General features: G+C 44.0%; 5 protein-coding genes and 2 long non-coding RNA genes across 19 annotated transcripts in view; 5 read left to right on the forward strand and 2 right to left on the reverse strand.

Moving 5' to 3' along the window:
* Positions 1–7717, forward strand: part of reps2 (RALBP1 associated Eps domain containing 2) — a 43153-nt gene extending 35436 nt beyond the window's left edge. For all 3 annotated transcript variants that reach the window (XM_064310466.1, XM_064310465.1, XM_064310467.1), the window contains 4 exons: positions 1696–1782; positions 2358–2515; positions 3219–3324; positions 5526–7717. In XM_064310466.1, coding sequence (XP_064166536.1) covers positions 1696–1782; positions 2358–2515; positions 3219–3324; positions 5526–5594 — 420 coding nt within the window. In that variant the 3' untranslated portion in view covers positions 5595–7717. The remainder of the gene's footprint in view (positions 1–1695; positions 1783–2357; positions 2516–3218; positions 3325–5525) is intronic.
* A 9163-nt stretch (positions 7718–16880) lies between these two features.
* LOC135240375 (uncharacterized) lies at positions 16881–22567 on the reverse strand. Of its 2 annotated transcripts, XR_010325662.1 has the most exons (3): positions 21928–22567; positions 20825–20898; positions 16881–17142 (listed from the first exon to the last, which is right to left on the reverse strand). It is a non-coding gene; the product is annotated as an uncharacterized LOC135240375 (long non-coding RNA). The 2 variants fall into 2 exon arrangements; XR_010325663.1 differs by lacking the exons at positions 20825–20898; positions 21928–22567 and adding an exon at positions 17285–17688.
* Positions 16930–118380, forward strand: LOC135240374 (actin remodeling regulator NHS-like). Its single transcript, XM_064309759.1, has 9 exons — positions 16930–17209; positions 98502–98654; positions 99783–99919; positions 103209–103271; positions 106459–106654; positions 107825–107956; positions 108466–111606; positions 112058–112181; positions 112940–118380. Exons 1-9 carry the CDS (start codon positions 16930–16932, stop codon positions 113565–113567), a joined length of 4854 nt encoding a protein of 1617 aa, XP_064165829.1. The 3' UTR covers positions 113568–118380.
* Positions 118381–120016: 1636 nt separating this feature from the next.
* Positions 120017–129456, forward strand: zgc:113423 (uncharacterized protein LOC569178 homolog). Of its 3 annotated transcripts, none has more exons than XM_064310210.1 (12): positions 120017–120175; positions 122668–122826; positions 123393–123520; positions 124022–124096; positions 124431–124505; positions 124832–124888; positions 125231–125585; positions 125878–126090; positions 126624–126745; positions 127259–127493; positions 128142–128345; positions 128443–129456. In XM_064310210.1, exons 1-12 carry the CDS (start codon positions 120163–120165, stop codon positions 128583–128585), a joined length of 1779 nt encoding a protein of 592 aa, XP_064166280.1. In that variant the 5' UTR covers positions 120017–120162; the 3' UTR covers positions 128586–129456. The 3 variants fall into 3 exon arrangements, with proteins under 3 accessions (XP_064166280.1, XP_064166283.1, XP_064166282.1); XM_064310212.1 differs by lacking the exon at positions 120017–120175 and adding an exon at positions 120873–121001; XM_064310213.1 differs by lacking the exon at positions 128443–129456 and having other exon boundaries at positions 128049–128156.
* si:zfos-905g2.1 (uncharacterized) lies at positions 129454–135987 on the reverse strand. Its single transcript, XM_064310214.1, has 9 exons — positions 135436–135987; positions 134217–134299; positions 133472–133888; positions 133271–133333; positions 132911–133015; positions 131930–132353; positions 130858–131061; positions 130331–130446; positions 129454–129940 (listed from the first exon to the last, which is right to left on the reverse strand). Exons 1-8 carry the CDS (start codon positions 135773–135775, stop codon positions 130334–130336), a joined length of 1749 nt encoding a protein of 582 aa, XP_064166284.1. The 5' UTR covers positions 135776–135987; the 3' UTR covers positions 129454–129940; positions 130331–130333.
* Positions 135988–136271: 284 nt separating this feature from the next.
* LOC135240584 (uncharacterized) lies at positions 136272–144977 on the forward strand. Its single transcript, XR_010325725.1, has 2 exons — positions 136272–136411; positions 141569–144977. It is a non-coding gene; the product is annotated as an uncharacterized LOC135240584 (long non-coding RNA).
* Positions 144978–152231: 7254 nt separating this feature from the next.
* atp11a (ATPase phospholipid transporting 11A) lies at positions 152232–214274 on the forward strand. 8 transcript variants are annotated; one of them, XR_010325732.1, is made up of 31 exons: positions 152232–152681; positions 178901–179023; positions 179925–180014; positions 180101–180181; positions 182104–182211; positions 185744–185872; positions 186530–186633; positions 187058–187108; positions 188258–188322; positions 188472–188553; positions 188941–189091; positions 189178–189375; positions 189739–189957; positions 191278–191444; positions 191586–191657; positions 193521–193594; positions 193693–193796; positions 195151–195332; positions 195477–195728; positions 196360–196534; positions 197071–197173; positions 197420–197565; positions 197744–197803; positions 197949–198076; positions 199054–199189; positions 199734–199757; positions 202611–202676; positions 202784–202887; positions 203007–203172; positions 209126–209984; positions 212044–214274. XR_010325732.1 is itself a non-coding variant. In XM_064310271.1 (31 exons), the coding sequence occupies exons 1-30, from the start codon at positions 152643–152645 to the stop codon at positions 204684–204686; spliced, it is 3477 nt and encodes a 1158-aa protein (XP_064166341.1). In that variant the 5' UTR covers positions 152232–152642; the 3' UTR covers positions 204687–204697; positions 209126–209227. The 8 variants fall into 8 exon arrangements, 6 of the variants coding, with proteins under 6 accessions (XP_064166341.1, XP_064166337.1, XP_064166339.1 ...); XR_010325731.1 differs by having other exon boundaries at positions 209126–209972; positions 212030–214274; XM_064310271.1 differs by lacking the exon at positions 212044–214274 and adding an exon at positions 204609–204697 and having other exon boundaries at positions 209126–209227.
* Positions 214275–224614: the final 10340 nt, after the last annotated feature.

Below are 224614 nucleotides of genomic sequence, written 5' to 3' on the forward strand. Positions count from 1 at the left end.
GCTGCTTGGACTTGTACACCAATAGTCACATTTTGCACCACTTGTTCATGCTGTCTAACAGCCCAGTTACTAGATGGCGCTGTTGGTAGTTATTGCTCCTTTTCACTGTGAATTTGGGTCTACAGGGTTGGTTCTGGGTGGGGTCTTCCTTTTCCCTCACTTAGTACTATAGATGGGTTCACAACAAACAGATACCTTCATCCAATCATTTATGTCAGATTCATACATTTTTCAAGTGTAGGTGTGCTAGTCCTGTGCATTTGCCTCAACTTTAAGCTAACTTTGAGTTTTCTCATTCACCTAAAGTCCAATGAAAATTAACATACCATAGCCTGCATCTTATATCTTTCAGAAAATCAGTACTGTAGCGTGTTTTAAAGTTATCATAACTATACACTGCACACAGCTACACACACAGGGGCCCAGAGCTGCAGTTTATCAGCTAAACTTTATGCATTTCTGAAAAATTTGGCATAATTAATCCAGTCACACCAAAGGGATTTTCATGCACATTCCTTGTGGTGAGCCGGTGTTACAGTATGTTTCGTAGTACAGCCATTTTTGTTCAAATTTGTTGGTTTCTGTTGGGTTTTTGTTCCATTTAGTTCAAATTTACAAGGGTTGACACGCACCCACAAGCCTGTTTTAGTGATTAGTCTTCCACAGACATCAGCACTTCTCGGTGCTTATGCTGAGTTTACAGCGTGTGAGACGAATAGTTAAAGACTCATTTTTAACAGACACATTGACTCTGAGAATGATATGGATCTTGTGTTTACATGGACCACAGTGCGCAGGACTTTATGCCCAAATGTTTACAGAATGGTTAGTTTATAACGACAAGAATGTTGTTTATATGACGTTTATTTACCATATGCAATGCAGTGCATAGATGTGAAGGATGTCATGGTACAAAGAGTCCCATGAATATTTATAAGCATTTCTGAACATTTAGGAGAACCATGGATCAGGAACAACCTTCTGTTCCCAAAAAATAATTATGATTATTGATTATATGATTATTGTTAGTAGTAGTAATACAATAGTGATGTAATTCTGTTGGGTTCCAGTTTGAGTATACTGAATTTGCAGGAAGTGTTTTTTGTCCAAAACATTTGCCATCCTTGCTGAAGGTAGTGTAATCCAGACTATATGTGTCAGTAATTAGGTATGGTCTATTTAAGACTGTAAGTAGCTGTCTGTTAGGGTTTTCGCTATCCTGTCCTGGTCTTTGCTGGGGACTCTCATTTTAAATGGGTATTTACAGCAGAACAGGACAGCAGGGTTTGCTGAAAAATGGAGGAAACATACAACCACCAAGAAGAGTAAATCAGGGACGCTGACGTGCGAGCCTCACCTTCATCGTGCAGGAACGGAAGAACGTGACAGGGACATCACCAGAGAGAGCATTCAATCTCTCAGTCTGAGGGGGATGGGCCTGATTTATCACTGTAAAAAAAATTAATAGCATTTCATTTAGTCACATTTATTATCCGCCAAGGCTCAAGGTGCCCCCCCCCCCTCACCCTACCCTACCCCACCCCATACCAGGCTGCAGCTGGGCACGGGGAGTTATGAAGGCCCCGCGCTGACGACAGGAACTCGGGGCCTTGGCTTTATTTAGGGCTGCGATCCAGGGGACCCTGAAAGCTCAGTGTCAGACAGCGTGTTCCCTCTGCCCCCCCCGCACTGCAGGAGGAGGGCTCGCCCGACGCAGGGGAGCGAACCCCGCCCAGCCAGGGCACCGCCGCCAGCACTGAGGATATCGCCCCCGCCAAACCGGTCAGAACCAATTCCTGCAGACTACCGACACCAGTATTTACAACTGAAGTTCTCTTTGTGTATTTTGGCTATGTTTAGTTCAACTCTCGGAGGGATGCACAGGGGAGTTTTCACATTTTATGGGAGTCTAGAGTTACAGTTCCAAATACACGTACTACTGTAAATAGATGTTAATTACATTATGCTTCAGGAATGGTTCAGAAATCATATGTTCTTAACTTTACTCACAATTAAATGCAGGTATTATGTTTTTCTTTACAAACATGGATCAGCAAGTACAAATATCTTCTCAAATAAAACTCTTCAAAATATCAGAATATTTTCAAATGATTTCAATGTTTATAAATCAAAAATCAACATTTGCTGTTCATTGTAAATCTGAGTGTTTCAGTGTAGGAGTGCTGATCCAAGACCAGGTTGTCCTGTCCACATTCCAGTTTTATCCATAGTCAACTAAAAGGAAAATCTGATCGTAGAGCAGCACTCCTGTTTTGAGATGCTTTATGAATATGGATCCAGGCACAAAGAAGCTTAAATGTCACTGTGACACCACTGCCTTGTACACTGGGTTACAGGAGGGCTCACTCTCCCAGCCTCCCCAGAAGCCATTCCGGAGGAAGTATCGCTCAGACAGCCAGAACCTGGAGCCAGCCCCACCCACGCCCAATCCTTCCACCCCGTCCTCCGCCCCTGCGACTGTCCCATCAGCCGGTCCGACTAAACCTTCCCAAAAGTACGAAGAGGACAAATATACTACACTTGTACCACAAGAAGACCCTTAAAAATTATATAATGCAATTGAATGGAGTGGCAGTGTAGTGTGACAATTAGGGAACTGAGTTTTGAGACTGAAGTGTTGTTTCTTGGAGCAAGTTTCTTATCCTGAATCAGATGTCAGTAAACTTCCTGGTGTGTAATGGATTATATGTAAAGAAAAAAAAAACTAAGCCACGTAAATTACTTTAGATAAGCATATCTGCCAAATGGCTTAGAATTACCATTAAGTTCAGGTTTCTTTCCCATTTTCTTATCTGTTCTAGAGAGCATATCATGAAAACAGGTTTATTTTGGAGATGACATTTCCGGTGGAGTGCCCCGGTTATCAGAGCTGATGATATGTGTGGAAGGTTGCAGTTTTGTCTCTGGGGACAGCAGTTGTGAAGGAGATTCTGTTGTATATTTGAGAGGACGGTTCCTGAGCCGCGCAGCTGCTGGGAAGCCTGATGTAAGGCACCGATAGAGGTGTGTGTAAGCGCAGGTGTAACGCGATGACTGCCGCGTATGTCGCTGTGCAGCCCTAGCCGGTTTAGCTGGTAACTGTGAGGGACGAGTCTTAAGTAAACGATCTCAAGCGATAATTGTTCTGTTGTGGGTGGATACGTCGGCTCCTGCTGCTCTGTTCTCTGGACTAAAGCAGCTTCCCGCCATCTTTTCAGGCTACCCTCCAGGCAGAAGAAGGAAATCCAGACGGCCATTCGCAAGAACAAGGAGGCCAACGCGGTGCTGACCCGACTCAACAGCGAACTCCAGCAGCAGCTCAAGGTCAGGGCATCCCTGTGTCTCTCTCTGCTGAGCTCATCTCTGTGTGACTTTCTGACACTGATGAGGTCATCTCTCTGAGACGCAGCTTCACTTGTCAGGCTTATGATCTTACAAAGCCTGACCAGGTTGGCACTCTCATCTGACATATGTCCACCAAAATTCTTTGGCTTCTCTTTTGCTCCAGTGCTATGTGTGTTGGAGGGTTTAAAACCTCAGTTCATCTGTACACCCTTAGAACTGTGTGTTTTTGGGGGGCGGGGACGTGAGCAGGCTGGAATTTCAGTGGGGGGGGGGTGTTGGGGGTTCAGTGCTGACAGAATGCCTGGCTGCATTGGGAGGTTGCATGACTGCTGAAATCAATCTACCTACCCACCCACACCCACATCATCAACACCTGCACAAGCCTGAAAGACAAAATAAATCCCCCATCACTGCAGTGCCCAGAGTGACAACAGATAAGTGACCACACACAAACATGAAAAACGTGAGAGATGATGATGTTATGAATATTTTTTTGGGGGGGGGGGTCATTGAGTGTTGACTGTTTTTGGGGTGTATCTATCTGCTTGGGGGTGGGGGTCAGGAAACATTTGTGGCCTCCCTGTCCCTCTCCGTAACAGCCGTAACAGAAAGATAAATTGGGGGTCCCCTGAGACACAGTATGGGCGCACAAGATGTTTCCATTGGGAGCGATGAGGTCATGAAAAGATTGCCCTTGCGTGCCCGAGTGTCTGTTTTATCCGCTACTTGATGCCATTCCCAGACCCAAATAGCACCCAGACCCCAGAGTGGAGGGCGGCTGCCTTCCTTTCATGTGCCTCCTCAGGCCTACCGGGGCGTCTGTCTGCTGCGAGTACCGCGTATGATATTGTGTGGACGCTAACTTCAGTGCGAAAATAGTATATTACATTTCTGCATTCAAGACTTCATTCGTAGATACTCTGCGTGCAACTGTCAGCACTGGGGAGTGTGGCTCTGACGGTTTACTGAATAAAAATATACATTCCATGGCTTTCTGGGGAGGCTTTCTGGAGTGCCTTCTTAAAATACCCCGGGGCTCTTCGGCATTCGCAACTGCCCCCTCTAAAATAGAGTCATAGTCAGCTATGTGAGACCCTTCCGGAGGGTCCCTGCGGTACTTCAGACTCGGAAAGAAGTCAGTTTGTTTGTGTGATGCAGCATCGATCATGCACGGGTAATTAAGCTTCTGTCGCTCTTAGCAGAGACAGCCAAGTGTCTTCACCAGATCTCACATGAAACCAGCTGGTACGGCACCGCACAGCTCTTTCATGGAATTGCTGTTTAATTGTTATTTATTTATTTTCATCTATTTTTTGTTGATGTTGTCTCGTCGTGCATCATGTTTTTTGTTCCGGGAAAAAATGTGATAACAGCATGAAAGGTCGTGGGTCTGCGTGAAAAGTCCTGCAAGGCTGGACTTGTTTCCGAGAAACGCGCCCCCAGATCGTGCCTTGTGACAACAAATACGCTGGGAGTGTAGGGCAGGTCGGGGTATTCTGTGACCTGAAAGTGACCCCTTAAATCGAAACATGTGGTCAAATTCCCTCACTCCTCTGGTGTCTTAGGAAAGTGCCTCAAGGATGGGGTCAGAGGTCAAGTGTTGTTTGTTCTGCCTTGAGCAGAAGTGGGGTGTTGTCACATTTGTCTAAGCTTAGGTAATTTCTCCCAATGGCAATTAAAGGAAAGAAGGGAGAAAGGGGGAATGGGTCATTTCAGATCACCCTCTCAACACCACACTGGCAAAACAATAAGCAGGTTTAAATCGAACACAGATGGCTGGTCCTTCTGTTTCTCACCACGTTCTCCTCCACGTTAGGTGCAGTAGTGTGTTGAGGAGGTGCACTCCTCTGGAGAACCGTGGATATAGAGGAGCTGGGAGACCTGGGGTTCACAGCAACACCTCTTTTTTTCAAAATTTGCTTTGGAAATGTACATCAAGGCATGTTCTTTAGTTGAATGCGCTGCACCAAGTGAACATGAACCTACGAAGATAAATGTCTCTGGCGTGGCCAGGATTCAGTTTGCAATGCTCATTGTTCCAGAAAACCTCAAATCAACGTTTGGACTCCGGTTAGATAAACATTTAAAATTGTTCCTGGACCATTTTAAATTTCTTCTTAACATTATTCACGGAACAGCTCAATGTGCCCTTTGACTCTCACCTGTTCCTCCTCTCTCAGGACATCCACCAGGAGAGGATCACGCTGGAGTCCCAGCTGCAGGTTCTGCGTCCTATCGCGTTCGTCTGACTGGCTCCGCCCTGACCCGTCCCACCCCGCCGTCCCCTCGCCCCTGAACAGGAAACCTGCTCTGGCTTGCACACGCTTGGTCGAGCACCAGCTCACGAACAAACTGGGTCAGAGATTCTCCATTTTAAAAAGGAATCTCCATCCTCCATCTGACAACAGTATCCTTGAGTTTTATTCCCAAAGGCATTCGTTTAGAAGATGAAGGCTCAGATTGAAATTGAATGTTCAGATTCAGGCAGATAAAAAGCAGGCCCACAGTCCGTGTTTGGCTTTGGGTTGTGCTTGCCTGAAGATTTAGGTGCATGTGCCAATGTGTTGTAGTGAAATGAATGTTACAGTGCGTATGTGTGTGCGTTTATGTGAGTACGTTTCTCAAAGGACATCAAAGAGCAGAAGCGTGATTTTAAGGATGACTCTAATGAAGCCTAAATGTCAAAGGTCAACAGGAAGTAACCCCACAACTCTTAATGCAAGGACTGACCATGGAATAGGCAACTTAAACCCTGACACTCACACTGTGGTCAGAATTCTTCATTTTTGCTTCATTTCCTTTTTGTTTTGGGGTTTTATATTGTATCCAAGCTGCATTTAATTCATAGAGTATTCTTTCTTGTAAATGGAGATTCAGATTTGAGTTTTATCATTGGGGGGTATCCAGTGAAGGTTTGTCTGTGTTCCTAAAATAAACTGTGTTCCTGCTACCAGGGGAATTAAATGTACAAGTGATAATGTGCAGTCTTGTTTGAATGAGTTTGAAAGTAATCTTCATGGAGATACAACTGCCCCTCAGCTGACGTTTGATCTTTTTTTCTTTGTTTTTATTCCTTTTATAAAAATGTCCTGAACCTTGAGAATTTCACAATGAATCGTGACTCTCTCCACAAAGCTCTTACAGAGACTTTAAACTTGTGCTTGTCCATTTGATGGAATGTCTTCGTTTCATTGTTGGGAGAGAGAAAAGACAAGGATCAAAGCTGGAATTCCTAGAGAAGATTGAGTGAATCCCATTGCATGACAGAAGGCATGGTGTGTTAGGACGGTGCTCTGCTCTGAGCACCAGTAGTGCATGACTGCCGTCTGACTAATCAAGAGATTTACAGCACAGGTGCTTGGGATCATGCTAAAAATCATCAGTAAGGCCGGGTTCTGATTGGTGGCCTAAATGGGACATCAGCAGTATTTCATTTAGAGATCGCCTTTGGTCCCTCCCACATTGAAAGGGTCTGGTCTTTTGCCTGCTTGCGATATCTCGTCTGTCTGTGTTTCTTCTGCGACGCGCGTGAGCTGGGGGAGTCTCATTCCGTTTCACAGCAATGTGTCAGAACATGTCGCCGCTGATCTGAGTGAATGTATTTATTTTTCGTTTTGAGAATCGCAGAAAAGAGCATGTTTTATATCGAGTGGCGAAGAGGCAAGAAAAAATGACTAGTTCTGCATTTTAAATGAACCGTGCTGAAAAAATGTCTACTGTATAATGTTTAGAGATATTGTACATGTGAAACTGGATAAAACATTTGCACGGTACTTCAGTCGTGCTCCGGTTTTACCCAATGTTTTGCCCAAAAGTGAGAAGGTGTTTAAAAAAACAATTAGGACCAAACGACAGCAGTCCTGGGAAGGCGTGATCCCTTATATTGATTTTTAAGTACATTTTTTTATCACAGAATGCATCACAGCCATAATGAGGGAGGTGTCTTTCAGGTTTTGAAAATTTGGAAGACAACGAAAAAAAGATTTAAGGTTTTTTCTTAAAACCCTTCATTTTCCAACTTTGTGTGGGTTATCAACTTTTCTCAGGACCTCTGTCAAGTATACCAAGATGGCGGCTGCCTTCATTTGAATTATTAAAGTCATTAACTCAATTATCTAGGGTGAAAAAAAGCACAAACTGTTACGTTTCTTGAAAGAATGAGCTGGTTTTAATATCGACCTATATTATGAGCAAGACAAAGTCTGTATCTGCAAATGTCTGTGACTTTTCTATGCAAAGCTGTGGTGCTGGGCAAACTAGCTTTTGGCCAGTTTTTTTGATACATCTGTACAATCAAGCTTGTATATAGGAAAAAGAAAAAATAATTTTGTTGCCTTTTAGTTGCTTAAATTAAACTGTTGCAACCTGTGAACTCCTGACTAGTGTGGAATTTGAGACTGATGCGTTTAGGTGACCAATGATAATCAATTCAGCAGCCTGACTGAACTGATTCTTTTGATCCTCCCATTGAGCTCAACGGTATAGTTTTTGAGAAATAACCATCAGTTAGTCAGTACGACACTTCCAGATTGTAACGACTATCAGTTTTACTGCACTAAGAAATCTAGTTCCTTCTTTAATCCCAGGGAGAGAGCCAGAGAATGAGTGGATGGATGGGCATCTTTTCTGCAGAATCAGTGATCCATTGATTTGGTTGAAGTTCAGTGTTGACTTGTTTTCCAAATTAATGAGACTCAGCAGTCGATTACCTTGATTCATTCATTTGCAAACAGGATTCAGATAAATGAATCACCAGCTGATCGGTTTGGCACTCACAAACCGCTATATGATCATATATGATGAGCATAATGAGTCACCCAGTCACAGTTTTGTTGGTTAATTCACAATTATTGCCACACAAACCAGTGGCTGGCAGCTTAATCATGCTGAGATCCAAAAATAGAAGAAAAATAGTTTAGCAGCAGTGTCATGAAATTATTTCTCTGGATGCAATCCCCCAAAGACTTTAATTTGCCTCAAACCAATTTTGGAGTCTGTCATTGCATTAATTATATGTCAGGGATCCGGTTTTCAGAATGTATTGATGTTTGATGAAAGTTTTTTGCAAGTAAATGTTTTTATATTGTTCAACGACATCTTCCTTTGTTTTCATATATTTTCTGACAGTATGGGGATGTGGGAGTGGGGGAGTATATTATTCTGTGTAAAGAGAACTTGCAATGATATAATATTTTTAACATTTTCTACAAGTCCTAATGCACACTGAGAATGTGCTGTATGGTAGGATAATGGAAACTGCTGTTGAGAAACATTGGCCGACGTTTCATTGGCTAATCAAGAAATATATCAGGGAACAAGCCCAAAACCTTTTTTTAAAAATGTGGACTTTAATTGTTATTTTCTTAAGTGTGAAGATGGTAGGTTCATGTCTTATTTAAATTGAATGACTCTTGGTATGGAGATCCATCACAGGACTTCCACTTACTAGGGCTCTTGATCAGGAAGTGCTGACTCCAGTTTCCTAGTCTATAGTAATATCTGTGGTATTATCTAAGATCTTCTGTTGAGCTGTTGTCTGAGGCCATGCGTGCAAGACCAATAGCTTGCAGAAGCAGTATGATATTTTATGGATTATGTATATGCAGTAGTGCATAAAATCTTCAGCCAGCAAAAGAAGACTTGTAATTCTATGTCCTTTGGAAACATGGATATGAACAGTCTGGACCAATAATTCACACCATTGTGAGATAACAGCTGTGATCTGACAGCTGTTTTGAAGCCTCACCCGCTGTTTTGATAACTGGATCCATATTTGTCATACACTACTGGTATTATCCTGTCTCCCCAAATATTAGTGTAAAGGTGGAAATATCCTTGTGTTATTTCAGTCAAAATGCTGTACAGTGAAGAGGCCTTTCATATCTGCATACATGCAAGCAAGGTTTGAATGCCATGCAGGAGAAGAAAGTAAATATTGAATTATATCATAACATGATGATGAGAATTAGACCATTCAGCCCAGCAATGCTCGCCATTCCTAACCCTTAAGTGTACCTAGTGCTCAGTTTACAAACAACTAGATAGTATCTAGCGCCATATCAAGCCTGGTCTTGGAAACCCCCAAAGTTTCTGCCTGTACTACATGACCTGGCAAGCTATTCCACACAGTGACTGTTCTCTGTGTGAAAAAAAATACTTCCTAACATCTGTATGGAATTTACCTTTTACTAATTTCCATTTACAGAAGTCAACCTCAGGAATTGTGTAGTGTGAGCATTTTGCCTTCCAATATGTTTGCTAGCCATGGTAATAAAAATCCATGATGAACCACCATAATGTTTTAAAAGGGTCTATGAAGTCAAAGCCAGTGTCTTTTCATCCGTCAAGTTCTACCACTGGTCTACCGCAAATGCAAGGACGCAGAATTTGATTACAGCACCCCTTGTGACACGAAATTGTGGAATGGGGGTTTTCACTGACAGCTGAAGCAATATAGGCCAAGCCTCCATCATAACCACAACAACATGGTGTAGAAAAGGATGTGGGAAAGCTACATTTTATCACAATATGTTTCCTTCTTGAGTCAGAAAAAAAAAACATTTCATAAGGGTTTAGTCATGACTAAAGGGCTTTTCACCGTATCTGCTGCGTACTGTATTTGCATATGCTTTTTATTCTGGTCCCAGTTTGCAAAGATTGGAGGAGATAACTTCCACAGAAAACAGCACAGAGCTCTGAAGCCAGCTGCTGATGCTTGTATTCAATATGGGTTTATGCTGTGTGTTGGCAGAACATTTTATTTACTCAAGCAGTGCGTTCTAGATCTTAGCTCAGCTCCAGTGTTAGCATTTTTCACCCTTTGTGTTACCAGGAATACCACTAACTTTCTTTATACTGGTATTACTTTGAATAATGTGACCATAAATCTTAGCTCTTTGTAAAGCAAGCGTGTAAGTCATAGGTCTTATGTGAATTGTGTTCATAAGACTTCAGCACAGCCATGAGGGCTGGAACATATTTGGAAGACAGATGATGACAGCAGTTATATTGCGTCAACAAGGTTCGCTGAAGCAAGTTCAGCTTGCAACTTCATCCTGAAGTATTGAAGGCCCAGACGGCCTCTAAAGGAATGAAGTTGAGTTATTGGATGTGCCCGCTAAGAGTAGGGATGCGCTATTCACACAAGGTCCTCATAAAATGTTTTACTTTGTGTTATTATCTTAGGAGCTGCACAGAAGTGAAGTCCCAGCAAGTTTGAGTGGCAAGGAGATTTGCTCTTGAAATGTCATTTGTCCAGAGGGACGTAGGTTGCACTCTGCAGCGTTAGGAACCAACATGAGTTTCTGTTCCTTTGCAACCTACTGTCCAATTATCCTCCTGTTTTGGAAGCTTTCAATTGATAGGTAAATAAGGCTGTTGCTTCTATAACCTCTGTTGTTAGTCACTATGATAGGGCTGAGAATGATTTTTTTTTTAAACGCACTTTGCTGACTGACTCTGGTCTGTTTATGTCATGTACCCTGATTACCCTGTTTGGAGGCTACCAGTTGCTTCCAGTGTTCTAACGTGGACGCTAACATTTCTACACAGAAAAACAAGATACAGGAGTGCTCAAAGGAGTAAAAAATGTCCCAAGTAATTCACTGCAGTGGTATTGGTTCAGAGTCATTGGGATGCTCTCTGGAATAAATGTTGTTGTTATTATTATTATTATTATTATTATTTTGTATATGCAGTTTTAAGATGGATTATTAAGGTAATTTGTCTGTAATTACCAATATTTCTGTTTCATCCAAACAAGTGGGCACAATTTCCAAGACTCCCATTTTTAACAAGATACGATCAAGTTTATTTAAGGGAAAATAATTTTGCTTTTTATGTTTTGAGTGATTTCAAGATGTCTATTTGTGAGATATTTTGTGCTGTGCACAGTAAATTGATGTGTTTCATTTGTACAAAAATAAGCAAATGTTATTTCACAGAGCACTGCTCCTGGATCCTTGTTCGTGCAGTTCTTTTATACCTTTTCATCCGTTTCCAGCTGCGTAAGTATCTGTTTTCTGTCACGTGCAAGCTCCCAAGTCTCTATATGCTCTAGTGCTCTCCCTTCTATATGCCTCTGTGCTGATCTGCCAGTTAAATGCCATTCACAGTCAGTTTGGGTGGTGGACTGAAGGCAGGAGTTCTTTGGTTTCAGCACTGAGGTGTTTTTCATTTCATCACAATGCATGCTGTCCTCCTGGCCTGCCACAGGGGAGGGGAGGAGGGCGTGCAACGGAGAGAGAGAGGGAGGAGGGGGAAATGAGGGATGGGGACAGAGAAGGGGGCATAGGAGGGAGTATGAGAGGAACATTTTTCTTTTCCCCTTGTTCCATTTGTTACATGTTATTTCAAGTATTACTTTGGCAGTGTAAGTGCATTGGCTACTTGTCATTCCAATTTAGCATGCAGAGATCTCAAAGTGGGGAGGGGAGAGGGGCATACTTTAAAAAGCAGCATTGATATACTGTACGTGCATCAGACTTAACCCTTCCCTTTATGTATTTCATATAAAGCATTTCGAATTAGAGAGAGAGGGGGGGGGGGTGCCCATCTACAATATGCAGACAAATGTGTGACCATGTACCCCTAACACACACACACACACACACACATATGCGCACATAACACACTGAGTCATTGCATACAGCAGATTTACTGTTAACATTTTTCTCTGCCTTGCCAGTACAGCATCCTGGATTTCTGGAGAAGGGCTGTTTGTCTCATGGTTCTGTGTACACACGCTCCCTTTTCACTGCCAGTGCAGTTACCAGGCCCTAATATCCTGCTGGCTTATTTCCCCGGGTTCAGCTTCAGTTCAGCCTGTTTCTGGAGCCTGTTCTGCATAAGATCGCTGAAGAAAGCCACCTTTTCAAATCCCCCAGCACCTGAAAACAAGCCTTCCACTCAGTATTTCATTTCCGGATTTCTGTTTTGGTGATATCTACAGGGGTGACAGCACGTCTTTTTTCATTCCCCCGCCTGAAGAACATGTGGTCCTGCGTGTATTTGTTATAAAGGGAATCTTCCCTTATTATTGAATGACTTTTCATTCCATATTACTTCTCACGCAGCCATGCATGTCCTCAAAGATATCCACAGCCAATCGGTGCTTCTTTCTACTCTGAAACATTCCAACTTGAGTGGCATAATCACTGCAATTGAGGATACAGGCCCTTGATTGAGCAAAGGGGGGCGCTATTGAGTGAGGAGACAGTGAAAGCTATTACAATGGAAACCTATGCTATGCTTGGGCATGTTTTGCACTCCCTGCCAGCTGGCATTGGAATCAGTCCGGACAGTTGGGTGGAGCACTGCACTAAGAGCAGGGGTCTCACCTGCATAAGCAATCCTGCCCCATCATCACCGTCCCCCATTTTAAAGACGACGGCTTCACCATGCTTGGAATAGATGGGAGGGACATTTTTCCCTGCCTGGAATTAGATTAAGGGATGTGTCTCCAGGGGCAGAAGACTATAAATTCTTCACGCTGTAAATTCCTGATGGACAGCTGCGCTGTTGCAAGACACAATAGCGCAGGGCGAGGGGTCGAGGGAGTCGCTACCTCTCAGAATGTAACCAGTCCTGCAGCGAGAATAAGACCTTTTCACTGTACGCCCAAAATATTGGACCCAAACATAAAACCCGAGAGGGACAGCACATGAATCAACCATTCTGGTATTGTGTGTGTATACAGAATGTTAGTTAATAGCTAGTTAAAAGAGAAAGGCACAGCTAATGAAAAAAAGGTTGGGAAACCACGAGGGTGAAACTGTCTAGAGTGCCCTGTTTGAGAGAAGAAAGTGCAGACTTCTGTTTCCTTAAAGAGAGGTGGGAGGGAGGGGCCTGGAGGTTTGGCAGGCAGCCTCATACACACTTATCCTGGCCCTCTTATCGGCACGCCAAGTCTGCAGTGTGTGTGTCAACACATTTGGTAGCGTATGCCACACTGCACTCCCTTAATTGCTGTGTGTTTGTCGGGAGACAGCAAGGTGGAGTTACGTGTCCCTAAAATGATACGGTTTGGCAGGGGGGAGCCCTGGGCTTAACTATAAATATACCAAGTGCTCTATGGCTTGATTTCTCCATGGCAGCTGCATGTGATGTGTCTCGTGTGTGTGTGTGTGTGCATGTGCGTGTGTGCATGAGCGTGTGTGCACGTGTGTGTGTGTGTGTGTGTGTGTGTGTGTGTGTGCACGTGTGTGTGTGTGTGTGTGTGCGTGTGTGCATGTGCGTGTGTGCACGTGTGTGTGTGTGTGTGTGTGTGTGTGTGCGTGTGTGTGTGCACGTATGTGTATGTGTGTGTGCGTGCGTGCATGCATTTGTGAGTGGTTGCGTGTGGCTCTTTTATTCAAGCTATCTGTGGAAAACAGCTAAGAGACCTGATACCTCTCCAGATTGCCACTAAATCAGGCTTTCCGTAGAGTGCATTCAATCTTGTGATTGCCATCAATCAGTGGTTAAAATGGCTGAAGTCTGTGTGCCCCTTCTAATGTGATTTCTGCCAATCCTGTAACAGGGATATGGAGGTAATGTCCAGTTAGCCATTACTGAGTAATAAAGAGCATGCTTTCTCAAACTGACTTTTCTTGATTGGTCAGGTTTGGAGATGAAGGGCTGTAACTATGCTGTTTTGTGAGAGAGGAGGAGCGGGGGCAACCTTTGGTATCACTCAAAATCTGATTTTTAAAAAACCCTTTGTTCACTATGGTATCAATCCAGATTTGTATATATGCTCTTCATTGGACATGTGCTTACCTACCTTGGACATAAGTTTAATATAACTGGTGAATGGAGGGAGCAGGTTAATGACATCCTTTCTGATGTTACTGCTAGGCTGCTTATGATTGATGTTTTCCCCACTACTGCTGATTGTGAAGTTACAAGCAATTGGACAGGTGGCTCTGTTTAAAATTCAACACCATTTCTTTAATGCTCGTAGTCCACGCAGCATACCAAACGAGCTGAATAATAAAACAGCATGGTGAGTCAGGATATGGTTTGGACATTCCTTATGGACTTACAACCGCTCAAACAGCAGCAACAGCTGACTGGTCTATTTACAGGGGAAACTAGCATGTCTTCCCTCTGTTGACCATTCTGTATCACATTCTGTGTTTAACAGTATTGCAGTTGATGAGGATATTTTAATGTTCACAGTGCAAGCAAGTTTACAGGTCCTACCATTGAGACTTAATCTGTCTACCTGGTTTCCTGACTCTCGGAAACTTGCACCATGACTATGAACAAGTTACTGAATCACGATCACATATTCGAAATGCCTGCTATGCATATGAAAGATTCTACATAGCAAGGCATGATAGAATTGTGAAACTGTTAGTGAAGGTCCTACTACCATATGATATACTCATCTACTGTGAGAATGTACAAGCAGTCCTGTGTCATACCATGTTCAACCTTTGCAATAATGATACTGACATATACATATACAATGTGTCTGCAAATTCTCCAGATGTTGTTGTTGATGAGGAAAGCACAGCTGTGTCTGTTTTGGAGATAGACTGTACCTTTGACTCCAGTCTAGAAGTGGCCTTCCTCACCAAGGTACTGAAATATCAGCCTCTGGTGTCAGCTCTTAAACAACTTGGCTATGAATGTAGATTACTAGTATTTATATTTGGTAGCCTTGGCAACATCCACAGACTAGTAGTGAGGGGTCTTCAACAGAATGACGTGTTAAAATTGTGGGCAGGGCAGCTGGCAAGATATTGTTCCATGTCAGCAATAACAGGTAGCCACCATATTTTGATGTGGCGCTGCAACCAATACGCTTAATGAGCCTGCATTAGGGGTACAGAACATCATTATTCTGTGCTGTCTCTCCATTTAATGTTACTTCCTGTATAGTAAATAAATATTAGTAATATAGTAAATATAATAAATACAAGTATTAAATGCATGGGTAGCAGTGGGTAGGCTAATTGGAGACTCTGAATTGTCCATGGGAATGAGTGTGTGAGTGAGTGGTGAGTGACATGCTGACAATGAAACTGATTTATTTCAAAGTGGGAATTTGATGGCTCCCAAATGGTTGATGGCTCAGTTTTTAATTATTTCTAATTGTAAGATGTCCTCAGAATTATATGCGCATGATTATGCATGAAAAACTCGGCCAATAATTCGATTCAGTCTCGCCCGAGTTATATCAACGAAATCGTTACGTGGCTTTACAATGACCATCTGAAACAGTCACCCAAACCGACAGGAGATGGTCTTTTGGCGACATTGAGCCGACTGAAGTTTTAAAATTTGCCGCTAGAGGGAGCGTTAGAGCCTCGGTAATTTGAGTCTTCTGTGGAACGAGCAGTCAATGTGTGTTTTCTTTGAATTAACCAATAATGTAGTAGATATCCTGAGCACAGCTCAGTGAGAGCATGCCAATTCAACTTCACGAGGGGAAGTATCAGATAAATATTTCCATATTTGTCAATTCTATGGAGTTACGTTTTTCTCTAGTCATAAGATTTTCACAAGTCGTTTTAGAGTTAGTCTCCATTACTGGTCTGATATCATGAATCCGAATCCCTCTTTAGTTCGAGTGCCCCACAATCGTCGCCGTGACAGAACGTCACATAGGATGATGCTCTCTAATTTTGTGTGTGATTTGATAGGGCAAATGTCATAAATCTTACTTAAATTATAAATTATAACAGACGATGCCAACTATGTCTAGTCCGTTAAGTCAGTTGTATCGGAATTAAAATAAAGGACAAATGAATGAATGAAAACATGAATGAATGAATGAATTAATGAATGAAAAGTTTATACAGTCATGTTGCACCTGGCACCACACTAGTCTATAAGCCTCGCAGCTGGCCTTTCTGTCGCCCCTTCTTTTTAAAAGCATTCCATGGGATAAAGAGACTGGGGCGACAGGGCATTTGCTTACAGCTTGTGAGAAGAGTTGAGGTAATTAATAACTAAAGTAACTAAAGTCATTAACTTTACATTGTAAAATTATGCATATGTCTGGATATATTTGACTTATTTTACTTTTATTTATTTATTTATTTATTTATTGGTAGATTATCCAGATTCATTTAATTACATTGCTCACCCCAAACACAATTAACTGAATAAGTTAGGAGTTAAAATGAGGGAAATGAAGGTTTTGCTTCGAAGATCGTCGGATACTGAAGACTTCTCCTTTGCTCCCCCTCCAAATCAGCAACTTGTCTTTAACCAGCACAATTTGCGTTTTACTGACTCCACGCGGTCTACTACGTGAGTGAATCCCATTCCAGATACACACAACTCCATTTCGGGTTATCACAACCCCCCTTTTAAAAACCACCTCTACTTTCATGCATTGAAAAATAGCACCAATAGGCAACTGATGTAGCCTACAAGCCTACAGAGGAGCAGCAAAGACCGAGTTGGAGGGAAGGCTGCGCTGCTTTCACGCTGTGTGTGTGATCTTAACCACGAGAGAGTGAAAGGATGGAGGATTTAAATCTGAATTCGGGCAATTTGGATTGAGGGGGTCAAGAGCCGAACGACTGATTTCTTGGATCTTATTTTATTTTTTTCTGGGGGCGGGGGGATTAGGGGTTTGCACGCAAAATGCCATTTGCCAAAAGGATCGTGGAACCCCAGTTACTGTGTAGGCATGCGATTCCCAACGACGAGGGTTTGCTTTTTGAGGATTTGAGCTCGATCAACAATGTGTCACTTTCCCGGACCCTGCGGCAGCTCTCCGACCTGGCCAAGCACGCCTGCTCCCTCTTTCAGGAGCTGGAGAACGAGATCATATCCACGAACCAGCGGGTTTGGGCTCTGCAAAACAAAATCGGCAGAATTCAACAGACCGCCAGCGGGCTAGACCCAAAGCAAGAGGCAGTGCGTGAGTATCAGATATAGGAACGTGTCTATGTGTGTTAATCGTGGCCAATTCATGAAGCCTGTGGTAGATGTTTACCTTCGTTGGTGATCAGCTTACTAGTTTTGCAGTTTAAATGATTTTTCCCCAGGACTGGGTTCGAATAAAAATGCTGAAACGGGTCAGCCTTTGCGACAGGCAGACAGATCGGTGTCACACGGCTGAGTTCGTCCCCCTGCATCTTATCCTAGGCTGCATCAGGTTTTGGTTTAATAGCCTGATACTCGTCACAGTAGCCTACCAAAAACAAAAACATGTTATAGCCTATCACATTAGGCAGAAAATAGCCTGCATTGAAGAAACAGACGTGTGTGTTATGGGTGCTTATTTGGAAAGTATAGCCTACTGGCTGCGTGGATAGCGATGGTACCGGTGTCTAGCCTACATTCGCCTCACTTTATGCTCATTAACACGAGCAAACGCAAAAGCAAATGCTGCAGGCGTGAGACCTTGTCGAAAGGCGACAGGTATCTTTTCCAGATCGGAATTCGTGGTCACATAGCCTACATCAACGACTTGTTTTTTCCGTGTCTGGAATGGCGCAGCTCGCGTGGCTTAAGCACCGTCACTGCATTAATATTAAATTCATATTGTAATTGGCATTGCAGTAAAAATGGTGACTGAATAAAGTATTAATTCGATGTATCAGTATAAAGTGTGTTAGTGGATACGATGATGCTTCTCCTTATTTCGTTGTCTACGGCTCTTATGAATATATAGGTGCTACGTAGCCTTGGCTATACGTTTCGGACGTAGGCTATGTGAATGAAGTGGAGCTGTGGATATTTTGCCAGCCTTGCGACACATCTACATAAAAAAGAATGAAGGTTGGCCACAAAAACTCGAATGACACCGCTGACAGGACGACATCCTATAGGCTGCGCTCCACAGTTAATAGCCCAATTTAAATTGTGATCTGTGCGAAACCAAACCTTTCCACATGGGTCCAAGGAGCAATTAACCCACTGTCTCTTTAAACAGAACTCGTCAAGCACGAGCATGTTCAATCAGAATTGTCAATATGATAAGGTTTTTTTTTTTGCTTTAAAAAAGAAATACCAGTTGCACGAGTAGGCCTATGTGTTTGTGACAATTAACACTTTATGGACTTGATGGACGGCGATGTTAACGTAGGCATATTAAGTGTAGCCGTTTTTCCTATAAGTATGCACAATCATATTTTATGCTGTGCAGAAGTAATGCAGTGCAAATAAATGTGGAATACCGACATATTCCTGCAATCCAGTTTTACCAGTATACTACTGCCTGTGCCAAAGCGTAAACACATTTCACATCACTAGGACAGCACGCTGTAAGTAGCCTACACATGATACACAGCAGGGGAAAGAAAACAGACACCATCTTTAAATATGATTTGAAGCTCCATGCTTCGCCTTTGCACTTAGCAATCATGTGGACCCAATCTAAGTTTTGGTTTGTTACGTAAGAAAGACAGAGAAATATTCTGGCGTGCTCTTTGTTTATTCCGTCTCCGCTGCGGTAGGGGCCATAGCTTGTGCAGACCTCAGTGGTACTGTGTGCCACGACAGCTGCCTGGATTGTAGGTGTATCTCTGCCGGAGAATTCATGGCTGCAGCGCATTTCCTTGCTGGAGAGGAGACGAGCCTAGTTGTTTTAGAATCCGGCCGAGAGGAGGCTATGGGTTATTTAGCGGGCTGAAGTGGGTCGCAATTCACATAGGCTACACCTAGTGATTATGGCGTCTAGTCCGTTTATCTCTGATATAGGCTAGTGAATTTTAATTTGTAATGCATTACAGATAACCGTGCTTACAAATTAAATAAATAAATAAATAATGTAGTAAGTAAAAACGTAAGGAAAACGTTTCTTATGCGTGGTGACTAACATACATCAATATTGTTAAAATTGCACTAGAAGTCGTAGTGACAGTCTGTTTGACAGTTTGTTGCTGTAGAGGTCCAATCATTAACTCAGTTGAAGATCAGCTCCTCCTGATTGGCTGAGGATCTATTAAGTGTTTATATGTTATCTGCCAAGAGAGCCAGATTCTGAAGGGGTTCAACCTCTGTGGATCATCCAGGTAGCATGATTTCCACAGTCTTTTATAAGCAGAGAGGGAGACACTGCAGATATCATGGAAGCTATGCAGTTTCTCCCCCCTGCCCATCTCCACCCTCCAGGTGGCAGGGTAGGCAGTACCTCTGAGTGCCCAGCGTGAGGTGCTAGCGAGGAGAAAAGAGTCACCTTGCTAAAGCACAGATTTCCCTCCCACAGCATCTCAAAAATGTACTTCTCAGAATAAGATACACTCCCTTTCCTTGCATGCCTGTCTTGACTTGTCTGCTGCCCCCAGCCTACCTGGGATGGGTCCTAATGACTTCCTCTGCACTTCCCGAAAGGTCAGCCTGTCCTGGGGGGTTATGGTAGGCACCTTTTGCTTACAGAAATCCTCTGTTTTCTGGAAGGTCAGCCAGGTGGCGACATGCCCCTGGGCGTTTGCTATGTTTTAGAACCTTGCCGTAAAAAAGTTTCAAATTTGATATCATTTATGTAGTTTGAAAGTTTTACGTAATTAAGGTTTAAGAAGCACACAAGGCTGAGCAACCATGCATCTCAGGAAGAAGGTATGATACATTAACCTTTTGTGTTGGGAATAAAGTTAGATGATGCCAACAAGTTCTTGCTAACAGTGTTGGTTTAAAAAGCTGCTTCAGTAATGATCTATTGGTAATGTGGTGGTGCTGAATTTGTTTATAATTGCACTATTTTATTACAGTCATAGCTCATTTTGTAAATGATAAATGTGTTGCCTTCATGTAACACATGTTGCCTTCATGTTGATGTTAAAGATAATTATTCTGTTTAAACACGTTATACTGTAATTGGGTATTTACTCATGGGTGCCAGCATAGGCACAGTACAGATTTGTTGCTAAGAGACAGCTGACTATTTCCCAGCCCTTGCCCTGGGGCCACACTGTGTGTTGGGTATCGTTCCGGCTGGGCTGCCCATTAATTAAGTATGATTGAGCAGTCAACTGACTACTGATCTGGATCTGATGTCACTTAACAAGTACCTGCTGGTATTTTTTTATTTTTATTACAGATATGGGTTGCAGTGGATTGGGCTAATTTTAAGTGGAGGCAAACAAAGGTCTTCCTGGAAGCTACTGCTGTTCATTTGAGTCCCTTAAATTTTAGCACAGCAGACCAGTAACTTGAATGTACCGGTGCTTAGACATCCAGTATTCAGTTCAGAATGAATCTGAGTCATAATTTATTCCAGCCATACCAATGGCTAACGTAAAGATTTCGGCAATGCAAGTAACCTGAGATTGCTGCATATTGCGAGCACACTGCTGTAGACACAAACGATCACTTGTGCAACCCATCTTGCCTTTTGTACAGGCAAGATTGAAAGGTTATCATTGGATATAGCTACAGCCTGTCTAGCAGATTTGGGCCTTTAATCATGAAAATTTTTGTGAAAAGGCCTCTAATCTTGTAATTGCCTGTAATTGTCTTTTTTATGGTCATGGTTTTTTTGGGAGTGAGTAGGGGGCGGGGCGGAACTCAGGCAATAGTGCCTGTAGCCTACCTGTGAGAAGGAGTGCAGATGCATCTCTGCTGCCCCCAGGGGCTGGGTGGCACAGGAGGAGTGTTTGTGTGATGCTGAAATGACATACACACACACACACACACACACACAAAGACACACGCACGCATGCACACATGCACATACACAGACTGGTTGGTGTCCACAGGCCAGCAGTAGTAATCAGTGAGAGGTGCTTCTCTTATCTTATCAGCGCTAAGTTTCCTGTAGCACTGTGTGGCCTGTAAATGTGTAAAATAACCTGTGGCTCACTGGAGTGTTTATTGGAGGAGAGAGGCTCTCTGAATCTGCGTGGCCCCTGGAGCAGGTGCTCATGGTGTAGTAGTGATTTGAACAGCATTTAACGATTCCAAAAAAAATCTAATTCAAATAGTCTCCTTCCAAGATAAAAACACAAAAATTTTCATTAAAATATGAACGCTTGTCGTCTTCTGTCATTTCAGTGCAGCCTTGACATTTTTGTCTATGTTCAGTGAGACCAGTGAACAAAACCATCCAAAGGTGTGCTTTAACCCTCCTAGGACATTGCAGGTCAATTTGACCCATCATAGTTTTTAATGTGCCTGTAATAGTGGATAGATTCACTTTCTCTTAATGAATCTTATGACTTTTACTCCTTTGGGGTCATGGACTCATTTTTTGGAGTGTTTTCAACCACAGCTGTGTGTGGAATGTCTGTGCAAACTTTGTATACAAAGCTGGTGTTGCAGGTCAATTTGGGTGAACAGCGTTTTATGGGCACCTTTACAATATGCAAAAACTACATTTGATTACTGAAAATGGTTACATTAAGTTGGTTGAACTGTTTTATCAAAATATGTTCAATTAAGTGTTATTAAGTATAGTTTATGAAATAAAACTATAATGCTTTTGTATTTGTTCTGTTTGTTCTTTGTGAATGGCCTGTTGAGGCGAATGAAACATTTTACCGTGTTTTAGGATTATCTGGTTGTGTTGAAAAGATTTGACCTGTAACGTAACGGATATGGGCTGACTCCTTTTCTGCGTAATACAAGCGTTAAATTCTGAGGAAATACAAAGAATAAATTTGGTTGGTAAAAGAAACCGATGGAAGACACGCTTACCTTTAGCATAATGCATGTATAAAATCCCGAGCCCTCACGCTCGGATGGGTTTTCCGTCTTATTCCCAGAGGGGATCTGTTATTACTCTAAATTTGACTGGCGCTGGGGAGGGTGCTGGCACAATTAGGTCAAGCACCGCATGCCAAAATCTGAAATCTCTGGCTGACCTGGCCGACGGAAAAAAACAAGCCTCAGTCTCAGTCAAGCTTGGCTGTGATTCGCCACAAAATAAAAAAAAATAAAAAATTCCAGTGGAGAGGGGAATTCCGCATCCCTATCGGTTCCGCGATCCGTGTTTTGAGACATCTCGTGCCTGGCCTCTCCCCACCTTGGATAAACAGCCAGAATACGCAGACTTTTGGGGAGCCCCCCACCCCCTCACATACCTCTATGGTAGTGATGCACCGTCCCCCCTCCCCACCGCTCGTCTCTTGCTTGGTCGGTTTCCAGAAGGTTTTATCAGTCTGCCTTCTTACGAGACTGAGGCTAATCTACGGCAGTTGTAAGACGTGTATCTGAGAGCATGGGGGCCCCGTGTAGCCAATAAAAAGGGCGAAGGAGGGTAGACTGCGTGGGACGGTAGTATCTGGGGCTTTCGCAATGCCTGCAAGGAACTGAACAGCAAACGGAGGCTTCTTTGGATCAGCGTCTGCGTAGGAGTGCAACGACTAGCGCGCAATTCAAAAATGGGAGGGAGAGAGAGGGGGAGAGAGAGAGAGAGAGAGGCCATTCCCAGACCCCTGCTCCGGGCCACTGACGGGTAAGAAAAGAAGGTCACAGCTGAATACCTTGTGGTTTTATGCCTTTTAAATGCTTCCTTGTTAATCTTTCACGACGACGCCCGAGAGTGCTCCCTCTCTCCCCAGTTCACTGCTTTCGGCCCAAAACAGCATCTATTATTCAGCTCTCAGACGGCGGGCGGAGGCTCCGCCGTGGCTTTCCCGCCTCCGCTGAGCGCTGACACACCCAGCGCTGCTGCGCGGGACGCTCCTCTGTCCCCTGCACCCCTAAGTGCAGCAGAGAAGCGCCCCTCTCGGCCACGTCGAGCCTGACGTCTGTCACTCGATGGTCATGCTGTGCTCCGTGTCCACACTGTTGAAATTTAATGTTCTTGTTTTGGCATTTTCCGTTTTTAGCTTATTTCAGAAATGCTGAAAATATGTTGAGCTGAAAATAGGTTATTTGAGTGAGATTGTTTTTAATGTGGATTATTTTAGTTAATCTGGCGTGATACCATGGACATCTTTCCCCCCCTCAAAAATGAGACATTTCTTCCCCCGGCTCCCCAGTGACCACCTACTCTGCTCAATTCCTGGACCTGTCCTTTATTCCTAGCAGAGTGGTTTACTTTTTATATTTTTGAGGTCAAGTAGCGGTTGGCGCTAATAAGCCCACATCCTCATGGCGGAGGAGGAAAGGGGAAAGTGTCACGGGGGTCTTAGTGATGGTGTAGTGGAAGCCTGCAGCACTGGGAGGAGGGAAACGCTTTTGCTCATGGGGTGACTCTCTCTGCACGTGGTTGGCAGCGTGCCACATTCCGGCATATTCCGCTGCCGGTCAAACCCGCGGCCACCCGAGGTGTGCTTTCAAGAGATATCGCCCTCCTCATACCTGCCTTCTGCGCCCTCTCTTCCTCTATGGTAACGATACTTCCTCATTCTTTCTCCTGGAAGTGCCGTTTATGCGTCGTTAGCCCCTGCTGTGCCACCCACAGGCCACGCAAGGTCACTGCACAAGAAGTGCGTGCGCCCATCCGATGCCCTTGGCCGAGAGCTGGCAGCGCAGTGTTCTATAGGAGCCTATACAGCCAATTGGCCGATCTCTGACGACAGCTGCTAGCCCGTGGGTGCCTGGCACATCACTGGGAGGAGCCAATGCAGCAGTAACCTGAGGAACACTAGCTGACTTAAAGGGACAGTTTACTTTCTGGAGTGTTTTTATATTATTTCAGTTTTTGTGGTATTTTTTTGTCTGTCCCACGCAAGTTTGTGTGTAATTTACTTACAGATACTTATAATTGATACTGATGACCTGCTAGCTTTACAATGATGGGTATAGGGGCATTCTGAGGTTTGTGGTCTGAAGGAAGAAATATATACTTTTGTTAACTCTAAAGCAGCTTGTACTCTAATGCAGCGATGTTATGTTTCTGGAGGCTATATTATATGCAGCTTGATTTTATAGTGTTTATTCACAATTATAAACATAAAAATCTTCTTTCCTTCTCCGTTCTCAAGTAGTTGTAAGCTTGCAAGACCTCTGTAGTAAACTTGATATAGGAAGCCATGCCAGGTTCCTTGACCGCAGGTTGTATGGCCATAGTTCCAAAAGAAAATAAGGTTGAACAATCGGGTAACATGCACACGTACCACCTCTGGAGGCATCATGTCACTGTGCAACCCTTTAAACCCATCCCAGCTGCGGTAGAATGCAGCCGATGGCCGCCCCCTCGTCTCCCTGAGAGGTGTTACTTCAGTCTCACACCCTTCTGCCAGCCCCCTCGCCCTCACTGAGGCGAGTCTACCCGGCGTGCGGGGGGGGAAGAGCAGGGCGGGGAGAGCTGATTGGCACACGCGTGAGGAAGAGCAGGGTGGAGAGAGCTGATTGGCACACGCGTGAGGAAGAGCAGGGTGGGGAGAGCTGATTGGCCTACGCGGGAGGAAGAAAAAGGCAGGGAGAGCCGATTGGCACACGGTCTCTCCGGTGTCTCTGGCAGGACTCGGCTGGTCTGCTGGCAGACCCTTGGTTGATGTCTGAAACGGGCGCTATATCCGGGGCCACGGGGAGCCCTGGAAATCAAGCTGCCAGAAGGTCCTGGCTGCAGCCTATAAACGGAGCGGTGCTGGCGGGTGCCCCACACTGCTGCCCCGCCACGCCCAGTTTGCAGGGCATTCCTCGGGGCTGCAGAAATAGCGCTAAGGGAGAGCGCTCAGAAACGGGGTCTCCCTGATACCGGGATGTGGCATCATTACTTTGCACTTCAGGTACTGCCACCAAATAGTTTCCAGGGAACCCATGAAGGGGGACCCAACAAGCACTCACGATTGCTTCTCAAACTTGCAACCCTCTGGCGTGACAGCCTGGCGCATTCACTCACAGGAGACTTTGAATTGCAGGAAGTCGTCATTGGAATGTTTGCCAAGAAATCGTTGTGAAGTATACATATGAGCTACTTAGTGGCGTCTACTAAGATCAGCTGTTCTGTATCACTATTCATACATTGCATACAGTATCATTCATTAAATTACCATACCTGAATAAATCTTGCTAATGTTCATGACACGGGCTGTAATGTTACTTTTCTGCCTCTAGTTGCAAGGGGTTGTGAATGTTTATGCAGGACTTGTGATGGAGTCATGTGGATCTTATGAAGAATGACGTTGCTCTGGTGCATCGCTCCTCCAAAGTTTCTGTGCCTTTCCAACACTGTAAAGGACTAATGATCATTTTGCCTTTTATCACGCTAAATGATCCTCCACCAGAGCGTTGGGTAGGGTTAGTTTGCTCAGACACTGAACCCGTGGTTTGAACGCACCTCGCTCAAATCGTCTACTCCTGGCTTGCGCCTAACTGGAGGTTGCAATTCTTGGTAACTGTGGTAATAAGCCGACAGTAGCATCCGCGCAGTCCTCTTTGAGAGTGAGGGGAACACTTGGGAGTTATTACCCATGACGGAGGGCAGATTTCTGGTGTCATGTTCCGGAGCAGCGGGTACGAAGCGCTTCCTAACTTATAGACAGTCCTAAGGGGGGATGCAGAATGCAAAGTATGTGCCTCTTCCTCACTATAGTAGAGTGCCACACAGCAGAGCTTCAGAGCTTCACAACAGGCAGCAGACACCCAACATGCTGGCCAATGGAAGAGCTGGACTGGGACAGGTGCGTCAGTGGTCCCGTGCTGATGGTTTAGGGAACGGTACAGCATGTGAGTGGTTTTTGGCTCCGCCCCCCCTCCTCACTCCATTCCGTCTCGCACTGTTGAATCACTCTGAAAACATTTGTAAATCTAGAGTCTCTGTGTTATGCGCGTTTTTCCGGTGTAAAAACACAGGGACTGGTTCTCCCTCTTTCCCAGAATTGTGACTCATTCCCTGTCCCGTGGCCATGATGGGGTCGTGTCACTCCACTTATTGTTATCGTGTGAAAGGGGCAGGACACTCGGGGGGGTTGGGAGGGGGACTGTTTTTGAAACCTAGTCCTTATGGGACAGACATGAAATACAAGCCTTTTGATTATTGTTTAAATGGGAGTCCACCACCGGACCCTTATCGTTTCCAAGAAGTCAAACGTGAAATTCGCTGTATGATGCTTTTGGGAGAGCCACAGTCACCCCTGACCTGGATGAGGATTAGCAAGGCACTTTGTATTTATTTACCTTTTTTTTGGGTGGGGTGGGGTGGGGGGGTGGGGGTGTTCCAAAGCAGTTCTCTCTTTTCTTGGGTCAGTCAAGTGGAAGGTTTACAGATACTGAAGTGAGTATTTTATTAGCTAGCAAACTAAAGACACTGAGGTATTTTATTAGCATTACCCTTTGGCAGCATAATTTTGACGTGATTGTTATGCAGTATACTTTTTAATGTTTGTTTTATTATATTCTTTGTATCCTTTCCATTACTCCTGTGCCTTGGCACCACTTTGCCTCTTTATGCACTGGAACACTGGCTTTTGTCTTAGGTACATATCTTAAGAAAAATCAGAAGTATGGGAATTTACAATGCTTTATTACCTTTGGAGGGGGCAGTTAGTAACTGTGCAAATTGTTCTATATCCTCTGAACCAAACATGCCTGAAGTCAGTGGTTTTTTTTTTGTTGTTGTTGTTTTTTTTAAAAACCTCCTGTTGAGTTTTATTGCTGGTGTTAATTTGCTCAAAACCAGTCACAATGACTGAGGTTGTAAGTATGCAGCTGTATGTTTGCACATGCAGTAGAGAGATGCTTTATACTGTATTTTGCGGTTTGAAGTTGCCAGATCACAGCTATGTTGAATTAATTAAATCCTTTTTGGATAGGTTCTGTTTTTGACTGTGGAGCTGATCATTACCACATTTTTCTTTAGAGGGAGCATTTTTTCTTTTTGTTTAACCTGGAAAAATAACTAACATCTAAAATTTAATTGAGTTCCTTTGATTCTGTCCTCAAGGCTGGCATGTTACTGGATGATGTTTCTTGGAACAGACTCGGCAATTGTATCCCTGAAATCCTACAATTATGTTTTTACTCTGAAATGATGAATAATTTATGGTTGAATTAAAGTCAATTCGGGGGATCTTTAGTGTAACGTTAGACTAGGAATGCATAATGTATGAGAATATATTTGATATTTATGTATCATACGTTTAGAATGTCTATCCACAGTGTATTTAGAATTTGCATTTGTTTGTGAATTTCCTGGAGAGTATAACATGACCTGAACATGGAATATGACCTCAGGTAAGCCTAAGAGGTCTGTGGGGAAAAATACATTTTTTTTACCACCCTAAACAACTAAAACAAAATCAGTCGCTTCCTATTATTGAGAGTGATTTTGGTGGCATAATATTTTTTCCATTACGTTTCCATGCATTTCTGGGCTAATGAGCTAATCGGGGGATGTTTTTTTCTCTTTCCCCCTTGCAGTCATATTTGTCATGCAACACTGAGGATGGGCTGCAATCTCGAATTCTGCATAGTAACAGCGGCCGCGGGAGGCGGGCCTAACCTTTTAGTGCAGTTTCGCAGTGCTCGATTTTTTATTTTTTTCCCCCCATTCCATCGGAAACAGCCCCTAGAGTAATATTCAGCATCCTCTGAATTTAATATTCAACACTCTCCCCACCCACCGCTCACACACATACGCGCACACACACACACACACACACACACACACAGCACCTTGCCTCTATTCTCTCTCCTTTCGTTCATTGGTTTTCATATTCCGAGGCTTGAAGGAAGAGGGAGGCAAATGAGAGGAGGAAAAAAAAGGTTGCAAAGCGTAACGATGGTCTCACAGGCCCAGGGAGCCTGGAAGTGAAGTTGCTGAGGACAGCACATCAGCTCGGCTAGCTCCTGGCGTCAGGGAGGCAGGCTGACAGCACTGGGGCGCTTTCTCTCTCCTCTTCAGCAGTGGAACAGGGCTGGTGGAGGTGAGGCTCTCCTGAAGCCCAAGGGCCTGGCTCTGTGGAGTGCGGGATTGACACTTTGTTTGGCTGTAGAGCACGTTGCGTCTCCGCCAAGCTCGTCACTCTCTGCCAAATTCTGCCCTGTCTATTAGTGGCATGAAGCATGATTGTTTTCGACTTGGTAGAACATACAGTCGTTGAATGGGCTGCATCTACCTTTTGGTTGTTTTGTGATTACAAGCTGGCATGCTCATGTTTCATGGCAAACGGAAGTCAGCACTGTATATGAATAAGGGCATGCCTAGTTACGAGGCTCCAGAAATATTTTCTTAGAATTAAAGGAATAAACATTTCCTTCAAGGAAGCTTGTTCTAGCTTTGTAAATGCAGTATGATCACTCTCAAATTAAACTCAAAATAGGTGGTTTCCAAAGAGAAGAGTAAAGTGCTCCCAATTTCCAAACACAGATTTCTCAGTGTTACGAATGTGAAAACTATTGACATGTCTTTATCATAACAATGAAAAGAAAAACGGATTTTACTGTGATGTGGCACAGTGTATAGACTTCACAACATAACTGTCTAAATCCCTTTAGTCACACTGCACCACCTCTTTCCCTTTAAGGATCTCAGGACAGTTTTATTTGATTGACTAGGGAAAAACAAGGAGAATTTTCAATGACCCAGTTGTAGGGAGACCTTAAGGTTGATCCATTTGCCCGGTGGGCAGCGTGTGCCAAGCTGCATCCCCGAGGGGCCCTTTCAGCGCATCGCTCGGATTTGAACCCGTTTTCAGGACACGCTTTGTCCCCGTCCATTTCTGCGCTACGCTGCGCTAACGCGGAAGGACGGCTAAAAGGCCGCGCGTCTGTCCCAGCCCCACTTCTTCCACATAAAAGGCTCCCCTCCAGGGGCTGAGAGTGTACTTGGTGTGGGTTCTGTAGCCCCGGCACAGATTAGGCCCCACTAATTATAGTAACTGCTTCTGAAGGCTCGCTGCCTCCTGCCGACAGCGAGCCTCGTTTTGCCAAATCAGAGTTAGAGGGAGACGAGGCTTGCAGAAGAGCCGACGATCGTGCTTTTCCCGCTGTCCGTGGATCGTTCGGCCGAGGCCTGACCGTTCTTTTTCCTTCTCAGCCTTGTGCATTGATCAGCAAACATGCACACCGTGTGTAAAATCACTCTTGACAAAATGCAATGCGAGGTGGCAAGAATCACATCCACGTGAGCCACCATTGATTTTATTTATTTATATTGCATAGTAGAAAAAAAATGAATATGAAGTTTTAAGTCTATTTTCCTTGTAGACATAAAACAAAGCCTTCACCCAAACAAATTCAAAGATATAAAACTGCACTTTTCAGTCCACTGCTAGTTTGAATAAAAGTTGTATTTCAGTAGTCAACACAAGAGTGAGAAGGGAAGGGAAGAGGAGGGTTGAATGACCATCTTGCACTGTCAACACTGCTAAATGGGAATTAGGGAATCATTTGGAACCTTGTGCGGGCCTGCTTAAGCCCTTGCCTGGAGTGTGCCCCCAAACACCCCCCTCCCCAAAACAAAATTTTTTTTAACCCAATCAGTGACTCACGCCCTGTGGGAAACCGCAGACTGCCCTGTGTTACTTGGAGCGTGCTGAACTGCGCGCCCTGCACACTACCGAAATGGGACCGGTATCCGGAATAATTAGGGAGAACCGAGGAGGGTAGTGGGGTTGGGGGGTAGAAGTGTAGCTTTTTTGTGAAAGGAAGGGTTTGGGGGTGGGGTTAGAGGAATAGTTGTGCTTGTTTCACCACTCCACGGTTGAACTGGAAGACCGTGTGTAAGTCATTTTGGGGTTCCCGTGGGAGCCCCTGACTTCCTGACACAGGGAGTGCGAGTGCATCCCTGCGTGTGTGTCTGCGTTTCGGCACGAGCCTGGCTGCACTGTGGGTCTCCAGAGCCCCAGAGCACTTCTCAGGAGCCCAGAGTCCATTCCACACCTTAATCTATGGCCTCTGCCTTGATTATTTGTGCAGGTTGTATAGCAACTGTGTTCAGGAAAGATCTGTGCTCAATGATTTCAGTTAAGATGAGGTTTCATTACTGAAATGTTTCAGTGTGTTATCTTCATTACTGAAATTATGTTTTGCCCTGTAAAATCACAATGCAGCTGTGTTCCTATACGTTGCCTATGTGTTGTAATGCTGAACTTGGATATAAGACTCCAATCGCTTATTTTGCTCTGTGCAGCCTTTCCTCATGTCCTTTCCTCGCTCTGTAGCTCCATCCAATGATGGGCACAAGGAAAGGACACAAGGACGGAGGAATCAAGGAAACCTTTATTAGGCAAATGGAATGCCCTTGCTCTTTCAATCATCAGCTTGAAGCTATTATAAGTCACGCATCCCGAAAATATTTTTCCGCAAAGGATGCACTCGCGTGTCTGAAGCATCCTCTAGAAGTGCCCTTGCTCCTCACTTCTCCAAGGAACATTTAATGCATTGGAATGTCTTTAAAAATGGCGGACCTCTCTCCACAAAGTATGTTGAATCCCGAAGTATATTTTCACAGCATTTTCATAGCATAATGTTACTAACTATATTCAAACCTGCAATCAGTGTAATGTGTGGTTCACCACTCCTGCCTTTCCCCAGAGATTTCAACCTATTACAAAAATGTGTAACCATGCCACATGAAGCACATCTTTCTTGTGAGAACATGGTGGTAGTTCTTGCTTATTGTCCTGGTCGTGATGACACAATGTTGTGCTTCATTGTTGAACTGAGAGCTTGCTCTTGTGCAATGTTAGCGCTTTCCCACTCCCGACCTCATGTTTGTAAAGATGGCATGAAATTGCTTGGTGAGGAAACCAAACACTTGTTTGTTGGCTCAGAGGCTAGCTAGTGTTTACCGCTAAGAGCCTCGGGTCGAAGGGTTTGAATGGATTTTCTGCAAAGCAGGATCCAGAGGAATGTGACTCACTGGGGAGGTTTTCAGTACAGCGAGAAGGTGAACTAGCGAGGGCAATTTTGTATGCTGACCATATAGCAAGTTGACCAAACCACACTGCAAAGTCTTAAAGCCCTGCAACACTGTTTTGGCTAGGAGAATAATGAGATATTCTTAGATGGTTTTTCGATTCCTAATTGATTCAAATGTTTCCACTGCCCCCTGCTGCTTTGCTGTACTTCGTTGACACTCTCATCCAGAGCATCTTATAATGCAAACACCAGTGCAGAGATAAGGGATCAAATTGTAGTAATTCCTTAGAGGGAGAAAGTTAGGTCACAATAGATACATAGTGTGCTAGAAGTGCAGACTTGTCAGCTACTCTATTGAGCATTAAACTAAGTGATACAAGCAATAACAAAAATACCCAAATGAGGTATTTAACTACATTAAATGAACAGCAATCACAACCACAAGCTCTGAAAAGAAGCAAAAAAAAAGTAGTTTTGGGCTAGGTTAGGCAAGGTTAATGGGCTAGAGAATTTGTGTTTTTCTTTTCTGATGCTTTCTGTTCCAAATGCCATAAAATCTGCTAATTTTATGTCAAGGGACATTAGGTTAGCATTGGCTGCTAACGCCAGGATGCCACTGATGTGTTTTCCAGTCACAGGCTAAGCCCATGCTAATTTCGTATTACAGCTTTATAGCATTCCCAGACATCATGTGTCACACCTTAAAAAAAGCTTAAAATCACAATGGCCTGAATCGCTTTGTAAAGTGATTTTGAACAGCAATGTTATTCAGCAACAAAATATTGAAACATAATTTGACCAGGTTTTGGAGTCTTGTGGCCAGTTCATAAAATGTTAAAATATTCACTGATGTTACTGAAGTATTGATGCTACTATGCAGTATCTGACAAAAAGCTAGGATAAATGTATGATTCATTTTGCCCATGATACAAATCCAGTTGTAAACCAAGTTATATTTATGGGTGAAATAATCTCAGAAGTACATACATTCATATACACAAAGCTTTTATCAGACAGCTGTGTGAAAGCATTCTATGTATGAAAGCACTATGAAAAATGATACAGAGCAACAGGGGAGATGCTAGCTTTTTGTAAAATGTATTGTTTAAAATTTTTTTCAAAAATATATACCTCCACAATGTACAATATACAGTCGATAAATCTGTAAGGTTCAGAGTATTTCTCATGTTTCCTCATTTGTTATCCACATATAAGAAGTGGGAAGCTTTTAGGCATTTTTTTATTTTTCAAAAAATAGCTCCGCAGAGGCAGAGTGAGAGTAGAACTGATCTTTCACTGTCTTTACCCCTGACCTCCAAATCCCAACCTGTTTTCTTCACAAAGAGTGCAGAACAAACAGAGTGGGTCCCCTGCTATGAAGATCGCTCAGCCATGGAGAACGAGCTGGTTAATGAGGGTGAATTACCTTTTGACCTTATGTAGAATGTATGGGGTTGCAGAGCCCAGACTTAATGGCAATTCCTGGTGGTTGTTTGCAAAACAGATAATAATGAAAAATCCTTTTAGCTTTTTGCCAGGTCTGACCGATTTGAAGGAGAACTTCAGATTTTTTTCTTTTGGGGTGGTTAAGAAATGCAAACCTTCCCATGTATAATTTGAAATATTCAAGGAAAAAATGGTGCTATAGCCTACATGGTGCTTAGACTAGTTTGGTGCTTGAAAAACCTGATTCTTCACCTGCAGTTGTTTGACATTGGATCTCAAATATCCGGTTGTTATATTGGTTCAACGCTTTCCTTATTTTTGGCTGTCAGCTTGTCATTGTTGTGCTTTGCGTTGCATGCTTGTTTACTTTTTTGTCACACCAAAACTCAATCATTTTAGCTCAAAATATCTCAAAGGTGACCTCAGAGATGGAGTGGAGGTGAAGCTTTAGGGTCTTGTCCTACCTCTTGTGACATTGACAAGCATTTCACAATGCTGGTTATCAGCTATAATTTTGACTCTTACCATAAAAAATATCATATATTTCAAGAGCAACTAGTTAAGTTCTCTGAAAAAAACCATCAGCAGTTCACCTTAAAACTCCCATGAAAGATGTGCTTAATTGAACTTAATTTATAATGAACTTAATTAACTAAGGATTTAATCTGGGTGCCTTTATCTCTGAAATGAAACCTAACTTCCTATTTACTGGAATCTGCTCACCCCACCCCTCCCTTTCTAGCAGTATAAGTCACACTCCGGGGCACTTTGTTTAAATTTATTTCCTCGGGGTCAGGGGGCCTATCAGGCCTCAGTCTCTCCATGTTCATCCCCTCTCCCTCCCCTCTCCTCCCACGCCCATAATGCTCTACCCTTGAGAACAGGACGCTAAGGGCCGGCTCAGTCTCACAAACAAGACCTGTTTGAATGGGGCTCCCTGTGGGAAAAGCTCCGGGGCACAGTCCTGCCCACTTGAGAAAAGTTTCTCTGCGTGCTCGAGCTCATCTCACAAAGTCTTTACTCACGAGGTCTTTAAATAACATTATCCCCCCCTTTTAAAACTCCCCTCTTGGAATGCCTGCTTTTCCCTGGGACTTGAGTTGAGTTTATGAAAGGCAGCTATCCTGACAGAAACGCCATTTGTATGTGACGCGCCGAGCCTGTAATCATGCGCGTGCTTTCGGACGGCACTCATGACCAGGCCGGCGATGTTAGCGGGGGAATTTTTAGCGGATTTCATAGGCATTACCATGGCAACTACCGATAAGTCATGGAAACACACATGCTGAATGCTGTAGGTCAAGGAAATAATATACGCTGTGCTAATGCAGTTCTTATGACATCAGGTCAAAGGATCCATCTCCTGACATGATCGGTAGAGTGTAAACAGAGCGGCCTTCTCTTACTGTTGTAATGTTCCCTTATTTAGGGACAGTGGGTCTTTGAAAAAAAGGATTAATGTTTTCGAAACCAATGGCCGTCTTCCAGTGCTAGTTCCTGAGCTTTAAATAGAGGCAAATATTTAACATTTGAATAGATCATTCTTGCTACCCATTTTCCTTAATGTTGCTTAAACGTAGGCATTTACAGTGTAGGCCAAAATTATTGGGCCACCAACAGTTTTTTTTTTTTTTTTTTTTTTACAAAACCTTTAGTAGAGAAGAATTCAGCTATTATATACCTATTTATTGAATAACAAACCAGTATAAACTTTTTTTCAATTTCTACCTACAATAACATAAAAAGATGAGTAGGCTATTACTTAAAAATAATCTTAGACAGGACTTTCCTCAAAATAGCCTCCTTTTGCTTTAATTACAATTAAACAAATTATTGGAAGTCTATCCTATCATTTTGCAAATTGGGGGTGGGAGGGAGGTGGAGTGTAGTTAAATTGACTGAAATCTTGTTAAAACCACAGGTAGCCTAATGCCATTGGCCTGTAAGCAAAATAGCCACTAAAGCTGCAAGAAATATAGCAAAGAAGAAGGCGTTAGACTTATATGTGCTGGACCAAGTAAACATTGCGACAAACTTATTACCCTCAAGAAATTGCAAAGAAGCTTAAGACTTCCAGGTGCAGTGTTCAGTACACACTCAGAAGGGTCCATCTGTTGGCCAATAATGTTAACAGGAGAAGACCAGGAGGATCAGGAGGCAGCAGACAAAGTCTTGTGGTGTCTAGCTAGACAGAGAGCACCTGTGTACACAACGGTAAGGTGCATTCTCAGGTGCGGTTTGGGCTGCTGTCGCCGGGCGGATTGTTGTATTCCGCCTCTATTATTTCTCACAATAGAGCTGAGCGGGCACCTTGTGCACGCGCTCACTTTCACTTTTACACGTTCGGGTCTCTGATTTCACCGAGATAAAGAGCTGGCTCCGCATCTGCCGTCTCTCCCTGTGGCCCCCCTGCCTCTGTGGCCCCCCTGCCTCTGTGCCTCGGGACCCCCCGCGCGACACCTGGACGGGGGGAAGCACTCATACTGCATGCCTTTTTCAGAAAAGAGAGGACGCTCTAAACAGTTGATAATGTTCAAAAAACCTTTACTCTGTGTTTTGTAGTCATTTTCAAGTGAGAAATGAACTGTTTTTTACTTTTTCAGGACCTTCTTGATTGCTTCATAAATGTATACATATTTATATATGTATATATTACATTATTTATTCACCTGCTGTGATGTGAAATGTAAATGACTGATTAGAGTTCATATTAAAGTTAGATCTGTGTGACACTTGCATTGTGATAGGGAGTTAGCTGATGATAGCCCACGTGTCACCCCTACTTGAGGGAATAAGCCATGCCAGGATTGCTGGGACCGCTGTCACAGGCGTGTCGCACTGACGTCTGCTGATTCCTCTCTTGAGAAATTGGTGGTAGTTGGTAGTAGTAACTTGGGGCAGTAGAAAGTCTGCGCAAGTTGTCTTTGCATCACAGCATGGAAAGCTACATCAAGGCAGAGCTGGAACAGCTCAGAGTTATGCCAGCTATAGTCTTTGTTAATCAGGTCAGGAATGGGCAAGTTCAGGAATGGACATTAACACACAGTCATTCCAATATGGTCACCACAGTCTTAAGAGCACTTTTGGCACCTGATCTCTGCATTCTGTTTCATCCAGCTGGGAAAAAACCCATGAAGCGATTCTGACATGGTCTATTTTTATTAGTCTTTAACGGCTATGATTCATTCCCAATCTATAATATCACTAAAATCTTTCATCTTTAATGGCATGTGCTCAGTCAAAGTCACTATGAACTGGCTATGAAATGCATAAGCCCCTTACCTCATGTTTTAGGAATCACGTCCTCGCTCACCGTATTTATATGGATAGTTAAGTTAAAAAAAAAAAGCCCTGGTATCCTGTAGCTTGTAAAATGAGCTTTCTTTCGATTGACTGCAGGCAGACCCCCAGTGTCATAATAAGAGCGCGAGATAAGCGCGTCTGTTTCTGCTTGGCGTGCCTTGGCACCGGGCCAACATGCTCTCGCTCATGGGGTCGGCCCAGAGAAGTTTTCCACGGAAACGCTGACCGTAGGTGGTAGCTCGCCTCAGGTGAGCTCAGGTGAAACTGCCACAGGTCACAGGAAACGCACCTGTTCACCGACACTTGGGGCATCCAAACATTTCCCTGCCATTTAAAATATCATGTAACCCAGCCCAAGGAGCTTGCCTGGAGACATAGTGATCTGATATCAAAGAGAGCATTCTTTTTTTAACGTACATGTAATTACGGGTATATATAAATTTCTAATAATAAAAATCTGTGCTGAATTTAAAGTTGTTGCAATAAATAGATAATTAAAAAAATCTATTATGGACGAGCTGATGTGTTCCTGCTTCTCAGCAGCCTCTCTGTCCTACTTTTTCCCTCACAGTTGAACTACTTCTGAGTGTTGACAGCACTTTTAATGTTTAATGCACTTTGATTTTCGCTGCAGACACATCAAAGGTCCCCACCAGGCACTTCTGAGTAATGTGCTGTGCGATGGAGCTGACTGGGTAACTGCAGCCCTGCTCACCATGTCTTTAAAAAGAAGTAAAAAAGGATGAGTCCAGACTGGGCTCTGTAGTGGCAGGTGCTAGCCTAAGCCCTTATAATATATATATATTACACACACACACATGCAAATATGCATGTGTGTCCTATATATGAATAGTTCTGAGTGTAGCCTATATTTTAATTCTTACAACCAGTCACAAAGAAAAGATGCTGTTAGCATAAAATTTGAAGCACGGTGTCATTGTGCAGCATGTTGAATGAATTTGACTTAGGCCGTCCCAAAACATTGCTAGCACAATGGGGATCTCTCATTACCAACATAAATGTCCCTGGACTGTGGTAGATGTCTCTGCATTTCAGTAGATGTCCCTGGACTGTGGTAGATGTCCCTGCATTTCAGTAGATGTCCCTGGACTGTGGGAGATGTGGCTGCATGTCAGTAGATGTCCCTGCACTGTGGTAGATGTGGCTGGACTGTTCAGCACTTATCTCCTTGGTCAGTCAACGTCTAGCGAAGTCTAGCGAAGAGGAGCTGGGACAAACCTGGATGTTCTCCAGGTTTAGTACAGCACATCTTGGCACAGTGGCCACCAGACATGATCTGATGTTCACTTGCATGGTGATAAAGATCAAGTTTACTCTTTTTCCCCTGGCAACCAGCTGAAAACAGGGAGGATGTATTCACCTAGTTTCAGTCAAACACACAACCAGTATAAGGGCATGTACAATTCAATCAAAACAGACTGAAAATTGTTTTGGATTCAAATCTTACTGTTCTTCAAAAAAATGAATTGAAGAAGCAGGAAACGATGTGGCCTCAAAATTGTGGTGCATGGAGTTTTTTTAAGAGCAAGTGAAGTTACCCTTTGCAAACAATCTGTCTTCAGCATCATTGGACAAAACCGAAACCTAAGACTTTACCCGGCCAATCAAATCCGGTAGACTCTTAGGTATCTGAAACAGTGGCGAGGGACAATTTGGACACCGGTCAGTCGCCCCGAAAGGATTAGCTGAAAGTTATTTGTGCATTTGAAGTTCAAAATGACTGGGCTAGTCATGCAACATCGGCATTAAAAGAATTTCCTTTCGTGCCTTAAACCTGAACAATGCTGTTCTTTCGCCTCCCGTCATGGTCTTCCATCACCGTGGAGATTTACAGTACGAGCGAGGCAGCGGTGATGAATGGCCTCTCACGCACACGTCCGCTCCCCCGCGGGGCGTGCTGCAGGGATCCCGCCGATGTCATGCGCCAGCAATGCGAGCGGTGACAGGGGCGCGGCCGGGGTCTGCGCAGACAGGGGTCTCTTTTGTTTTTACCAGTCCCTCCCGATGAGGGGGTTTCCCTCCCCTTCCCTGGCCCAGGCCGGTCGGCTCCTGCCTTCACGTGCGGTTACGTAAGGCCCCGATTGTTTTTCGGAAAAGCCGTCAGGAGGACAGAGGGAGGCGCCCAGGAACTGCCGGTGGTCTCCGGGCCTGGCCCTCGCGATCTGAACTCATCCCAGCTGTGCTGGGCCAAGAGCCCCCCCTCTTCCCCTCCACCCGACCCCCTTTCCAAAACTTCTTCGCCAAGTCGCCTGGCGCCCGTCAGAATTTCTCTTGTTACTCTTACCGCCCACGGCAGATTTCAACAACTCGCAGGCCTCTTTAAAAAAAAGATGTGGGGAAAAAAAAATCTTTTGAAATTTTTATTCAACCTGTATGAATTAATGTGCGCCGGTTTATGCAGCTGATTTTCTGTGGACTTCACCACCGTTTCTTTGTGCTTGTGCTCATCTCAATCCAGCTGCCTCTGAAATCAGCCACAACTTTCATTGGGTTTGCATTGAGATAGGGCTTCTCTGGTAGAACATTCTGAAGGCTACGTGCCTGTGGACTGTTTAGACACCTGTCCCCTATTATTCAAGTGTGTACCCTGCTTGAGTTGTGTTTTTCTTAGCCAAGAGCTTGAGAATCATTGTAGTCAAAAGGTCAGCTGAGAAGCGCTGTGTGACATCTTGTGTGTAAACATCACTATGCAAAACAAAGACTATCTAGTTGAGAGAAGAATTATTCTAGCTAGTGTGACGATGAAAAACACTTCACTACCTCTCTGTAGGACCTCCATTGTCCTCAATTCTGTATTTTTCCCTTGAAAACCTGCTACGGTGGCTGTTTGTTGACCTGGCAGGTTTGGTGGTATTTTGTGATCAGCTATAGACTAAACGCAAGTTCAGTTGTTTATCCTTTAAACGCCTTGGGGATGTTAGACACCATATGTGTTCAGACAGTTTCTCCTGAATCCTGGAGCTTAAAACGAACCTTGTGCCCCCTCACACCAGCATGAGAAGCTTCTGGGTGTTCCCACTGCTGTGGGGAGGTACAGAGCAACTGGGACGCCCCCCAGTGTGCAACTCTTCGGTGGTTCTATGAGAAACCAAGTGAAATGGTTGTTAGACAATTACAGTTAATCAGGGCTTTTGTCCTGGTGTATACAGTACTTGCTATGCTCAAAATGCTGACAACTTTTTCAGAAACAAAACAGATTTGGGTACCCTTTTTAAATGATAACTTAGGTTAGCAACTGATGCTTCTTGGAGTAAAGCAGGCACAGGCAGCGGATGAAGACATTTTAAGTCTGCTGTAAATCCTGGTCCAGGATGGATCCCTGCTGTCTGTCCAGTTTCCGCAGTACAAGTACTGGCACCGAAGGGGGAGTTAAAATACGAATGGGAGCACCGGAGGCGAGAGTGCTGAGCCCTGCAGGGTTCCCCCCCCCCTGCCCCCGTCTCCTTCCCCTTCCCCTCCCCCTCCCCAGGCCTTCCATCAGACTGCCGGGTGGCAAAAACGCCGTCTCCAGACAGCCGTGAGCGCAGTTCAGCCACGTTCACTGAGGGAGGCGCCCGGCGGGGTCAACTGGGGCCTCACAACGCCGTAAAACGCAGATGACTCACAGATGTCTCGCGTGCTCGCACCTCGCTGTCTTACAGGTACTGCTCTGCAAGTAGCAGTTTTTTTTAGTCCGTATATTAAGACTTTCAGATAAAATGAACTTAGGCCTAAGTCTACACATCCTTGGTAATATTATAATCGTTGTCGTTTTGAAATGTTTTATTTTTACTAAATCGCTAAGTGTTTTGTATAGATCTTTGATGTAATGACATTTTATTTTGTTTTTTTATTATTACTGGGATAGTGCACATTAATTAATATTACCGTAAATGTGCCTGTATTAGCCAAATTGCTAATTATGTGGTTTGGCTGAAACTGAAATTTAAGGTTCCCTTACAGAACAGCATACAGATTTATTTCTGAGAAGAATATGCCTTGATTTTAGAGCTCTGCTCTGACTTGCATGCTTGTATACAACAGGGAAGCAAACCCAGAAAAGGATTGGGTTTCTCCTCTGAGGTTTATACACACGGCCAGGGAGTCCACTTAACCGGGTGTGATCCTAACAGGGTCAACGTGCAGTCTTGTGAAACAGGGGAATTTTCCTGAAAGCACCTTGCAGGAAGTAAACCGAAACGCGGGGACACAGATCCGGGCTTTCCGGAACATTACCTTATCGAGAGTGCATCTCAAAGAAAACCACCCACTCCCCCCAACCATCTCCCCCTTAGGGCAATTTAAGTGAGCCTGAACAACCTTCAGCTCCTTTGTGAAATGGGAAAGGGGGAACTTCCATCACAGCCTCACTTTCCTTTCCGTCTGAACAGAAACTGTCGATATGACACAGTTAATGCCGTATTTGACATGTATGGTGACATAGAATGTTGGCTTAAGTGTATATGAACACCTATATAGAGCTTGTGAAGGCCTTACGTGTTACAGTATGAAAGCATTGCATAGCTTCTATGTAGGAGCCTAAATATAAAGTATTACATCCACTTTCGCACAAAATTCTGTTCCACTGAAACAGTCCATTTTTGTCATGTTACAGTTTAAGTGTATTTTCATTTTGAAAGGAATATGGATTAGCTTGAAATCCAGTGATACTTCTAAAAAGAAATTAACGACACAGAGGATTAATTGTTGAACACACCTTTTCAACAGCTTACACAAGGCCTGTCGATGAAGTCAGCACAGCACATCCTGTAAAACACTTTCCCAGGGTTTTATTTTCTCAAAGAACCACCCGAGGTTCCTTTGAAATGAAAAGTTGTCCATGCGAGGCTGCCACAATAGACCAGGAACTATAACAGTGTTTCCCACTGTGGGGCTGAGACCTGGCACAAGCTTCCCGTAAATGGCCAATAAGAAGGGAGGAAAATGAACTATCGCCCGAATCGTGTTTCTAAGTCATTAATCCAACCGCACAATGTAGCATCGTAGTAGATTAGGTGAGTCAGGTGTACGGTTTTCTGAAGCGAGATGACATGGAATTTCCCGTATGACAACTAAAATTGGTCACTTTTCTTTGCACTAAGTATGATTGCAGAAGAATAAAGAAAACTAAAAAAATGGATAGTTCAGAGGGGTGGTTACACAACAAACAATAAACTTAAACTGTAATGCTTTGTCTATTAAACACAGATGAGTTGATTAGATTTTCTGGTGGAAAGTACCAAAGAGAACACTTTCCCGCTGATAGAAGAGCAGACCTTGGCATTTCATGTATCAGGCGCATTTGATAAAACTGTAACACACATGCACTAGGGTCCAGGAGACAATGGCTCATAGTATTCCCTGTTCTCTGGAGTCTTCCTGTGTGAAAAGAAGTTGACCTTCAAGGACCAAACTTCATTGAAAGTGCACAATAACCTTGTCTGTGCGTGATGATTAAAATGAAACTAAATACATCACTGTGCACATTTCCTTATTAACATCTATGTGATCTGTTTCTGTTTGGCAGAACTGTGCTCAGATGAGATATGCAAGCAAGCCTTATCTTCTCCCATTTCTACATTTAAAATAAGCAGCCTGAAGGTCAGTTGACCAAAAACATCACTGCCATTTTCAAAAATGTGTTCAAATAAAATAGTATTTAAGTAGTATTGCCCCCTTTTCCTTTGTTTTAGCATGAAAAATAGAAATAAAAACAGTTTAACGAAAGTACTCTATCAGAGTTAAAATGATTCCAAGGGTGTTGATTTTACATTTAAAATTTTGAGATGCACTGAAAGAACTGAGAAGGATGGCACAGCTAATCAAGTTCCAGATCTTCACCGTATACATTTCAGAAACTAGGCTCCATAATTAGGCATCTGACAATGAACTATGGTTTCGTTTTTTTTTTTTTTTCTGAAGTGAGCTTAGAATTTTGGGAAGCAAATCCTGGCATCTCCCATCTACTTTGATGCTATGGCAGGGACCATAATCCAGGAATGTGTGTTGATGAAAGTTCGTCTGTTTTTGGCGAAGTACATTTGCTTCTATGTATGCCTTTATGAAAAATTGTGTTAGATTTTTTGTTCAAAAGACAATAACCTAACAACAGTCAACTTAAGTTATGTAGTTATGTAGTGTTTTTCACATTTGAAAAAATGTCTCTTGAAGTCAGGCAAGTAGTACCAGCTGCCATTTCTATCAACAAGTACAAAGTTTTAGGCTATAGTGACAAACATGGTCCTATGAGTTGTATTAGGATTGGGGATAAAAAAGTTAAAAAGTCTGTAAAGCACTTCCTTCAAGAGAAGCACTGAATGAATAATTATTATTGTTATTATTAGTAGCCTAAGTGCTCGCTAAAATATTTTGCTTGGTAAGCTCCAGTAGGATCTTGGTCCCAAGGCACTACAAGGTCAAGTTATTTGGTTTATACAACCCTCCTCAGAGTGTGTGTTGTTCCAAGAAGGGTGATCTTTTGTAGCTCAGTGAGTGTTGAATTTTGAGTGAGCCTGGGGTCTTTCCTGTGTATTTCTTCAATCTTTTTTTGATAGGTCAGAATGCTCAGATGATAACTGGGAACTGTTCCTGCGTTCATTCACCACATTCCAGTTTTAATCTCTAGGTTCTTATATTCGGACAGTTTTTCTGTGACCTTACTCAGGCCACTGTGATGTGCCTGTGACAGTCCTCCAGCAGAGTTACTATGGCACCTCACCTGAGAACATGGATGATGAGGTAGAGTAGCATCGTATCAGGGAGGGACATAGTGGCTGCTGATTTTTCAGTACGTCTCAGCAGTTTGTTTTAGTGCTTAACTGAAGTCATTGATTGGCTGGAGACCAAGGCCTAAACTAGCTGCTGATTGGAAGGAAACCACAAAAATCTGCAGACACTGCATTCCCCCTGGACCAGAGTTTGAGATTCCTCCCCTGTGCTACACACCCTTGGCTTAACATTCCCTTAAATGTTCATGCGATACTTATGGAGCGGTTCTTATGAAGCCTGTGTCTTTTGTAGGTAGGGCTTTTCACAGAAATTGGTGTGGAATTGCCTCAGTGCAGGAGTACTGTAAGATTCCCCAAAGACCTGGAACTGCTACAGTGCCCCACTCCCTCAGCAGTGATTTGCTGTGAGGTTTTCCCATCCAACACACGCCAGCCCTTGGAATGAGAAAGTGAAATTACACACGACTGCGGGATGCCCACACTGTAAATGGTCCCATCTGTTGATTATGGCAGCCAGACGACGCGTGATGCTGAGGGGACTCAGAGCGGAGCGTCTTGCTGCCCGGTTTTGGCTGCCTGGAAGCTTGTTTTCCTTGAAACGTCTTGAGTCCTGGGTCAGGATCAGAACGGCATTGCCAGTCCGTAGAGGTTTGAGCCAGCCCAGGTTTTATGTGGTGCTGAGTGTGGTTAATGAGGGTACTTATTACTGAGTAAAACTCGATTGTTGGAGGCACATCCCACAGTACGCTGGTCCTCGTAAGTCCTGGCATGGCTCAAAGTGTTATGCATGGGGCATCACAGATGGGAGATCATGTTTGCATTACTTTTCACTGGGTGTCGGCTTGAAAATATTGAACAATTTATAGCACAGTGTATTGTATGCATACATAATATATCACAAATAACAACATTATGCATTATTAAAAATACATTGTTTGTGGAATGTCAGTATTAATAAACACTAGTAAATGTATTGTTATCAGAGGCCTGGGTCAGCAGAATGACTCCTCACAATATTGCAAAATGCATATGGTCCTATATAGTTCTATGCATACTGTATATGTAGCGTATTTCATGTATGTATTGGGGTGTTATTAATGCTATACTAAGTATTACCAACAATCTGCTTAATCAGACATTATCAGGTGGGGATAGTTTGCATGAAGTTGGCATGAAAATGTAAAAGAATGGACACTTGCAGTGGACTGCAGCACGTTATTCACAATACTCTGCAACCTGTCCCCCCCCCTCTCTTTAATCTGTTTTTATTATACATGGAGGTGATCCAGCTGGGCAGGAGTGTAGCAGGTCAGGCTAGACTGACACAGATGCCAAAGAGCCATATTTGGAGGCATTAGGGCCGATGCGACTCAGTGGAATCCTGGCTATTGTCAGGGCCCGTCTCCCTTCCAGTTTCACCGCGACCACATCCACCCGCCCTCAGTCCTTCCAAAGACGTGAAGGCACACAGCGAGGCTCAGTCACGGTCTGAAGTCTGAAGGCCTGGCTGGGTTTTCGGGAGGCTTCTGATATTTGGTTTCTTTAATGCGGCTCGGTGCATATTTGTGTTTGGAAGCTTGGGGGACTGTTCTGGGAAGCCTCGTTTTTCATTCATATTAAATCATTTACAGGAAAGTGGAGAGTCTGTGCCTTCTTGTTCATTGTAGGGTGAATTTCAGGTCACCTTGTCTTTCTCCCTATGCTGTCAGTAATGCGCAGGCATTGTGAAATTTTCCGGTCGGTGTGTTTGGGATGGTAGCATTGAATAGTGCTTCAGGGAGTAGACCTGCAGATTGGGATGTAGCCGGAGCCAGAGGGACTGTTCTGGAATGTTCCAGTTCCGATTTATGTAAATGTGAAAGTGTGAGCTTGGTGGGTTGTTTTGAGTAAGAGCATCAGCTAGACAGTCTTTTTTGTACAGTGCAGTCAGACTTCTCCTTGGTGGAAAGTACCCAAATGTATAGTGACCAAGCATGGATTTTCTCCCTGCTGAGCTTGTCCTGGTCAAGGCTCTGATCAGGGGGCAAACTGCAATACCCTCTAATGTCTTAGGTCTTTATCATTAGAAGTCGTTTTAGAAGTCCCACCCTGCTTCATTCTGTTAAACCACAGCCAGGCTAGAAAAGATCATTACAGGTGTGTGTCGGTATGTGTGCTTGTGCGTGTTTGTAGGTTTGTGCGCATCTCTGTGTCTTCGTGCCTGTGTGTGTACTTGAATTTGTGTCTGTTTCTTCATGTCTGTATGTCAGTGTATGCATGAACTTACCCATGTTGTGTGTGTGTATCTATGTTACGTGTGTATGTTTGTGCATGTCTGTGTAAGTTTCATCATTATGGCGTAAAATGGTTTCTCTAACCCAGTGCTGCTGGCTTGTTCAGACCTCACAGCCGTGTTTGGTAATTTCCTCCCAGCGGTGGGGAAATGTGTCTGAAATGTACACCTTACTGTGGTGTCTGCGATGGACAAACAGCTGAGTGACTGGGGGAGTTCATCCAGCTGTCTGTTCCCTTACTGTTAGGAACTTTCATTTTCACTTCTTAGTCACGCAACAGTCACATTTTACACACACAGACAGACACACACATACACACACACATATGGTATTGTTAATAATATATGTATATAATGTTTTTGTGAATATGTTTCGAGTTTATGTATCAAAATTGTTCTATCGGAACTGGGTTGTGTTTTGTAAAACTGCTTTCATGTGAAACGTTTGGCTCTCTTAGGTTCAAAAAAACACGTGCTCCGTACTGTGTACGGTATGTCCTGATGTCATAAAATGAGCAAAAATAATGTTTCTGTGAAGGGCTGACTAATACCTTTACTTCCTCTGAATGCTATTTCCAAAAACTCAGCGTTTCAAAAAAAAAAAAAAAAAAAAAAAAATCCCTCTTCCCTGGAACTGAACATCCTGCTGTGAGGAGTGGCTGGATTTTGTCCAAGCAGCCGATCCGTCTTGGGACCTTCCTAAGCTAACTCTGCTGGAGAGGAAAGATGTCTTTATTTGGCCACAGAAATTTGATGTGCGTTTACCTCCAAACTCCAGTGTTTCAGAGGCAGCAAACAAACAACAATGCTCTTTTCTTTTTAATGAAATTGCGCAATTTAAATGTGAAAACATAGAGGCATAATTTCACAAAGTAATTATGAGTTTTTAAAACATTATGATAAATTTCTATTTTTTTTAACTTCAGTCACATATTTTTAAACAAGTGGAACACAGCTAATGGCCACATACATACAAAAAAAACATTTTCTGCTAATTAAAAAAAAAAGAAGCAGCTCAAGAGCTGTTCATAAATCTAAATACATTTTAGTTGGCAAGAAGGGCCCCTTCTTTGGTGATTACATAGACGTTTAACAGCCAGGACAGATCCTTTGCCACCCTGTCTGTGACTGGCCCTCAGACAGCACCTCCCGCACAACCTGTCACTTTCACACTTTCATTACCCCTCCGTGGCGTTTGGGAAAAGCCCGTGTTTTCGGGGAAACAGACGGAGAGCGGTCTGCGCTTGGCAGCGGCACAGGCACGGAGGAACTTGGCCGCCGGAGGGGAGCGAGCGGATGGCGGTTACGCAAGTTTAATTGAGAGCAGCCTCGAATTATGTCAGCGAAAATGGGCGTTGATTCCGATCACCGAGTCTAGTGCTCTCGCTTCGTACGGGGGTGGAGGGGAGCGGAGGGGGGGGGCGACGAGGGCGTGGCTGCTGCCCGTTAATAAGTTAAACATGAGCCGTTACCCTCCGGAGGAGAACACAACCCCTCTGCCCACTCTCTGGGTGAAATGACGCGCCCCTCTCTGTCTCTGGCTCGCCTGACACCAGCGAGCTTATGGAGTTAAGGTGCCTGCTGATGAATGTCCCCTGGTTTAAAAACCCATTTGTCTCTGATGACCTGACGGGGCTGTGGTAGGAATATATCATTTTGTCGATAGGAAATTCCCCACTGTGTTTATGCTGCCTTGGTTGCCATGGTGACACTTAGGCCATTGCTGAGAAAGTTTCACTTGAGTGATTTTGAGTGGCCTTTGGTCCCTTAGTGCCTGCCTCTTAGTTTATACAACCAAAGTTAACACCGGACACCTGACTGACCTTGAACCTTGAGCTCATTTGTGATGTGTTCTGTGTTAGTGATGGCCTGTGGAGGAAGTTTAAGTAGGTTTTTGGTGGCTTCCATTTGTGTATGTAAATATTATTCTGTGTTGAGAGAGGGTGAGGCCTGGAAAGATATCTTAACTAATATTAGTAAAGAAAACATTCTATTTTAAGATGCTGGCTGGAGCAGGTGCTAAGGCTATCTATATATTTTGTTTTTGGAATTTTTTTTGGTTACACTACATATAATATATATATATAGCTGTGTTTCTTTTGTATGCATTCTGCTGTGGATATATAACTTGATATGGGCAGGGTTTTATTGATTCAAAAAAATACTGACTCAAAAATAAAAAAAATGAGATATGTAATTTCTCTGGCAAAAATGTAGCCTAGTCCTTAACAATAAACACTTGCTTAGAACCACCAAAAGCATGAATTTGGCTAATGAGCGCTTCTTGTGTAATATTTTCCATTAGCCAGATGATCTTCTGTCATAGCTGGTCCCATGTACATAGCATTCACTGTTTGCCGCCCATGATTTAATTTGTGAAAACAGAACTGGTGGGACCAAGAGGTGGGAAGAGATTTCCCAAACTTGACACCTACGGTGAAACTGGGATCAGTCTCAGATGGCAAATGCTGAGAACCTGGGCTTTTAATCAAACATGACGAAGAGCAAGCAATGTTTCATTTTTAAACTTGTTTTTTTTTCTGTCCGTATCTCTCTCCTTCTGTCTCAAGAGATTAGCTTTTGGAAGCGAGCAGGTTTGAAGTTGAAAAGCTTTTATTGCAAAATGTTTTGGAAGCGTCCCACTCTGTTTATTTTGAAAGGGAAACGCCATAGGGGAAGATTAGAGTTACATTAAAAGGAGACACCATACCACCCTGGTGATGGAGTAGAATAACAGAACATAATCAATATCGTCTGCAGTAAATACTGGCAGACCTTGTTCTCAGTGGCTCCACTTCCTGTGTGGGCAGGGCTTGGTAAAAGTGGGTGGCACCCAAAGAAATAGAGTGTGGCTCAAACCACATTCAAGGAACCGATCATGTCCAAGGTTGCCTGTGAGGAGCCAACAGGGCAATTGTACAAAAAGAGTGGCAAATAGCCTCAGCCATAATTCACAAAAAAATTATGCAAATTCATCCATTAAATTTGGAAAGAGTTTTTTGGCATATCTGAGTTTGCCAGCCAGATATGCCAAAAGAACATCTTGAATATAGATTTTTCTTACTGGGTTTCATTAGAAATTCACCATGTCTGCGGTGAGTCTGGGGAGAAGCTGCTTTATGGATTCTCTGTTATGGTTAACCAGATTACCTCCAGTTAACCCTGTAAGTGAAACTGCACCTGAGCTCGCTAACCCCCGGGACGCCCAACGCTCGGGCCATCTGTACCTCCAGCAGTCTGCTTCTGGGCACGCTATGAACACGGTGTCGTCTTTCAGGACGCCCTGACTGAGACTCTGTGGGTCTGGAAGCCCTGAGATTCAGGCCTTGGGAGCCAAGAGGAAGTGCACTGTCACTGTATGATGTCACTGTATGCCCCCAATTGACTTGTTGATAAGGTAGCCTAAATGATGGCAGGGCCCTTATCTTTGATTAATAATGAAAAACAAGTGATTTATCCGTCGCAGTTTGGCTCATTCATCAAAATTAACTTGTCAAACTATGTTTGTGAAAGAAAAAATTCAACTTGCATTTGTTTGTGAATCTCGGGTCGATAACAACCATTGATTGAATCCAGGTAAATGTATTTACTCTATTATATATATATATATATATATATATATATATATATATATATATAATTCTGCATGTGCATTTGCAATGTGAGTTGGATTATATCCAAGCATTAAAAAAAAAGTTATGCGTTTATGGCTGACTAGTATCAGGCGGTATCTGCGACTGGCAGGCATGTGAACTGGCGGCAGATGCGGTGCTTTGATATGCATGACTAACGTCTTGTTTGGACATAACCTCCAGACTGAAAGTATAGTGTTCAGTTGTGCCGAGGTTGTGTAGAGTAAGACGTCTGTGGGGTAAATAATAATTATCATAAGAGAGTAACTGAGACAATACTGTGTGGAAAGGATAAGACGGTTGGAACAAGCAGACAAGGTTAAAGGAAAGTAAAAAAAAAAAATACTTTGAATAAAAGTGAGACATATTTACAAGCCCCACATTTACTGCACACATTTTATCTTCAAAGCCTTTATTGCTTTCCATACATATTTTTAATGCATGCTGTTTCAAAGTATACTATCAAAAAATGATTTTATTCTACCCTGGTTTTAATATTTATAAACATGTCATATGTATAAGGGGTTTATGTTGACACTGGGGTTTAATCAAAGAATTAGCTAGCTCTGAAACTCTGGTAAATGTGAGAAAGAAGTGAGGGTGGGGGCAGTATGCAGAGGCCCAGTGAAGGATTGGTAATGCATAGGGACCCCCATCTGCAGACAGATTGTCTTAATAACCACCTTAGTGAAGGCAAACGGGGTTCATAAACAAATTGCACTGCTAGCAGTTCTCTAAGGGACTGACCCAGTTACCATGTGGTGCTGGACTGGGCTTTGCACTTCAGACAGCCTGTGAACCACTCCATGTCTGTTAGGCCAGTGATATCACAGCAGAACACCTGCCTTTTAGGAGAAACAGGTTTATATAGGTACACTCACACCTCCTGCTCCTCTCCCAAAACAGACATACTGTACATACATTCATACATTGCAAATACACATGAATACATGCATACGTATACATGCACACATACATAAATATATATATATATATATATACATACATGCATGCATACACACACACACACACACACACACACCTTGTATTGTTTAATAACTCTAAAACTGTACAGTTCCTGGAATATACTGCGTTGTGTTGACTTTCTGTTTCGTTCTTAAAATACAAGCAAATAAAAATGACATCAGTTCATTGCGTCATTTGGACTTGGCCCTTCATCATCTATTGTGTGGCAATGCCTTCTGTTTTTTGTCCTGGTGTGCCGTGTGCTTGTAAAACAGGGTTTTATTGTGGGAGGGCAGCGCGTGCTCATAATTACGCTGCAGACACAAGCTGATGATCTGCTGTGTGTCTGTAACCCTACAGCACTACTGAGCGGCATTGACGCAAGATGTTGCTGTGGTACAAATGGCACAATGCGTTTTTCCAGTATAAAATATATCTCACAACTATCGCGCTGAAGGCGGGGAACCCCTCCTGGCGCGTTTCTCCCGCTCTTGGCTACTGTCACCATGCGCAGGTCAGAAATACAGCACGTGAGAGCAGCCGCTGCTGCCTGGTGGCTCATTTTAAATGGCGATACGAGTTCAATTTCTTCCTAAATACGTAGATGGAGAAGCCTCCCATTCGTTGGTGAACATTTCAGTTCTGGGTGTAATAATGTGATGAAGTGGAGACCGTAGATCGCATACAAATGTTCCCGGTTTTCTTGACACAACAGTGTTTTCAAGCGCCAATTCGTACAGCTTAAAGAGAGCATCACTCTAAGGTAATTACAGCAACACTACTGAAATTAATTATATTCTAATTTCAGAGGGAGTTCTGTTAGTTAGATCTTATACTCAGTGGATTTAAGATGGTAGAACATATCCCACATGAAGAGGTGTAATTTAAAGTAGCTCATGAGTGAGTCCATCATGCTCTTCGTTTCTACAAAGTAACCGAGAGGGACTGGACCTGAAACTACCTGTGGTCAATAGGGGTCATAAATAAACAGCTAGTGAAACGTTTGGCCTTGAACACATTCCTGCATTAAAAAGGAGAAATTGAACCCATTGAAAATGTTCAGTTGCTTTTTTAAACTTGCCTTTTAAAGACATGTATAGGGTCATGGCTTACAAAGCACTTTTCATGGGGTTCATTTTTATGAGCTTTTCAGGAGGAGTTCACATTCCAGAATGGTTATTGTAAGTAACTGTGGATGATTACAGTAAACTACTGATCATTTTTCAGAGAAGTGCCTCAAATGGCAATCACTGATGGGAAGAACCAAGGGGAGTCCAGGGGAGGGTGGTGTGTGTGTGTGGGAGGGGGCGGGGTAGGGGGGGGGGTGGTCCTGGTTTATGTTATTTCCCTGTGGTCGGCCTTCCTCTGTGCTCGGTTATTTCCCAGAGGGAGCAGCTGAAGAGGAAAACCACACGGGCAGCTCTGAGGAGCCGAAACCCGAACTCCCGCCTCTGGAGGGGGCCTCTTTGACTCCGTAACCTCTCCGTAATGAGACGTGACCAGTGGCTGGAAGCCCCATCGAGACAGGGCCACACTTCAAAGCCCTTGTGTTATTGTTTTTGTCCCACCTGTAATTGCTCTATCGTCAGTGCTTGCTGTACAGGAGACTGTTAATGAGTGCATGGCACATGACACCCTTTTACGTGCCTGCATACTTCTGGCCCTGAAAACATTTCAACGCCCTGATTACTTCTCTGTTTCTGTTCCACATCCATCATCCATGGAGGAGATTTGATATGTGATACGTTGAGAACTGTACTGAAACAGAATGTCAAGAAGTTATTTATCACCGTGAAGACAATATATAGTTAAATTTCAAGGGTACTTTGGGTGGCTTCTGTCAGAAAGTAAAATAAAAGGGAAGTATCTGATTTAACACACTATATATTTGTAAATCTGCCATGTCGAAGATGTTCCTCGGTGTGAGTGTCCAACTGTGTGTTTTTCCTAGTGCGCGGTGCCCTTTTAACTCTCTGGCTGTCCGGAAGTTTCTTTTGAATGAATGCTGTCCTTTAAGACTTTGCAGTGTGTTGGTCCTTTTTAGGGGCTTTCAATCCATTTCCATTGAATCTTTTATTCTTATTGTATTTTTCCCCTTTTACAAGGGGAACATACAGAAATACTTTTTACCAAGTTATGCTGTTGACATATAGGCCGCATTTGCAGTGAGGAGTTTTCTTCAGAACCAAATGACTCTCAAAAGGTTATGACTGATGGCTCAAGTCCTTCTGCCAAATTAAAACTAAAAAATGACCTTGATGCTGAAAGTATTGCAGGAGTCAAGGCTAAGAAACCTTTAGTGTCTCAGTTGAAATTGTGCAGTGTATTTACATAACCCTCAATAGCATGACTAGCAGACTTGAATATGGTGTTGTACTGTTGTGTTCCTGCATTATTTTATCATGTAGTCTTTCAAAAAAAATTATTGATTCCTTGTATTTCCTGGGATACAACAGTACAGTAGGAAAACTGCTGCCCGTCGCCCGTTGCTACAAGGGCAGTGCCATCTTTTATCTTAAAGTAGGCTAAAAGAGGGCAGTCAATAAGGCTGCCATAATCATATCTGATAATTAGTCACTGCATCATTAGGTAATTGTACATTAGTTCTTAAGTGGTTATCAGGGTTGACTGTGGAGCCCAGGTCAGTGATCCATTAGTGATTCATAAATAATCAAACAGCTTGTTGAGAGCAAGAGGAGCCGAAATGCGGGAGAACACTGCTGATCTGAGATCAGTCTACTGTAATTCCGTCACAACTTGTAATTCAAAGTCAGGCCTAATATATTACAAATTTGTAAATTCATATCACTGTTTAAAGTTGGTTGTCGGGTCTGGTGTAAATGAAGATAGAAAATCACAAAGAACAAGTTTGATGACTGACAATGTGCAAGTTGTTTCTTTTTATGAGCAGTTTTATGAGCAGACTATAATTGGGTTCTTTTTGTGGTTTTTTTATTTACACCACACTTGCCATTCAGCCAGGGGGCATTCAAAAGGCAAAGCTCTACAGAATTATTTCACAAAGGGGCTGATGGTACTGTAGATGGAGTCCCAAGCTGGTCACACACTTTGAAAATCTCAAGCTCTGGACTTAATCTCCCATGATGCTCTCTGTGAAAACTTTTTGTGTTGCCTTGCCTTTTGAAGGTGCCCTGAGCTCACCTCATCACATGACATCATGATGATATATTTTGTAAACCCTAGAAATTGGTACTTCTTCCCAAAAACTGTGACATTTCCCCCCTAACAATGTTACGAGATTTAATTAAATAAGAGACGCTTGCTGTTCCCCAGTCATGGCTTACCGAGATGCCATATGTGAAGCTCCCTCTGGAGGCAAAGCTGATGGTTTAATTAAACATATACATCAGGGAATTCAAACTCACGTGCTGGAGGAATGCAGTGTTTGCTGGGTTTTATGCGTATTTCAGCTCTTATGTGGTTAGTTTAAGACCTTGATTAGCTAACAGGTCCACACACCTTGTTTCCAAGGCCTAAATGGGTCATTGATCGAAAGGAAACCAAATCGCCCAGCAGACGCTGCCAGGATCCCTGGTATACGTCACAGAGGCACCTACTCGGACTGACCAAAAGCCTTTTAAACTAATGCAGTCTCTATAGTGGGCCTGAGCTGGCCAGTTTTACGATGCTGACAAGCACGTAAAAAGACTTCCTCTGACAGTCTGATGGTCGCTTATCGCCTGATCAAAGATACATGGTGCAGTGTTACAATCTGTTTACGTCCGAGGCACAGTGTGACCCGGCTTGTGTCACGGATCGGTTATCTCCAAATTGGATTTAAGCTCATTGTCGTAATCCCACCCAGAACCTGTCCAGATTTATTCAGGCGTTTAAAGGGAATCGTTACTTCGCTAAGTGGGGGATGTTAATGGGTTTATTGCTGAATTTACTGCTCCTCGGCTTGTTTACTTTTGGTCTTTGGAGAAAGAGTGTGGAGGAATCATGGGCATACACACAGCTAATGGCGGCATCTCAAATCTGAAGATAGGCCTACATTTTTCTGGTGCAGTAAATTTTGCTTCTACTCCCGTAGTCCACTGCCTTGCTGTATTGTATTCCTGAAGGCTGTTTTCATTTAAAACATGGAGTCTGGAGAGAAACTGCCTTTGTTTGAACCACCTCCTAATATTAAGTGCTTTGACACTGACTGTTGCGAGGTTAAGCTGCTTTCATTGGTGGAGATCATGTGGGGGTTCAGTCAAAGTTGCCAGAATTTGGGAAAATTCATAGGGCAAGTCTCAGATGAAAAAAGTGTTTAAGTCAATGGTAGATGGGGGACTTTGAGAAATAATGTTAGGGTGAAAATTCCTGGCAACCCTACATACAGTCTGTCAGATCACAAAAGACTTACAGTACACTTAAGAGAGAGCGTTGGCAAATGTCCTATTTTTAGGAGAGAGAACAGCAGCCAGTCTTTATGTAATTGGCCCGTGCTCATGCTGTGGTCGCTGATCCATCTCTAAAAATGTATACGCTGTGAAAATGTTAAAGTGGTTTGTAAACCCTGGTAGTGCTTAGGCGGTATTTGGGTGTCCTAGAATATTACCAGCATTGTTGTCCTTATATTCCCTCCGTATTAATCTTCTTAGTGCCAATGCAGGCCGTTCTGTGCATAGAAATATAGAAGGTAGGTGAATGGCTGAGAGCTGTTGTTTCCCTGGTTGGGGATCAAAGGCGGCCCACTGGCATCTGGATGAAAGCTTTCGGAGAGAAGAAGAAATGTGCCATCAGGTACAGTGCCCAGGTTGACAGTAGGCTTTTTGTCTGTGGCTTTTGAAGAAAGCGGATTGTTTTTGGAGACAAAGTCACCGCAGGGTCAGTCATCATCGCTCAGTCATCCAGGTGCTGGCAGTCTGAAAAATGGTCTCCAAACCACAAAAGGAGGGGAGAGACCAAGGTTTAAAACAACCCAGTAGATATTAACTCACACGTGCCTGGCACGCTTACCCCCATGCCGGTGATTGACATGTAGGGACATGACAGAAATCCGGCTCTGCGTTCGTGGCAGCGGGTGAAGCACGTGCGCTGCAGCCATCTCTGACGCTTGGCTCAGATCTGCGTGAGGTGCGGTTTGTCCTTGTTACGTGCCAGCGCGTTCTCCCCCTGGCAGTGACGTGGCACGGTCTGCTCACTCGTGAACCGTAATTTTATTTGTATAATCCCCCTCGGGTGCAGCATGACTGACAGCTGTTTCTACGGTCGAACCTGTTGCCAGGAGGCTAAATAGCGTGTGTTGTGGGGTTGTGCGTATCTCAGTGTTTGCATGCATAGAATTTAGCCTACTCTATACCGTAAGGCTGTTGGCCTCCAGTTTCTATGACTGGGGAGGTTGGGGTGCAGGAGGGGATTCCCGCATTTGGCTGAGGAGTGAGAAGGTAACAAGGGCAGGGGGTGGGGGTGGAGATACAGGCCCCAGTCCTGAGGAAAGCCAGGCCCTCATCCTGTCACCTCTACGCAGAGATGCAAATGTGGTCCAAGGTTTCAGGTTCTCGCTGGGGTCGCTGCCGTAACAAGTGTGTCTGATTAATGCACCGTCAGTTAGACGCCTTGCGCCTGTTACGCGTCATTCATGTAGGCCTGTTTTTCTTCTTCAAAGGCTCTGGGGCTAGATTACTACCCCCCCCCCCCACACCCCCTTTCCTTTTTTTTCCTTTTTTTTTTTCTGCAAAAGCCCGCCATCAAGGCTCACATTCTCTTACATTTGCGTCCTTAAAAAAAAAAAAAAAAAAAAAAAAAAACAGACCCAGAAGGTAATACTAAATTCTGATTACTCACAACCAGAATCAGTCAGGCATGCATACAGCACACTGCTAAACAAAACATCAGGAGTCAGTCAATTACAGCCTTGTTTCCAGCCTGTCAGCGGCAAGCAAAACAGTGCAGTTCATATCCAGGACAGCAGTGTCTCAAATGGGCTAACTGGTGTGCTAGTACTGAGGGGTGTCTGAGGCCAGGCTAAAAAAAGATCATAAGTCAACATCACAGGTGCCTTTTAAAATGTGAATTTCATGATTCCCTGACTTTTGTTTCTTTGTTTAAAAAAAGATCTTTGTAGAAGTGCTGTATGTCCAGGTTCGCTGGTCAACACCCAAAATGGGAAAAAAAAATCTTTCACTGGAAAGTTTGGCTTCATCTTTCATCTGAGAAAGAAATGTTGATGGATTGGATGGGGTCTGATTTTTTAAATCTGTAATCTGTAATTATATTCTTTATTTTGGCACAGCCGTAATCTTCAGGAATTGGTCTGGTGCACTAAGTGTTTAAGTATTTGAAATGATTATTGGACTCGGGGTTGATGTGGACACAGGAGGTCCATTTGTAAGTTGGAAAGATGGCCCTCACACACTTTTAAAAAAATGCTGTGCTATAGTGTCATAATATTCAACCAGTGGAGTTACTTTTACTTTTGCTAGAGTACATTTAATCCCTGTTGGACTCATATAAACTCTAACAGAGTTTACTTAGCACAAGTGAACTACAGGTCTGGAGTCGGAGTAATAATGAATGTGAAAGTTTTCCCCCCTTAATCCTCATGTGGCACAATGCCAGGCTGAGCTCATCAGTAATCTTCTGTGGATTGCTGAGATTTTACCGTGAGATGAAAACTAACTCTGAAGGCCTGGCGACTGACTGGATGAGCACCACCCCCGATCTCTCCAGGGGCAGAGATTCCGTCTCTCTGATCGCGTCTCCAATGGAAACTAATGGGCTTTTGTCTCTCAGCATGTGACCGGGAAGCGTTGCCGTCGCCCCCGCCCCCCACTGGGGATCTGCCCCCCGATAACCTTCTGCCGCTCATCCCTAATCCGTCCGAGGAGACCTCTTTCACCGTAAACTCTCTCTCTGTCTCTCTCTCTCTCTCTCTCTCTCTCTCGTAGTGCGCTGGGCTCCGAACGGCCCCGGACAAAGCCGTACGCCCCGGCCTCTATTGTTGTTCTCGGGCCGCGCAACTCCGCGCTAACAAAGCCGCGGCATTCTTTGGCGAGACGTTCCCGCCACGCCCCCCCTTTTTTAGGTGCGTCTGCCGGGCTCTTGAGCCGCGCCGACCCCGCGCGATGTCACGTATGCCCAATGCCGACACGTCGTGCTATTTGCTCGTTCAAACGTTCTTTTTTATTGTGTGTAAATCAGGATGGTTGTTTGTTTGCCGTCGGAGCGAGACGTACGTGTGAGACCAAAACAGGCAAGCTTGAAAAGCCCGTTTGTGCGACTGAGCGGTATTTGTATGTGCGCAGATCCTCCTGTAGTGTCAACAAACGTAGGGAAGTCAGGTTCTCAATCAAGTGCAGTTTTCCTTTCTCAGCTCTGTTCAAAATTTAGGCCATTACGTTCGACACTAAGTTCGCCTATTATTTTAATTTGTGTCTAGCATCAGTTGTTGCTAAAAATATTTTTGTAGTAAAAACCCTTCCAGGCAAAAACTTTGTTTCTAGATTAGAAAGTTTTACTGGAATGTTTTGTCTTCCTTTTCAATCTTTGTTCTTTTCTGGCAACAAGAATTATGTGTTTTTTTTAGGATTTCAGGTAAGCCATAATTACAGCAGAAAAGCCTTTAAGCCATACATTGTCTGTGCTATTATTAGATTTACTTGATAAAAAGAGTATTGGGAAATCAGTTTGAATTCTTCATATTTTCCACAATCCTTTCTCAAATTTGGAAACAGATATAATAACAATAAATTACATTTAGTCTCCTGGTTTCCTGTAGCAATTATTGTAATGAGCAGTAGCCTACGTATTTCATACTTTAATGTCTTTTAAGATTTTATTTGTAGCTTTAAATGATGTTTTTCCTGAAGTACACAAGATTCAGGTCTTCTGCACCACTGTTAGATTTCCATTCCCTGTTTGTGGTGGGTGACAAATGAACCGTTCAGAGTGATGGCACCAACATCGCCACAGAGCTGATGTGATCGCTAGAAAAGAAATCAGGGATGAAACTGCCTGAATTTTTGCTTCTCTTTTTCTATCCATCTATCTATCAATTCACATCACACACTGTCTCTATCTTTGTATGTTTGTATATCACTCTCATCACCCCCTTTCTACTTTGTGACTTTCTGTCAATTTCTCTCCTTGTCTCTCTGTCGCTCTCTTTCTCTCTCTCTCTCTCAATCTCAATCTCTCAAAACCTGTTTCATTCTTAGGCTAGCGTGATTGTGATGTCATGCCCAGTGAAGTCAGGCTAGCCACACTTCCATTCCAGCGGCGGTTCCCATGACGGCTCATTTTCTTTCTTTCCCTTATGGTCTCATGCTAAGAAAACAAAGCGTTGCCCTGTGTTCGAAATGAGGCGGAGATCTAAGGGTAGCCCCGCCCACGGTTGAGTATTTTGGCGCGTCTCACTGCCGATGCTGCGCTCTGCCTCCGCTCCCCCTGTGTGTTCCTGGACAGGACTTGGACGGGATCGAGCATTCTGCGCGAGGGGCTTCAGCTTTCAGTTTGGGGCGAGGGAGCAGATATCGAGGGCAGGTTATCACTCTTTGTTATTACACTTTTAACTCCAGTGAAGCTTAAGCCTGGTGCTCTCTAAGGCCTTGGCCAGCACGCAGAGTTGGTGTAGTGTAGCGGTCAAGGAACTGGGTTAATAACTCAGAGGTTGCAGGTTCAAGTCCAATTGGCGGCCTACTGTTGCATCCCTCAGCACTTAACCTGTATCTCTTTAGTAAAATATCCAACCCTATAAATTCTTAGCGTATTAAATATATGTATTGTAAGTTGCATTGTGCGTCTGCTAAGCCGATTATTAATGTAATGTAATAGAGGTCACTTCTCCGTCTGTGGATTGGGACTGCAGGTGCGCCAAGGCTTTTTATTGAAGAATAATTATTTTACATGTTCTTCTAGCTGCGGCCTGAATTAGCCTTTTCCTGGAATTTTTTTAAACTTATGGCTGAAATGTGGCTGAAAATGAAGTTTAGTGGATGGCACCAAGCATACTGAAAACCCAGTGGAATGTGGACAGATTCATACAGGCTTGACACATCCATCCAAACAAATCTGGTTGCCTTTTTTTCCTTGTAGAACCTCCCTAGATGCCTTTTAAACCCTATACTTAAATGGCGTTGGGTGCTCTTTGCTATTTTGTTTTTCCTCCCCACATTAGACAGACAAGTACATCTTCATAATCTTCAGTGAAGTCATCAGGCAAACTACATTGCTGAGTGGCAGCTGTAAGCCTGGGGTTTTGTACATGTGGGAAAAAGTCTGTTTTTCTGTTGACTACAGGTTAAAAACACAGACACATGCATGCAGACACACCTACACACAGTCCTTGATCTCCAGCTTTGACAGATCCTGTTTTAAATGGTGGTTGGACTGTTCTTTAAAGTCACACCTAGGCCATATTCAGATTTTTCCATAAATTATAAAAATATTAATAGTTGAACTAGGACTGATTTAAAGTATGCACTGTACTGTAGATAAATGGTGGTTGTCGTCAAAGAAGGATGCTTGTGGTACCTTTGAAACCACAACAGGGCAGCTAAAACAGAGCCCTGTACAGGAGCTACGTAGGAGCCATTTCAACTCCGTGCAGTTGATCACTGTACTTGGCTCTGGTTCAGATGGAAGGGACTAGGCAGGGCGTTCAAACTGAGTCACAGTTTGACAGGAGGTACCTCCTGCTTTATTGAATTTAAGCCGGGTGTTGTTGTAGCACAGCAACAAGACAGTGAGAAACAGAAGGAAATAAGTGATGAACCTGCACCTACGAACCAGTTCTTTGGAGCACTCCAGATATCACTGCAGGCAGCAACGAAGATATATATACTGCTGCAGGAAGCAACACAGGTAGCACTACTGTCACCTAAGGGCTTTTAGAGCAACAGATGACAGTGATGGTGGGTAAGCTCTGAAAACAGGTCCCTGGCAACCATGGCGATCATGAGCTCCGTGCCATAGCGCTGTACCCTGGCAAACGTGCATTTGGCCCTGGGTGCTTACATAGGCGTGGGCAGAACAAACTCCTGACTGCATGGGGCGGCAGAGCTCGAAGACAAAGATCTTTGTTTCAGTCAGCGAGGGTTTGCTTAACTTGGCAGCGACCCACGGAGGATTTCATTGATCCGCATTGAGTCGGGCTGAAGAAAGGCTGGAGAGCTGTGCTAAAGGGACTGTGGCATTACTTGTCTGTACGGCTGTTGATTGCGCTGTAATTGGCGTTCGCTGTGTTGGCTAAATGAATGCGTGTGTAGAGCTGACGAAGCTAGTGTATTCCACGCTGTAGATGCTAATAATATGAATACGGATCAACTGCGATCTCTGAAGCATGAAGCGCGTTTCATTTTCGACTTGCTGCAAAGTGAAAATACCGTCTCTCTCTCTCTCTCTTACTTTCTCTCTCTCTCACACACACACACACGGACAATGTAAAGCATATGTTATTTCAGAGAAATAGGTTTTCAAAAATGAATCCCAAATGTAGGTGTCAGTTTGTACTGTAATTGGTCGAGACAAATTTAATTGGGACTGAGTACACGCTTCGTCCTTTTAGGGTAGGGAGTATGTTGTATCGGGTTTTCTTGTGAGACCAAAAGAGGGGTTTTGAGCTGGGGGAATAAGTACAAACCGCAGCTGCCCTGTTAAGAACGTGCTCTTTCTAAATTAATTTTGGTGTAATTGCCCCCAGATCCCGTCTCTCCCCACTCCTCACAACCTGCTTCAGTTTAGCCCGTGCGGTTTTTCCCCACTCAGGCTGGAGACAAACCACGGGGCGGATCGTGCTCGCTTCTGGACTGAACTCCTCCCGCTGCCACTGCAGCCCTGTTGCTGGGCAAAGCTGGGGCTCTGCTGCCAGTTCATATTCCAATCGCTCCAGAGTGCCCATTAGTGGCAGCGCTAGGTGAAAACGCGCAGCATCTGTGAACGAGCAAATGAAAAGCGCTTAGGTGGGGCGGGCCGCGTGGACCGCACTCTTTCATTTTGGAGATGGAGAGGGCTTTCAGAGGTCATATTAAAGGCCCTGGGGAACAGTATGCTTTCTTTTAAACTGGGGGGGGGGAGCGGTAGGAGGGGTGGGGGAGGGCTTGATTGAGAGATGATGTTAACATTATTGCGGGCTGTGTGGACTGGAGTGCTTGTGCAGATGCAGGAGACAGGGCACTGAGACTGTGTAGGGGCGTTAGGGTTGGGTTGTTGGGTCAGAGGCAGAAAGTGTGTCGTTTCACTGCTTAAATAAAATGCTAGTGCGAGGGAGACGGATTGGTTAATAAGTGTTGGGGGGGATGAAGTCTGTGGGAGGCTGCAGGGGCAGTCAGTGGAATCACATTAGCTCTGCCAGCCCAGGGGAGGTTAAACATCTTGAGTGGCCACACCTCACGGCAGAGTGCCACAGAGCAGAGGCTCCCCGTGGGCTGGGCGTTGGGCGAAGGTTGGCAAACCACACGCACAGGCGACGCAGGCCGCATACAGCACAGCACTGAACACAGCCCAACCCCATCGGCAGACTGCGCTGCGTCCACGCAGGTTCCGAGCACAGACAGACATGCAGCTGCCCCTCTGTAGCCTGTACCGCTTGTTGTTCGAAGGGAACAACAACTGAAGGGAACAATCCCCTGTGACATGCCATGGCCCTGAATCAGCCATTGCGCAATATTAAGTTAAATGCACGTTAAATTAAATTTTTTGTTAGAATGGCTTTTTGAAAAGGCGAAGATCCCCATACGGAAGAGACAATGTGGCTTTAGTATCCCAATCAAATTGCCTTCAACAATAAGAGCTCCAGGCACGGTGCACGCTGACTCATACCGACTGAGTGTGTGTGTATGCGCATGTGTGTGTGTGTGTGTGTGTGTGCGTGCATGTCTGTGGCCTTGAGGATAGATATGCGTGCTTGTGCATTTGCGTACCCCGCTGTCCTAGCTAAGTGGGATGGGGTGGAGGTGAGGGGGTGAGGGGGTATGTAGCATAACTCTCAAAGGGACAATGGAGCAACAGCTGTTGGGTGGGGGAGAGTCGAGTCCTGGGACAGGAGGCAGAGAGGGGAGAGGGGAGAGGGGACACAGCGAGATGGAAACCCCAGGGACGGGGTGCCCGTGGGAATCTGCCCCATTTGGGCAGGGGTGGGCATGCTGACAGCCTGCAGCCTGCAGTCTGATTGTGTTCACTCAGTCTGTATGAGAACAATGAGAAATTGTGTGTGTGTGTGTGTGTGTGTGTGTGCACGTGCATGCATGAGTGTGTGTGTGAGTGACTTCTTCTGACAGAGCTCACAGACCTGGGTAAGTGTGCAGTGTTCAAACTCTCTTTCCGCAGAGCATTTTAGAGCTGATAGCCTTCTAATGAAGGAGAGTGCTTCTGTAACTATTTGAAAACTCCAAACCCCACCTATCCCTGCCCCAAAAGCAGACTCCATGGCAACACTTTTACCTCTGTTCCCTGAGCCCAGCCCTCTTTCCTGATTGGGCTGCGGACATCAGGGGCATATCTGTTACAGAGCAAATTTTGGAGGGCAGCATTGGCTAATTGAAGAGTGCTTTGCTGCCTGTTGTGTTTTCACAGTGATTTTTTTCGGTCAGACTGTTGCATGCTCAGCCCTGCACATTGAATTATCCATGAAATGAATGTCAGGCCCTGCCACTGTACCGTGACGTGCACAAACGAGGCTTTGTCCAAACACGCGCAGATGAACTGCCCCCTTCGCATCGCACACTGTGCTGTGCTGTTTATGTGGTGTCCATAAACACTGCTGTTTGAGGTTCTTCGCATGCACGGGGGCTTTGATGTGCAATTTCTGTGGCCCAGATGCACTGCTGTGCTTTGATGCTCTGCTGAGAAGGGGAGTGGCCCAGAAAGAACATTCTGGAGTCTTGCGCAGGGAGGGTTGCTGCCCCATCCAATCAGGTGTGAGTACTATTCATCCACCTGCCCAGTTAAGGGTGATGTGATTGCGGTCACTGTGGTTGGCCCCCTCGTTGGAAGTGATGTCACTGGTGTCCGTATTATTAACCTTCACATTTAAATCAGTGTTGTTACCCCGCCCATTAGGAGTGATGTCATTGGGGTCAATCTTTCACAGTACATACCTCCTCCCCCCAGGCATTACTGATGAGAAATTCTCTGCATTTTTGGGAAATCTGAACCTCGTGGGTAAAGCCTGTTTCAGGAGAAACTGCAGAGACCCTGAGCTAACTCCACGTATATTTCAGACAGATGCAAATGAACTTGGCCTTCAAAGGTCAATATATTTCTTGCTTCTTTTTTTTCTGGGCAAAAAAAAATCATGGTAAATGTAATCGATGTTGCTTCCTCCAGCAAATGAATCCAAATTCAACACTAATTTGGAACACTGCCAAGTGTGTAGCCTACATATCATGTTCGGGTCATTTCATCTGTGTCGATTAATTAAACTTGAGAGATTTAAGGATGGACTGCAGGGTGATCATTGCAGATGGAACACTCGTGCATATGCCTTTCTTGCTTTGGGAAAGAGATGCAGTTTTTCCCTTGTTATACCCAATTACAGCCCCACATTACGCAGTACATCGAATCCAGATGTGGAGGGTTCGGCTTAAAAGATCATTGTCTTATACTTCCAAGGCAGTGTCAGGTAAACTTTCAGAAGTGCTTATTATTGTTATCATTATTGTAATAACAGAGGGCTCCCTACAGAAGCTGGAGGTAGATGCAGTCTGCTATTGGGCGGTTGTTGGGACTTTCCTGGTAGGAGGCATGCGAGGAGAGAAAATGACTAGGAGTTCCCAGAATATCCATCTCACACACGTGCAAGAACATCTACTAGCAGAACGGCAGCAGAACTGCGCTGTCCAAATTACTGGATTGACACCAAAATATAAACATCACGGGCACATAGACACCGTGCTCTCTGCCCCCGCCTGCCTCTTCCTCCTTATTTAACATCTGTTTCAGCTCAGTGGACAGGGCTCCCACTGGCCCGTGAAAGGGAGTGATATTGGATGTGGAAAATCTACGGCTGTGAAAGTTTGAAAGTGCTTGATTGCGGTGTGTGCATTTTACGAAGTCTTCCCTTTCCTGAGGCTGCGCTGGCTATACGTATCTACGTGCAATGGCAGTCTGCATCAATGTTCCATTTTCCAAAGTGTGCTGTTTCCCCGGTGATATGCAAGGGAGTGGTTTCAGTCAAAAAGTAATGTGTGGACAACTAAGATCTGACACAAGATCATTCATTTACAAATGCAGGATTTCAAGCATCTTTAAAATAAAGATCCTTGAAAGATCTACTACTGCCCAGGGAGCAGCTTTCATGAACTACTGATGGGCTTTGCTGAGCAAGTGGGGGGGGATTGCCTCCATCCTATGTGTCACTATGGGTTCCTGCTTTTGAGTTCATCTGATGTCACTTTCCACAGCAGTGACCTCAGGGTGTAGTTTTAACAAGGGAGGGTGGAGAGTGGCAGTACAGTGACTGACGGGGGAGTGGGGGGGAGTGGTGCTAGGGGCTTGCGTTTAAAAAGGATAAGGGTTCCTCCAGCGGTTTGCCTGTTTGAGTAATTAGAGTGGAAGAGATGAGTGGAACAGGCATGTAAGACCAAACAATTATAAAAGCACAGCTTAGAGGCTGTCATGTAAGAACCCCCCGCCCCCTCTGGGCCTGTCCAATGGCACGAGCTCATAGTGGTTCCCTCCAGTATGTAAGGATGGGCTAAAATACAGCAATTCTGAAGCAGAGGCTTTCTGGAGAATGCTGTTCCATTTATTAGGCTACATGATTATATTTGCACTTGTTGCACACTTGTACTTTTGCATGTAATAAACCGCACAATACATTTTTGTTCAAAGCATCTGCTCTGGATTTTTAAAATCTTGTGAGGCATAAATTGTACAAGTAAATTTTCACATACAAATACATACTGGTAAATACATACATACACAAATACATCTCTGTACATGTAGATGACTATTCTGCTCCAGGGCTTGGGTGCCATGTTTTTAAATTGGGGCTGCTTGACTCACTGGTTGGTACTGGTGTCCCAGCCCAGCCGGGCCCGGCGGCCGTATCCAGCGTATTCCCGAGCTGTTTGGCGGGGGCGTGCCGCAGCGAGGCGGTTTGGCTCAGGACCAGACCGCACATGTGTTCAGAAGGACGACGGGTCAGCGAGCCTCAGTATTTATGGCGAAAACCACACAGACAGAGGAACGGCAGCCCCGTTACAAATCTCTCGGAAGGAGCCTTCGGCTACTGCAGACTAAATACATGGCCAGGGGAGAGGAATGGAGCCGCCTCCCTGGATTTATCCTTTACAAACGGCTCAGAATGAAAAATACATATATTTACTTATTTAGCACTGGGGAAAAGGGCCAGCCGGTTTCAGAGATCAGCTTGAGCAGATGGAATGAGACAGAGAGACTGAAAACAGGAACATAAGAGGCAGAGGGAGAGATGGGGGGATCTCTTTTTCTTGTTCTCCCCACAGCTGGTTTATGTTGGACCCTAGTCGGAGGGTGCGAGGAATGCTGCTGAGGAACCCGGTCCAAGTTTTGGCCGGATGGAGCAGCGGCACGGATTGGGCGGGAGAAGTTTACCTTTATAAGGGAAAATTCCAGAGAGTCAGGCGACAGTCGGTGAAGATGATGAATGAGAAGCAGAAACAGGCCAGTGGACTTTGCGAGAGTGTCTAGGATGTGTACACGCTGGCCCGTCTCTGTCGGCCTCCTGCTCCCTTGCCGTCCTTCCCCTCTTTCTTCTCTGCTTTACTGCTCACCGTGAGACTTTTACTGTCCAATAAAATGTGGTGAAATGGGTCTGGAAACTCTGGAATTGTCTCAGGAAACAACAGAGGTCTCCTTGGTGATTCTGAAGCTGCAGAGAAATCTGCCCATTTTTCTATTTCTTTCTTGCAGCTTTCCTGTGAAACAGGGCTGGGCGATGAACGATAATGATAATTATCCAATTTTTTAAAAATTCAGTGACAATCATAGATGCCATGTGGCATGTCAGCTTTATTTTCTATAATCATACCTGACATGGTAGTGAACCTCCAAACTTCAGGGGCCATGTGAAATGTTATCAAGAAAATTGTGTGTATCGAAACGGTGTTGATACAACAGCCAATCAGCAGCAAGGGAATGCAGCTTCCATGTGATCAAATGATGCCTTTTTCTTGACCATGCTTTTAACTGGCTGCCATATGAACACCCGATAGATAGCAATTATGTTTTTTCCTCAATGAATATAATGATTTATAGTCCATTGCACTGCTCCTGGGAATGTTGAGAGAGAAATGAGTATAGCCCTGCAAAAGCACTCATCATCACTATGAAAAGTGGAACGGTAGCATCGGGCTTGCGCTGAAACATTATCGCTGTGAATAACCAGCCCAGGACATTCCAAACGCCGGCCCAGTGAAGTACAATGGACCTGTTCAGAGACTCTGTTACATGAATGTATCGCTTAGGGCGTTCTTCGTCCTTTCGATTTAGCCTAGGTTTCCTGGACGGGGTAGTCCAGGGCAGTTTCTGTCATTGTGCCAGTCCCATCAGCTGCAGGTGGGGTTTAACATTCAGTATGAATTTGACTGTAACAGGCTGCTTCTGGGAGCGTGAATTTTACTTAATGCTCTGAATGAACAAAATCATGCAAAGCTGTGAGGTGAATGGAGATAGTGGTCACGTGCAGCTGGATATAGCGTTGTTGTTGATTTAGAGTTTACGGGTGAGGTTGTCACCCAAGCTCTCTGTTGGTTTGGGGAATCTGCCTCTTTGTGGGTGGGGGTCCAAGGGCAGTGAAAGAGAGGAACAGGTGCTCCCTTTTAACGGAGGAGAGGAATGGTATGAAGGAAGGGGTCAGAGAGGAGATCCCAAAGCAACACGTGCCGTATGAAAACACTTTGCATCTTTCCGTCGACATGTTTGTTTTGAGGATGAGCAGGGTGTGTTTTTATGTATATGTAGGCCTATGTGTGTGTGTGTGTATCTGTGCATGAGAATGTGTGTGGTGTTTGTATGCATGCATGTGTGTATGTGTGTGTGTGTGTGTGTGTGCGTGTGTGTGTCTGTGTGCGTGTGCGTGTGAGTGTGTGTGTGTGTGTGTGTGTGTGTGTGCTGGAATGCCAGTAGCAGGAGGTCACATTGTGGAATGCTTCAGACCTCAAAACAGTGCCTGTCCGCCCGTCCTCTCAGGCTCGTCCGTGAGCTCGGCCATTCTGACACGGCATGCAGAAGGAGTGCTGTTTGTTCAGGTGTGGACAGATCCTCTTCTGCAGCAGGCGTGTACATAACAAGCGCTGTTTGGGGTTTTGAGTGTGGGGGGCAGGTCCCTCGGTCTCTTAGACTGGCCATGAACTTATGAGTTCGGCCCCTGCAGGCCTGTGTGGAAGTTGGCTCAGTGTTTATGGCTCACTGCCATTGGATATAACATTTTTATTTCCTGTGCTTGTCCAGGTTTGTGCATATTTAGTGTCTCGCTCTGATTTTATTACTCCACTACTGCTCCCCCAGCTGTCCTCTTACCATTTTGGGCCCAGGCTTCCCAAAAATGAATTATTATTATTCTTATTTTTTGCCCTGGGATAACATCTGCATGAGTCGCAGGTCAAGAACTTTCGTAATCGGAGACAGGTGACTTATCAGGTCAGGAAATATTTCATGGTCATTAGTACTCTGGTCCTCCCATCTCTTGGGGTACCCTGGCTTCAGAATTGCATATAAATTAAGCAAGAAATTGTTATGCGTATGTCTCCTCAGATTTGCTTAAATGAGCTTTCCACTTGGATTCAAAACAAGAAACCAAAGCAAGGCAGGAAAGCAAGCTTGATGCCTTCGTGCCATGCAAAACTCAGTACCTTACATCAGATTAGGTCCTGTTTATTCCACAGGCTGGAACAATGGTTCCCATTGTCACTGGTACTCAAGAGAAGGAAGTCTCTGACAAGCCTTTCATTTGAAATGTTTATTTGAAAAAGCAACGATACATAAAAATAAATGCAGTTTAAAAAAGGGATCGCTCAGCCACGTTGAGCAGGATGGTAGAAGATTGAGGAGCTTCCAAAAAGCCCAAACACGAAAGAGGAGCGGTATACAGCATGCGCAGTGGAAACGACAGGTGTTCTGAGTTTCGAGTACTTAGCGAGGCGTTTACAGCAATCTCCACTCCCAGATCTCCTGAGGAGTCCTGTTATCAGCGTCTCCAGTCAATTCTGAAGTTGCCAAGGTGTGAAGTTTGGGCCAAGGTGTGCACTGCCATAATTTCAGCAGATGAAACTTTGCATGCTCGATTATGGGGACTGATTATTGTTTGTTTTTTTGTGCAAGCATGGTCACGGCTTTGGAATCAGGAAACATCAGGAACAGGTTTTTTGGAGGCGAGAGGTAAAGTGTTTTTTTCTTCCCGAATCTTCCCATCCCTGGGGCCTGGTGCACGGTGGGTGGCCGGCTGCCGTGACCGCTGCCGAATTACGCCACAGTTCCACGAACGCTTCAGAAGCTCGTAAAGAGCCGGGGCTGGGCCGGAGCTTCATAGTAGTGGACACCTCCCCCACATGGAAGAACGCCATGGTAACCACCCCCACCCCCCCTCTGGGGGAGTCCCGGTCGGAGTCAAGTTAAACGTCTCAAGTCACAGACGTGAAATACTTTGCCATTTTTCTGTCCTGCTTGCCAAACCACACCCTCATTTTCTGCGTTTTTTGTGCTCTTTGGCTGCACATTAGTCACGTAGCCCATTCTCTAAATACGAATATCAAAAACTACTCTCATATGCGTGATATAGCAGTTATTCTGGCTTTGGTTATACAACAAACATTTTATTATTGTATCTTGCAGATCTGATGCATGAATGCAACATATGATTATTTTTAAACCATGCATTTTATATGCATATTACATGTTTTGAAAGATTCTGTCCCAGTGTTTGTTCATTTATAATAGAAATGCTAAGATGTAAAACTATATTTCTGGAAATGCAAAGGAATAGAAACTCTTGTCTGAGGAGGTCAGCCCTATGCACAAGCAAATTTATTGTGCCTGTTATACAGATTTTATAACATAATTATCATTGCAGTAAATTACTCTGGTTCTAATGGATTCGATAAATAATCAAGTCGGTAGATAGATAGATAGATAGATAGACAGATAGATAGATAAGTAAATAAATTAAAGTGAATTCAGTAAATACAGTACAGCAAATTCGAGCTACCACCTATATCCCCTAGCCTTTTCTGTTTTAGGGAGAATTCTTCCTTTTTCCATTTCCTATCTTTCATGTGTATTTTTCTTTTTCACTGAGAGAGTAGTGACCTACATTCTCCGGGGTTCTGCGTCTCGTGCATCCCAGTGAGTGTGTCTGACGGCGGCGTGCCATTGGCTGCCGCGGCTGATTCTTGGCTGTGCCGTAACAACAGGGTGCGTCATCATGGAGACGCTGCCACTGTAGATTAGTCGCTGCTGGAGTGAGGGAGAAGGAGAGAGAGAGAGAGAATGAGAGAGGCTTTCTCTCGCTCTCCCAGCCCGATTCAAAAACGGCGGTGGTATTGTGGACGCCAGACATCGTCGCTCGCAATCGGGAGCACCAAATACTAAACGCGACGTGCGCAAAAAATAAAAAAGAGAAGATACAAAATGAATCCTTCAGTCTTGAATGTGTTTTCATGGTGTAAATTACCCAGCTGCTCTGTCTACTGTTTCTGTCCCTCTCCACGAATCTTAGCTGGAAATATCCTGTGAAAGTCCTCTGTGAGAGTCTTTGATGACAGCACCTGATAAAAGGATCTCTTAATATGGTCAAGTTCTGGACAGAGTGAGGTGGTATTCTGATAATAAGCACACGTTCTGTGTGACAGAAATGTCACTTAACCCTCTCCATGGTAGGGGAGTCCTTGCAACAGTGGCAAATTTTTTCCTCTTGTTGCAAAAATGGAGGTATGGCTAGAGAAGGGCTTAAGCTCTGTTAAGCACATTTGCCCTTCACCGGGATGGTTTGTGGACAGGCTGCACATCTCTCGAGTGGAACGCCTGCGGCTCACATGATTGCTGGGCGTTCTCAAAATATGGAATTTTCATCGTAGGGTTGTCTTTTAAGCCGCGTTGGCTGTAAAGCTAAGGCTAACTTGTGATTAGGCATCCCGTGGAATGACTATTGGTTGTGGTCAGTGCTAAAGAACGTGTAGTGTGGAAACACGTGAGCAAGGCTATGTACGGTGAGAGTTCAGCCACGAAGGCAGTTCATTGTTCGAGTGTTGAGTAGAGAGCCAAAATGCCCCCAGAAAAGGCTTGCCTTGATGGTTCTATATTTGGTGTGCATTGTGGGAAACAGTTCTGAAAAAAAGAGAGAGAAGCCATTGAGGTCCCAGTTTCCCCTCTGAAGCCTGCCCCCTGGCTCCTCTGCATAGTCCAGATTGATACTCAATCTGATTGGCTGGGAGCGTTCTGCATTTCCCCCCACTGTGCTGTTTCAAGCTTCCTGCTTCTACAGCGCCTTATGAACTACTGTGCCATGGGGACCCCCTGAATACCCATGTCTATATATCAGCAGGAGGCTGTCTGCTAGTTTGAGCTGTGTGTTACAGAGGTTAATGTGTGCTTGATCTAACACACGTGGACAGGCATGACCCAAGGCCCTGACCCTCAGTCAGGTGAATCTTCTTTTCTTCCTCCACACTCGTGTTTTAAAATATATTTATTTATTTTTTAAAGGAGAGCAGACAGTATTCCCACTTTACTCCGATACGGGGGAAGCAGGGGGGGTTACCGACAGAGAGCGCCATGGCGGTGAATCAAAATACATGTCCAATACATGTACCATCGTCTCCCTGGGGACGGGTGTTCAGGGCTGGGTAAACTGATTCCGGGTTGATCCCCAGGGTAGGAAGTCCTAGCCTGATTAATTAAAAGGTGCGTCCTTTTGCATTCTGGGAACCCCTGGAAAAAAAGCCCACCGCGACCAGAAATTATTTGAGTGTTTACTACTATAAAGATGTGGTCAGCCATTAAATGGTTGTTTTCTCTCTCTTCTCTTTTCCATGCCTCCTGTGGACCTGCGTTCCCCCTCCTCGTTTTTCTCCTGGCTTGTAGGTAAGTACATGATGTTCCATTAGAAGCACTATCCGTGGCCATGGGGCTCATTTGTCTGTTGCTCCCGGCCTTAATGGTTCGATAAGTGACTCTGTGTTTGGGAGAATTCGCTTTTTGCCCAGTGTTTACTATTTCAGAGACCTACCAGCCCATAGGTCTGGTGCTTTGCGAGGATGGTTCCCCATTGCTCAAGATGAATGGTTCATGGGCATTGGTCTCCACATGCAGTGTTTGTGTAAGAGATCTTTCCTGTCATGGAGAGAAGGCTGTGGACTAAGATGGGTAGTGTGGGAATCCTTCCCCGACTTCCTGTGTTGAAGCTGTATCTTTGAGCCAGTGTTTTTGTGTTTGGAATCTGACGTTCGGATGCACAGTTGTTCACTGATCTGAGTTCCCTGTGGCTGGTATGTTACTGCATGCGGCCTCTCCATAGAGCCCTGGCACCATTGGACGTATTGGATCAGTTATACAGGGAGCTGAAGGTCATATTTTTGGTTTTACCTTCATAGTTTTCAGTTTCGTAGCTATGCTAGTACAGCCACATTCCCATGCATTGATACCGGATTGTGCTCCTTTATGTGTTTTCAAACGGCAAACCTTGAGACCACTGGGTCCCATGTGATGCATGTCTGTCCTCCAATCATGAGCATTTACATTTCTGGTAGCTTCTATGCCACAAGCCCTCCTCCCCATCCAATCACTTGCCACTTTTTGGAGCAGGAGCCATAACCCCTCCCCCAAATCCCTCCCTGGATCATGGGAGACTGAGCCGCTGTAGCCATGGCACACGCTCACTGGGGCACAGCTCTGAGCAAGCAGGCTGGTTTCCATGGAGACACGGAGTTAAAAATAACACGGGCGACGGGCTTTCTTGTGCCAATCTCTGACACGCCTGACGCAAAATGTCAGGATGCTCCGATATGACGTCACGCGCGCATCCACCATCCGCACGGACATACGTGCACGCTCCTCCCATTCGAAGCCCGCTCCCCCTCCCCTCTTTCTGCTCCGCAGCCCCCCCCCCCCCCCCACCCACCCAAACAGCAATGCTTGGTGACAGCCCAGAACGTGCTTATCACACCATCGCGGAGCGAAGAGGGAAAACACTGGGAGGGTTTCCCTCGCTCTCCTCTTTCTCCTCCTCTCTCTCCCCTGCTCTCTCTCTCTCTCGCTCCGTCTCTCCTCTCGCAGTCTGAGCGCTGCGCTCCGGGGTCCTCGGGGGACTGAGCGCGCAGGCTCCCCGTAACGCGGCAGCTCAGGCCTAATACCGCCGCTCGGCTAAAAACCGCACCAGCTAAGCTAATAAAACAGCGCTACGTTCCTGTCTGCCATCTGGCCCTGGCTGAGAGAACTCCAGCTGTGTAAAGATGTAGGAAAAACCCACTTAAACCCAAGAAAAAAAGGGGGGGGTAGATTTATATCACAAAGTTAGAGCCCTCTGGGTGTTTAATCCCACCTGAATTTTCCCATAGTAAGCATTCTTTCGCTATTAACCGTGAAATCGCTATGAATTGCTGGCTAGAGTTGCAGGAGCCAATGGTGCCTATACCCATGTGATTGTATGTGTGTGCTTTAGGACGTTTGCGAGTTTAAGCTTGATAAATCGGACAGCCCCTCTCTCCATCACTTGTGTGCCTTAAATAGATAACATAACACAAATACATAACATAACAGCATAACATAACATAGCAGCATAATATAACAACATAACATAACATAACAGCATAACATAACAACATGACATAACATAATGACAGGACCATGCTGGCTGGCCGTACGGGGGGATGTCCTTCTAGCAGGAGTCTTTCTTGCGTGAAAGCAGCTGAGCGGGGCCTGTGTTCTGACTCTGAGAACGGCTCTGGCAGCGTTTTCCTATTTTCTTTCTTCTTTTCCCACATGTGTGGGAACTGGTTTGTGATCTTTTTTAGGTGGTGAGGGGTTAGCCAGAGAGCAAGGGTTTATATGTTTCATCCACTCGGATGATTTTTAGAAATGTGTCGAAACCAGACCATTTGTTTCTCCGGGTGTTTCCTCTTCTTTACTGTGGTATACTGGTACCTTCACAAAGCAGCCGCGTTTGGCGAAGAATGAAGCCACGGTGATGTTTCGGGCCCTGCCCCTCTGCCTGCGGCGGACCGCCTGGGTGCACCTGTGCACCCGTGGTGGCAGTGGTGAATGTTCCCCTGCTCTGCCCTGCCCATCAGGAGCAGGAGTCGGCTAATGGCGCTAGCGCTTCCTCTCCTGAGCGAAGCGTGCGCTCCTGCGGGTCTGCTGTGGGGCGAGGGAACCACCGAGACGGGACAGCCAGCTCCGCCCTGCCCTTCCGGATGGATTTCAGAGAAGGAGTCAGGCCTAGCCTGCCACTGAAAGCTGCTGTTCCCACAAGCCGAAGTGAATTTGGTTTGTCGTCCCTGAAAAAGGAGCAGCTATTGACGCCCTACCGGGAATGACAACCCAAATTCACATCAGCACCTCACATCCAGCAAATTCACATCCTGTTTCCTTATTGTTGTAATTTTGGAGAGGGGGGTCAGGGTAGGGTTGCATAGGGTTTGGCTTTTTGGTCGTGTGTCTTTCCTGAAGAACCAAAAGAAGAAAGTTATCTGATATCCTGTTGTGAAACATGGGATGCGGACTTGAGTGTATCGGATGAAGAACAAAGTGGTAGAAGCAAAGATTGCATCAGGCTTGATTTGTCTGCATCAAAAGGACAGGAAGGGGCGGGACACGATGCAGCCATTTGCACGCATGTTATGAGCATGCTCGTCCGTTTATAGAGATGTAAGTGTCCCCACACCTGTACTAAAGTATATATCAGTAACCCCATTCCACGACAGTATCTGAGTTTCTGCTGAATTTAAGCTCACTGTAATACTCTCAATGCTATTCGTCATGAAAGTTGGCATGTTTTGGGCCTGGACATTATGTTTAATGCATGTAACATCCACAGCTTATCTGCCAGACATTTGTTCAAGGTTGCAGTAATACAACGCTCAGTGACTCTTCAATGGGGGCGGCGCACATTTCAAATAACTGTGTCAAACAGAATTCTCATCACTCGGAAATCAATGACATGATTATTTTGGGTGTGGGGTGTATATGGATATTGACTGAAGGGAAGGTGAATATCACTCAGAAGGTTGTGAACTTCCTGTCCCAGAATGCCCCTGTGGGGACATGGTGGACTCCAGCAGCTGTTTCCTGCTTCCTGTCGCTCTCTTTTGACTCTGTCCTGCACTATCGTCCCCCATGGACCCCGCAAGGAAGACCAGCATCCGTCAAACCCAAATCCATTCACATCGCTGTCCAGCCTTCAGCTTGGATGACCATAGCATGTGATCTTAGTGTGTGTTTCTGCTATCGAGCACACTGCAGAATAATGATTAGGGAACTGCGATTGTAACATGGAGGTTGCAGGTTCAATTCCCATGCGAGGCACTGCTGTTGTATCCTTAAGTATTGTATCCTGCTCTATAAATGAATTGTATGTTAATTAGCCTATATGCTGTGTTAAGAGCCTCTGCTAAACGCCTAAATGCTGAACATCCACCTCTTCTAAAACAAAAGAGAGGTTTGCATCACAGAAGCCTTGTGTACCGCCAGCAAACTCACTGACCACATTGTTCTGTGTAGAATTTAGCATTAGCATTTAGACATTGAACAGGTGCTGTTATCCATGGCAACTTAAATGGCTTAATTAATTTTGTGATCCCTTAATACAATCTGTGTACACAGCTTGGTGTTTACTAGGTTGCAATGGCAGCGCCCCGCGTGGGAACTGAAGATGGAACCGCGGATCCATGACCACTTTACTGCACCGCCACCCACCCTTTTGTGTGCTCTGCTGGGGCCCCAGGAGCACCAGATGTGTGCTGAACTCTGAGCACTGATGGTGGCCAGCGTGCTGGATGCCCCGCGGTGGCCCATCTGTGACTGATCCCCCCTATTGTACGGGCTGAATGAGCGGTGGCCAGCCTTCCTGACTCCCCTTCCTGCCTGCGCCCCGTTTGTGTTGAGCCAGCTGGATGGTAGATAGGGCCCTATTGTGGACCCATACATTTTGCATTGCATCACAGCCTTACATGAGCTCCCCACCCCCGCCCTTCCCCTCGCCCCGTAGCCCACACCCTGCCCCCCCACCACCCCCACCCCCCTACATGCCCAGGGGTCAGATGGCCATGCGACAGACCCGCTGTCTCAGCCTAAATGTCCTGGCTGGGTTCGTACTAGATTTGGAGTCTTTGTATGCGCTTTTCTTTCCAGGCTGAAATTGGCATGAAATTGTGATGTCACCAAAGCTGTTGCTCCATTTCCCAGAAATGTAATGAGGATTATTAGAATATGGCTATGACAGACTGACACATCCACTTACTGGTGCCAAACTGGACGTGCTGTAAACCACCCAATGAATGGAATAGCCTTGTTCCATTTTGGCACCAAAGCACAGATAAATCACAGTCTCTTAACCCTGTTCTGTTATCTCTGAAATATGTCAAACTGGACTTTGTTAAAGTGCAAATATGCTGTAATCTCGCATGTGATGATTTGCAGATAAAACACACAGAATCTGAAAGGAATAGCAGGATTTCCTTTTCCCCTCACTCCTCTGAAGATAAATCTTGTTTTTTCCCTCGATTTAGCCATCCCCAAATTTAGATTTGGGTTTTGCTGCACGTGACCAACAGAAAAAAAACAGACACTTCCGTGAGTTACGAGAGCGGGAGGGGAGTTGGGAAGTGATCAAGTGACATAAAAAAAAAGAAAACAGAAAAAAGAGAGGGACGCTCCTGTCACGAAAGTCAAGCGATGACCCGCCCTGGCTGGGTTCCTCATTGTGCGAGGATGCTGGCCCATGCTTCATACTCTACTGCCGTTTGTCCCCGGGACACTGCGTGTGCACGGTGACAGAAATGAGAGGCCAGAGCCCAGTGAGTCAGAAAGCTTCCCATGTCCGCAGGCTACACTGGAAACTGGGGAGGAAACAGAAAAACCCCAAACCCTCCTAAGACGGTTACATAACACTCAGCTGCTTATTAATCAGATCCAGTTTAAGACATGGGATAGTGTAGTTTTCTGTGGCCTGCGTTAGAGAGACTGTGTTTCTGACGGTGTGTTATCAGACAGGGGCTCTGTAGTCTTATATATCCTTATTCTGTTCATTTCTGTTCTTTCTGTCGGTCTCGTTGTCTGGTACGTTAAAGAAGCGCCCTGTTGGGCGGCCTTTTGGGGGTGGAAATGAGAACGCTACCGCGGGTATTCCCCTCAGCGGATCAAATTTCATTTCCACATTTTGCGCAAAATAATTTTTTGTAGATGAAAAGAGACTCAGGATTTACAGCTCAGCGTGATTTTATTTACTCCTGAGGGGAAGGGCGCTTTAAAGCGCTTCTCTGGAATTCTCCTTCTGGGACATCGCTGGGAATGAGCGAATGACACGCATCGTTGGCACTTAATTGTAGGTTTTCCAGTATTTTTGCGTGCAGATCGTGTTTTTGGATGACGGGAATGGAATATGATATCGGCACATTCGTGCGCTAATTATATACCTCACTGTGTGCGCAGCCTTTGATTTCAAAATCAGGAGGGGATGACAGGCCTAACCTCAGTGTTACATAATGGTGTGATCGTAATATGTGACAGGAAAATGTCAGCGTTGCTTTATCGATGCTGTTTAGGAACCCAACGAAAGGAAGGCCTTAGTCTATTCCCTCTAATAAAAATAAATAAATAATAATTAAAAATGGTATCAAGTAAAAAGAAAAACAGCATCTTGGTTTTAACTGCTGTGATTATATGAAATGCCATTTGGGCAATCTGAAAAGGAACAAGCTGGCTGATACTCTTTTTGCCTTTCCTGTAAGACTTATGTTTTTGTTGCGTATGGGTGATTTGGGGGGGGGGGGTGGTTGTGGAGAGTTGGGGGGAGGGTGAAAGTGACAGCTGTGGGAGTGGAGGCAATCACAGCGTGAGTAGAGGGGAGGAAATAGCGTTTTGATTTGGGGGTACAGGCAGTTTGAAAAATAGATCACCCCTTACTTATGAAAAATGGTTAAAAAGATATACACCAACAGGATACATATTTATCTGCCAAGTATATCACGTTTTTTATTTAAATGCATGAATTATTACCACATAAATATATTAATAAATGTATGAATATGCATTGTAGAATTTATGACGGTTATATTCATCAGACTGTAAAATGTGTTCCACATTACAAATGTGTTCCACAATACAGACAAAGGATTGGATAAATAAAACTCACAACTAGCCTATTTTATAAAGGCTCTACATGACAAACTGTAGCCCATCTGACAATGTTTTTCTGCAGTTTTGTGTTTTGTGCCGTGTTGTATATTTACATCAGATGTACTTTTGTGAATGTGATGCGCACTGTTGCTGTCTGCTGATGCTTAAAATAGCCCAGACAGACGGTTTGGCATTTTTCAGCTGCCTCAGCAGAGAAGCCAGCGGGAAGCCAGCGGGAAGCCAGCGGGAAGCCGGCCGTTCGGCCTAGCGTCCGCGTGCTCCGCCGCCGCGCGGCTCGGACCACACCTGGGCCCGGCTGCCCACTTCTTCTGTGGTTTCTGTGGGACGGAACCTGAACTCTGGCAACTCTGTAACACCGCCCTCCCCTCCTCCACCCCAGTCCCGGGCGGGGGGAGCCGGTGCTCAGTAACTAAAACCGGAAATTATGGGGTGAGGCAGGGACGGATGGAGCTGTTATGGTGGAAACATTCTGGTGATAGTGGGATTTAATTAGTACCTTTTAAAAAATGAGCCAGACAGCCTCTAGGTACTGCAGAATTCCCCAGAGGCCACTAACTGTTTATGAATTGGGTATATTTGAGTAAATGCTCTCAAAAACGGGTTTGTGCATATCCAATACACTTTTTGTGTTACTACTTTTTTATTACTTTCAACATATTTTGTGGCCAAGTTACTACTTTTGTGTTACAAATATTCAATTTACGTGTTACAAAGGGAGACCTATTAACACATACTGTAGTGAAAGCTAAACAAAACTTGTTGTTCTTAACTAGGCATGGAGGCGTGTCAGAAAAGGACATGTTATTTTAACACATCTGTTCTGACAGTGTACTTTATCTTCGAGTAGAGTTTTAAAATAGTAAATGCACTGGCCACTACTGAGCATTCAGACAGCACTTGAGTAAGCAAAGTGAACACTGACTCAGGGAACATTTTTTAAACAAACATTTTTCTAGCAAGATGTGAGCACATTTTGTTCCCGGTGAATCCTAAATATGCTGCTAGCAACCGTAGAGCAGACGGAAAATAGAGTTTTTGCTTTCACATTTCAGACTGCCTTTCATATCGCTGCTTTTTTAGTTGGCGGTTTATGGTTTGTGCTTATAGTTGCCTTGATCTTAGGCTTCATTGTTGAAAAGGCCCTAAATCGGTGAGCTATGACCTATGAGGCTAAACCCAGAGTTCAACCATCTCTGGTCTAATCTCATTATTACAGGAGCACCAAGGTGTAATGAGGAACTCATTTTATGGACTAAAGGCACAGGTGTGCTCTGATTGGCCGTTGGTGACTGTGCAGTCGAGAGCATGGTCCAGTGCGATCCCGAAGGACACAGTGTGATTGGAGGGAATTGCGCCGTGCTTTTCCCAAGCTTGGCCGGTCTCTTACTATAAATGGATTGGACAAGTTTGCTTTTGTCAAAAATGTGGACAGTAATTGTTTTAATAGCAGTGAGTGCCTTTGAAATGTGGCATTGCTGCCTTCGAGCTCTGTGAGAGACAGACTCTACTGAAGAAGGAGAATTGTAATAAATAAAACATTACTACTTCACAAAACCGGGCCTAGCCGTCTCGTCTGTGCACAGACGATGTCCAGGACCTCCTCAGCTGTCACCCCATCGTCCCTGCGCTCCCACAGCAAAGTCAGTCCTCTGACGTGATATATGGATATGAGCCCGTCCTGTCCCTTCCCTTAGTTTTCTGTTCAGCCTTGAAGAGCTTCTGCCTTTGTAGCATTGAAGTGACAGGAAGTGCTGAGAAAACTCTAATAAGTTTTTAGAACACTTGGGAGGAATTCTTCATTTCTGGCTTTTAATGCATTAATGGGACCAAATTCCCCTCCACTCCCAATTAGCTTTGTTTAGCCACTTCTCTGATTGATGCTGGTCATGTAACACTTTAAGAAGAATCTTCTCCTGTTTAATGCAGTTTAGTTCATGTTTATGTTACTGCATTACATCCTGCTTTTTATTCTGTACTTTCAAATTGCAAATTATTCTTGTCTTGTTTAAAAAGGTACAATAAAGACACATATAGACACAGATGCAAACCCCCATTCAGCTTTGCAGCCTGACAGTCGGTGTATGTCACACAATTTTGTTATTTTTGCATCCATAGAGGCAGAGGTCCAGCATGGATTCATTGCTTTCCTGTTATTGGTGCAGATGCCCCATGTAACACGCTCTAGGCATGTACTCACTACGGTAAAAGCAACATGCCCTCTATGTGATCTCGTCGTGATGCACAGAAACGGGTTTTGTGGGGACAATGTGGCTTGGCGAGGTAGCACAGTGTTGAAAGGTTGATTACCAAGCCCTCTCGTATCATTTTCTTATGCTTTGTATTCACGCAGGTGGAAGCTTATCGTTCCATTTATAGGTTTTTTCTTTTCATAAATGAGCTTTGTTTTGCATTCAGACAAGAGATTCAGTACGTGAACATCATAACACTTCATGGTGGTGCATTTAACAAAAAGGAAGAGTTTTTTGCAGAAGGCAGTTGACTCATGTATAGAGCACATAATTTTTGCATGTGTATTTTTTTATGGGTGCCCTGCAGCTCTTCCGGAAGAGTTCCGATTTTTTTTTGTGTATGTGTGTAGGGGGGAGGGGTGGGAGGTGCAATGCACAAGTCATGTTTTTCTGCTGATTTACAAGACGTTGCCATCAGTCAAATTTCTAGCTGCCTGCCCCTGAGCCCTCACCTTATAGGAGCACAGGCGAGGGGGTAACAATGGCAGAAGGTCAAAGGTCACAGGGTCTCGATCACGAGATTAATATCCCAGGTGCGCCCGTGAGGCACAGACGCGTACGCAGCCCCCCCTCTTCCTTCCCCCACTCCCCAAATTCCCACAGACTTCAAAAGCCCCTTGCAGATTGGGGAGCTGGGCCAGCATCGGGGCGGGCTCCATGAAGCCCGAAACGCAGCCCCCCCCCTCCCCCGGGCTTTGGTCTGATTGGGAAAAGAGACGGGGACTGCGTTTGCTCAGGTGGGGCGTCTGCAGTGCGTCTACAGTCCCGTTCTGTCATCCGATCCACGCTCTCATGTAGGTGGCGTGGGAACCCCAGCGATCTCAGAATGCAGTTAGCTCTTCTTCTTCTGCTCCGCTCCTGTGCTGTTTCTCATGCCCAGCCCGTCACGTCACGCATTCTCTACATCGTTCCGCTGTTAGAGTCACCAGCAGAGACACAGGACAGTGATTAATGTTTCCTTACAGTGAGGCAGAAGACACAGGTTCTCCTACAGATGCCTCAAGTTTTTTTTTTTTTTGAAGGCAATAAAACATTTTTTTTTGTTGAATTTATTAATTGCAGGTTCCCTCTCTTCCCGGCACCCAGTGGTCGCTTGGTAACAGGCCAGACACGCAGTGCAGGAAGTCGGGTGGCTTAAGTGCGAGTGGGCTTGTCAGGGATTGGCTTTGTGTTTGCTCTGCGATTGATGTCTTTAATTACGCTGCTGTCCTGGCGGAAGTGTCACGTCCTGTAATCTGTCGAAAAGGGGGCAGGGCCAACGCTACTCTTGCTTGCGAAAGTTTGTCCCGAGCCAATGTGCTGCGCTCATACGCTGACAGGGATAGACAATGTCCTGTACAGTATGTATTTTTGAAATGGATTTTTACGGTTTATGCCTTTGTCTGCAAAGCAATGCATGTCTCCACTATTTTAATTGTATTTTATAAAAAAGCATTAATTTTGGAGGTATTTTGTAACAAGAAAACAGTTTTTCCATTGCAGATACATTGAGCACACTGTGTAAAGGCCACCGTTCTACAGGGACAAGAAAACTTAAAACTAACACTTGCTCTCCGGCTTAAATGAGGACAGTATTACCTTGTGAGAGTTGTATAACGAATGTATGGATGGATTGCGCTATTAAACAAACAGACAACCTTGCCAAACTCCTTGGAGTCATTGTACTGCGGCAGTTAAGGGCAGTGCTTTTGAGATGACATCATTGGAGCGCGTTCCGCAGAAGGATTTGGTTGAATAAGTTCATAAGATGGCTTAGGCGTGCTTTGTTCTCCGGGTTTGCTGTTGATACCCCGATTGTTAACAGAACCTGGCACGAAACACAGCAGTGACAGACCAGGAACCCAAATAATGCACTTGATCTGGCAGACTGAAAAACGTCTCCGCCTGCTGTCTGGCTGGCAGCCCGCACTGGAAACGCTTTTAATCTCACATTTCATCGGTTGATAATGTTACGACTTCAGACGAAACAATGAGGGCTTTCCTGAGAGCTGCTTGGCTCTCCCCTGCGGGCCGGCGACAGGGAAGACGACAATAACTGGCCCCACACCAGCGGGCGAGCTCTGTGTGTGCGTGTGTGTGTGTGTGTGCGTGCATGCGTGTGTGTGTGTGTGTGTGTGTGTGTGGGTGTGTGTGTGTGTGTTGTGTGTGTGTTGTGTGTGTGTGTGTGTCGTGTGTGTGTGTGTGTGGTGTGTGTGTGTGGCGTGTGTGTGTGCGTGATGGTGTGTGTGTGTGTGTGTGTGTGTGTGGCGTGTGTGTGTGCGTGCATGGTGTGTGTGTGTGTTGAGTGTGTGTGTGTTGGATGGTTGTTTGTGTGTGGTGTGGGTGTGGTGTGATTGTGTGTGTGTGTGGGTGTGTATGTATGTGTGTGTGTTTGTGTGTGTGGTGTGTGTGTGTGTGTGGTGTATGTGGGTGTGGGTGCGTGGGTGTGGGTGCGTGTGTGTTTGTGTGTGTGTGTGGGTGTGTGGGGGCGTGTGTGTGTGTGTGTAGTGTGTGTGTGTGGGCGTGCGTGTGTCTCCTCTCCTGTCGTGTAATTGCTCCCTTTCAGCTCACTCTGAGACTGTCCCTGATCCCGCAGAGACAGAGACGTCTCCCTCCTGCTCCTCTGTGTCTCGCACGCAGTGCTGCTAGCCCACCGTGCTGCTAGCCCACCGTGCCGCTAGCCCGCCGTGCCGCTAGCCCACCGTGCCGCTAGCCCACCATGCAGGCTGCAGCTGGGTGCAGCAGAGAGGCTGTTGTGACTGCTGTCTGAAGCAGGTCCCTGTTATCACTGCAGCCCACCTGCTCGTAGCTGTTCCGCCCCTATATTACTTGGGCTGGGTTTATTGTGTGTCTCCTTTTCCCACCTATCATTATTTTAGCAGCAGGGAGATTAAATGTTGGGAATAGTCTTTGTCTCTCATAGGAAAGGGGGTTTATTATTTTTAATAGGCAAATAATATATACTCTTGCAGGTGCAACATATACACTTGAAATTGGAAAATATATTTTAAACCCCTAATATAAGAAATGTGTTCATGTGATTTGTTATGTTTATTTAGAACCTTTCTCAGTCTCAAGGACAGTGTAGGGTACAGAAGCAAGAAATAGTAATGGATAAAGAGGGAAAAGGATACTGTAGCAGTACATGTGAGCTGCCTGTATTTTTACAGAAGTATGTGCAAGCTGAGCTGTGACCGCAAAGCATCCCACTCATTAAAACTATGTACCACCAGGGGGCAGCATTTCTAAGATTTCCAGGAAATGAGCGTCGGCTGGCTCTGAAAAGTGGACAGGTGTTCTCTCGTTTTTCGCTCCAGTGAAAGTTGACTTTATCACACGTTTTTGACCGGGCTCATCTGGTTTGAGAAGGTCTTGCTCCTCCCAGATCGCAGATATGCAGGCAGCTTGCTCACTGCCTCCTGTCATGCTGATTATTATTCGTCTGAGTGAGGAGCCATTTCCCACACGTGGATGAACTCCGCATCCCAGGAATCCTGCGCCTGTCCCTCATTCCGGAATCTCGTGGAAGCGGAAAATATTCCGCCGCTCGCCGTTGGGCCAGGCGTGAGGATTCTACGCCGGGCGATCTGAGTCAGCTGAGAAAACAGCCTCTCTGAACTGTGTGGAAAGTTCAGCCCCGCCCTTCCCCCTCGCACTCGGATCGGCTGCAGGCCTGCGCTGTAGTCGGAAATCCGCGCTCGCGAGAAGCGGAAGCCCTTTCTAGAGTTTTCCGCAGCGCGCTGCCTGCTCACACCAGCGGGTTTCCGGGTCATTCTCGATAGTGCGCTCGACGCCGTGACATTAAAAGCGCAGGCAGTGGCGGCTGGTCTAGCAGAAAGAGAGAGCAGACGATAGGACCAGGGTGAGTCCCGGGCTATGGCGCATCACTGGCTGTGCCACCTTCTGTGTGTGGGTGGTCAATTCATTGGGATTTTTAATTAAACAAAATATATTTTTACCAGGGGGCCATCAGCTGGAAAGGGGTTTCCTCAGTAGATGGAACTCCCAAACTTGAGGAAATTCATACATTTCAATTTGAGTTTGGTTTTTGTTTTGTGTTGGACTACTACAGTCCTCCCCTCTGCTCCAGTGCCTTCCCCCCACCCCTCCCCATACCTTTCAGAAAAAATGTTAATGCTAATGTTCTCCGTCTGTTTCCACGCGAGGATACACAGTCTGGAGGTCCAGGCCGCACTCCAGGTTATGATTGGAGGGCAATCAACGTGTCGCTGAGCGTTAATTACACTTCCTAACACAAATAAGCAGTTTGGCGGGCAGGCTGTGTGTTTGGCCTGGTCTGTCAGGGAGACTGAACAAGGGCGAATGGTACCTTGGGGGTTGGGTTTGGGGTGGGGCGGGGTGTCTGGGAGCAGGGAAGGCTGCCCCTGCTCGTGTGAGCCCCTCGCGGGACGGCGGTATTTAGCAGACCTGCGATAGTCTGCTCTCTGGGCCCTGGCAGGGTTGCCAGACATCCGGTTTTCAAATGATTTCTACAGGTCCGGTTGGTACTCCCGAACGGACGTTGTAATTTCTGGTCCAAGTAATGAATGTACGTGTCATTGGCTCCCTGGTTTGACTTTGGTTTGACCCACGGCCCCCCACCCCGGTGCGACGTTGGTTGGATCAAGAGGAACCCACCCCCGGTCCAGCAGCCCCCGGCTTTGTTTTTGCAATTGCACGTGCAGCTGCGCATGTTCTCACATTCTGAGAAATTGTAAATCTGGCAACCCTAGTCCCCGGGCCAGTGCAGAGAAACCCACTCCTTTGCTGCTTTTCGTCAACCCACAATACCAGTGCTGCTACCACAACACAACTCACGTTCACCACTCGAGCGATCACACACTTACGCCCAGGCAAACAAGCTCAGAGCTCATAAACATGCACAAAACCCACTTCTCACTACCAGGGGGCTACACGCTCATCACTGGGCCATTTTCCTGGTGAAGCAATTGCTGTGTTACATTACTTTTAAATGCCTCTGTACTTCTCTTTGGTTGTTTTTAATGTCACTCATACATTCACCCATAACTAGGATTCCAGACAAAAAATTGTGTACCTTTGCCTTAAAGTGCCTTCCAAAACCTGTCTTGCTGTTTGTCCCGAGAAGCCAAAGTGTTCACCTCAGATGACGTATGCGGTATTATTTGGTTGTGTGAAACATACTGTATGGACTGGTAATTGCTGTTGCAGTGTAACTCTTATTTCCAATCTGAAATGTGCACTTTGTTTTTGAGCATTTGTGAAGTATAAGTAAAATTGTATTAACCGCAATGTATACGACGTCCAATTCCACATTTGTTCATTACAGATGACCAAATTAATTTACATGTTTCATATACAGTATGTAACATCTTGAATGTGTTTATCAGTGAAATGTGCTTTCACATGTTTAAAACATAGACTGTAAAAAAATGAATCTGACATTTGGTATTCCATGTTCCAAACACGCTGTGAAACATGACTTCCGTGACCTTGGCTATGGAGTGCGTGAGTCACAGGACCTCGAGGCGTGTAAAACTGCCTCTTGCTATTATTCTGCTATGTAAATCCAGCGTGAGGCGGAATGTAAAACGGATATGCAAGCGAGCCATGCCTGAGCTCCAAATGCCGTCGGTTAAATTCACCTCTTAAACGTCGCCCGTTAAGTTGAAAGATGTCTGAGGACGGGGAGACAGTTCATTTGAGAAAGCAGAGCAGAGAAGCCCATTTACTGTAGAGCAGCGCGTGTCGGTGTATTGGGCGAGGTGGCAGACGCTGCTTCTCTGCACTGGGAAATGTCTGATTACACATTTCAATGAATTCCACTGTCTTTTGCCCTTGGAATGTCGCAATCAAAATTCTTAGAGCTTCACAGACAGATGAGTTGCTGTGTGGTGTTTTCATTGTATGGGGTACTTAGGCTTTGCATTCAGTGGAATTTAAGAATGCAACAGACCTACTCTTAGATGGCTGGTCTAGTTTACATTCCTATCTGAATTTTCTCCTTTTGAGTGCTCCACAGTCGCTCAATTCTCTTCTCCGCTCTGGAGAAACTCCACGTGGCTGGTAGTCTGACAGTAGTCAATCTAAATTGTGTTTAACAAAAAAAGTGTGGTTTGTATTGCGGTCTCATGTCTGTGGTTTTGAACAAAACATTGTGCACATTTTAGTCCCGCTTTTATCAAATAAGCCCCTCAGCAGTCCCGGATTTTCTGTTGTTCAGTGTTTGGTTTGGCCAAACTGTGAGAGAATGTTTTTGAGCACACGCACCTGTACGGCTTAAACCAGGATTGCTAGTTTAGTTTTGGGATTTTACTGTCTATATTGAAGGGTGATATCACAGAAATAAGAAACAGGAATTTTCATGTGCTCATGGTTTCTGTTACGACCTCTTTGTGTTCTGTGCCAGTTGGCTGGAGGCATTATTAAAGACATGCAGTCTGTTTTCTGAAAACAGACAAGTTTCCTTAGTCATCTTTTTTTGCATGTATTTCTGAGTATAATTTGGAATTAATCAGGTTTTGGAGATAAAATTACACTTCATTTACGCCTGCTTGTAACTGTATTGAAAAACCTCTAGGAAAAGCATTTAATTCACAAGCAAGTAGTAAAAGGTTCATTTATATATAGCCTACTTGCCACAACAAATGACTTTCCTTGAGTTTATTTGCTTTCGGTTGAACAAATACTTTGTGCAGCTGTGTTCATTCTGCAGATCCCCCATAGGCATAGGCCCAGTTATGAAGACAGGAAACATCTATTACCACAAACCTGCTTATCCTTTAGTGCCATACAGATTAGCAAAGCCCTGCTGGGCCATCTCACACATGCACACACACACACACACGCTAAGGCATACACACAGGTGCGCACGCACGCACGCACACATACCAGCACATGCACACACATGGTACACACACACACACACACACACACACATAAGCACACGTGTGTGTCTGTTGCTGGCCAAAGAGGCTGCTCCCATAATCAGAGCAAGGGGCTGTCATGAATAAATAATGGCGGGTGATGAAGCGCAGACCAGGAAACGCTCCTGCCCGTAAACCGCCCTTTTATTTGGGGGTACCTGGAGGGTACGCGGAGAGGGAGAGCGGCGGGCGGAAACAATGGCCCCTTTTCACAGGTAGACACCCAACCCCCCCAACACCCGCTAGCGCATTCCAAACAGGTCACAGGGTCCGCCCCGCCCCCCCCTCTCCGGAGATGAAAGGGTCCAGCTGGGGCCCTGCTCTGGGGCTCTGAGAGGCGGGTGGAAGTGGTACCAGGTGAGGAGAGAGGGAGCGTGATTGGGGTGGGGCGGAGGTGGAGGTGGAGGTGGAGGTGGAGGTGGAACAGGTGTGCTTCGGGGGGAGGGCCTCTTTTGTATGTTTTTCTGTTTTTTCCAGTTTTCACTCATCTGAAGAGCCACTGTTGGGAGGGAAGGAGGGAGGGAGGGAGAGGGCTACTGAGGGAGATGATCTTGTGATATAGCTAGGTGGTGAGATTTGCGTTTCTCTTACTGTCTCACTTTGTCCCTCACAACACACACATGCACACACACACACAAACAGACACACCTGTGTACCCATGCATATATGTGTGAACGCACACACAATCACACACACTCGTGTACCCATGCATACGTGTGAACACCCACACACACACACACACGCGCACACACACACACATGCACACACCCTTCAGGTGTTCCAGGTGCGAGATGGCTGTGGAAGCTGGTTTTTGCCTGTCTGGCTGTTATTTAGCCAAACTGTAAAATTAAATCTGAGACACATAATTTACGAGAGAAAAGGCAGGCTGCTGTTATTTTAGGAAACTCCACCTCTGTTTTTCAAAAGGATTCTTTTCCCCCCCCTCTTAGCTGGAACCAGGTGTGTCCTCAGAGTGAAAACAGAGGTGACTGTACATCTGCATCCACAGAGACCCGATTCTGTATCACCAGCTGTTTGGTTCTGTGCTCTTCTGCAAGCTGATTGGTCAATATCCACAAAATAATTAGGATCTAATGGCTCAGGACAGTGTGTGCCCTGACCTGTGGCCTTTCTTTCATTTGAGTCATTAGAGGCCTATATCAGCCAGGAGCAGAGAGGAGATGTGCTCCTTGCTGATATAGGCTGTGTTCAGGACTAATCGATCAAGAGCATTCAAGGCAGCGCTCAGGACTGTATGTGAGACTGCTCCAATGGTTACAGAGGATAACCAGAGTAAATCTGGAGAGTGTCTCCCTCAGTTAACTGAACGTCGAATGGTGAAGCGACACAGCCAGGTTTCACAGTCACACAATAATCGCTCTACAGGAGGATATAAAGGGGGAACTGGAGCCACGCACCCAGCGATCAAATTCCTTACCGGCTTTGGTGAACTTACTCTCAACTTTACATCACCATGCATCTGGATCTTTTCAAAGTAGCCTATAGTTGCAAGAATTTCACAATTTGTGTTTTTTGCATGCTGTGTTTTGTATATTTTGTCCCAGAAATTTACATATATATTTTTCTACTTCAATACAAATTCCTTATGATTCATTTTCAGATACGATATTCAAAAGTGCTAGTGATTTGTGGCATATGGCAGTGTGAATTATGACAGACACTAGGTGTTATCCATCCGTCCATCCATTATCTATACCCGCTTATCCTGGACAGAGTCATGGGGAGTGCTGGAGCCTATCCCAGCATGCATTGGGTGAGAGGCAGGAATACACGCTGGACCGGTCACCAGTCTGTCACAGGGCATACACACCATTCACTCACACCTAAGGGCAATTTAGAGTCTCCAATTAGCCTACCTGCATGTCTTTGGACTGTGGGAGGAAACCGGAATACCCAGACAAAAAACCCATGCTGACACAGGAAACTGTCAGTCACCTGACCCTGATCAGGAAACTGATGGGGAAACCTCTTCTGGCTTCCTTTTTTAATGACAGGCACTGGCTTGACAGTCTTATTCTATGGAGGCCAGATTTATTTATGACTGTATGTATTTAGTTTGATTTATTTTGCTAGGTACAGCTAACTTCAGATACCTTTATAATTAAGATCCATTGACTGAGTCAAACAATAGTCACCGCTCTCGAAAGTGTATCTTATTGTGAATGTGTGTTATGTAATCCTCTTGAGAACACTTCCAACATTCCAGTGATCTTAGTACCATGTAACATATTCTGGTGTTAATTTGACCTTCTGCAAAAACTCACATGCTGACCTCATTGTTCCCAATTTTGTTAAGGCACTGCTGTTAATTAACCCACATGAGATGACAGATATTAGCAAGGGGCTGTCATCACTAATCTAATTATGACTGTTGTGGAAGTGCGGCAGACTGGATCTTAATAATGCAGCAGACAGTGCTTTGCATGAATATCTAACAGAAGAATGTGAAGGGAAGTTTCTCTGATGTGGACTGATGTATGTCTCAGTAGCCTGCTGTGCAGGTCTGTGCTTGAACAGGGCTATTTAAATACATGCACTAAATAGCTATCCTGGATGTCATCCATTGCATCATTTGTTGGTAATGGACTGTGTATTGTTACATATTTTACAGTGTACTGTACATCTGGGGGGACAGCCTGAGGGCTAAACCATCTGGGGGAGGGGGGGGGGGCTGTTGGGATGGGATGAGGGGGCGGGGCAGCAGACCTGCAGATGTTCCGGGGGGGGGGGAGTCAGGTCAGTCAGGCTGCAGTGCAGAGGAGAGTGGGAGGTGGGAGACGGTCCGTGTGAGAGTCACAGAGCCACAGGCCCGGACTCCCGCGGTCCGGACCGAGGAGCAGCCCGTTTCCCAAGGTGAACGGGACATTTTTTTCGCCACACCCATGACGCTGGGCTGCTGTGTCCCCTGGAGATCTGACGGTACGGTCCCCCTCCTCTCTGTCCTGCACTGGGGCAGCTCCCATCACGCATCTGTTTTCCTGCATACTTGTGTAGATCTGAGTGGTTTTGTCAGCCTTTTTGTCTCGTACAGACTTTGCAAAGCTGTAACTTGCTGCGGTCGAATCGTACAGTATGTGCGCTTGTCAATGTGTGCAAGTGCTTTCTCCACGTACGTCTTTGCGTCTGGTTTATATTACATGGGTGTAAAAGAGAGAGCCAAGCTTGTTGCGCAACGAATACTTTTTTGGATTATTTGTGAAGCAGGGTTTAAATTAAGCTCAGAAACATTGTGCAAACCTGAGAGATGAAATGGCTTTCACGTGCATTCATTTCAGCCTTGTTTTGTGTCCAGCAGGGGGATTGGTTGGTATGAAAATTGTATTGTTGCTTTACTGGTGTAATCCTGGTTATTAACCACAAATGCTTGATGGACCAGACAACCGGTCAATACCTGCTTAACCTGTTTACTTGCTGATTTTTGTTCTGACCCTCTGTAAATGGATTATGGTCACAGTCAGAATGCGTTAAAGGGTTTTAAGGCCAGCGTTGATGAGGTCGTGTGTGCGGCTGGATCAGGCACCTCGGCATGTTTCCATGCTACAGCACTGATTCCACCCTCACACTCGGGCAAAAGACACTTCGGTTCTGTTCACTCATCTGACACACATCTGCCATTCAGGAATAACACTACGCAGGTCTGGATCTTGTACCCACGTGCTGTCAGGCGGTGAAAATGGCTGCTTTCTGTTTAAAAACAGGCCAGGACACTGGATATGGCTGATCACATCCAATGAGACCAAGCGGCTTTTAAACAGCTGCTGGCTGCCGTCATAAATGGTCTATGCGGGAATTTAGGGCCACAACCATGAATGGGCCAAATTCAGGTTTTAAATGTTTTTATTTTTTATTTGAAAGGCATGGTATTGTTCTTGCGCTGGTTTCCAAGCCTGCGATTGCTGACCAACCAACCCCCCGCCCCACCCCTTCTGGTCCGCGATTGCTTCCAACACCTCCCTCCCCCGCTCTGTGATCGGTTGCCAAAGGCCACCAAAATTTTAGGGCTGTCTCTGGTTTTAAATGTCCCTCCCCCCTCTTTACGAGGACGGGAAGGGGCGGGAAAAACAGCCTTTGTTTCATTGTGGACAGCTCGGAGCAGAGGGCGGGGTCTGAAGTCATGTTCCGCTGCTTGTAATTACGACTCATTTAGACATTGCCCCAGAATACCAGGTGAATGTCTGTGGTTAAACTGAGCCTCTGTCTGGACAGGGCGTGAGTAATTACAAGGCCAAAGAAGACTGGAGTACTCTTACTCCCCCCCATAACCCCCCTCCACTCAGGCTGAGAGCTTGGCCTCATAGGTCGAATAGCCATTGCTTTTTTTGGAGTTTGTGCAGAGGTACCTAATGGTGTTCCTCAGGTCCCAACATGCTGAGGAGATGTGTGGCTGATGGGCAGGGTTAGGGCTTCACCCCTAACCCCCCTCCCCCTTTCCTGTTTACACCCACACCCATCCCTCTCACTGTCCCACCAGAAATTTCTCCAACGTACATATTTGGACATTTTTAAATTGTTTCGCACCTTACAAATGTTTGTATTTACTTAATCTAAAAGAGGGTAGGGGAGGGCTCTGCATCGCACCTGCTTAGTGGGGGGTGGATGGTCGCCCTTGACGACTGAGAGGGGGCTGTCCCCAGTTGAGCCTTCCTTGTTTTAGCGGGACAGTAATCTCGCACGGGACGGCAGTTGTACCGTCGCTGACGTTGAGGCATGTGAGTTGAGGGTTAGTGGAGCAGGAATCCCGATTCACCGTTAGGTAGGCGAGGGAGCAGAGCCCATCAACACAGCACTGGTGGAGGCCTATGGTAATACAGCTGCAAGCTAGTGGGGGGAAAAAGAGCTTCAGAGAGTCCTGGAGCTGCGATTCTATTTTTTATAAACAGATTTAATCAGATGGTTTGCTGAGGGTTTGCCAACTCCGAATGAGACTAATGCTATCATGCCAGCGTGTCTCTGCACTGAGCGTGTGTCCCCCATTACCTGAGCTGAAAGGTGAAGGCCAGGTTAAGTGGTGTGCAGATGCACGTTTATGTAACCGCGGTGGCTGCTTTCCAGACATTTCTGGTGGCAGATGTGGGAGGCCAAAGGCTTTCACGATTCCAATGGAAAACAAGCTGTAATTTAATATGATGCTAATATTACAACAACTTACGCTGCTTTTTCTGCGGGTGCTACAGCTAAAACTGCTGCTGACGCAGCTGCCGCTACTGCTACTACTACTGCTATTGCAAGTTCTGCTGTCGCTTCTATCACTAGTATTAGTATGACTTCTGCTTCTGCCTTAATTCTAATACTATGGCTTCTTCTGCTGTGGCTACTACTTATAACAGTGATACTACTGCTGCTGCTGTTTTTGTTTGTAGAACTACAACAAGCTGTGTGCATATGAGGAGATGAGAGGCTGGTTAAGGAGAAGCCACACAGCCCTTCTGTGCAGATTTGTACTTTCAGAGGGGTTTAGGTGTGATTACAGTGTGACAGCTGTGAGCAGAGACCGCCCAGCCCAACCCCCCATCCTCTCACAATCTCCACCTGCAGATGAATGAGTATCAAAATTCCGGAATCTGCAGCTCTAGCAGGATGCTTGGCATCCTCGGAGAGAAGGATGAGTCAGTCCGTTAGCATGCGCTAACCCCCCATCAGATGTATTCATTCCCACAAATACTGTGACAGACAGAGAGGATCGCGAAAAAGCCACAGTCAGGCTGCAACCCAGCACACATGCTGTGTGCATTTTTGGCACACGATTGAATAAGCATCTCCTTTCCTTTTTTGAAGAAATGAAGAGAAGAGTAATGTCTGCTGACATGTCTTTGTTATGTCAGACGAGGATTTCATTTTCCACTGTGTGTGTGTCCATCCATTATTAACCCCTTCAGACAGATCTCAGAGTAAACTTGAGTTTCACAGACAAAATGGAAGATAGCCAAATTTGAGAAAGTAGACTAATGAAAGCAAGATGTTGAGCTGGGATTCTGCTGTCTTTTACTGGCGATCTGACTTTGGAAAAAGAAGCATAAACTGTACTGCATCTACAAAAAAGGCAAAAACACTTTGTAAACGGGGCATGGAGCATCAATTTTAGATGACAAGGAGACCAGGGAATGGTTGTGAGGCATATCTACAGGTGTTCTGATTTGCTGGCTTATAAATATATATGAGTAGGTGTGGTTTAAAACAGAAACTTCTGCTAGAGTAGCAGCACAGATGGGACCATAACTTCTTGTTTACAGAGAACTTTCTCAGGGATTGATGAAATGGAATTTAGAGTTAAGTTAGGTAGGCCTATATTCACTAAACAGAGACAAACAGGAACTGCTGTCAGTAGCTCTGTTTGTTTACATAATTGAATCAATTCTTATTTGGCTCCAAAATGTGGGGCTATACCACAGTGCCCCTTTACCCTGACTCGAATAAGGAAGCGGAGATGCTGGAGGGAACCCGGGAGCTGGCCATCTGGTTTGTGCGTAGAACATCTGTGGTTGCAGGAAGGAGGAGAGAAGAGCCGTTCTTTGTCAGTGCCCATGTCTGTTGGGCTCTCTCTTGCGGTCCAGCCCCGCAGTGCCAGACACTGGGAGTTTGTTTCCGTTTCCCGCGCCGAACGCGCTGGTTTCAGGTGGAATTCACGCCAGGCCCGGGCTTTACGGCTCTGCGGCATCCCGGCAGTCGCCGTGGAGACAGACGCAGTCAGGTGACAAACGGCGCTGTTATCAGTCCCATCCTCCCTTTGATCTCTCCTCCAGTGGTACTGAACACCTGTATTTACAGCTGGTCTGCGCGTTATGGGGGGCGGGCCCCTAGTGGAGAGGGGAGAGAGGTCCAGCCTGCGGTGCACCCCAGTGTGCTGACAGTTCCTGTCCAGTCTGAGTGTGTCTGTCTGCCAGTCTGTACCCCTGTGTGTGTGTCTGTGCATGCAAATATGTGTGTGTCTGTCCAGGTGTGCATACATATGTGTCAATGCATATGTCTCACAAACACACACACATACAGAGTGATAGAAGGCAGGATGAGATCAGGCATCACTAGACGAATACCAATTGCAGTCAGAAAGAGCGATTTGCTCTGAGTGATGCCTGTCTGTTAGATGCCGTCAGCGTTAGACATCCTGATATTTATCATTTATGCTCCTCAAGTTCCTGAAGCAAGAGCAGATTGGACCTTTTCGTCACGTCCATGTTAACTGATACATTTCAAGGCAGAAACCTAAGGGGTTAATAAAGATGCCAGTCCATGCATGCAGTGACAAGCAGAACCTGTGTGTTTGAATAGATGTGTAATTGCACACTTTCTGACTCGAGAGAGCATAAGAGAACAAAGACCGCAGAACACTGAGCTTGAGCATTTATTCCATCTGTCAGGCCTGTCACAAAAGCCCTGGGACCTCCTTTGTGTTTTGGGGTGTAGGCAGGGGCGAGGGGCCCCCAAACTCACTGAAGCGAAAACGGAGGAGGCCAATTAGGTGACTGTGACAAAACAGAAAGAGAACGCGTTTTGGGGCTGGGGGGTGGGGTCATCCAGGTCTCTTCATGTGGGAGGAGGTCTTCACTAACCTCCCAGGGAGGTGTGGATCCTTCCACTGCGGTTACTGCTAACAGGGCTAACGTGAAATGATTCTGATACATTGTTATCTCATCCGCTTTGCCTGAATGCATGCACTGTCACTCTGGAGAACAGCATCTGGTAAATGACTGGATTGTAACTTGTCAGTCAGGCAGGCATAGGTGAGATCTGTAGCGGCTCTCTGCTCCGTGTTTTTGGTTTGGGTAAGCAGTTGTTCTCTCTGACTCATTGGTGGAGGGGAGGGGGGAGGGGGTTGGGGGTTGTGCTGGCACAGGATGATTCTGCTTCAGATTTGCTGACTGTGCGCCCAGCAGGAGGGACGGAGAGAGGCAGGTCGGGGGGAAGGGGGAGGGGGAGGTGGGTGCCAGACTAGCCCAGACGCAGAACGCTACTCTGCTCTGCCGCAGCTGGGTCGCATGCGGGCAGCAGCGCAGCACTGTCCGCAGCCCCCTGCGCCGCGTCCGCGTCAAGGCGAGGGAGAGATGGGGAACGCGCAGCCGAAGCTGCCCCCCTGCAGCCTGCGCTGGAGGAAGAGGAGGAGGAGGAGAGGAAGCAGGGCGGATGTGGCAGGTACGACGTGCGTGTGTGAGTGCCGAGGGTCACGAGCCACAGGGCCTTTGCAGATGCTGCTGCGGGTCGCCCTCGAACCCGGGACAGTCGGAACGTGCTCGCAGCGCTGAAAGTCATAGCTGAGGATGTAGCCTATGTGACTCTAAGATGTTGTGGGTTTGGTGGGCTTGAAGGGCTTTCACTCTGAGCTACATACCACAGACGGCTGTGTCTGATTTTAGAGGGTAGAGCGTTCCTGTGTCTCATTTCCCCCAGCGGTCTCAAAGTCAGCATGCAGCATTAGATAAATTCAGCACTGCATGTCCATACGTGCTTTTGAGTGGTTTCATTGTCTGACCCACCGATCAAGATGTATCCTAATAATTCATTTGATAATGTATCCTTATGTGGTACAATGTAAATGCTGTCATGAGCACCTTCAAAAAGGAAATGTAGATGGTTTCTTAATGCGGGAAAATTAGGCTGGTTCTGTATCCTTGAGAAGGATAAAGCACCCAGTGGAGTTTTTAATAATTCCCTGATGATGCAAGAATTATGTGCAGAAATATTGCAGAGTGCTTGCTGTTTTATGTCTCCACTGCTATGTGCAGCACAGACTCATGCTTTACAGTGATGTGCAGCACAGGTACCAGCTTTACAGTGATGTGCAGCACAGGCTCATGCTTTACAGTGATGTGGAGCACGGGTACCAGCTTTACAGTGATGTGGAGCACAGGTTCCAGCTTTACAGTGATGTGCAGCACAGGTTCCAGCTTTACAGTGATGTGCAGCACAGGTACCAGCTTTACAGTGATGTACAGCCAGTACCAGCTTAAAGTGATGTGATGGCAAGGAACTAGCTTTCGTGATGTGCAGCACAGGTTCCAGTTTACTGATGATGCAGCACAGGTACCAGCTTTACAGTGATTTTGTCAGCACAGGACCAGCTTTACAGTGATGTGCAGCACAGGTACCAGCTTTACAGTGATGTGGAGCACAGGTACCAGCTTTACAGTGATGTGCAGCACAGGTTCCAGCTTTACAGTGATGTGCAGCACAGGTACCAGCTTTACAGTGATGTGCAGCACAGGTACCAGCTTTACAGTGATGTGGAGCACAGGTACCAGCTTTACAATGATGTGCAGCACAGGTACCAGCTTTACAGTGATGTGCAGCACAGGTACCAGCTTTACAGTGATGTGCAGCACAGGTACCAGCTTTACAGTGATGTGCAGCACAGGTACCAGCTTTACAGTGATGTGGAGCACAGGTACCAGCTTTACAGTGATGTGGAGCACAGGTACCGGCTTTACAGTGATGTGCAGCACAGGTACCAGCTTTACAGTGATGTGCAGCACAGGTACCAGCTTTACAGTGATGTGCAGCACAGGTACCAGCTTTACAGTGATGTGCAGCACAGGTACCAGCTTTACAGTGATGTGCAGCACAGGTACCAGCTTTACAGTGATGTGCAGCACAGGTACCAGCTTTACAGTGATGTGCAGCACAGGTACCAGCTTTACAGTGATGTGCAGCACCGGTCTTGTGCTGTTTTGGCGGCAGTTGTTGGGTAGCTGTGATTCCTGTAGCACTTATGTGCTGGAACTATGGGAGGCCTCACAGAGTCTCTTCGGTGAACTCAAGCATGCATAATCACTGACCTTTGATGAAACAGCGGCAATCCAATAATAACTGTTGTCTTTTAGTGATCTCTGCGCACTACAGCATCCATCCTCAGAATCACGCAAGGGGAAGATTCTGCATGATTTAAGGTTTCTGTGTCAAACCATGTGACAGAAACAGATAAAGCATTGCAACTTATACTGAGACATCAAGCTCCTGACACACATAGAACACTTGCATATAAATGCCTATTTGACCTTGTACCCTCTGATACATCTTATTTTTTTTACACCCAATGCTCTGTGTCTGGTATACATTACCCTCATTCAATGATGTCACCGTAAAAAACCCCTGGGATAACTCTTTTTTTTTTTTTTGTCTTCCTTCAGTATTCTCATGAGCGGAAAATAATCCGAAGAAAATTCATTCTTTCTTAGCAGGCTTGTAATTACAGTCTGTTTAATGTAAATGAAGCTTTAGGGGCTGCCGGAATGCGGGTGACATTGGGTGTTTGAAAGGAAGGGCAGAAGGCTAACTGCTAATGGGGTTTGATGCTGGAGAAGCCCGGCAGCTTCTACAGAGTCTTAATCCTGCCTGAAGGCCGATAGTACCGGTCTCACAGCCTTCCCCTGCTCTCTGTCATCACCAAACCGTGTTCTGCACCGGCCTCTCCGGGCCTCAGCGTGTGTGAGGGAGGGGCACACGGCGGTGGGGGGGTGGGAGCGGGCGGCGTCAGGTCGGACGTCGATGGTGAAATGTTCACTTTGGGAGCACCCCGCAATGCAATTCAGCTAAAGGATCTGTCATGGGTGAGTTAAACCCAAGATAAGAGCTGTTCTACTCTTCAGACCCTCCAATGCATGCAATTCATAACATTTATGACACCCTTTGGTTTCTTGATCCTGATTTTATCTTCTGTGGTGCTTTATTTGTTTTATTTTTTTGCTCTATTTCACGTGACTTGTATGGGGTTTGTTACCAAATTTAGTGGCGTATTCTAGAGTTTTTGTAAAGATATTGCTGATTAGACTATTGTTGGCAATTTGTGACTGTCAAATTCAAGTTCACTCTTGCATGAGTGAATTTATGATATACTGTATCTGTATTATATATTGTATGATATGTGTTGGCTATATATTTCAGTTATATTTATTTGACATTGTTGAGTTTATTGCTAATGTGCATTAGTGCACAGTGGTTTGTTCTGGAGCAAAACTCTTTTTTGTGTGCAGTTACGTAACAACAAAGCTCTCACGTGCTGACTAACGTTACAGGAATGAGGCAGCTGGCCTCATTCAGAATAGGGCTGGCCTTTGTTGCTGTCTTTTTCTGAAGAAACTGCTGCAGTCTGCCCTGCTCTTATTATGAAGAGCATCCCTGAACAGCCCGTTTCCAGGTTGATTTTCACACAGGTAGGGTGTGCCTATCTCTCTGGGCTCTTCTGCCCATGTACTCCAAACCGTAAACACCCGAAGGCTGAGCCTGTGGCTGTATCTGACGCTTCCGTTCGTGACCGAGCCTTGCCTTCGTCGCATTGTGCATGAACCCCGCTGTAGATTAAGGGCTGAATGCGTGGAACAGCTTGCCAAGTCAAGTAACTGTACAGGAAGCAATCACGTTGGTGCTCAAGTCCGGGCTTGATGCTGTGCTGGATACGCTGGTTTGTTTTCAAATGATGGGCTGAATAGCCTGTTCCCTGAATTGTGTGCTCTTACATTGTTAAGAGAACTCTTTTTTACATACGCTTAATCCATGTGGGTGAGTTGGAGGTGTGAGTCTATTAGCAGGTCTTGCCCCGGTACGAGTGTAGGCTTGTGTCCTATGGGACTCCTCCCTAAGACCACACTGTCACATGACCATTAGCATTCTGCCCTTGTAGACCTGTCTCCTCTGTAGGCTAAACCCACTCATGACCATTTGCTTGTTTGCCTGACACATTTGTGGTGTTCTAGACTCATTGCCTCAGTAGACAAGCTTTGTAGGTTTATGTCTGCAGGCAACACCTTTGTTAGACCGGTATGCGCTGGCTAGACCTTGACAAGAACCCACGGTTTGTTTTTCTGGTACCTTTGGAGTGCCTTAGTCTCGTGTTTCAGTGGACTGGACCTTCACACAGCTCTTGGTTCCTGTCTGTCTGGGTTAGCAGACAGTCGGTCACTAGAGAAGCATCGCATGTTTACTGTCCGCTGACCTCTCACAGCAAACAGCACAATGGCAACGAGCAGCTCGGCTCTCCAGAGGTCATGTAAGATTAATAAGACTCTGTCGGTTTGCTCTGCCAGGCCAGGCAAGCCTTTTACTTACAGTATGTGATTGACAGCTGGTACAAACAGTGTCCTGACGGGACCTTCTGAGCCCACTTCTCCATCCGTAGTCATAACAGCCTTTGCTGGGGGTGCACTGGGGGGTTCTGATCACTGGAGTTAAGAATCAGACAAGCATGTAGGATGGCCTAGGATGAGAAACACATTGTGTGATGGCACAGGCTCAACTGCACTGCACCTGGGCTGTTAGTCATTTCCATGGCAACAGACCAGTTAATTGCAGGTGCAGTGAGGCAGTTGGCCCTGGCTGTTAATATAAAACAGAATTCTTAATTCCGATTGGGTGGGATTGGTCATCTTAACTCTGTCAGGTTGCTGTCATCTCTATTAATGTAAAGAAGCACTACATAAAGTTTTTGCCAGAGCACTTGGCATTAGTGTGATAAAGAGTCAAAATATTGTGTTTGCTGGAAGCTAAGAATGTTGTTTATTTGCTTTTTTATGATTAATGTTTTTTTGATTCTTTGCTTTTTCAAGGAAGTATGATTCAGGTTTACAGTACAAGGTGATATCCAAAGATATAGTATAGGGAACTGTGCAAAGGATACTTTGGTCAGTAATACATGAACATACCAAAAGATTAAAGCTGGAGCCGGAGTGGTCTAACGGGTAGCAGGATTACATCACTTCCTGTATACACGGTGCATGACTGATGAGCGTCCCTGTCCTCCTTCCCCACAGCCGTGTCCAACCTGGACGTGGAGAGCAAGCTGACGGCGCACTACCAGGCACCATGGCATCAGCAGCGCAACGTGTTCCACCCCTCCACCCGCCCGGCCTGCGTGGAGGAGCTACACAAGCACGCCAAGCAGAACCTGCGGGCCCTGAACCGAGGTGAGACCTCAGCTTTATCAAGTTTATTTCGTTTATTAATCGGTCGATCCTGCCATTGTGACCCCTGCCATTGCTTTTGCCCAAACTATTAACATTAACCATTCCATACAAATACCAGTGTTACCCCTTCTAATGGCCAACTACTCGCTAAGTTTTAAAAACTAGTTGGATATTAGATTGGGGTAACACTGGTGTATTAAAAAAATTAGCGAGTAGTTGGATATTAGATGGGCTAACGCTGTGTTGGGGTGTATTTTAAACATTACATTACAATCTCGTACTGATTTTCTTTCACTTAAAGTCATTGCAATTATTTGTAATTGTATTGTGTCAGTGATGGCAAACTTTGACAGGTTTGACTTCTTAATGTCTATATAACTGCCAGGAGCCTTGTGAAACCTTACATTACTATCTTACTCATGCCCTTAACAGGGTTAAATATTGCACACTAATTAATAAACAATATACAGCACCAATATATCTTTGATATTATGACTAGGTGGAATCACACAGTAAATAAATACATAGATAAATAAGTAAATAAATAAATAAATGGGTTTCACTCATCACTTGTGTGCTCAAATTATGGGGACACTGCCCCCTAGTGTATATAAAATGAGAACTCAAGTCTCTCTCTACCTGGAGCGTTTTTCTTATTTTAATATGAAGTCAGTGGGGTAGAGTAAAGCATTCTTACACAGTAATTATACCTGAGCCTTTTGGTGATCAGAACTTTTTATATTTTATGTATTTTATGTATCTTTTTATCTTTCCTTGTAAAGCACTTTGGTCAACTTCTGTTGTTTTTAAATGTGCTTTATAAATAAACTGACTTGACTTGACTTGACTTTATATTCCCTTTCTGAATTGTAAAATCATAAAAGTTTTACCAAGCAAGCAGGTGTCACTTATTTGACATGACTGAACTTTCTAAGAAGGCTGGGGTGTACTCAAACAGCTGATTAAAGTAGGTTAGTTTTCTGAATGTGTTGTGCATGTGTGACAATGGGTCTGTTATCTTAATGTGTGGCATGTGTGTGGCAGTAGGTTATCTGAGTGCTCTTTAGAGCTGCTGGATTCAGAATTCTGTTGTGACCTTTGACCTTGGGTCACATCCTTGTGTGGCAGATCAACAGCAGCGACAGCGAGCCAGCAGCCGGGAGCGGCGGGTGACCATCTCCATCTCAGTGGCGCCCCCTATGCCCAGCTACCCTTCACCACGCACCCTCCGGCGGCATGAGCAGAGGAGCAGACACCTCCACACGGTAATACCATTTATTTCCCTCGTATTGCTTACCCATCCTCTCCACCACCCTTTAAATGACGGTAACATTGCTCTGCGTTATGTTAAAATTCTTTTTTTAAATGTTCACTGAAAAAAATGACAGATTAGTCAACGCTGTTGCTACTGCATATGCTAGATTACCATGTCTGTCTGTCGATTAATTCCATGTCTTTGTCTAAATTTGCGGCCTGTTTTCGGATGATGTCCATATTTGTCAAAATGGAGCAGCAGGAGAAAGAGGGGAGAGATGTAGAGTATCAGCATGTGTCAAGAAAGGTAATTTGTTGTACGAGTTCTGCTTATTAATGTACGTGTCTGATTTTCTGTTCTGTTTCTGTTGTTATTCTTTTCTCCCCTTCATTATGTCAGCAACACTGTGCAGTGAAAGATGTGTCTGCCATAACGAAACTGCTGATTGTAACAGTCCATGTTCAGCCTCCACTTTCCAGAGAGGGTGTTTCTGTGGTTCTGTACTACACAACACAGTCCAATGCACAAAAAGCTCAAAGTAAAAGAACAGTAATGCATGGCTCAGGCTTTTGCTTCCTGGTGACATTTTAACTGGAAAAGATCAAGAGCCAGTTCCGGAATCTTCCCCCTCTTCACGCATGGCATCTCAGCGGAAAACGTTGTCTGGGGTTACGGTCAATGGACATCGGATTGGAGCGTAGTGGAGTGAGGCAGGAAGCCTGTGATCTTTAGGCTCCAGGGAGTAATCATGCCTCTCCGAGTGTTTATGTGACAAACGCCTCTGATGTCAGACAGAACTCGAGTCAATGGCCTGGGTTCTATCAACATTTGTCCTTAACAGTGATTTGCTTCTAAATGCAAAACTTGCACAGTTTGGTGAGCACCAAAATGAATTCACCAGATGATTATCTCAACTGAGTTTCACAAAGGGAGCTAAAACTATAGTGGAGGTTAGATTTGGCTTGGTTTTGATTCAGTTTTGAGATGCCTGCTTTGTGGGCTTCTTCCAGATCACAAGCGTATTTCTGCAGGTCAGCAGGCCTGCATCTTTAAGAGTATGGGGAACGAGTTGCTTCATGCAAGCTACGCATAAATAGACAAAGTTTTTTTTCAGACAGACTTGCATTGTTTGTTGTTGTTTACTTGGCTCGTGGCTAAAATCTTGTTCCTAATTAGAATTTGGGTCAGACAAGGTCTGTGAACTTTTGTTGACTGTGTGCTTATTCCTCCACCCCCGAATCACCCCTCAAAGGAAAGGCCGGTGAGAGAGTCAGAAACTCAGCCAGTGCAGAGGAAGGTAATTGGATGTCTCAGGCTCGCTGTACACGTCTGTGTTACATCTTCATTGCCTCATCATGTCAGTGACATCATCAAGCTATGATTGAGGACTTGATAAGAATCAAGGTTTTATTTGCTGTAGTGGTCATACATGCACAGGAGACAGCATATCTGCTTTGCAGCCCATTCAAAATTAATAATAAATAATGTTATTGTAAAAATGTAATATACAGTCTGTTTTCTGATCTGCCATGGAAAATGCTCAGGTAATGACTTCTGCTTTAACTTTAGCTCTGAGCTCTGAATTCAGTGCCTTTTAATGGGAGTAATATTAGCATTTTTGCTAACTATAACCATTTGCATGAAATGATCCACCTCTGTTGCTTCCATTTTTTTTTTTGCTGAAGAAGTCAGAAACAGCTTCCACTGTTTTCAAGCTATGAAAATATTTGTGTCTTTTCTTAGAAGAAGTTAAGACTGTCCAGGGGTCATTTTAAAATGTAGTTCTTCAGATCCTCTGAATATGCTCTTGCCAAAATGGAATTACATTGTTACACTATGTGAGATTTCCTCGCTGTCATTTGGATGTACAGGTAGACTTGAACACCACCCCCTGCTGGACAGCTACATACACTACACCAAAAATATTTGATTTATGCACTTAATGAGAAGATTTGTGAGCCATCAGGTACACGCTAATGCTGGTGGTGAATGAAGAAAACAGTACAGCTATTTTAACACATCTGCACGAGACATCCTTTTATTGATTCACCGCCTGATTGCTCCCCCATGAATTGATTTTTTTGATAATTTTTCCATGTCACTTTCATTATTACGTTTTTCAGTTGCCTGCCAGTAACTGAAATGCGTGAAGCAGACCTGGTGTCGAGAGAAAAAGCAATTTTCTCATGATGAATGCATTAAATAGAGCATGGTTTTTAAGCAATTAAATAGACAAAGCTGTTGTATCTGTCAAATACATTGATTCTAATCTTTTCGTAGGAACGATACAAATAAATTTAATGTGATATCTGCGTCGTATTCACTTTAAATGCCTGATTGCCATGGTAGCTATTTCGGAAAACGTCTCAAACCAGGTCATTTCACGTGAAGGAACGGCATGTGAAATTCATTGATTGCCGTTTTCATTGAAACTTTTGCGTGAAAGTTTAAACAGCTGATTCAAAGTTCATTACGTGGTCATCTCCGTTACGCCTCACACTTGTCCTGATCGACTGTGTTTCTCTTCCTCCTGTGCTGCAGGAAAGACCCGTAAGGGAGGTAGAGTTTCGGCAAGCGCAGAGAAAGGTAAACGGCCACTGCTAACGGCAGTGTTTAAACACCGCTGTTTACCCACCCGCTGCTGACCAAGGCCCACTTTCATAAATCATCCGTGCTAACTGAGAATCAGTTTAGCCTTTTTAGCACGTGGATATGGTTAACATACGCATAGGGGAAAGCTGCTCCGAGAACTAAACTATTTTATTTTATGTTTTAATTCTCGCAGCTGGACAGTTTATACCATGGGTGAAGCACATAAATTGTCTAAGAGAATTTGACATCAGTCTTTTTTCATTTTAATTGTGCCCCTAACCGCTATGTTTACCTCAACCTTTCAGCTCGGCATCCTGACAAAGCCAGCGTCCTTATCTACACATTGCACCCATCTATGATGCACTTAATGGGCATTTTCCTTTTTCCAGGAAGCATGGAAATTTCCAGAGGGATTAATTACAGGGTGTGTAACATTAAAGGTTCTGTTTTTCCACAGGTGGTGGACACCATCGCCCTGGTCAATTTCCTGAACAGCACAAAGCTTTGCCATTTTTTTCACTGTTGTTATTTTTCTCCACCCTCCTTCAGCTCTGGTGACCCTTACCTGATATTATTTCAGTCATGGATCCATTATTTTTATTGTCTCAAACTCACCGTGTTTTTATTGGTGTTTTTGTTGCCATTGCTTTATTTTTTTGTCTTGTTTTTTTTTCTCCGTTTGTCTGTTCTCATTTTTATGTTTGTAGTCCGCGAGAACCCGCTCCTCCTCCCCCACTGAATGTTGCCACTTTGGCCCCTGGAGCAGAAAGGTACTTCACCCCCCAAATATCCTCCTGTCCCGCTGGTGTGATGCTCTGATGAGGAGGACTTACTGCTGCTCTGCTTTGGTTTCCACTGCTTCCTCCTCTGCTCTTTTACTAACCACTCTGAACTGCATCTATCGACTCTCTAACAGGAGCGTTAGGACTCCACCTTTCTCTCACACTCTGAGCTTCAGGGCTAACAGAATGTGTGTGAGTTCTCGAATGCAGTGGACACACAAAGTAGATTGGAAATTTGAATCAACATCGATTTTTTTTTTTTTTTTACAATTTTTGTTTATTTATTTTTATTTAACGCCAATTGTGTGTATCTGGAATTTATTTCTGACTGCTTTAGCATTACCTGGCTAACATGAATGCCATGCTGTCCAGGTAGAGCATGACTGTACCTGTTACCTGTCTCAGATGAGGGCTGCTGGAATGGCATGTAAAGCAAGCAGTTGTTCTAATGGATGTGCCTTCGTTACTATGGCTTGATGGGCTTCTAGTCAAAAAACTTAAAAAGGCAACGTAGATATTAGCATCTATACACATCAAGTGTATGTGTTTGGGTGTGATACATGTTTGAATATGTTTGTGGATGAGGAGGATGCACAGTGGCCTTTTTTTAAAGTCAAACAGGACCCATTTTCTCTGCTGACTGTACATCACTGAGTTTCTTCTTCCTTTCACTGTCCTTATGTTCTCTCTCATACATCACTGTTTCTAGACTTCCTCCAGACATTCTCTCTCTCAAAGTATTCGGTTGTATAAACAGACAAAGAAAACAAAGTCTGGTCTATGATGACAGATATATTACTAAGCAGAACTTAGATGCTAGTAGCAGAGCAGAACAAGATTGCTGTGGTTTATTTTGAGGTACATAAATAATGTCAGCCAAGAATGTAATTTCCTGCAAGCATGTGTAACAGTAAAGAAACTCTGTTTGTGAATATAAAATGTATGACTTTATTTGGTTTCCCCTGAGCCCTGGTGCTGTCTTATTCACTGAAATTTGTGAAATTTGAATGCCATGGAATCCCCCCCCCCCCCAAAGATTTTAGAAGTTTGTATTACTCATCAGGAGAATATCCATATGTGCTCCTGTGTGGCTGTACAAACTTTGTAAAATGGCATTCTGTGATAGTTGTCTTTTATCAAAAATATCCCTTGGCTGGGAGTCAGTGGCAAAATCCAACATTCTTCCTGCTATATATATAATATATGAAGACATATCTATATATGCATATCACTTTTTTCTCTCACTCCCATACTCCCACCCCTCTTTCTCTCTCCTCCTCCATCTCTCCCTCCAACCCCTTTCTACTTTTCTTAAGCCGGTGCTCCATTATTATTCCAAAGATGAGTCAGACGACTGCCCGCTCTGATTTTTCTGCGTTCGTAAAAAAAAAAAAAAAAAAAGAGAGAGAGAGAAACTGCTGGGAAAGTCTCCTAGGAAACAGAACCCTTTTGTGGCCAGTGTTTTGTCCGGGGCTTCTCAGGTCTGCTGGGAAACCCAAGACAAAAGGGGCTGAGGGGGCCAGCTCTAAATCAGAGCCGACTTTAGGCATGGGGGAGGTGGGCACACAAGCCTCGCTCCCAACGCTGCCGTAGCTTTTACGCGCATTTCTCTGTGGCCATGGAAAGGTAAGAGTGCGTTTTTTAAATTTGGAAATAAAACGGGTTAGCAAAGGGCCCAAGCTGGGCGAGAGAAGAAGTTATCTGTCCTCTGGCTGTGCAGGAACAGGGACTCTTATGGGAGTGTTAGCCTGCGGTTTGGGCACGTTGTTGAATTTGAGGGACAGGAGGTCAGTGAAAAAAATGTTGTGCTGCAGAATAGCTGCAGTTTACTTCTGTTGTGTCTTCTTCAACATGAAACGCAATAGAACGGTTGTGTTAAAGGAAAATATTTTGTAGTTGTTTTTGATTGAAAAACAGTTGTGCAGCACAGCCACATTAACTGAATATACTTACATTATTGCCTCTATGCAGACCATGTTTAGTTTTGAAATAAGTAGCAAGTAGCAGTAGAAATAAGTATTTATATTTGCCTGAATGTGCTTTTTCAAGGATACTTGAAATTAGTAGGTGTATAGCAGACGCACGCACTGTAAAGTGCTGATGTAGAGGTGATGAGATCTCAAGATTATCTGTACTGTATAGGCAGTCCTACACCTCACACCACAGCTATGGGTACAAATCAAACCTTTCCTCTCCTTCTTTACAGAATTCCTATTTCTTTCAGGTGGTGCTTGAGTTACATTTACCAATTTATAAAGCATTTTTGGGTGTTTTTAGCTCAGAATATTTTGTGGCAGAACCACAGTCAAGACTCAGATGAACAGCACAGCTGGATACAGTTATCACAGATATCTTGCAAACTGAATTTATGGTGAATGTGATGTCACATTTTTGAGATATGTATGATTCAAATTACATCGCATAAGAGGCTTTTGGTGGTTTTCAATCAAATGTGAATGTCACAGTTTAACATTAGTTAAAAATGTGGGCAGTCAGACATACATGTTTTATATGTGTGTTTTTTTCATATAAACACAACATGCTTTAATCAAATGCATACGCTTGATGTGCTGTTCCACTTCTCAGAGGCTTTATTTTCTCTTTTTGTGAACTGGTTTACTTAACTGCCTACTTGACCTTCCAAGCTCTTTAACCTCTTATATTTCCTTTCTCACAAATGTGATTGGCTGTGCGAGAATGACACATCCTCCAATAGGAATGCCTCACTCATTTCTGTTACTGTTTTGTCTGGTTCAGCCCTGCTGTGTGACTGGGGAGGGGCTTCTGTCTGTCCTCTTTTGTGGCCTGTCTGAGTACTGTTAGCAAAACGTGCATGTTTTTACTCACTTTGTCAAATGTTTGACTAACTACTTCATCAACTTCATAAAGCGTATTTACAACACTGCACACAGTGAAATGTTCAATCTGAAAGCAACAAACCCATGTAAATTAAACTCAGCAGCTGTAGAGTGCTTTGTCATTAAAACTTTCCTATGTTTATACTGCATATTGTTTTATTTAATAATTGATTATGCATGTAGAATTTGGAATTCTGGTAGACCAGTTCCCATTCATTGCTGTGTCTTCTTACAGTTTGTTGCAGAGATGCTACATCATACCTGGTAACACCACTAGCGCATGGATGAAACGGCATTAACGCTCCCATCTGTTCCAGGCCCCCGCACCCACAGACCCCGACTCGGAGGTGGTGACGCTGGGCCAGAGGCCAAAATGTCCGGTCCCTAACGTCCCCACCACCCTGGACAAGCAAACTAACTGGTCCAAAGCCCTCCCGCTCCCCACTCCGGAGGAGAGGCTGAGAAATGAGTCCCAAGTCATCTCCTCCTGCATAATTCCCATTAACGTCACTGGTAAAACCCCCCGCTTCTCCATCCTCTCCCCATTCTGACCAGTTGTCCATGCTTTTGCTTGGTTTCATCTAGGTATGGTAAAAAAATACAACAAACAGACTCACTGTTGCAGTTGCCGTCTGAACAATATAGCACGTTTTAATGATACATTTTGATTGCCGGATTCGATCCAAGGTTGTGAGGCTCCTTCATGCACCACAGCATGATGCCTTAACCTAATGAGTCACCCAACAGCTCTTACAAATGTGTTTTTCAGTAGGAGGGGTGGGAAATGGGTACATACCCCTCTCCCATCTCCCCAAAGGGTTCATTCACTTATACAACATTCTAATGGTGTCTGGTGGCACTACTGACCTCATGCTAGAGCGGTAACTGTGGTGCTGACTAATATCAAGACTTTATGACTGACTCACTAAACATAGTCCGATCAAACACAGTGCTTTTCCTGCTTATCATCTAACTTGCTGCACATTATTTTTGGGTGTGGGTGACAATTTTTGATGACCATGAACACAAATGAGCATTTCATTAAGAATAGCAAGATTGGTTGGTATCAGATAGGAAGACACACATTTTATGATGCTCTAGATGTTTGGCCTCAATTTGAAGCTTGTATTCATATTTCAAATGTCTCCTTGTTTCTGTTCACAGATTTGTTTTCACTAAGGGTGAAATAATAGCCCTTATTTTCCTGTGCTGTCAATTCACAGTTTCTACATCATAAAAATAGTGTATTATCCTGTCGTAGTAGATATCCCTTAGAGGGTACTTAGATTACATTGAAATATGCAGTAAGTGAAACATGCTGTGGATTAATACTGCTGTAAGTCTTATAGAGCACCTCAAATGTTCTTGCTCTTTTTTTTTCTTGTGTATTTTACATTTTGATAATGTTGTATTTTCTTACATGACTCATATTAATTGTCCTTGGCTTTTAGAAATGAATTTTACAAATAAGATGCAATTATTACAATTTATATGTAGTTACACAATTATTATTATTATTATTATTATTATTATTATTATTATATTTTAACAGCCAAATGTATAGCGGAGAGAGTGAATGTGTGAAGAAATTGAAATGAAACGCAGAGGCAGCGGAAGTGAGAGGGTGCAGATGAGTGCAGAGAGCAGCCCGGGGATTCTCTCACACACCATCTGCCTTCACAGGGGTGGGCTTTGACAGAGAGGCCAGTGTCCGCTGCTCGCTCGTTCATTCACAGTCGGTGCTTCAGAGGCGGAGGAAGCTGAGGAGAAGGAAAACCATCTCGGGCATTCCCAGACGAGTGCAGCAGGACTTAGGTACCCCTCGTCCGAGAATTCTTTTTTTCTTCACTAAAACTTGTCTGTTCAGCGATCACTAAAACTCACTAAAACTGTTCGTGAGGAATATGTGTTACGCTTGTATTTACTTGCCACAGTTAATGAGAAATACTGATTGAATGCAGGCCCATGTGTGTCAGAAAGCTGAAGATGAATGATTGGGCCTGTGGGTTAGGTTTATATAAACTAGCCAGGTAGGGGCTTCATCTTTTAGTAATGCAAACGTATTGACCTGCATTGTTGGCTCTATACTTGCATAGTATTTTTGGGAGAAATGAACATACAGAATTAATTTTAGTTGTTATTTAAAAAAAATAGTATTTGCATTGTATCTGATATTCCCAGCTCAAATCTATTTCTCAGTGAAACCATGAATCTGTCACTTTTTTGTAGCACTGTTGGAGTCATTCATTGCAACAGCATTTATGTGAGCTAACACTGTGCTTCTCAATAACGCTTTTATTTGCTTTCGATCTGTCCTCCCCCAGACTCTGATGAATCACCGGTGGCGAGAGAGCGGACTGTGATCGTTCACACCAACGCCGATTTCTCCTTAAGCCACGACGAGCTGTCCCTCAGCGGCCGCCTGGGGAACACCAAGGATTCGGGCTGTCAAACAGAAGATTTCCCAATCGCCGCGCCCTCCCGGCGCCGGATCCGAGCCCAGAGGGGACAGGGCATCCCCGCCTCCCTGTCCCACTCCACCGGAAACATCACCTCCCTGCCGGACAGCTCCGACGCCATGTTCGCCGCCGCTGTGGGCGGGCGTCTGCGCTCCCGGAGCCTGCCCCGCGAGGGCGGCCGGCTGGTGGACCAGGACCACGATGACAGTGATGACGATGATGACGACGAAGAAGACGACGGGGAGCTGTCCCCCTACGAGGCAGAGGAGTTCCTCCAGGGCCCTGCGGAGCGGGTCCTGAAGGACGAAGAGGAGAGCACGGACGACCAGGCCGCGCCCGAGCTCCAGCTGGCCGGGCTCAAGTGCAAGCAGCGCAGCGGGGGCGGCGGCAGCCCCGACCATGGCTGGATAGAGAGGGGGAGGTCCCGGCTCCCGCGCCAGGCCGACATGGGGAGCTGCGAGATTTCCTCCAGCTCGGACACCTTCAGCAGCCCCATCCACTCCGTGTCTGCCACAGGGGTACTGGGCACCCAGGTCGACCACAAAGATGACCACCAGTCCTCCAGTGGCAACTGGAGTGGCAGCAGCTCCACCTGCCCCTCCCAGACGTCGGAGACCATCCCCCCGGCCGCCTCCCCTCCCCTGACCGGATCCTCGCACTGTGACTCCGAGCTGTCACTCAACGCCGCTCCAAATGCCGGCGACGACCCCGTCAGTTTCACCAGTGACCCTTACGCATCAGAGGCCGACCAGGCGCAGGTCCAGGAGCGTGGGGCCGGTTCCTTTGACTCGGCTGCAGCCGACCTGCTGAGCGATACTAGCGGTGGGGCTGGAGAAGCTGCAGGTGTGAGTGAGTGGAACTACCTGCACCATCAGCACAGCAAGTCCTGCTGCCAGGACTTCAGTCCGCCACGATCCAGGGGCAATGACGACACCGGCCTGGGCTGCCCCAGTTTTGCGAGCATGGCCACGTACGAGAGCCTCGCTGACAAGCCGCCATCCGAAAAGGCAGACTCCAGCTCGCACTTCTCCGTAGACACGGAGGGCTACTACACCTCCATGCACTTTGACTGCGGCCTCAAAGAGAGCGGTAGCTACCTTTATAACTATGCAGCCATGGGCAGCACCGATGGCCACAGCCAGTGTGTAAGTGCTGCACCCAGCATGAGCAGATACCGTCAGCCAGACCACAGCAGCGACCAACACAGGACATTGGGAAGGCACTGCCTTTCCTTGAAAAAACCAAAGGTGAAGCCAGCCCCACCAAAACGCTGTTCGTCGTTGAGGAAATTGAGCGGTTGCGTAAGCGTTCCAGACAAGAACGAACCAAAGATGAATAGTGGGCAGCACCTGCCATTGTCTTCCAGGGAGATGAAGCTGCAGCTTGACCTGGCCGGATCCCCAGGTCAGAGTCAGTCAGAAAATCCGAGTTTAGCTGAGGAGCCGATGCAGGCCTGGGGCGCAGAGGCTGCAGACGACATAACCGACTCAACCCTGTTCAGTTCCACAGATACGCACTCCTTTAAGGATGAAGGTGCTGTACAGTCTGACTATGCAGATCTCTGGCTCCTCAATGACTTGAAATCAACCAACGATCCCTACCGGTCATTGTCCAACTCCAGCACTGCTACGGGCACAACAGTCATTGAATGTATCAAGTCGCAAGAGAGCTCAGAATCGCAGAACTCCCAATCGGGATCCAGAGCCACCACACCTTCCCTTCCTTCTGTAGAGAGTGAGTTCAAGCTGGCCTCCCCGGAGAAGCTAGCGGGCCTGGCGTCACCCTCCAGTGGCTACTCCAGCCAGTCAGAGACGCCAACATCTTCCTTCCCCTCAGCCTTCTTCCCCGGGCCTTTGTCCCCGACCAGTGGCAAGAGGAAGCCTAAAGTTCCGGAGAGGAAGTCCTCTCTCTCATCCCTACAGCAGCAACAGTTGTCCTCCAGGGATGGAGGCACCTCATCCAAGAGAGACCTTGAGCTACCCATTATACCTCCCACCCATCTTGACCTAAGTGCTCTTCACATCCTTAACAAGCCTTCGGCCCACAGAAGCCAGATGCACGTCCTTCACCAGAACAAGCAGAAAACGCCGGCAGTAGCTGCAGTGACGGGGGCCCGTGTGGCAGCTGCTTCCACCAAACTAGAAGCTTCCGCCCCAGCTCCCGTGGCCATCACACCTACTGTACTTCGCTCGGTCCAGCTGCGGTCTGTCGGCAGGCCTGGTGAAGGGTGCCAGAACCAGCCCGGTGCCGCCGATCCTGCCACCAGACCCAAGTGTCCAACTGTGGCTGTCATCACTGGTACCCCAGCGAGAGGCAACAGGTCACCAGAGTCCAAGAAACCTGCGGCCCGCCAGTCCCAGGATGCTACAAATCAGGAGCACTGTGAAACACTGTTCACCCAAGGTAACAGTTCACCCAAGGTGACCACCAGGGATGTCTCATATCGAGAGAGTGCAAGACACAGGCTAGACAGACATGCCCCGGCTCCATTTTGGGCAATGACAGCATTCCGTATCCCCTCAGAATCAACAAATATGGAGGAAGACCTAGCGCCAAGACCGCCTCTCCATCCAGAGACCCAAGGCCCCAGTAATGACCCCCAGGCAGGCCAGGACTGCGGGGCTTTGTCTGAAAGTGCAGCATGTCCCAGCATGGAGGACAGTCAGAGACCAAGCACTTTTAGGGCCCTGCGTTCATGCAACAGCCTGGAGGAGGAGCCAGACCAGCTGCCTGACCCAGCAGTCGATTCCCTCGCATTGTGTCTGGCAAAAATACATTCCCCTCCTTCTCATAGTGATACTGAAAAGAAATCTGACTTTGGACCGAGCGACAGTCCTGACGAAGTGCCTGAAATAAGTTGTCAGTCGGAAGCATTGCAAGCTTACACAATCAGCGATGCAGGTAGCAGAGTGGAGGAGTATGACACATCAGGTGTTCCCAGAAGTGCCTCACAGGACAGCAGGGAAGACGGATCAACACCAGACACTGAGGACTACTTCAGCAAAGGTTGGGAATTTCAGCATTTCTCAAACCTCTATACATGACCTGGATTCATTAGATACAAACTAACGTTAGTCCAATGTCAAAAGGCGTATTGTAAATAGAAACAGAGAAATGCTTACTAGCTTGTAATAATTGTTAGCTAGCCAAATATTTGTCTTGCTAGATATATTTTCCATATGGTAATCAATTAGTTTCATGCAATTACACAACTTCACTTACAGTGATAATTGTAGCATTTATGCTTACTGCTATTCCTTTAGACAAGATAATAATTGGTTTAACAAATATCCAACTGGGGAAATTGCTTTTGAATGCAATGTTTAATGTGAATTAACAGCTCCGCTATGTCAATAAATTGATATGTTAAAATATATTAAAATATTTAAATTAAAAAATATATTTTAAAATATATTTGGAAAATATAATGGAACGTTAGCTTCTCTTTGTTTTCCAGAGTCGACACCCAGTGACAGCGCAATCTCTCCCCTGACTGATGAGACGAAACCTGAGGATGACAGCGTTTTTCTGTCCCCTAGTAGAGTGCGCACAACCGAGGACCTGTTTGCTATGATTCACAGGTGACGTGCTTCTTCTACTGTGCCTTTTTGGTAAAAAATAAAAATAAATAATTAAATGAAAAAAAACAAGGAAAAATGTAATTAGGACAAAAAAAACACATTGCAATTTACAATTTCAGTAGCATTACAGTAGATAACTTAAGAGCTACGAACAGAATGGTCTACTGATTGGGGTATGACACTGGATGCAGAATATGCAATTATATCTTATCAAGCTCCCTATTATCAGTGATGAAAAAAAATTGTGAGTTAAATGAAAAGGATTCACGCACTCCATTGATTAAAAAAACCTTGCATTACAATCAAAATGAGACAATGGGGCATGTCGTGGTACTATTGCTCAAGACTGTAATTTGTAAAAGTGCTTCATATAAAGGAGAATGACAGTTTGCATAAGAGGCCACAGATAGTGGACCTCTGAAAAGGAGATTTATCCTTCAGGAGTAGAGAAAAATTAATCAATGTTCAAATGAGGCCCTGTTTACTGTTGGTCTGTTCATTTGTGATTTAAGTAAAGGTACTGTAATGAAACTACACAATTCCTATCAAAAATCTAAAAGTTAAAATTCTTAAAAATGGTTTATGCTTACATCACTTTCAAACTTTCTGAATATTTCAGATTTCCGAAAGGCTTTCATTCCATCCCAGATATTCCAGTTATTCCTATCTTGGAAATTCTGTTATATTACGTTGTGTTAGATTTCCCTTAGCGGCACAAGTGTGTTTGCTAAAACAAGTGTGCTTCTTATTGGCTGTAGATCCAAAAGGAAAGTTCTTGGAAGAAAGGACTCGGGAGATCCTAATGCGAGGAACCGTGCGAGTGCCACTTCAGGCAATGCCCCCCCTTCAAACACCACGGCAACCTCACCAAATGCCCCCTCAACCCCGACCACCCCGACAGCCGGCTCCCAACGACCGCCGGGCCCCATCTACAGGAGCGCCAAGAAGTCCAGCACCTCCAACGAGGAGTTCAAGCTGCTGCTGCTGAAGAAGGGCAGCCGAACCGACTCCAGCTACCGCATGTCGGCCACGGAGATCCTGAAGAGTCCCATCACGCCCAAGTCTCCGGGCGACCTGGGCCCCGGCGACAGCCCGCGGGAACCGGAGGAGCTGCCCTTCCCGCTGCAGCAGTCGCCTTCGGCTGGCGAGCACCCCCCCGGCCCTTTCCCCCGGGCCAACGTCGAGGGCTTCTCCCCGAAGCTGTACCAGGCCTCCGCCGCCTCCAGGCAGGGCCGCTCGCGCGTGCCGCCGGCGGCTAGCAGCAGCCGCTACAGCGCGCGGTGCCGGCTCTACACCGCGCCCATGCAGGCCATCTCCGAGGGGGAGACGGAGAACTCGGACGGCAGCCCACACGATGACCGGTCCTCGCAGGCCTCCTCCTCCTAGGGGGACGTGCGGTGGGCGCGCAGCGCGCCTCTTCGGCTTCCGTTTATCCTCTGGAGAAAAGAAAGAAGATGAAGAAAGAAAAAAAAAAAAACAGACTTATTTTTTCTAAAAAAAAAATTAAAAAAAAGTGCAAAATAGGAAAAACCCAATGGGTCAGAAAGATGTGGTCAATGGACCTATTTTTTCTATATGCATTTGACCAGACCTGGGAAAGAAAAAAAAAAACAGACAAGAAAAAAGAAGTAAAGAAGCACATATTGTGATGAATTTGTAAACTTCTTCTGTAACTTTAAATGAAAAGACAACACACTAAATGGAGAGGGGAGGTGGGTGAGAGAGGACGCACCTATCTCACTATATTAGTCGTTGGAACTACCATTTCCCATTTACTGTTCATCAGTGTCTTCTGTACACGGTCCTTTTAGGGAAACTTTGTCATTGTCTAATGTCTTCATCACGAAAAGAGCCAGTTTAAAACACTTTTAGTCAGACGAAGTGGGAAATCATACCTAGATCAAATGTTTGCAATATGTAAATTAAGCTGTGTGAACTACGTAATTTAGATTGTTACTGGGGTCCACATTATATCAAGGGAACCTTGATATGTAGCCTTGCAAAGGGTCAAATAGATATACACATATAAATTGTGCATTGTTCATTTGTACATATATATTAGGGATGGGCATTTCTAGCTGTTGTGCTTGAGCACTTAAAAATTGAGAATTCATCCATAATAATAATAATAATAATAATATACTGTCAGAAGAAATAGTTTTATTTTTTGGCGGCAGCTTTACATTGCATATAATCCTCACAACTTCCATTCCTGCTGATTCCCAAATATTTGCATCATTTTTCTTTTCCATTGATGCAAGGGAGACCATATTAGAGCAGTTCTGCTGATTAGACTAAACTGCTGTTTTGCTATGGTTTAACACCTTTAAGACCTTTTATTAAAAAATAAATAAAGCTAATAAATCTGGTGATGTTTATTTAAATAGCTACATCAACCACTATTTTCTTTGTGCCCACCCCTAATGTATATATTACGTAATGTATAAAGTGTACTGCACTGCAGTAGTCTAAAAGCTAGTGTAAAACTGCAGGGGTTTAGAGAGTGCACAAGAAGGGAAACATATTTGTGGAACCTTAAACACAGACCTGTCTAGCAGGTGCACAACGGACAATCTTAACAGTGGCCTTTATGTCAAAGGGGTCTTAGCATACAGGGGATTTGATATTCTATACAGCTATTTTTTGAATATCATCACAAATGACTGATAACTGATGTTCCTCCATTACAAGGGGCCTTTAACACATTGACTGGCTGGAAGTTTTAAATTGTGTTTTCTGTTTTTAAACATACAAATCCTTTGCACTTGATCTTAATTGTTCAAGAGTATCCCTTGATGAAATCTTGATAAGATAAATGCCATTAACTGTGTGTACATATAATGAATATAAAGCTATAAAGACATTTATGACAAGATCTATCATACATTTAAAATGACACACAAGCTTTCAAGGTCGTCAAACTAGATGCATTGGCCTAAGACACGCAAAGAAGAAGCCTAGCATTTACTGTTTACGGGCTGCGACCTTTACATTAGTAGCATTTGTAACCACAAACATGTGAGCCGCGCTACCTTTAGGCTATAGAAAAAGCAAACCTTCAGTTCTGGTGGAAAGGTTCGGTTTTGCTTCATGTTAGCGTGATTGCCAGCAGCCTATGCTTGGGAGAGCATATACTATTTTCATAAGAACTACATTAGAATTGGCTGAAGCCAACCCTACTGATTAAGGTTACTTGAGTAAGTATATCATCAGTTCTTGGGGGCTGGGTGTAGAACCATTAAAAATGATCAGATGTATTCCGTGAATACCTGCAATCATATATATGCTGTTAGCTAACTAGTGGTGTCACACTTTCAGGTGAATCCAATCCTGAACACAGACGAAACAAAAAATAGTAAAAACTCAGAGAACTGTCACTGTGCAAGCTATGTGGGGGCAAAAAGCTGTGAACCACTAGATTTTACATTCATTGTCGTACACGTAGCTGAACAAACGTCTGCAGTCAGCAGAGATGCAGCATCTTCATTTTCCGTTTTATGTTTACAAGCCTTTTCAATTGAAAGCATGCAATAAAAAAACTATGGAGTATTGAAAAGAAAATGGCAGATGTAAAGAGATACCATAAGAAAGGATATCACGTTTCTTTTTCAGTCACTTGAATCTATATTATTGGTATGTTCAATAGCTGTAAAAAAAAAAAGAGAAAAAAAAGGAAAAAATAAAACTAATCTAGAGTGGGGATTATCTGTTTAGTGAAATAACGTGACAATCTTTTGTGGGATGATTTTTTAAAAAATTTTGGAATGTGAGGGATGTGGAATGTGGCTAGTCCTACACAATGGATGGAGAGAAGTTTGAGCAATGGCAATAGTGAAGTCTGGTGGTTTTACAGAGGGAGAGTGGTCTGAAAGAGGGAGACGGAAGAGGAGAGGAATAGAGATGATATTTTGTAGTTAGTGTTTACTTTGGTGTGAAATATGAAATGTGGAGAGGGGGAAAGAGGAAAGTGCAACAGAGGAAATTAGGATATGTATGTGGAGAGGCACTGAACTCCGAGCAGCAGCCTTTTGAAATACTGTTCGCAACGGCGACGCTCTAAATTATTCCCATTTAGAATCCTGTAGCTGAGTCAATCGACCAATATTCCATCATGAGTTTTTCTGGGGACAAGGGTGTGGTGTTCTGCAGGAATGGAACTTTAGGCTGAAGGTTCGAGTTGCCATGTTTGTCTTGGCTGTAGTTTGTAATTTCCTTTTTTATATAGTGTAGTTGTCATTTTAGTGTCTAATCGCAGTAAAGTAGAATTAGATAGAGATTCAAATTCATAACCTGTTGGAGGGGGGCGAGGTCAGGGATAAAATGTGTATTTTTGTGATGTCTTCTGCTGTTTACCACAGCATCTGGATTTCCCCATTTAATTTGTTTAATTCTTTGCAATTTGACCCATATGTAATGTTATGGCTGGTTTCTCTTCTTTGGTTTAGTTGTAATTTAGCATAAGTTTTATTTAAATACTGTTGAAGACATAACCAGGAGTTGAACATTTTGAGAATTTATGTAGTCTCCTACTAGTATTTGGCTAATACCTATAGGTCTAGTAAATCTATTAAAAATCTTTATATGAAATATTACACTTTAATGAAAATGATAATAATTGAAGATATTTTAAGGACAAAATATTTTATCCAGAGACTTATTTTCTTTATAAAGATTATCTAGAAAAAAAAAGACATTAAAGCTTTATTTAAATAGACACTGGTTGAGCAGACTACGTATCAGAGAGCATATCAACCTTGTGGATGAAATGAATAGACTGATATGAACTGTTCGATGATGACGTGAACTTGCTGTCTTGGCATCCCAGCTACAGTATATGAAATACAGCTTTATTATCCATAGAAGTGCTCTGAATCTTGAAAGCCTGTGGCCGCATTTCACGATAATAATTTCCCCCTCATATCAGACGCTTGTTGTCTTTTCTGTCTCTTCTATTCAGAGCACAGCTAGTGTTCTGTGGAATCCTTGAATAAATATCACACATGGAGGTGCTTTTCAGAAACTCACTTTTCTCACTAGTGACATGAAATCAATCACAGTATCGATGTAGCCATATTTCTTCCACAGACGTTATCAAATAACTCAAACGTAGTGTGCTAACTGTTAACTTTGTTCAGGCCTAAATTATAAACACTAAGGAAAGGGACACGACAGCTTCAATTTTGCTACACATTTCCTGAGGCATGTCAGTCCTTTTGTGCAGTTTGATGTTAACTTGGGATAATGGATTTTAAGCATACATGACAGTTTCCATTACTTAACATTTTAATTTCAGTGACCACCAAGCCAAAAATGTTGTGTGAGGAATAGAAATGTATTATTCATATTAAACCATAAACTGCACTGAGGCTAGACTGAGTCCCAATATAAGTTCATTATCTTAACACTGCTTTGTATTCTAAAGATCTACTTGCCTGTGGTTAGCATCAAGAATGCAAGATTTTCATTTTAGGACTGTTTTAACTGCCACCTTTTAACAGGGTACATAATGGGAAATGATTCTGTGAACTATCACTACAATGTTTAAAAAAATATATATAATACACATTTGCACTGATATAGTGAAGTTTGTGAAGTTTCTGCATTTTTTCTTGCTGTACCTGTTATTTATATTTATGTGGGATTATTTTGAAGACTGTTTGAGTTTCCATTTACCAAGTCTACATCGTTCTTAATAAAGCGGGTTTAAGCAGGATGGTAGCGGAGGTTTGGAGGACAGAAATTTGCCAAAAAATTCAGATGTGTAAAGGTGTAAGCAACATTAATTGGATTTGGTTACATGTGTAAAAAAAAATATAAACAACAACAAACAAGTAAACAGACACACAAACAAAAAAGGTTACAGTGTAACTGTTTCGGTACAAGATGCATTTCATTCAGGCTGAAAGCTACAAGTTAATGGACTTGCATCGGTTTTGTATTTTTGTACAAATTTGTAAATAGGTTCTTTTTAAATTGTTGCAAAGATGTTTCTTTTGTAAAAAAAAATGTTTTCAAAGTTTACATTAATTCCTAGCCTTTGTATATTTTTGAGCTGTGCAACACTTTGTCTTGTATTTATTTTTTAGTAAACATTGTGAAAATTCCATGGTAAATTTTCTTGGAACCATCTGCCAGCACATCTGGCTGCTTAGTAATTGTGCTTAGAAAAGGCCAATAAACGTGACTGCATTGAAAAATATCGATGCCTCTCTGTGTGATCCTGTCGTAAAAAAATATGAGTGTTGTTGATGCCCATTACAGTCTCCCTAAAAGTGTAAGAAAGCAGTAAGCAAACATTGTGATCACTGGGGTTAACACCACTACTGCAGTCTTTAATGGCTCATCTAAATAAAGGAAAACACATTTTACAGCACAGTGTTTCATTACTGTGCTGGGGAACTGAATTTCTGTTTGGTTCAGAGGGGAGAGTGCCCCCTGCTGGTTGACCAACACCATTTCCAACTAACTGAAGCGCACTCCTCCGCATTGACTGCGCCATCGCCGCTCAGTTGGACTGTGGTGTGGAGAGAAATGAGTGGCTAGAGGAAGGTGCTACACAGGAGAACGTGTGCTCATTGCCGCTCTGCGGATTTGGCGGTGGCAAGTTAGCAATTTATATGTTGTTATTTGATTATACTATAGCAGTTATGACATTATTATGTAAGGAATAAACCACGACGGGCTATCCCATTATTGGAAAGTAATGTAAGGACGGGGTCGTGATGGTTAACCAGCCCTGAAGACAGCCCGGAGGGGTTTATTCCACTTTGGGTTATCAACAATGACTGTATATGTTTACTTTTATAATTGATTTTATTGACTTAATCTGCTGAAAGTGAAATTCTTCCGCGGCCTTTTGGGCATATTATTTTACCGTTGTCAAGCAAAACTGTGGTTGGTAGTTCTATCTGGACCGTTGTTATTCAAAAGGTTGGTAGTTCTATTTGCACCGTTGTTAAGAAAAAAACTCAGATCGTTAATTCTATGAAAACAATGATTCTATCAAGAAAAAATAGTTCCTTCCCGTTTTATACCGTACAATAGCACCAATTTGTATTACATTATTTAAGAAAACTGCATGAAACCATAACTCAATCAAATTAATCTCCCTAGCTCTGTCTTGCTTTTTAAAACGTTGCGGTCAGGCAGTGTAGACAGTGTTTTTCCAAGACCCTCTGAAACCGGGTTTGAATGCCAGCTAGCTTTATGATAGGTTCGCCGTCACTTGTCACCTAGCCAATATTAAAATTCAGCTGGGTTTGGGTCAAATGATCTCACGGCATGCTTTTTATCCCGGGTAGCTAGCTAGCTACTGAATTATATTCAAAACAATGGTTACTATAACGCAATCGTTAACAAAGATAGCCTACAGAAGAAAATGTGTCCCGTACGTAGCCATGAGTTCAATACGGAACGCCTATTCTACTGTCCAAATAAGGGACGTTTCACTATTGGTTAGCAACCCTAAATGAAGCCAGTAGCCTAACTAGAACCGTGATTCAGCGTTGCCATCAATTGCGAAATCGGACATTGAACAGGGCGAGGGGTATAACAACAATTCTAAATCGAAAGAATGTTGCTGTTTAAACTGCTAGAATACTGTATTTTGTAGCGCATTGATTGAACTGTTAAAAGGCCGAGGTGTCTCTTTACGGATAATGAATCCCCACCCTTGGACCAATCAGAACTGAGTATTCTGCCAAGCCGTTGTATAATTGATTATACTGTAGCATTTATGACATTATGAATGAAGAATAAACTATCAAAATATGTTTACTGATAGATCGCCCAAACAGGATTGACCTCCCTATCTATAGCATATACAGACAGCAAACCGAGAACGCCTCTACAGATCGTATTCATGCGCAGATGCAGAACGTACGTGCAGAACGGGAGGGGCCTGTCACGAGGTCACTGTGATAGTAATACGGGGTTGATTCTGAAAGCCGGGAAATAACAAAGAACAGTCGGAACACCAGACATGTCAAGAAACGGTAAGAACGCCTATAAGTATTTTATTTTACACGTTTTATTTTTCACATTATTATGTTAATTTGTGTTTTGGGTTACCAGTACGCTTAGGTCGCTCTGTCTGTTATTGTATGGGGGGGAAGGAAGCGTTTTGTGACTTCCTTTTAGCAATTCAGATGTGTAGCACGTTACAGCGTTCCAGGCACGCAGTTTTGTCAAGCTTAGCTAGCTAGACAGCTTACAAGGTTACAAAATCATCTGGGAAACTTGCTCACTGTTTCAGTTCTTAGATGTATGTAACGTTAAACGTTGATAGAACGCGCGCGGCATTAAAGTTTATTTTTGGCACACTCCGTTGTAGCAACAACACGAAATTTTAGAACGCAAGAAACCTCGTTTAATGTGATAATAAATATTGCCAGTGCTGTTTACAGGCATTCTGCCGTGCAACCAACTGGCACTAAGTAATCCTTAGCACTAACGCACATAATGCTGCCCCGTTCCGTCATGATACAATTCGCTGCACACCATGATAGCATACTGAGCGTTCCTCCATTACCAAATAGGCTATTAACAGTACGCTCACTGCAAACGTTCACTATTTGCTTTGTCTGCTGCAAGCATGAAACTTGCATTTGTGCATAAATAAAATGTTCCCTGATGTGTAATTTTCAAATTTAATGATTATTTTACTGCATAGATGAGTCGACCCTCCCGTTTCCAACAGTTCTGTCTTTTCCCAATGTCATTGATGCAAGCGCTTGGGCGGTCCTTTGTTTGCCCGAATGCCGTTGAGCGTTGTTTGAGTTACCACATTCACCTATGTGCGCTATATTTCACCTGAACACGGTAAGAGTATTGTAAAACGCGTCATTTCAATGTAGCGATCAATGAAAATATTCTCTGTAGTAAACGACAACACATCAAACATTACATAATCAAATAGGCTACATCAAGGCATTTGATTGGGCTTGTCCGCCTGTTGAGCTCTGCATACACATCCGGTGGCTGAACTACCGTGCATCTAGACGTCAGATGTAAGATTCATATACCCAGTACAAATTGTGTCTTGTACTGCAGATGATATAGCCTAGGCGTATACGATTTATGATCATAGATAAAATAGGTTGAACGTGAACTAGGCCTACTTTTAGGCAATAATCTATGATGCATTTGGATTCTAAACTCAGTAATACCGTTCAGGTCTGTTTTCATGTAGAATAAACCAATAGACCTGCAGCTCTTTCCTGCAAGTTATTCTTTGCTTCAGTTTTAGGAGAGGAATTCAAGCTCTGCCAATTAATTTCAAAGGGCTCTTCACTTCAATGCAAAAGTGAATGGAAGCTTGATGGAAAATTATATCTGTTGGCAGGAGTACCAAGTAATACTGACATTTTACATCTGCACACACAGTCCTGATGGGTCTTCTCACAGAGTCTGTGGAAAAACAACACCTAACAACAATTTAATATTCCAAGATGTAATATGTAAAATATTCCTAAACCACTTTGTGTGAGACTGCAGACAATGGCATGTTGTTCCCCAAGGTGTGCGCTAGCAGGTGCATTGCAAACCCTAACTACCCTGTGCTTAATTTCAGGCATCACTCCAAAGTTCTTAATTTAGTCACAATTCAGTGCTATACTGCCACCTACCTTTCTGGAGGAGTTAATAAAAAAAAAATATTTACAATGTATGGCTCATGAGGATGAAATCTTACATTTAATCTGACCAATTAGCTCACCTTAATCTGCTATATTGCTTATTAACAACTGTGCCAGTTATCCATTTTTCTATCCCCTTTTAACTGTGCTCCGCAATCTAGTATTCCCTTCTTAATGTCACATTAGATAACTTAACTACAATGCTTAATATCTATGTAACTTACAAAGGAAGAGAGAGAGTGGGCTGTTGTACATTTATATTGCTTTAGTTTGGGTTCCGAGGTCATTAAAGGGTTGTAAACTGAATATGAGGCATTGTCACGTTAACTGATATTTACTCAATATGCTTTGCTTGCTGGCCTGAAGGACCTCAGTTCATTTAACCCCATATTTAAATAATCACCAGATTTAGGGAACTGCTATACAGTTTTGTAATGTAGTTGATCACAATGCTACCACAGGATACAACTGAGAAAACAGTTTTCTGCAGTAGTTGCTATGAATTATTCACATAAATGCTTGATTGTTATTTTTTGATCTAGGGAAATAAACTCAAACATTTTAAGAGCAATGCACATTTTAAAGATTATTTCTAGAGATTTAAACATCTCTTTCTATCTTACTTGCCATTGCTGAGTTACACATAGTTGCAGTAGTTTTTATATACAGTGTACAACCCAGTGCGATTGGTCATGTTGAAGAACTGTAAAAACAAAAAAGACCCTGGATAGCTTCTTTAAGCTGTTTCCTTTGGAATGCTCCCATCTGGCACATTATTATTATTATTATTATTATTATTAATATTATTATTGGTATGAAGTCAATGATATTGTATAAATGTGGTGTTTCAGACCAAACTCCTGTGACGATCAAAGTGGAGGAGGACTATGACCAGGTCCTAGTGGAAGAGCTGCCCAGCCGCTTTGCCTCCGGAGATGTGTGTGATGTCATTAGCAGCCTGGACCAGCCCTCCCTCACAGACTGTCCCAAACCCCATAGCATGCATTATGGTAAGTGTTCAGAGACACAAGTATACTCCCTGCCCAAAGACAGCCAAGACTTATAATAATTGAAAGATATCTTGAACTATGCAAATCCACAGTACATGGAATTGTAACAACAAATCGTTGTGTGTGTAATACACATTCATACCCTATGTTACATACAATATTATTATTATCTTACCCACCTGTGCTTTTGTATTGTATCATAGACTGGAGCTTGAGCCGTATCGGTTGCAAATTTTTTGTTTTTGAGTGATGGCTAGTAATGTTACTGGTGAGCAGTCTAGTGTTTACAGAGAACGTGTTTTTACCGGACTCTGTACAAACCAGAAATCAACAGACATGACCACTCTCTCATTTCAACCAAAAAGAAGGTGAACAAATTAATATATTAACTCACCAATTCAAGTTGTAAGTTTCAAAATGAAACATATTATCTTATGTGGTTATTTGGGTTACCTGTAAAGTGGGGTATGGTTCATTTGTCCTACGTGCATTGGGTGACAGTTCAAAGTTGAATCCCTGGAAGCAGAGAAGACATTTTTGAATGCGTTGGTTTGTCTGTTTGACAGAGCACGGTCTGTGTGACCCTGCGGAGCCACCGTTTGCCCCAGAAGCCCAGTACAGCGAGCATGAAATGGAGGAGAGAGGCTACAGTCCCCAGCGGTGGAGAGGCTCTGGGTCTCTAACCGGCAGCGTGGTAGCTTCAGCTGTACCAGTTCTTTCTGTGCTTCCTGTTACCCCCCTGTGCTTTTGAACATTTATTTTTATAGCATAGCTCATAGAATTACTGTAGTCCAAATTGCTTTAAATGTATCCAGTAAAATAACGATTGAGGGAAAAAATGAAGTCCCAATAATACAATGAGAAACAAAGAGCAGTTAGCACATGCAACAGTGACAGCCAGCCGATCAAAAGTGCTCTGAGACCTCTCAATAATTTGTCTTATTTTTGCTTTAATAAATCATTTGTTGAGCTGTCCGGTCATTGATAGTAATTTTAGTCTCTTAACTAGGAAAGCCTCCTCTAGGTTCCATTATGTTATAATTGGTGCTATGGTGGATTGTGTCGACTTGGCATGCCTCTGGATAAGTTTGTGTTGTGATAGCCATGCTTCACACCATGCCGTGCAAGCACAGAAATGGGTGCTTTTGCTTCACACCTGTATTGGGGTGGGGGCGGGGCTTTGCTGTCACTCCAGTGCTCAGACGTGGAGGAGGAGCCTCAGATGGAGGAAGTGTCTAGCGCTGAGATGGACTGCCAACCCTTGTACGAGGTGAGTGACAACCTCAGGGTCCAACCCTGCCCTGTCCCGCATGAACGTCAGTCAGTAACCACTCCAGTGCGGTGGAGTTGTTCTACAGGAGATCCGCTTAAGTAGATTGATCTCATGGGGATAATATCAAGACAGCTGTAATGATTCTCTGTTATCTCAGTTAAAACATAAACAATCCATACTGAAAGAAGAGCCTGGACTTTATTCTATATAAACCTGACACCACTGTGATTGAGTGTGTAATGAGGCTAAATGTTCAGTGTAATTCGAACAGTTTGGATGGGTGGTAATGGAGGAGAGTTGCATCCAGGTGAACAGCTCTTTCACGTTGCAGTCGAGTGCAGTCTCTGAAGATCTATTCAGCATTGATCACCAGAGGACACTGGGAGAGATACTCACCTACTGCCAGGTATGCCCACCCCCGGGTTTGTTTGGAGTGTTCCCTGCCTTATCGTGTGATAGTGACCCCTCTGGTCAAAGGAGTGGCTGCGATATACCTGTTGTCTAGTATACCTCTAGTGCAGTATTTTGGCTTGGTGTGAATAGTAGTGGCAGCTGACTGCACTTTTCAAAGAGTGTGGGTGTTGTAGAGATAGAACTGGCCTAAAAATACAAATTTGAAATGCTTAAAAAGAAAAATTATGGAATAAAAAAGCATGTGGTCTAGTTGTTTTAAATCTCTTCAGTATTTTAAGGGTGATGCTGATTTAACACTGTGTAACTGCTGTTGTTCAGGTCATGTACGAAGCCATTCAGAAACTCGATCAGAAGTTTGATCAGCTTCAAGCCAAGGTGACCAGCATGTAGGCCGTCCACCTGAACCTTGCTCTCTTACAACACGTAAGAGAGCCAAGCAGAAATGCCTGGTTTTGAAACCTGTCTTTGTGTTGTGTTGACACTCAGGTGTGTACTCAATTATGGATACAAAATTTACCAAAGCACAACTGAAACAAAACACCCGCTACTGTTTAAAAAACAAAATAAGAACATGCTGTAAAACACATATCACATTTAAGTGGAACAGTGAAGGGGAAATTTTATTTCTAATATCATAAATGAAATGCGGTGGTAAGAATGTCTGTCTGTGTTTGTTCTCCCCCGAACACACGTGTATCTGTGTTCCTGGTGTTCCAGAAGGTTCTGTCAATGGGCGGCAGCGGGGTGCACAACACGTCAGACTCTGGACTACTACCCATGCCCCAGCTGGTCCGCGTGTGCTCCCCGCCTGCCCCCCCTCTGCAGGGGGACGGGAAGAAGCCGCCCCCCCTCTCTCCCGCCCCGGGCGTTCCCAGCCCCCCCAGGCTGCCTCCCCAGGGACAGGCTCAGCCCAGCCAGCTGGCCCAGACCGTAGTGAGGACCCACCTGATTGTGCAGCCCCTCCCCCACGGCAAAGCCGACGCCCCACAGACGGCCCCGCCGGCGGCAAGCGCCTCAGCCAGGACGGCCCGCAAGAGCCTCATCTCTGCCAAAGCAAGCTCACACAAGACAGGTACCCCCACACAACATCCACACTAATACTGGGTCTGGCCAGCGGCTCGTCCCCACAACACATTTCATTTCTCTGTGGTTACCCGCCTTATGGTCCGGTGCTGCCGTCCGTCCCTCAGGGAAAGATGTGATTGGCTGTAGTGACGCTCAGGGAGGGTTGTGTTTCTCTCAGCAGGACTGACCCTGTCCGAGATGCGATTGGGCATTTCTGAAAGAAAAAATGTATAAAAATACATTGAAAATGAAGAGTTTGTTGTATATCAGATCGATTTACGCTCTGCTAACATCGGCAGTGCCTTTGGAGTGGCTGGGGGACCCCGTGCGGAGGGTGCAGATCCCGGGCAGCGCCCTGCAGAAGGCGGGGGCCCTGGCGAACCCGCGGAGCGCCGTGCGCTCCCTGCTGCGCAGCGTCTTCCCCCTGGAGACCCTCACCTCCTCCAACATCATGGGCGACTCGGCCCGCGGCCTCAAGAAGCTCGACCCCAACAAGATCGCCGCCATGAGAGGTACCGCGGGCCACGGGGCGGACCGCGCAGGAGCACCGCGCGTCTACGCGCCGTTAGACTGCAGCCAGGAGCCCAGCCGGTCTACTGCTCGTTATTACACCAGTAAACCCCGGGGACTGGCATCTGTGCTGTTTCTCTCTCGCGCGGGCTGCCTGCACCTCCTTATAACTCTGAGCTTCTCATAATGAAACTGCCAATATATAGGTTTTCACAATTTTAAACTGGATGATTGATCTGATAAAAGGACAGCTGGAGAGCTGAAAATATATTTATTAAAATACACTGCTAGCCTATGAGTTGCATATTTATATTTTAATTTTATAACACTATAATGCCATCTGCTGTAATAGTCATTGCTTAAACATAATTACTTAATGAAGTAATTAATGCTTTTGGAAGTTGTAGCAAAGTTCTCCATAGCCCAACTTACTATTAAGTTTTATAATAATGTTTTATAATCATTGAATATAATATTATTAAAACTATTGTGAAAATTATCATTGTATCAGCTTGAACTGTGGTGTGTTTTCCAGAGTGGGTTGCCAAAGCGTTTCCCAGCTTTGACCTGAGAGAAAATGGCAAGGACTGGAAACGGTGCGTGTCCATCATGAATTCCACAGCCAGGTACCTGCGCTTCGAAGCCAAGAAGCACAAGGTAAGGACCTCACAGGTCTCACAGTTCTGAGATTCAAAGGTGCGAGATGCCATATAAAGTTTGCCGTTGGTTGCTAAAGAGTCCCTTGTCGAGCTGCCCACGACCATGCTTAAAAAGCAGCCAATGAACTACCCATGTGGCTGATTGGATCAAAGTACGTGAGATATCATTGGCTGGGAGTACGAGACTTCCAAGTCTCCGGTACTGGTGTGCTTTTCTTGCATGTCACAGTGCCTGGAGAAAGTATTGTACAGATATTGGTTTCTCATCTTCCAAGTCCAACATCAGAACATTGTTGTGTACTGGTTTTGGCATAAAAAAATGTTGCTTGAATCTTCCAGTTCAGTCTATTGTAAAGAGACACTGTAAGAACATTCCAATACTAGTGATTCATTTTTGAAAAATATGTCTGCTAGAACCATATAATTCTAAGCCCTTGCCTTGTACGCAAAAAAATCATTTTATTTTGTAGAATTTCACTCCAACTTCCTGTTGTGTTCTCGGGGGGAAAAGCATAAAGGGTTGAGTGAAAGCAGCCAAGAGCCAGCGCCGGACGAACAGAGCAGCCCTGATCCGCCAGTGATGACCGCCACCGCCGAGATCGACGTGGAGCTGTCCGACAGCGAGGGAGACGGCCCTTCCACCTCCCGCAAGAAGACACCAGCCTCTGTCAGCCAGCAGAAGGCGCCAGAGAGCAGTTCCAAACCTGGCCAAGGGAGTGAGGACAGCGGCAAAGAAGACGTATATGGTTCGTGTTTTACCTTAAAAAGTAGACACAAAAACGTCGCCTGTGCAAGCAGAGTCATTTTCCTTGTTCTTTATAAACGCTTTAATTAATGTTGTTGAGGCCTTGACTACCACCAGTCTGCCCTACCTGGTGAACTGCACCTTTAGTTACATTACGGGAGTTTATCCAGAGCGGCTTACGCAGATTTTTGCATTTTATGTAGTATCCATTTATACAGTTGGATATATACTGAAGAAATTCAGGTTAAGTACTTTACACAAGGGTACAACAGTGTCCTAGCTGTAGATCAAAAACCTTGATTATCAGCGCTGTTCCCTAACCATTGAACTACACTGTCTTTCCTGTGTAACTATAATTTAAAAATGAGTTTTAAACATATGTCTGCAGTTAAGAACATTTAGTTGCATTAGCGTACTTCACTTGAGTGTCTCGGTGAAATAATCTGTGTAAATGGATTGCTAAAAAAACTAAAATAATGCAAGTCCTTCTAGATAGATGTGTCTAAATTGCTTAAAAAGAAACTTTATTGGCTTGCTGAAGTACTGTATATAACAGCACAAGGAGTATGGGCTGCTGTGTGGTGAGCGACAGTCACATGACCCAGGGGCACACGCTGCTGACTGATTGGCTCTGGCTCACTGGCTGCAGAGTACCTGGGGCCGCCCAGCAGGCAGGTGAAGGTGCCGAGGTTCGCCATGTTCACTGCCCGCCTGCGCGCCCGCCCCGAACTGGTCGCCCGCTTCCTCATCAAGTACCTCTTCCCCGAGCACGTGCTGGTCAAGAGCAACGTCTACGGGAACCGCGAGCACGGCATCCAGGCCTTGGACCAGAACAAGATCAGCGCCCTCCGAGGTGAGGCTGCGCGTATAACATGGATGACACGTAAGGCAAGTACCATCAGTACCTTTCGCATTGATGCGCGTGTTTAACGTGGTGTCCCCCTCCTCAGAGCACCTGAAGGAGCGGTTTCCCTGGCTGCTGCTGGAGGAGAGCGGCCAGGATTGGAAGGCTTGCGTGGGCGCCATCAACAGCACCATACGCAAGTTCAGACACGAGCTGAAGAAGGGCAAGGGCCGCAAGAAACGCCGCTGAGGAGTCAGCCGACAGGTCAGCCGAGTGTGCGCCAGAGCGCGTGCGTGTGCCGGGCCTCGGCCAAGCGCTTCGCTCGTGTCATTTCACTGGCCTGTGAAGGGTGAAAGTACTCAAACTGAACGTGTGACCCAGGTCCGGTGCACGCGCCTGCGTCTGCACGTTCACGCGCCTGAACCTGCGGTGAATCGCCCTGCGTCGACCACGTCCACATTAGCACTGTGGAACGGGCAGGTCCAGTTCAGGACCGTCTACTCGACCAAACCCCCGGCACATTGTAGCTTGCGGCTTTGCGACTGAGACTTGGCCATAAGAGCAGAACGGCTACAGTGCCGTTAAAGCACTGAAACCTTCCCAGCTGGAGAGCGAGCTGGAAGAACCAGAAGTCCTGGAGGGGCACAGGATCTGCTGGTTTCTGAGCTGACAGTTCGAACTTTGGAAACAAGGTGTGTGGACTCTAGACTCTTAAACGCTTATGTCAGTGGTGGACAACTCCAGTCCCTTCTGCATTGTTATCATTTTCTTTCTTACACCTTTCCCTTCGTCCATCTTCTTTATCAGGGGGAGTTACATGATTTTTTTGGTTGCTGCTTAGAAAACTGTTATGTGAGCAATTTAAGTATTCTGTTGATGCAACATTTCTAATAGTAAGGGCTACTGTTCAGTAACTCCATAATCTCTCCAATGGTCTACACACAGTGTAGAAATCACTACTGTACAGCACTTGTGGACAAATTAATCTATAGTTAGAATTAAGCTTTGAAATATTTATTTGCCTGGATTCACAGAGTATTAATATATTTTGAATTTATATTTGTGTTTCGTCCACAAGAAGAGGAATTTAAAAAATGAATAAAAAAAGAAAACAAGCTTTGTTAAAGGTACTGAGCAATTTTATGTGAACATTTTTCATCAAAGAACCAGAAAATCACAATTGTGAACTACCGTTCAGAAAAATAAAAAAATTCATTTGGCTCAGACTATACTGTATAGCGTGTCCCCTTAAAAACGTCCCTTTCAATAAGAGAATAACCACTAGTAATCACAGTGTAACAACTGCTGAAACGGAAAAGAACAAAACACTATTCGCAGACATCATCTTTTCTCCACTAAACACAGTTCGTATTAGTCTCATCAAATTAGTAGCAGCGAGACAACAACTCTATTGGAACGCTAGTCTGCAGTAAATACGTAAAAATGCATATGCATTTCCTGTCTGTGAAGACAAAAACAAGGGGAATCTTGCAAATTCTGCCGATGCGATTGTCCTGGCTGTCTTGTCAACGTGTTGCGGACAGGTCTGTCCCTGTGCAGTTCCCCATCAGGCTAAGCTCACCTCTCACACTTCAGGCCTTGTCCTGTTTAACAAGGGAAAAATGTTAGTGTTTGATTACATTCATAAAACCGCTGTGTTTGAATATATTTTTTATTTAGTTGGGATGAGGCTAAAAAAATTAAACATATTAGCACTACATTTACCACGGGCACGTGCTGTTTCTCTGGAGATCACATGCTGTGACTCTGAGGGGGGCAGTGTGATGATGTGGCTAAGGAGCCGAGTGTGTCATCCAAAGGCTGATACAAATGTGTAAATACATAAGCTGCTTAGACTCGACATAAATGTCACTCATACACAGACACATACACAGTTAAATGCAGAAGTATTGGGACAGTTGTTTTTCCTCTGTATTTACCACAATACCAGGATTCAATGAGTCGAGTTCCCCTGTTTGGGTTTCGATTCTCACCTGTCACTCCGCGTTTTGAAGCCCTTTAATCACACTGGTGATGACCCCCAGGCAGGCGGCCCAGTCCACCCCCCTCACATTCAGGTCATGCTTGGGGAACATTTCTGCCAGCCATTCTGAAACAGAGAGAAACGCACGTGAGCACCAACCTGGGATGTGCTGTGTGTGCTAATGAATGACATGTGCCTGGTCATGTTGGCCAATGCCAGTGACAGTCACAAACGCGAGCTCTTACTAGAATAACAAGACACGTCAACTTATGTTGCTTAAAAAAGGGCTTTATTATTATTATTATTATTACTATTATTAAAGAATCTGAAGAACTGATTCTGTATAACATTGCCGGCTAGTTTGGCTTGTGAGAAGAAATAATAAAAATCGAGATTCAGGTGACATTTTATGTACATAAAATGTGTCACCTTTCTGATGTGTGGATATTGCAACATCATACTGGCCATAATATTAGCATCAGGCCAATATACTGGACCCATTGTGGGACGGAGTGATGATAAAGCCTGAAGCCTCACCTCTTATGGCCTCTATTTTATTGGGGTCCAGCTGCTGTACGCCCGCGGCCTGGTTCCCCGTGACCCCGCTGTGGGCGAGCACGCTGTCGGGGAAAACGGCCCTCAGGATCACGCCCACCGCGCCCAGCGGGTCCGACTCCTTGAAGGCCTTCAGGTACTCGGAGGCGGAGATTTGCACCTTCCGTAAGGAGCTGCCAATCAGCACTGCCAGGAAGTGCAGAATGCCAAAAGCTCACTGGTCAACATTGCTGGCCGAATTCATGAAAGTCATAGCTCCGCCCCTTCACAACTATGACACACAATGCAAAGAAGTGACTACGAAAATGAAAGTCTCTGTTAAAATGATTAACAAAGTGACAGGTATCCATCCATCCATTACCTAAGCCGCTTACTCCTAGAGGTGCTAGGGCCTATCCGAGCGTGCTTTGAGCGAAGGCAGGAATACACCCTGGCCAGGTCGCCAGTCCATTACAGGGCACACCGTTAGTGACAGGTACGATACGGATACTTTGGTTTACCATGAATAAACGCTATTAATCTTCTCATGTACTGCCTCACATTACCTGAAGTTTATTTTCTTGTTTTAGACCACAAACTGCCCTATGCCTGTCTTTGTAAAGCAAGCAGGTCTTCAGAAAATCTAAATGCCTAAAAATATATTGTCACATGGGAAAACTGTCTAGGACAACTGAAAAAACATGCACGAAAACTGAAATGTCAAAAAACTCCAGAAGGTGACTATCCATTTCACTTCTGAAGTGTGTTGACAGTATAACAAGTGAAATCATTTTTGCTGTCAATTTATTTTCTGTCACTTTTTCCATACAGAGCCATTTTTGTGACATTTCGGTCATGCAAGACAGCAGAGTGAAGAAAATAGTTTTTTAAATGCTTTAAAATACACCCTCAGCTCAAGTTCCCAACATACCTATTGGGAGGTTTGTACCATTTTGCAGTTATCTTTTTTTTAATTTTATTTTATTTTATTTTTTAGCTTTTACCCTGAAACTGCAAAATGTCAGGAGAACTCTAAAGGGTGCACATGCACCTCAAACTTGGTGATGGTACTTACCTAGCTGTTCATCCTCTGTGGAGGCTGTGCTACTTGGTCCCATCGGGGGCACCTTTTCTGGCAGGACATCCTTAGCGCTGGCCCCTGAAAGTGGGGCTCCCAACACCAGTGCTTGATTCGCTGGTACCACTGGGCGTGGGCCCCCACTGCCTCTCTGTCGGCCCCTTCGCCTTCTTCCGCCTCGTCTTGCCCGTTGGGACGTAGGCCGGTCGAGCTGGAAGTCGGCGAGGGAGGCGGGCTTCCCAGAGTGGCTGGACCGCGGGAGGCGTGGCTTGCCGCGGCGGGCAAGAGGGGAGGAAAAAGGGGCCATTTTGTTGTCTTCCAGAGGGCCAAGGGAAGGGCTTTTCTGTAGATTCAGGCAGCTCAGTCCGAACCTGGAGCTGCCTGAGGGTGGGGCCCAGTGCGCCCCTCTGTGCCACGATACCTGTAAGAAGGGAAACTGTGAATGGGATGACCCCTCACACCATACCAAGGGCACAATGTTCTCAGTCTGCTGGGAACAAGACCACTGAAAGGGAAGAAAATCGCAGACACACCCAAATTATGACCAATATAGCAGCAAAACCAGAAATGAAAATTTACACTGACATTAAGGTTAGCAGCAATTAGCTATAGTGGCCAGTGGTTTCAGTGTTAGGCTTTGAAATATAGCCTTACCAATCAATTAATGTACCACTCAGTCTGGATTTCAAGATCAATTGGTCCTTCATAGGGACTGTGTGGCTAATAGACTGTAGGGGACAAGGCATGCTGGGAGGACAACTGGGTGACGAGATACAGAGAGCCAGTTCACGAATTTGAGCCATTTTGTGAATGTTATGGTTGACTCCATGGTGATCAAAGTGTAATGCATTCTCTCTCTCTTACTGGACTGAAGCTCCACCCACAAATAACCAATAAGACATTATTGGGGATGCCGGAAACCAGAAGTGCCGATTTCTACAGGTGAAGCATCATTTAAAACAACAAAATAACAACCACCTGATCAGTAATCGGAAAGTTCTGATGCGATTCCTGAATGTGGGAAGAGTTTGATTGAAGGCTGTCAATCTTCTCCTCCAATCTCTGGATGGCTGTACACATGAACTGGCAAAATAAGAATGAAAATATCAGCCAGATTACTGACACATCCACAAAATTATCTGACTGAATAGAGGTGTCAGAGGCCATTATGTATTCACTCACCTGGATAAGTACATTTATGTGTGTGAAATAGAAAGCTAAAACTGCTATACTTTCCCAAAACAGATAATTTTGTGCTCATCAGACAACATTGCTTGACATTTCTGAGTGATGAACAAATACACCTCAATCTGATCGACTCAAAATCACAAAACTTACCTTGCAAAAGTTCAGGACCTCAAACAGTGCACCTTCCAGCTTCTCACAGCATTGCGCCTTCCCCTGGGAAAATTTTAATCACACTTATTAATGGACATAATCAATTTATATTTCTGTTTTTGAAAGTAAAGGCAGAACAAACAGGGCAGAGCTTCCATAGAACGTTAAATGGTCTACACTGGATGGTCAGTGCTCACTCACACCACACTCCATGGAGGGGAAGAGAGGTGGCTCAGTGGCCTGCTGTGGACTGATCGCGCTCGCAGGCTTGAATCTGGAGTATGGGGCCGAGACGCCAGGGGCCGATCTCAGGCTTGTTTTGCGTTCCTTGTGTTGTCTTGATGGATGGACGCCTGTCTTCTTCAACGTGACTGCCCACTTCCGCACCGCGCTCAAGGTCTTGTGCCCGTTTGCCGTGGCTTCTACAGCGTTAACCCGAGCCATCAGGTCTTTCCAAAGGGACCGGTATTCATTAGCCCCTTTCCTGTTCGGTCTAAACAACTCTTCGGTGTGAGATTCCACGAAAGTCTGCATCAACGCCTCTTGGCTTTTGGAGAACTGGGTCGTGCTCCTTATTCTTCTCTTCGTGTTCGTCTTAGTCTTCGTCTTTGTCTTCGTCTGCAACATAAGCATGTAATGAAGCACAATCAGAGGAACTCCACATCACTATATCAAAGAGATATCTGATCAACGAGATATCTGTAGCCATCTTAATTCAGTTATCAGGACGACCAAGGCATCTAAACAGCAGTTAAACGGGTCACGTTGTCACCCCATTTTTAATACAAGTCATTTCAGTGATTAATATTCAGTCATTCATTGTGAAAAGCAATGCATGTAGGAGAGAAGTGCCAGAACAGGCATAAAGCAATCTAACTGTTTATCATCTCTGTACAATCTGATAGTCACTTAAGCCGCATTTTTGTCTGAGACACAGAAGACGCACCCTTCCTTTGGTGCTGGGCAGGGAACTGCTCTTGTTTTTTTGCTTGGAAGCTCTCTTCTTAGGTCCACCTGCATCTTTGAAATCTGTAATAAGAAAGAACACAGAATAATGGTACAAGTAATATGGCAAGATACATAAAAGTAATATGTATTACGAGTAATAGTCTATTGCATCAGCACACTGTTTTTGTTATTTTGACACACCTTATCATTCATTTTTCTGTCCTGAAACCCAAACGGATTTCATGAACGGGTTAAATGAGCACATGCTCATTTTGTTTTTATGGAATGAGGTCCATCTTTCATGCCGAGGCCTAGACTGGGTTAGTAAATAAAGTGATACATCATAAACATCAAAAGCAAGGTTATTGCTAAAGGGTAAGAGGGACCATACAATGTTAACTAAAAAGCACTGTAAAGAAACTTCAAATACAAATGAATCGCCAGGGGCCTAAAAACATTTAGGCAACAGTCCATCTTAGAATGCAGTGGGGGGAATAAAATGATACAGAAAGTTTGCGGACAGTGTAGCGTGTACTTGGATCATTTTGTTAAAAATCATAAACATAAGCATACGTTTCCATTTCACCTTAAGTGGCTGGCAGAAGCATGATACATACCAACTTGGTACAACCCAGCTGTTTATCTAATAAACACAATGGTGGTAATTTGCCAGCTAATCTAGCAAAATGGGAAACTATTTACTCTGCAACTATTACTAGGACAGCTAGTACTGAACAACTTCCATTCAGAAAACCACAAAATAAATTAGTTCTAACTGTCAATTAATAGTAAGCTCTTTATAGCATTGCTCTTGCAATACCTATACTGGGGCCACATTATTGAGGGAGGGTTACAGCTTGTAGGATTTCCCCCCTGTTGTGCATACTTGAGACTCCTCTGGTCAATTAAGTTCCTTTATGTTGCCTAATGCACACGCTCTCTTGCATGCAAGCTGCACTGCTATGGTGATTAACCTCAATGAATAATGACCACAATTTTAATATATCCATCTACTACTATGGAGTCGTTTGTCTGTCTTTCCTGACTGTTAGGGTAACTTAAAGCTAGCAAGGTTCCACCACAAAATGAAGAGCTAAGCAACTTTTCTCGATTTTCAGATGGTTCGTCGAACTATACACACACTAGTTTGATTAATAATCGTTATTTGCAAACATACTGTAGCCTCTATTTCTGTAATTATTCAAACCATAGCTTACCCTGCGAAGAGCATTTGCGACCATCATTTTTTTTCAACTTTACTCCCAGACACTCGTGTTTTAGTAAGGGATATTTTTTAGATGTAGATGTTTCGGTCACTGACTTCGGGTCTTGTCCAGCTTCCTCGTCGTAGTCTTCAGCGAATTCCACGGGGCGCGTCCATTCCGTTACCGATTCTGCGTCCGAAGAATTCGTTTCGTCTTCAAGTTTTACAACTACAAAAGGTAAATCCATAGCTTCTCCATGTCCGGCGTACTCTGGTGACGCTGACTCCGCTGCATTGTTCACCAAAGTTTCGTGCAGGGCATTAACTCTCCCTGGACTGAACTCCTGCTTCATAATTACTTAGTTTCCAAATTAACCACTTAATTTACTGTTGTGGATCGAACTTGCTTTGCGTTTAGTAAGGAAAATGGCTGTGGCCGGCCTTCCAAAGTAAGCCAGATTTTAGAAGAGCAACAACCGCAAGGGAGTTCGCCCTTAAACGCAGGGTGAAGAAGGAATTCCTGTGTTCAAGCGAGGCAACCTCTGGCCAATGGCTTCTAGCCCGTAGCCCCCATTTCTGACGTAACGTCACAGAAGCAGATTATAAGGATCGATTCGAGCTCCAAACGGGACTGGACGAGTCGTCAGAACAAGAAAACAAGCCCACTATTAAAGGCTGAAATCATTACATGAATGTTTCTACAGTGCAACTTAATTTCTGTCGAAGATGTGGCTAAATAGCAGCACTGCTGAACGCGGGTGATTGTTTTTTTGCGGGATCACACTTGCAGAACCATAGACATGCATATTAACAAGACTGGAAAGCACGTCCTAAACGCCTGTGAAGCTCCCTGAAGTAAGGTTGTGCTAATTTCGATGGCGATTTGTGTAGAAGAAACCTACGCTGCTCTTTAGCAGTTGTCTCACACTTTCTCAAAGTTCGTCTTTCGACGTACAAGTTTTCTCACGAAGAATGCATCTTTAACTACGGTAATAAGTGACGTAAACTTAAACTTTGGTTTTATAGCGAGTTAGCTAGTTATATAATTAGCATATCTATTTGTTTGAGAATGTTAAGGAAAGTACTGCCATTGTTTGAACTATTTTAACAGACAGTATAGACAGTGATAGGCCTCCTACACGTAGGCTACAGCCTTTTCCCCTCACAGTTCCACCCATCGCGTGTGAAATTTGGTGCTAAAATGCTCATCACTGCAACACATTTTCTTCACTGTTAATATTAATGAATTATTAAAATAATTTCAGGAGATTACCGTAACCACCCACCAATAAACTTCACTAAAACATGAATCCGCGCATGATCAAATTGAGGTTGTACTCCTACCTAACATCGAAGCCACTTCCCATTTGCTTAATAATACTATTGGGACGTTAAACAGCTTCCATTCTTTAAACCACTTTCAAAAACCATAGCTCCATTTTCTTCAGAAATACTGTATGGCAGTCTGAACATCAAGAGTTGCAGTACTATACATTTTCAACAAAAAAAAAAGTCTACGTATAAATGCTGTATACGTACACTGTTTAAACTGAAGGGACTGTAAAAGAATCTCAGATAAATGACTTTCATCGTGGCAAATCTCAAACAAGAAAGCAAAGCAGAAACACCAGCCTGGGGCCACCTTTATTATGCTTTTACATCCTGTGAGCTTAGCAAGTCATGTTAAGAATTCGGGACTAAGAAGAGTTCTAATGAGAGGAGTGTTTTAAAAGGGAGTGAAATGGAGGAGCAGGGTGAGAGGGATATCTTCTGAAATTAATTTTTAATACAGAAGTGACACATCTACTTTAAATATTTTTTTTTAAATCCTTTAACTGTAGCATTTACTTGCTCACTTAATCTAAAAAGTTTTGGCCAATTAAAGCTGCAGTATATATAAGCAAGGCAAGTGTGTTACGTTACACAGCATTTTATTTAGAAGACACTTTTACCCTAGACGAGGCACTGTAAGTGCATGCTGATGGTTGTTGGAACAACTACATTGTGTACAACAGACTTCTTCAAGTTCTACTTTCTGGGTCCCAGATTCCTTTTAAAAATGGTGCATATGAGCCAAATACATTTATACATACTGCAATGATGTAGAAATAAGATGTTGTGTTCACACGTGTAGAAATATGCATAAGTATTTCTTATTATTCTGTGTCTATTATTCTGTGAGAGATGTACTGACTGCAAGTGCTGACCTGAGCATATAGTGACAATTTTTGATCCGTCTAATTGTTTTGCTTTATTTTAAATGATCAAAGCGCCACGAGTATACCAAGGGTAGACTACCAGTTTAAATAACCACTGTGTGTAATCTAAACATTTGTTTTATGCTTGGTGACCAGAGGGTGGCAGTACATGCAAAGAATTGTGTTTTAGCTCTAGCCACATTATGAACGTCAACTGCATTTTTACCGGAAATCACTTTGATAAATTATGTGGTATTCACATTATTCAGTGTTCAGTTCAGCATTGGTGAAATCTATGTTCCTCATTATTGACAGGGTTCATTGGAAAACAAGACAAATTACACTACGTTTTGAGTACAGTTGATAATTAACACATTTAAATTCACTGTCTAGACAGTGCATTTGGGAAGTATATAGTATGTCCCCCATTAATGTGTGTAGTGTTGAGTGAATAGAGAATATCTCAGTATTTGTGCAGTCTTCCTCAGCACTTGAAATGCATATGCAGTTCATGCATCTACACTTTGCAGTCTCACCTCTGCCCATGCCACACTGACCAGTTCAGAGGTGAAGTTCCCATTACAAGTGGGGTAGAACTTAAAAATATTCTTTTTGCTTGTACACTATATTTTATGAGAGAGAGCACAGCAGAGTGTGTGGGTAGAAATATGCTGGCTCCCAAAGGTCTGTTGAACAAAGACTGAAGCATGTGGTATTGTGGGTGTTCTCCTGCCAGGATGTTACAAAAGGCTGGCTGTCCTGTTTGCTTCTGCATCCCCACACATATTACGTAAAGTGTGTTTGGACCATGGCGGCTTGGGGCTTCTGGTGTGGTTGCATTCACCTTATATACTTACATTTTTCTGAACAGTGTATTCATTGAGTGTGTCTATCATAGCATTGCAGTCATTGGTGAGGGGGATGGGTTGTATGGATAAAATGATAAGAAAGAAAAAACACAATGTAAAATGTCAAGATAGAAACATCTATAATATCAAGACCGCTAAACTGCACAAATATGAATAAGGATCCATGGCGAAGTGCAAAGCATTTATCCAGCTATTCAAAGTGGCATAATTGGCATAACATTTGCAATCTTGCCGTTTTCAATTAGATATTTTCCCCACAACTCAGACGACCCACTCCTTACATTTCAATATCCCTGACATCTGTCACCTGTTGTCAGAATCAATTACGAGCCCAGGGCACCTGCATTTTAAAACCACACTCCTCAAAAGCATTTATTCTGAGCTTTGAGTAAATACTGCCCACTCAAACAGCCCTTTGCCTTAGGCACTTACTCATGCAATGTCCTATTCATTAGCCTGATATAAAATAACATGCGTATCCTGAAAGCGTTTTTACATCAGAATTATGTTAGTTCTTTACAGGCCTTTATTACAAAACCTGGCAAGGGCTGTAGCTGCGTTTGTTTTTGTAACACTTTAGCTTGTACCAGTGGATGGTAAAATCAATGGCCACAGAAACAGCAGCCCCATGCTCCTGAAAATGTACACAGCCTGTTGGCAGTCTTCCAGATAATGTGACAACAGAAAGGAGGGGAAAAGGCAGCACCCGTCCCAGGGTGGAGCTGCGGTGTCCCATGATACCTTTGCTCTTCCAGCTCCCAACCACCCCAAACACAGCAGGCGGCCAGAATAGTCCATGAGCCAGGAGGGTTGGGTTGGGCTGGGTTCAGCTGGGGATCAAGGCCCATAGCGGGTTAGGTCAGACCAAGTGTAGTACCATTAGGTGTCTGTGAGTCTCCCACTCGCAGACACACACAGACCCATGGCAAGAATTCGTTTTATAGAATGATCCAGACATTCACTCCTGTTTTTTACAATCAGTAACATCTCCTCAACCCCACCTGTACCCCCAAGATGACAAAGCTAATTCGCCAACAAAACAATCAGATATTTTGCTCTGGCTAGCTATGTCGGGAGCTTTATGACATCGTATTACAGACTGTTGGAATATCATCTCCTTCAAAAATTCAGCAATAGCTGCATTCATATCAGTTAGGCAGTCACAAGTATGTGAAAATGCTGAACCGGCATATCAGATAGCAAAAACTTTCACATAGCTGTCATTTGCAACAAAGTTATGGGGTAGCTAACTTTGGTTTAGTAGTGATGGAACATACCTATGCTAGCTCTGCTTGCACAGCATCAGCAGGTTTCAGTCTGCTCTAGCCTGCCTGGAAGCATGTAACAAGCACACACATGCACAAACATATGCACAGGAAATTCTCGGACCATCATGGCCAGCTAGCTAACGCTGGCAAACATAACTGGGTTTAGTTAGCAAATAATGGCATCTAACCCGAATGCTGACCACCAAGGAGACCCTGTCTCTCCAGCACTATCCCAGCTGTAAAGGTAGCACTCACTGTCACCTGTCCATATACGTTTCCTCCTCTTATCCTTCTACCATTGGTGATATGCTTTTCAGATGCAGCCCGCACAGAAAAGAGGGCCATGCTCAGAAACATCCCAGACACTTTTTAGAATAAGAAATACAGGCAGACAAGCAAGGACTGGGCAGAAGTGCACAGAGACACAGATTGCTTGTCCATCATAGTAATGACTGAGCAAGGTTGTTTTATTATATTTCCAAGGTGAAAATCCTGCATAGCATGCCTTAAAGACTCATTTTATCCTCTAAGGATGACAGTCAGCCAGGTCATAAGCCGTATTTAATGGGACAGGAAATGAAATCAAACTGAGAGGAATAGGGTGGTTTAAACTAAGAATTTTCACAGTGTCAATTTAAAGTAGAAAACGTACAGTACAGGCCAAAGGTTAGGCCACCTGTAGTTAAAAAAATAATTTAAAAAAATCTTTAGGTTTAGAAGAATTCAGTTAATATATGCACATTTATTGAATAACAAACCAATTTTCAATTTCTGCCTACAATAACAAAAAAAGATGGAAATGCCTTTGGCTTTAATTGCAATTTAAGAAGCTTATGATTCCCAGGTGTAGTGTTCAGTACAGACTCCGAAGGTTCCAGCTGATGGGCAGTAATGTTAACAGGAGAAGGCCCGGGAGAAACAGAAGACAAATATCTTGTGTTGTCTAGCAAGAGAAACTGTCGCAAAACTGCATCACAACTACAGGAAGCTACGAAAACTGTTGCAATTCGGTGTGGTAGGTAACATTACCGGTCGTATGGAAACCGGTGCAAGACAATGACTTCACGGCATGTATATCGATTTTCTGTGAGAATGGTCAAATTCTACAGTTATCTACTTTTAACTAGGTTACTGTAGCTACCCTGCAATGCCACTTGTCTAAATTAATGTTGGCTCGCCCTACACATAAACAATTCGTAGGTCTGTTGTGTACACAATTATACCGCATTAAAAACACTTCCATTTTAACATATGACAAGTAACTTGGCCCTGTGTTTTAAAAAAATCTTATATGTAGACAATATGGTTGTTCAAGCTTTGTGTCACATCAAAGTGTCAAATAACAAAAAAATTCCTTTATACTAAAAGTTCTCTATAAGTATATTTGCAACTTAAAATAAATACTATGCACACATACATACACAGAATGTGTCATGATTTCCATCGGTACATTTTCCTAGCAGAATATATTGACAAACAGTAAAAATTAGAACTATTGAGGCCCATTAAATATTGAATCTTCCAGACATATCCAGACATATGTTTGCCCCATTAATGTACTGCATGCTTGTACACTCAGGACCAAGTTACTTGAAATAATTTCGGAAACATTGGGTAGTATTGCTTTTGAATACAGCTCGTTATATTGCGTGAGATAAGATAGCCAATATTGCTTCTTGGCCTCATTTTGATAATAGCATGTTTAAAGTCAAGCCTAGATTTTGCAAGTTTGAATTAATGACTTATAGAAAGTGCTTTGTATCTGTGAGCACTTCGGCATTGTTGTATGTTGAAAATGTGTTTTTCTTCAGATGTTCAGGGGCTGTGATTCATGGCGCCTGCCCTTCTTCCTGACTCGGGCTCATGTAGCTGCTGTGTGGCCCGTGTGTGCACGGAGTGGTCAGCACGTTCACTTCAGCGTCTCACTTTTTAGACTTGCCTGTCTTCGAGTGCGTCAGCCTTTCCGCGGAACGCGTCCACAAGCAGCGCGGCGGCGACTCTTGGCGGGCGGGGCCGAGAGACGGTAAAAGCAAAACGGCGGCGCTGTGCCATTCTGCTCTCAGGAAGGACGACAGCGGCGGACGGTAAAAGCTCTTCTCCCGCGTGCCGCATCGATCAGCGGCGAGGGAGCGGTAAATGCAGGGCCCCGTCGATACGCTGACGCCATCAGGCCTAATGGGGTAAAAAAAAAAGACCCTTCTTCCCTGCCCAAACAGATCAATTGAGCTCTTCCAGCACTGCTGCTGCTTTTGCACCATTTTTATAACATTTACATCACATTAGACAACAGAAAATGATGTTCATGCTGACAAAGAAAGACATTTTTGGTCCTTCTATAGAATACTATTCGGAATGTTCCATACTGTAAGGTCCAAGTTTCCCGATATAAAGAGGGAAAGAGCAAGCTAATGGAAATGATTAAAGTTCCATTTAAATTTGGCTTTATTTATTATTCACTAGTTTGAAAGTTTTAACTTCTTGCGCTTAGTAGTAGTAATAAACTTGAAACGTGAAGGGGGCACTTTAAATCAATGTTAAAGTACAGGTTGAAAGAGCTTGCATCGAATGGAAGACTAAATTTAGAAAAGCAAGGAACTGCTATAATTGTACTAGCCCCACATCCTGACCTCCATTTGTTCTTATGACCATTATTATTCTCCGCTGTGTCCTGCGACCCTGGAGCGATATGATTTATCGAGTTCATGATCAGATACAACTGAGTGAGGCGCAGGGATTTCATTTGCTTTATGTGAGCAAACCCTGTGTAGGGCGGTCAACGTGCAGCAAGATCCGGGCTGTACCACAAAACCCATGCTCATGTGACTGTCCAACCATCCCATTTGTGGAAGATTAAAGGAATGGCAATTCATTCATTTGGTAGTCACTACATAAGTGAAATAATACATCCAGAGGAAAATCATGTCATCTAGGTCATCTAGGAGTTTTTCTTCTGCCTGTTGGCAAAATGGAAGAAAATGTCACATAAAAGCTCTATAATTCAGTCTTCAACAATAATTTTTATTACAAAATTTAGTCTGGGTGCAGTGGTTGCCTTTGACCAGAGAAAGGCAGTGTGTAAAGCTGATCTAATGTCCCTACTGTGAGCCTGTAACTTTGAGGGAGGGAGGGTTGTTGACTATTATGGATGCAATGCATGGAATTGCAGGTTTGTGCCTGTTTGATTCAACTGCATTTGGCCATTCTGATCTCAGAATCAGCCAGCAGCCATACCACCATGTTCCTGAAGCTAAGAAATTGTGGGCTTGGTTATTACTTGGATGGGAGACATATTTTGAAAGCAAAGTTAATGCTGGAAGTGGTGTTGGTAGGCCAGTAGGGGGCAATCTTCCTTCTGGTCAAATAAACCCAATACCTCAGTGCAGTGATGGGGATGTTGTGCTGTAGGAGATGCTGTCTATCAGGTGAGATGTTGAACCAAGGTCCTGACTCACTGTGGTCGTTAAAGCCCCCGTGACACTCATTGCAAATAGCAGGGGGTTCCTTGGTGTCCTGGCTAAATTCCCAGCTTGGCTCGTTCAGCCTGAAACCTAATCATCCCACGATTTATTTGGCTAAAAATAAGTTCTCTGCATCTCCACCTCAGCAGATGTGTGGTGAGTGTTCTGGTGTAAAATGGTTCTTGTACACTGGTGGTGGGATAGGTGAGTTCCCCCTCATCGCTGTACAGCACTTTGAGCATCTGGAATAGTGCTATATAAACGCAATGTTTATTTCATTCATTCATTCATTCATTCATTCATGAGTCCAGCCCCAGCTGTGGACAGGCATATCACTTTTCTCTTTTTTGTGTACAGCAGACTAATCAATGGGCAGGGGGACATTCTGTTTCTGTATTTACCAATAGTAACTGAGTTGTACAAAAGCATCATTAGCAGACACAGAGGAAGTGATGGTCTGACGTAGTAGTGATGTCTGACTCTTAAATACAGACCACAATCTAAACTGTCTAGCCCCAAGCAGAATCCCTCTGTACAACAGCCAGGTCAGAATTGTAGGAAAGATGTTGCTAAAGGCCACAGTGGCTTTGGGAATCAGCACAGAAGTAGTATAGTCCAGAGGCTATTTTGAGTTTTCAACAGTGGAAACGTTACTATAGCTCTCTTCAAAGGTTTACCAGCCAAGCGATAAACAGGAAGCAAAGGCCCCATTTTGCCCCTTGGTGTGAGATAGGGGAAGGAGCTGTGTCAGTTGAGGACAGCTAAGGAGCCTATTGATTTGTATTTGTTGTTGTGTTGTTGCTTTTTAGGATTGTCGTCAACTTTTATTTTGCTGACCTGGCAAAACCTGAAAAAATAAAAGTGTCTGGTGACCAAACAGTCTGATTGGCATTAAAACGCTGCAGACAAGCAGCATTCATGCAATCGATGCAGAAAAGATATCAATAACAGCATTTTTGTTAAGTTCAGATGGATGTATGGATATGCATCAGCCAGATCGGTTTAGAAAAAGTAATGGAAATGTTATCTTTCTGATTATCAGGTGGTTGTGTTCGGTCTTTGAGTAATGTGAAGTCACGGGTTTGAATATAGGATGTCAAGTAGTTTATATGGTTGCTATAGATTAGCCTACCTTGCAGAATTGCACTAATGCATCTGAATCAATAAAGTATGATAGATCTATATTTAACTTCCATCCAACCTTCAGCTGTCTTTACTTGGGAATATAGATTCATAACTTACCGTCATATTGGTTTGTTCATCCAATTATTGTGAACTTTTAATAGCATTTATGGCAGGGCAATGTCAATGCTGCTGTAAAAGGTTATTTTAAAAACTTGTTACCTTTTTCTAATGAAATAATAAAGGGAAAACCAGTGGATGTTCAGAAGCAAACTATTGCGAAGAAAAACATTTACTTTCTTATAACATTACCTAAATTCCAGGAATGTTGTTCATCAAACAGGAATATGTCTGCTGGACATGAGTAAGTTAATTAATAACACCTTGTTTGTACAGATGTTTAGATTTCATAATTGATGGTAAAATGTTTGATTTACAACAATGATAGACCCATTAGACAGCTATCTTATGTTTTTTTTTTTTTAGGAATTCCAGTTTTTTTTTATGTTAACTGGAAAAAGGCTGGTATTCTGGTATGCAAATATTACATCCAAATGAGGTCTGAACAACTGAAAGTGCCTAAGTTCTAAAATATTATGGATTAGGAGGATTGCAGGAGAATAAAAAGATAAGAAAAATATGCAACAGACAGTACCAGTACATGTTTTTCACAACAGAAAGTACCACAGGTCTTTCACAGTGTCCATTTCCCCTCATTTTGAAAGTAATATCTGATTAATATTTAGTACATGCTGCTGTACTAAATGCTGTACTAAATCTGGTGTTTCTAATTAATACTTAGTTTGGGGAGATCTGATTGGGTCTGTTCAGTTTCCACATGAAAACAAGTAAACAGTCTGCATGCAGAATTATAGTATCTTACCAAACTGGCGGCCTTTATAACATTTAATTACATTTGCACCACTGAAATCCTATTATCTAGACCAGTCTTGACCTATTGCAGTCTTACCTACTCAGGTAACTAACAATTTATTAGTTAATTGGAACGTTCTGTTTGGCACCAAAATAATGACCCTCACTTGTTGACAGACAAGGCATGGCTTTAGAAATACAATTCAACACAAATTCTGACCTGACAAAGTGACATTGGTGAGCTGTGTAAATTGATTACATTTCTCCTTGTCTGTAAGCCTGAAGAGTTTCTCATACATTGTAAAGAGGACTGAGAAACAAGGAGATGGAATGTAAGGGTCAGCCTGGCCTCTGGGTTGTTTCTCAGGGCTCAGTGAGAACTCCACATTCCGCGGGTTTCCATGAAGGGAGGGAGGGTTTCAGTTGGCAGAATAACCCTTCTCTGGTCCTCTCTAATCCTCCTCTAATCAGCTGAGCTCCTGTAAACATGTCTGCAAGGTCTGCATCGGCTGCACAGTCTCCTGGTGCACTAGCTCAGGTGGAAAAAAGGGCCGGTCTGGCTGTATGCGTTTCCGTAGACAGACATGCTTCTCTGCACCCTTCCAGATGAAAGGAAGGCGTTACAGCGGTGGGATAGGCTGCGACGGTTGGGAATTCCAGATTTGGCTTCTGATAAGGGAAAACAAACATCTGTACTGGCCCCTCTTCAGAATGTGCCCCCCTGGGACAGCCAGCATTTTCCACTGTTGGCGAGATGAGGCATACACCACGACCATCCCACTGTGCTGGTTTAATTTAGATCTTCTGATGCTGAGGCATGCGCATTACAGCACACACAGTTCTTCATTCTAATTTTAGCTGTGAATGTTCTTTTGCGTGAAATTCTATTTTTTAAAAATCGCTGAGTTCACAAAAATAACACTTTGAAAAAAAACAACAGAAAAGTAGGTTCCTCACTATTTGCATGTGATCTCTTCTACCCAGGATAGAAAAACAACTTTACTCTCCCCTGTGCGGAAATGTATTGTGCGGCAATGTCATCAAAAATAAAATAATACATGTGTGGGGAAAGAAAACGATAATAATCGACAGTACAACCATGCCCAGCAGGCTGGCTTATAAGACATCATGGAAGTCCACAACAGTGATAAACATGGCATGGGAAAGGAAGTCAACTGGCAGTAGTTTAATTCTAATTCAGTAGTTCAGTCCACCCTGGCGAGTGTGGACATATGTAAATTTCCAATCCTTTGAGGTGCAACTTTGGTTAAAATAGTTTATTCGATTTAATTTAAAAGGGCCTGTGTGTAGTACAGTCAGTAACGGTCAGGGAACTGGTGAGACTGCAGATTGCAAGTTCAGATCCTAGGTGGGGCACTGTCGTACGCTTTCTTCAAAAATACAAAATACTTAACCTTGCTCACTTCATTGTGTGAATGGAGACCATGTAAAAGCTGTGTAAGTCACTCTGGATATGAGCATCTGCCAAATGCCTTAAGGTAATGTAAATAATTAGAATTGGGCATTCCAAATTTGGGCGAGAAAAGACAGTAGACATTTGGAAAGATTGAAAGTTTGAAAATGAGATTCACGCAAAGACTTCACAATATGGGGACCACATTGCAAAAGTGATTGACCACTAGTCTGTAAGATTTATTCATACCTAATCTGCGGCAATGGAATCAGCGATATATTTCAGCACAAGCTGAAGTAAAATATTTTAAAAAGCCAATCAAAAGCCACTCTGTGTTTCCCCCTGGGCACACTTTAATGACCACTTTATTGACCGGGTACACAGCAGCAAGCATGCCAGTCAATTCCCTCACAAGCATCAGGCCTGAATTAAAATGATTAAAGGAAAACGTTATGGATGCTGGTACAGCCCTCAGTAATTGTGTCTCAGTAGTGTGCGCGCCAACGTTAATTATCACGAGAAGAAGCGAGGATCCATCTCCAGAGCGCGGTGAAGCTTTGGCTCGGAACGGGCGACAGTTAACGATCCCTGCGCTATTTTGACCACCGGAGTCGGGTGCGGACAACAACGCAAACACCACCTAAGAGCTTGCAAGTGATGGGGGTCCATGCATTATTAATAATCTCTGTCGATGCCTACCGATACCACAAACAAATGACTGTAAAAATGCTTCACCGGGCCAAAAAGCTTTCATGGACACAAGGCCGGTTTGGCTGTCCTTGTAAGTCATAGTTCCGGGATGCACAACTCCTGTTCCAGTGTGTTCAGGGTTGGTTTTTTTTTTTTTTGCTCCAACATATTGTTTTAACTACATTTCCTAAACCGCTGTATACACCAGTGTGTTTTCATTCCTATATCAAGCTGACCCTGGCCAAATTAAGATAAAAATCAAGTCATTTTCATTTAAAATATTTGTTTTGTGTATTTCAGTTATTTTTTGGATAAATCAGGGAAGACAAATTCATTTTACTTGTATTTGTGAATAAGTAAATAAAACACATACTTTAATTTGGAATGATTTTTAAAATTCTAAATATTGATTCAAATACTATTTTAAAGAAATTGTTTAAAAGGAAATTTTAAATATATTTCATGAAATAAAAGTGTCTCCAAACTATCCATTAGCTCCCCCTTTTCTAGATGTATTGATCATCTGACTCCAACCCCACTTGAGAATTTGCAACTTTATGGGCTCCACCCTCAGTAGGGGGAATAGTATTCCTGGTAATTGAGCACACCTGAAATGAATCGGGCAATTAGTGCAGCTACATAAAGGGCCTGATTGAGTGCGCTGGTGTGGAGTGTTTGGAGTGGTGTTATTGGAAAGCTGTAGCTTGTGAAGTTTATTTGCCTGCCTTAATTTCGCACTGCACGGAATGTGAAGAATTATGATACCACAATAAGATGCTAAAAGCCTAAAGAGCCTAATGACTGCGTGATAACCCTGAGGGTATACCTAATCTGGTTAACAAGACAGTTCAATGACCCTGTGAATGTACCTAAAATGGTTAAGATTAATAAAAAAAGCATAACATGAGGATTGATGTAACTGATACACAAGGACTTCGGAAAAATACAACAGCTCAAGTTTTTTTGTATACAGCCCCTCTAATACATTCAAAGTCAAACAAGGACAATGAACCACTCTGATCATCACATCACCTCTATCTCTGAATACAGAAGGGTAATAGTCATGGGTCTAGCTGTTAGTTACAACTCTGGCGTACTCAAAGACCAGAGGGAATCTGGAATTAAAAGTAATAATAATTTAATATTTTTCATATTTTCATAGTTTTCAAACATCCTTATCGTAGTTAATGCTTCATTGTTGTAGTCAGACATGAATTGAAACGTAAGCTATTTCTAAATACCAGGCCCCATCCCCCACCCCAAGGTTGAGGATAAAAATAGCTGAAATAACATCTTAGTGAAATTCATACTTTTCCAATATGATTTACAAGCCTCATAAGCCTAAAAGTGGGTTAAATGACTGGAATTTAACTGTTGTAATTATTTGAAATGACACTATGAAATGAAACAACTTTTCGGACATCTTGTATAAAATATTTAATGTTTGAATGTAGCTGCAAAAGAAGCTTCCCTTGGCATGTGTCTGGAGTGTGTAGTACCAGAAAAACAATATGAAAGGGACAAGGCAGCAACTACATAACCCATTAGACAGGCGGAAAAGGGGAGTCACCCGACTGCAGGGAGCTACTCTCATCCAATAACCAGCCCAGACATGGCCAAGGGCCCTGAGCTTTGTTGGTTCTCCCAATTATTTTTAAAGGGAGTAGTCTGTTTAGTTTTATGGACTAGATAAAAATGAAAACAATACAAACATAAATGCATCCAGTTGTATCAAAAATGGCGTTTATTCAACTCATTAACTGAGAGATAATTTTAATTGAAGTTAATGTAAAACAAAAAGAGAGAAGGCTAGAATTGCCAGCAGCCATACCACCACGCACTCTGCTCCTACCAACTGGCTGAAGCTAAGCAAGTGTGGGCTTGGTTAGTACTTGGATGGGAGACCACCAGGGAATACTGAGTTGCTGCTGGAAGTGGTGTTGGTGGGCCAGCAGGGGGCAATCTTCCCTCTGGTCAAATAAACCCCAATGCCCCAGTGCAGTGACGGGGATGCTGTGCTGTAGGAGATGCCGTCTAACGGTTGAAACGTTAAACCGCGGTCCTGACTCACTGTGGTCATTAAAACGATCCCATGACACAATAAACGTTTAACCTATATATGGTTTTCAGTTGTGTGCTGTGGTTTCTCTATGCCCTCACCACTGAGTTGCCAGGACAGGCAGATTTTATCAGCATTCCTTACAGGCAAGCCTGGACAAACTGAACAATGGTCTGGAATTTGATTTGAACACGCATAGAGAAAATGCGATTAACACATTGGAATGCACCAGAAGACTCTTTCTGTACAATCCACAGTAAATAACTTTTATTTCAATCTCATATTTGAGATTTGCTATAAATTTATTCAACTATATAGGGTTACAGTATATCTGAAATATTTTCCCCATTTATTCTCCCTGATTTGACATTGTTGCTCTTGAATCGAATGGAACTGAAGCTCATTCACTCCTTGAACGATGGCCTGTGAGCCAGTGACTATCACCAATAGTACAGGTCATATAGTACTACAGGTAAACTAGCTTTGTTTGGAGGAGAGACATTCCCTTACTTATGACTATTAAGTACAAATGATTTAGTTTTCTCACTGGAAATATGCATGCAGCAAGCATGTTATGCACCTGTAGAGCCCTTATGACACGATTTCTCTGAAATGAATCACTATAGCATTAGTTTTGTTTGTGATGGCCAGGTAAAACTGATCAGCATTTGTCTTGAGTTGCTATATTAATCCAATATTGTGTAGGCAGACAGATCTTTATTTATTTATCTCATGTAATGGCACAGTATTGATTGAGCTGAAGTTAGAAGCACAAAAGTGGATTGTTCAATCAAGAGGGAAAATGCAGTGACCATGGTCACATAAGAGTCTTCGAATCATGGATGCATTATTCTCTGCATTAATTACAGGGTATATTGAACCTCAACAAACCTGTATTTTTTTAACTGTGGGGAAAACTACTCCATTAGTCAAAACATTTACAAGTTTGGTAATATCTATATTAACTAAACAGCAGGTCAGCATTATATTACTGCATTATATCCACAGGAAAGTAAAGACATGAGAGAGCATTGTTGATGCTTTCGGCTTACTCCTAAGTAATAGCTTATAATACCTTCCCTGTTCTGGCTCTTCCCTTTTCCGCTGTCAACATAACTCCTTTAAAATTAACAATCATTATTTTTTAAATGCATGCTCTTTTTAAATATTTAGCAAAAAAAGTTGGGTTCTAAACATTTGTGGTAGTGGAGGTGAGTTGTATATGCTTGTATATCTACTACATGGCAAACATGTTGTGGCAGAATGTTCACTGCACAGCAGCTGAGTTGGAGAGGGAGGGATTATTAAATCAATTAAACTGGAGGGGATAAGATGGTCAGAAAGGCAGAACCAGATTAGGATTTGACCCAGCACACTCGGGAACCCACAAATCTTGGATATATACCATCTATGAGTATGTTTACATATGTCTTTATGCTAACGGCCAGCTTGGCTTTAAGGAACATTCTTGGTAGGCCCTACTGTTGGTGTGGATAAAATTATTCTGATTAATTTTGTGTGGATACTTACACCACCAATTTTGCCATAATGTATAGCTGAACCATCATTCTGTTTCATGCCAATTCTTTAATATTCATTGGACCTTGCCCAATTGTTTTTTTTTCTTCATTATTGTGAGAGGTCACCAAGAAATCAGAAGTTGAATTAATGAATTCTCCAGATGCTCAAAGTGCTTTACAGTGATGAAAGGAAACTCACCTCACCAACCACCAATGTGTAGCACCCACCTGGGTGATGCACGGCAGCCATTTTCTGACAGAATGCTCATCACACATCAGCTAATGTGGAGAGTGAGAGGCTAAGGTGGAGAGGGAGAGAAGTTTCTGCAAATACATAGGTCCAAGGTCATGAAGGATTTTATATGTATAAAACCCCTTCATTTCGAGCCTGAATTTATTTGGGACCCAATGCAATTGCCTAATGACCTGTGTGTATGGTTAAGCACTGGCTGCTACATTCAGTAGTTACTGACTGGAGCCACTGAAATGTATTACAAAGTGTACATGTTTTGCAGCCTCAAACTATGCACCATCTGAGCTTATAGTACAGTGTGCAGCAGTTAGACAAGTGGTTTATCCAGGTCCCTGAGACAGGCAACTTATGCTGTCTATACCTAAGTTAGTGGTTTACTATTGATGCTATCATTAGCTCTATGTCACTTTATTTAACATAGAATTGTTAAAATGTATTTCATAAGTTCATATGAAAATTTTGATAATTTAACTTGCATAATCTTACAAATATCACAAATACTTTAATAAGAGTATGGTTGCATGAAAAAGCCTTGTAGGATAATACGGTGGTGATTTAATCTGTTCACTATAAAATATTTTACTCAGCATCCACCGTCTGTTCAATACATAGGCATAGGTTTCAATTAGATTTTGGGGAGACACATTACTGGATTACCTAGTCTCGCGTCTTCTCACAAGCATACTAGCTAGTTTAGCTAGTTTAACGTCTCCTTGTCGCCCCCCAGACCTGTGCGAATGATTGTTTAACTTTGCGCGTTTGACTACTTTTCATCACCCCAACAGTGGACAGCTCCCGCTATGCGTCCACGAGGAAAAAAGCAAATCATACACAAGTACCGAACCGTAGGCTACAGCTAGGCTTAATTTTTTTGACAATCAGTTATTTTTCCTACAATACCTAGCTTCCACAAACACGATACGTTGTGTTGCATTCTTCAGGAAATGTTTTTCGCTTTCGACTTCATCTAAAGTGACTTTTTTAGAACATGCGATGATCAGCCGTGCTGCACTGTAATAGTCAGTGGGTGTGACACTGAAGTGCGCAAGCGCCGAAAGCCGTGACGTGTGATAAGAAAAGCTGCCACTTGTCTACGCCTGGATTTCAAGAGAGCTAAACGCACGACGAAGGTGAACGATAAGGGAGGAAATTGGAAAAGGAAAAAAGAGGACTCTACAAGAAATAACAGCAGTGCCTCGGAAACAAACAACAACACATACGCCTTGATTGCAAGAATAAGAATGTATTCTAGCCTGTATAAGTAAACAAAATTATGATTTCATTGGTGCACTGTGCTTATAGCCTTCTATTCTAAATTCGTAGGTGACAATTAGCTAAGATAAAAACCGGCTTGGGCTGCTACTTCTCGCTTACAAAGAGAGAATGTCCGACAAGTATGGATGTTAGAACAGAAATTAAAACCAGCTAGCGTTATAAACGGCCAGAGGAGATCCAAGGGTGTAAAATAAGAAGACCGACTAGAAGCTGTCAAAAGCATGGATTTTAGTGTGCTTCGGGATCTCATCACCAGATTCGTAAGTACCCTAAAACTGCAACGATGCCGCTATCACCGAATACGTTTATGTAGCTCCTACTTGTTGGTGGAATCCATCGCTTCCAAGTGGTTGTACTGTTGGAATGTTTAATTATACAATGTACTATGGGGGCCGTTGTTGTTTTTGTGCTTTCAATCTTGTATGTTATTACAGTAGCCTACACTACGTCGGGCAACAGATTGTTTAGTTTGAGATATACGGCTTTTACTACTTTGTTTCCAAATGAATACGGAAAACGCGAGTCAAGGCAGGGACGTGTGAACAATAACAGTTGGCTAACCTGTTATGGATGGGTGTGTGAGAATGGTTATGTTTCGACCCATACTGCCTCCAATTTTTAGTTTAATCCTTCATTTTCCCATGACAAAAAAATTGGACACGGGATTATAAGTAAACTAGGCCGCTTATCTTCTATACGTTTGTTTGTTTGTTTGGTTTTTTTGTTTGTTTGTTTATTGTACAACTGCTCCCTGATTTGTGCAACGAACTGTCCCATTAGTCTGTTTGGATTCAGGGGTTGATCTCTTAAAAGAGCGTGCAGCCTAATTTCGTAAACTTGCTTGATTTAGGCCTAAATTTAAAGATTAATCAGATTATTACGTGTATCTACGAAACATGAACATTGGGTGTTTGACGCGTTTCAGCAGACAAATCAAGAACTGCAAACTGAAAAAGTTCCCATTTAAAAGAGTGTAGCCTATAGCTATAGGCCTACTACGATTGTACATTCCACTTACAGTATGAGTTATTCATAATGGGCGTCAGCGCATGATTCGTTTCATTTTGTGAATACCCTACATAAACAACTTAAATACACCCGAGATGAATGTCAACCATAAAGTGCGGAAACGGTTTGGTGGTGGGGTGCACCCAGTTTTTAAGATTTTAGTATCCAGGTGTCTATCCACAATCTGGTTTGAGGAGGTAACAACTGAGACCTGCAATCATGTCTGAGTGGTGGAACATACTGGCACACGACGAAATTCAAGTGAAGGCTCGTATTTTAAAAGAAACATTTGAAGTTTCACACATTCAGGAAATGTGTTTTTTCTAAGAAAGATGTGATTTGTATCGATAATCCTATGAAAACATAATTCGAACGTGAATGCAGTCGCAACAGATGTGCAAATCTGTGAACTCTATGTTCTGGGAGACCCACTGGGGCTTCCCTCTGCACTGTCAACCGAAACCAAAGACTGATGAGCACGAGCCGATTTGTTACATTGTCCTTGAATTAATACTATATCCTCAATAGCAATTAAACTGCTCGTTTACTGCGCACATTTGACATGTTGCGCATTTATATTTGGCAAAAGAAAATTGTACTGTATTGCATAATCCTATCATTTTATATAGGCCCAGCATAATCAATACAGTGCAGTAATGTACCATCTCGTCGGCAGTCAGTCATTGCGCCTCCCAGCCAATGCTTTTAAGCCATTTAAGCTCAGGAGCACAGAGACTGTGGGAAAGGGCTTTAAGTATATTAAAATGAAAGGGTGATTGGATCAGAGCAGTGATATTTTTGTCTGTCCTCACAACTGAATTTTTTGCAAAGGTTCTGTGCCAAATAAGTACAAATATTTGATCATTAGTATGCTAAAACAAATAATATTTTTTTCGGTATGAGAGTGCTGGTGGGAAATGCACAGTGAACTACCTTACCCCCTTCAAGCTACAGATTACTGTTGTTACCTTTAACTTCTCATTGTGCGCACACAGGCACACATATGTAACGGGTGTGATTACCTCAGTGAAAGAGGATACGTAAAAGAGGTTGATATCTGTATTTGGCGTCAAACAGACTTGTCAGGCATTGTGCAGGGATGGTGCTTTTGGCAGACAGCCCTGACGGATGCTTTTGAGGAGATAAGGGTGACAATGGCTGTATGTCAGTGATGCTGAATACCAGTGTGAATCATTCTCTGGGTCAAAAATACCAAGTTCAAAGCATTCATCTGAAATCTGAAGTCATTGAACCATTGTACTTATGGCCCAAATTCCCCCAAGTTACGCTACCATTAGGAAATAGAACACCTGAGCTGCAGGATATGAAAGTGGACCAGGTACATTGCTCTGGGAAACCATTTTAAGCATGAGCTGATAAAGCATAGCCTAATTAACATTGCCAGTACTGTTGTTTATTGCGCATGTATACTCATATGCATGAGTCAAAGTTGAACAGCAACATGACTTTGTGCTAATTGGCTACCTTGGAGGGCCTCTATTGTAGAAGTGAGACCAACCTAACAGATCAGGAGTCTTGTCGTCTTGTTACTATATTCAGTATGCGTAGTTCTGTCGATTATGGTATTTAGCTACGTAGTCAACTGAACCTGTAAAATCTATTCAGCTGTGACATTGTTTAAATGTATTTATTAATGGTGCATTGGCTGCGCATGCTTGTGCCCTGCATGTCTCCTGGTGGCTAGCTGGTTTTTCAAAGTGATGTGGTTAAGACTGATTTAAGGAATGTGTGCAGTTATGGTACACTGAAGAAGACCTGAGATAGCAGGCACTATGCTCATTTATTTCCCAGAATCCTTTGAAGTAATTTTCAGCAAGTGTTCCTGCATCCAGTGTCTGCATTTTATCTTTGTTTAGTTATTGACAAAAAAAATAAATAATGAAACGCCATCAGATAAAGCTACATAAAATACTTTATCTAGCATAAGCTTCACACCTGCATAGTTGTAATCTGTCTCACATGTTCAGAGCTGTCTTTTCCTCCCTCAAGAGTGCATTTAAAATGGGATAATTCCAAATGAAAGCATGGCACGGTTAGGCTGACAGAATAGGAAATCATTTGAATTCCATCAGACCTGCCCCCATTTCCCTGGGTTGTAGGTTTCAGTGCAGGAAGAGCGCAGGCGCTGGGGAGTGAATTAAAGCCACCGGCAGGACTGGGTGGTCTGTGCCGAGTCTGTGGGGTCAAAAGGTCCTCATCCAGCAAGCACACGGCACACTGATTTGCAGTCCATTGGCCATAAGTGAATGGTAGGTTTGGAGTAGGTGTCCCCATGTAGCCCCACTATGGGGGGTGGTGGGATGTCCCCTTAGTGTGAAAGCGTGACCCCCCCCCCTCCCCCCACATTCCCTCTCTCTGGATGCCCAGTTCTGGATAAACTGTCAGGGCAAATCAGTGTCAGGGACCGGGTGGGCACTGGGCAGTGTGTGATGGACGATGGGGGGGGGGGGGTGGTGTTTCTGCACAATTTGTCACTTTGGAGTTGCCGTGGCAACAGTCATAGAAATGTCTGCATTTATTTGTGGAAATGTCTTCACTCAACCCAGATCAGATGTGGGGGTGGGGGTGGAGGTGGGGTTGGGGGTAATAATTTGTGTAGCTGACTGCAGGAGGAGTGCTTTTCATTGTAAGCAATTGCCAGGTGCATCTCCATTTCAGTGGTAGTTTACACTCCCGTACCAGTATAATGTCATGTTTATATAATTCAAAATCGAGCACGTGTTCCAAATTTGCATGTAGAGCTTATATGGTACAACAGCTTAAGGTTCATGTCTTTGAGTGTTCAGAGAGACGAGATAGCAGAAACGCTGGTGTAATTAGCCTGGTATAGCATGGTGGTGTCATTTTCACAGCAGTGGTCCAGTAATCGAAGCCGTTGCATTTGCAGTCGCTAGTCACTGCTTTTACCCTACGCTTTTTGAACACCAGGACCTGCCGTATGTGTTTGGGCTATATAAGGCCTTGATCCTTTTTATGGAGGCGGGGTTCAGCCTCCTTCACACTGGCTGACTTGAGTCTAGATTTCAGTGGCTGTGTTTAGACAGTTATAGTTATTGCACAGGCTTCCCTGCTTTGAACATAGAAAATACTATTCCCAAAATGAAATGCATCTACTCTACATTACAAACTATTGTATATACACTTATTCTTATATAGCTGCAGGCCAATCATAACCCTACCCAATATACTCAAAAGAATAAGAGGTGTTTCTGTGTAGATGTGAAGCTGGTGATAGATATCCTCTTAGTCCGTTCCAGAACGATTGGAGTGAGTTGCAAGGCCACACACAAACCTAAAATGTAGTAGAGTTTTATCACAAAAAAAAAACAACATCTGAATTTCATGGAAACACTGCCTGCTGGGATTCAGTAGTGAGAAGACCAAATACCATGCAGCCAAGGGCAGTTAAATATGGGTCAAATTGTGACCTCCATTTTTAGAAGTTGCGAATATGTATAAAGACGCCTATTGCCTAGTCATTATATTCTGCTCCCAAATTCAGAATTACTGTGAAACTCTTTGGCTGAAAGCAAACATGATCTGTGCTTACTGTTGTTTACTTGCTGCGGTTCTAATTAATCTTCAGGCCTGGACAGGAAGTACCTTTCCAGCTCATTTCCTGTCAGCTCAGAGTTCTAAGCGGTTTAGCCTCTTGGTCCTCCTTGACCACAGAGAGCAAACTGCTCTCTATGGCTTAAGCAGACAGTAAAGCAGACATCCATTGTAAACACCCTCATTTTCTAAACTGGGGTGTGCTCATAACTACTTGCTGCAAAGGTAAACAGTCTCACTTCAGCCCTGGTACACCAGATACGCATAACTGAAAGGCCATTCTTTACATTTCTGAGTTCCTTCGCTCTGCCACCCAATAGCTAGTCTTGCCTCGCCCTGTCTTCAGATGACAGACAGAGTGCCATGCCCCCAGCCATAGCTTTTTGTGCAGTACCTGGTTTGAATTGTGGCAAAGAAGATGGGGGGAGGAGGCTTCCAAAAGAGAGAGGTGATTTTGGGATTAGACTGCAAGCAGAGCTAAAACGATTACAGTCAGTCTCCCACAGGTGCTGTCAGGCTTATCTCTCCTACATGCGCTGCTGTACAGAGGGGGGGGGGGGGGGGGGCGTGGGGGTGGGCTCTGTTTTCCGAACAGACGGAATGCCTTTTCACAGGCCAGCTCGGCTCTTAGCAACAACCTGAATTTAAAAAATGCGGAAGGTACACTGTCTCTGATGTCTGCTTTTGAAGTTCTCCTTTCAAGTATATTTTCTGACCTAAAGTGATTTCCCCCTTTGCTGATGTTGGCTGTGATGCTTCCACTGCGTTTTTGATGAGTAATGTACTGGATTTCTTTTAATCCAGCTGTTTACTCTCTTGCATCCGTAGGTTTTAACGTTTGGTGAAGTAACAGAGTTAAGGCTAATTACACTGTGAACGCTCCAGTAATTTCCGATAATTGCTTTTCAGCTGTGAAACCAAGGGCCTTGGCAAGTGTTAAAGCAAAATAAATTGTCCCACGGTAACAAGGCGCAGGTGCATTATTTAAGCATTATAAAAGTAGATTGATAATTTGCCTACGATTCATTTGCACTCACAGTACATTCAACTTTAATGTAGTCCACTCCACCAACATTAACTACTCCAGTACTATATTTATTTTAAGTCACTGAAGTAAATTCCCCTGCAGTGGTGGTCTGGGGAAGTGGTGTGGGTGGGAAATGCAGGGGACTGTGTGGCCAATCAGAAGCAGGAAATGATTCAGTGCTGGATGTGGACGCCAATTCATGTGTGAATGTGGCCTTAACACTGGCCACTGATTAATGAGTCCGGACCTCGATTTAACCTAAAGCAGGCTACAGCACAGTGCCCTCTGATGACTTGCCTGTAACTCTTCCCACAGCAGTTCTTCTACAAGTTCTCCTATCCACGTGTAAACCAAGCATGTACCTGCTTAGTTTCAGCTGTTTGCCATGGGATGGATGCAGGGTGGTATGGCTGCTCAGTTGGTTTGCTGCCTTGGACTGTGTGATGTAGCAGTTGGAGGGTCACTCTCAGGGGTAGCAGTGCAATTGAGCCCTTCAGTAAGACAGCCTCTCCCCGCTGTACAAATGCAAAACGTGGCCCAAATATACTTGCAGAAAGTTTGTACGGTATGTCTGTTTTTTGTAATTTAATTTCTGTGCTTATACGTTTTTACACACATAATTCTTTTCATTGAATGTACCATCCAGCTCAGTGTTCTGTTTACTTATATGACCCACAAGTTAGTACCTAATACAGTTGGTTCTCAAATCAGAACAGATTTTTGAACAGATTAGTGAATTAACCATAATCCTGTGTTGTTTTGCCAGAATGTTGGGTTCTTTGACCCAAATCTCATTGGTTTCAGGCTGCTAACACCCCCCCCCCCCATTCTTTCATGCACACACACACACACACACACAGCCAACGGACACACACATACGCACACACACACACACACACACACAATGCAACTGAGAGCGGTGGTTGCAACTCTGCTTATAATATCCGACACCCCCCATCCCTGAGAACCAGTAGAACAGACATCCCCTTAACTCTGCTGTGGTCAAATCTCACTCTGTCTCCTCGCAAGTTGGCAACCCTGAAGAAAGAAGATAAGACTTAGCCTAGCCATACATATGAGTAAGAGGAACCACAGACAATGCAGTCTAGGAAGCTACTATTGAGGGTTCCTGCCAATTTCAAGACACATTGCTTTTAAAATAGATTTAATAGGTATTGTAGAGATGCGGTTTGTGGCACAGTACCAGCCTAACCACACTAAAATCCCTAAGAACCCACAAGGCTTGTGTGTGGGTCTGGTACCTGTGGCTCTGCAGTAGAGCAGTGTGATTAGAGCACTACAGTTAGAGCTGTTCTATGTGCCCAGTGCTGTTCTGTGTGTCTGCAGAGCAGAGCTGTTTTGTGTGTCTGCAGAGCAAAGCTGTTCTGTGATTCTGCAGAGCAGAGCTGTTCTGTGTGTCTGCAGAGCAAGCAGAGCAGAGCTGTTCTGTGAGTCTGCAGAGCAGAGCTGTTCTGTGTGTCTGCAGTGCTGTTTTGTGTCTGCAGAGCAGAGCTGTTCTGTGTGTCTGCAGCGCAGTGCTGTTCTGTCTGGTGCTGATCGACAGTTTTTATTTAAGAGTTTGATTGCTTTTACATTAAACATAATGCTGATGTCATGACTGTGGTTTGAGGACCATTTATGTTAGCTTGTTCTGGATCTCACCTGTCAGTCAAGGTCATCAGTTGCTTTGCCAGGTTTTAAATAAAATTCGAAGACCAGTTGTAGTGATTTACGTACTGAACTAAATTAAAATTAAGTGAAATTATTTGTCTAAATTTCAAATACTTATTTAATATTATAATTTGTAACATTGTGTTTGTGCTATGCATTAGCCATAATAATAATTTTCTTCTATGTGACGCTTATACTATTGCCGGTCCTATTTTTGCAGTCAAGGCGCAACTCGATGGCAGTAATAAATTAAAGCGTGTCATACTCAAGTTCAGCCATTTTCAGAGGAGAGTCTGTAGTGCACCTGCAGCTCAGTTGTAGAAGAGGTTGGTTTAAGAGGAATAAATGAACCATGGACGTGATTGAGCTTTGGCTTCATTATGGCTAATCAGTTCAACCACTTTCATAATAAAACCAAATTTCCTTGTGAATGTGTGTTGTTATGCGCTGTTATGTGTTAATTCCCATTTGTAAAGTCTTGGTTAATAACTTGATGTTCATACAGAAATTCAGAGTTCATTGCTCAATCACTGTATAACCATTGAACAACCCTGAATGTTTTTCACGTAAGCACATACTGTAAGAGTCCTCCAGCGGTCTGGCTGGTAACAAAGGGAATGCTCAATTATTAATACAGGCCCGAGTCTTCTCCCTATTGTTATGGCAGCGGTGTCCATGGTCACCGTGCTATCACACACCGCAGTCACAGAGATGCAGAGTTTCACTCTCGGTTGGAGGAGAGCTTCGTGACTCACCGAGCGAGTTTAATGGCCCTGAGAACGTGGGCGCAGAGGCAGGGGAGCGCAGCGTTACACCTCGCCGGTTACGCTGCCTCTGATGAAAGCGATTAGACTGAGGCGGAGGGCGGGATGGTAAAGGCCCTCCTAAAATGATGCATTATCCTGCTCTCGTGGGTCCGAGGCTCAGGGACAGGGACGCTCGGCTTTTCTGAGACGATTCAGCGGGAAAGCGCTGCGGCGCCCTGCTCCTTCAGAGCGTTGTGTGGAGGTGATTTGTGGGAATTTGACAGGACTGGGTTGAGACCGCTGTTCTTGAGTCAGGACATTGGTTGTAATGTCACAGCTTAAGGATGGTCTGGCAACCGTCCACCGTCCAATCCCTTGTTGAGCAGAGATGTGAGCACACCCTTCAGCTCCACTACTACCAGCTAACCTTTGTGACTCCCCAGTGAATTCTGGGACATCAGTCTCCCAGAGCACCATGTGAATGCTCTCACCTTGAGTCCTTTTTGATCCATAGTGCTTCCTTCACAAGTAACAATTTTGCAAGTGTAGTGCTGCCAACACAGCACATTTGACTAAATCCAATAACATTTTTCTTACCCTTTCAATATCTTATAAATATTTCATTTTTATGAAAGAGTCTGTACAATCCAGTGCTTCACAAAAGTGAAATTGAAATGACATGCGTATTTTCCCCCATAAACACACATGCCCCCTGCTTTGCAGTTTGCGGCTTTAAAATGGGCTTTAGGTGCCTCAAAAAATACAAAATAAAGAAGATTTCTCAAGTAAACGCAAGGACAAATCAGTTTGTACTTTATATAATTGCGTACTATGCTGTGCTGTGATACAGTGTGATATTGTCACATTGAATTTCCATAAAAAGGAGTGCTTTTTTTTTTTGGAAAACATTTTAGCAATCGTTTACTCAAGCAAATGGACCCACCCCTAGTAATTCAGTATAATATAGTGGTTTACATTTAAAATCACAGCATAGCTTCATGCAGGGGTTCCCAAATTTTTTTATGATGCAACGCCAAATGAATTTGCACAAATTTACTCAACCCCAACACCCCACCCACACACGTCACATGCCTAACAACACCCTTTAACCTTGACTATATTGGCGATATAGCCTACCACGATCTCATTGCTTTATTGTAGTTGAGCTGTGAAGTTCTACATGTAGTAGTTGCCTACATTTGCATATTTTAAAGAGACAAAAAAATTACTTTTTTTCCTCGAAATTTTTGGGCGACCCCACATGAGGTCAAGACCCACAGTTTGGGAAACCCTTTGTGCTTTGTGGCACCAGTTAGAGATAGAAAAGAATTCAGTGCAGTGACTTGTAAAGGGAGTTCACCACATTTGTTTGAATTATTTGATGTTCCTTTTGGATGGCCAACATGAATTCCTGTTTAACAGTGTTTTTGACCCTGAAGTCAGGCCTGAATAGGTTTCAGCCTCTTAGTGGTTCGTGTTTAAACAGGAAGGTGGTACTTCCTGGTCTCTTTCCAGTAAGCAAGCCTTGGGCTTAGCGTGTAAGTGTGTTCCTGGAAAGACCCCTTCCTGTCCTCTGCGGAAGGGATGGAAGATTGTCCAAATGTATCCTTTGAAATTGTAGTTGTGCTAATACAGTTGTGCTTATCCGTCAGGCGCATCTGATAATAACTGGGTATTCCATAACAAAAAATCACTCTCCTGATGGCGGGGCCAGTTTTTCTTTTTCTCTCTCAGTTTTTAAGGTAGGCATGGGTCCAGTCCTTATTTGAAATTTGAAAACTCTCCTGCTGATCTACAATTTTACTTTATGTTAACAAGCAAAATGTGCAGTTGCATAAAATAATAATTGTTCTAAATGTTGGTGAAAAATATATTGCTTTCAAAATTTCAAAATCTGCAGGCATTTTACTGTTGCCCAAAAGCATTAAACTACATCAAATAATCATCCCAGCCAGTTCTGATACGGTGTTTATGCAGAACCTGAAATGACTGTATGTGTGTTTAATGCTAACCGGAGGCCCCAAACGAGACGGTGATTTGAGGGTCCGCTCTGTGGCAGGACTGCAGAGGGTTAACTCCGGTGTTCTGACGGTGTGTAGCGGTGTGAATGGGAAGACGCCGTTCATGATCATGGCCCTTTGCCTTACACACTCAAATGGGTACTCGTGCCAGGTGTTCGGCAAGTACAAAGCCAAATTGCCATTGGGGCACAATTGGGGCACTAGCCAGGGAAAACGATTATACGCGGAAGATATGAAAATAGAAAGCATATTCAAATTTGAATATCAGGGGAGCAATGTCATAGAAAAAAAGTTGGATGACCAGGCGTGCCTTAGATTGTCAATGGGAATTAGTTCTGCGCTATAGTAGCCTAAATGGTATTGGATCCAATTGTTTTTGACTTTGACTGGGAGAGCTTGTGTTTTGAGCTCACTGTATCCAAATCCTAGCCATGGACGACAGGGAGGGAGGCAAAAGATGCTTTAATAGAATCTGTCTGACTTAATAGGTTTGACTTTGCCTGAACAGGAGTCTTTTTATTAGGTTATGCCAGTGAAATCTGACCCTTATTTTGGAAAGCGAGGTAATCACCGAATTTAACAGGCTTCTCAAAAAATCCCCTTGTCAAGTCTGAAGACTCCAATCATAACTCTCTGCTATTAAGTCACTACTTGTTCCCTCGCTTGCAGCCAGAGTACCAAGAACTGCCTGGAATGGGACTGAAATTTAATTGGAGTTATTTAAGGAAAGTGGGGCGTTGCTGAGTCAGGCAGCCTGCATATCATCGTCATGGTGATTTTATGCAGCATGACCATAAAGTGATGATAATGCTGTGCCAGCGAAGCGTAGCCCTATCAGTTGCTGCCGGTTTATGGGGTCTCTTACACCAATGGCCCTGTCGATTTCACTTGCGGTCATTTTGAGTTTGTGGGGATACAATTTGGCCTCATTGCTGCTCCCTTCCCTTATTGTAAACATTCAGCGTCAACCTCAGTAGCTTCTTCTCACCTCGCTCAAATGCTCAAACTGTGGAAGACCAAAATCAGAGGAAAGCTAAGTCTGACCCATCTTCCTTTTCCTGGCCCCCTCCGCATGCCTCTGAACTGCTCTTTGGCATTGCATTGCTGTTCCCAGGTTCTGCCGTCCTTCACATTTACTGCCTTGGGTTTCTGCCCGCAGTGGGTGCTGGGTAGTACCCAGGGGAGTGACTAAGAAAAAACTTCCAATCACACATGGTGTTAAAAATGAATAAATATAGGTTTTATTGGACAAGAAAACCAATGAAGACCATTCCACCTTCATCTGGGTTCGCCAAGATGACGTTTTGCCAAAACAAGTTGGTTTTTATGTCCAATAAAACCTGTATTATAAGTGTTTTGCATAAACTGTGGCTAGAATGTTTATTTCAGTTACTGCTCCTCTTCTTACGCACACGTTGGTAACGTGGTGAAGTAGCGCAAGAACACCTTAATACCCAGGAGGGCGCAGTCTGTCGACCCAACTGCACAGAGGTTCATTATTCTCCCTGGCATTCTGCCCTCTTTCATTAAGCAGAGATTCAGGTCACATGGAATCCCTGCGGGTGCCCGGGTCATGTGACTGACATCTTTTTCCCGCTCCCTGGGGCATCCACCACCATGAGATCCCCTTTAAGGAGGAATCTCAAACTCGGTTTCCGCCGGCGTTCTGTTGCTTTGCTGGTCTTAAGCGTGTGTTTTAAGTCATGGGCTCTTCTGAAGAGCCCACACCCCTCTTTGGATAACTAATCTGAGGTTGGCCAAAAATAGCTGTCCAGAAACCATGTGATGACAAAGAAGTAAATCAGTACAGCAGCCAAAGTCAGCTGCCCTGTACTGGCTGAATCGGGATGAAGCAGCGACCGACAGGCATCGCAGCCCTGCTTTGATGGAGATTAGATATCAACTCCCTGTTAATTGGCTCTCTACCTGACTGTGGACCACAGCAAACTCCAGCCCCCACTCTTGTTCCCTGGCACTGTCTGTGCTGAGAAGGGGGACGGGGGAGGTGGAATGGCATGCCCTCATCTTCTCATTACCTCCCCCAATCATTTTCCCCCTCGTCCTTGCTGCTACCACAGATCCTCAGGTGTCCCAGAGAGCTAACATGTAGGGACACCTCACTACATTGTTGGGAGTCATGACATTCCGGTTATAAATCTGTGGGGCAGGATATAATTTTTTTACTACTACTACTAATGAATTGTGTACACTTTTGTAGCATGTAAAACATTCCCTGTAAGTCTTAAGGGCTGGGAATGTGCTGTACTCCACATGGGTCACTACTCATGTCTGAGCGTGTGTGTGTTAGTAGGATTATGCAGTTGGTATAAATTGGTGTATTGGCTGATATTAGTTTGAACCATACAGCTGCCTGTGTGCTGTGGATATGTTGTGTTGCCAATGGAGCCTCACTTCCGAAGAATGCTATATTCAGCTCAGCTACTGTACAAAGAGAGGTGCACTTGTGGTGATTTAATAGGAGAGCCGGTACAGTGAATGATAGGCTCTTGATCAGAGCTGCTCTGAGTGCGAGCTTGAATCAGCAGTGTGTTTCCTTCCCCCTGTATTCCGGGTCAGACCGCCTCCCTCCCTGTCTGGAACCTGGGAAGGCTGCGTCATTGTCCCAAACAAAAGGGGGCTTGTTACAGGAAGTCATGAAGGGAGCATGTGACAGGGGCTGCCTTTTGGTGCCTGGGCAGGCAGGCTCGAGTGGGCCGTCCCACTGCTTATCACCCCCCCCTCCCCCCCAACAGCCCCCACTCTTGACTGCAATGTTATGCTTCTGAAATTTGTTGGTTCACGAGGGCTCAGAATGTTAGTGGGTTGCCGTGACCTTTTCATTTGTAATGAAATTTTACTCTGGTCTGAGTCCACTGACCTGAGTCTGCTGCTCTTCCGTGAATGCTTTAAGGACACGTTTTGCCTGAATCTATTATGGCACTGCCTGCAATGCTGCTGCTTCTGCTCAGGTATAGGTTCATGTCCCAAGAGGGAATTCTTTCCTCCTGAGACTTGCAGCTGAACTTACATGTACCTTATTTTTGAACAAAGCCCTGATATGTCCTCACTTTAGTGCTGCTGGTGGTAAGGTTTATTTTTGTCAAATTGGCAGAGTTCCATGCTGTAGAGACAGCAGCTGCATCGCTGCCCAGCTGTGTTAGCTGTTGATTGGCCACTCCATGGTTACTGGAGTGATGGTGGAGGTGGAGGGGGGTGGTGGTGGTGTTTGGCTCTGTTCCTGGTCTCGGAAAAGGGAGTTGCATTGCATTATATTCTTTTAATGGACGCTTTTATCCAGAGCGCTTTGCATAAAAGTGCTCAAGGTCAGTGAGAGCAGCAGCACTTCAGTAAAGGATGTGTACCAGTCTTAAGAGTCCGTTATGCCCTGGCAGGAAGTGTTATAATCAACTCTACTGTTATCAGTGCAGTGTAGGAAGTCTTTGCGCAGCACTGTCCTCGCAGGGCCTTTTCTGGCAGAATCATTCATGGTGTCTGAGATTTACATGTATGGTCATATCTCATCAGACGTCTTTGCTTTTCAGGTGCATGTTCGTCGTGAGCCTTGCTCTATCTGCACCTGGCTGCTGCTCTCTTACACTCGTATCTTTAGGTTTTGGGGGGTTTCAAGCCAAAGGAGCAGACAGGGGAAGCAAACATCTTCCTTTCTGTCATCCCAAATCTCTCTTTTGCTCTTTTTTTTTGTTTTGTTATTTTTCTTTTTTCTCTGGCTTTCCGTTTCCCCCCAACCCCCCTTCTTTACCCGATTTTCTCTCTTCCTCCCCCGTTTTCTCTTCTTTTCTCTCTCTCTCTCCTCCACCCCATTTCTCTTTCCCTTTCCCTCTCCCTCTTTCCGTCCTTCCCTGCATGTTTAACCTCTGTAACTCACTGCTGTGGAAACTCCTCTCTGAAGCTGATCTCTCCGATCTCTCTCTCAGATACTCTGATGCCCTCTCCTCGGGATGAGCTTGTTTTGTCCTGTCTGGTTACGTTTGGCTTGTTAAAACGGGCCTGTTGCCAGTGCAGGGACTGGAATTTGCTGCAGTGTGGGGGTGAGAGTCTGGGTGCGATGTGCACTCAACCAGAGGCCAACCTGAAATTCCCAGCAGGCATAGCCATAAATGAGGTGCTAAACCTGAGCACTTTGCAGTAAAACCCAGCTGCGGTTTTAACATGTTTAAAGAAATATTTTCCATAAAAACACTCGAGACATGGAACAGGACGTCTGAACATGCTCTAGATCTGGGGTCCCCAACTCTGCTACTGGAGGGCTGCAGGCCTGCCGGTTTCTCAGCACTTCATCGGTCAGGTAAAGGAGTTGATTACGCGGCTCATTCAGCTCGCCTGGTTCCTTTGGCAAAGACAGTTAACTCTCCAGGGCCAGAGGTGGCCATCACTGATCTAGCTGTAACCATAGAAGAGCTCGGGGTGAAATTCATCTCACGCGCTGTTTATGAGGCCTCCCAGATGCTGTCGTCAGCTGTTAGAACAAGACCAAAGAGTCTTGAAGATTGGAATACAAGTCATGGAAAAGGAGAAAAGAAAATGGCTTGTTGACCTAAAGGGACAAACCATAAGGTATCCTAGCTGTCTAGCCTTGTTATTGCTGTATGTTCTAGTGCTTTTTAAAGGTTTTAAGCATAGCCTATCTGAACTAAATCGAGATCATTTTGCCTAGGATACTTGTGAAATGAAATTTTCATGTGCCATCCCTACATGAAACCTTGGACTGGTCAATGGAGGATGTGTGTTTTACAGGAGTTATTTATCTCTTCTAAAACGTAGAAGACCCATATGCAATGCTCAAGGGTACAGCGCTCCCTTTAAAAGAACCTTTGCCAAAACATGTGGCCAGTGGTGCGTGCTGGTGTGTCTCCATGTTAGAAATGACTAATCTAATGATCAATTAATCTATATATTATGTTCTCCAGCCATCTGACTTATTTCCCTTGTGTAGGCTTCACGTTGACCTATTCATGCACTCATGCTTATTCATGAGTACTACAAATTGACATGTTAAGAAGGGTTATGAATCCCAAGAGTAAGTGAAGCATGGGGTTAGCCTCCCCCCCCCCAGCATGCCCTGATTAGAAGGAACCGAGATAATTAAAGTCTCTCCACATCCATCTACGGGGTGCCGAAGCGGGGCTCGCAGCCGCTCTCTTTCCACCCCGCCGCCCTCAAATCTCCCTGCCGTATCGCGGCCCCCACGACCGGCAGCGAGCGCCCCTTCTCCCCGCAACCCCGTGACCTCTGTCTCAGACCTCGGGGGCTGGACCTCAGTCCGATTACACTGGCTGAGGTGGACAGCCCGACCGGAAAACCCTCGCGGTGGCCGGAGGGGACGATCGTAACAGCGCGCAGTGATGCTGTGGAAAAAAATGGAATTGTATTGCCGGGAATCCAGGGAGCTGATGTCAACAGAGATGTGGTTGATGGCTTTGCGTGTGCAAATTGGCTCTTACTCCTGTAAGCTCGTTGAGCCACGACTGAGCGGTTCAGGAGGATGTTCCCTCAAGCGCTGAGATGAGCTCGCTCACGGTTCAGTAAAGGTGTTTGCAGCCCAGCTGGCTGCTTGAGGCCTTGCAGAGCCCTGTCATTGAGCTTCTAGTAGTGCTTCTCACACTGGATTCTCATCTGTGTTGCCAGTAGCGCATAGTTTACAAGGACTTTCCATTTTTATGGAAAGTCATTATAAATTTTCTCTTAAAATGAGAATATTTTTTCATCTTAAATATTCTCTAAGCTTCAAATGGTTGAGTGACTGATGTGAAACTGCAGGCAGATTTATGTGGTGATAATAGCCCGTTCAGCAGAGAAAATAACCTTTTCTTTTGACTGATGCTTAACAGATTCAGGATAGTGTCAGGATTTGAGTCAGGATTTTCCTATCTACAGTAAATTGGGTGGGGGGGGGGGACTGTGCACGTGAACTGTGTTGTGTTTTTGTTTATGACACAAAGCTGATGTTGTGAGGAGGAGGGGAGCAGGAGAATGAAAGTGGTACAGCTGGATTAGTGGTTGCGTAATGTTCCAATCACATTAGGGAAAAGCTGTCCATCGATGGGAAAGCTGCCCCTGAGGCCTTGCAGAACCTCATTAAGCCTGATAGACTTTAGGCGGTTGTGGGGGTCTGTGGGTGTTGAAGTGGGGAGAGTGTTGAGCAGTAGTGTCTCGTGTGGGACAGTGAGTGTGGGCATAGGGCATATTAATGTGGGGTTATTGTACAGCAAGTGAGGTAGTGGGGGACACTCCAGCTCTGTAACAATAGTGTCCAGGGAAGCTTGTGTGATGACAGATTCTGCACCAGTCAGATACCCTGCCGAAAAGTCTTTTCTATCACCACAGAGGTGCGCTGACCTTTTGTTCTCATCAAGAAAAGCAGGGGTATTTTGTGGGCATTTGTGTGGGATAAGGTTGCCCAGTAAATCAGCTGGAAGAGGATCAGGGAAAGTAGCGATCGTACAGAAAAAGTGTTGAGAGACCTGTATTAAAATGCGCACGTGCAAAAACATATTGCAGAGGAATGCAGAATGTCCAGCTGATCCTGCTGATGATTGTGAGTGATGGCACCGATGATGGCTTTAGATTTTGGGAGCCAGTCGAGGCACAGCGGGTCCATTTACCTCCATCAGAGCGCAGTGCTTCTGGGTATTAGCACTGGCACCAGAGAAAATGACATCATCGTTGTTGGCGAGACTGCATGGAGAGACACATTAACAGCAGTAAAATGATCGCCAGCTGACAGTTCCTGTGGAACACAGGCTTGGCTAACTACTCTCCTATCTCAGAACTCTGAGTGATATTTTGAGGTGGCAACTGTGAAAAATACTGTTCACAAGGGGAATTGAGATGAGACCATATCTTCTTGAAGAAGCAAACCTGAAGCCTGACAAGAAGCTTCGTTCACTAAAGATTTTAGCTTAACGTTGATTCACATTTAAGTTTTTCTCAAACATGTTTTGGTGAGATCAGCAATCGCTAAATAAAAATAAAAATAATAATTTCTCTTAGTGAGCAGGGATAAGGGGGTTGAGTGTAACAGAGGAGCAAACAGCCGGAGTCGTATCAGCGGTCGAACGAGGCCAGACACACGCAGACATCTGCCGCAGTTACATCCTCCCATTATTATACATCATGCTTACCATGCTGACAAATGGGGGATCAGGGCTCATTAAGGACTGCAGGCCAGGAGCACGGGGCCTCCTTTGATGCACAGAGATCAAAGAAACCTAGTGTACACAGACTAGAGGGGAGCAATGTGCGTGCACAACCCATGCATGTTTAATTAGGCCATTCATCAACGCAGGCTTTCTAATGTGAAGTTATGGAAGAATACTGACTGAAAGGCTTCGGCAGGCCTTGTCTGGGACAGCAATGCATTGTGGTATGCAGTAGGAAGCAACAGAGCTTGCAGAACGGTGGGCTCTGTTTTTGGAGCTTGTTGCCTTTTGCCCGTCCAGGACAGGGTCCCGCCACCTCTTTGGGGTAGTGTGGCGGTGGTCGTGCCCACAGGAGGGATTGACCGCACGCCTGGGTGTAGCCCAATAGAGGCCACCTCATGCCCCGCCCCTGTCTGTGGTCACATTTCCAGAACGTGACTGCGATGGCCCATCCCACTCTAAAGCCCTGTGAGAGGAGGTGGGTCAGTGGGGGGAGGGGGTCAGGGGATCGCTCACGTGTCCATCCAGATTGAGTTCATGGGCCGCACTCCACTTTTAGAAGATTAGATTCTGCTGTTTGCACCTCTGCACTCCCGCTTACCCGCTCCCTCATTCGCTCACCATGGCTCCCGTCCTGCCCCACTGGGCACCCCAACCCCCAATTCAAGCCAGTTATCTACAGCCAGTCACCGGGATTGGCTGATATGCAGTATAACCTGAAATGCATTTTGCATTAATTCACAGTCTACATAATGCAAAGTAGCTCTCAAAGCGTGCATATATTAATTGCAATTGAAAGAAACAGCAGGAGCTTGCTTTGCAGGTGGCACAGATGTATAAACTATGTAGAGAATGAGATGACAAATCTGTTACATATGCAATACGTGCATGCAGACACGTATTAATGTGTATAATATGTGTTATTGAAATGCACCCCAAGAGTTTGGTTTGACTTAGGCTAGTTGGACTACGTCATTGGCAACAGGATCAAGTCATGATGAACAGCTGCTGTCGTTCCTGTGGGCAGTGACCTTTTTCTGTTGTATGTATGTCCCTTGTATCTCCTTGTTACTGATGTGTGACTATCATATCTCCTGTATGTCAGGTTCTACAGTGTCACTCACGTACTCAACTAGGCTGACGCTTGACTTTACGTTGATACAGCAGATCAATATAGGCTTGTTGCTGAGGGCCATTTGAGACAGGCAGTGTGTGCTGTCGGAGGGAGAGAAAGTGCTGTCAGAGGGAATGCGAGAGAGTGAGTCATGTCAGTGCACAACACGGTCATGTGACCAGCCGGAATTTGACTGGCAGATGTCTTTCATTCTGTGGCCAGGGCCACAGGGAGTGAAATTTGTTTAGATCATGCCTTTTTTGACTGAAACAGGGACATTCCCTTTGCACACACGCGCACTCACACACATTCCCACACAGCTACATGTATGCACATGCGGACACTCACATACACCTTCTTTGTCTCTCTCTTTCTCTATCTCTCTCACACCATACACAGCACATACACTCACACAAACACATACACGCTCTCTCTGTCACACACACACACACACACACACACACTTAAAATACAGCTCGGTGTATCTTGGATCAGCTAGTGTAAAGCAATCTCTCTGGCTCCGCCCCATCAGCCCATGTCTGCTGGCATGTGGGATTAAATTTTAACGCTCCCCCCGTATCCCCATACGTGGATCAGCCAGACTGAGGAGCTGAGGCCAGTAGGTCAGGGACAGAAGTCTGAACCCTTCCTTAGCCCCAGGGTGGGGTGGACATCTTAACCCCCTTCCCCCACTTATTCTGTCTAATGAGTACCATTGTGTAGCTCCTCTCGGTAGAACACGCAAGGCCGTATGAAACATGTCAATCATTTGTATGCCGACCATTTAAATTTAGAAACGGTGATGTCACAGATGGCAGTGAAAGCCGGGGGGGGTTGGGGATCAGGGCATCGCACTTCGCGCGGCACGCACGTGCATGGGAGAGCCCTTTGGAGACCGTAGGCGAAGGCCAGCCTCGTCGGATTCCTCGCCAGCAGTGGGCTGCCCACCGTTCCCTGGGCCGGGGGGCCGGTGGGTGTGGCTTGCTGTAATTGGAGAGCGCGTGTTTCTATAAATGACCGCGGCAGTGAAAACGGCAGCTTTGCTCCAACACAAAAGGCGGTGTTAATTTTCGCCCCAGCACAATAGCCCTGCGAAGACGGCAGATGGAAGCGGGTAGATACGGTTTCTCTTAAGCCTTCTGTCCTTTTATTTGACGGCCTTACTTTTATATGATTAAATGCGGGCGATCCAGGAGTGGAGCCGCCAAAAGCTAAAAGCTAATCGATAAAAGAAAACCCAGCTTAGCAGCCTGTTAGATCGGGAGAACCCTTTTAAGCGTGTGCCTGGTAAACAAAAACGGTGTTAAATCCATCACGTCTGTGCCGCTTCGCGCCTGTGCCACGCAGTCCGCCACGCTGGCGCTAGGGCTACCGCCGCCCGCGGGTCCAGGTTTTCACTGCAGCCGAGCTGACCACACTCCCTGGCTGGGAAGAGAAAATGACACTCAAACGCCCAACTATCTGAAACCCACGCTCTGCCATGTTACCCCACACCCTGCCCTGTTACCCAAAACCCTGCCCTGTTACTCCACAATCTCCCTGCTGCCCCACACTGTGCTAACTGCTAAGCCTGTAGTTATCCTTAGGCAGGTGGATGTGTAAAAGAATGCATTACAGCACTACAGTCTACAGGGGTAGCTTTACAAGCAGTCAGAGTAACTCTTCTTGTCCTCAGTACTATAACTGTGGCTTGGAGGGGGAACTCCAGTCCCTTATGTGGGTCTGTCTGGCTGTGTATGCTTGTCCTTATTGCTGCTCGTTATTTTCTTAGGTGCCTCCTCACCAGCAGGAAACCCTAACCCTCCGACCTTACAGCTCCTGGCCAGTGCCCTGCAACCTTACGCTAGGGACAGCTTAGGTTCCAGCTTTGGGCGGCTGTGCGGAATGCTGCTGTTTGTCACCAGAAGGTTGCAGGTTCTAATATAAGAGCTGTACTGCCAGGGAGACAGGGTGACCTGGACTGATCAGTTGTGAAGTGCAGTACACCCCATTAGAAGGACATATGCCTGGCAAGCAATCATAATGTAATGCAATATATTCACAAAAATATCACACTTAACATATGAAGCATGCCAGCGGAGACCCTGTAGTGGTGAGTCACAGTGGCAGGGATAGTGGGATATGGCTGGCAATACGCAGAAAAATTCAGTGTTAAATTTACTCCTACGGTGTACCTGTGATCCCTACTGGACTCGTACAAACTCTGATAGAACTGAATTAAAACTGGACGTTTTGTAGGTCGTTGCTATGGATTTGAGCTGCCTGTGTACTCTAGTTTAGCCTGGTTTGGATGCTGTACCCTGCATGTGCTCAGAACCCTGTGGAGTCCCTGTAATAGCACTGTACCCAGAATCACTCTGATCGTGTACCGGTGCAAATGTCACACCCAGTTCTGAGCTCCAAGCTCCCCTACACTTTGCAATCGAATGCTTTTATGAGGCACCACTCTAATTGCTGCGGCTTAATAAGATTGTGTTGCATTTGCTCTGTTCTCCTGTTGAATTCTTCTTCGGTGCTTTAGGAAGGCTGTAGAGAGATCCTTTTTATTATTTGTTTGTTTTGTGCGTGGTATTTTGAGTATTACACAACAGCTTGTTAACCTGCCAGGATTGCTGCGTGTGCTGTCTGGTAACGTTAGACACAAATGCAAACCTAGCCATAAAGGCTTGACGTATGACCCCTTTCAGGTGGTGTTCAGTTTCGGCTTATTTTGGTCGTCGTGTCGCCCTGCTGCATGGCTGACCCTATAGGATTTCTCTAATGAGTAGAGTAAACTGGAATCTCTGCTGTGTATGATTTCACATCATAGTTTATTACTGTTTAATTCCCCCCTCATACACACAAACAAAACGATGTGAGGTTCTGTGATTCTTTGCAATTTTAAAAGTTTGTTTAGCATAGATGTGTTTGTGGGTAACAAATTAGTTCTTGAAATGCATATGGGTGGTAAGCTGATCACAGGCCTGATTTATCCGACCTTAGACAGCTTCCCCTACTGATGAGGCACTGTTTCAAAGTTGCGTTTTCCAGATGCGAATTGTAACACTTCCTTTCTGAAGAGACATCATGGGCTGTAAGTGTTCTTTTAGTCCTGTGGCTATGCACTGGGTCTTTCAACTTTCAAATATCACGCAACAGTTGCACTCGTACAGTCATTACAGTATCGGGTGGAATTAAAAGAAAAGACCCAGATAAAGTTTCCTCAGTGAAGATTAAAATTCACATTGTAGTAAAGAATGGCTGAGGTAAGGAGTGCCCGGCCGGCCAACCCAACAAAACGTGTGCCAGCTTGCTGTTGACGTCTCCGCACTGAATTTTAAAGTTATGGTTAGTGCAGCCTAAACCTTTGAGGCTTTACTTTTTAGGGAAAGTCATTTCTCTTGTAAGTTTAATTGAAAATAGGCGTCATCCCCCAGAGAGAAGAGCACAGACACACTCGTGCAACATACAACGTCTTGGGAAAGCACTTTTGCAAAAGAACCCCAACAAAAACATTCTGGCAGGGCACCAGCGTGTGATGCCTTTTCACAGTTCTGGCTCTGCTTGACGTCAGCCTCGAAGTCGAGCCGGTGTCGCTTCCCACCCTACCTCTGTCGCCATGGTGACCGTCGGTATTCTAGGATCAGGTGTTCTGTTCGTCTGGGTTTCTGACACGTCCACGTCCCTCTCAGGTGACCCAGTGCACTGATAGATCCTGATTGGTTTAGCTGGTCTCTTCCTTTATTGGCTTTTGAGATTAGGTCAGAGCACTGCCCTCTACTGGGTGCCCAGGAGGTTCTCTGTCTTTCTTAGTTGGGGGAGGGGGGGATTTGGATAGAGAAAGACAGTCCTTGGCTTCCATTATCTTGTTAACAGATTCATGTTCAGCCACCGTAGCTGTGATACAATCCTTTTTGTTCTGGAACATTACTCCTTGCATTGTGGTGCAGTGTCCATTGTGTTGCGCACCTTCTATGCTACTCACCATGAGAGTTATTGCTTTCCATACATGCCAGGTCTGGCACTGGTTCTGCCCCAAACCCTTTTCCAACTGGCAGACCAACCCACAGTCCTGCACTGACTCTGGTGTGGACGCGCAGCCTGATATCACACAGACTGGGAAGCACTGGCCACTGACTGGCCTTCAGATCGGGAGACATGGCATGCTGGTCTTGTGGAGTCATGAAAATGACTTTTTAAAAATGAAAAAGAAGAGGAACTTGTAAAAAAAAAGTAGAGCACCGCAAATGTCGACTGACTAATTCTCAGCAGTGTTATTATATTGTTATTTATGTCATGAACTATACAAGTATTAAAATGTAATTATCAACTCTTGAAGTTAAGTGCTCTTGAATTTATTGTATCCCTTTCTTGAGCGATTACGCTATTTTTATATAAAAAAACATGCACATTGCTCCGGTTAACTTTTTTTCCATTGCATTTTTTCCCAGAGTAATTGCCTTTCTGTATATTGGACATTGTGCCCCTTTGGAATAGCAGGCTAGGTGAGGTACTGCAGTTTATTCCCGTTCTGCAAGGCACTTAAGGGGCCAAGTGGCTGACCTTTATAGAAGTGCATTACAGTACAGCATTATTGTACTGTATTACCATTACATCCCTTTTCCAGGAATCCTCTCTCTTCTGCTCCCAGTGGTTGCCGCCACTCCCAGAATGCAGTGCGTTCTTCAGGCAGCAGTGAGGGATGTTCAGGGCTGTCAGTGAGATATGGCTGGTGCGCGAGGCTCATAATGCGCTCTCATGTCTGTGAAAATAAAAATTAAAAAGTGGTGAAAATTCCTGGGAAATATGAACAAAAAATATCAAGAAAAATAAACAAAAAAATAAGTATAAAATACAAAAACGGAATGGATTTATTTTCTCCTGTGTGTTGTGCCTTGTCTTAGCCTGATATTTTAAGATGATTTTGCTGGGGATGTGGGCTGTGTGTTAAACTGAAGAGTGGTACTCTGGCTCCAGAGTGTTTGAGCTGGGCTCAGTCTGTTCTCTTCAGTTGGGTGGGCGGCGGTGTTGTCGTTCCTGGCAGACAATGAGTGCCTGGAACAATGGGACAGTCATGGGGATAATCCAGCAACTGGAGAGTGCTCTGGATGTATAAATGGACAGTATGACTGAGTGACAGGAGGTTGACAAAAAAAGCAGACCTTTAATGTCCGCTTCACACACTTTGTATTGTTTCCAGACAGCTGACATTTTGGGAAAGATAGCAGCAGCATTGTATAAATATATCATTTATTGTGTACTGTGTAATTCATGAGTAGGTTGTCCTTGGTGCCTAACTGACAGCAGGTAGTACTTGTTGTTATGCAAGCGCTGGTTTGATTTGCAGTCTCGTTCTCCAGTCTCTTACCAACTGTATGTTCCTTTAATTAAAGCTCCTCCTCCACCTCCCACTTACCCAGAAATGCCAATTAAGCATTAAACTAATTAAAGTCTGTGAGAGGGGGACAGTTAGCGGCTGAAATCGCTGCTCGTGTCTGCTCTCCCAGCAGGCCTCCTCCCTCAGGTGCTCGAGCCGACCGCATTCTTTAATGACCTTATCCCCAGAAATGCCACAAGTCAGCCCAGAGACCTGCGCAGGAAACTGGGCCAGCGAGTTCCCCAGAAAACACAATCCCTTTCACCCCCTGCAGATTACTGTCAGCCCTGATTACTGAGGAGGGGAGGAGGGGGCGCGGCGCAGCGCTATCGCGGTAACGGCGCACTCGGGTGCGAGGACTGGCGTCTGCACTGGGAGGAGTGGAGGGCGGGTCTCCGTCTAAACCGGGACGAGATACCGGTGCCCTCCTCGGTCCTCTGATAGAGGCGATGTGCCGCTCTGGCAGGGGGGTCATGGAGGGCGGGGCCGGGCGTGGCTCTCCCAGCACAGAGGATTAGGGCTCACTGTGAGGCTCAGAGCATAGCAGAGCTTCACAGACCAGCTGTTACTCCCACAGGCCCTTAAGCCCCCCGTGCTGGAGGTGGGAACGGTTAGAGAGAGAGAGGGGCGAACAGAAGGGAGAAAGACAGCCGTTCGCTTTTTTTAATCCTCCATAGTTTTAATAATATCAAATGTGTATCAATAATTCAAGGTATAAAGAAAGCGTAAGCCCCTGCTGGACATCTTCCCGGAAATGCTTTTTATGGCACTCTTGATCCTCTGTTGATTTCAGGCTCTATTTATTATGTAACTGGGTGATGGAGACATAGTATCTCTAATAGCAGTTTTCCCACCAGCATACCATACTGTACTGTGAGATCTCAGAAACAGACCCACTGAACTGCACTGTACCTAGTTTTTCTAAAGAGAAAAATGTAAAACACAACCAGTGGACGGAGCGAGGAACACTGTAGACCATTGATTGGTCAAATGCAATCATCACAGAATCTTCACTTGCACAAATATTGTATCTCTCTCCCGATTACCCTAATTCTTTGGTGAAGAAAATGCAGATATTTCCAGTACAGTTTCTGCAATGGGAAAATGCTATGAGGCTAAAATGCTAAAACATACTCCTGGTAGGGGCCTGGTGCTGTGCAGGGTGTTGCTGGCAGTTCCAGGGCTTGGTTGTGGTGTGTATGGGCACTGTGTAGGGCGTTTCTGTCTGCTGTCTTTGTCCACGGGTGAGCCACACATTCTTCTGTGAGTCACTGGGGTGTGTTCTCACCGTGTTGTACAACCTTTTGTTTATACGGGATGGTGCTATAGATAAGTCTGCTCTTATTGAATTTCTAGTTACCTTTGTGCCCTAACAAGTTGTAAGACTTGTGGGTAAAGCCATAAAATAGATGGGTTACAGTATGTGGTTGGTAACGGTGCATTGCATTAGGTTACTTATTTGCTTAGCAGAAACTCTTATCCAGTCCATCATAAACCCTTCCCTTTGGTGCATACTATCCAAATATGCAGCCAAATATTTTAGTCAAGAAGGTCAAATACATTGCCCAAGGACGTGTAGCGTGTTGTGTATTACTATTACTATTAAAATCCCAACTCTTGATAATTCAGTGACGTCAGCTGACGTCACAAAGCATGTGCCTGATGTACAGATTAGTCATCCCTTGTTTCATTCTTTAGTTTACATTGGAAACTTTGCATTGGAAAGAAGATGGGGGAGTTTTGGAGCAACCAGGGCATGCACTTTGAGTGATGTGGTTCACTGCACATCTCAGTGATGTTTATATTTCTGTGTGAACACAGATTCTAACAGCAAAGGCAAACATATGGATGCCTTGCCCCCAAGGAACAAAATGCAGAAACTACAAAACAAATCTCTCAGGTCAAAACATACTGTTGATTAAATTAATTAGGGAACTTGCATGTCGGGCAGTCATATTATTTGTTTCCTGAATCAGTTGAATATATCAATGGAGGATTTGAAAACAGATGTAAAGAATGTTCGTGGCATCATTGACATTGGAAGATGAGGTTTTTTTTTTTTTTTGTTAGGATTTTTTATTTTTTATTCAAAAGATTTGTATTCTGTTTTTCCACAAAGGAGCAGAAGCTACTGTCCAGGTGGCGAGCGTTTCCGTATCACGCTCGGGAATATACTGAGCGCGGTCGTGGGGGCAGGGCAGTTGAGCGGGCGTTGGGGTCTGACATGGCTTCTCGTTTCCCGTCGGGACTGTGTCCCTGGTCCCCTCCGTCACTACCCCCCCCCCAAACCCCCCCCTCCTCCTAGCACCAGGTCGCGCTCGCTAAACCTCAGTTCTGATTACCTCGGCACCCTGCCATCGCTCTTACTCTCACTTTGGATTTCACTTTTAAACTGGTCCCCTTCGCCATGGCTCCGGTGTGTGACAGAGCGTTCAGTGTACAGCCATTACACACTGTGATTCTCCGCACTCTTTTATGGACGTGGAAAAAAGTAATTACGAGAAGTGCAAGTGTGGATAATAAAAAGGCATGTTCTAATCGGTTTCCGTGATTTAAAGAGTCACGCACCCCTGATGCAAAGTGCAAGGGGGCAGGGTGTACCCAGTTTGAATGGATACCCTTGGAATGGAATGAAAGCGTGGTGAGGAAGCTTCTGCGCGGGCTGCTCAGGATGCTTGCCTCGTTTCCTTGAAAACGCGCTTTTATTTTCTCTTGATGAAGGGGTGCGCGGTCATGCCCGTGCTGTTGTGTGTGCTGCACTGCCCACTGCGACCCCTGACCTCTGTCGCTTTCTCTGTGGCAGTGTGCGGGAGAAGAGAACTGGGTGGACAGTCGGACAGTGTACATCGGTCATCGCCAACCCCCTCCGGGAGCAGAGGCGTACATCCCGCAGCGTTACCCCGACAACCGCATCGTCTCCTCCAAGGTAAGATGTGGGGAACAATCATACCGCAGTACAATGTGTATATATATATCGAACAGTTTGTTCTTCCATAAGGTCATAAAGTACAGACCGGTCAATTTATGCCTCACTCTATGTTTCTGAAAACATATCCCGAAAAGTAGTCCTCAGTAGTGTACACTGAGTAGCATTTTAAAGTGCAGTCCTGAGTAGTGTACACTGAGTAGTATTTTAAAGTGCAGTGCTCCATAGTGTACACAGTGTAGTGTTAGAAAATACGGTCCTCTGTAGTGTAGACTGTGTAATGTATTCAGTATTCATGTCCTTAACTCTGTTCTTCAGTGTTATTTCAGGCCTGTGCTGTTTCCTCTGCAGACGTGATTTAGTGAAGTTCTGTCTTTCCTGACAGTAAAAGCCCCGCTTTTGTGAAAGCTGAAAGCTTAGAAATGCTACTATTGATTATGGAAATGATGTGCACAATTAAAATATATTCTGCCAGATATGATGAATAAATAATTATCATAGACAAATTCATAGATTTAGCATTCCCCTTGATCCATCACAATTCATTTATATTTTGCAATGCTATACCTATTCTTATATAGCATAAACCAATATGTGAAATAGACATTTTTTTAAGTGCATCTTATAGATTTACCCCTGTGGCTGAGTAAAATGAACTGTAGGTGCTGACTTTGCTGCTTGGCTGTTATATAGCGGACATAACCACAGGGAATATTTATCTTGCTGTTTAACACATGTCAAAACTAGTAGAACCACAAATACCAGTGTCAAGTGAACTCCTCCCACAAGCCTGTGCTTTCACATGGACGTCTGTGTGTGCATGTGCATGCGTGTTTGTGGTTTGTGTGTTTGAGCCATGAGAAACTCACAGGTTAACCAGTTGTTTATATCTTTCTTTCAGTATACCTTCTGGAATTTTGTTCCGAAGAACCTGTTTGAACAGTTCAGAAGAATTGCCAACTTCTACTTCCTCATCATATTTCTGGTTCAGGTGAGGCCTTGTGCTTTTGCTCCAGTTGCTTGTCCTTGCCGCGGTCTTCAGAGACAGTGATGCGGTTCTTCTGTCCTGTCCTGCAGCTGATCATCGACACGCCCACCAGCCCCATCACCAGCGGTCTGCCCCTGTTCTTCGTCATCACCGTCACCGCCATCAAACAGGTCAGAACTCAGCGTCACACCCCATGCACACAAACGCACGCACACACACCGGCACACACACAAACACACGCACGCACGCACACAGGCAAGCGCGCATACACACACACACACACATACTCTACATGCACATGCTAAATCTGATTTTGGACTCAAAAGATATTCATTTTCTTTTTTTCTAATGTTTTATTCTGGTGTTTAAAATTATTAAGTGACTAAGGCAAACAAAAATGTAAAAATATGACAAGCAATTAAAATAATGGAGAGAGTGGGTTGCCTGGACAGCCTCCTTATTGCAAGGGAATGGACTAGCCTTAATTTGACTGGATCACGCTGATGCCTTTGGGCAGGTGTATAACATGTTTAGTCTGGAAGCAAAAGAATCTGCCTGGCCAAATAATCACAGTACTGCATACAACTCCTCTCCACCTGGATGAATGCCTTTTTGGCATTTGGAGAAAGAACTGCTGCTTTTAAATCTCTATCGTAGTTACCATACAATGCATTAGGCATTAAACTCCTGAGAAATTAAAAAAAGAAAACCTATTGGGAATAAGATGATGCTGGCAGTATGTCTGTCTAGTCCATTAGTGGGATTTTAAGATCTGACTTTAACAAACCCAACGGAAGATATTAAGAAGTATCAAGTGTGTGTCTACCTTTTTTCAAAAGAAAGCCAATATTTGCATCATGTAATGAATTGGGAAGTCTCTTGATGTTTGAACATTCTTAGGTAAGGTGTTGCATTTGTTCGGAGATTCAAGGAATGCTGATTATCAGATTGCATCTGATTTAGAGATTTAGAGATCCTTATAGAATTCTTTATTTCTTTTGGATCAGTCCATCAGCACTGAACTTCAATTTATGTTTTGCCGATTTAACCTAAAGATAGTCGCTAGTCTGTTTGAGATGTTAATTGTCAAAGCAATTGCTTTAAAAGGAATTCTATTTACTAATCCTATGGAAAGCTCAAATGTTTTTAAATTAATTCTCATTACAGCATTAAATGCAGAATCCATATTTCATTTTTTGGCGAGAAAATAACAAAACCATGTATAAATGGTTGATTGCGTGTTTACTTTGTTTTTTTCTGACCTTGACGATCCTGTTTACAAACTCTTGTTATGCTTCCTGGACAGAGGACAGTATGTGAAGGCCATCAGACCTCTAGTCTATCGAGTTTTCCGTTCCTTTAACTGCAACGTTAATATCAGCAGTCATGTAGGCCTTTTTGTTTCCCCTGCTGCTAGCTCAGACTTTTCAAAGCCAGCAGCATCAGCCTTTTCCTTAGGTTCAGATTTTTATATTTTTTTTTGCTGTTCCTTGCACTCTTGGCAGAATTTAACTTCCAGGTGTGATTAAAAAGATTTTCGACTAGGGTAGACTTAGTGCATGAAATTATGATTTTTAATTTAGTTCAGGGGGAGCCTCTCACTCAATTCATTGCTCATCTGTGCCCGCAAAAAATAAACATTTCCTAAGCAAATTTTGATCGTGAAAACCTGAAAGAATTATTTGCATGTTAATATTTCACATTGACTGTTATATGGTAGGAATAATAATCCAACCCTGAGTAATGGTCTGCCAGTTTCTGTCAGCAGTAATAATATCAGCAAAGGACAAATACCCCTGGGTAACCAGGCCAAAGCCTCCTTCACTCATTAATCATAGTCAGAAAAAAGGGGTCACTGTGTTGCAGTTGAAAATGAAGAATGACACTATACCTTCAGAGATATAAATCAGCACTTTTCTGCAAAGGCTGGTTAAGTCTACACGGCAACATCACAGATGTTTTTACCCCCTTTCCCCCTGCTGCGTCCTGTCCTTTTACACCTTCTCTCTTCTCACTTGATCCTTCCTGTCCACTCCATTGTGCCCCATCCATCCCTCTCTCTCTTCTCTCCTGCCCCTCTGCCTGTCTCCAGGGCTATGAGGACTGGCTCAGGCACAAGGCAGACAACGCTATCAACCGATGTCCTGTCCACGTCATCCAGCATGGCAAGGTGGTGATGAAACAGAGCCGCAAACTACGGGTAAGACTGAAACAGAGCTGCAAACTCAGGGTAAGACTGAAACAGAGCTGCAAACTCAGGGTAAGACTGAAACAGAGCCGCAAACTACGGGTAAGACTGAAACAGAGCCGCAAACTCAGGGTAAGACTGAAACAGAGCCGTAATCTCATGGCAAGACTGAAATAGAGCAGCAAACTCAGGGTTAGGCTGAAACAGAGCCGCAAACTCAGGGCAAGACTGAAACAGAGCTGCAAACTCAGGGTAAGACTGAAACAGAGCCGCAAACTCAGGGTAAGACTGAAACAGAGCTGCAAACTCAGGGTAAGACTGAAACAGAGCTGCAAACTCAGGGTAAGACTGAAACAGAGCCACAAACTACGGGTAAGACTGAAACAGAGCCGCAAACTCAGGGTAAGACTGAAACAGAGCCGTAATCTCATGGCAAGACTGAAATAGAGCAGCAAACTCAGGGTTAGGCTGAAACAGAGCCGCAAACTCAGGGCAAGACTGAAACAGAGCTGCAAACTCAGGGTAAGACTGAAACAGAGCCGCAAACTCAGGGTAAGACTGAAACAGAGCCGCAAACTCAGGGTAAGACTGAAACAGAGCCGCAAACTCAGGGCAAGACTGAAACAGAGCTGCAAACTCAGGGTAAGACTGAAACAGAGCCGCAAACTCAGGGCAAGACTGAAATAGAGCAGCAAACTCAGGGTAAGACTGAAACAGAGCCGCAAACTCAGGGTAAGACTGAAACAGAGCTGCAAACTCAGGGTAAGACTGAAACAGAGCCGTAATCTCAGGGCAAGACTGAAATAGAGCAGCAAACTCAGGGTTAGGCTGAAACAGAGCCGCAAACTCAGGGCAAGACTGAAACAGAGCTGCAAACTCAGGGTAAGACTGAAACAGAGCCGCAAACTCAGGGTAAGTCTGAAACAGAGCTGAAAACTCAGGGTAAGAGTGAGAGAGGCTTGGTATCTCATCTGAGGGGCTATGTAACCTACGAGACACTGTCCACATCACTGCACTGAAGCATTACAACGTTAAACGGATGAACCCTGCATCACTTTTTATCTTAATATATCCCAAGGTGCAGTGAAGGTAATCATTAATTCTTAGCATAAATCAATTTAACCAGTTTTATTACATAATATTTTGAATGTGATTTCCAGTGTCAATTTGCCCTTGGGCAGAGCTACCCAGCGGTAAAGCCGATTGGTCAGGGAATGGATTTATGCTGTGATTCCGGTGTCGTGGAGCTCTGTCCTGCTTTACTGGCCAGACACATTTGTGTCCTCTAACGCTATGGCGACGGTTCCTGTTGTATATCATAAATCCTGTGACCTCAGTAATACCACTGTTCCTCTTATGCAGAAGAGCATTTGGCAAGAGCGCTTAGGGAATTAGTGAGCGCACGCTTGTTTCCCAGCAAACTCTTTAAGCTCGTAAAGAAAATGGTCTTTTCTCTTCAGTCACTCAAATAAACTCACATATTGCCCTGATCACGGGTCTCTGGCTCTGGAAAAAAACATACTGTACTTAGTTTCTCCTAGACATTGTTCAGTCTGTTCCTGATTTTTACTCCCAAGTTAAGGTCCCCATCCCGTTACTGTGACTCTAAACCTTAAACCTGACCCTTTAGCTTTTGGGAGGCTCATCACCCTAAATCTGGCACCTCTTTTTCTCTTGTACCCATACTTCTGTAGTCTGTAGGAGCTGGTGCATATGTCCTTTTAGTATGGTTGTGCATCTGTGAAGCAAAATGGATTACATCAAAGATAACTGGCAAACATTGCAATTGATATACCGATGATTGATAGATTTTTTTTTTTTTTTACATTAATTTATTCTAAATACCTATTAAGCATAAAATACAGAGCCAGTGATTTAACTTCATCCTTGGACCAGTCACTTTGTTAATAAATAAATGTATTTGCAGCCTTATACTCATCAATATATACATCTGCATGGAGAATGTGTCTGTATTGCCATGTCCACAGCAATGCCCTGTTTTATTTCAGTCCCATTCATTGACAGCTCTTCCTAATCTGTAAAGCCAGTGATAATACTGAGGGATCTGATTGAAGATGGTCCAAATGAAAACTCAAGTGCACCGTTGAGTGTGTTCAGGAAACACACTGAATAGCGTAATAGTGTGTGTGCGTGTGCGTGTGCGTGTGCGTGTGCGTGTGCGTGTGCGTGTGTGTGTGTGTGTGTGTGTGTGTGTGTGTGTGTGTGTGTGTGTGTGTGTGTGTGTGTGTGTGTGTGTGTGTGTGTGTGTGTGTGTGTGTGTGTGTGAGAGCCGTATGACCGGCCTCTGCGGGTTAATGTGTGTTAAACCACTGGGCTTGCATAATCTGTTACGCAACACTAGATCCTCTGGAAATGCAGCATGGAAGCACGGGGTAAATTGGAGGAAATGTGATTGAATCCTGCTTTATTTGTAATGCGGAGGTCTGGTGCTAGTAACAATGTAAGGTTTTTTCTGCTGATGGTTTTTATGTTAATCTCTATAACATATCTTTTCATTGATACTCAACTGTAATATAATATTATTAATGTAGTAGACGAGATTGTATGGAGGAAACGTTATGCAAGAAATACTTTAGAAAACAACGCAGTCTGAGATAATATGACAGACTGAGAGCAGTAAATCAGTGCAGTCTCAGTGAGAGACTGAGAGCAGTAAATCAGTGCAGTCTCAGTGAGAGACTGAGAGCAGTAAATCAGTGCAGTCTCAGTGAGAGACTGAGAGCAGTAAATCAGTGCAGTCTCAGTGAGAGACTGAGAGCAGTAAATCAGTGCAGTCTCAGTGAGAGACTGAGAGCAGTAAATCAGTGCAGTCTCAGTGAGGGATCAGAATCAGAATCAGAATCAGAATCGAATTTATTGCCAAGTACATTTACACATACGAGGAATTTGCTTTGGTCAACACACCGAGGCAGCCATCTGCGGCACCAACTTATTAGATGAGAAATGAGAGGACAGGAGGAAGGAGGAGGAAGAAAAACAGTCCTTTCAATGAAACGAGAGGGCACTCGTTTCATTGAAACGAAGAAAAAACCTCAGCACATAGCAACATCATAAAAACATTACAAACATTACAAACATTACAACAAAAACTCGAAGACTTGCACATGTGGTAGGGGGTAGGGTGTCGGGGAGGGGAAGTGTCGCAGCACAGACACTGGGGGGAGCGCGCAGCCGCTCAGGCGCAGCGCATCAACCCTCAGCAGACTGCACTGTAACGGGGGAGGGAGGGGGGGTGGGAGCCAAGAAGGCGTTGAGTAGGAGGTGGTGTGTGTGTTGTCTTCATGTGCGTGTGTGTGTAAGTCCATGGACTTCATCTCCACCACAGTCTCAACATTGTCTCTGCCGTCTGATACTGATGACGAGGACACGGCCGTTGCCGTGGAGATAACCTCGAAGAGTCCTGATCCAGAGACAAAGTTCCATAGGGATGTGAGAGACTGAGTGCAGTAAATCAGTGCAGTCTCAGTGTGTGATGTAAGAGGCTGGTTCATTCACTTCTCTGTCACTCTGTTTGTTCCCTCAGGTTGGCGATATTGTCCGGGTGAAGGAAGATGAAACTTTCCCCTGTGACCTCATCCTTCTGTCCACCAGCCGAGAGGACGGAACGTGTTTTGTCACGACAGCCAGTTTGGATGGGGAGTCCAGTCACAAGGTACAAGAACATAATCCTGGTCCCCTGCTGTTTCCATTGGCTCTTGTATGGAGGGGGGCGGAGCTTACTAACACAGACACTTCCCTCATAGATGGATGTTTTCTTTTATGTTGATCGTTTGAGTTCATTTGAAGTCGTTGCGCTCTGACCTATGATCTTTCGAGGTTTTGCGCCACTATGATGTGACTTTTTGAAATTGATTTTGCGGTTAGCGAAGAGAAAGGAAACACCACCTTTTAAATTTGCTCTGAGACAGATAAATGATCGATGAATTATTCATATCCTGTAGTGGGGCAATTTCCTTTCTATCATAGGGTTATGGTAGCTAATGGAAAACTATGAGTTTGACTCGCAGTGAGTCACCCAGCTCCTGTATTCTGGAGAAAGGATGGGTGGGACGGCTTGCAGGTTGTGCCCTATCAAAATTTTCCCTGTCAAGAATAAGCCATGACATGCTGGGTCTCCAGTGGGACCGGAGATTCTCCAGTGGGGCTGGAGTTTTTGTTTTTTTATTTTCCACCACATTCAAATAAAATTTCTTTACTGACATGAATTAATTTAGAATGTTGGCCATATGAATGCTTTCGGCACATAAAACAGGGATATGATCTCTCTCACTCTAACTCTCCCTGTCTTTCTTGCATCCCCGCTGCGCAGACGTACTACGCAGTGCCGGACACGCAGGCCTTTAAAACAGAGGAGGACTTGGACAGCTTGCAGGCCACCATCGAGTGCCAGCAGCCGCAGCCTGACCTCTACAAGTGAGTGAGCACCTGTCCGGTGCGGGTGGCTGAACGGACTGTGCCACAGCACCGGGTGGATGTGTGCAAACGCGCTGCTGTTTGCCGGGGAAATGCGGAATGTATGGCCACTAGGTGCTCTGTGTGTGCGTATGTGTGTGCGTGAGTGCGTATGTGTGCGCGTGTGTGCGCGTGTTTGTGTGTGCATGTGCCTTTGTGCGTACGTGCATGCATGTGTGTGCCTCTGTGTGCGTGCGTGTCTGCATAGTGCGTGTGCATGCATGCGTGTGTGCGTGAGTGCTTTATCCTGCTGTTTGTTATTGGTGAATGAGGCAGATGCACACAGTGTGTGTGTTTTGGTTTGAGAGTGTTGAATAAATGATGTTTGTTTTTGGTATGGATTTGTGGGTGTGCAGCTGAAGGCTCTGTTCCTATCTGATTTCAGATTTGTTGGGCGCATCAATATTTATCAAGACAGAAACGAACCTTCTGTGAGGTAAAACCCACTCTTATTTGCCATTTTGGTCCAGCCAAGGTTTACTTTAGCTTTTCACTCTGTCTCCCATGTGCTTGTTGGTATGTTTAAACCTTGTGTTCTCTTTACTAATTAGCACTTGTGAATGTGCTAGCCTGGGTTAAATATACTCAGGACTGTATTGGGATTTGAAAGCAAAGCAGAAATAACATGCATGCAGAAATACTATATATATATATATATATATATATATATATATGTATATACATACAATCTTTACCTTAGTTACAAACAATATAAACATTATATATGGCTAATGGTTGCCATTTGCTAGATCATATTTAACGATGAAAATGCTATTTATTTTTTGGTGATTAAAATATGAATAATGATAAATCCATTATAATGAAGGCACAGGGGCCATAAATCATGTTTTTTATGTGAAAAATGAAACAAGGTTTTATGGCAGTATATTAATTATATTTATTGTTTTGAATTTTCAGTTTATTTCGTCTTCATCTTATTATGTTCAAAGAAACCATATAGGCAAAAGGTCATAAAGCTAATACAGATGATGAACAACAAATAGCACCACAAAACAGGTTTAGCCCATTCCTCATTTACTAAATGTTTAAAATGGGTCAGCTTGACATAAAACAAACACAAGGGTTAATGTTTTAATTATACATATACATGTATGTTTGTATTCAGTATGTTTATACATTTATCTGATGGAATGCAGTTCAGCTTTGGAAAAGAATTGATCCCCCAAGCATTTATAATTTGTGTTAATGAAGCTGCAGTGGAAATATGATTTGCTTTTAGAGTAGGCTAAGCTCAGCGCTGTTTGAGATGGCAAAACATCCACTAGGCTGGAGTGTGTAGGAACCAGCCAAATCCATGCATCTGTGTGAACCCAGGAAACCTCTTCAGTGCCAATGGATCTTAGTTTTCTGGTGTGTCATATGGATGGAGCATGTTGGCCTTTTTTTGTTTTTTGAAATTAAACCATTGGACAAAGACCTAACAGAAGCCCATAAAAATCAAAGCAGCCGTTATCATATTCTCCCACGGTGCTGTACTGATCTCATTATGCTGCACAGTTACAGCTCTGAATGCCTAAGAACGTTCCGCGGTTCTGTGGAAATAATGCCCTCATTTTTATTTTAGGCCTCTAGGGTCAGAGAACCTGCTACTGCGAGGAGCCACACTGAAAAACACTGAATGTATTTACGGTAACTCTCTTCATTATTCATTTCCATTATAGCAAAACTCAAGGGGGAAAAAACTGCTTTCCTATTTTCAGACACATAGATTTGTCCTTAAGTTGAACTTAAGTTGAACAAGTAAATGCAGGCACTTAATTCCTGCTTGTTCTTCATAGCTGTCGCCATCTATACGGGCATGGAGACCAAGATGGCGCTGAACTACCAGTCCAAATCCCAGAAGCGCTCTGCTGTGGAAAAGTAAGACTCCCTCTCTCACCAGCGTTGTGTCAGCACATTCTTTTTGCTGTGCTGTGCAACCCCACACTTGAACTTTTGGATAACTTCTCTGCCATGTGACTATTTAAAGTGTAAGCCCGGGATTTATTGGCTTGTATTGCCTGACTTTCTTCATTTCAGGTGTAGGTGTGTCATCACTTCCTGTTTTCTCAAGCTATTTACCATTTCCTCTTTTAGCTTGCCCCTCTGCATGAGCTTTTTCACTCAGGTGCTGTATAATTGATGTGTATAAGCTGCTGAAAACAGAGGCATACGTCAGGAAGGCCACTGTTGTTTCTCATCTGTCTGCTGATTTTTGCCCTGCAGTTCCTCTTTTCCTGCTCAGATTACTCTCTGCTGCCCCTGCAGGTCAATGAATGCCTACCTGGTAGTCTACCTGTGCATCCTGATCAGCAAAGCTCTGATCAATACTGTGCTGAAGTACGTGTGGCAGGCCAACCCGAACCGAGACGAGCCCTGGTACAACGAGAGGACGGAATCGGAAAGGCAGCGGCACGTGGTGAGTTTCGCCTACATTTCCCATGATACCCGGCAGCTGCAGTTTGGTTCCCTCCCGCCTCTCTGACCGCGCTTGCTTCCTTTCAGCTGATCAGAGCTTTCACGGACTTCCTGGCCTTCATGGTGCTTTTCAACTACATCATCCCCGTGTCCATGTACGTCACCGTGGAGATGCAGAAGTTCCTGGGCTCCTACTTCATCACCTGGGACGACGAGATGTTTGACGAGGAGCTGGGGGAGGGGGCGCTAGTGAACACGTCCGACCTCAACGAAGAGCTGGGACAGGTGAACGAACGCGCGCTAACCCAGCAGTTGAGCAGTGGAACTGTGGTGAAATGTGAAAATTGGAAATGTATTGATCCATCGTCTTCAGACCCCCCGGGACGGGGTGCTCAGTTAAAGGAGACGCTTGCTGTTTCCTGTTTTATCATCTGTTCTGAGCCCATAATAGCTTAAAGGGATCAAACGTAAGCCGTGCTTAGTCTGAACAGCTGCGTTATCAATGTCAGTAACTTATTAAAAGGGTTTTACCATCCATTTGCAATCTGCTGCAATGGGCTGGAGTGAGACTGCTGTGGGGTATGTGAAAGCGGTCCAAGACCGCGGTTCGCCTTCTTTTCCCACAATCCCTCTGTCGATTCCCCTCAGGTGGAGTATGTCTTCACAGACAAGACGGGGACGTTGACGGAAAACAACATGGAGTTCATCGAGTGCTGCGTGGACGGGCACATCTATGTCCCCCACGCCATCTGCAATGGGCAGATCATGCCTGATTCCTGCGACATCGACATGATTGACTCCTCGCCTGGAGCAGGAGGGAAGGTGAGAGACAGCGCCACACCATGGCCTGGATGTCTACTGCATGAGGTAACACACGAGATGGTGATATGAAAAGCAATTGTTTACAGAATGCACCTTACAATGGCTTTATATAGACACAATAAAATATAGTAAATCAATACATTTAAAAAAATTTAAGCTGTAAAAACAGTTTTCTTAAGAATTTATGTAAGATTTGCAATCCAATTTAGGTACACATTTTGCAAATCAAGACCTATTCGAAATCAAGGTCAGTATGAATAAAAATAAGGAAATAGGTAGTCAAATGAACTGTCTAGATAATATAAAATAAAAGACATTAGAAATTGAACACATAAAGTAAAATACTGTTTAAACTGTTAAAATGCTGTTTAAACAGAGACTGCTGTAGCCTGTCTTATTGACCTGCCATGTTCAGCGTTAGTGTGCTATTCATTTTCTATTCAGGTTTGAATTTCCTTTGTAGGTCTGACTGAAGTTACACTGGTTTAGACGCCTTAATCCTGGTGACTCATACGTGCTCTCGTGACCCTCTGGGAGAGCTTTAATCCAGCGTGTGGCTGGGTAATTGAATCTGGCCGGGCGGATGACAAATTAGTGCAGAGAATGGGAACTGACTTTCCCGGACCCTGCCAATTAGAAATCCACATTTCTCCAGTGTCTCTTGATGATGTGTGTAATATATTCTCTCTCTGATGTCAGTGCAATACCTGCTCTGTGTGTCGTCGGCATTGTTTTAAATGTTGTGTGTGTGTGTGTGTTCGTTGGTGGTGTCTGTGTGTGTGTCCATTGGCAGTGTGTGTGTGTGTGTTCATAGGTGGTGTGTCTGTGTGTGTCCGTTGGTAGTGTGTGTGTGTGTGTCCATTGGTGGTGTGTCTGTGTGTGTTCGTTGGTTGTGTGTGTGTGTGTGTGTGTGTGTATGTATGTCCATTGGTGGTGTGTCTGTGTGTGTCTGTTGGCAGCGTGTGTGTGTGTGTGTGTATGTCCATTGGCGGTGTGTCTGTGTGTGTTCGTTGGTGGTGTGTGTGTGTGTGTGTGTGTGTGTGTGTGTGTGTGTGTGTGTTCATAGGTGGTGTGTCTTTGTGTGTCCGTTGGCAGTGTGTGTGTGTGTCCATTGGTGGTGTGTCTGTGTGTGTTCGTTGGTTGTGTGTGTGTGTGTGTGTGTGTGTGTGTGTGTCTGTGTGTGTGTGTGTGTGTGTGTGTTTGTGTGTGTGTGCGTGTGTGTGTGCGTGTGTGTGTGCGTGTGTGCGTGTGTGTGTGTGTGTGTGTGTGTGTGTGTGTGTGTGTGTGTGTGTGTGTGTGTGTGTGTGTGTATGTGTATGTGTCCGTTGGCAGAGTACGTTACATCCTCTCTCTTTCCCTCTCTAGGAGCGGGAGGAGCTGTTCTTCCGCGCTCTCTGCCTCTGCCACACCGTGCAGGTGAAGGAGGAGGAGACTGTCGACGGTATCAAGAGGGGTATCCACCAGGGCAAGTCCACCTCCTTCTACATCTCCTCCTCCCCCGACGAGGTGGCGCTGGTGGAGGGCATGAAGAGGTAAGGTCTCTCCCCTCCACTACTGCCTCTTCCTCTGCTCCTACTCTGCTCCTCCACTGCTCCTCCTCTGCTCCGCTGGTGCGTCACTCCTCCTGTGCCTCCTCTACTCCTCACGTGGCCTTTGTGTCTGGCTCCCTCCAGGCTGGGGTTCACCTACCTGCGGCTGAAGGACAGTCACATGGAGCTCCTCAACAGGGACGACGAGGTGGAGAGGTGAGTCGGCCCCGCCCTGCACGGCTCGAGGGCAGCCGGCCTCAGAGAGTCATGTGACCGATCAGCCCTCAGCAGGCGGCCTCTTTGGCAGCACCTTGCCGATGCACGGCTGCGTCTCAGGGTCTGAAGCCCAGTCGCCTGGAATGCGGCGCCCCAGTTGTACAGCTCGACGCCAGCTGTCGCGAGTCATGTGTTAGACCCGTGACCTGGAGGCTTAGCCTGGTTTATGGTTCAGGTGTCTAAATCCTAACCTCCGGAATGAGATCGCGGTCAGGTGCGAGGTCTGCGCAATGCCGTGATGGTCGTGGGCATGTGGACCATGTGACCTCACAAGGTTTAAAATCGGACAAGGGTCTTAAAATTGTTTTTGTAAGTTTGACCGCAGCACACGTCGGTTTGTTTCCTGATGTTCTGCAATAAACTTTCCGAAAGTTAAAATTGGATGTCTCCTGGAAATCGTTCTGTAATTCATTCTGGATGTAGATATCCAATCAGTACTTGTCATGTTATAATTTATGTGAGCTGGAATCGCTGTCCTCCGAACAATGGCCTGTCAATGGATTAATAATGGCTCTCTGTCCTACAAAGCCCTTACACAATTTGAGTGAGAGACAGTGACCGAGAGAGAGCGAGAGAACAAGAGGGCGAGACAGCGAGAGAGTAGAACTTTGGAAACATGTCTGAATCAGTCCGATGTAAGAAATGGTCCACGGGCAATAATTTGGCCGCTGGTGCATTCACGTGAACATAAATGCGCATAAATACGCATGCATGTGCACACACGCCCAAACGTACATGAACACACATAATCAGCATCTAGAATCTAGAATCTAGATCTAGAATGAGCCATAACTGACACAATTGCAAATTATGAATATTAAAATCATCATTATTGCCTTCACATTGTGTCTCCCCTGTTGTCTATTTTAAGCTTAATAATAATAATAATAATAATAATAATAATAATACATTTTATTTGTACAGCTTTTCTCATACAGTTGTTCAAATTGCTGTCCAGATAGAAAATAAAATGTAACATTGAAAAACATCAGCAAGTAAACAATGGAAATTACACAAGTAAAATTACAGAATGAAAGATTCAATTTCAGAATAAAAATATATAATCCTATAACCCCTGAGAGTTGACATTTTAGTTTTTAATGGTTAGAGGCTTTTTTTTTTTTTTTTTGACCTGAAGGGGCAGGCCGACCTGTTTCTCTGACAACGGCACTCAGGTATTTTCACGCCACGCCCTGCCCTCCGCACGCGTCTCTCAGTGAGCACAGGCAGTCGCGGCTGTGCCCGGAGGTGGGGGGCTGTGGGGGATCAGAGCAGCTGTGCGTCTGGATTCTGCAGTCCCTCTGAGGAAAGAGTCGCTCTGGGGCGCGTGTGAACTCTGCGGGGTCACAGCACCCCCCCCACCCCCGCCGCGCTCGTCTGAGCAGCCACACGCTTGCATCAGATGTCTTCTGAGTGGAGTCCTACTTAATTAAATTATTAATCAATATGTTCATTTAAATTTAACAAGCAGGCGCACTGCTCCTTGCCTTGTTACCTTGGTGATAAGAAGGGTACTGAGCAATGAAGCCTGAATACTGGATTTGGTCTGAGGAGGAAGCTGGGAGTGCATGCAAGGACAGAATTGGAGGAAGGGCAGGATGCACACTAACTGTATGTGGTACATGGCTGTATGATAGACATAGACTAAATGTCCATGGTACACAGCTGTGTAATATTCATGTGTGCATGTGCTGGGTATGTGAAGCGTAAACAATGGAAACGAAACATGCGTTTCATGTTGTGGTTTGGACTCTGCCTGTGTTTGCACAGGTTTGTGACCCAGGTTTTGTTTTCCGTTCGCAGGTTTGAGCTGCTGGAGGTGCTGAACTTCGACTCGGTCCGGAGAAGAATGAGCGTGATAGTGCGTTCCACCACAGGTAATTCACCCAGAATCTGCTTCTGCAGAAGTGACGTTGGCACGGCGACTAGGATCTCGCGGCTTACCTGTGTTTGACCCCATTTCTTCTCGTTGCAGGCGAGTATTACCTGTTCTGCAAAGGGGCTGATTCCGCCATCTTCCCCAGGGTGATTTCCGGAAAGGTGGAGCAGGTCCGAGCCCGGGTGGAGCATAACGCTGTGGTGAGTAGAGGCTGTGTTCAGCCCGTTGCACTGTTCTGCAGGGTGGGAGACCCCATTCCTGGAGGGTCTGTTTCTGAACTCCATGCCTGCGTCTTAGCAAAATCCTTTACATGATCTCCCAGCTTAGCTATTTATTTATTGATAAACTGATGAACTTTGTCTAAAGATGGATTGCGTGTCCCTTTATGAAACATTTTACTGTTATCAATGAGTGAATAAGCAGTGGCTTATGCCAGGTGTTAGCCGACTGCGCGAGGTGCGATTGGTGAGAAAAGGATAGAGCCCTGCAGCAATAGGACCTCCCACCTCTACGCTAAAGGCATTTGATGTGTTACTCTGTATATAGGAACAGACAGTGTTTTCATATTGACTATGTACATATCGTAAAAAAATACAGACGGTGTCCCATTACCTGTTGAGTGCTCTTAATGGATGTGCTGCCACTCGGCCAATTTCCCTCTGGAGACTAGAATTCAGTTCTTTTATATTCTGTCCGTTCTTTTCGATCTGTTCTGTTCTGTTCTCTCTGATTATACTGCCTTAGTTTTGCTGAAGTCTGGTGGACGTCGAACAGATTGGCACGTGTGAATTCTGCAAAAGCAGTTGCACGTGAAGACACATTGTAATGTGGCCAGACAGGCTCCTGCAACAACAGAAAAATAATCCTGTGCAGCATATAGAGTTCAATCACTAAAATGGGATTTTGCTCAAGTTGTTTGTAGTTACTGCTGTATTGCTTAGAGTGTCTTATTCAGTGTTGAAGTCTATGGGCTTGTGGTGTGGTGTCCACTGCTAGCCTCTGTAGCTGTGGTGCTCAGTGGAACCCCTAGGCTGTGTGGAGTCTGTTCATCGCCCTGCCTCGGGAGCTATGTGGGAACTGTGGGAACAGCTTTTGCAGCAAGCAAGCAGCCTGGTGACATCATTTTGGGTGCTTTCCGGTTGCCATTGGCACCAGTACTGACCCAGTTTTGTGTCTGACACAGAAAGCAGATTTCTGCACAACACGGTAGAATGTTGCCGTCTACACCCCTGCCCCCCCCCTTTTTTGCCCCTTGATGGAGGGAGGGGTCAGTGTGATAGAGCACTTGCCCTCCCCAGAATTGTGAATTGTTGGTTGGATAGTAAACCTGGGTCTGCTGGTTTTCTTGCTCCTCAGTACTTAAGTGGCAAATTAGCACAATTCATTACACAGTTAGTTAGCCTCGCCTGGTTTCTAAAGTCAAAATCAGTTGTTTATTTTGAAGGTGAAAGTAAAAACCAGCCTATCCTATAGCCCAGCAGTGTTGAGAATCAGTGGTCTTTGTTAAGTGTTGATCTGTTGACTGACTGACTGTCTAACGCGTGTGACGGACAGGAGGGCCTGCGGACGCTGTGTGTGGCCTACAAGACCCTGACGCAGGCGGAGTACGAAGACGTCTGCCAGCGCCTGAACAGCGCCAAGCTGGCCCTGCAGGACCGAGACCGCAGGCTGGCCGAGGCCTACGACATCATCGAGCGCGACTTCATCCTGCTGGGCGCCACCGCCGTGGAGGACAGGTACGCCCCGGGCACCTCTGCGATTCGCTTCTAGATCCACCTGCACGCGTGTGCACAGCCACTCCAAAGGGTCGCTCTCTGGGAGGAGAACTGCTGGATTAATTGATGGATTTATTTGGTTCCTTGGTCCTCCGGCCTCTCTAGGCTCCAGGAGAAGGCGGCGGACACCATCGAGTCGCTGCACAAGGCCGGGATGAAGGTGTGGGTCCTGACGGGGGACAAGATGGAGACGGCGGCGGCCACCTGCTACGCCAGCAAGCTGTTCCGCCGCAGCACGCAGATCCTGGAGCTGACCACCAAGCGCACGGAGGAGCAGAGCCTGCACGACGTGCTGTTCGACCTGAGCCGCACCGTGCTGAGGCAGCAGGGCAGCATGCCCCGCGACACCTTCTCCGGGTCCGAGCGCCCCCCGAACGCAGCACTCCGCTGTTTGTTTTACTTAACGCCAATGTTTACTTAACACCATCTCGCAACCCACGCACAACATTCTCATAACACGGCTGTAATGTTTACTTAACACCATCTCGCAAACCACACGCAACATTCTCATAGCACGGCTGTAATGTTTACTTAACCATCTCGCAAACCATGCACAACATTCCCATAAAACAGCTGTAATGTTTACTTAACACCATCTTGCAACCCACGCACAACATACGCATAACACAGCTATAATGTGTACTTAACATCTCGTAACTCACACACAACGTTCTTGTAACACCACTGTGATGTATAAACACATTTAAATGTGGAAATCATTTTGTGCACGTCTGGACAGTCAACATGCAGCAATGGACAAAACTACACCAAAATGAATCTTGTTAAAAATACATGTATCTATAACCTCCAGTTAAAATGGTGGAGGCGCAGGTTTACCTGAACATAACAGAGGTACAAATACAAGTAGAGGCAAGCGGCCGATGGCACATGAAAAAATGCTTGTGAGTGCATATTTCAAGTGCATACTGCTCATCCATGTGAACCCGCATTTGACTCCCTCCCTCTTCCTGCCCGGTGTGTAATGCAGCCTCTCCAACAACTTCCACGACTACGGCCTGATCATCGACGGGGCCACGCTGTCGGCCGTGATGAAGCCGGCGCAGGACGACAGCTCGGGGAACTACAAGGAGATCTTCCTGGAGATCTGCCGCAACTGCAGCGCCGTGCTCTGCTGCCGCATGGCGCCCCTGCAGAAAGCACAGGTGTGACCTCACTTCCTGTCACATCACTTCTCCAGACACTGGCTTTGCCTGTCAGCTGTTATTTCTTTAAATAGAGCTGTGATTGGGGAACCTTGGCAAACTAAAAAAATGGTTTAATTGTTAACATCCACACAGATAACCCCTTCTCATTCCAACCTGCCTGTGAACCACATCATTATTCGTGACCAGATCCGGTTATTTTGTGGGACAGCCTAAGCTTGCTCTGACCCACTCTCTCTCTCCGTGTCCTACATGCAATATACTAGATCTGTCTGCAAAGTAAGGCCTGAGGTCCTCTGTGCCCTACAGTCATGAGCCCCAGAGACAGTGTCACCCCAGAAGTTATTTTTGGTTTGGGCTGTGAAGATGTATTACTGGCATTTCTACAAGAATGCATTTCACATACACACCTATCACCACTGTTGATAATTTGTGTTGGTACGGGGTGTCCTGACCTCACCAAACCATGTTTTAGAAGAACAAGGGAAATATTTTGCACTTAAGGACAAATGTCACTCAAATGTCTGCCCTTTCAGATAGTGAAGTTGATCAAGACATCGAAGGAACACCCTATCACTCTTGCCATTGGGGATGGAGCCAATGATGTCAGCATGATCCTGGAGGCCCACGTCGGCATAGGTGAGCTCTGCACTTCACCTGAAGACTCCAGACACCCACTTCCTCTTCCTGTCACCTCACTTCCTCTTCTGTTGCGTTGCTTTGCTCATTTCTCGTGTTTTTCCTATTTTTATTTTTTAACAGTTCTGGGGAAAATATAAAAAACTGCCAGTTTTACTTGGCTTTACTGTTAAGAATAAAATGAGAAAAAAGTTGCAGGCATGTGACCATTTCAGCCCCATTAACGTCTGGTTTTTTTGTCCCTAGGAATTATGGGTAAAGAGGGCCGTCAGGCTGCGCGGAATAGTGACTATGCAATCCCCAAGTTCAAACACTTGAAGAAGATGCTGCTTGTCCACGGTCACTACTACTACATTCGAATTTCTGAGCTGGTACAGTACTTCTTCTACAAGGTGAGTGCACTTCTCTCATGTAAGAAAAACGCTCTGCATTCTGGGTAAACCAAAAACATTACAGAGTAATGACATGCTGCGTATCACAGGAATGTGGGGATATTCACATGGGCAGTGACAAGAGACAAAGATGGTTTGTCTCTTGTGAAAAGCTGACCCTTGTTTTCCTGTCTTCCAGAATGTCTGCTTCATCTTCCCCCAGTTTCTGTACCAGTTCTTCTGCGGCTTCTCCCAGCAGGTACGTGACTCCTCCCTTGCAGTAGGAAAGTAACCCGAATAGTACTCTTCTGCGGCTTACTGTGTGTAGCACTGCATTGTGCGATATGGTGCTGGAATCCATTTCAGTGATAAGCACATCTCTCTCCTTGTGTCCTTCTCTCCAGCCTCTCTACGACACAGCTTATCTCACCCTGTACAACATCAGCTTCACCTCCCTGCCCATCCTGCTGTACAGCCTCATAGAGCAGCACATCAGCATGGACATCCTGAAGAAAGATCCGTCTCTGTACAGGTGAGGCTCTAGGAATGTGACCTAGTCTTTCCCTACATGTAACTGGGTTTGTTTGTACTCCATTTCCCAGCATGCTTCACTGTGTGTACAGTATCTCATGTCCCAGCAAGCATCACAGTGTGTACAGCATACATGTCCCAGCATGCATAGCTGCATAATTCATTGCTGCGTGTGCACAGTAGCCCAGAGCATTGAACTATCCTTCTTTTTGTGAGGTGGAAAAGGGTCCATTTAATTCTGCCCCACATAATAATTTTCAAGGTGGAAATCTGTTTGACCCCGCCCCTGCCCTCCCCCCCCCCCAGGATAAATTCAAACCCCTGCCCAACTGCCAGCCTATTTTTACCCAGCTGCAGAAGCGGTGACACACAGCAGGACCTGAGGGGCACTGCGCTGTCCTTCACAGCTCTCAGTCCCGCTAGTGAGTGTAGGGCTGGGGAGATGGACCGCACACACAGCGGCTAATGGCCGTCAAGCCTCGCTGAGAAATCACTGTTCCCACTGTCTGCTTCTCCTCTGGACGTAGTGCCCTCCAAATTTAATCACACCCTTGGTAATGATCGAAAAAAAATGAAAAATAAGATGTCATAAAAATGATGTAGATTCTGGACTTTATTTTAACTCTCAAGCATGGAAAATATTCTGCTTTCATAATAAGTCAATGGAATTTAGCAAAAAACTAAGTGTCACAAGTAAACCTCTTTCAGATAAACAGAAATACTTACTGTGTCATCTTCTGAAATGCTGGAGGATGGAAGGAGGAATGGAATGAAGCGTGGTTGATAAGCTGGTTTCTTGTAGTTGGGTATCCCCCTCCTGTGTGTCTCTTTGGTATCTTTGTTGATGCTGATTGTTGATGATGCTCATAACGCTGGTGTTGCAGAGATGCGAGATGGAGGCGGGGTGGGGCAGGGTGGCGAGTGCAGTAAGCAGGGCGTGGCCTTCACGATTAGAGCTTTCTCTCATGTCTCTCTCAGGGACATCGCCAAAAACTCCCTCCTGCGTTGGCGGATTTTCGTCTACTGGACGTTCCTGGGAGTCTTCGATGCAGTAGTGTTCTTCTTTGGTGCTTACTTCCTGTTCGACAACACCACTTTTACCAGCAACGGTCAGGTGAGGCTTTTATCGTCACGGAAAGCAGCAGCACACCCAGAGTGCTGTGGAAGGCTTCTGATTGTGCTTTCCTTAGAGAGGCGTTTAGCGCGTATTAATGATACTTTATGGAATTATGATCCGTATTAATCCAACTTTATGGTGGTTGTCTCTTTCAAAGCGAGGGAACTGGAATTGTGTTTTTTGGCAAAGTGTTGGGAAATCCTGGAAATTCACATCTTCTCTTTGGTGGCTGTACAGTGAACTTGAGACCTCAAACCTGGAGACTCCCTTTGGGTGTACCAGTGCTTAAAAACCATTACAGAGGCTTTCCATTCATACAGTATTTACTGCGGGGTAGCATGTTGAGCTACAGACATCTTTTGTTGTACTGTTTATTTCTTTTTTTATCATATTAACCTTTTTGATTGCTTTTTTTTGTCTGTTTTTTCAGTTTAACATCCTAATTTTCTTTACTTTTTTGTCCCAATTTTTCTTCTTCTCCCTCTTCCTCCCTCTCTTCTTTTTTTATTTTGCTTTTTTCTGCTTCTGTTCCTTTCCTCAGCTAATGACTACAAACACACAGATGGTAAGCCTGTCTGTCCCTCTCTGTCTGTCACTCTGGTTTTGTTTTTTGTTTCACCGTTTCTCCCCTCATGCCCCCACCTTTCACGCCCCGCCCCGCCTCCCCCCCCCCCCCACTGCAGTGCATAACCACTTGATCACTCATAGGCCTTTTTGCTCTCTCCACCTGCCCACTACACCCTCTCCACCTCTCCCACAGGTCTACATAAGTAACCTCCGTCCCTCTCCATATCGTGTTCCATCGTGTTAGCATACTTAACCTAGACCTACATGTCGTCCATGTGTTTTTGAGCACCGCGCCTGTGGCCATGCATTTCGTCAGCAATGGTGGCCAATCACGTAGAGCTCGGAACATCTTCATTTCCCTCAAAGCTCAAGGGCAAATGACAATTCCAGACAGGAATGTGACTCTTTGCGCTGTTTGGTGGACATTTGGGTGAATCCTTCCGCTTGATTCATTCATCTTTAAACGCCACCTCAGTTTCAGGGACTTGTTTTGACTTCGCAAAAGTTTATTACTCAACACGTAAAATGAATTGGTGTTAGGCAATCATTTTTTTAGCTTGCCGTAATTTATTAATAATTTATGCAGTGATATTTATTTTCCTGGATGCAAACCATACACAAAGTAGATCCTTACAAATAACAAAGGATTGCCATTGTAACAAAGGATAGTTACAAATTAAACATGTAAAATGTGTTTAGCTGGGCTTTTCAGAGAACCATTCTATTTAATCTGAATTTTTGTGAAATAGCTCAATATCAACATATACAGCTGAACTATATTTTCAATAATAGAATCCAGTCTGAAAGGTTTGGTTTGAATTGGCATTTGATTGAGAGAGCAAACAAAAACCAGCTCACTGCAGCAAGGACATTTTAACCATTGGAGTTTTTAAAAACGGATTCATGCCTTTCACTTTTGTACCAATTTTTTAGTCCTTCAAACGAATTTCATTTGCCCTTGAACTTTTGTTAAAATAGAAACCATTTTGTTTGTATTTAAAAAAACAAACTCTGAAATCTGGAATGTCTCAGAAATCTCAAAAAGGTGGGTCATTCTTGCTTTTTATTCACAGCGCAGTTTCCTAAAATAGAAGCCAGTTTCAGTATGTGAAAACCTGGCCACAGTACGGATTTCACACAAGTCTTGCTTTGGCAGCAAATCTGCACAATCAGGAGAGATTCTCACACTTTCTCCCCCTCCTGCCAAGCAATATATTTAACTCCCAGGAGTGGAAATGTTATGTCAGAGAAGGTAGATTACATTGAGGCAGATTCCTCATTTTATGGCACAGTGAATAACCTATGAATTCTTGTCAGATAAGCTGTGAAAACGCTTATTATTTATGAACAAGGCACATTCAGACGAGCGAAATGTGCCGACCTTCAGCCGTTTCTATATAAATAAGTGTATTGCATGAATGGTGCCCATGAATTTCATACAGCTCATGCAACTTCATGCTAATTTGCTGCCATTAGCGTTTGGAGACTTAAGAGGCGACAGTGAGGAAGGTGACCAGCCTTTCCTTTCATTCAAGCTCTTTTGTGGAAATCAGGAATGTGGAGATCAAAGAAAACATTGGCAATGTTGACTATGTTAAGAAAAACAAGATTGCAGAATGTGGGATTAGCCAGCTTGCTGTGGTAGTGGAGCTCAGAAGTGTGAGTGACCCAACTGATGGAAGTACTGATGTCGCCCCCTAGAGTGTGGGTGGCTAACTCTTTTTCTTGAGAGCCATGCTACTTTTAGCTTTCACATTAAAATCCGCAGCCATTTAGGCCCAAAAATCAGTTAACTGATTGAGTAAAACAGTTGATTACACAGGTGTGCGATGCATAACAATGAAAACCTGCATGACCTGTAGACTCTCCCAAGTCCAAGGTTGGCCACTCCAACCATTGAGCATGAACATGAGTGTGATTACTTCCCTTGTATATATATCTAGCTATGCCATATCTACCTCAACCTGGAAGTTTTAGAGTTATCCCTCAATCAGTGTAGGTGCTGTAACATCCGGTCCAATCAATGGCTTCAGTTATATGATGAGTTGACATAAATTATGGCAGTTAATCCAGATCAGACCAGACACACTAGCTTCAGGTCTGCTGTCACCGGTCTCTCCAGTTGTCTGTTAGATTAAAAGGCCTAATTGTCTGCAAGGAGCCCAGCAGCATCGATGAATGATGCTAGACAAGTTATGCGTGTTAGTCATTCGCACTTTTCTGTCTGAACGGTATTTTACCCTCCGTTGTTATATGTAATTTGGCGTAAACCACTTGCTCATTCCGTGTAAATAATACTGGGTGTGCAGGGGGTGCTGTCACCTCTCTGCGTCTGCAGTTGATAAGATTTTGTACAGTTGCCGTCCCATTCATCACTATCGACAATTGTGGCGACATCACTTGAGCCACCGCTATAATAGTGATCTGCTGGTGAAATTCCACCCTCTGTCAGTGAGCGATGACCAGTGACTGCATTGACCAGTTTACCATGGGAATTCATGAAACTTGGATCTTAAGGCTTGCAAAGCCTGCATACTATAAATTAGAATTCAAAACGCTGCATTAGGATGACCTGCAGGATTGGGGTCGAGTACGGCCTTTGGCAAAAGACATTTAAAAAGCGGCTTCTTGCTGGTGCTCGCTGGGTTTTGACTTGTGCTACTGCTGGGAAGGAAGAGATAAAACTGAATGTCAAACCAGTCACTCCTTAGAGTTGGGTTTGTAAGTTTGCTGTGTTTTATTGGCTGTCTTGTGTGCAAAATGTCCAGAAATATCCGTGTAAAAACGATCTGATTGCTGCATTCAAGTGGCAACAGTATGCTTGTGACTCATAATGTCTCAATGCTTGCAGATGTTTGGGAACTGGACCTTTGGAACACTTGTCTTCACCGTGCTGGTATTTACAGTCACGCTTAAGGTAAATATAAAGAACAAAGCCGACCGGATTATGAAAAATGTCCGTGTGTGCTGGCGTGGTCCGTTAAGGTTGACATTTGACCTTGCGCTTGTTTTGTCCGTTCGCAGCTGGCCCTGGACACACACTACTGGACATGGATCAACCACTTCGTCATCTGGGGCTCGCTGCTTTTCTACGTGATTTTCTCTCTGCTGTGGGGTGGAATCATTTGGTATATCTCTCGTTATGTGTTTTTTTTAGGTGGCTCTTACGTGTACGGTCATCGCAGAATTACTAGCATCGCGTTTGTCCCCGTCGTTTCACCACTCTGCTGGCTGTGCTCTCCGACAGGCCGTTCCTGAACTACCAGAGGATGTACTACGTGTTCATGCAGATGCTGTCCAGCGGGCCGGCCTGGCTGAGCATCATCATGCTCGTCACCGTGTGTCTGCTGCCCGACGTGCTCAAGAAGGTCCTGTGGCGCACCCTGTGGCCCACCACCACCGAGCGCATCCAGGTAACGGCGGCCATTACGGTTCCTTCCCCTGCTTCCAGTAGGGTCCTATGCTTTTTTTACAGGCATTTAGCAGACGCTCAGTGTATACATCAGTGTATTTCCATCATGTGCCCTACATGCACACCAGCTACTGTAAGACTAGATTTGTTTTTTTGTAGAATGAATGTGGAATTAGTTTTTCTGTGGAAGATGTGCTAGGGATAATGTTTGGTTTGTTTTTTAATGAGCCTGTGTGACTGATGTAGAGACATAATGTTTGCACAATTTTTTCAGGTATTTGTGCAAATACTGTCAGAGTCAGGGTGTCTTGGAGGTCTGTGACTTCTGAGAGTTTGTTTCTGACATTTTGAATAATTGTGAGTGATTTTTTGTCATTTTAAATATTTAGTCTTCGTTTCCTATTCAGAGTATTTGTAGTAATACTGCCCAGGGAAAATCTAAACATTATATCATTAAAAATACAAATCAGGTAAAGGCACAGACTCAGGACCTGTGTTGTTACCTGGCTTTATTTTCTTGTCATATTCCTGGTTTTTATATATTGTGTTGATGTCTGATTGTTGTATTTTGTTGTCCACTTTTATTTATTTTTGTTACATACTTTTATTGTTTTATATGTATATTTCTTTATTTTTTTTTACCTGGTTTTAGGATCAAAGTTCCAAATTGTGTATATGATTTTATGTTCCTTCCCATGTTTATGAAGCGACCCCCTGAGAGGAAATTCCCCTTGAAAGTCTAAGCTCTCCCGCTTGAATGACCCTGTTTCTGTGCAACACTGAGCGGCGCAAGCAAACACTGATACAGCAGGGAACGTAAAATGACAAGAAAAACGGCTTTGTTTCCAATTTAAGATGTGTCAGAGTAAAGCTAAAAGGCCTATGAAGTAGACAAATCTACATCATTTAGGTGCAGGTGATACTTTGGCTGCCAGTGACGTCAAGCAGTCAGTGAAATCTAACCACATGTTCATCATTAAGGACAGAAAGCGAATCTAAATATTAACTTAATAAATTTTAGTTTCTCTGATGGGCTAAGATAAGCTAAGATGCAACGTATGTTATATGTAATTGTTAATGTGGATGCTTGAGTGAGGATGATAGTTGAATGCTAATTATGAAACAACACTTACCTTTGAGGTGTGTGTTTTTGATTTCCTTTTCTTTGAGACATTGAAGGTGTGTGTGACCTATACAGTGTATGAGAAATTCAGGTTCACCATTGTGCTTTTATCTAACCGCCTGTTTCTCTCCTCTCTCCTTCCCTTCCTCCTTCCCTCCTCCTCCTCCTCCTCCGCTCCTTTGGCCGACCCGCAATTACCCCGCGCTCCTTTTCTCCGCTGTGCGCGTTAACCTCTGACCTCCTCTCGCGCCGGTGCCCGGCCCCGGCCCCGGCCCCCTCTCCGGCTCTGTCTCTGGTCTCTGGGGAAACGGCAGACAAAGCGCCGCTGCCTCACTGCCGAGCAGTCCACCATCTTTATGCTCTCCCAGACCTCCAGCAGTCTGAGCTTCTAGCCGGACAGGAGGTGACTCCGCTGTCCTCTCTGCATGCTGGAATGCCTGTGATTGGCCGGTCACCATGGGACACGGCGCCGCCGGCCCGTTCGTTAGACGGCCATCGCTCACCGGCGACGGCCGCTTCATCACTGTCCGTCTCTGAATGCTCGCGCCCCGGAGAACCTCGGTGGCGTTCGACAAGAATCTCTTCTTTTCAGAGTCGCTGGAGTTCCTCCCATTGTAACCGCGAGGAATAATATGTGGCATTGTAATGCATTGCTGCGTTTGGATTTGTTAGGCGAAGCCGAGTGCCTTTATCTGAGCTCAGGTGCATTTATCACGGCATTGATCGTGTGGGACCGAGGGACTTCTCTTGCAGATTTCCCCCAGGCCGATTGTAGTTATCTCTGGAAACACGCAAATTGGAGACGATTACTTTGTACTATATTGAGCAAAATGATGGATTATTCAAAATGTAGAATTTTTTGTATCCTTTGGTGAGATATATAGAACTTGTATACTTCTGCATACATTTTAAGAAAGGTTCATGTGAGAACTTCCATGAATCTGAAACCTTTTAAATGCACTTGTAAGACTGATAGGACTTTAAAAACTTAACTGTCCTCTTTGAGGCAATTTACAGGAAAACAACAGAACACTTTCAAAAAATAAAATCATAAAAAACATATAAGACACTATGCAGTTTAACATCACAGTCAAACAATGCTACAAAAAAACAATTATCTAGCCACACAATGAGGATTCTAGTATTGGCACTGATGATGATGATATAACATTGGTCATTTGGGATCGGCTGTAGTTATGCCAGTTCTCTTTAGCGGCCTGTTGGTGCCAGTGCCCCATGCTGTCCTTCATGCTCATCTCGGTCGTCTGCAGTAATGTTGTGTTGCATGCTGGGAAATTATTTGGGTACACCTGCATGTGTATATGTGTGTATGTGCATGTATATTGCATGTATATTGCTCAAGGTGTGTTTCTTCAGTTGGGTGCATCTTACTCTATCTGTCTTTCTCTCTCACTGTCTTTCTCTCTCTGCCCCTCTCTTCTTAAAACTAAAAAACCTCTTTCTCTCGCCCACTCTCTCTCTCCCTCTCTCTCTCTCTCTCTCTCTTTCTCCCTCTCTTTTTAAAACTAAAAAGTCTCTCTCTGTGTCTCCCCCTCTCTCTCTCCTCTCTCTCTCTCTCTCTCTCTCTCTCCCCTCTCTTTTTAAAACTAAAAAGTCTCTCTCTGTGTCTCCCCCTCTCTCTCTCCCTCCCTCTCTCTCTCTCTCTCTCTCCCCCTCTCTTTTTAAAACTAAAAAAGTCTCTCTCTTTCTCTCCCTCTCTCTCTCCCCCTCTCCTCTCCGTTCGCCTCTCAAGGTCTCGGCAGGACATTTAGAGCCGAGAAGCAATTATTAGGTAAATGAGATCTGTGGCAGCCAGGTGGCTGTGTGCCAGTGCGCTCCTGCCCACTCTGAACAAAGGGGGCACAGTGTCCTGAGAGAAACTCAGATTTATCATACGGGCGAGCGGGTACGGCCCATTACGGGAGGCTGCAAGAGAAACGGCTCAAACTAAGGGCAGGTCCTTCACATCCAGGGGAACAGCCGTGGAGCAGAAGCTGGTTCTGCAGTTACTCATTTCTGCCAATGGACACCCCCACCCCGCACCCCCCACCATGGAAAACTGCAGGCCAGAAAGGAGATAGGGGCAGCGACATTTTTATTTTATTTTTTCCTTTTTCAAATATGACCATTCACGTAAACGCACATAATGTGTCATTTCTGTGTCGATTAGGTCCAGTATGAGATTGTGTAGCCTTTGAGTTTCCTTGCTGTGTTTGTGTAGTCCTGGTTAAACCAATGTCACCGGTGACTGGCTGTATATAAGATTTTTATAACCATAATTGTGTTTTGCACTTTTTCAGGTACATAATGCATAATGGATTTTTATTTGTAGTTTTGTCCCAAAGCTAGCCTGTGTACCTGACCTGTCGTTTTCAGGAAGCGAATAGTAGTCTCAGAGCATGAACACTGCTTCCTGTGCTGGTAGTAGCTGCATATTAGTATCAGCATACTAATGCGTCTGTCAGGCCAGTCTTTGGTGGATTAGTTCTTCCCTGGAGAGTCATTCGGGCAGTGTGGAGTCTTGGGGCCGGTGTTTGAGGAAGGCAGAGTAAGAGATTGCCTGGACCAGATTTGGTGGCATCAGATCTTTTGTAAAAAGGGAACCTGGGAAGCCTTGTAAACAAGCGGCCTTGGCTACAGCCTGTGCCAGCTGCCCAGGCCGGGTTTGCCAGTCTTTGGACGTTTGATCTTTCATACCCGTTGGTGTCGCCCAGCGGGCGTTCTGTGGGAAACCGTTGTTTGGGCGCTCATTGGATGCTAGGAAAGTTGAACGGTCTCCTGCACACTGTATGATACCAGCAGGTAACATTATGACCCTTTTAATATTTTGCCTGCTTTGTCTTTGTTTTCATGGCTGACGATTGTTTTCTTGAACAAAATTTTAAACTTTAATAAGTGTTTCACTATCAGGGTTAAGAATGGGAGTCCTCTCAACCATTCTACACTATTTTTTGTTTCATGTACACATTTGTAACAAGATTCTTTCATTTGCTGACTTTTTTTTTTTTTCTTAATGTGTGAAGGTTGAAATAATGATATTCGTGGATGGAATGTCTCGGAGATGTTAGAGGCCAAATGTGATGCTGTTCAAATCACACTCAGTTTTTAGACTCCGCCTCTAGAAAAGAAACGCATCTCACCAATCACTGCAGTACTCTGTCTGCGCCCATCGGAGCGTGTTTGTGTGTGAATTAAATGAAAGGTATGTACAATGGTAAAACATTACTAGTGAAGGCAGTGGCTTCCAAATCTTGGTAATGACTACATCGTCTGCCAGTCTTCATTGATACTGAGCACTTAATTGATCAATAACTCCACCTGCTTTCTTGGGTCTGAAGTAGTTGCTGATTTTCACGGTGAGAACAAGAACCAGTAGTCTCTGGAGTCCTCAAAAACCAACATTGGGGGAGCTCTGGTGTTGGTGCTAGCAAACCACTTATAGCTTATCAGTCTGGTTGTGGTTATGGTTCCTGTAAAGACGCAGCGTGTGCTCTGATGTCACTTGGACACGTGGCCCTACTGGGGTCCTGCAGAGGGGGCTGTGGTCTGAGTGTGTGTACCCTTGCCCTTCACAGAGCACCGGCACAGGTAGGACTGCGGAAAGGGTCCTGATTTACAACCAGGAGTCTCTCCTGGACGGAGGTCAGTCCACTTCAGATGCCTAGCCGTGCCATGGTAACTTTTGCGCAGGACGAAAGGGGGTGTGGTCTGCTCTGCGTAACCGTGGTGCTGGTTTGCTGTGTTCTGCTGTGTTGGGGTGACAAGCAACTGGTTCTGTTCAATCGGTTGCTGGTTTATTTTGCTTTCTGTTAAAGCGATGAAGGGAAAAGACACGGACTACACACACACACTCAGTCACTAACAGGCACGCACACCCACACACAGACACATGCACATGCACACACAGAAATTCTTGTTTGCACATACACACAGATACACACACTTTTCTTTGGATTACGTACGAGTTCCTCGCCCCTGTTCCTCTCTCTGCAGTGGTGTCTCTGGTGGTGTTTGATGGGGCTCGGTCTGTGGTTTGGGGACCGTGTCCTGTCGGAGGGAAAGATGCATTAACACTGGATGGGAGGGGTGTGCATGAGAAACCGTACAACTTGAAGGCTGTTCAGTCCCTGATGAATTTTCTAGTCTTTATTTTATTTATTTATTTAACCTTTATTTAACCAGGTAAAAGTGATTGAGAACAAATTCTCATTTACAACACTGACCTGGGAGTGCTCTCATTCTCACTGAAAATGTAAGTTATTTAAAAGACTGATATTTTTCGCAGAGTGAAGCAGAAAAGATGTACTATATTGGAAAAAAGAGGAAAGATTAAAAAACAAAAGTTATTTGGCCATATTAGGCTTTGAAAGTCCCATTGAATCTGTGAGCGCAAGTATGTCCATAGAAGAGAATTCACAGACCGTGTGTCAAAAACAGATACTGCACTCTAGTGTTAGAAGCAGTACTGCAGGGTGAAGTTAAATAGCTGGTATCAATAGAGTATTAATGAAGTGTGAATATTGTATGTATAGTCAAGACTGAGGCAACGACCACAAAGAGCTGGGAATGAACGGCTGACATTCTGCATGTTGTCATGAGGTGCATGTGGATTTGGTTGTTTCCCACTCATCACTCCTGAGGCTCTCGACTTGTGCTCTCTTCTGTTCTGTCTGTATTTGTGTATGTGTGCGTCCCTGCGTCTCTGTGTGCCTGTGTGTTTGCGCGTGTCTGCGCGTGTCTGTCTGTGTGCCTGTGCACGTGTGTGTAGCCTGACCAATAATAACCTTGTGTACCTTCTCTCTCCCTCAACCTGTGGCCCTGCCCCCTGCAGAATGTTGACAAGCTGTACCGGGGCCACCTGTCTGAGTTTACACCACTGGCCATGCTCCACGCCCCCGACCGCAAGAGAGGCCACGCCCACAGCGACAGCCACAGAAGGTCTGAGCGCCCTTCCAAAAAACTGATGTACACCCACTGGAGGGGCGGTGCCGAATACTACTGCACTTTCGGCTCCTTCCTCGGATTTGGGGTGAACGGCCGCCACTCCGGGGTGGGCCACACCTACACCGGGGCGGGGCCCGAAACCTCCGTTTAATCCCTAGACATTTTGCTTACTCCTACCAATGCCTTTAACGAGATAAAAGAATGCACTCACAAATTCTAGTCGCCCCGGTCACGTTGCACATCGCGCTGCTCTTCGAGTGGCGTAAAACCATTCCTGTAGACACTGTCTGGAACTGTGTGACTTCTGACCTCTGACTCCACCCGTCTGCTCCATGTGCGACCCCCGGCCCGCCCCCCTGCCGCATCCTATCCCAAATTCCCACCACCCCATGCCCGGACCCCGTTGCTCTACCCTTTCCACTCTGGATGATATTACTTGAAACCAGCGTTGGGGGAGATGGGAGTTTTTCGCTCAACCATCTGCGTAGTCGAAGAACAAAAAGAAAAGTGCTGACAATGTGTGCTTTGGTTTTTCAGAGCTGTCCGTGAGTTTGTGCATCTATTTTTCACTGACTGGCATTTTTTTCTTTTTCTCTTTGTTTTTTTCCCCCCCTGTCTTCACTCTTTCTCTTTCCAACTTTCCTGCTTTCTGTAGAGCGAACTGGTGTTGTCTCTGTGCAAATCTGTTATGGAGAAACACACCATAAGATGCAGTTTCTTTTCTGCTCTTGTTTGTAAGTTGCAAAGTCAGGGCCGTGGACCCTTGTACTAGACCGTGCTTTAATAGACACCCCATGCCCATGTAGTTGAGTAGAGTCCAGCACTGTAGATGGATGCCAGGTGGACAATGCGATCATTGCCACTGTGCTCGCTGTCCATCATTACTGACTGAATGGCACCCCACAATATAGGTGACTGTTGACAAATGAGTGCATTTCTTGTGTTTCTCCATAAATGCATATTCATTTACATAAATTGATTTGTCGGGTTCAAAGGAACAAATCCTCCCAAAAAAGCAAAACATCAATTGTAATTATTTTCACAACATTTTTCATACGGGGGAGACTATTTGATGACTTTTTAACATTAGTCCCCATTTTGGATTGTAAGACAGTTTCAGGACCAAAGCTCCAGAACTGCATGTGGTCATGGCAACCAGTTTATACAGTGAGGTGTGTACTAGGAACCTTGTGTGCGTGTTCCTCCCCAAGCTATAGCTAATCAGAAATCAGAATTTTTCTTATTTTATTTTTTTACACCAGTGCTTAGCAAAGCCTGTGGCATGGTAGAAAACTCTGTCTGAAGAAGTCTGCCTTAAAACAACAGCAATTCCTCAGTATCGATGAGTAGCCTCTAAGCCAAAGGAAAAAAAGTGAGAAGTCGCGCTTTGTTTTTTTTTGCCTTACGCTGGGAGCAGTAGAGAATCGAGGGTTGTGAAGTCCCTGCTGGGCCCAGCCATCATGCCTTAAACAAGCTACAGCTCCACCATTGGAAAAATATGTAAATGAGCAGTATGGTGAGGATCACAATGAACAAAGTCTAATGCAGGGGGTAGGGGGGTCACCTGACCGTTGGTTAGCTTGGAGTGTGAAGTTCAGAACCTCTTGCTGCAACTCTTCTCCAGATCGATGGAAGTACATTTTGTCCTTAACTCGGATTAATTTAGTCAAAATTTCTATTTAATTTGGAGGAGGAAAAAAAAACAACAAAAGGTGGGTAGGAATGAAATGAGCACTGGACTGAATGAGTGTGTAGGAAGTTGATGCGCTTTGTGTTTCATGTGGAGCTGGGCTTCTGTCCTCCCTCCTCTCCTTTCCCTCTGCGCTCATGTCTGGAGGGATCGTTTAGTGCATTAAATGCTCATGTACATCGCTTCACCAGTGGTGCAGTGTGCTCATGTACTCCATTACTCAGCTGTCATAGGTTCTATGTTCATCTCTCTCTCTCATTCTCTCTCTCTCACGCTCTGTCTTTCTTACTCACTCACACACACATACACATTTAATCTCTTTTTAGAGTGACTTACATAATGCAGTTTACAAGTTCACATTCTCTCAGCTGGATAACTACAGAAGGAAGGGTAGCAGTGCCCAACCTGAGCTAAGAATGGATCTGGTTAGGTTATGGATCTCCTTACCTGTGCCTGTTTAATACATGTACAAGGACCATGGTTTAGTGAATATGCACATTGTACATGTACAATGGAACATTGCGGCAAAATGTATGTTGTGGCGCTAAGAAGAGCAGTGTTTACCTGTAACAAAACACTCACCCAACTAGGCTTTTCAGAATGACTTTTGTACAGTATGTAGAAGTGTCACTTTTCAGGTTTGAGCAACCTGTATTTTCTGTTATACTTAATATATCACACACAAATGAATGTTTTTAAAGAAAAAAGGTAAGTTCTTTGCAAGTTATAGCTTCTTCCATTAGCCTTAATATGCATTTAGGTCAAATTTTCACAAGTAGAAATTCTAGCATCTTGTGTCAATGCTAATGCTAAGATCTTGTATGTAAGGTTGTCTGTCTTTACTGATTATATGCACACCATGCATTTTCCATTTTGGAAAGCTGAGCAAAATTTGGGCCATTATCATTTGCATAAATTGATGCTAATGGAAACCTAGCTAGCTTCCTTACCCTGAGTGACCCCTAAAGCAGCTTTGTCCTGCTTCAGCTCCTATGAGAACTTCTAGTTGAGTCTGTTTGTCTGTTAGTCACACTCTCACTTTTACCTCCATTCTTTCTTTTATTTTTCTCTCATGACCCCCTCTCCTGCTCATCTCATAAGCTGTGGTTTGTGAGGGTCACTTTGCAAGGATGTAGAGTCCTCTGTCCCTCCTCACTGCTGGCCTCCCTCTGCCCATCTGCTCACTTGAGCCCTCTTGTGGCTCAGAGTGCCACTGCAGCACACTGGAATGGAATTTATTACAGGACTACTGAATGATGGTGACCACATCAAAAAAAAAAATTGTTTGTTTTCTTTAGATGCCCTTAGTGGATGAAGGGTAGGTGCCTTCTGGCACTGTTTGTATTGTGTGTAAGTAACTTGGATGTTACTGAGATGTCCTGCTCTGCTTCTTTGTTCTTTCAAAAAATATTGATATATCTTGTTTTTAGGAGAGAGAGGGTCTTTGTAAATAGTAATGTGATATATGAACCCTTCTGCTCTCCATGGCTCTCCATGAGATGTGTTCTAGTTTAACTTTCAAGACGTCATGGGTACTCAAAAATGTAGAAAACAAAACAAAACCAAAAAACATGGTAGATGGTCAGTCCCATTAATTTCAGGCGCTTGATAGTGGAGGGAAAATATTCATATTTAAGGTGAATGGATGTATGTATTTTCTATAGGGTGTGGGGTATTTTTTGGGGTGGGGGGGCACACGGGCTGTGTTAAATCTTGAATGAACAGACCTAATCATACGGCAGTGCCACAATCAGCAAAACAGGACTGTTTCTCATATGAATGGTCATCTCTGTTAGGCTCTATACCTGTAATTGCAAATGGATGCACACAAGTATGTTCTGTAACCTGTTGCCTTGGTCCAAAGCTGTTGTGCTATTCCGGTTGAATGTGGTGGTTTATGGGAGGTTATGAATGCATATGATACTGTGTTGTCCTGTATTTCACTTACATGTATGTTTCACATTCACCACTTGGCACATTGTGGTCAGGCCGACCTCATCTACGCTGTCCTGAGCACCGTACGCAATTAGAGCCAGACACTGGAAGCAAAAGAAAAGTTTGGTCTGCGGAATGTCATACCAGAGAGGCAGCGCTTTCCTGCTTTCATTTAAAGTGCAGCATTCCACGTTCTCTCTCTTCCGTCAGAGAAAGTGCACCAGACTACACAGAGCTCAGAAATTCTGAGGGTCTATTTCCACCATGTCCATTCTGGCGCAGCATTTCTGAACACAGAGTTCAGGGCATTGAATGTATTTGGATTTCCTGAAAGCCGGATGTGTCTGTTACGAAGAAACATAAAATGGTGGTTGGAAACAAAACTGAATTCCAACCTTGTAAAAAATTCATTCAAATCTTTTTTTAAAAATGTATTTGTACACGCTTCTATACTGTCTTATAAGGAATTGCTCCGTAGCTGAACTTGGTCTTAGAAGTATTTGAGCCTGAAAACCAGTTCATCACATCAGTACATTTGCATTTGTCTTTATAATGGAATGACTACACATGCGATCACCAAATACTGGCTTCCTGTATGAACATTGTTTCTTTTTTTGTTTCAAGAATGCTGTATTTTTGAGTATAATGTATAGTATTAATATAAGTCTTTTGTAAAATCTTAAGAGGACTTTGTTTTCTATTTTTGTATCAAGGGGAGGAGAATGTTGTTATATTTATTTAGAAAATTATCTGTATTTCAGTTTCATAACAACCAAATTTACAGGTTGAGGGAAGTTGTAAGAACAGGAAAAGAGCACAGAAATTAAATAGCTTTAAAATGCTACTTTCTGTTTGTCCTTTTTTTTTTTTTTTTTTTTAGAAGCTAGACTTTTGACATACACTGTTTTTACAGGATATGTAGACGTATCCCTCTTAACACTGAGAATGGGATTCTTATGCCGACTCTTTGTAAAGACGCTCTCTGTGTGTGAGAATGTAGGAAGTTTGTCTCAGATATATGTTCACTTGTATATCTAACTGTACTGGCGTCTTGATGCACTGACTTCTGGCGGTCAGACCCAGTCATCTGACACTTGGAACATGTATTGCTTTCATAATGCAGTGGCCCAGAGTGTGAAGCACCATTATTGCTTTACTCTAAATAGTTTCAAATGTATACCGATGTACACTTTAGCAGATGTATACATGCACACGTATGTGTGCATATGTATGTATATACATAGTTATGTTTATGTTGTACAGTTTTTTTTTGTTTGTTTTGTTTTAGTTTTTTTAATGCGGTTTTTAACTGACTGATATCTGTAGATATCTGGTATTTTTTTCCAGCTTTTCAGTAGTAATGTTGAGGCAAAGAATTGTACATTTGCTTTTAATAAAGAAAACAAAAGTGTTTGAGTTCTTTATTTATTATAATTGTATGAACTAAAAAGTTAAAAATAAGTAATATGGCAAATTATGGCATGGGTTTCTGCCTGGACCAGGGGTGTCAGACTCTATTGGGAGCGCTGCAGTGGCTGCTGATATTCGACATGTTTCATTACATGGGGTACAGGTAAACTTACTATAAAGGTTGCAGGTTCAGTTCTTAGGTAAGACACTGCTGTGGTGCAAGGTACATAACCTGAGTTGTTGAATATATGGTATATCCTGCTGTATAAATGGATGCCACGTAAAAATGCTAAAGGTGTGTATATTTTTCTGAATAAGAGCGCCTGCTAAATGCCAGTAATGTAATGTAAAATGCCACACGAGTCCTCTCTAAGGTGTGTAGAGTTTGACTATGCATTTACTACAATGAGCATAAGGGGTCTTTTATTTTTATTTATTTGTTTCCAAATGTACAACCACAGACTATAAGATGCAACTTGAAAGCTTTTCTCACAGTAGTTTGGTCATATATGAACCACATTCACAGTTGCATTTCTCTGATTTGTGTAGAATTATTTTCTGCATGCAACATGCACAACATTAAAACAGTTCATGCAATAACATGCTGCTGGTAACCATTGCAAGGGTCAAATGAGATTGATATTCTATTGCTTGTTAAGGTGGAGAAATGCAGGACCTGGTCTGCGTTTTCAAAACATGAACACTAGATGTCAGCAAACTCTTACTTGTACTCCTACATCTTCCACAGGAGAATTCTCGCATGATAGGCCTTGTGCTTCTTCTTAAATCAATAAACCCTTGCTTTTGTTCAGTACAGTTTAAACATATCTTGCCCCACAGCACTTCACAGACAGCCTGGTGACTGCAGAAGGTTTTATGACTTTGTTTTTAAGAACAACGTGTCTCAGGTAAGGTATAGTTTTGAATTACAGAGAATGAATTTTGAAGAGCCTAAAAAGATAGCTTTGGTTTTTTAATGTATATAAAACTCATTTTGGCTTCTAGGACGGTCTGAGGAAGGTCATTCTTAAGCTCTTGCTGGGGTAGGGGTGAAACTTTGTTGATTTTATTGAATTTTTATCTTATTCTGATTTGTAGTGGTGTGTTTTTTCCAGTGCAAATGTGTATTTGATGTAAAAAAAAAAAAAAACAGGTGCTGTGCTATGAGACTCTGTGACTGAATCTGTGGATTTGGGTTTAAAGTAGTCACAGTTGTACACAGATTTGTGCAATGTGAATTCTTAGAGGCAGTCTAAACATATGCTATTGATATTATGGGTGGTGGGTGCCATAGTAATATGGAACCACATGCACATGGCTCAAAGAGTCGAGAGGTTACAAGAAATCATGCTGTGATAAACAGCTTATGTGCAAGCAGATGCAATAAAGGTGCCAGTACTCTCATGGCCATTACCCACAATCCCTCACACATTGTTGACCATGGAGCTGGAAGTAGCTTGGTGGATTTGAGCCAATTTGGTCTGGGTGCATGCTGACCACACGGCCAGCGAGCCGATGGCATGTCTTGGTGATTTTAATCAGAGATCAATTTTATCCTGACTGAGGGTGGTGTGGTGGCAGACTGCAGCGAAATGCGTTTATCAAACTGGGTTAACCTTGGGAAGTGGGGAGTGGGCTTTAATTTGGCCGCAGAAGACGTGTGGCAGCGAGGTTCTGAGGAATGCCTGCCCCACACCATGTAATGGGATTTCAGGCGAGCCAAGAGCTCAGGGAGGTGCGGCTGCCAAGCCCTGCTTTTTCCGCTTCCCCTCTGTAGTGGCAGCAGCAGCAGAATTCCTCCCCCAAAAAGGGAGTGGGGTGAATCCGAAGCAGAGAAATGGTAACCTGAGCGTGCTCGTCTCCGAAAAATTCTGCATGATGAGTGATGCTAATCTTGGCATTTCACTGCCGGTGCCTTGCATCTGTGGATCTGGTTTTAATGCTTTATTTAAAATATGTTTGACAACAATTAAATCCCTTCCCGTTACAGTTTTAAAAGAGGCACATATTGTCAACAATATTCAAGGAAAATGGTTCTTTAAAATGACTCCGACAGGGAGGTTTTCAAACGTCATCAACATCTACTGTAGAGAGTTAGTTTCAAATGCCTGTTTGATCCAGGTCTGGATTTACATGTGTGGTGTGTGGCTGTGTACGCTTCTGTATTCGTGTGTACATGTGTTTTTGCAAGGAAACTGTCTGAAGTCATAAGATCCCTGTGCAGTGACTGGACAGCAGTACTGTTGAGACTGACTAGAGGAGAACTCTCATTCAGACTATGGCATGCCCTGGAACCAAACATTTGTACTGAACAATGTGGTGATTAGCTCCACAAGAAACCCATTTTTCAACAATGGGGTTTAAAAATAAAAGACGTAATCACTGCATTAGCACCAGCTCATGCAGAGACATAAATATGAAAAAGCGCCAATGAATTTATTGCATGAAAAAAGGCTCAGATGCAAGATAAATGCTGTACCGTTTCTCTTAAGTTATTAGTAACTAGATAAGAAACGTGATTTCTTACAGCAATTGCTGACCTGATAACAAATGAAACAAAAAATAAATGAATAAAAAAAAGAAAAAAAGAAACTCTCATATGATTCCCCCTAATTAGGGCTGTGATTTTTCTTGTAAATCTAATTTTACAAAATCAGACTAATAGACTAAAATAGACTATAGAATAATTTAGGAGAATGTTCAAGACAGTTCATTGAAAAGACAGGATAACATAAGTAAAGGTAAATGCTTTTGAGTGCATATATGAAGAAAAATGTAATTTGTTAGAAAAATTGGAAAATACATAAGATTATAGCATAATATCCAGAAACGACAAAAATACAAACATTTTAAAAGTGTATTCTGTCAATAAGATGGATGGGAAATTACATTTGTTAGAAGACGTAGTTAAAATAAATAAAAGAAAGATGTGAAATATATAAAAGAAATGAAGTATAAGGCATTTCTGATTAAAAATGTGTGCCAATGGAAAATTCTATAAATACATAAGACTATAGTCTTATGTTCAAAAAGTGAAAAAATGAAAAAATTTAATATTAATTTTCCTTTCAGATAGATGCAAATAACTGTTTTTATAGGACGTGACTGAAATAATGAAAGAAAATGAAGTATAAGGCATTTCTGATTAAAAATGTGTGCCAGTGGAAATCATAGAAATATATAAGACTCTAGTCTTCAAAGTGAAAAAATGATAAAAAATTTAATATTATTTTCCTTCAGATAGATGCGAAATAACTTGTTTTATAGCTGATGAAATATATGAAAGAAAATAAGTTTAAGGCATTTCTGATAAAAATGTGTGCCAGTGGAAAATCATAGAAATAATAGACTATAGTCTTATGTCAAAAGTGAAAAATGAAAAAATTTAAATGTTCATTTTCCTTCAGATAGATGCAAAATAACTTGTTTATAGCTATGAAATATATGAAAAAAATGAAGTTAAGGCATTTCTGATTAAAAATGTGTGCCAGTGGAAAATCATAGAAATATATAAGACTATAGTCTTATGTCCAAAAGGTGAAAAATGATAAAAAAATTTAAATATAATTTTCCCTTTCAGATAGATGCGAAATAACTTGTATTTATAGGCTTGATGAAATATATGAAAGAAATGAAGTTTAAGGCATTTCTGATAAAAATGTGTGCCAGTGGAAAATCATAGAAATATATAAGACTATAGTCTTATGTCAAAGTGAAAAAATATAAAAAAATTTAAATATTATTTTCCCTTCAGATAGATGCGAAATAACTTGTTTTATAGGCATATGAAATATATGAAAGTAAATGAACTTTAAGGCATTTCTGACTAAAAATGTGTGCCTGTGGGAAATCATAGAAATACATAAGACTATAGTCTTATGTCAAAAGGTGAAAAATGATAAAAAATTTAAATATTAATTTTCCTTTCAGATAGATGCGAAATAACTTGTTTTATAGCTGATGAAATATATGAAAGAAAATGAAGTTTAAGGCATTTCTGATTAAAAATGGTGCCAGTGGAAAATCATAGAAATATATAAGACTATAGTCTTATGTCCAAAAGTGAAAAATGATAAAAAAATTTAAATATTATTTTCCTTCAGATAGATCGAAATAACTTGTTTTATAGGCGTGATGAAATATATGAAGAAAATGAAGTTTAAGGCATTTCTGATAAAAATGTGTGCCAGTGGAAAATCATAGAAATAATAAGACTATGTCTTTGTCTAGAAAGTGAAAAAATGAAAAAAATGAATGTTCATTTTCTCTGTCAGATAGATGCGAAATAACTTGTATTTATAGACAATACTGAAATATATGAAAGAAAATGAAGTTTAAGGCATTTCTGATTAAAAATGTGTGCCAGTGGAAAATCATAGAAATATATAAGACTATAGTCTTATGTCTAGAAAGTGAAAAAATGAAAATAATTTATGAATGTTCATTTTTTCTGTCAGATAGATGCGAAATAACTTGTATTTTATAGCAGTGATGAAATATATGAAAGAAAATGAAGTTTAAGGCATTTCTGATTAAAATGTGTGCCAGTGGAAAATCATAGAAATATCATAAGACTATAGTCTTATGTCAAAAGTGAAAAAATAAAAAATTTAAATGTTAATTTTCCCTTTCAGATAGATGCGAAATAACTTGTTTTATAGGCTGTGATGAAATATATGAAAGAAAATGAAGCTTAAGGCATTTCTGATTAAAAATGTGTGCCAGTGGAAAATCATAGAAATATATAAGACTATAGTCTTATGTCCAAAAGGTGAAAAAATGATAAAAAAATTTAAATATTAATTTTCCCTTTCAGATAGATGCGAAATAACTTGTTTTTATAGGCTGTGATGAAATATATGAAAGAAAATGAAGTTTAAGGCATTTCTGATTAAAAATGTGTGCCAGTGGAAAATCATAGAAATATATAAGACTATAGTCTTATGTCCAAAAGGTGAAAAAATGATAAAAAAATTTAAATATTAATTTTCCCTTTCAGATAGATGCGAAATAACTTGTTTTTATAGGCTGTGATGAAATATATGAAAGAAAATGAAGTTTAAGGCATTTCTGATAAAAAATGTGTGCCAGTGGAAAATCATAGAAATACATAAGACTATAGTCTTATGTCTAGAAAGTGAAAAAATGAAAATAATTTATGAATGTTCATTTTCTCTGTCAGATAGATGCGAAATAACTTGTATTTATAGACAATACTGAAATATATGAAAGAAAATGAAGTTTAAGGCATTTCTGATTAAAAATGTGTGCCAGTGGAAAATCATAGAAATATATAAGACTATAGTCTTATGTCCAAAAGGTGAAAAAATGATAAAAAAATTTAAATATTAATTTTCCTTCAAAGATGCGAAATACTTGTTTTATAGGCATGATGAAATAATGAAAGAAAATGAACTTTAAGGCATTTCTGATTAAAAATGTGTGCCAATGGAAAATCATAGAATTACATAAGACTATAGTCTTATGTCTAGAATGTGTCGAAATGAAAAAAAGTTCAAATGTTCATTTTCTGTCTCAGATATATCCAAAATAACTTGCATTCAGAGAATATGATAAAGTATATGAAAAAAAATGAAATTAAAAATGTGTCCCAGTGGAAAAACATTTCATAAGACTATAGTCTTACTGTATGTCCAAAAAGAGAAAAATGCAAAAATTGTCAGTGTCTGCTATTGTTCAGATGAATGGGAAATAATATATAAGTTGCAAGTAGTTAAGCAGCAAGCTACCGGAAATCAATCAAATAGTTTGATAAAAAATCTTTGATGTCAATATACAATGCCATTGCCGTTATATCTCCCACTGGATCTGATGTGAGATTATTATAATACATATCTGTCACATTCGTTTATGTTGCACCATTGATAACTAGCTTACTTGCTCTTTCTGTAAGAATGAATGGCAGAATATCATGGTGCAAACAACGTAAAGGTAATAAGCAAATGCAGATTTATAGATTTTTCTGAAGCAACATAGCCATACTTTGCTTTTAGGCCCTAGTTAACTAGTTCAGAAGTCAATGCAATTGAGTTATTGAGAAACCTTACCTTTTTGATGACTGGCTTGCTATAGGTAGCCTACAATCAGAGTGAATGCATGCGCCAGGTCTAAAACCACCTTGTGCAAGTTCTGTACATACGCCCATAGTTGACACTGGCAGCATGACAGGGACAGGATCCAATCGTCTCGATAGCCTACTTTCTTACAAGACAACAGCTCATCATCAAATGATTAACCATCTATCTATATTTTTAAATTATCTATTTTAATTTATCATTCAAAGGCATGAGAATAATGGAAAAATGTTAATATATAAATAGAACAATTAAATGAAAATAATATGTTCCATGGCAGCTAAAATGCACAAACAAAAACCATGTGAAAAGAAATGCCCTTTTTTGATTACATTGACTTATACTGACATTTATACTTTTGGTATAAATGGTGCAAAATTGTTTCTGGTTTGTTCAAGAACTTTCTTAAATTAGGAGGTGCTTAATGAGATAACATTAAAATATGATTACAGTAATACATCTGCAGTTCCTGAAGACCTTGGTGATGAATAAAACACAAATCACCAGCTGGTCTAGAATCAGTTGACCTACCAGCATATTTAACACATAACCAGCTTGACTAAGCTGGTCTACCAGCACAGATATTTGTATGATCATCTCGGCTTGCATAAAAACCAGCACTGCCCAGCTTGGACCAGCAGTATACCTGCATTAACCACTTATGCTGGTCTCGATTTTTTTTTTTCCACCAAGGAAGAACCCTAAAATTGTTTTGTTTAAGAAACACTGGTGTTCTATATGATTTGTACATGTGCTGTGGAATACATTATTATAGCTAAGGTATATCTCCAAATGCTATACATATTTATCAGTAGGCCTCCAGTTTTCTCAAACAAAAATACATGTGTATGGCCTTTCAATTGTATCCAATTCTGCTGGTATTTTGGCAATGTATTTTGACAGCGTGTATTAAGCCTACTGTTTCACAACAATAAAACCGTGATCATAAGCGTTAAAGTGCACTGATCTGATTAGGAAAATACAATTAGGCCATATTAAGGGCATGTCAAAGTAATGGAGTAGTAGTTTAATAAATCGTTTTGATGCTAATTATGATGCAGTAGGCTAGTGACAGTGCGCTCCTTGCGTAGATTTCTGGCATGCAGGGCATGTCGTCAAACATGATCTTCGAAGCACTCTGAGCTGTAGGCGTTATTATTTACCATTACAATGAATTAAAGCAATTAATCGCAATACGCACAGGAGTTGTATCCACGAGAGCGTCTCTTCAACAAATTCTCAAAGTTGTAATCTTCAAGCGGGACCGGCATTGAATATGTTTAATGGAGTGAGTCGAATTATTCAGGTGTGAAACGTTTCCATTAGCGCTGAAATTGCTCTGTTATTTGCCAAGATTGTTTTTGAGTCATTACACATTTTTTCTTTTTTTTTTCCCTGTCTGCTGTGTTGCCCGCTTATTATTGACTTACAGTGAGTCTTGAAGGCTCAGTAAACATTGTGAGGCGTGGGGTGTGTTTACAGGCATCCTCTCACCGCACAGACACCAGCAGATGCTCTGCAGTGAGCGTGCGATGAAACAAGGAGTGAGGCACATGCACTGCAGGAGTGTTCTGAAAGTGTAAAATAATTCTGTTTACAGGGCGTTTTAACTGGCCGTGCATTCAGACCTGATATTCAATGTTGTTCTTGTTGATCGCGGGTACAATAACCCAAAGCCCTATGGTTTTTAGCCATTCTGTCCTTCATTGCACATTTGGGTATCTGTAAAAGATGACGTGCAATGCTTCCGTTTTACTGCACACAGGGATTTAGCCTATTTTTATTTGTTATCAACCCGCAATAAACTCGCTCGTTACTGAGTTTTATGGCCTGTAATTCACTAAGAAGTAAGGTACTTTCAGTGGAACCCCCCGTTGTCACCTGTAGGCCTACATGGAACAATAATTACCCATCATGATGGCATTATCCCACTGATTACTAATTTAATCACGTCATTGAGTAATTAAATCATGATTGGTTGGGCGACACAATTTTAAGAGCAATAGAGCAAAAGAGCATTTTTTCTTTGCATGGTAATAATTACAGTAATGTGTCAGTAGTCGGCTGCATTAATTGTTCACCTGTAACAATATTGTTGGTTAGCTAGTGATTTCTTCTACAGTAGATGTACTTGTTATTAAGATGACCAAGTGTTGCATGCTGAATAATAGAGACACGTTCTATACATTATACATTATGTAAGGTGGTTGACTATCAGCATGATCTTATAGTTTACCCTTGTTTTCTGTCATGTATTGAATGTGTTTTGCATGTGTGAAATGCATGAAAACTTGCAGTTCATACAAAATAAGTTGTGTCCATCTGTAGGAAGTACACCAGTTGTGTATGAACATACAATATGTCTGCTAAAGGCCAGTGGTTGCTCTTTGTTGCCTGAATTTTATTGGCTAATCCGTTTAATTAATACCACAATGTGTTGAACATGTACTAACTCATTATGAATGTTTACTATTTAAGCCAGTACTTAATCACAGCCAATGACCTAAGTTAGATGGTACAGGGTACCCTTCTTTTTATCAACGGTATGACTCTCCTGCTGCTTATTTCAGATTAAATGTGGACCACAACAACATCCGGCGAATTCAAACCAGAACCCTGGTGAGGTGTCCAGTACTCAGACAGTCTCCCCAAGGCACTGCCTCTATGTCCCAACTGCGAGTCTGCCTGAGTGAAGAGGGGGCCAGCAGCGGTCAGAGCAGGTCACGCTCTTACGGTGACATCCGCGAGCTCGCGTCTGCGTCCCTGCTCTTCGCCGGAGTCCGAGAGCCTTCAGTCATGTGCGGGCTAGATTATTATGCCAATCAAGTTGGCAAAAGAGAAATGGGACACCCTTAACCTTGATCTGAATAGAGTAAATTGGGCAGAAATTCCATTACGCGGACCTCACGTGCTCTTGCCGTGCGCTCTGTTCATGCCTTCGCCTCTGTTCATGTCCTTAATCCTAAAATGTGCACAACTGAGACCTGACAATTTGAGTCTGCAAATCGGTTTTGTTGTTGAGTGGATCGCAGGGGCTAACAGTGCATCACATGTAAGGCCTGAATAGTGCTAAATATGAGGAAATCAGAGCTCTCTGAACCATTAACATAAGGTCTGCATTGGATCAAAGACTGCATGGAAAAGCCAATTGAAGATGGCTTAGTTCATAAGGTGCCATTGAAAAATTAGAGCTTGAAGACTGCCCATCTCAAAATCATTCTAGGTTGACTCTATGAAAAAATACTTTATTACTCCAGCAAATCATATACTGAAAGCATTTGAAAAAGGGATTCAACATATGGTTCCATCCATGCGTTCTAGTGCTGACAGAACAAGAGAGCATTTTTATTTTCCAACATCAACACTCTTGGAGCAGAAGATTTAATAACAGTAACTGCTGAACTGACAATACAAAAATGAATAAATGTGTGAATATGCTTGGGGAAAGATGAATTTGCACTGATGCAATTTAATTTTAGTACCATATTACTTCTGTGAAAATTCATATGTATACGTGGTTAAAATATGCAAAGCTATGAATGTATGAAAGGTTTGAATTTTAATGTGTAGATCTGAATCTTCATAGAAAAATTATTTTTTGTGTCACATTTAAGCTGCAGTCTATGTGCTCCGACAGTCTGTGCTGGCCTGCACAAGGGCAGGCGGTGAGTGCTATATTTAGGCTTCAACAGCGCGTCCTCATCTGGGACTGAAACCTATTACCAGCCAAGTTATAGTATAGTGCACTGCCACATCGAGACCCCGTGAGTAACAGATAAGGACAATACAGATATATATATATATATATATATATATATATATATATTCTTACATGATGACTTGCATCGTTTGAAACCACTCTTGAATATGTTTAGCTGAGTGTGTAGCAGCATTTCATCTTACATTACGGACACAGAATGATGGAGCAGTGTTTGCATATAACTGCATCTGGTGCATCCAGCCGCTGTTTGTCATTTTGACTGTGAATCTTATCTGAAGCTTATTTTATCTTTGTTCATTGTTTTTGTAAAGGGGTGGCATGAATAAAGAACTCTTTTAAAAATGAAAGGCATTTAGCTTAATTTTATTCCAAAATATTTTGATTCAAATAAGGCCTGACAACCTTTCCATCCTCTCCCAATAAAAGGCTTTTGCTTGGTAAAGCAGATTTCAGAACAAACTTGTGTCCTGAAATTTGTTCAAGTTCATGACACGCCATCTTACCCCAACCACGACTCCCCAAACA

Source organism: Anguilla rostrata, chromosome 15 (genome assembly GCF_018555375.3).
Source record: "Anguilla rostrata isolate EN2019 chromosome 15, ASM1855537v3, whole genome shotgun sequence".
NCBI lineage: Eukaryota > Metazoa > Chordata > Actinopteri > Anguilliformes > Anguillidae > Anguilla > Anguilla rostrata.

Excerpts from the sequence above, each read along its gene's own strand:
- LOC135240374 (XM_064309759.1), top strand. The coding sequence starts at position 16,930 with ATGCCATTTGCCAAAAGGATCGTGGAACCCCAGTTACTGTGTAGGCAT. Across the intron at positions 17,210-98,501 it reads CCCAAAGCAAGAGGCAGTGC|CCGTGTCCAACCTGGACGTG; the intron begins GTGAGTATCAGA and ends CCTTCCCCACAG. Across the intron at positions 111,607-112,057 it reads TGAGGACTACTTCAGCAAAG|AGTCGACACCCAGTGACAGC; the intron begins GTTGGGAATTTC and ends TTTGTTTTCCAG.
- zgc:113423 (XM_064310210.1), top strand. Across the intron at positions 122,827-123,392 it reads ACCCCATAGCATGCATTATG|AGCACGGTCTGTGTGACCCT; the intron begins GTAAGTGTTCAG and ends TCTGTTTGACAG. Across the intron at positions 126,091-126,623 it reads CAAGATCGCCGCCATGAGAG|AGTGGGTTGCCAAAGCGTTT; the intron begins GTACCGCGGGCC and ends TGTGTTTTCCAG.
- si:zfos-905g2.1 (XM_064310214.1), bottom strand. The coding sequence starts at position 135,775 with ATGAAGCAGGAGTTCAGTCCAGGGAGAGTTAATGCCCTGCACGAAACT. Across the intron at positions 133,016-133,270 it reads AGGTCCTGAACTTTTGCAAG|TTCATGTGTACAGCCATCCA; the intron begins GTAAGTTTTGTG and ends TTATTTTGCCAG. Across the intron at positions 132,354-132,910 it reads ACTTTCCGATTACTGATCAG|GTATCGTGGCACAGAGGGGC; the intron begins GTGGTTGTTATT and ends CCCTTCTTACAG.
- atp11a (XM_064310267.1), top strand. The coding sequence starts at position 152,643 with ATGGATTTTAGTGTGCTTCGGGATCTCATCACCAGATTC. Across the intron at positions 189,376-189,738 it reads TCAACGAAGAGCTGGGACAG|GTGGAGTATGTCTTCACAGA; the intron begins GTGAACGAACGC and ends GATTCCCCTCAG. Across the intron at positions 197,804-197,948 it reads TCTGCGGCTTCTCCCAGCAG|CCTCTCTACGACACAGCTTA; the intron begins GTACGTGACTCC and ends CCTTCTCTCCAG.